The 249,460-nt window shown below is 35.2% G+C and overlaps 19 protein-coding genes across 35 annotated transcripts; 9 read left to right on the top strand and 10 right to left on the bottom strand.

Annotated features, from left to right (window-relative positions):
- The first annotated feature begins 1,545 nt into the window (after positions 1-1,545).
- On the top strand, positions 1,546-2,575 carry LOC104888767 (enoyl-CoA delta isomerase 2, peroxisomal). Its single transcript, XM_010673830.4, has one exon. It carries the CDS (start codon positions 1,750-1,752, stop codon positions 2,476-2,478), a length of 729 nt encoding a protein of 242 aa, XP_010672132.2. The 5' UTR covers positions 1,546-1,749; the 3' UTR covers positions 2,479-2,575.
- A 315-nt stretch (positions 2,576-2,890) lies between these two features.
- LOC104888768 (actin-related protein 9) lies at positions 2,891-24,993 on the bottom strand. Of its 7 annotated transcripts, none has more exons than XM_010673833.3 (20): positions 24,810-24,993; positions 24,656-24,728; positions 24,439-24,557; positions 24,279-24,338; positions 23,609-23,671; positions 18,370-18,465; positions 17,548-17,727; positions 14,806-14,926; positions 12,937-13,001; positions 12,149-12,238; positions 7,883-7,933; positions 7,647-7,778; positions 6,891-6,980; positions 4,733-4,803; positions 4,408-4,604; positions 4,266-4,309; positions 4,131-4,180; positions 3,635-3,680; positions 3,411-3,461; positions 2,891-3,265 (listed from the first exon to the last, which is right to left on the bottom strand). In XM_010673833.3, the coding sequence occupies exons 1-20, from the start codon at positions 24,810-24,812 to the stop codon at positions 3,122-3,124; spliced, it is 1,746 nt and encodes a 581-aa protein (XP_010672135.2). In that variant the 5' UTR covers positions 24,813-24,993; the 3' UTR covers positions 2,891-3,121. The 7 variants fall into 7 exon arrangements, with proteins under 7 accessions (XP_010672135.2, XP_010672134.2, XP_010672133.2 ...); XM_010673832.3 differs by having other exon boundaries at positions 17,548-17,730; XM_010673831.3 differs by having other exon boundaries at positions 17,548-17,759; positions 18,366-18,465.
- Positions 24,994-31,161: 6,168 nt separating this feature from the next.
- LOC130590699 (uncharacterized) lies at positions 31,162-33,469 on the bottom strand. 2 transcript variants are annotated; one of them, XR_008968545.1, is made up of 4 exons: positions 33,380-33,469; positions 32,463-32,711; positions 31,739-32,180; positions 31,162-31,314 (listed from the first exon to the last, which is right to left on the bottom strand). XR_008968545.1 is itself a non-coding variant. In XM_057393243.1 (3 exons), exons 1-3 carry the CDS (start codon positions 33,446-33,448, stop codon positions 32,085-32,087), a joined length of 414 nt encoding a protein of 137 aa, XP_057249226.1. In that variant the 5' UTR covers positions 33,449-33,469; the 3' UTR covers positions 31,520-32,084. The 2 variants fall into 2 exon arrangements, 1 of the variants encoding a protein (XP_057249226.1); XM_057393243.1 differs by lacking the exon at positions 31,162-31,314 and having other exon boundaries at positions 31,520-32,180.
- Positions 33,470-35,389: 1,920 nt separating this feature from the next.
- On the bottom strand, positions 35,390-36,270 carry LOC130590700 (uncharacterized). The gene is made up of 2 exons (XM_057393244.1): positions 36,093-36,270; positions 35,390-35,806 (listed from the first exon to the last, which is right to left on the bottom strand). The coding sequence occupies exons 1-2, from the start codon at positions 36,267-36,269 to the stop codon at positions 35,663-35,665; spliced, it is 321 nt and encodes a 106-aa protein (XP_057249227.1). The 5' UTR covers position 36,270; the 3' UTR covers positions 35,390-35,662.
- A 12,298-nt stretch (positions 36,271-48,568) lies between these two features.
- LOC104888769 (hypothetical protein) lies at positions 48,569-51,874 on the top strand. Its single transcript, XM_010673837.4, has 5 exons — positions 48,569-48,799; positions 50,881-50,995; positions 51,090-51,179; positions 51,292-51,390; positions 51,493-51,874. The coding sequence occupies exons 1-5, from the start codon at positions 48,732-48,734 to the stop codon at positions 51,592-51,594; spliced, it is 474 nt and encodes a 157-aa protein (XP_010672139.1). The 5' UTR covers positions 48,569-48,731; the 3' UTR covers positions 51,595-51,874.
- Positions 51,875-56,518: 4,644 nt separating this feature from the next.
- On the top strand, positions 56,519-62,127 carry LOC104888771 (NADH dehydrogenase [ubiquinone] iron-sulfur protein 5-B). Its single transcript, XM_010673838.3, has 2 exons — positions 56,519-56,772; positions 61,778-62,127. Exons 1-2 carry the CDS (start codon positions 56,623-56,625, stop codon positions 61,874-61,876), a joined length of 249 nt encoding a protein of 82 aa, XP_010672140.2. The 5' UTR covers positions 56,519-56,622; the 3' UTR covers positions 61,877-62,127.
- A 7,375-nt stretch (positions 62,128-69,502) lies between these two features.
- Positions 69,503-75,840, top strand: LOC104888772 (nuclear poly(A) polymerase 3). The gene is given in 8 exon segments (XM_048641102.2): positions 69,503-69,559; positions 69,643-69,804; positions 71,639-71,701; positions 73,397-73,693; positions 73,971-74,049; positions 74,052-74,131; positions 75,131-75,236; positions 75,239-75,840. Coding segments are annotated over 8 exon segments (1,053 nt in total). The 5' UTR covers positions 69,503-69,553; the 3' UTR covers positions 75,499-75,840.
- Positions 75,841-79,665: 3,825 nt separating this feature from the next.
- Positions 79,666-87,512, bottom strand: LOC104888773 (probable U3 small nucleolar RNA-associated protein 7). The gene is made up of 8 exons (XM_010673842.3): positions 87,324-87,512; positions 87,161-87,228; positions 86,923-87,012; positions 86,189-86,321; positions 85,665-85,783; positions 85,509-85,576; positions 82,530-82,578; positions 79,666-80,917 (listed from the first exon to the last, which is right to left on the bottom strand). Exons 1-8 carry the CDS (start codon positions 87,331-87,333, stop codon positions 79,883-79,885), a joined length of 1,572 nt encoding a protein of 523 aa, XP_010672144.2. The 5' UTR covers positions 87,334-87,512; the 3' UTR covers positions 79,666-79,882.
- Positions 87,513-89,671: 2,159 nt separating this feature from the next.
- Positions 89,672-96,894, top strand: LOC104888775 (protein farnesyltransferase/geranylgeranyltransferase type-1 subunit alpha). Its single transcript, XM_010673844.4, has 5 exons — positions 89,672-90,038; positions 90,912-91,021; positions 91,435-91,555; positions 91,644-91,739; positions 96,343-96,894. The coding sequence occupies exons 1-5, from the start codon at positions 89,808-89,810 to the stop codon at positions 96,775-96,777; spliced, it is 993 nt and encodes a 330-aa protein (XP_010672146.2). The 5' UTR covers positions 89,672-89,807; the 3' UTR covers positions 96,778-96,894.
- Positions 96,895-96,928: 34 nt separating this feature from the next.
- Positions 96,929-103,396, bottom strand: LOC104888774 (endonuclease III homolog 1, chloroplastic). 2 transcript variants are annotated; one of them, XM_010673843.4, is made up of 12 exons: positions 103,206-103,396; positions 102,951-103,066; positions 102,184-102,250; positions 101,978-102,046; positions 101,837-101,905; positions 101,459-101,592; positions 100,879-100,945; positions 99,894-99,985; positions 99,578-99,715; positions 99,394-99,513; positions 98,300-98,383; positions 96,929-97,326 (listed from the first exon to the last, which is right to left on the bottom strand). In XM_010673843.4, exons 1-12 carry the CDS (start codon positions 103,354-103,356, stop codon positions 97,186-97,188), a joined length of 1,248 nt encoding a protein of 415 aa, XP_010672145.2. In that variant the 5' UTR covers positions 103,357-103,396; the 3' UTR covers positions 96,929-97,185. The 2 variants fall into 2 exon arrangements, with proteins under 2 accessions (XP_010672145.2, XP_057249593.1); XM_057393610.1 differs by lacking the exon at positions 101,837-101,905.
- Positions 103,397-112,182: 8,786 nt separating this feature from the next.
- On the top strand, positions 112,183-129,598 carry LOC104888776 (uncharacterized). Of its 5 annotated transcripts, none has more exons than XM_010673845.4 (11): positions 112,187-112,643; positions 112,781-112,956; positions 114,738-115,251; positions 116,942-117,089; positions 118,815-118,925; positions 120,737-121,529; positions 122,098-122,328; positions 125,440-125,509; positions 128,168-128,355; positions 128,534-128,600; positions 129,122-129,598. In XM_010673845.4, the coding sequence occupies exons 2-11, from the start codon at positions 112,831-112,833 to the stop codon at positions 129,265-129,267; spliced, it is 2,394 nt and encodes a 797-aa protein (XP_010672147.2). In that variant the 5' UTR covers positions 112,187-112,643; positions 112,781-112,830; the 3' UTR covers positions 129,268-129,598. The 5 variants fall into 5 exon arrangements, with proteins under 5 accessions (XP_048497061.1, XP_010672147.2, XP_010672148.2 ...); XM_010673846.4 differs by having other exon boundaries at positions 112,828-112,956; XM_048641103.2 differs by having other exon boundaries at positions 112,187-112,381; positions 112,828-112,956.
- A 1,835-nt stretch (positions 129,599-131,433) lies between these two features.
- Positions 131,434-136,560, top strand: LOC104888777 (ornithine transcarbamylase, chloroplastic). The gene is made up of 5 exons (XM_010673849.4): positions 131,434-131,738; positions 134,148-134,482; positions 135,399-135,530; positions 135,736-136,011; positions 136,113-136,560. Exons 1-5 carry the CDS (start codon positions 131,540-131,542, stop codon positions 136,293-136,295), a joined length of 1,125 nt encoding a protein of 374 aa, XP_010672151.2. The 5' UTR covers positions 131,434-131,539; the 3' UTR covers positions 136,296-136,560.
- A 212-nt stretch (positions 136,561-136,772) lies between these two features.
- Positions 136,773-138,837, top strand: LOC130590893 (uncharacterized). Its single transcript, XM_057393611.1, has 2 exons — positions 136,773-138,294; positions 138,418-138,837. Exons 1-2 carry the CDS (start codon positions 137,979-137,981, stop codon positions 138,618-138,620), a joined length of 519 nt encoding a protein of 172 aa, XP_057249594.1. The 5' UTR covers positions 136,773-137,978; the 3' UTR covers positions 138,621-138,837.
- Positions 138,838-144,458: 5,621 nt separating this feature from the next.
- Positions 144,459-147,555, top strand: LOC104888780 (putative receptor-like protein kinase At3g47110). The gene is made up of 2 exons (XM_048640232.2): positions 144,459-146,641; positions 147,136-147,555. Exons 1-2 carry the CDS (start codon positions 144,655-144,657, stop codon positions 147,510-147,512), a joined length of 2,364 nt encoding a protein of 787 aa, XP_048496189.2. The 5' UTR covers positions 144,459-144,654; the 3' UTR covers positions 147,513-147,555.
- Positions 147,556-149,714: 2,159 nt separating this feature from the next.
- LOC104888783 (ATPase family AAA domain-containing protein At1g05910) lies at positions 149,715-162,329 on the bottom strand. Its single transcript, XM_010673855.4, has 10 exons — positions 161,416-162,329; positions 159,002-159,103; positions 157,050-158,870; positions 156,773-156,961; positions 156,437-156,576; positions 154,833-155,075; positions 153,821-154,007; positions 151,496-151,561; positions 151,119-151,368; positions 149,715-150,269 (listed from the first exon to the last, which is right to left on the bottom strand). Exons 1-10 carry the CDS (start codon positions 161,671-161,673, stop codon positions 149,875-149,877), a joined length of 3,651 nt encoding a protein of 1,216 aa, XP_010672157.2. The 5' UTR covers positions 161,674-162,329; the 3' UTR covers positions 149,715-149,874.
- An 11,125-nt stretch (positions 162,330-173,454) lies between these two features.
- Positions 173,455-185,748, bottom strand: LOC104888784 (hypothetical protein). 3 transcript variants are annotated; one of them, XM_010673857.4, is made up of 21 exons: positions 185,623-185,748; positions 185,427-185,477; positions 185,011-185,176; positions 184,347-184,421; positions 181,557-181,672; positions 180,089-180,203; positions 179,361-179,489; positions 179,101-179,148; positions 178,797-179,005; positions 178,512-178,708; positions 178,113-178,408; positions 177,585-177,734; positions 177,145-177,498; positions 176,906-177,055; positions 175,799-175,874; positions 175,142-175,266; positions 174,830-175,030; positions 174,602-174,742; positions 174,385-174,507; positions 173,951-174,157; positions 173,455-173,808 (listed from the first exon to the last, which is right to left on the bottom strand). In XM_010673857.4, the coding sequence occupies exons 3-21, from the start codon at positions 185,143-185,145 to the stop codon at positions 173,650-173,652; spliced, it is 3,006 nt and encodes a 1,001-aa protein (XP_010672159.2). In that variant the 5' UTR covers positions 185,146-185,176; positions 185,427-185,477; positions 185,623-185,748; the 3' UTR covers positions 173,455-173,649. The 3 variants fall into 3 exon arrangements, with proteins under 3 accessions (XP_010672159.2, XP_010672158.2, XP_010672160.2); XM_010673856.4 differs by having other exon boundaries at positions 175,142-175,269; XM_010673858.4 differs by lacking the exons at positions 184,347-184,421; positions 185,011-185,176; positions 185,427-185,477; positions 185,623-185,748 and having other exon boundaries at positions 175,142-175,269; positions 181,570-181,672.
- Positions 185,749-193,515: 7,767 nt separating this feature from the next.
- Positions 193,516-194,844, bottom strand: LOC104888785 (cytochrome P450 89A9). The gene has a single exon (XM_010673859.3). The coding sequence runs from the start codon at positions 194,842-194,844 to the stop codon at positions 193,690-193,692; it is 1,155 nt and encodes a 384-aa protein (XP_010672161.2). The 3' UTR covers positions 193,516-193,689.
- A 2,687-nt stretch (positions 194,845-197,531) lies between these two features.
- LOC104888786 (hypothetical protein) lies at positions 197,532-198,183 on the bottom strand. The gene has a single exon (XM_010673860.4). It carries the CDS (start codon positions 198,052-198,054, stop codon positions 197,680-197,682), a length of 375 nt encoding a protein of 124 aa, XP_010672162.1. The 5' UTR covers positions 198,055-198,183; the 3' UTR covers positions 197,532-197,679.
- A 4,415-nt stretch (positions 198,184-202,598) lies between these two features.
- On the bottom strand, positions 202,599-223,189 carry LOC104888788 (mediator of RNA polymerase II transcription subunit 25). 3 transcript variants are annotated; one of them, XM_010673861.4, is made up of 15 exons: positions 222,963-223,189; positions 220,124-220,154; positions 218,790-218,871; positions 217,092-217,222; positions 215,747-215,956; positions 215,587-215,652; positions 213,918-214,101; positions 212,993-213,060; positions 212,083-212,892; positions 208,283-208,336; positions 208,122-208,150; positions 207,044-207,112; positions 206,800-206,884; positions 204,382-204,468; positions 202,599-203,350 (listed from the first exon to the last, which is right to left on the bottom strand). In XM_010673861.4, exons 1-15 carry the CDS (start codon positions 223,058-223,060, stop codon positions 202,802-202,804), a joined length of 2,553 nt encoding a protein of 850 aa, XP_010672163.2. In that variant the 5' UTR covers positions 223,061-223,189; the 3' UTR covers positions 202,599-202,801. The 3 variants fall into 3 exon arrangements, with proteins under 3 accessions (XP_010672163.2, XP_010672164.2, XP_010672165.2); XM_010673862.4 differs by having other exon boundaries at positions 218,790-218,865; positions 222,963-223,188; XM_010673863.3 differs by lacking the exons at positions 218,790-218,871; positions 220,124-220,154; positions 222,963-223,189 and having other exon boundaries at positions 215,809-215,956.
- Positions 223,190-249,460: the final 26,271 nt, after the last annotated feature.

Here is a 249,460-nt window from a genome sequence, read left to right on the forward strand (position 1 = left end):
TAGTTTTATATTTCTTATTCAAGTTCCAGCTTTATTTGGTTTAAGAAAAATATTTTCATATTTCTTACTCAAAAATATTATGCTCATGATAGGTCATTTATTTTTCATGATTAAATTCATGTGATAAGTTATTTATTGGTTGCTTAGAAGAAAGCTCAAACATAAGATTAAGTAAAGTTACTAGTATACGCTTGTGGACTCCAACAAGGGTATTTAATAATTTTATAGGTTAGAGATACCAAAGTAAAGCTAGTACTAAAGCATAGTCAAATTGGTACTAGATAAGAGTCATTTTGATATTGGCATCACATGACTATTTTGGTACCAAATTTACAATTTTTTGGTACAAACTTATATTTACTTTATACTCATATGGTCTTACCTATAACATTACTTTGGTATCTTTGTTGGAGTTAAGGTGCTAATCGAGCGAGTGATCACAGGTAGAGGGTTGCTCGACTCGTACTCGCTAAGTTTTGTGTCGAGTTGCCCACGAGCAGCTAGTTGAAGTTTCAGTTTACCTTGAATTCTAGGCATTTGATTATTATATCTTATTTTATTTGTAATTTTTTTCTTTTATTTATAATTTTATATCTTCGTTGAAGTCGAGTCTTATATGCGTCATTTAATTTCAAAACTTGTTATTATATACTCCACCCGTACTATAATTATGGTTATTCTTTAAAATGTGAAAGATTAACAGTAATATGAATCTAGATATATTAATTCGCTCATGTAAAAAAAACTAACAAAGATTCTGAGTGATTTTTAATATTAATTTTTTGAAGATGAATTTAGATACATATATTAATTCTTAAGATTTACTGAACATAGAATATTATAGATACTTTTGTTTTCAATAACGAATTGTGTATGTGATTAAAAGCAAAGTATCAAAATTTTGAGGATGCCGTGTTTAAGAATGAAGCTCCAATCTATAAAGAGAATTGATTTTTTTTATTTGAATTTTGTGTTTGTGTTATGAAAAAATTATTTTGAGTTTAGTTGTTGATTATGAATTTTTTTTATTGAATTTTTTTTAGTGGCAAGTTTATGTGATTAAACTTTTAATTATACGAGTTAATTGAGTTTAATGGAAATTTGATTGATTTTTTTTTGGCAAGTTTATACGTTAAATTGGTTTTGGTTAACTGTTAAACCTGTGTGTGGAAATTTGAAATCTAATATTTATGTTATGACGGACAATAACTAAATTACAAGGGGGACGTCGTTGCTCCCCTTGACTTTTTTTTCCATATACTAAATCAATTCATTTTCAATTAGTATTAATATATTCTTTATTTCAAAGAGACATTAATTGAAAATGATTGAATTGCGTACAAGTTGTCAAGTTTCGAGCTCAATCAAGCAAGCTCGAGCTAACTCGAGTCGATCTTTGACTGAGCTTTGATCGAGTTGGCTTCGAGTTGCTCAACTCAATTAACACCCCTAGTTAGAGTCCATTTTAAATTCCAACAATGAGATGCCAATCCAACTTTTGGCTAACATCGAAATTCGAAATCAATAATTGGTGAATGGATCCCATAGCTCCATATCCACATTTGATTTAGAAGGAATAAATTTCTTCGCAGTGCTTGACTGCTTGTCCATTGGACCATGACTTTGTACATCTACTCTATATGAATATGAGAATATCCTCATCTTTCAAAATATGTGCATTTCACTTTCTCCATATCTCTTATCTCAAACCCAGAACTAGCATCATTCACCCATCACCATAAACACAAGATGTGCACCGTAGAAAAACGAGGCAACATCTTCATCCTAACCCTAACCAGCACCAAAGAAAACGATGAACACCGTCTAAATCCAACCCTAATCACCTCAATTCGTTCCGCCATTAACAACATCAAATCTCAATCTCTCTCCTCACCAAACTCCTCCTACGCACTAATCACCACCGCCACTGGAAAATTCTTCTCCAATGGCCTCGATCTCCGATGGGCTCAATCCTCGGGAGATTTCGTCAAAAATCTCCATCACATGGTGGAATCATTCAAGCCATTAGTCGCCGATTTTCTCTCTCTTCCGATGCCGACGATTGCAGCACTCAACGGCCACGCAGCTGCCGCAGGATTTGCGCTCGCACTTTCGCACGATTATTTGTTGATGAGAAAAGATAGAGGTGTTTTGTATATGAGTGAGGTTGATATTGGAATGACTTTACCAGAGTATTTTAACCTTCTTTTTAGGGAGAAAGCTGGGTGGAAAGCTAGGAGAGAGATATTGATGAGAGGGAGGAAATTGAAGGGAGAAGAAGGAATGAAATTGGGTGTTGTTGATGAGATTTTTGAAAGTGGAGAGGAAGTTTTTGAAAGAGGTGTGAAGTTAGGGGAAGAGTTTGTAAAGAGGAATTGGAATGGTGAGGTTTATGCTGAAATTAGGAAAGGGTTGTATCCTGAATTGTGTCAAGAGTTGGGGTTGGGTAGGAAAAGTTTGGTTGTTCCTAGGCTTTGATTTTGTGCAATTTAGTATATATGCAAAAAATAATGTGGATCGAACGTACGCAAAAAAATAGCATTGGATGTACGATATATATGCTTGGTTGATTCTAGGGCTTGCTGTTGTTTGAACTCTTTGTCTTTTTTCCTCAATTTGTTGTAATGATGTATTGTTATTATTGGCAATAATAGTTTTCCTACAAGTCTAAAAAATATTTTATTGCTTTTTAGGAGCAAATTTTGCCAGTTCCAATATTAATCCAGAAATTCATACGCTAGGTGATAGGAGAAACTAGACAGTCGAGCCATTTGATGCAGAGAGTTGTTTAATCATTCGACAGCGAGGAAATATTTATTAATTTGAAGGTGTTGAATGGACACATTTTTGTTGAAAGAAAATGCTGATTTTCGTAGATTATAGTGAGGACTGAGGAGAAAGAACAGTGAGTTTCCATGACAAAATACTGTGTCATCTCAGAGATACATGAGTTTTCAGGGAATTCAAGTCCTCGAAACACTCCGAGCTAAAAACTTTATGTTGATGATATTAACATATGTAATAGAGAATGGTGATCTGATCTCTATTGGGAATTAGTTGATCCGTCAGCCAAATAACACAGCTGAATGTAGTATTGTACATTTTTCTGCCTGGGAACCACTCACGAATTCATATAGCACATGGGCTGCGCTTGTATATAATAGGATTCTCTGTACTTCCGCTTACTCCCGACGTACAAGCCACCGCTGACCCAATCTAGACGGTGTATCCAAGCCTCATGAGTAAAATCAAGAATGCCGAGAAGCTGTTCAGAGAATGCCATGAGGCATCACAAGTGCTTTAGTTAAATCTTCAAAAACTAATACTTTCGGCTGAAGGAGAGGCGATGCCGCAATGGATGCATTACAAAAATCATAATGAGGGTCAGAATATTTATAAGCCTTACTTACCACACCCCCTTTCCATGAGACATAGGCAGGATCGTGTCTTGATGGCAGAACCTAACATGAATAAGACACTATTATTTTGTCTTCGGCAAATATCATTTGTAAGGAAACCCAGGGGATTATATATATGAAGAGTTCATGAAACCCTAATCCATCCCACCAGAGAGCCTAGCCAATTCAAACTGGTTATCAATAAATAAAGGAGGTAAATAAAGGTATACACTAACCTCAACAGTGTCAATTGCTTCATTTGGAGGAATTGCATGCAACACCCTGCAAATACGAACTAGAGTTTGTCAATGAAACCTTATGACTCCTTTTTGTCAGCATCTTTACAAACTTTTGGATAAGAAAAGAAATCTTCAGACTCCTCGAGTTTGCAACTTAAATTCACACTTTAGGAGTAATCTGATCCATGCAATACCAATTTCTTTTCCGGACGGAGCCGAAGCAATAATAGTAATGGATCTAGTCCTTAAACTATATATAATGTGTAACTAATCTTGCGTAAATATTTTTGCAAAAAAAAAAGGAGTGTTCAGAGCTTTTCGAGCCTAGCCTGGGCTTGCTCGACTTGGCCCATTAAGGTCCTGACCGGAACTTGGGCCCCCATCAAGCCAAGCTAGAATATATTGCGAGCCAATCTGGCTCATTATCGTCCCTGATTATGAGTGAGAAATATCAATCAGATCAATCTACAAGCTGAACAAAGGGAAAACTTACCTGTCTTCCACCGCAGCGACAAGACCATTTGTCAAAGACACTCCACCGCCCTAAAAGAAACATCTGTTTAGCTCTTCCAAGTATCAAATTGTATTAAACAGATACTAGTTTATATATCAGTGCAGGGAAACTCACCAATTGTATGCTGCAAAACAATTTTCTCTGAAGGTCTATACGCCCTGCCCAAGACAATAAAAATCTTATATTAAACACCATCTCTCTTTTTGGTAGGACAAGAGCAGTATGATCATTCACTAATATGCACATTTAACTTTACCAGTTGAGAGTATGCTTTTTGTGATGGCTTCAGCAAGACCAATGTTTTCCAACTTCTTGGGCTTATTAGTAACAATCGGATAGGTCTCCCACATAGGAAGTCCTCCATTGAAGCCAGGGTACAAGTCCGACCCATCAGGTCTCCTAGGGTACTCCAAATTCGACGTATCTTCCAACATATCCTCATAATCATGATACCTGGTAACATAGAAAATAAACACATTATAGTAAGGAGTAAATGTAAAGACAAAATCTTAAACATATAGATGTACAAGGTCCAAATTAACAAGAACTTGGTATGTCATGCTCAAGGGAGATGCTCTTACCATGTACGGGGCGGTGGAGGATATACTTCTGGGACCAAAAGCTTGGGATAGAACAAGCCCATAGGAGCAACCTAATTCAAGGAATTGTTAAAGGTTGACTACTATGTACACCTTGTTTTATTAGTAGGGAAAGGTGGGCGGGAGAAAACAGATGGCAACCAATTTCACAATATCAATCATAGAGATCAGTAAAATGAAAGTTACGAAAAAGATAGACAGAAAGGGAGAACCGCATCATGCTTCAGGAAAACTTAGATGATTATATAAACTACCCAACCAAAGATGAATAGATGCTAAGCAAAGGAGTCTGCTAAAATCAATAAAGTTAAAGTCACTAACCCATGAATGAAGCAGATAATATATGTTCAATTGGTAATAATCTTCGCTATTGGAGCAACACGAGAGTTAAAATAGAATGAAGACATCCAGATCTTCATGTGAGAGCTTCTTGAACTAGCCAACAATGTCGATACAAATGCTCAACAAAGCAAGTATAGGGAAAGCAACAATGTCATGATACAACATCATTGCAAATCACTTAAGATACAGACAGACAGAAACATGCCAATTTTCTGCAAGATAGTTTGTTCTACTCACCTTATTTTCACTTATTTCAGGCAAAGTGAGTTCTAGTAAGTCGTGTTCAGGGCCACTAAGTGCAGAGAAGTTCAAGTAACTTAAGTTCAGATAATGACCAAGAAGGTTACCGTTCACAACTCCAATAAGTTCATATTTTCCTCAGTCTACTTTTCCTTGCAGCACGGAGGGAGGCACAGATACCAAGGAGAGAAGAAAGATAGAGAGATATGAAAATTGGGACCCTTGTGATGAAGAGAGAGATACAAAGAGCTCAATGCCCAAATTATAGTGTTGCAAGTAATTTGAAATTGCCATAAAAGGGAAGTGTTGCAAGTAAAAGGAAGTACAACTCAAGCGCAGGGCTAATAAGTTCAAATAAGTTAAGATGTGTCAAGATAAGTTCAGACTATTTGAGGCGAAGAAAAGATGCCCTAAGATTCTAAGGCAGGCATCCGAATTTCCAGACCCCCCCCCCCCCCCGGCCCCATCCCACCCCAACTGATGGTGGTTTCATGTATTCACCCCCATCCCCCTTCCCAAATGAAAACAAATCTATAATCTAAAATTCTGAAGTTCTATAATACTAACATTAACCCTAAATGTTGATTAAAAAAGTTCTAAACCTCTGCTACAGCCTACAAGTGTGCCTCTGAAGTCCTACATTGCTCAACATTTTAGGTTTTCTAAATTATTTTTCTTTTCTGAAAACTATTATTTGAGGTATCCAAGATACAATATTATGCTCTATGAAACACTCGAGGCATGGCGTACCATAATTGCTAGATAACTAATGACTACCACATAATAAAATAAGATATGTTCTGTCAATTACCTTCAATGATTTTGACAGACTAATTACACTAACAAGTATAATCTCAAGAAATATCATCTCTTTCTACTACCTTTGTCTTTGGGCTATTATCATTTTTGTTTGTACTCTATAGAATTCCACACTTTGTCTCACTGGTTTGTTGATTAAATTTTAACACCTAAAAGCTCGCAATGAATCCTAGAAAATTACATACGAAAGAAGAGAAGTGAGCAGAGCTTAAACCCTAAACTCCACAACTCCTCTTTCTTCATCCAAATCCCCGTGGTCGGGATAATGGCAGCTATCTTGCCACCGTATTTTCTACTTCTTTCTCATCTTGCAAGTTGCAATAATATATCTTCATTCATTACACAGAGTTGGGATATCAAATTCTTGAACCTGAAAGCAACCTCAACCAGTTCATGGACCTTGATGAATATTGATGAGTAAATGCAATTTCCATAAATCATTGGTTAAATACTCAAGACGAAATAATTCTTTAACTTTTTTTAAAAAAAAAAAACCTTAATTTTGAAAGTTTGTGAAAAATTAAACGCTTATAAGGTCGTGCAGATTACCACTTCCCTTAGCTTGTATCTAGAACATTTCGTTCGAGAATCAAAAGGTTAATTTATTGTTATGGGATATGTTTTGCCATGATAAGGATCCCAGATTTTTAAGGGAAAAGATGGTGACCTGAAACAAGATAATCAAATAGTTTCCAATTAGACAGGAGGCTAGAATATAGCAATATTCAGAAAAACTTACATTAAGAGCCGTTAGTCGTATCTTATGAGCTACAGCTGGCATGCCATCCTCATATGAGTGAACTACAGCAACAGCGTCAATCTCGCTCTCCTGTAAAAGTATATTAGATGACTGAGAGTCTGAGACTGTCACATGTGACCTATTCAATATTCTTCAGTTTCAAATTACAAATTTAGCAGCTACATGTATCACTTTTAAATTTTCTAGGCCCCAGGAAAGCTTCTAAGAAGCGAGCCTTTGTATAAAAGTACACAACCTCTTCAATGGTTATACTGCAATAACATGTACATACAAAATTTTCCTAGTCTGCATTTTGTAACATATGGAATATATATGCCAATTTCTCTAAGAGATCCCGCTCGTCCTAATACAAGAGAGGAAAGTCACACGAAAGAATGCAGAATATGATTCTTCACCCTTCTTCTCAGATGAAGAGTTGCAGCAAATAGAGTTTGGAGGAAAACCCGGCAAAATCAACAGGCTGATTAGTAGGGGAGCAGATGTAACGTCCCAGCTACATCCTAAGAGCAGTGCCCTCGTAACTAGGTTAATGACTTATGCCATGCTATCTCACACTTAGCAGTTAGCGATCATATGTGCATCACTACTGAAGGTGCTCAGGTCCTTCTCTGAAGAAACTTGTCATACTGATACATCATAGTAAAATTACTACTACCGCAAAGACATTAGTTTCTCTGACCTCACAAGTCACAGGGACAAAAGTTCTCACAATGACTTAGCTATTTGAGCAATCACCTTAATCTGACAATAGGACTCCTTAAGTCGATTAAGCATCAAGAGATCGATAGGTTTTGCCACTGCATCAGTTCGAATTGGTGGCCATGTCTGGTGATGCCTTTGGGTCCACAGCATGCATCTGGATATATCCTGGACACAAAAATCATAGATGTAGGCATGTAGCTAAAGCACAACACTCTAAGCTGATAGAATAATTTTAACTAAAAAAATACAAACTATCAAGGAAACCATACCTCTCCTCCAAAAGACAACGTAATTTCTGTTGTGGGCAATGTAACTCCATCCTAATGATTCATGCCATGTTAGTATCAATCATGAGAAGTGCCAAGTGATGTAGTCCAGTAAGCTACACATATTATGGCAACTCCCTTTGTTTCTAAAATTTCACATTTGGGTTTCGCGCAAATAGTAAATAGTTGTTAAAAGTGACAAATTTGGTAGTGATATAGAGAGTTATGATGGTGTGAACTTTTTTGGGGGGCAACCAAAATTGGAAGTGTGAAATTCATTTTGGGGCATAAAGAATGCTAGTTTGTAATATATAATTGACTTGACCAAGAAACACATAATTCCACACACAGTTCTTATTAGAAGACAATGTAATCTTCTATTGTAATGACAAATTGGAATGAAACAATGAGATGGTGAGGTTATTATGTGCTTCAAAAACTTCCACCATATAGCTATAAGGAGCAATATAAAGGGAGATTAATCTTCAATATTGTTTTAAAGACAAAAGGTCCATTTCTTGTTGGAATTAGGTGATCTATGATCCAAACTCATATAGAAATTTGCGAAATGCACACAATAATAGCAACTCCGAGACTTCGTTAGATCATAAACAAAAAGCATATCATAGCTAATGGAGGAAAGTAAATTATAAGGTTTACTATGGCTGACAGTCTGACATAGTATCATCTTGCATTCTGTTGTAGAAGGGCATCTAAATGATGCTCATATATAAAATCATATACAGAAAACCATAATGAGAATATTGTCCAAGGCTCTCTAAGCTTTATCATTTCCATTAGGAGCTCTATGAGGCCTCCAGGGAGCTGGCATCTCGCTTCTCCACCATGCTTCTGCTTTAATACCACTTCATCCTCTTTGTGCAACAATGATGACTTTTCTCAATGCAAAGCCACTATATCCATGTATATATGATATTGTTCGACTCATCAAAGCCAACAATTCTCAAATTTCCATCCTCCTATTTGAGGCGGTTGTTTTTCTTTAAAGTCGGCCGCACCCTAGAGTCTTACTTCTCTTAACTGGCCTTTGCAACCTCAACTACCAGCTATAGCAGCCAGTCAAACAGTTCTTCCACTTTAATTTTGAAAATAAAATTTCCTAATCAAATGTTTCCTCCAAGTTATCTCCTATCAGGCTATCACTTATCAGAACTATTGTCCATAGAGCAGAAGATCATAAAAAGCAAATCCTAGTAACTCGATTATCAGATTAAATGTGTCCCCAATAACTATACATCTAAATTTACTCAAAAGATTATAAATTACATCATGTAACAAAAACTTGCTTTGATTTCTTCATCGATTGATGCACGTGCTCATGCAACTGTTGATGAGCTCTATCACACAGTGTTACCTATAACATGGAAGTTTCTCATCACTGACATATATGAGTTCAGGGACCAATTATCTTTATAAAAGGAAGGACCCCAGATTTCTTAGTTGCACAAAGATAATACTGAATTTATGATCCACTATCCTTTTCTTTGTCATGATTATCATGAAAAATAACCATGCCAAAGCCTTAATCCTACAAGATAGGGTCAACTACATAAACAAAAACATTACCCTTTGTGTCAAAACCTATTTTATCATATGGATTTTAACTACATCCATACACGTCATCTTTGGTCTCCCTTGACTTCTTCAAAATCCCAATAGTCTCAACTCCCTACTTTTCCTACGCAACATTTCTTGTCAGCTTTGCACATGGCCAAACAACATTGTCATTCTCCCTTATCGAATCCTCAATATCGGGAACTCCAACCTTCCCCGGAATGGATATTCTGAATCCTACACTTATGAGTGTTCCCCTACGTCTATATCAGCATAAACATCTCTTTTACATCCATCATCATAAAATAATCTATCTTAATTGCAACATTCCAGCCTATATATTAACGTTCATCTTATCCTATAATATTTTCCTTTAACTTTAGCTGTACTTTACTTTCACTCTCTACTCTTCATTTGAGCCACCCAATGTAAATCTTCTGAGTCACATCATCATTCCATTGAACAATCGACCTAAAGAACAATATGCTACTTCATCCTGGATAGACCATATTAATAAATCTATTATTGTTGCAAAGAGAAAAGGACTTAATTACTTAATGCAGAAACCTTGGTGTAGTCCAGTCATGGTAGGATAATCATCATTTACTACTCTGCATATCTTGATATTTGTTTCCAATTCTGAGTACATATTCCTAAGAAACGTGGTATATCTTTTGTTTGTCATTACCAAAGTAGGTGTCTCAGTACCTTGTCATTATCCTTCCTGAATCAATGAATATTATTTGCAATTTTGCATATCTTACTCGTGTCTCTGTAATATTCCATTATTTGTCTTGTAATTGTAAGATGGATGACTTCAAAATAGATCATCCTAACATAAACCCAAAGGTTCTCTCAAAAGCTTGTATTCTCAATATATGTTCTACCACTCTCCCACAATTACATTGTATGACTCAGAAGCTTGATCCCTTAAAGTTTAGTGCATCTCATTTGTTCTTATAGAATAGGTACATAAGTTTTCATACTCCAATCCTGTGGTATCTTGTTCGTCATCCAAATCTTAATTAAATATACCTACTAACCAAATAATACTAATGTCACTTAGGCATCTCCACACCTCAATAGGAATAACATCTGGCCTACTAATTTCCTTACTTTCATTGTTTTCTCGACCATCATTTCTCGAATACTCCGCACATAAGCCTTCCAGTCGTCCTGTAACACCCAATTACCTTCCCTTAAGACAATTCCTCGAAGTATATACTCCTTCTTCTCTTAATCACTTTATCCTTGAAAAGAATCTTTTGGATTTTATCTTTTCAATATTTGTCACATTCTAGCTGTCTTATTTTCACCATCATCGAGTCTTATTTTCTCGTATACATCCTTGTTGTCTCTAACTTTGCCTTTCAAACAACTTTATTTATCTTATCTTTTGTGTCCTTGTAATTCTCCGTTTAATCTTCATCCGTACATTTTCCGACTGCTAAGCAGCATTATCTCTAAATTTTAGAAGTCGATTTTACATCCTCATTCCGTCATGTTGTATCCTATGTGTTTTACCCTTTGATTCTCGCAGACCCTCCTTGGCTACTCTAGATATACTCTTGAAGGGTTCGGTCATAAATTAGTAGATTCATGGAAGTTGATTAGGATTTGATGGTGATCATTCTGCAAAGAGGACCCCAGAGCGGCATTTGCTTATAAGTTAATGCTAGCAACTCTGAATTACAGCAACTCAATCTTCCTTTTGCTCTCATACTCTGATTTTGCTTGCCACTCATTGTTGGTACCAAGCGCGATAAATGAAAGCCAGCCTAGAACTTGGTCACAACTCACGACATTGGCTACTCATGTGTTGCCCATCCTAGACCCAGGTATCGTGATGGGTATGCAAGGGCTGCTAGGTTATCACCTGCAATGCGCCACACCTTTGCCCAAGTGTGCTGACAAATGGGTAAAGGCTTCTAGGTCTAGGACATAGGCAAGGGAGACTAGCAAAATAATACTTGGACTAAGTTGTGTATACGATCTCTTAAAGGATAGTTAGTAGAATTGATATAAGTGATGAAGAGAAAATGTAAACATTATGAGTCTCAAACAGACCAAGTGGGTGGGAGGAAGAGAGAGAATCATAATGGGCGTCTGGTTCTGGACTTGTGGTTCTTGCGTCAAGATGAGAGTAGAAATGAAGTTGGTATACATATTGAAATAGGCTAATAAATGATTTAGTTAAGGTACAAAGGAAGGGAGTTAGGATTCTGAGACTAATAATCGTATGCGATACAAAGTTTGTGGTTATTAGTGCTTTTGCGTCCCAAGTTCATGTAGAAGAAGCTCTTGGTGCCCCAAACAGAAAAACCTATTTACTGGTGAAGATCTTAATGGACGTGAGAGCTAGGAAAATGTAGAATCAAAGACAAAAAATGAATAGTACAAGGGCACTAAGGTGAAGGCAAAAGAAGTCGCTCAACAAGCCAAGTCAAAGGTATATCAAGAGGTATACGAAAATCAAGACACTGAGGGAGGGTGAAAAGGAAGTTTATAAGATAGCTAAAAGAAGACAAGTGTTTATAAGATACTCCACGCAAAATCTAATGCATTACATGAACTAAAATTGGAATGCCAGCTTTTCATTCTACATCCTATTCCTTTATCTCCTTCTTTTGAGTGAGTTGCAGATGAAAGTTACTGCCAAAGTGACGTAGAGAAAGAATCATACATGAGACATACCTCAACACATATGACTGATGTGGCCTGGGCACCAATATTTACAACACATGCTGTTGATAACCCATTCCCAAAGACAGTAGCAAGAGCTTCCTGAAATATCAATTTAGATACTTACTTGCCAAAGACCTTTAATTTATCAATCAGACATAGAACCAAAAAGCTGACATCAGAAAGAAGTAACCTGGCCCATGATAAAGCCACAACCATATGTGGCATACACAAGGAATAATGCCGAAAGAGTTGTTTATTGATCTACTACTAGATATAAGCAAATGATTCATCACTAAATGATAACAGAAAAGGCTGCATGTCAAACATTAGTTTTAAATTAATCAGACCATGCGTGACCACTTGACCAAACAAAAAACACTTCAAATCCTTTAACAAAGTCAGAATTATTCCATATGAAACTACACTAGATACTAGGAGAAAACAAATGTTTTCAAGATATATGCTATTTTCTTTTGGACAGCAGAAAAATAGATTTTAGGAGCCACCTTCATTAAGTTTAGTTAAAAAGTCAACTATATTATCAAGTACAAACTGAGAACATACCAGTGTGCACTATGCACAAAAGAAAAAGTAAAAAAATTAATTAAGCATAGAAGTAATTTAGCATCCCCAAAAATAATCTCAGGCGTAATTGATTTCTAGCTCGTTGGTCTCTTCAATACTACTGAAAGTTCCTCAAAAATGTATACATAATATGACTTAGGCAATCAATTAAGGTATCAACTAATGGAATGCCCTAGAAAAGAAAAACATCAAAGCTTGAATCAATGTTATACCTGGTGAACAACTGCTACATTAAATTGCAGATCTCCCAATACTATGGACAGCAACTCTTTTATTTCTGCTCATAACAACAATAGCAATAGAATGAATCATGACACTGTTCAAATCTCCATGAATAACCATCAATAAATTTTTAGGTTCAACCCAATTGCATTTAAGTCACATGAATAGACATAGCTGCAAAAGTTCAGGATAAAAAGGAGATGAGAATTAGCCCCTACCGCCCTAGGCATCTTAATCTAAGCAAATGAGAAAAAGGTCATTGTGGGCCAGATGATAGGTGTTATTACTTAATGCCGTCAAGGCACCCAGCTTCCAGCGTGACAATTTCGTCAATAAATGAGGTACCATCCATAGGTCTTAAGCAGACTATTTACTCCAGTATTATCTATATACTCAAAAGGCAAAAGCAATAATTAAGTCCACCTATCCTAACCACATTTGCGTGCGTCTTCAGTCAATGCCTTCGTATAAGCGATTTAGTCCAGAACACGTGATAAGGACTCAAAAATAGCCAGGAGTACAGAAACGGATATGAGGCAATGAAGACCCTGTTGCATGCATCAATACTTATGCACTATGATCATGAGCCTAGTGAAATGGACTCAAATAACACCAGGAAGCACAGATATGAAAATCAAGCTATCAAACTATCAAAACCCTGTTACAATATCTGAAACTGATGGAGTCCGTGATCTAGAAGATCTACCCGAAGCCTCTATAGAGAAGCAAAAACATAGACATACTAGTTGCAAATACCAAACAGGAGACACTTGACGGAACTCTTCCTCAGAGTGAGAATTTCATAGGCAATACATGTCTACCATGCCAAGCACGAAACATGCAACCTTCCCTCTAGTAAATATGTAATACATCAAAATATCCAGCAATATAAGCCTCTTTGTTTCACTGGCCTCAGTCTTAGAACAAGGTTAACTAGTCAACCAAAGAAGAATAAGTTTCCAAGAAGCTATATATGCATACTGATATATTATAAATTTATAACAGGAACCTTTGATGCCACAAGTGAAATCATCATGCATCTATATTTCTTTTTCTTCATCTCTTTTGATTTATTTATTTTTATTAACTTCTATCATGTTATAAACCTCATAATGTTCCCATAATGTAATGATTGTTTTTTCTTACATATAAACATCTCTTTAATTTTCAGTTATTTGAAAGTTAAATATGAGTTTTATTCTCTATATTAACATTCACTAATCAATTAGTCGTCTCAATATAAATATCATACTTGCTCCATTACATTATTTTTCATAATATTTGCAGAAGACAAGTTTCTTATTTGTTGTTAACAATCACAAATCAATAAAACTCATAGATTAAAAAATTATTTGTATACTCAACCAACTAAACCAACATATAATTTCTTATAATATACCATATTAACAAAACAATATCAATTTTCCTATAAAAAAAAAAAACAATATCTACTACAATCACTTAAAGAGCCAAAATCCATGCATTGTACATGACCGGAAACTAGTTTTTTATTAATATAAGCCAAACACACAATAAGGCGGGAAGTTAATGATGATCCTTTCTAACAAGGCTGTCCTTCAAGAGAGGAGAGTCATCATGGAGCTCCAGCACAGCAATTTTCTGAAGGCCACACTTCAGCCATTATACAATAATGAGGTCAATAAAATATTTAGCAAGGGAAACAATAAAATTTAAATCGGCTAGGAAAAGGGAGTTTGAAATTTTAAAGAGCAAGTTCCACAAATCAGGAATGCCAAATTGCAAAAGGGAAGACGGCTAGTGAGTGGTGAAATATTAACGCTGATAATAAGACCATTGACTTACGAAAAATGAACGAAAAGGCAGAGTATAACTTGTACCACGATTGTCGAAAGTTTCTGGCACAACAAGAAGAGCAGAATACATGTTTCTTCGACTTAGAGGAATATGCAGTTTCTCAGTCAAAATCCACTCCCAGAGGGCATGCAGGTCTTCAAGTACCTGCAGGCAGTGAGAGAATAAAGAAATAGCAAAGATATTACTAAAGAATGGATCAGAAATGCGACCAAAGTAATATGGGTAGGTGTAGACGCCTTCTCATGCAGCCTTCAGATGAGTGGATGTCTATACATAATGTGTGGTATCATGACTGTGCTGACCTAATATGGGATTTACTCATTTTCAACATACGCAACAACTTCTGGTCAATTTACGACTCAAAATTGCTCCAGTGAGCTAAATTGCTAATTTCAAATGAAATCAGACAAGAAACAGAAAACACATAGCAGAACAAAACCAAATATTCTATTGAGAAATAATGATCATATGATAAATAAAGTAACAACACTATAATTCAGTTCCATGATAAACCCGCCAGTCATACAAGCACCGCAAAGACGAATCTAGTAGGGGAGATGGGTGGCACAGCTTCAACAACAAAAGTAAAAATTTCATTTTGTTTGATAGTCAAACCATTTTTCAAGGTCCTGATCATCATTGGTTTTTGTTTTCAGTTTTCATTTATTCTGGAAACTAAAAACAAAAATGTGAAAACTAGAAAAAGCAGTTTTCAATTATCAGTCCTCAAAAACAGGATTGGTACAAGCATAACTACTTTAAGTTCATTATCCTACCTACGTCTTACTACCTCCGTTCCTTTTTAATAGTTACACTTAAACTTTTGAGACTATTCATAAATTTCCCTTTGACTATCATTTGTGATTTATGGTTAAGAGAAAATATAGTCATGTGGGGTCTTGTTTGATTCGTCTCGATATGTACTTTTAGAATATCGACTTTTTATATTTTTTACAAATACAAAATTAGAGATATAAAGGCTCAAAGTAGTGCACCGCCATGCGTGAAAAGTATAAGTGTAACTATTATAAAGGAACGGAGGCAGTATGACTTTTGAAATCTTAAAACCAAAAACAAAAGGCCAACAAGCCCTAAGTAATTGAGTAGGGTTTAGATCTAGCAAACATCTAAGTTGCCTTGTTTTTTTTCCCTTATATTCTCTTGTCTTCTTTCCTTTCTCTAAGTCCTATTTCTTCATTGTCCCTATATCTTTTCTTCTAGCCTTTCCTTTAGGAAAAAGGATGTTTTATTATCAATTTTATTTTCTTTTGCTTCACCTAAAACCATCCTATTCATAAGATGTCCACCTCTAGCCATTTTTTTCACATTCCTAACAATAACAGAAAGAAAATTAACAAAACATTAGCCTATGATATGATTTTTAGAGTTGTCAAGAGTGGAATCTATATTTTTCACTTGACACCTTGTGATGAAATGGTTGGCCAATCCTTATGTTAGGCCTATCAAGTATTGTGTACCTCTACTTAGTTTATGTGATTTGGTAATTAATCTATTATTTATATTAATGAGCCCTCCACAACAACATTCTACTTCCTCTGCTTCAAAAACACTTCTCGGGACACGCTTGCCAACACATAACTTTAACTATTAATATCTCTAATTCCCCACATGTAAAAATTAAAAAAAAAATTGATATTATGAAACTATATTACGAGACGAATCTATCAAGATCCCACATGACTATATTTCTTCTTACGTAAAAATCACGAAACATGGTCAAAGGAGAGTGTGTAGATATTGCCAAAGTCAAACCGTATCATCTATTTTGAAAAGGAGGAAGTATAAGAAAGACATTTAAAATCCTAAATTCGCCTCCAAATAGCATCTTTCGAAGATACCAAACAAAATATAATTGTTAATCACATCAATGGCCGCAGATCTACTATAAAGACAATTGAAAAGGAAAAACTGGAAATTTTGAAATGCTTAATTTATCATAGAATTTCTTCAACTAAAAGATAAAGTTTATTCTTTACTCTTTTAACCCGTGTATGATACGGGCCACACGTTTAGTACATACTTGCTCTGCTTCCAAATAGGTGCAACAGTTTGACTTTCACGTTTGACACTGCACAACTTTGACCATTAGCATATCTATTTATGTATTTGTAAAGATTATAAAAACTTGATATATATATATATATATAAATATAGGTAAAAGAAAATCACGGTCAAAGTGAGGTGTGTGAATGTGTAAAAGTCAAAGTGTTGCACATAAAAAGAAATAGAGGAAGGTATATACACAAAATTAGGATAATGATGCTATATATCACCAGCACGTGACTGTTGCAAAATACTCCCTCTGTTTTTATTTATCTTTCTCACTTGGAATCTTGGCACTATTCATACTTAAAGAGAATCTTCTCAATTTTTTTCACTTTATAAGAAAATATATAGTCATGTGGGGTCTTGTATGATTTGTCTCAATTAGTACGTTATTAATGTTCAATCGTTATAGTTTTTACTAATATATAATGAAAGATACTTGAGTTCAAAGAGGTACATTGGAAGATGCGCACGGGAAAGTGAGAATGAAAAAAAAACATAGGGATTATACCTTATCTACAATAGGTTTACAAAAGAAAGCTATAGTTCGTCAAGCCAAATATATTTCAACGCTGAAGAAGAATGTGCAGAGTTTGCTGCTAATAACAACTGATATGGTCGGAAAAAAATTGAAAAAATAAGTAAAAGGCACGCAAAGGTTGCCATGTTATTTGACAATGCTTACAAGGAGAGACTACCTGTTGGGCAGGATAATACGGAGAAACATTAAAATGACCTCGCCGAATAGGCCTCCTCAAGCAATATGGCTCAGTTGGTGAAATTTTCAGTGCTTCTTCACCACAAATGAACTCTCTGTATTTACGTCCACTAACACCAGCCGCCTCCTTAAGCTCAGCATTTTCAATGAGATCAGAGGACTGCTGCATGACATCATTGTTCACTGAAGTTTCTGCATGCTTCAACAAGCGTAAGCCAAAAGAAAAAGAAAAGAGAGCGAGCAAAACATCCCACATACTTGTCGCTTTTTTTATTTAAGAAAACAATCAGATATGCAACGTAACGGACAATCAGAAGTCTCAAATTCATACTTCCTCTGTCTACAGTACTCGCTACTTTTTGAATTTCACGCTTGCCTATGCACATCTTTGATCATTAATATCTCCAATTATGAATTAGTAAAAGTTATAAAATTTGATATTTGGATATAAAAATTAATACTAACTTAACAACATCTTAGTTAATAGCATTTTTGATTGGAAAATTTGCACAAAACCACCTTAAGTTTTCACTTATTTAGAAACTCCCACCTTTCTGTTTTTTTTTCCTAAATTTCCACCTAAACTTTACAAAACCTTTATAACTCCCACCACTTAACGGATTTTGCCAAACTCTGTTAGTGGTGGGACCCACATCAGTTATTTCTTCTGTGTTTGCAATATAATATTGTTTTTTTGACGGTTGCAATAGAATATTGTTAAGCACATTTCCAAGTTCCAACAGCCAGCCCGGCAACATCAGACTGGAAAGAGAGATAAAAGAGGCAATAATGAAGTACCCACTGTAGAAGACGAATCACATTTCTTTTCAACAACATCTGTCCAAGTGAATGCTGGTACTTTATTAGTTGGGAGGTTAGATCCATCAAGACGGGCCATCTACAAAAGACAATTGAACAAAATAGCATTAGACAAGTTTATAAATATCATCATGCAGGGGATGAGGATAGTTTCTCTGATTAGTCAAAAGTCAAGGTGTTAAGAGTCCACCTTATCTTTCCTTCAAATATATTTCCAATTCTACTTTTTTATGTTTGACTTTATGCTTTCTAGGCGTACTTTCATGATCTTCTACTCCAGGAGTCCACCTTTGGGTGAGGCTTGGTGCTAATTTAAAGTTATTGTTTTGTTTCCATTGTTTCATGAATTTAATGGAGAAAACAAATATCTCTTATTTAAGCCTCTTTGCGAGAGTAATGGTTAATAAACATTCACACCATTTGCTTTAATTATGATTTATGAGTTGTTGTTTGACTAATTGTCGTCTGTTATCTCAAAGCTTCCCTTCCACTTCAAAATTGTCACTACTCAAATTCATTTGCCGACTCTCCGCCTCACTAGTGCGCTCAAACCCTAATGAATGACTGACTCACGCTCGTGTCGACAATAGACAAGAGTGAGACGAATGTTTGAGTGTCAAGACATTAGGATTGCAATAGAGTGATCATCATCAAGACTCGCGCAAGGTGCAAAGGGTCCATGGATCCTAAAAAGACGCAAAGGGTCTCAAAGCCTAAGAAGGAGCAAGGCGAAGGTCTGTGCATCCCATAAGCGAGGCACATTTATTTATTCTTTACATATTTACTTTTTGAGTAGTAAAGAAAAAAAACAAAAATAAAAAGCCTTTACTAAAGTTTAAAATAAAATTTTAAAAAAACACACACCCTGTATCCCATCTTTCACAAATTGATGAATAAAATGAAAAGTAGGAGGTGAGTAACCGATGCTTCAAGATTAGGGTTTAGGGTTTAGGGCTTAGAATTAAGGGTTTAGGTATGACTCTATGAGAAAGAAAGATGTAAGAAGAGAAAAGATAGATGCAAATGAAAGAGAAAGAGAAAGAAAGAAAAGAAATTGCCATAAAATGTTTGAGCACCGAAAACCAGAAAAAATCACCATATAAGGATCGCGCACAACCTCATTGACCATAATGATCAAACCTCTACCCCAATTCACAAATTTGGGTTTTGTGTAGATTAAGGTCTAGAGGTCTTTATTTATACATGAAATTGAAGCACTTTTAAGCAATTATTTGACGGTTTGAGCATGAAATTAAATTTGATAACTTGGGTTAGATTTATTTGAAAAAAGAATGGTCCTTTTTAGGTTCGCGCTAAGAACTACGTCTCTTTTTTGCTCGTCCAACGCGAGTATGAAGAGTGCGGCCAATGTAAGTCACTACGCCTAAATAAGCTGACAAGATTTTTCCGTCATTTACGAAAGCTCGACGAGCCTTAGAAAATGATGAGAAAGGATAATGAAGGAAAGCAATAAAAATGGATTAGTAGCACAATCCGCATCTATTAGAAGGAGAATGACAGTAAGGTAGTGAAAAATTAAGAAAATCTGAGAGGAATATGTTATATAAAGGCATGTAAGTAGAGAAAGACTTTATGGCTTCTAAGTCCTTGAATAATTGAGGGTTCTAGATGGTGAAACATTACCCTTTTATCTAAACAACTATTATTCTTAGCTAATAACCTATTTTATATGCTTATCTTAGTGTTGAATTGCATGTGCAAACCACTGGATATAGAGAGCTTTCATGATTTAGGCAATTTTCCAAGTATGTCAAAGGACTATTAGTTCTCTAATACTAATAAGATTGTATTAAGGAAACTAGATTCAATTTGGCATGTATTTTATTGTCTAGGATTATTAGCTTGGAGATTGAGTTGTATATTCCTAGTAAGATTATGTTATTCCTATTAACTATGAAAATCTTTCATGGGATGGGAATCATTCTAGAGGGTAGAGAGAAAGCCAAGATGTGACTATTTGGGTAAAACCCGGGTTAGGCTAAGCTCAAGGAGATCTTACGTGATCATGAGGGATCGGAGTTGTAGTAATTAGGTTATACACGGCTGAAAGTCATCGTACCATAAACATCATGAGAAACCTCGTATATTGTTAAGTGGATTTTCTTTTGGTTCTCTGATTATTTAATTTTCTTCAATGTTTCTTGATTTTAATTTCTCCTATATGCTCCGGTTGCCCATCAGTCACAACTTGATTTATGTAGACATTACAGGTAATGGACAAAAAACTAGCATCATTGGCGCTACTCAAAACTTTGTAACTAAACAAACATAAGGGAGATAGGTTCTAGCCTCAAGCCGGTTTTGAGGAGGGGCTAGGGAGGTCGCATAAATAGCTTTTAAGGTACATGCACGTGAAAGAAAGGAGATTAGCTCAAAAAACCAAAAGGACGATATTTTCTTTAAATTAAAACTTACATAATACTTAAACCTTTCGAGCAACAACCCCTCATCAATTGCATGAAATTGCTTCAACCTCATCCCTAAATCAAAAAGCTATCTCAACAAAAACACTAAGTAAGCAGCTGAGGCTACTACTCTTTCCTCTCACCAAGTAGAGGATTGCATTTCCTCTTAGCAATCAACTCAAGAAAGATAACTTTGGGTGGACACCTTTGAAAGACTAATAAAGGCCATGACAACTCCTTTTATGTTGAGAATGCACCCAAGCAATTGGTTATTGAAGTTGCACTTCAAGCTTTGGAATGGGAGCGGTATTGGCTTATTTCAATATTGGCTTATTCCAGTAAGAGGTTAGGCTCACACGATTTAGTCTATCTACCAAAAAGATCTTATGGCATTATTCTTGGTAATTATGGCATGGGGGCATTACTTATTCATGATACAAACCGACCAACAAAACCATAACTACCTCATGGAAGTTGGTACAACCTAAAATCTGAATGGAATACTAGTTGCGGGTTCAAACCTTAACTGCCTTTAAATTTGATATTCGTTATAATCTTTTGTGTTTGAATAATGTGGCAGACACTCTCTTGATATCAAGGGGATCGAGAGGAGTCTTAGGTCTATTTCACATCAAGTGGGGCTTAAATGATCCTTTTATTACCTAATTCACTATTGACATTCTGGAGCTGGGGAAAATATTGTATATCCCCCACCTCACCACTAGCCGCTGAATTGGTACACAACAGCACACCTACCATGACTTTTGCATAGCTAGTCACTCTTAACGAAGTGACCGGGAATGCGAAAGGCAATTATCTTTGAGGAGGATATGGTCCGCAAACAACAAAAGGCCACGAATTGTAGCCATGCTAACCTCCTCCAGTCGCCCTTCGCATACCAGTTAAGGTTTGGGAGGATATCAAAATGGATTTTATTGGTCTCCCTATGCCATCGATCAGTTTTAGCAATTGCTGATTGTTTCAATTCATATGATCATTTCCTGAGACATCTACATAAAAGTCTTATAGTAGCAGTATTGTCATGAAAGAGACTGTTCGTTTTCATAGGTATCTTACATTAATTATTTCTCATTCTGCTCCAGATAAAAAGAAAAAGCAGGAGTAACTTTTGGAGAAAACTTTTCCGTTTACATGGCACCAGTTTGAAGAAATACGCTCCCTACCATCCATGGACGAAACTAATAATTGGGTAGAACGGCTTCCAAACACCTCATAGCACTTACTCCATTCAAGGCCTTCGACGAGCGTGAGCCTCCCCACTGATTTACTTTGGCCACATACAAACTAGAATAAACTCCATTGAAGCTCTTTTAGAATAACGAGATGCAATCTTGGAGGAACTATGAGTTTAGTTATTAAAGGCCTAGCAATGCATAAAGGGTTTAAAGGTGCCAAAAGACATGAGGAATAGTTATATATTGGAGACTTGGTTTACCTCAAGTTACAACCTTATCGCGAGAGATCTTTGTGGAAGGAGGCCTTATGGGAAACCTGTGATGGGACCTTTCTCGTAGTAGTGAAGTGGCTCATGAGCTTGCTATTCCTCACAATTTTGTTGGGTAATCATCTTGTCTCCAAGACCTTGAACTCTAGAGTGGTGCTTACATTGATATGTTGATTGGCTTGGCTCAAAGAAATCAAGACCACCACGAAAAGGAAGAATTAGGGTCCTGCATGGACTCGCAAAATATTGGGAAAGCAATCAAAAGCTTGTTTTTGGGTTTGTTAGCGATATATGGCCTTCATAGAGGGAGGGTAATAGAGTTAGAAGGGTATCTAAAGATTGTGAGGGGGAGAATTTCTGAAAGACTGATGATATTCATTTTGTATTAGGGAGACCTACCCTGAGGTATGGAACTTGTTACTAACTACAGAATTAATCTAATACCTTAACCTTCCACCATTTCACGACCTCATCTTCTCTACTCTTACCTCATTTCTTCCTCTCTCTATCATCCTAATCTAATAGGAGCTAGTTGACTAAACTCAAGACATGGTGAGGGTGTCCATGAATCAATAGATTAGGGGAATATGGATTCCCAATAAACATCAACTGACTTGTGATATATGCCACATTAGAAGTACACCCTCAAAAGAGATGTCACCACCGCCGAACAGATGCAAGAAACTCAAAAATGGAAGCTAGATTAGACTTTTTTCTCGTTGTTGTAAGTTGACGAAGACACCAAAAAATTAAGTAAGCGAGGATGTTAAAGTGCACCTTATCTATAACATACGTCCCATCATGCTTTTTATGTTTGTTTGTGTGTTGACCCTTGGGAGTAACCACTGCTAGTTATGATTCATTATGATACTTCCGTTGTTTCAATATGAAGAAACAACTCTCTTTTTGTGAAGCCTTTTGTGGGGTCACGATTTCAAAAACAAAATTTCATACCCTTTCTCGAAAAGCTTTTGTTTGACTAATAGTCTCAAAGCTCCCCCCCCCCCCCCAATTTCAAATTGTTGCTTCTCAAAGCCATTTAGATTGTCTCACTTGTGCCTTATGTGAAACTCTAGCCAATAGCGAATTCATACTCTTGTCACTGATAGGAAGAGTGCAATTTCACTTCACAAGTCTTTGTTTGTCGCTAATATGCATACAAAAGACTCATGCTCTTGTCATTAATAGGCGAGAGTATGAACAAATGTTAAAACATTCCAACAGAAATAGAAGGCCTTATCCATATAACTACAACAGAATTTATTCCCAGTTTTTGTATAATTGAGCAACAAATGCAAAAGAGCTAAAAAAAATAATGAGCAATAACACACCTTCCTCGAATATGAATTTGAAACTTCTTCATTCAGGGATGGAATCTTCAAAAAAGAAGCAATCTGCAAAGAATAGACCAAAAGCACAACATAAATCAATAAAAAGTATGACACTCACACATCCCTCAACCTTGGAGTGGAGAAAGAAACAATAGAAAGGACCATAAAGCATGAATGGGACAAATTGTGGTGCTATTATTATCGCTCTATGTCTCGTATAAGACCTTCTTACCATGATTTATGGTAAGACATGGATAACTTGGTGTCCTAAAGGGGTCACTTATGGTACACGAGACCCTTTTAACACAAGGGGTGACCCATTATCTAAATGTGACTCCTTCAATTCATAGAATAACCCTTTTAACTTATGAAATAACCCTTTTAGGGAACAAAGTGAAGTGGACTTACACTAATTTCATGATAAGGCGGTCGCATACAAGACTTACAATTTTCATTGAATATAAAGTCACAACTATTCATGTTTTTGAAAGGTTGTAGATCAAAAGTTTTAAGCCTAAGCTATATTTTGCATGACCAAGTCTAAAACTAGAGGAAGAAATCAGAAATGACCCCGTCAAGCACAAACTTCCTTTTTTACTTCATCCCCTAACCCACAAAAAGCATTCCTGTAATGATTACTTTTAAAAAAAGTGAAGCAAAATTCACTCACAGTATCATACGCTCGCTCACGCTCCACATGCTGAGACGTCGTAACCTGATGATTGAGCATCTGAAAACCAGCACCATAACAAAATTCACAATACACCTAAAAATAGATTGAAAAACATTGACAAGAATGAATTGTATGTAACACAGTAAATTTAAGCAACCTGATCAATGACATTTTTTCTAGGAGGTACATTAGCTCCAGCGGTTCGACGAGCAATGCAATGAGGGATGATTAATGGAACATCCTGAGTAGCAAGGCCTATTTTTATATTGGCAGAACCTAATGAAAATAGAAACCAATGAAATTTCTAATTTCAGTAATCGAAAAATGCAAAAATAAACCAAAACAATCAAATTAGGGTTTTATAAAGAATTAACCAGGGTTAATGACGACTAGCTTATCGCCTCGTTCAGCAACGAATTGAGAAGGAACAACGGTTTTTAGGTAATCCTGCAAATCGAAATTTAAAATTAGAAGGCAATTGAATAGTTGATGTTGCAGAGAAAGAGAGAGAGAGAGTAGCAAGGTAACCATAGAGATGCGGATAAATAATGGAGGATGTCAGTTTAGCACAGTTTCTCAGTTTTGTAGGAGTATTTCATTAGCATCAGAGCTTTTCAAGTTTTGGGAGGGAGAAATCCACCGAGTGCAGTAGCAATGCAGCACGGACTAGTTGGTGTGCGTCGAGGCCTCACTAACACCTAGGGCGGGTATTTTGGCACTATGATCACTGTGGCACTCTCACCATAATGTGTAGCTTGTAGCAAAATTTGAATTTGTGACCTCTTACTATTATACATGACACAATTATCGTCTCAACTAATTTTTAATCATATTTTAAATGTCCACATTATTATATTTGTACCTTTTAAATGTTGATTTTTTCTTAATGGTTTGTTTGTATAGTAGCATTTCATTTCAAATGATGGAATTGGTCCAAATATTATGTTTGGATAATCTAAATATTTGGATATTTGCTCCAATTTCATCCCTTTAAAAATAGAGAACGTATTGTGTCGGACTCGTCCGACACAACACTCTCATCGGACGAGCAACGCAACGCGCGCGACTTATTAAAGACCGAAAAAATAAAAAAAAAATAAAAAAAACACTTTCATCCCCTTCATCCGCTTCATCCGCCATTGTTCAAGAACAAAAACAACCGAAACATATCCAACAGATCCACTTTCTCACTGCAAATCTAGTTCCACTACTGAAATCTAGTTCGTTACAAACTGAACAAGAATGTCAACCGAAGATTCGAATTCACAAATCGCAAGTTCGTTACAAATTGATCTGAGCAATGAGAATACTCACAGAGATCTCACATTACAAATTGAACTAAACAATGAAAACCGTAACACGGATATCACATCAGAAAAAAAAGAAAGAAATTACATGAAGAATCAGCTGGAAAAGAAGACAAAGCAACAGGTGTATGTCTAAAATTAATTTTCAATTGCATTTACTCATTTTCAGTTAGAATTTTGATTGTATCAGTTAGTATGTATAAAATTAGCATTTACATTGCAACAAAAGTCTATTTTTCACTCATTAACTTCTTTTTCAGTTAGACTTATTTAGTTTTCAGTTAGACTTATTAAGTGTTCAGTTAGAGTAATTTAGTTTTCTGTTAATATAGTTTTCAGTTAGACTTATTTAGTTTTCAGTTAGACTTATTTAGTTTTCAGTTAGACTTATTAAGTGTTCCGTTAGACTTATTTAGTTTTCAGTTAATATAGTTTTCAGTTAGACTTATTTAGTTTTCAGTTAGACTTATTAAGTGTTCAGTTAGAGTACTTTAGTTTTCAGTTAATATAGTTTTCAGTTAGACTTATTTAGTTTTCAGTTAGACTTATTTAGTTTTCAGTTAGACTTATAAAGTGTTCAGTTAGAGTAATTTAGTTTTCAGTTGGACTTATTAACTCTTCAGTTAGACTTATTTACGCTTCAGTTAGACTTATTTACTCTTCCGTTAAACTTATTTACTCTTCAGTTACACTGATTCAGTTAGACTTATTAAGTGTTCAGTTAAAGTAATTTAGTTTTCAGTTAGACTTATTAACTCTTCAGTAAGACTTATTTACACTTCAGTTAGACTTATTTTCTCTTCAGTTAGACTTATTTACACTTCAGTTAGACTTATTTTCTCTTCAGTTAGACTTATTTACTCTTCAGTTAGACTGATTCAGTTAGACTAATTTAGTTTTCAGTTAGACTTATTTAGTTTTCATTAGACTTATTAACTCTTCAGTTAGACGTATTTGCTCTTCAGTTAGACTTATTTGCTCTTCAGTTAGACTGATTCAGTTAGACTAATTTAGTTTTCAGTTTGACTGATTCAGTTTTCAGTTAGACTTATTTAGTTTTCAGTTAGACTTATTTTCTTTTCAGTTGGTCCTTAATTTATTTCATTTAGTATAATTATTCTTTTATTTGATACTATTACAATCATTTTCAGCTACACTTGTTTAGTTTTCAGTTAGTGCTTTTGTTCTTTAAGTTAGTGTCCTTATTTTTGTCATTGAACTCAACAGCTGAACATGAATATCTCAAGTACATCAATGACGAAAATATCAGTAGCAGTTTAATAGGGAGACATGTTACAAATCACAAAGATGGTTACAACTTGTATCAAGCATACTCAAGAGCATTAGGATTTAGTATTAGGAAACAAACTCTAAGGAGGAGGAGAATTGATAATTCAATATACAAATTCTACTTGGTTTGCTCAAAGGAAGGAGGCTCAAAATCAACAAACAAAATAACAGAACCAAAAGAAAAAGACACACAACAAGAAAAACCTGTTCAGATACCAGATGTTGAGCAGCCAACCAAGAAAGAAAGGAAAGAGTAGTCAATGAAACAAGAACAGCATGCAAAGCCATGGTCAGATTTAAGCAAGAAAAACCTGGTCAAGACTTTGTTGTAGTAGCTCATGAGTTGCAGCACAACCATGAGTTGGTAATACAACAAGAAATACATCATCTGAAATCAGAAAGGAAGATAACTACACAAAAAGGACAACTAATACAAACAATGGTTGAATCTGGCATAAAGCCAATGCATGCATACAACTTTTTGTATCATGAGGCTGGATCAGAAGAAGTAGTGGGCCACACAAAAAGGGACCATCTAAACTATATCACACAGTACAGAACAAGATTGGTTGAAGGAAAGGATATGCAGAGCGTGTTGGACTTACTTCAGCAAAGAGCGGAGGTTGATCCTGCATTCTTCTATAGGCTGAAATTTGGGGAACATAACAACATTGTCAGCTACTTTTGGCGAGATTCAATGATGTTGGAGGACTTCAAAGCATATGGAGATGTTATGATATTTGACACAACATATAGGACAAACAAATATGGACTGATATGTGCACCATTTGTTGGCATAAATTGCCATTGGAAAACAACAATGTTTGCATGTGCTTTCATAACTAATGAAAAGGAAGAGAGCTTTGAATGGCTACTAGAAACATTCAAGAGAGCAATGTGCCAACAAGAGCCAAAGACAATTTTCACTGATCAAGATAAGGCAATGGGCAATGCAATTGAAAAGGTATTTTTCAGTTAGAATTATTTAGTCTTCAGTTTTAGTTAATTATTATTAAGTTAAGTTAGACTTATTTATAATTCAGTTAGACCTATTTAGTTTTCATTTAGACTCATTAATTTTTTAGTTAGCCTTATTTACTTTTTAGTTAGACTAATTTACTTCTCAGTTAGACTAATTTACTTTTCAGTTAGACTCATTGAGTTTTCAGTTAGACTTATTTAGTTTTCAGTTAGACTCATTTAAATGTCAGTTAGACTCATTGAGTTTTCAGTTAGACTTATTTAGTTTTCAGTTAGACTCATTTAGTTGTCAGTTAGACTCATTGAGTTTTCAGTTAGACTCATTAAGTTTTCAGTTAGACTTATTTAGTTTTCAGTTAGACTCATTTATTTCCACTATTTCAGTTAGACTTCTTTCTTTTTCGTTAGACTTATTGATTATTCAGGTAGACTTAGTTAATTTTCAGTTAGACTTATTTAGTTGTCAGTTACACTTATTTACTTTTCAGTTAGACAAATTTACTTTTCAGTTAGACTTATTTAGTTTTCAGTTAGACTCATTTAGTTTTCATTTGGGCTTCATATTACTTCTTTTTGTCTAATGAAATTTTCAGTTAGCATTTACACTGTTTTCAGTTAGACTTCTTAATTTTCAGTTGGTCTTCATATTATTTCTTTACCTTTTCAATTAGATTCACAAGCATTCAAATGAAAGTGATTTCTAGCATAATATGTACTATCTTAAAACAGGTTTTCCCAAATACAAGACATAGGCTTTGCCTTTGGCATATAGAGAAGAACTTTGTAAGCCACTTCGGATCCCTCAAGACCAATGAAGACTTCAAGAACATGTTCAAGAACTGTTTGATGGGTGTCAAAATGAATCAGGCTTTGAAGAATTGTGGGCGAAAATGATGGAATTGTATGGACACGAGAAAAAAGGAATGGTTCGAGCAAGTATATGATCAGAGACACAAGTGGGCACCGCATTAAATAGGATATGTTTTCAGCTGGAATCTTATCATCACAAAGAAGTGAAGTCACAAATAAGGCAATATCATTCAATGCAAAAGCAACAACAAACCTGTTTGAATTCTATCATATATTTGAGCAAACAGTGAAAAGATGGAGAAGCAATGAAACTAGTGACAACTTCCGGAACAGAACTGAACGTCCCAAAGCCGTCAAATCCAAATCAAAGCTTCTGAAACATGCAGCTGATGTATACACACTAGCACTGTATAATGACTTTGAAACAGAGTATGAGTGGGCAATGGCATCATTTTACGAGCATTTGCAACAGAAAACTCACAGCTGAAGTTGTTTGAAGTCTCACCAGAAGAAGATTTCAGCAATTCACATACAGTAGCATACGATGAGGCTACAACAGAATTAGTGTGCTCATGTCAATGTTTCACAGAGACGGGGATGCTTTGCTTTCACATAATAAGGGTCATGCACATGTTCAGCATATTTCAAATACCACAACAATATATCCTTAAGAGATGGACAAGACTTGCAAAGTCAGCAGTATGGGAGAATGTTCAAGGTTAGTGAAATAAATCAATATGACTAACTGACAAATGAAAGCAACTAACTGAAAAACTGAAGACTCCAACTGAAACAATTAACTGATCACCTGAAAGATTTAATTAGTGAACTGAAAAAAAAAAAGGCTCCAGCTGAAACATTACTATAACTAACTGATCCATTAATGTTACTACCAGAACATTAATTGGGGGTTTTGTTTTGTGTGGGAGGGGGGTATTAGTGGTGGGGGTTTTGGGGGTGTGGGGTTTAACACTTAACTAACTGAAAACAATTAACACACCACCTGAAAGAATTTATAAGCTATCTGAAAAATTTAGTTAGTCAAATGGAAATAATTGACTAAGAAACATTTATTACAGCAGACAAGGACCAAACCAAAATGCACTGTTGTGGACACCATGGAGACATGCAATAACCAAGAATTTCTACAACCTAGTGTCAATATGTCAATCAAATGAGGATGCAAGAACATTATGTGACAAGTCGTTGAAGGAATTATACAAATCAGTAAAAGAAGTTTTCAAGACCGATCAACAAAAACAACAAGAAATCGAAGACGAAGAACTACGAAGACAAGCAGTTGAAAATCCTGAGGTGATAACGACAAAAGGAAGACCCCAAAGGGAAACAAGAGAGTAAAAGGACATTTTGAAAGCGTAAAATGAAGACAAGGCATCCAACGAATATGGAACAAAAACCCCAAATGTACCTCAAGTTGAATAGTGTTCAAATAATATTAGTTTTCAATTGTATTCCAGTCAGTAATTGTATTGAAATTTACACTTGTTTATTTCTAAGCTACTCGAAATTCAGTAATATTAGTATTTATTGTCCTTCAGTTAGACGTGTTTACTTTTCAGCTTATATTAATTGAGTTTCAGTTAGACTTGTGTATTTTTCAGCTAGTGTTAATTCTGCTTCAGTTAGACTTATTTATTCTCAGCTAATCTTTATACTGCTTCAGTTAGACTTGTGTATTTTTCAGCTAGTCTTAATTATGCTTCAGTTAGACTTATTTATTTTTCAGCTTGTATTAATTGTGCTTCAGTTGACTTGTGTATTTCTGCTTCAGTAAACTTATTTGATTTTCAGCTTCTATTAATTGCGCTTCAGTTAGACTTGTGTATTTTTCAGCTAGTGTTAATTTTCCTTCAGTCAGACTTATTTATTTTTCAGCTAGTATTAATTGTGCTTCAGCTAGACTTCTTTATTTTTCAGCTAGTGTTTATAGAGCTTCAGTTAGACTTGTTTATTTTTCAGTTAGACTTATTAACTCTTCAGTTAGACTTGTTTGTTTTTCAGCTACTATTTACAGTGTTTCAGTTAGACTTAAAATTTATATTTACAAATATATGTCATACACTTATTATTATGAGTTAGATTTTTCATTTTTCAGTTGGTGATTGTATTTTTCCAATTAATTTTCAAACAACTTCATTTACACAAATGTATTCCATTCAAAGTAAGTGTAAATGTACAATTCATTAAAGAACACAGATATAAAATGTAAAATGAGTTATGTGCTATTTCTACTGTACATTGCAAAATTTAATGGTGTGCTATTTCTACTGTACATTATAATAATAATAAAAAAAGTTTGGCACCTAAGAATAATGAAATTTCAACAGTTGCTCTATTTTCACTTTGTCTCCAAAATTAATTCAACAAATCTTCTACTTTCGCCTCATGATCCCTCCTTCGCCGTAAAATGTGTGCTTCTTTTCTATTTGTCTTCTTTGATCGATTAAATGCTAATTTATCTAGAACGCCTCTTTATCCTTCCTTATCTTCTGTCTTGCCATCAGTTCAGGTTTCTTTGCAGACCAAACATAACAGTCATGCTTCACTTTCTCTCTCAGTTTGTTTAAAGGATGGTCCACAAGACGAAGAGCAAGCCTACACCGCTCAAGGTTTTTGGTGGCTGCCTAAAAAATAATAAAATCAAAACTATTAAAAAAGTTTAAAAAATGTAACAATTACAAAATAAAACTAACTGAAACAAACAACAACATCAACTAGTCTTTATAGTGCTTCATTGTTTTTCAGGTAGTCCTTATAATGCTTTCAGCTAGTAATGATTGTGTTTCAGTTAGACTTGATTGTTTTTCAGCTAGTATTTATGTGTTTCAGTTAGACTTGTTTATTTCTAAGCTAGTCTTTACAGTGCTTCAGTTAGACTTCATTATTTCTCAGCTAGTCTTTATAGTGCTTCAGTTAGACATCTTTGTTTTTCAGCTAGTCTTTCAAGTCCTTCACTAACTGGCTATCATACCTTTTTCTATTAAAAAACTTTCAAAAACAGAAATGTAACAAGCAAAATACTCCCTAAAAACAATAAAGTAATCATACCCTTTTCAGGTCAACAAGTGCAACATGGTTAGTATTTTGACCGTCATACAGCTCCATGGTTTTGATTGCATAGACACCACAATCAAAATTGTTGTCCTTGCTTCTCCAAGGGAAGTAAAGAGTTGATGTTTGCCAATGGTGGAGACGATCAAAATCACGACATCTCATAGTCTCTTGCATAAAAGAATCAAAAGCACGACACTGCATTTGAAGATCAAAAAGTAAACAACAATTAAAAAACAAGTAATAAAATGGAACAAAAAAAAAAATACAAATGCTCATAAAAAGGTACGTACAAAGTATGTAAGACCGTTAAATTCCTCATGCTTATATCTATCAATGTCCTTCATGTCTGTACGATTGTCAATATTTCAATCCTTTTTGCTTTCTTGTTCAGCACCAAGACAGTATAATGATCATCCTTGTGAACAGGAACAAAAATCTGGAAGATAAACATAAGATGCAAAAGCAATAAGTCTACCTGACAGAGAACAAAAAACAAAATGAAATACTAAAAACACTAGCTGAACTAAAAACATACACTAACTGAAAACATAAACTAGGACTAACTGACAAGTAACATACACTAACTGAAAGAGAAAGATACACTAACTGAAAGAGAAAGATACACTAACTGACAACAAACAAACACTAAATAAAACATAAAATAATACTAAGTGAAATCAAAACAAATAAAAAAATGGTTAACAATAATACAACTAACCAGTTCAGCTTCTCGAATATCATTCCCTGGAAATGATTTCACCCATGAAGAAATAGCTTCCTTACATTTCTTGTTGAATAAATCATCATCTTTTGTAATAAGCTTTTTCTTGTTTTCTTCCCATTCCTTCAACTTCTGATCATACTGACTAGTGCCCTCCAGCTTCTTCAAAATAATCTCATTTTCAGCAATCTCACTCTCAAACTGAACCTTTTTTACCTTCTCAGCACACAACCAATTGATATAGTTCTACAACAAAAGAAAATAGATATTATGACAAACTGAAAGACAGAAGCTACCAACTGAAAATAAATTTAGTTTTCAGTTAGACTTTTTAAAATGTCAGTTAGATTTATTTACTTTTCAGTTAACTTATTTAGTTTCAGTTAGACTTATTTAGTTTTCAGTTAGACTCATTAAGTTTTCAGTTAGACTCATTAAGTTTTAGTTAGACTCATTAAGTTCTCAGTGAGACTCATTAAGTTTTCAGTTAGACTTATTTACTTCTCAGTTAGACTAATTTACTTTTCAGTTAGACTCATTTAGTTTTCAGTTAGACTTATTAAGTTGTCATTTTAAGGTAACTAATTAAGTTTTCAGTTAGACTCATTAAGTTTTCAGTTAGACTTATTTACTTCTCAGTTGGAGTAATTTACTTTTCAGTTAGACTCATTTAGTTTTCAGTTAGACTTCTTTATTTTTCAGTTACACTTATTTATTATTCAGCTAGACTTATTAAGTTTTCAGTTAGACTTATTTAGTTGTCAGTTACACTTATTTACTTTTATTAGACTGAAAACATAATATGACCAACTGAAAAACATAACATGACAAACTGAAAAACGAAGATGACCAACTGACAAAATACATGACCAAATGAAAACAAACATATAAAACTAAGCAATAACAACACTTACAAAAGGCATAATATTAAACCAGAATCTCCTTGTTGCAGAAGGTGATTCCTCTTCTTGCCTATTGAACATGAAGGCGCATCCGTCAATAACTCCACTTGTAGCCAACCTTGACGAGGCATGCTAATTAAGTCGAATTGTACAACTGAACCGCATAGTTGCTATGAGGATTATCAAAATCCACAATGAGATCACTTGTTAGTTCACTTTGCATAATGTCATTTTTCATCTTCACTTCTCAGAATCTGTATCCAATGACATATATGCAACATCTTCATACTCATTGTAAAATAGATAATCAACCAGCAACCTCTGGTCAGGAGACAGATCACTCAAATATCTATTATAATGCTGCAAACTTCGACACAATATTATGCCATGGTTGTTGACAGGAACAACATGCAATCCAGGGGTAGAAGATGAAACAACACCAGCTTCCTTCTCATCCTCTTCTTTTTTAGCCTTGTCAGAAGATGAATCAACTCCATGATCAGCAATCCTATCAATCAGGTCCTCCAAACCTTCATCGTCATAATCATCACCTGGTTCCTTAACTCTCACAACTTTCCCAACTTTCTCTGAAGTAGGGTCATAGTCCCACCCCTTCAATAATTCAGGTGTTGAAGGGATTTCTGACTTTGATTGTTTCTGAGGTTTGTAGGATTTGTATGATGATTGATCAGAATAAGAGCCATCACCCTGCATTCAATTAAAATATCAAAAAAAATGACAGATATACTAACTGAAAGATAAACATACACTAACTGAAAATAGAAACAGATACTAACTGACAAGAAACATAAACCAAATGAAAAATAAACTATTACTAACTGACAAGAAAGATACACTAACTGAAACATAAAATAATACTAACTGACAAGAAACAAACACTAACTGACATGAAACTTACACTAACTCAAACATAAACTAATACTAACTGACAACAAACATACACTAACTGAAATAAAAGATATACTAAATGACAAGAAACATACACTAACTGAAACAGAAAAATAAACAAATTAAAACAGAAACTAAAACTATACTTACTCGAGGATATTTTACATTTACTGGAGTGATGATTGGAATTGAACTTCCAACACCCTCACCACTCTCTGCACTGTCTGCAAGATCCTCAACAACAGGACTAGGAGTTAATAGTTGGAATGAAGGGCATCGAAATCAGCAATGTTTTTCCTTTTAGCAGAAGAATCAACTCTCCAAGACTTTCTGCTATATACATTCTCAACGCTTCAACAACAGGAGGAGGAGGAGAGGAGTTGGAGTACGAAGATCAACAATATCAATACCAGCAGCGGTGCGAGTAGGGACGTGTGTAGAAATTTACACTTATCCTTATCCTTAGCCCCTTTAACTTGATCATCATCAGCATTCCTCCTCTTCGTATCATCTTCCTTTGGTTGTTCTTTCTCAACATCTTAATTCAAAAAACAAAAACAATAAAAAAATAAATATAAAAAGTTCATTTGATATTTATATGATATTCAGTTGGTATTAATACTATTTCAGTTAGAGTATCAAAATTTTCAGTTGGTCTGAATATTCTTTCAGTTTGACTTGTTTATTGTTCAGGTAGTCTTTATAGTGCTTCAGTTAGACTTGTTTATTTTTTCAGCTAGTCTTTATAATACTTCAGTTAGACTTATTTACTCTTCCGTTAGACTTATTTACTCTTCAGTTACACTGATTCAGTTAGACTTATTAAGTGTTCAGTTAGAGTAATTTAGTTTCAGTTAGACTTATTAACTCTTCAGTTAGACTTATTTACACTTCAGTTAGACTTATTTTCTCTTCAGTTAGACTTATTTACTCTTCAGTTAGACTAATTTAGTTTTCAGTTAGACTTATTTAGTTTTCAGTTAGACTTATTAACTCTTCAGTTAGACGTATTTGCTCTTCAGTTAGACTTATTTGCTCTTCAGTTAGACTGATTCAGTTAGACTAATTTAGTTTTCAGTAAGACTGATTCAGTTTTCAGTTAGACTTATTTTCTTTTCAGTTGGTCCTTAATTTATTTCATTTAGTATAATTATTCTTTTATTTGATACTATTACAATCATTTTCAGCTACACTTTATAATACTTCAGTTATTGTTCAGGTAGTCTTTATAGTGCTTACTTCCTATTTATTTTTCAGTTCGTTTTCATATTGTTACAAACTAAAACAGTATTTCAGTTGCTATTTATAAGATATTATTTCCTTTAGAGCATCACATTTTTCAGTTGGTCTTTGAATTCTTTCAATTAGGTATAAAATGAAAGAAACTTACTTCCTCCTTTCTCTCCTCTGCATGAACCCCAGCATCCAACTCTTTATTTCCTCCTTCCTCTTTATCTCCTTGAAGACCACAATCATCATCAGCATTGCCAGTCTTCTTATTATCATCTTCCTTTGGTTCTTTCTCATTATCTTCATTCAAAAACAAAAAAATAAAAAAAATAAATAAATACACAATAACTGAAAAACACAAAATCAGAAATGAATAAATTCATTGACAAACTAAAACTATTTTTCCACCAGATTAAATAAAAACAAATACCAAAAGTTTCATTTGGTATTTATATGATATTCAGCTAGTATTAATATTATTTCAGTTAGAATATCAGACTTTTCAGTTGGTCTTTTTATTCTTTCAGTTAGCTATTTAACTTTTTCATTTAAGCAAACTGAAAACAATACAATAAGAAGAACTTACTTCCACCTTCCTCTCCATCTCCATGAAGACCAGCATCCTTATCTCCTCCTTTGTCTTCATCTCCTTGAAGACCAGGATCACCATTATCTCCTCCTTTGTCTTCATCTCCATGAAGACCAGCATCCTTATCTCCTCCTTTGTCTTCATCTCCTTGAAGACCAGGATCACCATTATCATCAGCATCATCTCCTTTGTCTCATTATAATTCTGGTGATCCTTATCATACCATCATCATCATCATCATCATCATCATCATCATCTTTATGCTGATCATCATCAGCATTCCTCTTCTTCTCATCCTCCTCTCCTTCTTTTTCATCATCTTCATTCAAAAATAAAAAAACAACTAAATACACATAAACTGAAACAATGTTTCCAACAGATGAAAAAAAAATAAACTAAAAAATCCAGCAATCAAATGAAAACTTAAGTGAATTGAAAAAATTCATTTAGTATTCATCTCATTTCAGCTGTGTTCATATTATTTCAGTTAGACTGTCAAAGTTTTCAGTTGGTCTTTTTATTCTTTCAGTTAGAGTCTCAAAGTTAGTATTTCACTTCTTCAGTTAAACATTTCTTTCATTAGAGTCTAAAATTTTTATTCCAACCAGATTACAAAACTACAACATGAAAATAATATAATGAAAGGAACTTACTTCCTTCTTTCAAATCAACTCCATGAACACCAGAATCCAAATCAGGAACATTTTCATTTCTTCCAAACTCCAATTCAACAGGCCGCTTCACCAATAGTGAAATTGTAGGATCAACTTTGTTTGCACTGTCTTTCGCTTCCAAATGACGCTTGCATATGTCGTCAATTTGACTCAGAAAATCTGGTTAAATACTTCACTATCATCCAGAGAAATACTGTCTTGAGACAGCTTCTCGCCTTCCTCCCGAATATTCTGGGCAATCTCCAAATTCACTTGACAGAATGCAAGCGCATTCCTCTTCAACTTGTGCATGTTCTTCATATTTCCTTCAATTAAAAGAGCAAAATAAAATAAACAAACCAAATCAATATGATGATGACAAGAAACAACATAAACAAAAATATAGGACCATCTGAAAGAATCAAACTATCAAATGAAAACTTAATGAAATATAAATAAACTTATTTAGTTTTCAGTTCACTAATTGTTTCCAGATAGACTTATTTAGTTTTCAGTTAGACTTATGTACTCTTCAGTTAGACTTATGTACTCTTCAGTTAGACTTTTTAGTTTTTAGTTTTACTTTATATTAGTTAGATCTTTTTTTTAGACTTATTTAGTTTCAGCTAGACTTATTTACTTCTAAGTTAGACTTATTTAGTTTTAGTTAGACTAATATAATTTTCAGTTAGACTTATTTACTCTTCAGTTACATAGTTTCAGTTAGACTTCTTTATTTCTAAGTTACACTTCTTTACTTTTCAGTTAGACTTATTTGCTCTCAGCTAGAACTGACATTATTTCAGTTAGAGGTAACAGTCTTCACTTAGAGTTCAAGAGTAAAAAAAATAAAAACATAAGATAAATGAAACTCACAGGAACATCAAGAGCATCTATTTCCTCATCAGTCATCAAACTATGAGGAAGATCCATAATAAGCTGCCTAGTTGAAGGTGATGGACCCTCAACCACCTTGATTATAGGAGAACCAGACTTCCTACTAGCAACACTAACACTGGGAGTTTTAAACTCAACCTTCTGTTTTTCACGCTTCACCGGCAGAATAAAATCCATGTTGATCTCAAACTGCTTCACAACATCACTCAAATCCTTCTCTTCCTGCCAATAACTGATAAATGGCTTACTGACATTTGAATAATCCAGATTACGACACTTGAAGTTGTGAATAACAGCAAGAGTCAAAGCACTAACGCATCCCGAAGCTTGAATGATACTTTCTTCTGTCCAAGCTCATTCTTCTTCATCATAATAGACTGATGACAGTCCAAAACAGCAGCACAAAGACTTCTCAATATATATCCACACCAGTCATAACTTGAAATTGTAGATGCATCTTCTAAACTCTTGGCACATTTCAGCACAGGCCCTAAATCAGCTATAGGACATAGAACTTGGACAACGAAAAGATAACAAATAACTTCTGAAATCATCCCCGGATTGATATTTCTTTAACAAATCATCCCAATTTTTCTACCAATATATACCTTCTTGGGATCAGAAATACCAAGAAACCTATGCCAATCCTTCCTGGCACTTCCAGCCTCTATCTGACTACCTTTCCTCCTAAAGGCGTCATCATCTATAACCTCTACTGTCTATCTGACACAGTAACCCAAAACATCACTAATGGTAAACTTATTAAAAATCAGTTTACCATTCTTTGTTGAAAAATCATTCCAGATGCATTGTAATTCAACAACACCTCCAAATTCAGATTAGGACAAAACTTCTTTATCCTAATATCTAAGAGACTCCCAAACCCAATATCCCTAATGTCTCTTTTTTGCTCATCACTCAAATTACTAACCACTCAAATTACTAACCACTTCATTTAAATGGGAATAGTCTGACAATACTTGTAGACTAATTGACTTTATTTCTTGCTCAGTGAAATTCCTAACAAAAGTGAACAAAAATAACTTTAAAACATAAAAAAAAACACAATCATATAATATAAAAGGAGAATAATGAAAAAAACATACGATCTATCAAAGTGTCTTTCTGTTGATCGGGATTAGATCTCGAAAATGAAAACTTGATTGGTGATAAATCAGATTTGCCTTTCTTCTTAGACAATGATTTATCACATCTGAAAGAAAGAAAGTTTAATCAAACAAATAAAACTAACTGAAAAAAAAACAGCATCAACTGAAAAAATACAAAGATCAACTGAAAGAATACAAAGTTCAACTGAAAGAATACCAACATCAACTAAAAGCAGACCACCATCAACTGAAACAATAGCCTTGATTATTTTTAAGGTAGTCTATATAGTGCTTCAGTTAGACTTGTTTGCATTTCAGCTTATATAAATTGTGCTTCAGTTAGACTAGTTTATTTTTCAGTTAGTCTTTACAGTCCTTCAAAGTAACTTCTTTATTTTTCAGCTAGTATTTGTTGTGCTTCAAGTAGCCTTGTTTATTTTTCAGCTAGTCTACATAGTGCTTCAGTTAGACTTGTTTGTTTTTCAGATAGTCATATAGTGCTTCAGTTAGACTTGTTTATTTTTCAGCTAGTCTATATAGTGCTTCAGTTAGACTTGTGTGTTTTTCAGATAGTCTATATAGTGCTTCAGTTAGACTTGTTTGTTTCTCAGCTAGTCTCTACAGTCATTCAAAGTAACTTCTTTATTGTGCTTCACTTAAACTTGTTTGTTTATCAGCTAGTCCTTATTATTTCATTTAGTATAATTATTCTTTCATTTCATTCTATTCCAATTACACATAAAATTTTCATTGAAAATTTACATTGCTTCAGTTAGACTTGTTTCTTTTATCAGCTAGTCTATATAGTGCTTCAGTTAAACATGTTTGTTTTTCAGCTAGTCAATATAGTGCTTCAGATAGACTTGTTCATTTTCAGCTAGTATATAAAGTGCTTCAGATAGACTTGTTCGTTTTTCAGCTAGTATATAAAGTGCTTCAGATAGACTTGTTCGTTTTTCAGCTAGTCTATATAGTGCTTCAGATAGACTTGTTTGTTTTTCAGATAGCATTCTCCGTTTGTCAGCTAGTCTATATAGTGCTTCAGATAGACTTATTCGTTTTTCAGCTAGTCTATATAGTGCTTCAGATAGACTTGTTTGTTTTTCAGATAGACTTGTTCGTTTTTCAGCTAGTCTATATAGTGCTTCAGATAGACTTATTCGTTTTTCAGCTAGTATATATAGTGCTTCAGATAGACTTGTTTGTTTTTCAGATAGACTTGTTCGTTTTTCAGCTAGTCTATATAGTGCTTCAGATAGACTTGTTTGTTTTTCAAATAGACTTCTCCGTTTGTCAGCTAGTCTATAAAGTGCTTCAGATAGACTTGTTCGTTTTTCAGCTAGTCTATATAGTGCTTCAGATAGACTTGTTTGTTTTTCAGATAGACTTCTTCGTTTGTCAGCTAGTCTATATAGTGCTTCAGATAGACTTATTTAGTTTTCAGTTAGACTTATTTAGTTGTCAGCTAGACTTCTTTATTTTTCAGTTGGTCTTCTTACTACTTGATTTAGTATAATGACTCTTTATTTCATTGTTTTCCAATTAGACTAAAAATATTCAGTTAAAATTTACATTGTTTCAGTTACACTACTTCATTTTTCAGTTACATCTTTATTTTTTAAAAAAAAGTAAAGAAAAACAAATAAAAAACAACAAAAGAAAGGTAGAAATGTCTAAATGAAACTAAACAAAATCAACTGAAAGAATATAAGAAGCAACTAAAACAATACTAGAATCAACTGAAACAATACAAGAATCAACTGAAGGAATATAAATATCAACTGAAAACAACATCAACTAAAAGAATACAAGTAGCAACTGAAAGAATACTACAATCAACTGAAAGAATATAATATCAACTGAAAAACAACAACAACTGAAAACATGTGTATAAAACAACAAAAACTGAAACACAAACCCTAAAAACATGAAATAAATACTCTGATAAACTGAAAACATTCAAAAATAGAAAAAAAAATATCTAAACTACTCTAAGAACTTGAAATCTACCTTGGATCATAATCAACATCTTTCTCTTTCTTCTTCCCAGCAGTAGACAGTGCCAAAAATTTTCTTGAAGATGCGAGACTCTTCACCTTCTTCGACTTCGGGCTACATTACAATTACAACAACAAAAACGCTCAAATTTTGAAAACAAAAAAAATTTGCAGCAAAAATCAAACGAAATTATACCTAGAATCATCATCTCTAATCCTCTCACCATATTTGCGATGCAAACGTAATGAATTACGAACAAAAAAACACGCTAAGTTTCAACAGCAGAGAAGCAGAGAAGCAGAAAAATTCTAGAAATAATCAGTAAATAATATATCGGTTTCTTTGAAATGAAGAAGAATCAGTTTTAAAACTAGCGAGAATCAAGTAGAAATCCAAAAAACAGTTTCAAAATCGAAAAAAGATAATGACCTAATAACCGTTATATGTTTTTTCTAAAAATAAACAAAACTGCTGATCAACAAAACAAATATGAAAAAAAAGAAAGCCCGCGCGTTTTTGATGGCTAAGCCCGTCCGACGGAAGGTATTGGGTCAGACGGTCTGACCCAATACTTTCACTTAAAAATATAAGCATATTTTTTAGGATTTGAAATCTCTTCTCAAATCCACGTATTTAAAATCCAGCCACACCATCTCTTCATCCTGTCAATCTCTTATTCCTTCTATCTATCTTCTTTTCCCTTTCTCTCTCCTAGTCCTAGATCACCATTAAAGCTCTAGTAAGCTCTGATTTTTAGCTAAAAGTTACTGATAAATTGAAGATGGCGATGAAACAGATTAAAAGGAGAAGGAAAATAGTAGATGAAAAATCTTATTTTTGTTTACAAAGATAAAAAAAAAAAATGAAAGTGCCGAGATTCTTCTTTTGTTGGGATAGACAATTATTAGAGAGAGGAAAAAAACTACTTTTTGGGGAAAGTGGAAGGAAGAAGGAACTCATTGAAATAGACGAGCTTGAAGGAGGAGCGAGATGACAAAAGGTGAGGTTCTTTTTCATTTTCTATAAAATGACGGATTTAAAATTCTTGTTTTTCCTAAACAGAGATAATTTAGATTTGAACGTGGAGATTTGAAATTAAGCATTTGAAATGAATGTATTTTTTCTAAACACTACCTAATATATTTTAATGGGAATGGAAAAAAATGCATATCAAGTTCGGAAAACAATACCAACCCGGGGAAACACCCGAGCCCAAATACTAATTATTTATCTCATTTCATGCACATGAACCAATTGTGAATGTAAATTGTCTATATCGCATAATAATTGACTAGGATAAAGAAAATTGACTATATCATACGGAATTAACTATTATCAAATTAAAACGGGCTATTTCATATCATACGAGACCTGGTGCACAATAAGTTATAGTGCACTGGATATATTTAGGTGATTTTATGGACTCTAACTCTACTTTATTTTAACTACAATCTATGCATTCCATGTATTCCAATTATTCATATACACGACGAACATTTCAGGAGTATAAAAGATGTCACGTAAGTGTGCCATATGATATGTACAAATTTCAAAAGTAGTATCCATATATAAGAACTTTTTGGAAGTATCGAAGATGTCACATAAACATCCCATATCACATAAAAAAAAAATATTAGAAAACAGAATTCTATAAAGATATAAATGCATATATCTTATTTTCGAGAATAATTAGAGTTCTCTCTTGAATAAACAACCTAAATATCTATACTAATCATGTACAATAAAAAAAATTAGAAATTGCATAGTATAGGTTTTGATCCCATGACCTCAAGTTCATGTACTAAAGTTTTAACCACTAGACCAAATTGTATTTAGTGCTATCATATCAAAGTACAATATTAATAAATGAATTTTTTCTTACCCGGGGCATAGCCCGGGCCTAATAACTAGTTATAATATGTAAGTTGTGTATAAATTTTCTTACACCATTCAAATTACAAACCCGTTAAAAAACGCCCCTAACACTAAATAATAAAAAAATACTATTCTGTTTAATTAGTCGTATATATATAAAATAAATGAACAACACATAATTACAATGCAAAGTCATTTAGTATTTTTATTTTCCTTAAAAAGCATTAAATATTTTTGTCTTTCTTCATTAATCAATTTCCTAGTGCGGACTAATCAAATTATATGAACAAAAAATAACACTATATGATCTAAATTCATTGGATAATGTCCAAAATATTATTCTTAAAGTTCATTCATGATATAGTTACACACTTAGATTACCTATAAAAAAATCCAGATGAATAATAATGCAGCTTAGTGTCATTTTTAACCCATTTGTTGAAGCATCTGGTAACAAATAAGAGATATAATTATGAACGAATTATAATAGACCTGTATGGTATTATAACATTTTGTTTTTATCTTTTAAAACTAGAATCTTTCGATCCATAAACTCTACAAATATATAAAAGGCATTTCCAACAAAAGAAAGATGTCACATGGCACTCTCCAACTTTATGATCTCATCAAAGATATTAATAACGGTTTTTTCACCAGGTACCCCTGTGGTTTTTTAAAATTCATGGGGTACCCCTGGTTCTAAAAAAATGCACAAGGTACCCTTATTGTTTCAATAAAATGCACCAAATGCCCTTAATGACTAACGGCGTTAAGTTTCCGTTAGTCATTAACCCTAATTAGCCTAACCCTCTAACACCTCCACACCCACCCCAACCTAAACCCAACTCTAACTACCACCCACCCACTACATCCCCCTTCTGGCTTCTACCTTCCCCAGCCCCTCCCCCACCCCACAACCACCCTCCCCTCATCTCGCAGCCCGGACCCCGCAGCCTACCCCCCACCCCGCAGCCCTTCTTCTTCATTTCTTTTTCTCTCTCCTCCTTCTTCTTCATTTAATTTGTTTTTTTCAAAAACTGATTTCGAAAATGGTTTTCGAAATTGATTTCAAAATTGGTTTTCGAAAATGTTTTTCGCAAAAGGTTTTCGAAAACAGTTTCGAAAATGGTTTTCGAAAATTGGTTTCGAAAATGGTTTTCTTTCGAAAATAATGTTTTCGAAAATGATTTCGAAAATGTTTTGGAAAATGATTTTTGAAAATGATTTCGAAATTGATTTTCGAAAATGATTTTCGAAATCAGTCTTTGAAAAAAAAATTGATTTTCGAAATTGCTGCTAGGGGAGGGGGATACTGCCGGCGGTGGGGGGGGGAGGGAGATGTTGCCGGGGGAGGGGAGGGGTGGGGGAGGGGGAGGGGTATGCTGCCGGGGAGGGGGAGGGGGAGGGGGTATGCTGCCGGGGTGGGGGAGGGGGAGGCTTGGGTGGTTATGGTTTTAAGTTATGGAGTTAGGGTTTAGTTAGTTAATTAGGGTTTAATTAGGGCTTAATTAGGGTTAGAGGAGTTAATTAACCCTAATGACTAACGGAAACTTGACACCGTTAGTCATTGAGGGTATTTGGTGCATTTAACTTAAACAATAAGGGTACCATGTGCATTTTTTTAAAACTAGGGATACCCCATGAATTTTGAAAAACCACAGGGGTACCTGGTGAAAAAACCGTTTTTTTAACTTTAGAAAAAAGAAAATAAATTAACATAATTTTTTTTCATCTAGAAATACAAAATAAAAAAAAGTGAATACCACTCTCCACCTAAAGTGACTAAACAGATTTTTTTTCGGTTTTTTCACCAAATACCCCCGAGTTTTCACAAAATTCACCGGGTACCCCCGCACTTTTGAAAATACACGGGGTACCCCTCCGTTTCAACATAATACACCCCAATACCCCTAATGACTAACGGCGTTAACTGCCGTTAGTCATTATCCCTAATTAAACTCTAATCAGCCCTAATTAACCTAACTTCTAATTAACCTAACTTAACCCTAATTAAACTCTAATTAGCCCTAATTAATCTAACTTAACCCTAAACACTAACCCTAAACCCTAACCACCCTCCCCACCACCCCATCCACCCACCACCCTCCCCAACCACACCCTACCCACCACCCCAACAGACCCCTCGTCCCCCGACCCCCAACCGTCGACCCTCCCACCCTCCGCAGCACCCCCTCCCCTCCACCGCCGCGGCCCCTATCCCCTCCCTCGCCAGCCGCAACCCCCATTTTCGCAATCTCTCTCTCTCCTCTATTTTTCCCAAATCCCAAATTCATACTGAAGAAGCTCGAAATTTTCGCAAACTCTCTCTCCTCTCTATTCTTCGTCAATTCGATCTTCTTCCTAGTCTATTTTGTCAGTTTTCCAAAAGATTTGTCTTCGTCGTTGAGAGCTCATTATTTTGAGATCTTGGTCGTCGACGGGGTGGGGGGAGGGGTGGGGTTTTGGGCATCGATTTCGACGGGGTGGGTACGGTGGGGTTTCGAGCGTCAATTTCGACGGGATAGGGGGAGGGGTAGGGTTCTCACGACGGGGCGGGGGAGAGGTGTAGTTCTCACGACGTGGTGGGGGAGGGCCTGCTATGGTGGGATTTGAAAGGGGGGCTGCGAGCTGGGGGTGGGGGAAGGGCTGCTGGAAGGGGAAGTGGCTGCTGGGGCGGTCGGTGGTTAGGGGAGGGGGGCTGCCGGTGGTTGGGGGAGGAGGGTCTGCTGGGGTGGTGGGTAGGGTGGGGTTGGGGAGGGGGTCTGCTGGGGGTGGTGGGGAGGGTGGTTAGGGATTAGGGTAGGTTTAGAATTAGGATTAGGGTTAGGTTAGTGCTTAATTAGGGTTAAAAACAACAAAATAAGGGATAATGACTAACGGCAGTTAACACCGTTAGTCATTAGGGGTATTGGGGTGTATTATGTTGAAACTGAGGGGTACCCCGTGTATTTTCAAAAATGCGGGGGTACCCGGTGAATTTTGTGAAAACTCGGGGGCATTTGGTGAAAAAACCGTTTTTTTTTCGTTCACTAGAATGTCATAGCAACTAGTAAGTACTATTATTGATGCCTTGGTGTTTAGCAAACTAAAAAACTACTTAGTGGCCTATAAAAGGTACCATTAATTTAGGGTGTTTTCTTCAACTTAAAAAATATATTTTAAGTACTTAGTGGCCTATAGAGATTAAGTTTCACTTTTTTACACTAGAATGTCATAGCAACTAGCAAGTATTATTGATGCCTTGGTGTTTAGCAAACTAAAAAACTACGCAAGTATTTAGGATTGTTAAACATCACCCATAAAGTACTTAAAATCGCCCAAAATATATTTTTATAGCCCAATTTACCCTTTCCTCTTTTCTACACTACCCACCACCACCCCCACCACCAACCTACTGCCATTTCACCTTTTCTTTTCCCCACCACCACCACCCCACCACCACCTACCTTCCCACTACCACCGTCGACCTCCACCGCAGCCACCTTTGCTTGCGTCGAAATGTTTTTATACTGGAGAATGTCCTGGCCGGACGATCCCCCCAAGGGCTGAACGTCCGATCGTCCGGCCAGGACATTCTCCAGTATAAAAAAATTTCGATGCAAAGGTGGTTGTGTGCAACGTAATGCGACGGTGGTGATGGTGTGCTACGTCACGCGAAGTGGAGGTGAGGGTGGTGGTGGTGGTGTGCGACGTCACGCGAAGTGGAGGTGAGGGTGGTGGTGGTGGTGGTACGTAAACAGTGAAGGAGAGATAGGGGTAATTTCAATGGAGGTGAGGGTGGTGAAGTGAGGTGCGTGGGTGGTGGTGGAAGGCAGGAGGTGAGAGAGATGGTGATGGTGGTGGTGGCAGCCAGGAGGTGAGGTGGATGGTGTTGATTTAAGAAAAAAATGAGGAAGGTTGTAAATGTAATTTCATTGTTTTTTTTTGGGAGATTTTAAGTAATTGTTGGGCGATGTATAGAAGTTCAGCTATTGTATAAGGCAAGAGGAGGGGGACACCAAAGATAGTAATTCCTTTTATACCCTTAAGTAATAAAATATAAATTCACCATCTTTTATAATTAGATCCTCAATAACAAAATATTTACATCATCATTGATTTATTGGCTTTCAAAAAATAGAAGAAAAATATACAGTGAACTTTATAAATAATTTTTCGAATATATTATTACGAAATTGACCTTTTATTTGTTTTCGCACGCATCGCGTGCATATAGGACTAGTATTAATAACGACTTGTGCTCTTCACCATTAGTTTTTCTTAACTTTTCTAAACTTTTTTTTACGTTTCTTAACACTTGTTATGAACTTATTCTTACTTCTTTTTGGGAAATTCTACATGGTTATATTCTATTTTGCAATTTTCAATGCGTTGGAAACTAAAATTTGATATTCTCTTAAGTGACTTTGTGTTATTGTTTTAGAAATAAAAGTACTCTAATGAACCAAATTCAACAAAAAATCGTTAAGTAATTAAAATAAAGGAAAATTTATTTTTTCACTAGACACCCCATCCTATGCTCGACCACCTACATTTACTTAATGTATTTTTCCATCATCCGTTAGTTACGCCGACTACTGGCCAGACCCGACCTCCACCAACCACCTCCATAAAGCCCATACAACGTCGTACCTTATTTGAATCCCACATACACAAACCTTATCCCTAAAAAAATCATGTGTTATGTCTTCTTCAACACAATTCTCATCATACGCAAGTATTTAATTCGAGAACCTTCTGAAATGTTCAAATTCTCCTTCTCGGGGAGAATATATGAGTAAGAGAGAGAAGAGGGTGAAGCGGAGAATGGAGGGAGCTAGGGCTGGGGCTGTGAAGGGAAGGGTGGAGGGTACGAAGGAGGGTTGGAGGAGATATCTTTGAGGATAAAAATTATCCGTGAAAGAAAAGGTTGTGTTTTGTTGCACCTACTAGCAGTTAGGTTAGTTTGCTCCGATTGACGGTCATTAGGATAGACGAAAACCTTCAAACCTTCCAATAGCGCCAACACAGAAAGTGGAAGAGATAACTTCGAGGATTTATAATACGAAGGGGGCAGGTCGGAGGGCGGTGCAGGGAGGAGAAGACAGGTGGTGTAGTGGTTAAGGGGTGGTCAGTAGGTGAAGGGTGGGGTTGGTTAAGGATGGAAAAAGGGGAATTAATATTTTTTAAAAATAATTAACAGGAAATTGGAAGGAAAAACTTACTAAAGTCATTATTTCTTTTGTAAAACAACAATATATAGTCACCTGAGAGAATGTCAATTTTTTATTTCCACCTCGTAGAAAATTCCATAACAGGCGTGTAAAATTTCCTTATTTTTTTCTAAACTATTTCTAAACTTTTCTTATTTCATAAACGTTTCATATAAGGATGAACATCAATGACGTCAAATACGTTCAATTAAGCTTAAATAAATCCAGTTCAATTAAGTTTAGAAGAATTCAAATGTAGAAAATAGAGATCATCCTCCACACCCACCGCTCAATTGCCATCTCTAAGAAGTACTAGAGAACATATAAACTTATGTGGAATTGTGGTAATTAGAAGGACAACGATCACGTACTCAATCCTCGAACACTATTTGATTTGTGGAACCAAACATAGGTCATACACTCATATACACTAATGAAATGAAATAAGATTTGCCAAAAGAAAAAAGACAACCTCCAAAACCCCAAAAACCCAACCCACGCGCTACACAACCACAAACACAAAACTCGCGACTAAATTCCTCCACATCACACAACACCCTTTAAAACCAACCCATATGATTGGCCACTCAGACGTGTTAACCCAACTGGACCCCACATCACCCTCACAAACACTCCCTCACGTTCTCCTCACTCTCTCAACTCCCCAAAACTATCAATTCTTCTCAACTCTCACCTACCAAATTTCTCTTCTTCTTCCTTATGTAAAATAAAATAATAAATTCAAAACCTCTTTTTTCTATTTTTTTAGCTAACACTCCATTTTTTTTGTCAATAAAACGCGTTTGAAATCTCAAGCGGCAATTTCTCTGTTTCTCTCTCTCTCTCTTCCTCCCTTGAATCTCTGTCTTCTGTCTTACGGTTAGATCGAGGAGAGAGAAAGAAGGAAAAACAATGGCGTTTATGTCGTTTGCTGGAAGACTACTTTTCGTTTCTGTCTTCATTCTCTCTGCTTGGCAAGAGTGAGTTTTTTCATTCATTTTTATATCCTTAATTTTTCCGAATTTAAATAAAGTAGATCTGCTTGAAAAGCATTTAATGCTGTTTTTGGGATTAATTTCGGAGTTATTTTCTTAGATTGTAGTTCTAATTATTGAATCTAGGGTTTTTGAGTGGAAATTTGTTTTATATATATCTGAAATGTTTGTCGTACTTACTGTAAATTATAGATCTTTGTTGTTTAATTAATTTTATGTAGCTATGTATGTAACGGATTCTACTATATGTGTGCGTTTTGAATTTTTTTTCTGTCTCTCTCAGTTGGGTACTTGTCAATGTAGCAGATTTTCTTCTTTATAGTTTAAAATGAAGGATTTTGAAATTTTCTTTAGGATTTCTCTTTCTTTGAATGGAAAGACGAAGAAAATTGTGTGTGTTTTTTCAATTGATTGTAATTTGGGTTTGACTTGGAGTTGATGGTTGAATAGTCTGATTGACTGGTTGATTGATTGAAGATCTAGATCAGGTTGTATCGACCTCTTTCGCCATGCCGTGCTTATCTACAATGTGATTGTTGACTTTGATATCTTCAGATCTTTGCTCTTTGATGCTTCCTTCACCCTTATTGACTTGGTGTAGTGTTTGTTTTTGGTGAACATTATGACTTTGTGAGCTAAATTATGCTGTTTTGTGGGCAATGTTGTATTTCCGAAACTCTGAAACCAAAGATGGAAATTTATTTGTCTAGAACTATAAGTTTCTTTTTGATGGGGCATATACCATAGAAAGTGATAAGTGATCTTAATGGTATATTTGTAATTCATGTATGAATTCAGCACTTAAAGAGTGTTTGGTTTGGCGGAAAATATAACCAAGACAAGTGATTTTCTCATTTTCCTTTGTTTGGTTTGTGATGTGTGAAATATAGTTATCTTAAAGAATGCCACACATTCCTCCCAATCCAGTACCTTTCTTTTTCCCTCCTTCATGTTATCATCTGTTTTCCATTTTCGTTCTTTCTTTTGTCTCTAACTTGTCATGCAAGAAACCAAAATTGAGTTTTCCCTTGAAAAATGATTCATGGTAAATTATTGTACGTCCAACCAAGCACAACCTTAAAAATATAATTAACTACATAAATACCCTTTGAGAGTGGAAGTCTTTGTCCATTCTCGAGAGTGGTGTAGTATTCCTCAAAGGCTAAGCGGAAGGTTCTCAGTTTGCTGGTACTAATATAATCTCATGATCAGTGTATAGCTTAAATGCTGCTTGGTTATGATGTCTCATACTCCTTATCTTGTGTCTGCTACTTTGAACTTTATGTTCAAGTATTGAGATTTGGTTACCTTGTCTATTGGGAAAGGAATTTTGATTTTTTCATGCCTTTCATCTTATGATCCAAGTAGAGCTCAAATGCAGTCTGCTTTTATCTTTAGAAAGTTACGTTAAGCTTGATATATGTTCTAGACTACAACTTATGATTTGGTGCTATATATGGTGCCTGTATACAGATCAAGCCTTTGCAGTTGTGTTGCTGCTGTATGAACTACTAACATTGTACTGAATAGGGTTATGTAAGTTCTGAGCTACAGGCTTTTAAGAAATAAGTTTAGAGAAAGGATAAGTAAGATGAACTACTGATATTGTAGATTAGGCAGTCATTTTGTGAAGACTGTGATATTAGGTCATTGGGTTTTTTCACAATCTTGAACCTACCTGGTAGCTGTAGTAATTGGAATCTCTCTTTATTGGGGAAAAGTGTAGCACTATCATAAGTCATTATTAGAATTTAGAAAAGAGTTGCTCATCTTTTCGGCACCCATAAAATTTGCTTTGAATTATCTTGAACCAAGTGGGTACGCCGTGCTATTATATGCATTATGCTTTGACTCGTAAACATTGATTTATATTTTCTTGAACCATGTGTTTATGCCGTGCTCTTATGTTTCTTGAACCATTTTTGAAGTGCACACCCTTATTCTGTTGTTGTGAATATGCAACACTACCTTTGTCTTTTGGAGTGGTTATTTTTCTTCGAATTTCTGTCTTCTTTTCTTAATTCTGTCCTTGGTGTTCAAAACATAATCTTGTTTCCTGTTTATAGGTTCAATGACTTTGGTGTTGATGGTGGACCAGCAGCCAGGGCTTTGCGCCCCAAGTTCAATGCTGTTGCAAAGCATGTTGTATCACACACTGGGTTTAAAGTACCTCCAGTTGAAGTGAGTAATCATTTTTCCATCACCACTTGCAAAAGTAAAATTTCCATCTAATAAATACTCATTCATTGCCAATCTGTTTTCTTTTTTCTTACAGATGCAACATCTAATAGCTGCTTCAATAGCCTTGAAGGGGCTTGGGAGTCTTCTTTTCATACTGGGAAGCTCATTTGGAGCTTATCTTCTGGTTAGTGGATAGAAGTCGTTGTTCCTCTTTTTATGATCATCCTCAAGCTCCCTTGATTTAGTAGCCAATGGTAAGATTGCCTTACCTCTCTTGTATGTTTTTCTGCATACAGATTTTGCACCAGGTGCTTGCTACTCCTATCTTGTATGACTTCTACAACTATGATGCTGATCAGAAAGAATTCACTCAACTTTTTGTCAAATTTACTCAGGTGAGCTAGTTATTGAACAATGTCCACGTACAACTTGTTTTATTTGCTCTCTCCAATATATGAATAGAGTAGATTTCTTATTGCTCTAAGCTGTTATTGTAGAATTTGGCATTGTTTGGCGCTTTGCTCTTTTTCATCGGTATGAAGAACTCTATGCCGAGAAGACAAGTAAAGAAGAAAGCCCCCAAGGCAAAAGCAATGTGAGAAAGAAATAGAGTTTGGGAGTTCAATAGTAACATGAGAGCAAGGAAGCAAACAAACGATTATGAGATCTATGACCCTTTTCTGCACTTAATTTTGTACGACTTGTATTCATTCCCTTTTAGCTGTCCTTGATTTTGGTTCTCGCCTTTTTGGGTCAATGTAGACTTGAGATAATCTTTAATGTAATGCAAGGATAATGTAGGCACATCTCATGTTGGCATGATGATGATATTGTGTTATTTAGATATATGGTGCCTTCAAATTTGAAGGTTACAGGGGATGTGAGAAAGTGTATTGTTTCTCTTCCTTTTTTTTTTCTTTGCTCTTTGGAAATGCTCATTATGGGGGGGATAAGTTATATTTGGTTCTACGAAAATGCTCATTCTGGGGGGAAAAGTTAAAGTACGGTGTCTATGAAGTAAAGTCATTTTTCTTGTCCGAAAGAGGCAGGCCACCAAATTTCGTCTACAAATTGCTGAAGTAATAAATTAATCTTTGGGTATGTTTGGCAAAACAATGAGACTTCGAAAAACATCCTAATAAATAAGTGTCAAATTTGGTCAACAATATTTAAAGATAGATGATTCGGTTTTTAGTATATATTCCAGCCAAATTGAAAATTCACCACATCCCAATATTTCAGATATTCACCATATACTCCCGAGTTTTTAAAAACGTACACCAACTACTTTTTTTAATTAACGTTGAGTCGTTTTCATTATTTACAACTTTGTCATTATCAACTTAATTAACCATTCCTCCATCCTAACCCCTTAATCCTAATACCCTAAACCTAACTTCCTAATCCTAATGCTCTTATCCCTAACTAATTAACTTCAATAAATGAAACTCTATATCTCACTGTCAAAACGACCTTTTTTAAATAAACGAATGCCACGATGACCCTTAAAGAGCATGAATTTTGAGAAACCCATCAAAACGAGTACCAATAGGACAATATTTTGGGCACGTTTTTCGAGACGATTTTAAACAACCGATTTCACACCAAAAGTGACTTTTTAAAAAAAGTATGTTGCCGTCGATCCTTAAGAGGCACGAATTTCGAGAATCCCGTCAAAACGAGTACCAATGCGACGACATTCTGGACACGCTTCTCGAGCTGATCTTAAACGACCGATTTTACCGCTAAATGTCTTTTTTTGAAAAGCAGATACCGCTGACGAAAGGGTACGAATTTTCAAAAGCCCATTAAAACGAGTACCAACATGACAATAATTAGTCAACTGTGGAGGAGAGAGATGGGTTCTTTTAAAGATTAGGCGTAATTAGGTTAACAATGGCAAATTCGTAAATAATGGCAAACGACGAGGTAACGTCCGTTCGAAATACTACATATGGTGAACGTGTTCGGAAACTCAGGAGTATATGGTGAATATTTAAAACATTGAGGGTATGTGGTGAATTGCTAATTTTGTCAGGGATTTTTTGGTTAACTTAACTCGTCACGAAATGCCCTTAATGACTAATGGTGTTAAGTTTGCGTTAGTCATTAGGATTAATTAACCACATTAACCCTAATTAAATCCTAATTAGCCAGAAAACTAACTAAATCTTAACTTTTAAGCCTATCATAACCCTAACCCCCTAACTCCAAACCCTAACCTAACCTTAAACCCTTAACTTCAAACCCTAACCCCACCATCACCAACCACCACCACCCCACCACCATTTCCCTTCCCCCTCCCCATGTCGTAACCCGCAGTAGTCCCCACCACCCACAACACCCCCTCTGCCCTCCCTTGCAGCATCCCTCTCCCCTCTTCGGCACGACATGAACAACACCGACAACAACAAGAGCAGCACAACCGTTAAAGTTCTAAAAGTTGCATCCTTAATTCAATTAGTGGAAGTATAACTCCAAAATTAAAATTCCAGAGCAAAACAAAAACAAAAATGAAAAAATGAAGCAAAATTGTTTAAAGAGTTTTGAGTCGGTGGAATTTACGACGAAGAATTCGCTGGTGCAACCAAATTGACGCTAATTCCCATGGTTTTGGGCACAAGAAGACGCGCATCTGATGATGATGTTGTGCTGGATTGGGCGTAGGAGGAAGAGGAGTGACAGAGCTTCATTGGCGCCATTGATGAGCTTCAGGAGAGAGGGGAGAGAAAGTGGGGACTTTGATTATGAGTTAGGAAAGGAAGGGGATGGTGGGGCTGCTGGGGGTGGTGGGAGGGGATCTGTTGTGGGGCAACGGGGGTGGGAGAGGAGGAGGGGAGATGGTAGTGGTGGGGTGGTGGTGGGGTGGTGGTCGTGGGATTAGGGTTTCAAAGTAAGGGTTTAGGGTTAGAAGTTAGGGTTTAGTAACTTAATTAGGGCTAGAGGGGTTTTAGGGATTAATTAGGATTAATGACTCACAACTCTTAGTCATTAAGGGCATTTCGTGAATTTTATTGAAATAGTAAGGGCATGGTGCATTTTTTAAAAAGCAGGGGTGCCCCATGAATTTTGAAAAACCACTGGGGTACCTGATAAAAAAAACTGTTATTTATAGAAAAAATATCTTAAATAAAAATGAAGATGACGATTAAATGGGTTATATATATAACTCATTTAATTAGGAAATTAGTAAAAAGAATTTTTCTAACCTATCCCACACATATGTTAAGAGTATAAAAAATTCTATATAAGATAATCATATTTATACACAAAGTTTCCATTTCAAAATCTAACCAAACTAAAAAAAATCTTACATAATTATCTCTATCTCAAGTATCTTTATCTATCCTTATTTATTAGAAAAAATTGATTCCAATAATCCAACATTTGGACCGTTCGCTCAAAATAATCCCACCTTTTGATAATAGTCCAACCTTGTAGCACTATCCGTTCATTTTGAACCGTGACCAGTTGAAGCAAGTTGATGACCAGGAGCATGGGTTAATTACACACGTGTCATGTTCTTATTCATTATGATTTAATTAATTAATATAAATTTTAGTTAACTTAATTAAAACAAAGAACCACCAATACTATCACCAAGGCACCACTGACAACAACAACACAACCACCAAGGCTAACCACCCCCATTTCGGCCCACACCATCACCAACCACCGCCACACAACCGCACAAAACCCCTCCCAACCCCGTGCGAGACCATGAGCTCACCCTTGCCAAATCTCCATTGTTGCAACTCCCGAGCTTTCTCTCTCCTTCCAAAAATATTTCCTCATCAGGGGGTTGTTTGCAGAGTGTGGGGAACGACCAAAAGGTTGAGCTAATCAACCCCATTATGTCTTTCTTTTTCTAATTCACCCTCGAATTTATTTTCCTCACATTTTTAATCCAATCAAATGATATGTAAACTTCTGAGATGCTTTCTCTCTCCTGAGATCCAAGCAAAACAAAGGAGGCTGGGGGTGGGGGTGGGGGTTGGGGGTGGGGTAGTCCGCAGGGCGTGGGATAGGGAATGGGTTATTTTTTGGGGTGGGGGTGGGGGTGGGGGTGGGGGTGAGGTGGGGAATGGGTTGTTCATAGGGGTTGGGAAGGGAAGGGGTGTTGCAGTCGACATGGGGTGGGGGTCGGGGAGGGGCTCGTCGCAGGGCATGTAATATCAGGTCGTATATCATCTCCATCTCAAAATCATGCATATTCAACTGATTTAAAAAGTACCCATTTCACCAAATTATTTATAAATTAAAACCCATAAAATCATTCAGAACATGAACAGTAAGAAAGAAGTGGGGTATTTTTAGATCTATTAAAAAATAGAACCCCCCAAAAAGTCATCCTACATATACTTTTATAATTTGAAATCACTCTTAGCATTGCTATAATTTCAATGTGGGACTTCATGTTTTGTTAAAGAAAAAAACTCACCTATATATGCCATTTCAATATGGGATTTCATGTTTTATTAATTTTTTTATATTGTAGCAATAAGACTCTAAGTGTATTTACATAAACAATTATCAAATATTTCTAGTATTGAATAATCAAAATTTTTAAAATATACTTCATTTCCTTTGTGAAGAAAATAAAGTATAATTTTTGTTTTCCAACCACGAAGATACAAAATTAAACTCAAAGTTGAGGTAAGGAGTAACAACTATTTATAAAGAAAATAAGGTTGGTGTTGGACTTTAGTGCCTAGTGGTAGAGATGACAATATCCAGTGGATCACCCGACCATCCGCTCCACCCGGTTTATTAAGTGGGTGAAAAACCCGGTTTAAACGGATGATAGCCGGGTGATGAATGCGGGCCGGGTTCGGGTGATATTTTTTCATCCATCACCCGACCCATCATCCGTTTACCACCCGATCTGTCACCCGTTTAAAGTAAAAAATATATAATTTTTTCAATTTTGGGCCTTCTCATTTTTACAACTTTACTAATCTATAGCCCAAAAGTTACAAGATGATAATATAAGTATATAAATGTTAATAATGTGAATTAGGGTTAGTTTGGAGACGATTTTACATAGTAAGTAGAATTATATAAATGGATTAGTGGTTCTTGTTAGTAATTTTTCTTTCTTCTCCTAATACTATTTGATTTCACCCGTTAATCACCTGATCCATCCGTTTAATCCGGTTACAAATGGATGGATGGATTCGGGTGGAGATGGATGGATCGGGTGGAGTGGGTGGCCGTGGATATGGGTGACGCTCCACCCTCCCCGAACCCGATCCATTTACATTTCTACCTAGTGGAGTAGAGGTCAAGTTGGATTACAAATTAAAATATAAAATAGTAATCTAAATTTTATCGAATGCATTTGTGAGCTTTCAAGCCAAACTCCATTAAGTTTAGACTCGACTCGTTAAGATATCGAGCCAATCTCAAACTCGAATCAAGACCCTCAAAGTCAAGTTTTAACCGAGCTGAATCCGAATAGTTTACGAGTCGTGCTGGTAATCCTTAGTGCTCATATAGGCATATAGCCACATACACGGGTCAGGGGCTCAGGGCTACCTTCAACAACACCCTATTTTACATTTTCACCCAACCAAAAGTATTTGTGAAAGAAATAAAGAGAGACTTCTCCTTGTCGAGCTTTAACAATGGCGTCAGGTTGGGGAATATCAGGGAACAAAGGAAGATGCTACGACTTCTGGATTGACTTCAGTGAGTGTATGTCTCATTGCCGCGAACCTAAAGATTGCTCTCTCCTTCGCGAAGATTACCTTGAGTGTCTTCATCACTCTAAAGAGGTTTCCTTCCTTTCTCTATCTCTCATTTCAATCGTTCTTTCGATTAGATCTTTCTGATTTCGATTTCATCATTGTTTGATGTCGCATTTCTCATTTTTCGCCGATTTTTATCTATTTGATTTGTTTCCGTGTGAAACCCTAGCTCACTGTTTCAATGATTGTAATTTTTGAATCAATTGGACTGTATAATGGGATTGCCCATATTGAAGTCGTTGACCAGTAATTATTAAGATGGGATTAAGAAAGTGGAAAATTTAATTTTGGCCCTAGATCTCGAGCAAATGTAAATTGAATAATTGATGGTTATGATTATAATAACATTAACATACATCAATTACTCAGGGTTTCGAATTCCAGATTACTGTTAACAATTCTAGAAACTAGAAATAGTCTGAAGGCTTGGAGTGTGTTGTGTTCACTTTGGGGGGAGATCATTATAATGTAGTAGCTTCCACTTTCATGAGTTAAATTGGGTTGTTTGACCCAGTGCAGTATATATCTTATTGGGTGAAGTGCTTTAATCGGCATAGATAGCTTGCTTTTCTTTGTATTACATGTGGCAAGATTGAGAGGTAGCTATTCGCTTCAAACTATCTTGTCATCCCAAGCTTGAGTAATGCTAATATCAACACAACTTTAGATAAGAGTTTTTCACATTGCATACACAAACTTAAGTCTCATTCATATAGGTGATGAAAATTTATCTTGGGCAAATGTGACTGATACAAGAGGATACTCGAATTTGTTCAATAGTTTCCCTTCGGTTATCAAATCTAAGTATAGCTGATTATCTTAATATACCTTGGTTAGTTTTAAAAAGGGAAAATTTCATAAAACTACCTTTTATAATCAAAAAATTTCAAAAAACTACCTTTTAAAAATTTTCTTTCAAAAAACTACCTTATATAACAAATTTAAGTTTGTTTCAATATACTACCAGTTCATCATAAATGGGGTTTAATTACTAATAATTGAGTCATCGTAAATTGCTTTTCTTTCTTCCCCTCTCGTTTCTCTCTTCTTTTCTCGCTACCCCATTAGCAGCAACACTTACGACGATTGTTATTTATTGATTAGTATTAAATATAAACGTAAAATAGTAGTATATTGAAAGGATTTTGTTATATAAGGTAGTTTTTTTGAAAGAAAATTTTTAAAACGTAGTTTTTTGAAAAAAGTTGGTTAGAAAAGGTAGTTTTTTGAAAATTTTCCTTTTAAAAATTATGGAGGAAAATTCTATTCAGTAAGTACTTAGAGGTTTTTACTACTGTAGTTGTTTTGAGGGACGAATGTCTTCATCTGAGGGAAGCTATTTGGTTCCACTCCGTGATTATCATGTTATGTTCATGTTTCGTATTCTATAGGTGTATGTTTCCTTGCACTCGCCGTAGGTCGTTGTGGCCTTGCGGTTCTCCTTGTTTAGTTGTTTCTAAACTCGCCCCTTGCCGAGGTGCACGTTTTAAACAATGCTCATTCCATATACTTCCTACGTTTCAAATTACTCGCTCCACTTCTCAATTCACGAACTTCTAGGCCATTTTTGGAGAAGAAAAAGGTAGAGAGTAAAAAGAAAAGGGACTCATGTGAGAGGAGAGAGATAGAGAAAGTTATTGCCCAAAATGGAAGTGTAGCAAGTAATGTGAAACTTCCCACAATGGAAAGTGTAGCGAGTATTATGAAACGGAGGAAGTAATCAATATCATATACACTTTTAGATTAAGGAGCAAAAGCTTAGGTATTCCTAGAATTGTCCCTATCTCTCCTGGTGAGGAGATTAAGAAACAAAAATAAGTCCTTGCAAACACTCCTAAAATATCTTCAAGATTGCATAGGGATCAAGCACTTGCTGGCCCTGTCGCTTCCTTACACTACTATGGCACATGTATGTTTGGAGTCCTCCTTTGGAGATAACACGTATAATCCTAAGCACAATGTGAGTGTTCCAGCTACAGGGGCTTGGAACTATATTCTTAGAACTCAAGTTAGTGCAAAATATATAATTAAGCTTAATTAAGGAACCAAAGCAGCCCATTAATTATCTTAAACAACTTAAAATCTTAAATGAGTTCAACATATTAAATTACGAATTCAAGAGTAAGGCTCTGAAGAAATAGCATAGTCCAAACTACTGCACCAATTTTGATGATTCAAAGAGCCAGGACCTTGAAAGGTAGTACTAAGACATTACAGACAAGCTTGTTAAGGAATGTAGGAACATGGATGTCCCAACTAGTGTAATTAGGCATTATCCAATTTCCCCTAATTACTGTGTAGACATACTGTCCAAGGGGTTGCAATAGGCTTTGTGCCATGACTATATAATTTATGCTACTCCTTTTTCACCAAAAAAAGAAAGCCAAGACCTTAATGCACATTCATCTTCCTATCATTTTGCTTACTAGGACTCCAATTAATTCAGGCTAAATATCAATAGAGGGGAAATAATTTGGTGAAGGGTTTCTGGAGAGAACTTATTCCACCAAATTCATCCAAATAATACATACCTTTTCTTCTCCCAAAAGTGGAAGGACCTTTTAGAAATTAAAACCCAAAGTTCTTATTTGCTGGTGACGCGAGAAGTGCCTTTTGTCTCAAGCCAAACAAGTATAGTAAGGCGACAAGTTTTTACCTATATTTCAAGTATGGAGACCATCACTTGAAGCCCCCTCAATATTCCTGGACATGGGCGACAATTGGTGGTGTCTTTTAAATATAATTCTATATTACTTGTCTATTAAAAAGAGGTTTCCGGACATATTCTTTGTATTCTAACATGGAAGAGGGGGGGGGGTGTTCAATGGGGGTTTCTTCTTTTCTTTCTCTTCCTCATTGGTGGGATTATGGAACCTTTCCTTCGGTAGGCTAATATCTTCCTAGTTTTACTATATTTTTTCATGTAAGTTATTTATTGAATTGTCATCCCCTATCAGTACTAAAATCATAGAAAGTTTTTACAGAATCCCCCCCCCCAAAAAAAAAAAACTTTACATACCTGGCTTGGGCTTTGTTTAAATTGTAGCTATGTAAGTATGTTGCTCATTTTGAAAACTGACCATTCTCTGGCTATTTTATTTTGGTTTTTTCTATGAGCATTGAGCATGCTCCTAGCAGAACCTTTATTAAGCATTTCATTGATTTGTGGGCTGTCAAATACTTCCATAGCAGGAAAATCATTGCCCTCATACTTCAATCTATATTACTTATGTACTAAAACATAAGCTACTACTACTGATTTTTCCTTCTAAACCCACTAAATTTCCCTTCTAAATTCACCAATTCTTTAATATGAAAGCCAACTATATGCATAATTAATTGCAACGATTCTTAGATAATTTCAGTTTGAATTGAACTCCTTTTTCTCTTTGATAATAAATTCCCAAATGGAATAAACCCTTATTCACAAACTGTTTCTACTTATTAGTAACTTTTTCATAGTTTGATTCTCATATGTTTAATTATTCTATTACTTTTGTATATATATACTTATTGACAAACCAAGCATCTCACGCTATGAGCTAGTATTTACTTTGCCAAGAGAAGCCTTTGTAAGCTGGTTTTTATTTTCCTTTCCTACCTATATGTGTTGTGGAGTGGCTTGAACGGGTGTGCTGCTACGCTGCCAACACTTTCCCCCACCTTCATGGATCTTTCTTACGAGTTATCATTATCCAAGGCCATCAGATCACTGTGTCAGAATAGCCTGAACTGATGAATTCTAATGCTGTATTTTCTTGTTTGAGATACACTTATAGGCCAACCATCTGCTAGTGGGAATATGAGCTTCTGAGTAATGGCTTGTCCCTCCACTCCCCCTAATTCCCTATATAGCTCATCAATCACATCTGGTACAATAGAATTGACGGCAGTAATATAAATTTCGTAAACCATTAATGTTGAAAGAAAATAAGCACTGCAAACCTCTGTCCTCTTCCAGATGTTGCTCCTCATTTGAATTTTTTGCATTTTGTGCATTTTGTGCTTTGATAATGACTGTATATTATGCATTTCAAGGAGTCCATGAAAATGCATGATTTGGCAGTTCCTTTTTTCTTTTTTTGAACTGAGGAGAGTAAGCAACCTCTTTTAGCGCCAGACCTTACAATCGAGTTGATCGTGTCATGTGCAATGTCCATCAATGATGGCTCATTACTGTCCATTTATTTAGCAGTTGCCTATGATGTTGTGAGTTTGTATTTTATTTGATAGTCATTGGTAGTTCAGAGTGTGCAAAGTGCAAGCACCTTTGCTGTTTTTCTGCTGCCTACTGGTGAAAATTTTCAAACAAGTGGTTTTTGGCTGAACATGAGAAGTAATATTTTCTAGGAACTTGTTTTTCCCTTCTATTCCATTTTTTAGGAAGTGGAAAGAATTGTTTGGTTGATCAAGATAAGTAAAACTTCCCATAGTTAAGTAACTTCCTCCATTTTGTGAAATGTATAAAGTTAGGAAGTGTAACTTCATACACTTTCTTCTTCCACTTTCTAGGAACTTCTCTTTCACTGTGTTTTCTTCAATGTCAACCAATTAAGCACCAAAAGTACCATTGTAGGAGTGAGGCCCTCAATAACAGTCTTTCTCTTGTCTTTAGTGATAGTTATACCTTCGTTGGATTTGATAATCACATATTATAGGATTTCCAAAAATAGTTGTCACCTTTGGTATTGTAATAATGGTTTATGATTAATTTAAATGATGATAAGATTTTAGAAATGAATCAACTCTAATCAAACGTCTTTGTAGAATCCATTCATATTCTTAGTAATAAGGGATGAAGATAATGTGACAATTTAAGAAGTAATATGCTGTAGCTTGCTATCTAGTTTACTTCTCCATTTCTTTTGGCATGTGTCTTCAAAGTACTACTATATAGCACATGATTAGGTGCGTCAGATTGTTTTGAGTGTACACAAAAGTGCAAGTCCAGGCTTGCTACATTGTTGGCAATTCAGCGCACCTTGCTTTAAGGTTTCTTTTATGATTAAATAGTTGTTTGATTCATTTGCAGTTTCAAAGAAGAAACAAGGTTTACAAGGAAGAGCAGCGTCAGATAAGAGCAGCTGCAAGGAAGGCGAAGGGTGAAGACGATAGCAAAAGTCATCACTGATACTAGCTATTATGGCTGATCTGAAATTTCCGGAATAAATTACATACCAAATCTTTTTGTAATTGATTTAAATTGGCATTAGCTGCGTATGCATGTTTGGAGTGCTCAGTCTGACTTTTGCAATTCATCATCTGCAATTGATGAGGAGGTTTTTATCCATATTTGCATTTGAGATCGAGTGTAATGCTTTACTTTGCACAATTTCTTTTTGAAATATTTGACTATGAGTGTGGAGGTTTGAATGTTTTTCACTTTAGGTACCTCCTTTTACAAAGGCTTGCATTAACTCTACTTGAGAGATTCAAATATTAATTAGAAATTGGAACAGCAAACCAAGAGATTCAAATGTATTAATAGAAAATTAATTAACAAGTAGTAGTTGATGCTTAAAACGTTTTTCTTTATTACATTCCTTAATCTTGCCTACCTATTTTGGAGATGGGACTTAGCCCATGTGTTAAAATCCGACCTTTTTTTAATTGTATTTTGCTTTTTTTTTTAATGCTTTTTAGTACTTTAATTTTTGAGTTTTTTGTGGGGATATACCAGGATAATAGGGTATTTTGTGGGGATATACCTCACTAAAATTTTTTTGTGGGGATATACCAACCTAAATTTAAGTTTTGTTAAAAGGTACCAAAAACACTATTTTCGGCGAAAAATTCTAATTTTCGGCCTTTGTGGTAGGAACTCGTGAGGGAGCCACAAAATGACAGTGTGGGAGTTGGAGGAAAATGAATTTAATAGAAGCAATTGAATATCACACACTATACAAAGAGTAATTAAGCAAGTCAAAGGTTGAAAATTTAACTTTCTTGCCGAAAATAGTGTTTTTGGTATCTTTTAACAAAACTTAAATTTAGGTTGGTATATCCCCAGAAAAAAAATTTAGTGAGGTATATCCCCCACAAAATGCCCTATTATCCTGGTATATCCCTGCAAAAAACTCTTAATTTTTTAGTTTTATATTTCAGTTTTTTAGGCCATTTTGATGTTATTGTAAAATTGGCCCTATTTGGCAAATAGAGTTTAGAGTTTAGCTGTTAGAGTTTAGAGTTTGTTGTTAGAGTTTTAATTTTTTGTTCAGCAGATTTAACTATTTATTTGATAACTTTTTTTTTTAAATTGTGTTTGGTAACAATTAACTGATTGCTAAAAACTTATCCTCATTTGTTTGTGCGAAATAACATTTATAGACATTTTAATACATATAGGTAGTATTATTATTAGAGGCAAAAAAGACATTCAACATATTTTTACCTAATCCTCTAAAGAAAAAGCTCTTATTATGAGCTTTTTTCATTTTGAGAGTTTTTATTCCAAAACTCTCTTTAAAACTCTCTTATACCAAATACCCTTTTAGAATTTTTTTTAACTAGTCAAAACTCTGAAAGTGATTCAAAACTCTCTTTTTGCTCCAAAATAATTGCCAAACACCCCATGTGTGTTAATTAGGAATTCTTCCTATCTCACACTTTATGGTACTCCTGTTTTTTTTTTTTTTTATCGTTCTCACTTAGAATCTTGACACTATTCATACTTAGAGAGAATCTTAATTTTTATCAATTTATAAGAAAAAATATAGTCATATGGGATCTTGTTTGATTCGTCTCGATTAGTACATTATTAATATTCAATCATTATAAATTTTACTAATATATAATGAAATATATTTAAGTTTAAAGATGTGTAAAGGAAAGTGAAAAGATGTAAAAAAATACAGAGAAAGTATTAATATAATCAAAGTTTTTAGCAAGCTTCAACCACATTAAACGAGCTTAATTAGATTCCACACACCTTTAGCATAGAGCTGATCATTTTGACCCGGTCCGGCCCGTTTTTGGGCAGAACTTTTTGACCCGATTTTTTTGGGATTTGGACAAGCCAAAAACGACTTTTTCGTCCATTCCGTTTTTGGCCCGACCCGACTAATGTTTTTTTTGCTCTGACCCGACCCGACCCGATCACCTGTACCTGCATCACATCTGTACGACCGAGGCCAGTACGGTTATTAGCTATCATCTCACCTAGGGGTGCTTATCGAGCGAGCCGAGCCCGAATAGCACTGAGCTCGGCTCGAGCTCGTTTAAAATTTCCCAGGCTCGGCTCGGCTCGTGAGCTCGCCGAGCTTGGCAGAGCCGAGCTCGAGCTCGGCTCGTGATGGAAATTTGGGGCTCGAGCTCGGCTCGCGAGCTCGTTTAGGCTCGGCTCGCGAGCTCGTTTAGGCTCGGCTCGCGAGCTCGTTTAAGCTCGGCTCGCGAGCTCGTTTAGGATCGGCTCGCGAGCTCATTTAGGCTCGACTAATGAGCTCGGCTTGGCTCGAAGTAGGTGAGCTTGTTCACTCACCCATCATATGCTTTTATAACTTGATTTCCCTCTTAGCATTGCTAAGATTTCAATGTGGGACTTCATGGTTTGTTAAAGAAAAACAAACTCACTATCCCCATTTCAATGTGGAACTTTATGTTTTGTTTAAGATAAACAAACTCATTCTACATATGCTTATATAATTTGGAATTCTTCTATTGCTAAAATTTCAATGTGGGACTCCATGTTTTGTTAAGAAAAAAAAACTCATTATACCCTTGTTTTGTTTACATATGCTTTTATAACTTGGAATCCCTCCTAGCATTGTTAAAATTTCAATGTGGGACTCCATGTTTTGCTAAAGAAAAAATTATCAAATATTTTAAGTATTAAATAATCAACTATTTAAAATTATACTTTATTCCCTCTATGAAGAAAATAAAGTATAGTTTTTTGTTTTTCAACCAAGGAGATACAAAATTAAACTTTAAGTTGAAGTAAGGAATAGTAGCTATTTATAAAGAAAATAAGGTTGATCCTTGTTTTCTTAACCAATGTGGGACTTTAGTGCCTAGTGGAATAGAGGTGAAGTTGGATCACAAATTAAAATATATAATTTGTAATCTAAATTAAAATATAAATTAGTATTAATTTTTTTTAATATAAAATATTTTTTTAATATAAATTTTTTTTTGATATAAAATAATAAACGAGTTGCTCACGAGCTTTACGAGCCGAGCTTTGCCTAGCTCGGCTCGGCTCGTTTAAGTCTCGAGCCGAGTCTGAGCTCGAGCCGAACTTCAACGAGCCGAGATTTGACCGAGCTTTGACCGAGCCGAGCTCGAGCTACTCGCGAGCTTGTCAGGCTCAGTATCACCCATAGTGACGTCTTGATAACGGAGTTGTCCAAATTTATTAATGGATGCCAATAGATAGTGGTTCCTCAGAACTTGAAGCTTTGGTACAAACCACCTTCACAACTCCACTTCAAACTTCAAATGATCAAATCAAAATTACTAATACTATACTCTTTCAACTTCAAATCCCCTCTTCTCTCTCCAAATTCTCCGTCAATTTCTTCTTTGATGAACTAATTTACATTCTTATTTCAATCTCCGCTTTCTTTACATCAAGATTTCTTCAAGACTTTCTCTGTGTGTTTTCAATTGCGGAAATTGCAGTTTCATAGTATTAATCAAAGAAGAACAGTAGTAGTAAATCCTCAAGACTTTGGCTTTCTTTCACGCCCTACTTTCTTTCTGTCTAATTCTCCTTTCCTTGTTCGCATGGATGTTCATCGCTCTTTTTCATTAATGCAGGTAATTTGGATTTTTTCCTTTTTTTTAATTTTTTTTTAGAAAATAATGGTTTGATGTTCTTGTTGTTAGTTCATCCAGAAGCTCAAGAAGGTATTATGTCTTTCTTCAAGATTTTTCTTTTTCTTTTATTTTTATATTTTTTTATTGGCGGATAGTATTTGAGGATTGAGTTTGATGTGTTGAATATGAATTGCGAAAGTAAAATTTGGAACCAGTCTATATGTGCTTTCACTGCTTTGCTTTTCCAGGCTGTTGTTGAAGGAAACATCACTTAGAATTTTGGGATATATATAAGAAAATGCAGTCTTTTTTATTTTAAGTTTTTAAAGAAAGGAAATATCCTCTCATTGTTTTTATGTGTGTAATTTTTTTATTAGCATCAAAGAATGGAAATATTTCTTTCAAGAAGTAGTTTGTGAGTGTATCTTTAAGCCAATTTTGCCAAATTAGGTTTAATAAGGCCTGATCTTTGGTGTAGTTTTCGTTAAATCTTCAGCCAATCCATCAAAGTAGGATTTTGAATTCAAGATTTTCGAATTGGTTGTTATACAATATTATACTGTTCAATTGCATGGCAATAATCAAGGCCTCCTGATAATCTTTTTGTTAGCATTCGTCGCCTTCTCGAGTAGCTACTAGTGTATTGGTAATTGACATCAATTAGTTGTATCCTCATGCTTCTAAGAGTAGTGCTTCAGTCCTCATAGCTGCTGACGACATTTATATTCTGCTATGTTGCTCATATGCATCTTATTCTAACTACATACATGTGTTTGGACTTTCTTTTTGATTGGATCATGGTACTCATAATACTAACTAATTATGCATTATCCATATTACCCCGCTACCTTAGGTCAGTTCATCTCTATCTCATTCAAGTTACTACTAATACTAACTAATTATGCATTACCCATATTACCCCTCTACCTTAGGTCAGTTCATCATATCTTGGTGTTTGATCTATCATTACTAGTTGGACTAATTGGTAACATCTGGTATCCTGCTAAGGAGCTATATGAGGAGGAGTAACTTCTACTGGGGTCTCAATCTGGGTCGATCTATAAATTTTGAAGTAACTTCACTTGAGAAGGAGTTCAGGAACAATCTCAGCAACGGTTATAAAGGAGTGCCAAGGAAGATGGAAATGAGTGTTGTGCTAGTTGCAGAGCTGCCTACCATTGCGCAGTTTTCTGCTAGAATAAACACTTGGAGAATACCTGATTATGATCAGCAAAGAGTGCTTGTGTACTCGAGGCACCTGCCAAGCTCTTTTGTTGGTTATGCCGCTACTGAGGGAGATCATGCTAGCTTGTAGGGTTTAGGACAAGTGCTAATTTGCTTTCTGGAAACTGATATACTAAAAAAAGAAAAAAAAACAAAAAGAAAAAAAAATCAGAGGAAAAAAAGAAACAAGAAGTGTATATCTGACCTATGCTGAACTTTCTAGTCTGTACACAGTTTCAGCGCGAGCGAAAAGGTAATTATCAACTAGAGAGGTGCTTTTGCAACCTTAGTCAATAGTCGCATTGGTTGCTATAAGCCTATAACTGTTTTTGGTTACTTTATTTGTAGCATTATCATTTGTGCATAAGAGATTAGGAATTGTCTAGTATAGTACATTGAACATATGCTGCTATGCGATTGACGTTATGAGGAAAAAAATAGTAATCATTTTTTGGCCAGAGTGTGGCTTGTTAATGATTTTAGAAATTTATGTGGGGATGGTTACCCAACTTCCCATACATTGCGAGGTTCTTATAGAAAATATTTGATCTTGTTCTTTCTTTAAGACTTCCTCTACTTGCCAAATGACATGGTTTCTTTTCCAAGTTGTAGTTGGATTGGACTCCCTTTTTTCAACATAATTACACTCATGAATTCCTGCTCATTAGATAAGATACAAAGACTAAGGCCTTGTTCTTTTTGGATTTATTTTCAATTTAGTGAAATTTAGTTCAGTTAAGTTTAGGTTAGTTAACTTTAGTTTAGTTCAGCTATTTGCAATTCAGTTTCTCTAAGTTCAGTTCAGTGTATTTCAATTCAGTTAATTTCAGTTTAGTTCAGTTTAGGTTAGTCCAGTTCAGTTCGAAAAAACGGGGTCTAATAAGTAAACCTTAACCAACACAGCCTTGGTCTAGCACTTGTAAGTAAAGTGATTGAAAATGGGGAACTTGATAATTGGGATTCTGCCCTCAAAGTTTTGGTTAGTCCAGTTCAGTTCGAAAAAACGGGGTCTAATAAGTAAACCTTAACCAACACAGCCTTGGTCTAGCACTTGTAAGTAAAGTGATTGAAAATGGGGAACTTGATAATTGGGATTCTGCCCTCAAATACCACACTTCAGCTTTGTTCTTTTGAGCCTTATTTTAATTCATTTTATTTTAGCTCACTTTAGAATAGTTAGCTTAGTTTATTTCAATCCAGTTCAGCTCATCTATCTCAACTCACTTACGTTGAGCTTTATTTCTTTTCTTCCCATAATTGTTCATTTTTTATTATATCAGCTTCAAGAAAGCAGATTAGTAATTAGCCTATATCCTAGGAGCTAGCATGGTATCCACTAGTGGCAGCCTAACTAGCAAACTAGTTTGGATGGTGTCTCGAGTACACAAGCGCTCTTCGCTGATCATAATCTGGCATTCTCCAAGTGTTTATTCTGGCAGGAAACTGCGCAATGGTAGGCAACTCTGCAGCTGACACAACACTCATTTCCATCTTCTAGGGCACTCCTTTATAACCGTTGCTGATATTGTTCCTAAACTCCTTCTCAAGTGAAGTTACTTCAAAATTTATAGATCGCCCCAGATTGAGACCCCAATAGAAGACTACACTCGTCATTTCTGTTTGCTTTACTCCAAAACATTTTTGACGTACTAGTAATTACCTATTTTTTGCAGGATTATCGCATCACACATACCGCGCAAAGATGAATTCTCTTCAACTAAAAATCAGTTCCACCTTCTGTATGCTTGGTAGAGGAAACTTCCCGAAAATGTGATTCGAGATGCATCAGCGACTATATTAACTTATGGATCCTATGGCCTTGGGGTGAGAATTATGTTTTTCCCTTGTACTATGTGCATGGTCTTATGTTTCATATTAATTCTACACATATGAAGTCATTTTCCACAGATAATATGTTAAGATTTTTTTGGGTTTATCTGTATCGAAGTGTTGTTTTACTAGTATACTATTATCAGATTGCATTTAATGTCTAATGGATCTAATAAATCCTTGGCGCCTGAGAAGTGATAAGCTATATGAAAGTTGGTTTTATATACATGTGAAGTTGCCTATGTAGGAAGATTTGACTGTTCAGAAACTAATTTTTTTGGACTAGGGGAACTGTTGTCGGGAATTGGTATGCGTTAAGGATTCATCTAGTGTTTGAAAATTTCGCTTGTTTTGGTTCCAAATGAATTGTAAGCCATCAATATTAGTGTTAGATGGTCAAAGTATACAACATGGGTACTTGAGGTCTAATAAAGTGTTTGAGTGATGGTACTTCTGAAACTATTTTCTCAATCCATTCTCTTTTACTTGTAACATGGGGGGGGGAGATGCACACTTTTTTAAAAAGCCCATGTAATACGAAAGAGAGAGAGACAGATGAATTAGATGGCCATGTCAAGAGAAGAGAGAAGAGGAGGTTCAAAAGCCAAATAAGTTAATGTTGCATTTATTTTGAAGCTTCTAAAAATGGCAAGTGTTCCAAGTAAAATCTAACGGAGGATGTATATAATTTTGTGCAAGTAAGTGAAATGATATGATACCAAAATTTGTGAAGTTGATAATCTCCAATGTGCATCTGAAGTTGAATGTGCTTGTAATAAAGCAATTTATGGTTGCTGACACTCAAATTTTAGAATCAATGCTTGGAATAATGTTATGTTTTTAAGGGAGGCTGATTGAATGTTCAAGTTATCTTCTAAAAAGATTTAACGAGTGAGTATGATACAATTTTTTTAGTTATAATTCTATATCTATCCCATACCCATGTTCATTGTTATCATACATCGATGCTTTATGTGTTGGACCCTGGTTTGCTACTATGGCAGTAAGTTCCTTTTTCTGTCTAAACTATCTAAGTTTATGTATAGCTTATCTATGGATGTCTCATTTTAGTCATTGTCATTGCAGGAGGATTTCTTTATTGTTCTATACAATATTCTAAAAGGCAGACCTGAAGTGTCTGATATTCATTGTGTTAACGATGCTAAGGTTCCGCTAATGCGATTTAAGTTCGAAGGGGTTGCTGTTGATTTTCCATATGCTCAATTTCAAGTGATGTCTGTTCCTGAAGTAAGCTCTCCATGTTTAAAGATGAAACTAAGTCTTATCAATAAATAGATATTGCGTAAGGATGAATGACTGTTAGATTTTGTTTTGCTTGTTTTTCTAGAGTATTTCATTCTTCACAATCATTGGGGTCAGTGTAAAACTTTCTCAAAGGCTTGCACAACAAGCAATTTCCATTCACCTGCCCCGTTTCCCAGTTTAATTGATCTAGGACAGTAGCACTAAGCTACTGGCAAGGAATGGTTCTGAAGCCAAAATTTGCATGTCAGTAGTTCTGAATGAGATGCTTAATTTTGAACAAACTCTATGTGACAATTATTAATTTATAAATGAAATGGAACTATTCAATATAGAGCAAAAATGATGAAGGGGAAATGCGAGAAAATTCTAATGGAAGGAAAAAAGTCTGTTGCAATCCTAATAATAGTCTTTATTATTAGATAGTTAGACTTCAAATAGAAGCTGTGAAATTTTTTAGAAGCAAAATAATTTTTTAAAAAACATTTGCAAAATGAATCCACTTGTTGTTGAAGATCACAAACTATGGCCTTCTTCTGCTTTTTACCCTTTAAAGTTAGTTTAGGAAAAATAAATATAGTTAACGGGGTTCCATTTGAAAAGACAACATATATACAAGATTTCAAGGATTACTTTGAACTTTCTTTTTCTCTTTGGGATTTACTTACTTAGTTCCTCCGTGAATGAGTTAAATGGCTAACGAGAATTGGAGGGTTGCTAATAAATAAGTGACTGAATATATAGTAAGGTGGAAAGTAAAAGTAGTTTATAACAGAAATGAATGCACACAGAGATTGTGAAGGAAGAGCAAAAGTAACAAGATAGTACTTTTTTCTTTTTGAGGGGATTGACAAAATAGTACGTAAAAGATGGTGTCAAAACCTCCAAAGTAAAAGAAAAAGAGAGTAAATCAGTAAAAGGAACAGAATAAATCATGAACAGTTTTGTGACACATGGCTTCTAGTATCAGTAACTGTACTGGTTAATTGGCTGTAACATTTGCTCAGACCGAAATTGTTTATTGTTTGAGACTCATGAGTCTGAATTTCGCTTTATCCAATACGCCTGTTATCTTGGCTTAGCACATGGGAACTCACTGTATGAGGCTTGGCCATTTGGGGAAAAAGTACTCTACGGGTGCAAAGTACAATTACTAGGCTTGCGCTTACTCTTAGTTGCAATCTCATCAGAATTTTAAAACATCGATTATAATGATTATACTCTTGTCCTTCATAGATAACATCCATCATTTGCTACTTAAGTAAGATGCATTTTTGAAATATTTGAAACTTGGCTTGTACCTTCACAAGTGGGAGAAGGATCGACTTGGATGAAGTTAGACTTTAGTAGCTATAGCTATGGGAGGGGGGGCTAGTGCCTGAACTTGTAAGGAAACCTTTAATGATTTTGCAACTTCTTTGCAATGTTTCCTAGAAGAATGGAATGCTGGAGATATTTTGCGTAGCTAACTCAGTGAAGTTTCTGATTTTATCAGATCAATTAGTGGACCTTATTTAAAAGTCACCAGAGCTGTCGAAGAAAGGTAGAGAGAATAATTTACAAGTGTGTTGTTGATTGATTGATGAATCTGTCATTGCTGCTATCGCAGATTTTCTTAGCATTAGTAGCTAACCGCATTCATAAATGATATCACCGTAAAAAAAAAAAGATTCGATGAAAGATATCAATTGTCATTTTATATAACAATATTATGTGGAATCTCTCTATTGCTATTTCTTTAGACCAGATCAATCACCTTCGATGTGTGACTTTGCATTTTTATTATGGGTTTCTCATTTATGCTCTATTGATGTTGCAGAATTTTCAGTCATTGCTGCGATGCATCAAGTTTTGGGCCAAACATCGTGGTGTTTATGGTAATGTAAGTCATCTTTGTTCGAACTTTCTCAACTAGAGATGGACTTTTTGCCTTCAAATTTTATGTAGTACATGACGTTTTTCAAGCTCTGGAATGTATGCTTTTTGTACTCATTTAATTTCATGATATGTATGTATCTGTTTCTGCTGGTTATTAGCATACATTTCTGAGATTGATGAGTATCAAGTGTGACATGATATGTTCACAAAACTAAGGCTATGATCCTCCATCACAAGGTGCAAGCATTATGCATTTTTTATTTCGAAGGCCAAATTTATGTCTGTGCAAGGAGCAAAACTTGAGAAATTTTTTTCACGGCGCCAGGCTATACAGCCATCCATAAGTGACATAGGAATAGACTTATACAAAAGGATTTTAAGTAATTTTTTCTTAATAATATAGGCCTTGTCATGTTAGTAAAGGATACTAACACCAGTCGCAGTTGTCACTTGCGCTGTGGTCATGGTGGTGATAGGTGAGGGTGATAGTGATGGTGGTGGCTGGATGTTGGTGATTGAGCTCGCCGATGGTAGTGGTGGTTGCTTGCAGGGGGTGTTAGGTGATGGGGATAAATTTGGGGGGGGGGGGTGTCGGTCGGTTGGTCTTGAAACAAGACCAATGTCACAGGATTAGCCCAAGTTTCTTGAGGATTTTGAACTGGAACGAGCGAATTGGAACGGAATTCTCAAATTCACATGGGAAGAGGGCCTGTACCTTGAAAGCAATACATTAAAAGCCGAATTTCATGCCTGAACCCGTTATGCGACATTTGCTTGAAACTTGGGGGTGGCGTTCTTGGCGGGGCATAGGTAATGTGGTGAATGATTATAACATTGTGTGAGCCAAAACTGAGATAAGGGAAATCTAAGTCTTGAACAGTGGTGGTGGTCAGGGAATAGGGAAACATAGGAAGAAGACATTTGGAGTAACTCTATTCACCTAAGTGGAGAAAGGAACCCCAACAATGTGAACCAAACAACAAAAAACGAAAGGATAATAAAAAGACAACAAAGGCATAGCAGCCATGATAGGCTAAAATCATATCAGGTAAACTAACAAAATGAAGCCAGTACTAAAATGGTAATAGCTAATTTTAAATGTAACAACTAATGCAAATAGAACCACAAGAACAATACATACATGTGAAGAAAAAAAGGAAAAAAAGTTCCAACCCTTCAAACCATACCCTATAATATCAAAATTGGATATGGAGGAGCGTATAGTTTTTTTCGTTGATAAAGCTTGTTGACTCATAGATCTAAGCCTGTTAGTCACATCAATGCTTTCTTCACCACACATTCAAACGCCATAAAATGATCTATGTCACTCGGACTCTCCACTTCACCTCAAGTACCATGTTTGATCCTCGACACTTCCAACATGGGTATTGAACACTTCAATGCATCATTTTGGTGAAAATCATGGTCAACTTTCATACAATAGCCGAATCAAAAACTTTGACACATACTCATGCCCGATCGGGTCGGGGTAATATAGGATATGAGCATTGTAGATTCTGCATATAATTCTCAAAATAAAGTTGAAAAGGGTAAATTTGCCAAAATTTCGTGTTATCTTTGTCTTATTATTATCCTTCCCTTCAATGTCACTGGTTAATTATTTGAATTATAGGGGGTATTCCCATCTTGAGGTACCCTCTACCTCACCAGATATCTAACAATCTGTGTTTGTGTTCAGTTGTTTGGATTAATACATTTAGCTGTACTATCAGCTTTTGTTTGTCAGAGGAGTCCAGATGCTTACCTAAGTGCCCTGGTGATGAGTTTCTTTAACACATTTGCCAGTTGGCCTTGGCCTACACCTGTTCTCTTGCAAGATGGTATGATGCAGACTGTGGAAGATGTGCCTGAGAGAAGATCTTTGATGCCTATCGGACTGCCTTGCATCCCATATCAATACTGCCAGTCCAACATCACACAGAGCACATTCAACCGAATCAGGGCAGAATGTCTCCGAGGGCAGAACATTGTCAAGGTCAGTAGGTTTTGTGAAGCTTAATGGCTTGACGCTTGATCGATTTATGTGACTTATTGTTTTTTGACCTCCATTGTCCATAAAAGCGCTACAAAACACACTGTTCTTTGAGTTTTACGGCCGTTTGGTAAGTGGTAATAATGGTGATAATGGTATTGAAGTTTATGTCTTTCAGTGAATAATGTAGCTGTTGATGTTTTATTGGGATTTGACCTTTGTCTGTGTAGTTTATGTCTTTCAGTGACTCATATCCTTTGACATTCTTTAAACATTGCAGGAGATTCTGAGTCCTGATTCTAACTGGGATAATTTATTTGAACCTTATGGTAATGCATACAGGAAGTCATATTCAAAATTTACCTCGTAGCTTGTGTGATAGATGAGCTGGGAGACTGGGTTGGATGGGTGAAGTCACGATTTCCCTCTCTCATTTTGAAGGTAAGTGAAACTTTCTATAAATTGTTGATGCCTCAGGCCATTGATGTTTATGAGCATTTGTAGTAATTTCCTGTGCAGCTGTGAATGGTCAATGGGCCCTTTTGTTTTTTTCTTCAAGCACTATGACTTTGTGAGTCAATTATTTAGCCTAGATAAAGTTTTTGAAATATTTTTTTAACACCAATATTTAAAGACTCTTTAACCTAAATTTAATTTGTTCCTGATTTCTTTGGCTGTGATTCTTAATAGGTTCAATGTTTGTTGATTATAAGAAATCCGAATAGCTATTGTGCTGTTTGAGATTAAGGTAGGAGTGCCACACTTTTCAACTGTGTGTTGTGAGTAGAAAATCTTACGAGGGTATATGGAGGGGATTATGTCTTCCCCTTGTCCGTAACATGTACTATATTCCTTAAAAAAATGTGACTTTTATTTTAGTCCTGTTGGTTTCTTTCCTTTGATTTTGCTGTGTTATTACTTGACCATTACAGAAGAACATACTGTTGGAAGGCACAGTAGCATGCAAAGCACATTATTGTGCCTATCGTAATCACAGTTTTATTATTTATCTTTGCATGACTAGACCTATTAATTTTTCTATCAATTTCGTTGCTAAAGTTCTCCTGGATTAACCTACATGTTGTCCGAGACAACTTCAGACTTGATACAACAAAAGTTGTTAATGATAGAAACCTCTCTCTGTCCTTGAATAACTGCAATTGTTCGAATTTGATTATAGATGTCGGCCTTTTTATCATTCATGTACCCATGTCTCCTATGTTAATGTGTGTCTGCATGTGTTATACTCGTTAACTTCTTCTCCAGCACCTTTTTCTTTCTTGTGGGTAGAGCTGCAAGCCTACCTTCCTCTAGTCTTCTTAGAAGTAGTTTTCACCTGTACGCCTAGTCTAGTAACATAAAGGGCTACAACAAACGTGCTTTCCCTCTCCCTGATGCCTGTGCTTATAAGAGAAGATTCTCATGTTGGTTTTCTTGCAGTTGGAGGAGATCCGGGTTTCTTGTGACCCCAACCCTACAGAATATGTTGACACTGAAAATGTAGACTCAGAGTCGAGTGTAGTCTTCTATTGGGGTCTCAATCTGGGTGATCTATAAATTTTGAAGTAACTTCACTTGAGAAGGAGTTCAGGAACAATCTCAGCAACGGTTATAAAGGAGTGCCAGGGAAGATGGAAATGATTGTTGTGCCAGCTGCAGAGCTGCCTACCATTGCGCAGTTTCCTGCCAGAATAAACACTTGGAGAATACCTAATTATGATCAGCAAAGAGTGCTTGTGTACTCGAGGCACCTGCCAAGCTATTTTGTTGGTTATGCCGCTACTGGGGGAGATCACGCTAGCTTGTAGGGTTTAGGACAAGTGCTAATTTGCTTTCTAGAAACTGATATACTAAAAAAAAGAAAAAAAAAAACAAAAAGAAAAAAAAAATCAGAGGAAAAAAAGAAACAAGAAGTGTATATTTGACCTATGCTGAACTTTCTAGTCTGTACACAATTTCAGCGCGAGCGAAAAGGTAATTATCAACTAGAGGTGCAAATTGCGATTGACGTTATGAGGAAAAAAATAGTACTCATTTTTTGGCCAGAGTGTGGCTTGTTAATGATTTTAGAAATTTATGTGGGGATGGTTACCCAACTTCCTACATTGCGAGGTTCTTATAGAAAATATTTGATCTTGTTCTTTCTTTAAGACTTCCTCCACTTGCCAAATGACATGGTTTCTTTGCCAAGTTGTTGGATTGGACTCCCTTTTTTCAACATAATAACACTCATGAATTCCTGCTCATTAGATAAGATACAAAGACTAAGGCCTTGTTCTTTTTGGATTTATTTTCAATTTAGTGAAATTTAGTTTAGTTAAGTTCAGGTTAGTTAACTTTAGTTAACTTTAGTTTAGTTCAGCTATTCGCAATTCAGTTTCTCTAAGTTCAGTTTAGTGTATTTCAATTCAGTTCACTTAATTTCAGTTTAGTTCAGCTTAGATTAGTCCAGTTCAATTCGAAAAAACGGGGTCTAATAAGTAAACCTTAACCAACACAGCCTTGGTCAATCACTTGTAAGTAAAGTGATTGAAAGTAGGGAACTTGACAATTGGGATTCTGCCCTCAAATACCACACTTCAGCTTTGTTCTTTTGAGCCTTATTTTAATTCAATTTATTTCAGCTTACTTTAGTTTAGTTAGCTTAGTTTCTTTCAATCTAGTTCAGCTCATCTATCTCAACTCACTTACGTTGAGCTTTATTTCTTTTCTTCCCATAATTGTTCATTTTTTATTATATCAGCTTCAAGAAAGCAGATTAGTAATTAGCCTATATCCTAGGAGCTAGCATGGTATCCACCAGTGGCAGCCTAACTAGCAAACTAGTTTGGATGGTGTCTCGAGTACACAAGCACTCTTTGCTGATCATAATCTGGCATTCTCCAAGTGTTTATTCTGACAGGAAACTGCGCAATGGTAGGCAACTCTGCAGCTGGCACAACACTCATTTCCATCTTCCAGGGCACTCTTTTATAACCGTTGCTGATATTGTTCCTAAACTCCTTCTCAAGTGAAGTTACTTCAAAATTTATAGATCGCCCCAGATTGAGACCCCAATAGAAGACTACACACGTCATTTCTGTTTGCTTTACTCCAAAACATTTTTGACGTACTAGTAATTACCTATTTTTTGCAGGATTATCGCATCACACATACAGCGCAAAGATGAATTCTCTTCAACTAAAAATCAGTTCCACCTTCTGTATTCTCATTACTCTCTTCATCTCAATCAAATCTTCGAGTTCATTAGCACCTCAAGAAGAACAAGATTTAGTGACGAAAGTGTGCAAACAAACACAGTACTTTGACTTATGCATGTCAATCTTATAACCAGACTCACGAAAGTTTACAACTGATACCAAAGGCCTTGCAAAGATTGTAATGCAGAGATATTTGACGGTCTCTGAAGAAATTCTTAATGCACTCTTAAGTTTGGCTCATGACAAAGGAGAATCGCGGTATGTAAGAGAAAAATGCAGCAAGTGTTCTGATCATTACAAGGCAATTGTGGTCACTCTTCTTCCAAATGCTACAAAAGCTCTTGATTTTGGTAAAAAAGATGATGCAATACGAGTTCTTAAGTCTATAGCATATTATGCTAAGGCTTGTGATGATGAATTCTTAAATAGGGGTATGAAACAACCATTTGAAAATATGAGTGTGCATGATATGTCTATACTTGTTGCAGACATTGTCAAGCTCGTAACTTAATTTTTTATATTGTCTGTAGCTTAGTAGTTCTTGTGTTCTACTACGGCTTGTGACTAATAAATTGGGACTTTGTGGCTAATAAGAATGAAGTTCAGTTGTAAGCTCCTTTTGTGCTCACTTGTGTTCACATTTTGTTCCCGTAACATTTGCTTTTTTGGTTGCAGAAGGGTTTATAGGTGATATAAATACTTAAGCTAAGAGTCTGTTCTCCCTAACTTATTTTCAGTACAGTTCAATTCAGCTCTGGACAATACTTTTACTCTCACATATCACTGTCAGTTCAAGTCAGCTATTTTATGTCGAAGAGAACAGACTCTAAGTATGATGCACTACACTCCTAAATAATATGATAAAATGTACCATATAATAAATCTTTCATCTCTTTAATTTGGTTGAATAATTTGGAAGTAAAATATACTTCAGTTATTAATTCATTCTGAATCCCAATACTTTAGCTTGATTGAATCATGTTTTTTGACAGGTACTTGATTGAATCACTTATTAAAACATCATCACTATTAGTTGATTTTGTACCCATTAACTTGACCCTAAGCACATTAATATTGCTTCATATTAGTGGTTGCGTAGTTACTATTGTTTAACCAAGCTAAGCTTGGTGGAGGTGGCGGCATGGGGAACTCAACTTGTTGACCTGTGTAGTTGGGTTATATAATCTGCGAAAGGTGTTGGTTTAGCAGTGTCCTTACTAAGAGGTTCCCTGTTGGAAAAAAGTTACTATTGCTTAGGAATATCGTGTTAGTGTACTTTGTGAGTCAATATGGTTGCCCACTAAATATGATCATGTGATTGTTTTTCCTATTTTATAGTATTAAGCTCTACTTGGCAACACATTTAAGTCACCTTAAATGAGTAGATGCTAAAATTTTAAGCCACATAAAAAAATAGTTGTGTTTTGGGTAGGAGTTTAAATAAAATTTAATCTCAAATATAACATCTCACTTTAAGGTTTTGAAATTTTCAGCTACCTTGTCAATTCAGCTCCTTTTAACTACCTTATTAATTTCAGCTCTATTTCAACCTATGTTCCCAAACATCGCCTAAGTAGTTAGTTTATCCCCCTTCAAAAATAAAAGTAGTTAGTCTGTGTAATTATATATAGCTTCTTTGTGGAATGAACATTAATTTTCTTCCCCTTCCTTTCTCTTCAATTCTCTTATAAATTTCTACCCGATAGGTAAAATTTATATTTTAGACAGGCCCAAATGTATAATTCGCACCCACCATTTAACATTATCTAACGAGTTATTAGGCTCGGGCTATGCCCCGGTAAGAAAATTTTCATTTATTAATATTGCACTTTGATATGATATCACTAAATACAACTTGGTCTAGTGGTTAAAACTTTAGTACATGAACTTGAGGTCACGGGATCAAAACCTATACTATTCAATTTCTAATTTTTTTCATTGTACATGGATTACATGAACTAAAACTCCCTAGGGAGAGCACCATGTGGCACCGTTCCTGGTTCACGCACGTCTTTTAATATATTAGTATAGATTGCAATTTTATTCTATATCTTTGTGTGGTTATTAACTCAAACTAAACAAAACATATTCCAATATGTCCCTCCGGTAAGTGAACATAATATAACCCATTCTAATAAATTTATGAGAATTACAACGCCTTCACAATCATTAGGGAATGCAAAATCCTTGAATCGGTATGCAGTATGCACAAGTCTATCCTTTCTTGGAATTTCAAGAAAGGAGGAGATGTATGAGTTTTGATCTCAACTTTTTGTAATCAAAGTATGTTTTAGGAAGAATTAGTGGATCTCAAAATATCAAACAATTGAATCGCCATGTTATAATCTGGACGGAAAATGGAGGAAAATAATGCAGGTTTAACAGCTTATTGATGGATTAGTGAAGAGGTATAGAATGATCTATGCGTGATAATGAAATTAGGCAAATAAAATGGTTCATAATCTTATGATATAATTAATATACTTCAACACATAACTCATATATATGTCAAAGCTTAACTAATTCATCCAGAAGCAATTTTTGGTTAGGATAACTAATAGGTTCAAACACTTAACTAGTTCTGCTACTGGTTTGATGCACTAGTGTGATGTCAACATGACATCAACGGTCTCATGTTAACACTAACGTAAGACCGTCTCTTTAGAAACGGACTCTAATGAAATGTCAGTCAAAGCTTGTTTTATTGAGGGTGACAACCCGTGTTTGTAGTACAGAAGGCTGAAAGCAAATCCTCACCTTGATAGAGTCGTAGCGAAGAAAGAACACATCTCCATCTTTTCCATGTTCTATTCAAGAATAATTAAACTAAACTGTGTTCCAACTTCGGAGTACAGTAAAATCTGAAACAAGATTACAAGTGAACTCAAAAAATGCTACCTAGAGATTCCAAAATAACATTATAGAAGAGTGAAGAAACAAAACAGGCTAGCTACACCGGATCAAAATTTTTTACAGAATGATAAAAATAAATTTATGGGGCTTTCTTCTTAGCAAACCGCTGCAAAGATTTCGGTAACTCGGCTGTGTCTTCACTATCTCTTGTCCTCTTCTTTTTAGATAGTTCTTCATTCTCTTTTATATTTTCTTCTACAAATCTCCTCTTTACTTTCTCAACAGCCTCCTGCTTCTTCTTTGCTCTTTTCCCCCCTTTGCTCCTACCTTTCATTTTGTGTTTGAATTCGATCCCCTTGGCTGCTTCAAGAGCTGCCTCCATCTCTTCTTCTCTCTCTTTCCGTGTTGGCTTGTCCTTCTTCCGAGGGGGTTTTACAGTCCCAATTTTCTTAGGATCCAACATTATAGACTCTGGGGGAAGTTTCTCTAAGAGTGACCTCACTTCCTTTTCACGCCTCTGTTTCGATGTTTCAAATGGGTTAGCCACCCAAGAGTCGAAGTTCGGTTCTCCAGAACCAGGAATTAAAATTGATGACCATCCCATTGAATGCCCTATTCCAAGAACATCCTCAAATGGTCGAAATGAAACCCTTTGTATCTGATAGCCTTTCACCATAGGATGGTTCATATAACGAGTGTAATTCTGAGACCCCGAAACATCTCTCAGAACTTGTACAAATGATCCGGAAGAAGCAGCAAGCAAACCTTTCTGACTAAAATGCAAAGACTTAGCATGACCTGGAATTGTCTGAAGAGCCTCGAATTTTCTCAAATCCCATAATTTGATTTTTCTTTCCATTCCCGCAGTCGCCATAAGATGTCCGTTTGGGTGAAAGGCCAATGCTGTTAATGGTCCATGATGGGTGAGCATTTTGACTATAGGGTTGGGGCTTGTAGGCTTCCACATGGTAACCGTGCCATTGGAATGTCCTAAGCCGATGATACCGTTGTAAGAGTTGGCCTGCATCACATCTGTACGGCCGAGGCCAGTACGGTAATTAGCTATCATCTCACCCATAGTGACGTCTTGATAACGGAGTTGTCCAAATTTATTAATGGATGCCAATAGATAGTGGTTCCTCAGAAATTGAAGCTTTGATACAGCCCCATGTTCCTAAATTTCAGGTGAAAGTTCCATCAAGTACTAATAACAATAATAGGGAAAAAAATTCACATAAATAAGAACTAAACAATATGCATACAGCAACTCCTCCCCGAAGAAAACAAAACAGTACACAAGTATACAAAATGCACCTTACTATCACCAGCAAATTCTCACGAGAGTTCTGGAGAGTGGAGTTGGGGTAAAGGTTTGAGATACTAATCCATTTCCAAAAACATGCTATTTTTTCCTGATACCAAAAATTTGGGCCAAAGTGGTTTAATCACATGAATAATACATGTCTTAATGATGATTACAAGTTCCAATTAAAAACATTGTACTTATCAATGATGTATTCTTACTTTCTTTAATGACAAAGCATAAGATATTAATGCTCCTTTTTTTTTTTGTTACACTTCACTTTGGGGGAGGACCAAGGAAATATTGCAAAAAGCACAAAGTACAACCAAAGAGTATTTGGTTTTGGGAGATGTAAAAGAAGCATTATAGTAATGTAGGAGAGAGAAAATTAAGGTAGATGGGAAGGCTTTGGCCTTTTGGGTAGATTATTGAAATGGATGGTGGGGTATATGAGGTAGAAAAGTGTAAAAAATTGATGTGATAGGTTATCATATAAGGAAAAGTGAAAGTGTAACAATTAAATAAAAACGGTCAAAAAAAGAAAGCGTAACAATAAAAAAACGAGGTAGTATGCATTTGGCTGCCTCAACCAGTCTACCACCCCCACCCCCCCCAACCGCCCACCCAAAAGGAACAAAAAAAAGGAGCACAAGAAATTCATAACCCAAGCCAGTTAAATTACTCTTTCAACACCAATAACAAGTGGCAATGGACATGAAACGTGGAGTATAATCTAGTAAAGTTTTCGTCAATTACTTTTTAACATTTTTTAAAATAACACGGAACAGATGATCAATTAACTGCCACACAATTGAAGAGTGGACAACTGGAGTACAATGAATGTAACTTAAAAGCAACAATACCAACATTATGGCATCATTCACTGCTTCTGCCTTCTAGTCAACAAGTAGGAGGTAAGGGAGACTGAATACCCGACCATAAAAGACGGTAAAGGCAATAAAACAATCATCAAATCAAACAGAAATGGGAAAAGGTTGACTGAAAACAAAGCATTGGCAGAAAAAACAATCATCAAATCAAACAGAAATGGGAAAAGGTTGAATGAAAACAAAGCATTGGCAGAAAATACTTCTACAGGCAAACAATTAATCAAGTAAGATGCCATAAGCTCCAGGTTTTGGAAATATCATCACTTAGTCATTATCAATTCAGTTTTTGAGACACCAATGGCAAGATAGACAAACCCACCTCTAAAATACCAATACTCAAAGAACCACCCTCGTAAAATACAAGGTTTTGGACAAAGAGAAGTTCATATGTTTGGGCTAATATAAGTGAAGGACAACCTGTTACAAATATTGAGTACATGAACGTGCGCAAATAGGTACAGAGGGCGAGAGGTACACATCTTTAAGTCCAAGTCAAATAAAAAAGTAAGAACGGGATACTCCTCAAGCAGGAAAGCAAAATTAAAGACCAAAGAATTAAAAACACATAATATCTCAAGGAGAAGCATCCTGACCTTCAAACAGTGAAGCTCTACACCATCTCTGTTATATATGTAAGGATACCTGCCAAATTTTCAAATGGGATGGTTCAGAAACTACACAAAGTATATTGCAGTCTTTTATCATCCAAGACATGGAAATGCATACACAATAATATATGAAGGAGACGACAATAAAGTTAGGATTTTGCAAACAAACACAAATGCATTCAAATGGATTTCTGAGTTCTGACAGTGAAGTCGGCTATAGGTCTTATCCACGAAGAAGTTTTTATCATAGTTCATACTGTAAATTGCCAGAAATTGACTGCAGAGAATCGATATCAAGTCGTATTCTAAGGCAAGCTAGGCAAAAGCCATGAGTTGCTTGTCCCTTTCTGGATAAGAGACATGTGGCCAATTTACAACATAAGCCCCATTTAGTTGCCTGATCACTACCTCGGATGTAGACCATTGAGAATTATACTCAAAGGCAAGTTCAATACTGCTTTTGTATCGTTCTGGTAAGCATCCTTGTTCTCTTTTTTTTGGTTATCGAGAGAAGCTCGACAAGGACTTTATTAAATCATCATCAATCAAACTTACATTGCTCAGAGGACAATCATATTTCCAAATTTGTTGGCAGATCTCCCAAGGTTGACGATGATCCAAGGTACGAGCTACTGTATTGCTTCTTGTTAGACAAAAGACCAAGCGAAACCATCAAAAGGAGAAGCTAACTCGAGATAGCATCTAAAACAAAAGTCATAGCATTATAATCATCTGAAGGATTTTGCAGGAGATGAATCACCACAAGACAGTCTCTCTTAACCACCACTCTTAACAGTCGGGATCCTCTAGAGTTGTAAAATAACTCTACAAAAAAGAGTTTGAGCAATATCAACCTTTGAATAAAATCAATGGCTCATATATTCTCTTTCCAAAATCCCCCCTATTTTATCTCACCAAAATCCACCCTGAAATCTTTCCTTTCCACCAATATGAGCCCTTGATTTTAAAATGTATGGCTCAGATACAACTCTACCTTGTAGAGTTTCACTAAAATTCTAGAGAATTCCGACTCCTCTTAACATCCCTAGCTCATATACTCGAAGAAATTGAAAAAACAAAAATCAAATTATTTGGATGGGCAACTGTCACTTCAGAGTTATATGTAAATCTGCCATGCCTTTAGTGATGCTACATCCAAATAATTTATATATTATCTGATTTTTTATCATACTGTATATGTTGCATACAAAATCATTAAAGTTCCCACTTGATATAAATGCCTTAGCTTTTTGCATTTCTCTGTAATGGTTGAGACCCCCATCCACAATCTCCATTCGATTCAATCTTTTTAGGCATTTTAACCATCAAGGGAAGGCAGGTTTCCCATGCTATCTCTGAAAAGGTACCAATACATAAAAGATAGCTGTAATTTCACAGAATCAGTGCACATATATAAAACCTACCTGTCACAAGAATTCTAGTTGCCAATTGCACACAGTTATAGTATTCCATTAACCATTTTCCCCTTCTAATATAAAGAGTTATAAGTTTGTAACCAACCAGCTATGATTCATGAACCATTGGTTTACTTTGCATCGCATCCAGGTCCCTATTTATTACTTCTACAAGGAAAATTCTTACTAATATAGCCTTCCAACTATGAACAAGTATGAAAACATTTACTAACAGAGACGCTGGTATCAACTCCCCATTGCGCAATTCCTCAAAGGGGAATGAATCAATAGAGCTTTGAATTAGAGATCAGGATTTTTGTTCATCCGTCACCATTGGTATCTTGGGATTTGCACCGATAACTTGGTAACTTTCATGTGCACTACCCTCTTCAGTTAAGTCAGGTTGATGGGGGTCACCATAGGACTTGGAAGCAGTGGCGGATCCAGAATTTTTAAATCGGGGGTACTGTAAATAAACTTGGTCACAATATTGGCAAATGCTAACGGGTGTCACAAAATATTTTTTTTATTAAAATAAGTTTCTTATCAGCACTCCGGACACCCTTTAGTAGGATCGTATTTGAAAATACTCTATGTTCAAAATATTACAACCTAAAACGTTGTTTAGAAATTAAGGTCATAAATGCCAAAATATGAAAATAAATAAATATTTCAAATACAATTGTTCTTTCTTCCAAAAATATGCAAATTTTTTCGCAGATAATTCTAGTAACAAAATTATTTCTCTCTTTATACCATTTTCAAAATTAATTCCCTAGGTACCGTCTACATAAGACTGAAAGTGAATTTTTTTCTTTTTAGTTTTAAACAAAACCGCTAACAGAAATAGTGATTCTTTAAGATATACTGCTAGTTCAATTAGTGATATTGTTTTAATGAACCACTAATCAAAGTAGCAGCTCACCAAAATTGAGACACTAGTGGTTTACTTGTAATTCTTTCGCTTATCACGCGTTCTCTCTCCACTGTCATATTTGTTCTCTCTCCTCTTTTCAATTTTCATCACCCTCCTCCATATAACATACCTTCATCATCCAAAAATTAGATAATACCCATTAAAATCCTATACCTCTACAGTAAGTTTTGTTGTTTGTTGATGTGTTTCCCGAGTCCTGACATATATAAGTACAAATAAATACTATACTTAAATACTACACTCCTATTATATGGTTTCATATCTTCAAGGATTCATAGTTTTTCTCTCTCTTTATTTCTTACTTGCTTTGCTATTTTTTGTTTCCAGTTTCCTTCTTCCTCAACCTTTTTTTGCTAAAATTTACACATTTTTTTCCACTTTAGGGGTATTGCAGTACCCCCAAAGTCCCCTCTAAATCCGCCAATGCTTGGAAGGTTCTACATAAACCTATATGAAGCAATAGAAGTAAAAGATGATGCAAAAGCATCAAAAACATCCACTCCAATCTCCAAGAAAAAAGCAAGCGCTGATAAGTACAAGCAGTTTCAAGCACAGAGTAATATCCAAGAGAGGTTATATCCATTACAAAAAAAAAGGGAGAAAGAATCTCACTTTTTTTGAGCAGCAGCAAAAAACAACTCATTGTGCAGGAAAACGACATCTCTTACAGTTTCTCGCACCTAAAATAATCAATAATCATTAGTCATGCATACATCTCATGGGATACTAGAGATATCATTACAGAAAGGGAAAAGGTTTCTAACACACCTGGAATTCCTTAATTAGGCTCATATCTTTCACATCAAGGACACCTAAGTGACCCTTGCGACCTGCGACTGCCATATAACGCCCACTTGGGGTGAAATCAATATTGTAAGGACCAAGATCTGCAATAGAATTCCGAAAACAAAACAACATCAGAAAAGGCAACCTCTTAAACTTGCAAGAATGCAACTACTGAGAGCTAGAAGTTAGGCATACGTGTTTCCAGAAATTCAAAATGGAAGCTACCAAAAACTGTCACAACGTGCATACTATTGGTTTTTATAATTTCATCTGAGCAGTGAGAACCATTCCAGACAAGCAAATATCTGGTTTACCCAAACATCTGTAGTAAAAAGCGTGGTATCCTAAATCTTATCAAAATCAGGTAACATGCCATCTTTAAAAAGTGAACTACCTTAATCATAATCAGATAACACAAGCACCTGCTCGTGATCTATATGATATTATATGTTGTTATTCGAACTAGAAAAAAATCATCAAACAATGAACAGAATTTGAATAGCAACCTGGTAACACCATGTCATACTGGTTCTTTCGACTTAGAATATCAACTTCATTGCCAATATCCTCCTGTTTTAAATTCCATGTCTTTTCTATACCTTCAGGCTCTATAAAGCCACCTTCCGAGGGCATAAGCCACTGAAAAAAGAGACAAAACAAGTTACCAAGTGAACCACAGATTATTGCACACTTGACTTAATCACACACAAGTGAGAGAATGCATGCTAAATAATAAGACAAGTAGTTCCATAAGAAAACAATTCTTGTTATTGGCATGATGGACAAGGAACATAATAATATCTAAAAGTTTAGCTAAATTTATCTCATTAACACAAGCATCGAAAATGAGTACCTTTCATTCACGCCAATTACAAAATAAGAGAGCAAGATCTTCCTTTCAATAACCCGCTCAAACCCTCATTTTTATCATTGACTCTCCTATAGACTATAGCAATTCTAAAATAACCTGCTGAAACCCTAATTGTTACCATTGATTCTCCTATACGCTATAGCAATTCTAAAATAACCCGCTGAAACAACAGTTCTTATCTTTGATTCTCCTAAAGGCTATAGCAATTCTAAAATAACCTGCTCAAGCCCTAATTTAATCATTGATTATCCTATAGGCTATAGCAATTCTAAAAAAACATCACTACTAGTTCCACAAACTACAAATTCTAACACAGATACAAGTAATCTCAAAGGATAAAAGAGCAACTAAAAGCAAGCAAAAGGTGACCTTTTCGACATCGGCTGCCGCCTTTGCGGAACGTTTGTACAAATTTTCTTTAACAGCAAGCTGTCCCTTCAGCTTCTTATCTTTCAAAACCTGCAATCAAAACACATATATTTTACAAATACAGAATACAGAAAAAGATTATTTATTCTTCTCTAGTTATGTAGGCAGCAGCATTGCATTTGCAGCAACAGTAACAACACAACAAGAAAAACTGAAACAGAGAAAGATTAGGGATTACCTCCAAGTTAGTAGCTTCTCCTCTAAGATACTTTTTCATATTTAGCTCCATCTCTTCTCCGTCTGAAACTATAAATTTAATGAAGATGAAAGAATAAATATAAGCTATCAAAATTATCGCAAAAAAAAAGGATTAAATTACAGAGGAAAAAAAAAACACTTACGATTCGCCATTGTTATGCTGCTTCCGAAAGGAAGAGAGAGAAAATTTGATGAATTAATTCAAGTGAAGAGGTTTAACTCTTCCTCATGAAAGACTGAAGAGATGAGAGCTAAAACCCTAGTTTTTACGCTTCTAATCTCTAATTTTCTAGTTCACCTTTTAAAAAAAATAAAACTAATTTCCTAAAAAATGATTTATGTTTTTTTTGCGATGCTCACTTTCACTATTTCACATGCTTCTCTTTTAGACCCGTTTGCTTATTCGGGGCGGACACGGGTCGGGGCCCGTGTAGGATTTAAGTCCGACCCACCTCCTATTCCGATTTGGAGTTTTTAAGGCGGACTTGGATTTGGACTTTTTATCGGATTTGGGTCGGTTCTTTTTCCTTCTTGTGGAGTCGGAGTTGGATTGGATTGGGACCCAATTGTATCATTCCTAGGTGTTTTTATCATTCTATGACTTCTTTTAATTGGCTTTTGACTTTTTTGTATATCATCAAACTATCAAAACATAAAGTCAGACAATATAACCAGTAGAAGAAATCAACAAAAACAATTGATCAAACCAGGCAAGTAAAAACAAAGTGTGCTCTATAAGTATAACAAGTAGTGTCTCTCTAATAATTCTGGTCTTTTTTCAGCTAGTTTGGGGGTCCCATCATCCTTTTCGATGGTAGTAAACTTCAATTTCTAATTTCGAGCTCTTTATTATTCTAGTTTTTGTCAATATTAATTGTCTTTTCTCTCTATGTTGGAGAGCTTTTTACCCAATTATTGGATTCTTTGTCACTTCTATTAGAAGGTTATAGTTTGATTTATTAGTCTTCCCTTGTGGCAGTCTAAAGTTTGGTTTTTGTGGTGTGTTGCAAAGATGTAACTTTTGATGGTATGATGCTCAAATTTGCAATTAGTATTGGGAATCCATACGTTATCTAGACGGTCCAGAATGATAGATGCTCTATAATAATGTTGCATTATTCGGCGTACAAAAAGGAGCTATATTATCAGATCTGGTTCATTATTATCATAGTTACGTTATGGAAAAAATTTATTTGATCAAGTTAGATTGTGTTTCGTTCTTTTTTAATATCAATTGTAGATGTTGATGTCTTCTGATTAATAGAATTGATTTCTCCTCCCAAAAAAAAGCCAATCCAAATGTTAGATTAAAAAATCCCATTGATATGGTAATTGGTATTGTTAGGTTCTACCTAAAATCCTACCTTAACCCAACATGGAAAACTTGGGTTAACAAACTATGTAACCATTTCTTGAATTTTGCCGCTTAATGTATAAATTTACATACATGCATGCATACAAAAAAATCTTTAATCTTCATTCACAAAAAGAATATAGGTCGTAATCAGAAAAACAAATAGTAAAAGATTATATAATTTAAATTTAAAGAACATAATTTTTTAATTTATATTTGAAAAGAGGAATCCCATCAAGATTTTTTGACTATTTTCTTACTAAAATTGCATCATGTTCCTTTTCGTACATACACATTACATAGGCCGTAGTGAAAAGAAAAACAGATACCAAATAACACATACAATATAAATTCTAGGAACATACTTTACTAACTGAATTATTTTAATCCAACTAACAAATTTGAATTATTTTAATGTTATACAACTTCATCTTCTTTTATTCGTATTAAGTATTAAGTTGTGTTCTTGTATGTGCTAAACTGTTAAATTAAACAAAAATACCTTTTAACATCATGAATTTAACATTCATTCAATACGTAGTGTTAAGTTCAACCCATAAAAAAAGAAATATGTTTTTTAATTATTCAAAATGTTAATATCAAATGGTGTTATACTAAATCAATATATAGCGTTAATTTGAGTAACTGGACCCAAATTTAATATTATTTTCAATTTTCAACATGTTTATTTTAACAACACTTTTTTTTAAAAAAATTAACGTTCATTTAATCGAAATAACTAATTTTTACACTCTCAACAAACATATGTTTATCAAAACTTACGAAATATTTTTTTTTAGCAAAAAAACTTGAATCAAACAAATTCACAATAATTTAGTGTGCACCGAAAATAATATAAATTAGTTAGTTTTCATTTCTTATAATTTTGTTTGATTTAGTCAAGTTTGTATAATATAAACACCTTTCTCAGTTTTTATATAATATAGTCAAGTTTTCATATGATATAATGAGTCTGTTTCTAATACATTCAGATGATTTTATATAATAAAGTCTCTTTGAATACACGGTAAATTATTGTAAACTCGATTCATTCAAATGTTGCATAGCAAGTTGCGACAAGACGGTGTCACGGCGCTTAGGCGCTAGAAGCCTAGAAGGAATTTGGAATTTGTTGGAGCAGAAGAGATTACAAAACCCAACTTAAACTGCGACTGCGTATGAGCAAAAAGAGCAGAAAAAGGTAAGAAACTCTCGGACCCAAAGTCACCTTTTTTTGTTCCCACTTTCCTCTTGTATCTCCCCAAATTCAACAATGGATTCCGACGAAGAGGAAAACATTCCACTTAGCCAAAGACCCGAATGGGCCGACGTAACTCCAGTCCCCCAAGACGACGGGCCCAACCCAGTGGTGCCGATCGCATACACAGACGAATTCAGAGAAACAATGGACTATTTTCGAGCTGTTTATGTCTCCGAAGAGCATTCTCCTCGTTCTCTTCAACTTACTGCCGAAGCTATCCGCTTAAACGCCGGCAATTACACTGTAACCCCACACTTTTTTTAATAAGCTTTAATGGGTTTTTGGTATTTTTAGTTCTAGTGATTGATTGATTGATTTATCATCATGGATTGAGTTTCGTTTTTTTGTTGCTAATAAAGATGGTGTTTTGATAGTTTAGTTGCACTTGTTGATTGCAGTTTTATCATGGGTTGAGGGTAAATGTTTAGAATGAGGCTTTTTTGGTTGTTATGTTGTACTTTTTCCGTTTGTATTTTTGATGGTCGAACTTTATAAACTTTGACTTGGAATTATAGCCCATATAGGAAAAGTATAGTCATGCGGGATGTTGTTGGATTCATCTCAATATGAAGTTTTGGAATATCGAATTTTGGTGATGGTTTGTCAAAGTAGTGCATTGTAGAAGGTGCAAGTGTTTCATTCAATTTAGAAGGGAGGAAGTATTAGTACAATGGAGTTTTATCATGGGTGTATTGTGGATTAAACAAAAAATGGTACAAATTTTTGCTCCATTTTCTGGTCGACTGGTTTCTTTATTGTGAATATGTGATCCCCACCCTTTAATCAATTAGTTAGTTATTGGACAACCCTAGTGCATTTACTGTATTATGTTGTTGGTTTGCCGGTATTAGTTTGATTGCATCATGAATTTTTTGATGGTTTGGTTGGATTTCTTGGATGAAATTATTCATTGGTATGTAAAAATGACAGTTTGCTCATTTTTTACCCGAAATTGTATTTGCTGTATTATCACTTCTGGTTGCATCTTTGATAATCCTCTTCTCTATGCTATTGTGTGATTTACTTCACTGTTTTTCTTTTATCCTCCTTGTGGAAGGGTAGTGTTTAAAGACATTGGAACTGCCAAACTGATGCATGTTCTGCTCTTCTTAACAGGTTTGGCATTTCAGGCGGCTCATTCTTGAGTCACTTGGTGCTGATTTGCACGAAGAGCTAAATTTTGTTGAAGACATTGCTAAGAAGAATTCAAAGAATTACCAGATATGGTTAGTGGCATAATCTTTTATTTCGTTCTACTTTCAACTCTTCATGAGTAGTTCTTTACATATATTTTGGTTTATAATTTACTGTAGTAAATATTCATTGGCACTATTGTCATTGATATTGTTTGTTTAATTTTGGTAGTATTAAAAGATTATTACCAAAGAAAATAACAATCATCTTAAAAGGAGACTATATCAATTAAATGCTCAACATGTTCTGAATTATCAAGTAACCTTTTTGCGGTAACCTTTTATGTTTGGGGTGAATTTTGCATGAATTTCAGTTTCCACTTTCTCTTTTTCTGCCTAGTCCGATATAAAGATAAGGGCTTTTAGTGTAGACAAAGGTCCTCGCTTAATTGGTCGTCTCTATTACTCTGTGCTGGCTGTTTTATCTTATTATAGGTTTTCTGTAGGCATCATAGGCGATGGCTTGCTGAGAAACTGGGACCAGATGCTGCTATTAAAGAACTCGAGTTCACAAAGAAACTACTTTCTCTTGATGCTAAAAATTACCATGCATGGTCCCATAGGCAGGTAAGCTTAGGCTTCACTTGTTTGTCCTGTATCATTGCTTCATGCTCTTATATGGAAACACATGTTCATGTATACAGTTCTTATGCAGTGGGTCCTTCGAACGTTAGGTGGTTGGGAAGATGAACTTGACTACTGTGATGAGCTCCTTAAGGATGATATCTTCAACAACTCTGCCTGGAATCAGGTACGCCACTATTTTTAAAGTTTTTATTTATATGTTTTGCTGCTACATTGTTCTACGAGTTTGTGATTGCTAGTGGAGACATTCTACCTTTCTTTTTCTAGTTTCTCTATTACACTATCTTGCATCATAGAAGTGGAATTTTCTGTTTATGTCTGATAAGGGGATCTTGGGGTAGTCTTCCTGTATTATGAGTTTCTCATGTTCCTCGATAACAATTTTTCACAAGCAAGAAGTGGAGAGTCCTTGCTTAAGTCAAGGAAAGGCAGACAGGGATTGACAATGTGTCATTATCCGTCTGTTCGAGGCCAAAACATGTAGCTCACTCTTGTTTCTTGTTGTTGCGAAAAGAAGGAACGAGGTACCAAAATGTCAAGTGCCAAAGATACCATTATTTTTACAAAAGAAGCTCTTCAATAGTTTTTCATTCCTTCTTTTCTTCGTTGCTGCATACCTATTAATGATGAGCGCATAGGTGTTTGCTATATCATGTAACGTGAAAATTTTCATGTCTGAATTTTTGCTATTTATAATTGTCATGCTGGTTTTGACAATCCTTCTGTTAGCATTCATTGGTGAGGGAAGAAATAAAGGAAAGGCCTTGGTGAGCGGTGATGTATTTCCTTTTGTCTCAACGACAACTCTCTTGGAGTGCACCTCATGTTATCATGTCAAGCTTTTTGTGAAACTCTTCATACTTAACTATATTAAGCCTTGTGACGGATATGTATGCTGCTTCATCTTCACTTTAATATACCACTTGTTATCTTTATCCTACTACGTAAAATTTGTCACTTGCATAGTGATAATGAATCTCATCATGGTTTTTCCTAGCATAATCTACCAAGTTTTTACAATTGAGCCAAGATGAAGTACATAATAAATATCTACACCATGGATGTACTAGAATTAGACTTGGGAATGATATTTTGGTTATGAGCAATATCATTTTACAGAGTTTGAGTAGTATGGACAATGGTAGCACAAGTCATAGTTGCTGTGAGATATCCATCAGTTTGTAGATCATGTTGTGAATTTATGTTGTACTAATCAGTCAACAATAAGACTACTAAACAATAATTATTTCAAGGATAAAGCATTTGAAATTCATTACTTCCTAGTACATGAACAACTTTTACAAGATGATATACAGATGGAAAAAGGCAAAGAATATGTATATGTGCCTAAGGCTTAGTGTAAGCCCAAGTTCAAATATTAATAAAGATGCTTCATATGCTGAGATGATTTGACGATGAATGATGAGAATGCCATTCTGTTCAAGAGGTTTATTTATCTTGACACTCCAAAAAGAGTGTGAAGGTTAGTGAATAACTGATCCTGGGAAGAACTTCATTACTGAAACATTATAATGATTAGCTCTCATATTCCTAATTGCAGAAATGCACTAGGTTTTCACCTGCTGAAACTTGATGCTGAGAGAGCCCGATAGGTAAGTGTGTGGCTCACGGAGTTAAGCTCTCATATTCTACTTTTGCTTTTCCTTTCTCTCTATCTCTCTCCAATCACATGGGGCCCTCTCTTTTTTTCCTATTTACCTCTCTCCTACCCAAATTTTGTTGCAGTTGATGAAAAAAAAGTGTTGCAAGTAAAAAAAAAAACGGAGGAAGTAATTTTTTCTGGTTTTCCTCCGGTCAAAATGCAGAGTCTTGGTTGGAGCTTCTCTCACAGCTAAAACGCAGCGTCTTGACCGAAGGAAAACCAAAAAAAATTACTTTGACAGGTTGTGTGTGTGGGGAGGGGGGGGAGGGGTGCACCCACGCCTGATTGTCATTTCATTCACCCCAACTCAATTTTCTCCTTCAATCATCCCACGATCCTATTTCTACTCATGATTAAGGGCCCAAAAAATAAGATTGTGCTCGCAATCTTTATTTTCACTCATGGTTAATGGCGCTCTAAGAGCATCATTAACCATGAGTGAAAAACAAGAATCATGAGATGATTGAAAAAAAAGGGTTTTAATCATGATTAGAAAAAAGATCATGTGTTGAATGGGAGTGATTGGGGCAAAAAAATGGGATGGGGTGAGTGAAATGGTGATCAGGCGTGAGAGTGGGACCCACTGCCTGAGCTGACGAAAATCAATTTTTTTTGGCTTTCCCCCAGCCAAAACGACGCGTTTTGGCTGAAAATTAGCCAAAACGCGTCGTTTTGGCTTGGGGAAAGCCAAAAAAAAAATTGACTTTGTCAGAATTCTGACGCGTGTGTCAGATTTTCTGACGCGCGACACTTGTCAAATTCTGACGGGTGAGAGAAATAATACAATTATAAATATTAAAAATGCAATATCTTAAAAAATACAAAGCGAAAAAAAATAAAAAAAATACCAATGGCTCTATTTTTCAGAGATCTACAATTAAAGACCCATTTTGTAATATTTTGGATAAATTTTTTTTCTAGCTATTTACTAATTTTCTATAATTTTGCTTATTTTATATAAAATATGTCCCACTTTTACACTTTAAAAAAAATAAATAATATTTTTGTACATTTAATTTAGTTAATGCTAAAAACGCTAATTATGTATAATTAATTTTTTTATCAATTAGTAATGAATATTTAATATTATTAAAACGTAAATAATAAAATATTATATAATGGTGATGGGGTGATAAGAGAGAAAAAGTAGTTGGGTGGGGTAAAAAAGTAGTTGAGTAGGTAAAAGTAGTTGGGATGATTGAAAAATGGTTCATGGTTAAGGAGATGAGTGGGGAAAAATTGTGGGATGCTATTTTTTAGAGAGAGAAAGTTAGAAAGAGAGTGGGATGATTGAGTTTTTCACTCATGAGTAATGGTGCTCTAACGGTGTATGAGCAGAACCAAGCATGAACATGATTCTTGTTGTCGTATATACCATGTTGCATGGGAACGAATGTCAGGGAGACTCTCTCATCAAACACAATTTTTGTATTCTAATTTACAAGTCATTAACTTGGAAGCCTAATAGGGATGAGAACTTGACTCGCCTCATAGAAACTGTAGATAGCCAGATAGGTAAATATCGACCGAGGCATACATGGACCTTAACTCCTTGAGCCCCATTCTGTAAAGTGTCTAGAAGCGTTCATCATGACTACACAAAATTTGTAGTCGAATCTGCCTCCTGGAAATTTGTAAATAGCATTTAGTTGTAAAGGCCAATATGTGTGGGCTTAAGAACGTGCTTAATTGGTCTTACAACTGATGGTTGCACACTTTCTTACTTTTGATTATGTTTGAATAAAGTTTTTGAAGGATAGTGAGAGGATAGAGAAGGGAAAGGTATAGAATAGGTGGAGAAATTTATTAACTGATTTGGATGACACAAAAGATCAAAGGAAGGGGAGAGGACAGGATGTACTTTTTCCTTCCAACTATAGAAGAACTTGGTTGTGAATTAGGAAAAGAATGGATCCCACTTCTTCTCTTCTATCTTCCCACCTATTCTTTGAACAAGGGAACACAGATTTCTCACTCTTTATGTCCTGCTTCGTCCAACTCCCTTCATCCATACCCATTCCTTTTGCATTCAAGGATATTTGCTTTCCTCCTCTTTTTTTTAAAAAAATGCATTGTTTTTCTGTCTGACAGTCGGAGAGAAAACATTTTTTTATTGGTAAGGGGAATCTTTCCAATCGAATCACAATGGGAGCTTGTCATTCTCTTTTGAGCGGGGAAAAAAAAACGCAGTCGCAGGAACGGTTGTGTTATCGTGGCAACGACTTGTAACAGGAAAATAGAACGTTTCGTGGCCGACGCGGCGTGAATTTTTCGAAAAAAAATCACATTAATATGTTCTAGTCTTATTTGCATTGCTCTAGTTTAAGAAGCATTATTACAACATAATATAATCAAATCTATCATATCATGTTTCATCAGCTATAGAATTAAAACATAAAATATTTTTGGCCAATGTTTGAAAAGAACGGATGTAACGGGGATAAAAGCGTTCTAACGCCGCGAGCTCATGTTACGGAACGGACAACGCGGCGAGAAGTATGTGATTTTTATTATGGCATTCCGTAACGAGATTTCGCAGAACGGCTAATCCGAAATCCGTTACAAAACGATAGTTCTGTAATGGAACGGGAGAGTTTTAATTCCATGTTTTTGAAGCTTGCAGTTTACTTGGCTCACAAGAACGATAGAATCTAGCAATATGCAAATCTGACATCTTTGCAGCCTGGATATTTGTACTGGGATCTCCGTGGCAATGCGACATCTAGAAGTTCAGTAGTAGCTAGATATATATTTCTAACATTTTGTCCGTCTGGCGTACTGTATTTACTTTCAGTTCCAGGTGTTGCGACTTTAGTCTTTCATTCTATTCTAATGCAATCAACGAATATAGTTACTATTTGCTACTGGACTAACAAAGGTTTTCAGTATCATTGTTAGTCTTGCAAGGAACTTACCTTGATTTTCATTCTGTTAACAAGAGGTTGTGAGCCTTAGTTTGTTTTCTTATCCTTCCAACTTTAACAAAAAAGTGCGTAGCATATTGCTAATTAGAACTATATGGCCGGTGACTTTTGCACTTTTATGCTTGTCTCGTATTTGCTGCTTTACTAGCCTAACTCTTTCATTTGTTACATTTGTGATACAGAGATATTTTGTCGTCACGAGATCTCCTTTTCTGGGTGGCCTAGATGCCATGAGAGACTCTGAAGTGGATTACAGTATTGAAGCCATTACAGCTCGTCCTGAGAACGAAAGCCCATGGAGGTACCTTCGTGGCGTATTCAAAAACGATCCAAAAACATGGGCGAATGATCCCAGAGTCTCTTCTGTATGTCTGAAGATCTTGAGCAGCAAAACTAGTTGCATATTTGCTTTAAGCACTCTTTTGGATCTGATTTGCCATGGTTTCCGACCAAGCCCTGAGTTCAAAGAGGCAGTCGATGCTCTGCAGAGTTCCGATGCAGGACCGAGCAGTTCAGGGTTAGCAGAAACGATCTGCTCAGTTCTGGAAAGCATGGATCCCTTTAGAGTAAATTATTGGGTTTGGCGCAAGAGTCAGCTCCCTGCTATAACACCTTGATGTTAAAGTTTGAACTTACTCTTTTTTCTTCCTATATTTGGTGTGGATTGATCCACATAATGTACTCAAGGAACTTTATGTTTATCAAAGAAAATATTCAAAACATTGTGGATTGAACTGATCGTTGCTAGATTCTATGACCAAAAACTGATACTTGGAACGAATATATCATTGGATAAATTGATATCGATATCCATAATTGTCTCCTATAATCACAAACAAGGGCATTTACAGCCTAGAAAGTCAAAAATTACATCCAAACTGATATTTTTGCCACTTGAGGCGTTGAGCATAAACAGCTACAGATTACAGTGCTTCGTCCCCTCTTTCAAAACATTAGACAAGCTTAGATCTTGGTAGCAATAACTAAAATGATTTTCATGACATCCACATGAGTTTTTACTGCTACTAAAGTTTTTCACGTGCTGGTTTCTTTGATTTGGATGACGGGCTAGGGGCCTCCTTGAAAGCAGATGGGCAGAGGCTATTAATCTTGCAGACACCACATCGTGGTCTCAGTGGTGTGCATATGGTCTGCCCAAACCCTACCTGTTGAACATCAATCATAATAAAACAGTTTAATTCGTTAGAATAAATGACCTTGACGCACAAGGTAGACATTCCAATATATCTCTTTAGCTTTTTACATTACACCCCCAATGAGTCGAATGTCCTGCTTCATATAGTCTAGCAAACTTCTTTTCATACTACCTAGATTTGACAGTGAACGTCGAATGAAATAAGTGGCCGGGTTCTCTTTTTACAACCCTTTTGATATGATAGGCCCGAACGATTTCTCCGGGATAGAGGTCGCCCCTAACATCCCGTTAGCATAAAATATCTATACCTTGACGCACATAAAATATCTATCTAGGTACTAAACCAAATAATACTTCATCCCCGCTATTTGAAATGCAATGTATTCCTTATTTGAAAGTTTTACATAATTTTCAATGTTTTTTTGTTTGGTAGTATCTTCTCTCTATCTCTCTCCTATCACACGGGTCTCTCTTTTTATCTATCACTATCTCCCTTCACATGTCTTTCTTAGATGATGTGTCAAGGAGTAATGTTGCAATAATAATGGAAGGTAGGAAGTTCTAGCTTGGAAGCAAGAATATCAAATTTGGTGAGCAGAATATGCAATGGCTTAATTCTCAGACTCTATTCACCTTAATGTTCTAGAATTTCCATCACGTTGGCATGATAACTTCAATTTATGGGGAATAACATAATTATATGACAATTCATTTGCATTTCAAGTAGTTCATCTAGATATCTGCAGAACTATGAAACAGTCTTGATTTAAACATGTAATTGATTCTCACACACATTAGAAAACTATAGTAGTGATGTACGATGTCAAAAGCTGGTAAAGATATGACTGTTCATTAGCAGTTACAGAGTTCCATTTAATAAGCCCTCCCAAGACATGTCTCGTAAATATTGTTCTCTTTAACTTATACCAAATGAAAAAACATTAATGGATGCCTAATATGCAGACATGACAAGGAAGGCATACCAAAAGTGGGTTAATTGAAACCCATTCTTCCTTGGGAAGCCACTTCTGCAGTGCCACTCGAGTTTCCTCTGGTAATTTAGTTTTCTAAAACACGAACAAAAAATTAGAACATATACATATTATCAGCATACGACCAATAATTAAAAGAAAGTGTAATCTCTTCCGTTGGTTTAAAGTGTTTTTTCAAGGGGTAAAGTCGTAAAGACTAAGGAGTGAACAGAGGATAATACTGTAAATGCAAAGTAACTTAATCTTAGGCCACGTTCTTTTGGATTGAGAGAAACTGAACTGAAATCAACTAGACTGAGTGAAACTGAATTGCAAAGAGAAACTGAACTGAACTAAAATTAACTGAATTGAAAATAAGTCCAAAAGAACAAGGCCTTATACTACTGTCTTACGTATTCATTTTAACATTGCCTGGCTCAACCAAAGATTCAGTACAAAATAGCTGAATGTAGCTAGAGTCGGCCATAATACGAAACTTTAAGCATCAATTCTTCGATACTTCAATCAAAACAAATTTCACAAAAACCCTCAGGGCTACGCCTCTGAGAGTGGTATAGATCAGACTCTGTTAGTCAGCCATTACAAAGACATTGTGGGGGTTTGCTTCTCATCAACATAATTTGACCTTTATTTTCCCATATCCTTTTAGGTCCACCCTAAGGCATGCCATCTTACCTGATACAATAAAATCTCCTCAGAGGGGGTGGTGGTGGTGGTGGTGGTGGTGGTGATAATATGATTAATATCTGTCCAAGATTTCATTCCCTTAGAATTTGCAGGGAACCAAAAGAAGTGCTTAACTACGCATTGGGCTATTATCACTTATCAGAACAGGTATTCTGCAGAAACAAGTTTCCGTCCATATTTGACGTTAAAGGCCCCAACAAAAATCTTATATTTAACCTCATGAAGTGTGGCCAACAGCAAATTAAACAAGGTAAATACTCACCAACACTGGTCCAACCTAACCATATTGGCACTTCAAAATACTATGACCAAATATACAAAAATATGAAAATGAGCAGAGCAGAAAAAGGAGGGAAAGATAGAGCCAATAGAGAGAAAAATAGCCAAATTTGTATTACCTGTGGAGAGTTTATATGACTGATGCCAGCTCGTGACACCCATCCTAGCCTGTTGCAGATGCGATGGACATGAGTATCAACACATATACCTTGAACATCATTCCAGGCAATGTGCAACACCTACATCATAATATGGATTTAGCAATTGAAGCAACTTCCAGAGTTTGAAGATTTAAAGACATACCAGATGGGCAATTTTTGGACCTATCCCAGGGAGTTCGAGTAGTTCCTCCAGTGAGCTTGGAATATCTCCATTATACTTCAATATACAGATGTTAGCGACTTTTTTTACGTTACTGGCCTTCCTGGTGTAAAATCCCACCTGAAATGAATCTGACGTTATGTAAAAGTTTGTTCATGCAACAATATCAAAACCCAAACCGAGGTAGGGAGAGGAACCAAGATTTAAGATATTATATGAAGGTTTTCCATTCCACATTGTATAATTTGCAGTACATATAAGAATTGTCATCTTTATCATCGACCTGGCGACAACATACCGGGTAGATCAAGTTCTTGATGGTCTCTTCATCAGCCTTCTCAATGGAATAAGGATCGAGAAGTCCATTTTGCAAGAGACGCTCGACTGCCCCTGCAATGCCAGTGAACTTGTTTTTTATAGAAGAAAAGAGTAGGGTGAATGGGTATAGCATATTCATTTAACAAGCTATTTACTCAGTCATTATTGACCTGCAATATTTATGAATATTTGAAAAGATCTTCTGTAAAATACTAATGAGATCAAACAAACTCAGAAGAATATGATCTCATACAAAAATCTCACATTCACAGCTGTGGAGGCCACATAATTTTCAAATCCTTTTGGAAATAAATATAAGAAGGTTAGTATCCCCCTCCAGTTCCTAGAATGTAGCTATTAGAAAAAGATACTGGAATGTGAAGGGTGATTCATTTGACACTGCATAAGATTGTAATTTGACGTACACCTTTTCTTTTGGTGAAAAGAAGCATCCGCAAATTATTTCAATGTGTTAAAATAGATAAGTCAGTACAATTTGAATGCTTTGGTAAACAATTTTATAGTGCTACTGATAATTGCCTCCATGGCTCCATACACCCCAGCTGAGGAGTTAATCAGAAGTATAGTCAATCTATATGACAACTGGGATGTGGACTATGGGGTGTCTATGTCTAAGCTTCCAACACTCAATAGTCTACTTTTGACAAGTTAGATTGAGAAAAGAGCATTCTGCTATATAATAAGTGCTGTTTACCGGAGAATAATTGCCTATTTCTTTCATCCTGAGAGAAGATTTATATAGTTGGGTTTAGAACATAGGATGAAAAGAAAACTAGACACCCTTGTTATTTAATTTACTTTGATTAGAAGATTATGCACCATTAACCACTCATGATGCCTTTATTATAATGAAATGTTGAAAAGCATATGTTTTACCAGCACAAGGATTACGTCTAACTGCCTAACCTAAACAGATTAATATGTAGATAGGAAAGAAAACTTGCCGTGAGTGACATGATCCTTGGTTTGGCTTGAAAGAAGTGTTCCAATTAATACTGCAAATCTTCTTTCCTGAAGAAAAGGCATAATTAACTTATTTTGAAGCTCATCAGCACCAATCTAGTTTAAGGTACTCCTCCATTTCACTATGATTGTCATGTTTACCTTTTTGCTACAATTCAATGTGATTATCATGGTGAATCTTTATCTTACTGTGTGTTTATTGCATAACTCCACTAACCATTACCAGTTACTTATTTTCAACTTTCTTATTGTGAGTACAAAGTCAACTTACAAAAATCATAGAGAAACAAGCGGAGTACAAATTAGCAAGCAACTCAAGGAACACAATTCGACATACTATAATAAATTTCTTCACTGTGGGAGTCTTCAACATCTTAGTTTTAGTCTTCAATTTAAAACTGGCAGATGATAATATGACTTATGCATCATGTCATATCATACAGAAAATGTGGTATTGTACAGACCAAGAAACAAGAAGCCATCACCTATATGCCGCTTATCTAGATATCGTATCAATGAGAGCTTCTAAAGTATAGAGCATCTAAGCTAGAAAGCTTATACCTTCGGGGGAAGAGTACTTCCAGCCTTCTCACATCCAACAGAGTCTACTGGTGCATCTTCAGAAGATCGCATGTCCCGGATCCCTTCGAGAACCTTCACCCAATTTTCTGGAGGCTCGCCTGAAACAAATGGTCCTGAAGTAATACCATGTCAAATATGGATTTTATCAGCCAAACCACCTAGAAAAGAAAGTGCATCTGCAAGTGCAGTTTCCTTATTTGTTGTTATGGAGGATTATTGAACGTAGAAAGTTAATAGCAAAGAAAGAGGGAGAGAGACAGGATTCAGAAAGATTATTCATGATGAGTTTTCAGAAAAACTCATTATAATTTAAATTATTGCATTGTTATAACAATTTCGATACCCATGAAGCCATACCTTCACGCTTCATGGTAGAAACAACCCCAGCTCCTATTGGATGTGCTGGAGAAACAGGTTCTGACTTCCCTGAATATGAGTGTTGTCGTCAATTTAAATTATTGCATCGTTATAACAATTTCGATACCCATGAAGGCATACCTTCATGCTTCATGGTAGAAACAACCCCAGCTCCTATTGGATGTGCTGGAGAAACAGGTTCTGACTTCCCTGAATATGAGTGTTGTCGTCAATTAATCTAATGGATTCAGGAATATAAAACATATGACAGCAAAATGAAGAGTCAAATTTTAACATATATGAAACACAAGCAACAAATGTCCCCTGTACAACACTCAGGCACTTGCCTTTTGTAGATGATGATGGATTGCCCTTTTGAAAGGTGAAATCTTCAATATCAGGCAGACCAGAAATCTGCATCAAGAAGAGTAAATCAGAACTTAAAGTCTCCATCACACACCGACTGTAAACCATCAGCACATTCGATTTCAAGGTAGGCTGAAGATACATGCATAGATAGTGGTCTAATGACAAGTGCTCATGACGGAAGCTCATACCTTGTATTAAAGACAATCTGTAATGAAATTAAATTCATGAGCAAAAGCAATCTATACATCTCAAACAAAGAGCTTCGGCATCAAATGCCTCAAGTCCTCAGTGGGTAAAAATTTGATGCACTACCACATTATTCCATACTAATAAATTGCATTGGACGAAAGTTAAGATCTATATATGCACCTTATATCAACATGATTAGAACAAGTGTGCTGGTAAGTGCCAATTCAAACTTTCTAGATATAGACTCATCAACGTTACCTCCAACACAAACAATTAGAGATTAAGCACCGCGGCAGGCCCAATGATTACCCAATTGGAAAATTGACTCACAATCTATTGCTAGACGACGCTCATAAATGGTGGTAATGAAAATAAAGTCGTATATGACGGGAAAAAACACATGCTCATGAATCATCATGTCCATGTACTGCAACTTGATCACCAAGTATGTGTTTTTCTTCTTTACAAATTTTCATCATAATCATTTGTCTTACTTCCACCAATTAGAAAAACAAATCAACCAAACAATAAAAACTAAAAGAGTATTTATACTTACTCTATTTCCATGGCTACTATCTGTTTCTTGCTCTTCACTAACCTCTCTTTTCACCCTCTTTTTCCTAACAAAAACCTGAGTTTCTGAACCAGAAACTGTGGTTTTCAATTCAGAAACTGTGCATACAAAAAACCCATTAAATTTACAATCTCATAAAGAAAATGTAAGAACAAAATGAGCTGAAAACTCAAAAGGGTGTGTAAATTTTTGCCCTTCTTTGTGTATTTTCTATTTTTGAGAACTGAAAAATGATACCTTGATGTGGTGGGAGTGCCTTTAAACTTTGGGTTTCTTGCTTAGGATTGATGGGAAGGTTCTTCGAAGAAAATCTTGTGATGGGCATTTTCAAGCTGATTCCCGCGCAACGTAGAGAATGTAGTTGCCCAAATGGGAGTTTGATCAACATTATTTGGGGTTTTGTTCTTCTTTATTGACATTTTTTGTTTGGGGGGGGGGGGGGGTTACGAAAGGGCTTGACAAGTTTGGTTTTTTATTGGTCTTTTTTGAATTATGTTAGGAGCCTTAAAAGAGCCACGTCACCGATGATTTTTGTATACAAAAAAAATTGTACTTTCCTTCAAAATAATCCAAACTATTGGGAGTATGTTCTCAAAATAATCCAAACTTTTAATTATTCTATATATAATAGACCCAAAAGGGATCATTGAAGGCAAGAAAAATAAAAGTTTGGATTATTTTGTAAAGGTACCCCAAATAGTTTGGATTATTCTAGAATAACCCAAAGTTCGGATTATTTTGAGCGGACTGGTCATAGTTGGGATTATTTCTGTCAATTTTTCCTTGGAAATAAGGATAGGTAGATGTGTTCGTTTGGTTTGGGCATTGAATATTGTCATCCAACAAAAAAAAAATGAAGTGCATTGGTTTTAGAATTTAGAAGTTGTTTGACATATATAATCAATCTATATATACTGATTTGCATCCATGCTCTCGATTTTAGAGTTGTCTACTTGTAGATTTTGCATGTTGAGAAGATTCTTTCTAACCCCTTTATCTATACGAATTTAATTACTTAATCATGAGAGAGAAAGAGAGAAAACTCCACAAAAGAACTCTTCACCCTCCTCCACCACCTCACGGCACCAGAGGACTGTAGCTGCCTGCACGCCAACTGTAGCTCAGAGGAATCCACGGGTACCGTGAGTCCAACTGTCCCCTCCCCTCCCATCCCTTCCTCCCTAACTTTAGACCCCCTGACCCGCCCATTCTTCCTAGAAATCCACCCCCCTTCCCAATGTCATAAATACCCCTCCCTCATTTATGAAGGCTCTGGGAGTGGGAGTAGGAGTGGGAGTGGGAATGTCAACCCAACCAACCAATTTAATGCCGCATGCAGTCCCCCTGCAGATTTATGATCTTCCTTTTGCCACGGATTTGCCAAGCCCTTTAAAGGATGATGAGATATTCATTCCCATTTCAAGGGAGGAATACGAGAAAATTTCCAAGCCATGGGAGACAACGATAATCTGCAAGATCTTGGGAAAATCTTTTTCGTATGAGTTCCTAAAGCAAGAACTTTGTAAGCTATGGAAATAGAAAGGAAGAATGGAGCTTATAGCTTTAGGAAAAGGTTTCTTCAGCATTAATTGTGTGTCCGGCGATCTAAAGTCATCTATTCTGGCTGAAGGGCCATGGTTCATTATGGGACATTTGGTGTGGGTTCGACCATAGATTTCGGGGTTTCAGCCATCCTCAGCTTATATCAACCAATTTCCCGTTTGGCTTCATCTACCTGAACTCCCTATGGAGCTTTATAGATAATCATAATCGATTTGCATCAAAATAACATGAAAATCATCGAAACACGCAAATGGTGAGTTGTAGAGCACAACTTACGTAATTAATGTCATTACGCACCTAAATGCTCTAAAAGGAGTTTTAAATACAATTAAAATGCATCTAAAAACTATATATAAATGTGACATATCAAGAGCAGAAACAATGGTGGGGGCGAAGTTCATGATTTACTCGCGAGCTTAGTTCCGGCGAAGAAAAATGGAGCTTAGTTCTTAGGTTTGTTGTCTGTATTTCTCGATTCTTGTGTTGGTTTCTTTTTTGTTGTTTTTCTGGATATTTTTAATTTTTATGTTTTCTAATTATTGTGATGTTAGGATTTTTTTAGTTAGGTCGTTTTTGTTTTTAGTTTTTCCGTGGGTTTTGTTTTTAGATTTTTTATATTATGTGTAATTAAAGGTTGTAAAATATAATTTGATGAATTTATACATTCGATCCATGGTCTCTCTTAGATAGATATCTACTCTTGCTTACAATAAGTTATTTGTGATATTTTTAGAAAATAATAAAATAATAGCTTATAATCAAAAATTTGTAAAATTTTTATTTATTTATTTACCACACCTATTGTTGCGGTATCTAGAAGGATCCGTATCAATAGGTTGTTCTATCGCTGCGGTTAAAAACCGCAGCAATATGAGATACGTATTGATGCACCCTTAATTAAGGCGCGGCCAAAATCGCTGCAATAGGCCACTTAATGACAGCCGCAATTAGCATTTATTTTACTAGTGAAAGTCAGTTGCTTTTGGCCAGAAAAAGCGGACTCTTTGGACGATTTTTAGGCCCCGTTAGGGGTGCTTGTTGCACGAGCTGAGCCCAGACTGTATTGGGATCGGCTCGTTTATCATTTAGCTCGATTAGACTCAGCTCATGAGCTCGACGAGCTCGATAAGTGAAGCTCGGCTCGAGCTCAGCTTGAGAGTTCGGCTCGTTTTTGGCTCTGCTCGAGCTCGATTTGAGACAAATTAAAAATAATATTAAACCAAACAAAAAAAATCATATTCGAACTTTTAAAAAAATATTGACAGATCTTGTTGTATAATAGACTAAATTCAAAAAATAACAAGAATAAACATTTTATTTCATTATTTACATGCTAATCAAATGAATTACTTACAAATATACATACAAAAATTGACAAACTAAATTTAAAAGGATACAAAAAGAAAGACATGAATTATGCTCTGTAATTTTTTTTATAAAAGGATACATATCGTATAGTAACTTTTTAAAGTATTTTAATCTATAATGACATTTTTATATAAAACAATAATCAAGCCTATTCACAAGCTTTTTTAGTCGAGTTTGGCGTAGCTCGGCTCAGCTCGTTACGGCCTCGAGACGAGCCCAAACTGTTCGCGAACAGGCCCAGCTCATTATTATTAGCATCACTATACACGGTCCTAACTCAACCCTGTCCCACCATTTAATCACCTCTATAAAAATTAATGAGAAATCAAAGCATATATTGCTTACACATCCTACAACCTCCTAGGTGTCACTAAAATGATTGCTCATGATGAGCTGTAATTCTCTTTGATATTCTCTATGATATTTCTGCTTTCACATTGTCCTTTATTTCAGTATTTTTGTCATTGTCTGATTTGTCCTTTATGATTGTTTTTCTTGTCATTTAGTTGATATATAATGTAATGGAATGAGAGAATTATGTAAGAGTTTTTTACTCTACTAAAAGAGCGATACAACAGTGTGTATTGGGCTCCAAAATATCTTATCTTTTCTCTAAATTCTTCTTCTGCTCTCTTATCTTTAATTTATTTCTCTACTGTGGTGCATTTGGTTCATGATTCTGGTGATTATACTAAAATTCTTATGGTATCATAGCCACCAAATGACAACCACAACAAATCATGATCAAACCATTTTGTTCCTTCTTATAATCATCTCTTCTAAACCTCTACCTTCTATCTATTTCTCTTCTTTCTTTCTTTCTTTCTTTCTTCTCATCAGTCACTTGATCTCCTCGCAAGATGTCAAGAATGAATTTTTTCAGACATACAAAACCCTCTCTTTCTACACCCATCAGATGGAGCCAATTCCATCACAGTGGAAAAACTTCAAGGAGCAGCAGATTACAGATCCTGGAGAAGAAGTATGAAAATAATCTTCATCCAAGAGAAAACTGGGATTTATGAACGGTACAAGAGTGAGGGATGTATTGGCAGTAGCAGCTATATAAGGGTGGCACACATTCCAATTGGATGTGACTAATGCCTTTTTACATGGAGAGTTGTATGAAAATGTCTAAATGAAGTTGCCTCAAGGATACACTCACCTTGGAGGAAAAGTTAAACTCAATGTCATACCAAAAAAGTCTCACACCACTCCTGTATGCAAGCTCAAGAAATCATTGTATGGGCTTAAACAAGCTCCAAGACAATGGTTCTCAAAGTTATCTCTCACACTCATAAACTTTGGATATACTCAATCCAAAGTTGTTTACAACTTGTTCACAAAGACAAGAAACAACACCATTACATTGGTGCAGTACTTGTATATGTAGATGATCAGCTAATGGCATGTAACTATGTTGCTGAACTTAACACTATAAAAGAAAATGTTGTGCCTATCATTTCATATGAATGATCTAGGGGAATTAAGGTATTTTCTTGGGCTAGAAATTGACAGAACTAAGTCAAGATTCTTTGTCTCACAAAGGAAGTACACCCTTGATCTTTTCAAAGATGATGAATGCAAAACCTGTACAACTGCCCATGCATCCAATCTCAAACTCACCTCAAATCAGGGTGATGTTCTACCATGACCTACAATATATCAAAGGCCGGTGGGGATATTAATGTACCTCACAATATCTAGGCTTGATATATCATTTACAGTATAATTATTAAGTCAACATATGCATCAGCCTACAAGTATACATATGCAAGCTGGAAAAAGACTTCTAAGGTATCTTCTTGGAACTACCAGCTAAGGCATTCTTCTTGCTTCATATTCTATTGCCAAACTCACAGCTTATTGTGATAGTGATTGGGCCAGTTGTCCTATATCAAAGAGGTCCACTTCAGGCTATTACATACTCCTACGCCACTCACCTGTGTCATGGAAAGCTAATAAATAAAGTGTGGTGGCTCGATCTATAGCCGAAATTGAGTATAGGTCCATGGCAATCACTACATGTGAGATCACATGGCTAACCACTCTTCTAAATGATATTGGCCTCATAAATCTACCTCCTGCAACCATCAAATTTGATAATCAGGCTGCCCTTACAATAGCTGCCAATCATATACTACATAAGAGGACAAAAAACCTAGAGGTGAATTGTCACTATGTGAGAGACAAGGTTCAATCAAGCACCATAATCACTTAGCATGTTCCTGCCACTGATCAACCGCAACACCCTGACAATTCTCGCTCTATTTTTCAGAATACCTTATCAATATTAAACTTAGAGAATTATCAAGGTATTATCGCCCGTGTGATAACGTATCGACTTATTCAGAATTTTGCAATGAAAAACATAATAAATGAACTTTAGAAATAAAACTTAGTCAACCCAAAAAAGTCAACTCAAAAAGTCAAACTAACAAAGTTAAAGTCAAAGTCAAAATCCATAGTCAAAGTCAAAGTATGATAAATAATCTACACAAGCTCTCGAAATCTCGAACCCCTGATGCATCATCTTCGAACCTGTAAATGGACAATGCATTATTGATCCCTAGCGACTGCTCACTAAATGGGTCATCACAAGATCAATAAGGCATATCCATGTTCAACACATACATACAAAGCACGTAATCATCAAAGCTGAGTACTATATAGTAAATTAATAAACAATCCTAACATGATACCAATAAATAATAAGCAGAGATAAATAATAATAGAATAACATTGCAGACTCCTTCTACTGAACTAAGCTTCACAACTAATAAATTATTTTAATTTAGATGAAATAGTCAATGGATGAGTTGTCTAAACCAAATTTAATCTTCAATTTAGAATATGAAATATGGGGGCGACTCTCCCCTGACCTACAATATCGAGGAACCTTTAAAATAAAAATATGACACGTTGATCAATCTGATCCCAAGAAAAGTCATGAGCTACCACCATGTACTCCAACTCATACTTGTCCAACAATTTAGACGTGCACAAGTCTAAAGCTATTGCTATCCACGTTTTAAAGACATTTATACTAAAAATATCAAAATAAGAGTGGTGATATCATAGAGAAAATTGTTCTCTGTAATCTAGATCCTTTTCATTTCATTTTGTGATGCTTACAATAGCTCCTTACAAGGGCTTAAATAGTAAGCTAAACCTAGGAGAAACCTAAATGACAAGGCAACATAGAACCAACTTAGACAGCTGTGCAACAACCTTAGAACTACAGGAAAAAAGAAAGGACAACTAGCATTAATTGGTTGTTGATCGTTGCCACATGATCCTGCAAACCTAAATCTTCCTAAAGAGTAGAGATGTAGTGGAGTGCTGCTGTAGGAAGGACAATATACCCTCCTCAACACTCCCCCTCAAGCTGAGTGAGAGGTAGAAGACTGAACGCCCAGCTTGGAGAGTAGCTTCTGGTGCTGTTCTGTAATGAGAATTTTGGTTAGCACATCAGCCACTTGTTCTGCTGTAGGCACATAAGTAGGATCAACATCCCCACCAGCAACTTGATCCCTGATGAAATGGCAATCTATGCCGACATGCTTAGTCTTTTCATGGTGTACTGGGTTAACAACAATGGCTAAAGCTGCTTGATTATCACAGAACAAAGGTGTTGCTCCAAGATGCTTCAGAGCAAGTTCTTTGAGCAACTGTTTGACCCACAAAACTTCACACATGGTCATGGCCATGCTCCTGTATCATGCCTCAACTGTTGACCTTGCTACAGCACTTTGTTTCTTGGATTTCCAATAAACAGGAGATTGTCCTAGTAGTAGACAAAACCCTGATGTAGATCTTCTAGTGTTGGGGCATCCAGTCCAATCACTGTCACAATAAGCCTTCAACCGAGTTGTAGAATTAGCTGCAAGTAAGATACCCTGAGTTTGAGACCCTGCTAGGTACCTAAGTACTCTCTTAGCAGCTTAGAAGTGAACTGAGGTAGGCTTGTGCATAAATTGGCTCAACACATGAACTGTGTAGGATATATCTGGCCTAGTTATGGTTAGATATATGAGCTTGCCTATGAGCTTCTGATAGACTTCTGGATGAGGAAGAGGCTTACCTTCAGTTGACAACAACTTAACATGAGTGTCCATGGGCAGCTAAGAGTCCTGCACTAAACCATGTTATACTGAAACAACAAGTCTTCAATGTATTTTCTTTGAGAGAGAAAGATGCCTTGTGAGCTTTTGTCCACTTCTATTCCTAAGAAGTATCTCAATTCACAAGGTCTTTCATTTTGAATTTAGTACACAAGCATTATTTAGCTTGAGCAATAGCTGCTAAGTCATTCCTAGTGAGAATTAAATCATCAACATAGGCTAAAATGCCTACAAATACCCCTCCAAATTCCTACCTACACCCCTCTGATGGGAATAATTTCATGAACATTGAAAAGCTTCAAGGTTCAGCAAACTATAGATCATGGAGAAGATCTATGGAAATTGGCTTAGCCTCAAAGAGAAAGCTGGGGTTCGTAACAGGAGTCCTAAAGAAAGATGAGAAAGACACTGTGAAGATTGAAGCATGGGAAACTTGCAACAGTATGATTATCTCTTGGGTACTTGGATCTGTTTCAGAATCTATTAAACGATCCATAATGTTCATGAGTAATGCAAGAGAGCATTGTTGTTAAAATCCCGATCCGGGTCTTACGATTCTACGATTTTACGATCCTGGAGTACCTCATCGATCCCGATCCTACGTAGGATCTTAATTTTGTAGGATCATTCGATCCTGCCCAACCACAAAAAATCACATGGTAGGATCTTAACACGATTCTACGATCCTACGACTCTACGATCCGATCCTACTGTATTAAAATAATAAAGTATTTTCACATATTATATTTCTCCTATTAGATTTTGGTTGCATGTTACTTCAATCTTATAGTATTTCAAAACTATCATCGATTGCTAATTAAAAAATTCATTATTAATATGTGTAAAATTTTAAAATGAGGTTCTCCCAATATTTTAGTATAATTATCTCTATTTTACCAAATTGTAGGATCTTACGATCCTACGATCCGATCCCACCGATTCGATTCTACCAACCCCTACGATCCAAAATAGGATCCCGATCCTGATAACATTGCAAGAGAGATATGGAATCAGCTAGAGAGGAGATTTGCTCTCACAAATGGAACCAGGAAGTACAAATTTGTAAAGATTTGTATGAAGGGAAGCAGCAAGGCAAACTAGTAAGTGAGTATCATACTCAAATGAGATGTTAGTAGGAGGAGCTTGAATCACTCAATGCATTGCCTCCAATAACAAAAGTAACAGCTGAAATCACAAGTTTTGTTGAAACTTTAAACAAAGAACTTGAAGAACAAAAGTTGTTTCAATTTCTAAATGGCCTAGATGAGGTATTTGGAATGCAGAGAAGCCATCTGCTCAGGATGAGCCCTTTACCAACTGTAGAGACAACTTGCAGTTTTTTGGGAGCAAGAAGAAGCACAGAGAGAGGTATTGGGTCAAGTGAAAGAGGAAGGAGAAACTCCTGCCGTGTTCAGTAGAGGAACAGGGGGAGTGGTAACATCAATGATAGTGCTTGAACCAGCCATACTGTTTTCCAGAAAACTAAAAACAAGATCTTTTGGATTTTTACTATATTATTTCAGTGAGTTTTTGCGATTTTAGAGCCTTAGCTCTGATACCATAAAGACAGTTATACTAAAAATATCAGAATAAGAGTGATGATATCATAGAGAGAATTGTTCTATGTAATTCATATTCTTTTCATTTCATTTTGTGATGCTTACAACGACTCCTTATAAGAGCTTAAATAGTAAGCTAAACCTAGGAGAAACCTAAATGACAAAGCAACATAGAATCAACCTAGACAGCTGTGCAACAACCTTAGGATTACAGGACAAAAGAAAGGACAACTAGCATTAATTGGTTGTTGATCATTGCCTCATTGGCACATGATCACACACACCCAAATCTTCATAGAGAGTAGAGATGTAGTGTAGTGCTGCTGTAGGAAGGACAGTGTACCCTCCTCAACACGTTTCACTTTACGTGATTAATGATTTATTCACTTATTAAAACTCACAAGTAGCACAAAATAATACAATCATCAAATAATCATACACTTTCATTTTTATCTTAGAATTAAATAAAGTGATTATACCAAAGTCTTTAAAAATATCTTGCAATTGGGACCCTTGCATGGTCCATATCAATAAATTGACTCACGTTTATTTGCATAAAAAAACTGTAGTAAAAGTTGGGCAAATATGGCCATATGGGGAAAACAGAGTCAAGGACACTGACAAAGTGACAAGTGTATAACCTGTTTCAACAAAGCTCTTCGCGCTCTTCTCATCAGTCGTCAGTCATCACCTTCTTTTGTTTCTTGCACATAACACAAACGCCCCACTACTGTCTCTCCCCATTCTGCCTACCAATACTCTAATTGTCCCAAATTCCCAAGCACCCTCTTTTGTCTCTGTCAGTTTCTTCTATACCTCACTCTATTTCTTCACTAATCACATCTTTTCTGTCTTTTTTTCCTAGTTGTTTTAACCAGTTAGTAGAGTAATTTAATGGCCAAACTGAACCAATTTTGCTTCTGAGAAACCGTCAAGAAATTTCCCTTTCATTTGCTAATTGATGCAGTTGTGAAAAGCTAGAAAATTTACGTGTCCTTTTAATTTATTTTTGCACAATTTTGTGATTTGAGCATCTGGGTTGTTTTGTTTTGGTATTAAAGGTAAGACACAGAAATTATTTTTGCTTAATTTTTTTTGCATACTTTTGCCGTGTTTCATTGACTGATTTGGTGGTAAAACCCTAGTTTTGTTATGATGTTTTGGGTGAATTATGATGTTTGTTGTGTCTGCATTGTAGATTATGGGTGTTTGATGCTTGAAATTGAAATGTGTTTATCATCATAGGAAATGGGGGGTTCTGCTGAAGAAACTGTTATGGCTTTGCTGGATTTCCTGGTTGATCCTTTGCTGCCTTCCAGATCATCTATGAGGGAGACTATCTCTCCCTCCCAAGAAGAATTGGTTGCTAAACAGGTTGATCATCCTCTTGTGGTGACCTCTTTTGTTTTAATATATGTTTTTGTTTCAACAATTATTCTTTTGGGGTTGGTTGTCTTTTTTGTTTATTTTTGTTTGGTAAATTAGGGTATCATTGATGCTAATGCATGGTAATCAAGGCTTTAATTTTCCTGGGAATATACATTAGAGATTCAGTTTTTGTTCTGTTGATGAATGGACTGATCAAGAATAACTCCCATTGTGCAAATTAATATCTTTTTCCTTAATTTTGTAATTGTACATGTAAGGCTGCATGGTACCTAGACCCCGTATTCTGGCCCTCCTTATGAGGAATTGGGTAATGACATTGGTAGGTCATATTGGGGGTTTTACGCAGAGTAATTCAAGGTCTGGTTGTCTTTGAAGGGGAAAGAAACCAAGAATGAGGTTTAGAGAATCTGTGGTTACAGGTTAGATTTTACTGTATGGTTAGCTACAAGTATTATCTTAATACTTATAGCTGGATTCATGATAGATATTTGATAGGGATCACCACTTGAAATATTATAGAAGTGCTGATGAAAGGATCCGACCTATCTGAATGGTAACTTATAATTTGTCAGGATTTATAAACCTTGTGATTGGTTTTGAGAACCTCTTTGGAAGTTTAAACCCATATTCTAGGCTTGTAGTTGTGAATCTTTTTGGAAGCTGGGAAGGGATGGGACCTCTTTGATTACTACGATTTCGGATTTTCTACTGTGAGCTTCATTGGGTTTACAAATCTCCTCCAAGGCATGATCAGGATAGATTAATTCTTTCCAGGTCAATGTAATTGATTTTGCCTTCCCTAGATGGAAGTCATAGCTATAATGCCTGCCCTAACTCAGTTTTTTTTTTTTTTTTAAATTATTATTATTGTTTATGTAAGTGTTCCTAATTGAATGATTGAAATAAGTAAGCATGAGCAGTTGTTTTATAAAAGTTAAATGAAAGTATGGAAAATGTCATTCTTTCTTTGTTAATGAATCTAAGAAGAAATTATAAGCTGATTTTGTAGGCTTGGTTTCCTTTTAAGAAACATGGATTGGCTACATTATTTTCATCATCCTCAAGAGTTGACACGATACACCAGTGTCTTAGCATTATAAATCTTACTATTTCTCGATATCCTTTCAAGTCATTGATTGATTAGTTAATACTATCTTTGTTACTTGACTCGGCGTGTTCAGTTAAGAAAAAGACACGAGGAGAGAAATGGGAGTGCTTAATGTCATGCTTAAGGGGGTAATAGAGGAAAAAAATAAAGATAATTAAGGTGGATTGAGGTGGGGGTAGATGGAAATATGAATGGGTGAGGGGGGAGGAATTATTACCTTTCTTCACAATCCCCCCCCCCCCATCTAGTGTAATGTGTTGCCCTCATTTTGAGGGTAATAGTTCCCCCTTCTATATCTCTCTCTCCTTGCATTATCTACATTATCTCTTCTATTACCACCTAATTCATCTTCATTCTCTTTATTTTATTTCATTACTCCCTCAAACATGCCCCACACACCCATACTGACCGAAAAAATAAAAGAAAGGAGAAAGAGGAATAACAGTGAAGATAAAAGGACCTCTCTCTCTAATCCTTTCTCTTTCTGGTATAGGGTTATTTCCTTTTTTCCAACTTATGGGGGCATTCATTATTCTGCAGCTTAAAAGTATAATGTCTAGCTAGTATCTATATGTATGAGCTGTCCAAGATAGACATAAGTATTAAATTCATTACTAAATTCTCATGTGTTTTCTGTTTATCTTCAATGCTGACATAGGTGCATGCAGTAGTGTTGCTGTACAATTATTACCACAGGAAACAACACCCTGGTCTGGCATTTCTGGAATTTAAATCTTTCTGCAAGATGGCTGTTGCTCTGAAACCAAATCTGCAATTACATTTTGGAATGACAAACCGTACTGAGCTGGATGATGTAGAGAAACATTTGTCATTGACTGAGAAAGCGATCATGAATGCTTGCGATACTTCCAAAAGTTTAGATGCATCAAAGGACAACCAGATAGTTGAAAGTTGGCCGATTACGAAAGTTGCTGTTTTCTTAGTTGATTCCAGAAAAGAAAACTGCTATTTGTTCCATAGTTCCACCACACAAGGGGTATGGTCAGTGATCGAGAAAGAGGTTAATGTTCCTAGTCAACGGTCAGAAACTGTAACAGAGGCCAAACTCGCAAACAAAAAGAAGCGAGTAATTAAGAGGACACCAAAGGAGATCACTGCTGATGGAACCGGTCTTCAGCAGCTGGCATCCTTAGCTGTCAAAGAAGCATGTGGTATACATATGCTCGTATATTTTTATGATTAAATTGTCTTTGTGTTATTTTCATTGACTGATCCCTGCAATAGCGAGTTAGCGACTCATTTCTATCTTGCCTTAAACATGTATTGGCGATTTGGTGCCACAATTCCTTTTTTTTTTTTCCCGTACAGTATGGCATTTCATGACGGACACATGTTGATTGTTAGTCGTGCTTAAGATTTGAAATACGTATATGTGTCCTTAATAAACCATACTATCTTTCCAATATAAACAATTGTTCTTTTTTACTGCATGGGTTACCTAGGAGTGCATCAGACTTTCTCTTGACCCAATTCTATGTGTGCATCAGCTTTTCTTGGTTGTAATTTGTCTCCTTAAGGTCTAGGGATATGCATCCAAGTGTGCATTTATAAAGGAATGTAAAACAATGGTGGATGGTACTCCCTCTGGACTCCGTAATAGTATTTCGCTCTTCACAATTTCTATGTGTGCATCAGCTTTTCCATAATATTTTCATGAAAATGACTTAAGAGTCTATATTAATATTTTACATGGTTATGGCTTTCTGAGTGACATAGTTATGTTAGGTGCCTGTTTCAAGGTCTTCAATCCCCCCCTTTTCATTATGAAAATAGTTGTTGGGCCCACGCAAATGTTAGTATTGTTTAAGGTTGACATTTTATCACAAGTAGAAGCCTTAGGTAGGGGTTGGATAATGGCTTATATATTGAGGAGTCACAAGTTCAAAACCTCGGGACTAGAATTCCCCCTTGGAACAAATACTTTTATACATACCTCTTCCGGTTGATCCACACCCAATAAAATGCGTCTTTTAAGCTACTCATTCCAACAAGCCTACAAGATGCATCTTTCTTTCAGGGAGCTCATTTCCTTAGTTAGGTGATCTCCTAGGAAGTTTCTCGGGGTGCACATGAGTGAGGATATAAAGTTTTTTGGGCTACAATTCTTGCCCACACATTTTTTTACATATATTGATATTGATTTCTTTAGTGATAATACATGCAAGTACCACAATTTGCAGTTTATAGAACATTTGTTTTGTTTTTCGTGAAAGCATGACGCTCTGTCTGTCTGTAGTTTCTCCCCTTTCGGATATTGGGTTTTATTTATATCTGTATATAGAAGTTACTATTTTGAGAAGTTGGAATCCGTGTACTGAATCATAGTAATCTTTCGGGGCTTTGAGCCTTTAACAATGATTAATTTAGGCTTTAGAGGAAACATTTATTGCATGAAGGAGAACACCCTACTTAATGTTCTCATTTTCCTCATAGGATGATATGAAGTCATCCTGTATCCTTTTATACTTCCATCTTACGTGTTCATCATTGTGTTCGGTAATGTCTTAAAAGAGCTTATGTCTAATGTCTATGATCAGTTAATTTGAGAACTAATACTAGCTACACTTGTTATTGGGACTTGGCATAGGTTTCTGATATTTAAAAAGAAGCTGGAGAAGTAATTTTTCTGTTGACTGCATATAAAAATGACTGAATGAGCTCCTCAATACAAAGACAGCTTGCTTCAGGATATAGCTTGATATTCTGACCAATACCTGTGGCTTGTCTTGCACATGATTGTGCTAGTGCTCAATTTTTTCTGGTGAACATTGACTATTCTAAGTTGGTCACTTGGTTTGCATCTTATGTGATTACGCTTCCACGTTTTTGTGCGACGATCAGGTATTAGTCAGGGTGATCTTAAAATCTTGGAGAGCCACTTGGTATATTCCACAAGCCAAGCGAAGACTGCTGTTCGCTTATATATAATGCAGTGCACGCAGACCAACGAGGACGTCAATCTGGTTCCAATAAATGATGTCATGGACAGGTTTTGATCCAAGCTCTTCATGTCTTGCCTTTTTGTTTTTGCTTGCTGTCTGTAGAAAGAAGTTAGTGCAGTTGGGGAATTCATCTTTTAACAAAAAGCTCTGAAAATATATGAAAAAATTATTCCACGTAGAATTAGATGGGAGAGAAATGTGGAAGCAGATTTGGAAAACATGATAGATATGCGGTCTCTATTCATGATTGCAGAAATCATCACCATTCAGTTGATGGTGGAAAACATCTTGTATCCTTATGATGTATAAGTGGTAGTGGTTTATAACAGTAAATGGAGGTGATCTCTGTGTTTCTTCTGGGTTCAACGAGCAGGAAGAAGAAAGGATTGGAGCGGTTCAAGGATTGGTGATAGGGGTTGAAATATGGGAAGCGTCTAGGTAGGAGGGGGATGGAATACTCTTATGCCAAAAATAGTTTAATTTGCAATATTAGGGTCGTGGAGAGTGGAGACTGCTGAGATTCCTTGAAGCATGAAGGAGAAGAGTACAAGGCAGAAGATGAAAGGGAAATGCGCTTGGAGGGTATTTTAAGTTTCTAAATCGAGGCATCTTACAGGCAATAGCCATCAAGCCATTTTAGGTAGGCATGCGGCTAGGGCCAAGCTACTTGAGATATGGCATGGCTCAGTTTAGTCCCTCAGGCTGCAAGGCTGAGTCAAGTCAAGTTTTTATATTTTTAGTACCAAAGAAAAACACATTCGAACAATTGATGTACAATTTTGAGTAAATGAGCTCAGCTCTATGGGGTGTGCCATGCGATAATTTAGCTGGAGACACAAGCTGAGCCATGCGTATGGGACACATTAGATTGCTAAATCGCTTTGCAAAATGCCAGACTGGTTGGCATACCTTTTTGTGGGGGCTGATCGCGGCACTGCGAAGTTTGGACAATGGGCTTGCTCAGCGTTGATCCTTCTCATCCTGTTGTGGGCCTTGGAGGTTTTATGGCAAGGTGACCTCTTTTGGCCTTCGTTTTGTGGTTGATCCTTTGGATCAGTGTGTTTTGCTAAAGGGGAGTTTGTAAGTTGTTTAGGAGTGTAAAGCCCGGGGCGTGCCATGTGGTGATGCTGTTATGACTTATGAGGTTAGAGGGTTCCTGTTTCTAATGTGCAATTTGCTAATGGTACTATTCTCTCTCTTTGACCTGAAGTTCAATGACATCCTTAATATGCTGCAGATCTTTGAGGCGGTGTTGAGCTGTTAAATTAAGTTGTGATTATTGGGAAAGTCTGCTGCTTTTCTTCCTTTACATGGTGTCAGACTTAAAGTCTAGGACGGGTTCTTCGTGGAATCCTATGCTGAGACATACTAGGTGGCTTGGGTGGAAAAAGGCGTTTTTTTTTTTCTAGAAGGTGCATTTATCTTATTATATTCCCCTCTATAGGATTCCTCTTTAGGGCCCAAAGCACATAAGTGAATTCCCCTTGATATAAGCTATGATCTTTTATATCCTGTAAATCCTTAAATTAAGATTCTCAATTTCTGCAAGATGAATTTTTATTGCCAGTAATCTTCTCTGGGGCAATACTTATCAGCGAGGCCAATGTTTTTCTAAAAAAATTACAAATCAGTAACCTAGAGGTGGATTATGTGGGCCTGATAAAGATCATTTCTACAAGATGCTATGACTCTGACTAAGGGCATAAAGTTATTTTCAATTTTTATTGAATTCTTTTACTTCTCTTTGAGCAGTGCTTTTGTTGTTGATGCAGCCTGCAAGGACCGTTGGTTAAAAAGGATTCCTTCAGTTGGATAACTACACCAGTTGTTGAATATTTCCATTTGCTTCCGTACGCTGACAAAGTGTCACATTGGCTTATGAGGTGTACTTCTTATTTCCTTCAGTATTTGGGACTTCTTGAATGTTTATCCGGAGCTTTTTTTTTTTTAAGTGTTTTTATGTATTAGTCACTTACTCCCTCCGTCCCAGAATAGTCTCAACACTTTCGTTTTATTTTTGTCCCAAATTAGTTTGAACACTTCCATTTTTTCATGGTTTCACTAATACTATATTATTTCTTTTATACTCCTTTGGCCCAAACTCTACCTTTATCAATAAAAAGTTACTCAACTTTCTCTATCCTTCAATAAAAAAGTAATCCACCAACTATTATCACATCAACTTTTTTTAATAAAATAACATTTGATAACCACACTACAACTTATCACTTTAAATTACGTGTCCCAACAAGTGTTCAGATCTTTCTGGGACGGAGGGAGTAGCTTTTATGTAGTGTGTGCTTCGGGAAGTTTGTTAAATTATACCGCACAACTTGTATCTTACTACATATATGATGTTTAGGGTTGGGGGGGGGGGAGCCAAGTTAGACAGGCGGACCTTTGGAGGAAAGCCTAACATTTCAGATGGAATATGAATCTTGTTAGTCTAGCATTCCATTTAAATATTCGTCACATACGATTCTTTAGGCGTTGTCGCTAGTAGAGACTGGAGGAGGAAAGGATTTTCTGGGCCAGGTTTTCATCTCTAGGACTAAAGACAAGGTATATAGCTAGATAACAGGAGCAAACATCTCCTTAGAAGGGAAATGACTTTGTTGACTTACTTTGTAGCCTGGTAACTTTTGACACAGGATGTCAAGATTAAGTATTCTTTTACGACTGGGGCAGGGGGGGGGGGTTGTGTCATGTGTGTTTAGGGCTTTAGGCCTCCACTTGTATTAAGTTGCACACTCGCTTATTGAATTTTCACACTCCCCTTATAGGTCTTTTTCCACTTATGGGACAAACTTACATATAGGTGAGGTAGTAGTTGAGTTTGTTGGTCTTCCCTTTTTTTCCAAAATATAGGACAAACTCACATATAGTCAATTATGTCTGGATTGGTAATCTTGTAAGATTCAGGGAGTTGCAGTTGTATCTAAAGTTCAAGTCGGACAAAAGTGTCTCGCTCTCAGTGCTTTGGGTCGGATTGCTTTCTCCCTCGCTTCTATCGCTCTAATTCTCAGGATTCTCATTCTGTTATCGGCCTTCTCCGATGTACCCTACTTCCGACAAGCTTCAGTAGGTTCCATCTCCAAAGCCCTCATCTGTGTTTACGTTTTTCTTCCTAGTTCTTTTTTTTACCAGGTTTCCTTTTTATGTTGGATTTTCTTGTTTTTTGAAATATCGTAAGTGACTGTTGAACACCGCAGTGGTTACAGTGATGAATTGATAAATCCTGGGAATTGGCATCATGAGGGCCTACTAGTGGCTTGGGATGGGTTCAACCCATCTGTTCCAATTTCAAAGTTTATGAATACAAGTTTGATGAATACCAATCCTAGCTTCTAGGGCTTCCAAAAGAAAAGGAAAACTGAAGCATAACAAAATTGTGCCTAAAATTTCAGCAAATAGAATACGATATCGCGTACAGTGGTTGGTTTCCCACTTTCCCTGTAATTGCTTTTTATCGTAGTATATTTGATCTGCATAATCTCACATAATATTTTTGCTTTATAACCGTATTCTTAGTCTGATTAATGGATATGGAATGTTTCAAATTATGAGATTTCTGCTGAACTATTTTCTTGGTGTCTTGTTTTGACTATACTCTGTAGACATGTGAGATATCTTGCTATGGCTCTGTTTGGATGATTGTATTCTGTAAGTTATTTTCTTCTTCCTACGGTGGCAGGGGAACTTCCCGAAATTCATCACATCAATTTGTAGCAGCAAAGGAGGATGGAAATTGTAATAGTTCTCACTTAAGGGCAGAACAACTAGCAGACCCTCCAAACCATATTGAAGCAGTTACGGAAATTGATAGTTGTATTGCCTCTCATTTAAAGGAGGAACCACTACTGAACATTTCTGAACAAAACTGCACCATCATTCACGTAAAGGAGGAGCAATTTCTGAATGGTTCTGAACAAAATTGCACCATACATCACATAAAGGAGGAGCCACTCCCGAACATTGCTGATACTTTTGAAGCAACAGAAGAGGTTGGGAATGGCAATATCTGTCACTTAAAAGTGGATCCTGTTCCAAACTTCTCAAAATATTCTGAAACAGCTGAGGCAAAAAATGTCAATGGCTGTCACTTAGAGGAACCCCTTCAGTACAAGTCACAAGACCCTGAAGCAGAAAAGGAGGTGAAAAACAATAGCTGTTCTCGCTGGAAAGAGCAACTGACTGAACCTGTAGTGTACAAAAAAAGAAATAGATCGCAAAAGAACAGCAAGTCTAATGTACATCCAGGTGGCAAAACGAGCAGTGCTGCAGATTATCCACAGGAGTACCAAGAGCAGCGAGCAGCAACTGTTACATCTAATGATATGGATATAGATGAGGCCGTCACGACTTGCTCATCAATTGATGGGAAAAGCAGTATGCTGCCTTGGAAAGACCATGTTCATGATCAGAAACTCATGATTTTAGCTCAGGAGATTGATCAAACAGCATTGACTGGAGGTGCTTCTGTTGTGGTAAATTCTATAATGGATACTGCTATATGTGTTCTTGTTTGAGGTTGCTTGTGAAAATATTTTGCAAGTATATTATAACTGCAGGATTTGGAAACCTTTCATTCTATTCTTGTACCTTGAGCTCATATGGTAGTCTGTGAGGTGCTTATGAGTGATGCTTTTTTCTTTTTTGAGTTCTCAGAATATAGAAGGGGAACTTTTCTCTCCTCACTCGCCAGAGCAGTTGACACTTGCCAGTGTCGATGGCCTCCTTTATCATGCTTGCAGCTTGCTTCTTCGAAAGATATTTGTTAGGATTTTCTGAAGATCTTTTATGACTATAGGTTCTTTTAATAGATATAGGTTCTAATGAGAGGTTCATGCTATTGCTGTGAGCATACGGAAAGCAGTGCATGGTATCATGGTAATATATCTTACTCTTGACTCAATAAATTGTTGGGGGAAGCCACTTTAGACCTGGCAACATACAGATAAAAGGGTTGCTTGTTAACTGAACTGTGATTCTGTCTGTATTTAGATCTAAACCTTTTTATGTTCTTTTATTTAACATTGTTATATGGAATTGCAGGCAGAGTTTCCTGTCACAAGTTCCAATAAACGCAATGTTGAAAAGCTTTTATCTGATAACAAGACGGATGATACTGCGATGTCAGATCAAGATGAAAAACAAGATCATGCCCTTGTTTCTTTTGATCCAAACCCTAAGCATCTTCATAAAATTCAGCTTATTATTGCTTCAAAGGAGAATATGATATCAGAGACTGCACTGAAGGTTTTGTATAGGAAGAGAGAGCAACTGGTATGCCCTGACTTTTGTATCTCTAATATGTCCTTAATTGATGACTGTAGGGTAGAAGGCTTAACCAATTTGCTTCACACCAAAGGGAAAGTGCTTCCTCTTTGGGTCACTAAGTTATCCCCTGAACTTGATGTGTTTATTGTGGCTATAATGTTCCAAATTCAGTTATTCTTGATTATCAAAGACTTCAGAATAATGGACTTATTATACATGTGGGTTCCTTCCTGTTTTCAAACTTTGTTCATGATTTGTGCATTTTACCTGCATGTATAAAATATGTTTTACTTTCATGACGAGGTGGGCACGTAAGCGGCTAAACATTGGATAGAGGCTTATTTAATTGGATAGAGGCTTATTTACTGAAAGTCTCAAGTCTTGCTGTGTGAAACATCTTAGCAGATGATCCTAGCCTCCGGATAAAATTAATCTGTTAAAGATGGTTCATATTTATACACACTTTTTAGAAGCTTCTTGGTCAAGGGAATAACGCATACAGCAGCTTTTGAAAAAGAAATCTATAAAATCAAAGAATGGATCTTCTTTTATGTAAAGACGTTGCAGTCAGTTTCGTAATTCAGTATGCTATAGAGTTCAAATTAATTAGTCCACAATTTGAGCTTTTAGTTAAAAGGAAAAGAAAGAAAAATTAAGGCAAACAATTAGGAATCAGATTGGTATAAAGTTATATCTTGTGATACAAATTCTAAACTATCAGACTAAGAATGCTCTAAGCTTAATAAATCTATAAAATCAATAAAATCAAAGAATGGATCTTCTTTTATGTAAAGACGTTGCAGTCAGTTTCGTAATTCAGTATGCTATAGAGTTCAAATTAATTAGTCCACAATTTGAGCTTTTAGTTAAAAGGAAAAGAAAGAAAAATTAAGGCAAACAATTAGGAATCAGATTGGTATAAAGTTATATTTGATACAAATTCTAAACTATCAGACTAAGAATGCTCTAAGCTTAATAAATCTATAAAATCAATAAAATCAAAGAATGGATCTTCTTTTATGTAAAGACGTTGGCAGTTTCGTAATTCAGTATGCTATAGAGTTCAAATTAATTAGTCCACAATTTGAGCTTTTAGTTAAAAGGAAAAGAAAGAAAAATTAAGGCAAACAATTAGGAATCAGATTGGTATAAAGTTATATCTTGTGATACAAATTCTAAACTATCAGACTAAGAATGCTCTAAGCTTAATAAATGAGCTAAACAGTAATGTTTACACATTTAGTCATTCTCATACATCCAGCCAAGCCTTAGCCTCATAGCCCCCAGATTGTATTGCTACAAACATCCGTTACTTCACATTCCTTTTATGCCTGATGTGGGCGAGGTAGGCCTTAGTCTATTTCCCTTGAATAATGTTTACTAAAAGTAAGCTCAGCCAAGGGCCAAGATAGGGGCCAATAAGCTGGATACGCTCTACCAAGTTCATTTCACATTCTTATAAGAAGTGGTGAAAAGAACAAATCTTATTTGTTTTATTTCCCGTCTATGTGTTGCTGAACTCTTCTACTGCAGAGATTTCTGCGTTATGCTTAGAATTCTATTTATGGTAGATTGTCATCCTCTTCTTCATTTGTAGATTATTTTACAATGCCTTATTTTTTTTTGTTATGTTCTTTTCTTTAAAGAATAGTAATGTTTTTCAAATATCAATGTATTTTTTGTATGTAGACCTTATTAATACTTCATCTGTCTCTTAATAGATGCATCATATTGACTGAACAAACTTGCCAATGCATATCTTTGACCATCAATATCTTCAAATATATATTATCAAATATTATAAAAAATAAGATTTTGAAAAATAAACATTGAGATTTACCCATCAACAATAAAAATTCGGACATTTATCTTTATATATTAGTAATTAAAGATGGTCAAGTTGATATCCAAACAGTACAAAATGTCAATATGACACATCTTTTAAAAAATGGAGGAAGTATATTAGAGCATGTGGTCTCTATTTTGTCCAGTGTGGTAGCTTTCATTGGTGAAGTGAAGAGCAGAGAGTCTACTTATGATGTGTGTAGACTTTATATGAAAGAACAGGAGGAAGTTTACTTTAATCTTCCTGCTTTTATGAATTAGTGTTGCCCTAATGGCCCCCTCCCCCCATCACACTGAATTTTTCACCTAAAATATTTGTGACTGAAGGAATTGTCTCACAGTATGGAGGAGGACGTTATCAATGGGATTTTGAGAGTAGATTTTTAGAGTTCAGACGCGGTGATTTTATTTAAAGATGAAACTACATATTGGACATATGGACATTACACTTCCTTATTTACGTTTTTCTTGCCTTGTCTCTCTTCTTCATTTGTCTTTTCTCTTTTAAAAGCTGTGAATTCAAAGCTCAAAGTCCAAGGAAATAGTCATTTTATGTTCAGTGTAACGAAATTTTCAGTCCCATGATATATAGGCAGAGGCTAGTTAAAAATTTAATTTATTTCGTGCAATTTATTTTAAAGGCTTTCAAATGTACTTCTAGTTGTGTAAAGACTTCAAAGCTTTTCCTCTTTAAATGGTCTCTGTGGGTCTTCAACAACTAATTTTGACAATTATGTATTCTCAGTAGTTAACACTCTTTCTTCTCCATTATGTATTTGGGTGACACCCCCTTGGAACATTTCTAGATGATGTCTATATTGCTTGCCAGAACTTAACCAAACTGGCTTCTTGTCTGTAAGAGATTAAACAATAGGTTGGACCTCACCTCATTCGTTTAAGGTTTCGGTTGAGTTGGATTTTTGACTCGGTTCCACAGCATAAAGAACCAAGAGATGTAAAGTTCGAGTCCTAGGAGCCCCTGCTCAAAACTATAGATATTTCAGCTTAGCATAAGAGGGGAACCTCTGCATTATGGAAGCATCGATGCTTCACTCCCAAATCCCAATGGACATGCGCATGAGGGTGCGTGTAAGAGCTAAAACTATAGATTGGAGCTCTAACCATCATTGAAGCTTTAGTTGAGTTGATTTTCACATTTTCATTTATTTTTTAATAGATGTTCACACTTTACCACTAGTTTTCAGAATTGATCATGAGAAGCTATATTTCAAACTAGTGGGTTTGTCTTAATTCTCTGTTTGTACATTACAGTATCAGCAGCTTCGCAATATTGGAGATGAAATTGCTTTGTGTGATAGAAAGATCGAGACTATTATATGTGGTATGATTCTATCATTTTTTTACCTACCTACGTCTACTAGATATATTTGCGCGCATCTGGTTCATTGTATACACAATGTTAGAGTTCTCGTAGACTTGTTAAATATTTAGTTCGCTTAATAATCATGTTATGCAATAAAAGGAATCCTTTGTTATTCACTAATTCAGTATCCCAGATTGATAGGAAGATGGAAAGGAAGAGTGACACAAAGGAAGAGAGAGACAGGAAGTGAGTTGGTTGATGTGACATCAATGGGGAAGTTAAGAAAAAAAAAAGGGAAAATTCCTCAGGTGTACCTGAGGTTTGGCGTAATTCCCAAATTACCCCCCACATTTGGGGAATTCCTCAGATACCCTTGAGGTTTGTGTTTAGACTCAAAATACCCTTACTATGGACGGAAACCTAACGCCGTTAGGTTTTCCATCTCTCTCTCCAATTTTCTCTCTCCTCCCATTCCCCCACCCACTACCAACCCCCCTCCCACAACCGGCGCCCACCACCCACTTCGGCGTCGGCGACCCTACCCTCTTGTTAGGTTTTCCATCTCTCTCTCTCCTCTCATTCCCCCACCCACTGCCAACCTCCCTCCCACAGCCGGCGCCCACCACCCACTTTGGCACCGGCGACCCTACCCTCTTCCCTTCGCCGACCAGAACAGCAGCACCCCCGACGACCCCACCCTCTCCCTTTCCCCCACCCTCGACACCCCACCCTAGCCCTCCCTTTCCCCATTCCCGATTCCCCCACCCCGACACCACCCTTTCTCCCCTTTCCCCCTATCAAAATTGGCACCCCTTCCGTGTCTCCCATCGTGAGTTGACCCTCTTCCCTTCCCCACCCAGATACGCCTCCCCCAAACCCTTTAACCCACCCTCGAAACCACACTAGGCACCATCCTAGGGTGCTGTTTTGCTATTCTGGCCGGCGCCAACGTCGAGGGTAAGGGAATCGAGAATGGGGAAGGGAGGGGTAGGGTCGCCGACGCTAGAGTGAGGGAGGGGGGTTTGGTAGTAGGTGGCGGAATGGGAGGAGAGAGAAAATTAGGGAGAGAGAGAAGGAAAACCAGACGACGTTAGGGTTCCGTCCATAGTAAGGGTATCTTGAGCCCAAACACAAACCTCAGGGGTATCTGAGGAATTCCCCAAATGTGGGGGGTAATTTGGGAATTACGCCAAACCTGAGGGGTACCTGAGGAATTTTCCCAAAAAAAAATCATTAAAGTGGGCTGTGTATAGGATAGTGAAACTTTAAGTAGCATTTATGATGCAAATAAGTAGGTGCACACGTCCGTATGGTGAGGAAGGTGCGCACGATGAACATCAGGTTATGAACATAAGGACCAATACGAATCAACATAGACTAACAGAGATGTACATATGCTCATTTGGCTTGTTAGTCATATACTTGTGTTCATTTGACTTGTTATTCATGTTCATTTGGCTTGTTAGCCATGTACATGTACGCATCTTCCTCACCATACGGATGTGTGCACCATCTACGGATTGCATTCATGAGATGCATTAATTTCTAAGTTAGATTTTTAATGCTTATGGAATTTGTATCTACTTATTACAAAAGATGCTACCTCAACGCTTTGGTTAATTAATGAATGAGCACCAATCGGAAACGATTTGCGTGTTTATCAGGAAATAAGCTTTTGCTCAATTAATTTAACTATTTGAGAGTGCCCATAAAAGAAATCACATCTGCATCTTGTTTGTTGTTAAGGCTTTTGCTTAGGTAATGAAAGACTACACCTTCTTGACTTCTCCATCTTGTTAAACCACTTCCTCTGCTCTTTAATAATTGCAACATGTAGGGGTTGCACATTTTTTTAGAAAATGAGAGCAAGGAAAAAAAACGCGGTCGCGGGTACGGTCGCGTTGTCGTGGGAACGACTCGTAACGGGGAAATAGAAAGTTTCGCGACTCATCGCGGCATGAATTTTTTTAAAAAATTTACATTAATATGTTCTAACCTTATTTGTATTATTTTAGTTTATGAAGCACTATTACAACATAATATAAACAAATCTATCAGAATATCATGTTTCATCAGCTAAAAACGTTCTAACGCGGTGATGGAATATTTTTTGCCAATGATGGAAAAGAACAGATATAACAGGATAAAAACATTCTAACGCGGTGAGTTCGCGTTACGGAACAGACAACATTGTGAGAATTATGTGATTTTTATTATGGCGTTCCGTAACGGGATTTCGCGCAACTATAAATCCAAAATCCGTTACAGAATGGCCATTCTGGCCATTCTGTAACGGAACGGGTGAGTTTTAGTTCCATGGATGAGAGAGATAGAGAGAGAAGAAAAAGGGACCTATGTGATAAGGAGAGAAATAGAGAGAAAACATAGTCAAATTTTGCAATGTTGCATTAATATGATACTTCCAAATAAGGAAAATGTTGCAATGATAGAAGAACGGAGGAAGTATTATATTATTGTTTCAACACAAATTTCTAGCACTAGAGTCATCCCCATGTGAAAATACTTTTCGTTGGTGATTGTGCTAGCATTCAGATTTCACTGTTGCGTAGATACCTCATATGTAATTTCCTGTGCCTTCTTTTGTAGATATTGTAATATACATTCGATTAGGTGAACCTTGTGTTGTTTTGATTCACCAACATCTTGATACCTCAGCAGGTGGTGAAGATGATTTAGCTGTGAAATTAGACTCCATTGTAGAGGGTTGTAACGAGTTGTGTCAGCCAACTGCTGTTGCTGGTGGAAACGAGATAGCTCTGCCTTCTCAAGACCATGATATACTTCCAGCAGTAAAAGGGACGAGACTGTCTGAGGCCAACTTGTGTAAGCGGAGTCCTTGTCAGGTAAGTTCTATTTCACTTCTTGAGATCTTCTCTTAGAGATATTACTCCCTCCTCCTTTGTGTTCTTTATGGATGGAATATCTTGATGATAGAGTCAAAACTTTAACTGTATCGTTGTTCTTGTCAGAAATTATTGTAATTTTATGGCCTTATGATCATATTGTCTTTCCACAAAACAGGAGTTGGATAGTATATGCAATGAAAACAATTGGATGTTACCGACTTACAGCATATCAACATCAGAAGGTATGATCTTTCTATTTGACCCAAAGATATTGCTTCTCATATTTGAATTTTGCATTGTTTACTGATGTTTGGTGCAGCTATGGTTTGCATAAAACTATTGAAGTTTCTCTATTGCAGAATTTGTACATTACCTGATCTTAAGTTCTTTCACTTGTAACTTGTAAGTTCTAATAGCTCTGATCACTAAACTTAATCAGTGACGATGAAAACGAATCGTATCAATAATCTAGAACAGGTAATTTTTTCTCCGTATCTATGTTTTGATGCTTCAAAAGTTCAAACAAATCGTAGACTTGGTGAATGGTGCACAACTAGATTTTTGGCCTATATGAACTTAGCTGGCATCTCTAGATAATTGGGAAAAAAAGAAAAATTATGTCAAGGCAGTCCATAATTTTCATCAATATTGAAGCTTTTGAGTTTTGAAAATCTTTTAACATGGCCGTGTAACAATTAAATTAATTTAATGTTTGTTATGTATTTCGTTTTTTTGTGCTGAGATTTTGCACCCTCTGGCGTAGGTGGATTCGAGGCTAGCATTACTGTGAAGGGGGTTGATTTTGAGTGTTCAAGTGAAGGAACCATATGTACAACCCCTCATGAGGCGAGGAACTCAGCTGCATCAGAGGTTTTAGTTAAACTGCGGAGAATGGCGGCTGAATCGTAGCAGTTCATCAAACCAAAGTTCATCTGGTAGTAAGCTGGAAGCCTCAGCTGAAATATCGGTTTAGTAGCGGGGAGGGGATCATAGTGTAAAGCTCTGTATATCTAAGACTTTTAAACTGAGATTATTACTGCAGATTCTGCTGAATGTAAAAGTTCCATAATATTGATGCTTAGATCATGGCAAATAAGTAAAAAAATCTAAATGTTAGGTTCCAGTAAATCTTATATGCTTGTATGATGTGATGATAAGCATAACATTAGGAGAATATATTAATAAAGAATGATTGAGAAGCATTTCTTACAAGTGAAATTTGAACATAAATTTTGGACAAGCATGTAGCATGATGACATTGTATCTTGTAATGTCGTAATGTTATCATTTTATTGCTTAAATGCCAAAGGAATAACTCTTACACCTTGCAATTTGCAAAGGCTTTGCAATATGCTCATGCCATTGACTTGTTACTTATAAAGGGGACTAGGAAAGTTTGCCAAATAGGCATATACTCCTCAATTCTTATATTGTTCTCCTACTATGTATCTTCACCCACTCTCTTAAAGCACCACAACATCATCTACCAATTAATATGAAAAACTTGGAATAATAAAAAAAGGAAAAATTGACAAGAATAATTCAAACTATTACCATTTTGCTCAAAATAATCCCAATTATGGGTTATTTTAGAATAATTCAAACTATCACCGTTTTGCTCAAAATAATCCCAATTATGGGTTATTCTAGAGTAATCCTAACTACTGGGAGTAGTTTTTCAAAATAATCCAAACTTTTGAGCAGATTGTTCATAGTTGGGAAATCCTCGCAACTGGTAAAATTTCAGTGATAATAATAGAAGTGGAAAACATTATAAAGTCTAATGTGTTATTAAAGATGAACTTTATTTGATTTTGTGCATTTATTTATTTAAATTCTTTTTTTGTAAGAAATTATAATTTAAATTTTAAAAGAATTAACATGAATACATTTCAATCTTTTTTCATGTATTACACTAAATAAAGCATATACCTATTAAAACCTATATAACTCCTTTCACAATAGCATTTACATTAAAAAAAAGATATTAAGTAAAGTTTTTTTTTTTGGAAAATGAGTGGGACGTACACAAAATGCGTCCATGGTGGAGGCGATCGGAAGATACACTTGAACCATGGCTCGACTGTATTTTCTACATGCCCCGACTTTTTTCCTAAATGATTGTTATTGCAAATTTCTTTGTTTTATCAGTTAATCTGTCCAATCTCCTGATGAATATATCTTCGAAAATCAATTAATATCAGTGTACGAAGACTGATTAATATAGAGTTACCATATTTCCTAAGGAATGTATACTTCCTCCATTTCTTAATAGTAAGTGACTATTGCCAAAAAAAAATAATAGTAAGTGACCATCTTTCCTTTTAGGAAATGTCATATCTCATATGACACATAGCTCAAAGTTTTAATTTTTTTTCCTCATTTATTACCTCTTTCTCATTATTTAATTGTTTTACTTAATTCTTTCATTCAATAATCAAATTTAATTGATTAAACAAGTGGTCTCAACTTTCTTTCTCTAAACTCCTCCCCATTTTTAATAAGTGACAAAAAAAAAGAGAATGACAAAGGGGGGAAGTTGGAAAAAATAACATGAAGTTTATTTTCTAATAATTTTTTTTGACCCGTTACTTAATTTAAAAACCGGAAAATCTCAAACAACAGGTTATGCAAAAACTGACTATATCACACAAGAAATAACTATATAAAAGGTGATTATATATTTATATCGTTTAAAAACTGATTATATCAAACGAAAACGGACTTTGTCAAATGAAAACAAGTTAGAGATTATTGTTTTTGTTGAATTCCTTTTTATAAAACAAGTATTGACTCCGTTCTTTTCAAATAAATTCAGTTCAGTTAATTTCTTTTCACATTTTCAATTCAGTTCAGTTCACACAAATTAAGTTTACTTTACACAAATTATATTTAATTTAGTTTAGTTCAATTCGGTTCAAAAGACGTACAAGTTACAACATAGTACAAAAAGTCAAAACTCATATCCTTCGATTAACGGCCCAGATGAATGCCAAAAAAGCAACGGTAAAGATGAAAAGAATTGAACACGAACAAGGCAACAACTTTGTAGAAGTCGTCATTTATATATGAATCATCCATAGACCATCACTGTAACAGAAAAACCTCTTTCTCTCTCCTCTCGTTTTTGTGTTTTCCATTCACACAGCAGACAACCCAAAAAAAAGACTTGCAGAAAAATATGGCGGCGATTTCTTGTCACTCCTCTTCACTCTGCTTCGACTCATTTTCTCTCTCCTCAAAAACATCCTCACTCTCCGGCAACTCTCTTACTCACACTCTCCGTTTCTCCGACAACAACTTTTCAGCTTCTACTCGCCGCATAATCACTTGTCAGACCTCTTCTCTCGCTTCTTCTCCACTTTCCCTCGATTCTCAAGGTCTTTTTTTCTACTTTCTCTGATTTTTGTTGATGTTTTTTTTTTATATATATTTTAATTTTACTTTTTTTTGTATATTGGTTTTGTTGTAGTAGAAATGTAGAATAATTAGGTATTTCTGCAATACCATTAGAATCAGGAGATTGATTGTCAGGTTGCAAATTGTTATGTACTTACAAGAACACATTTTTGCACATTTTTTGTCGCGTTCTTTGCTCAAGTGAGCAAAATGTAAAATGTGGAAACATAAAATGTGCAAAAATATTGAAATGGATCATAAATGATGGACCATGTTGCTAAAATATGCCAAAATTTGGTGTGCTATTGTTAATCTACAGTATTTTGTGGATTCCAATTGGTTTATTTGGTGTCTGAAATTATTGGACTGATGTGCATGCTTGCTGTTTAGTGATTTAGTTAAGTTTATATTTTTTTTGGAGAAAACTATGGTGTGTGCATATCTTATATGCTTATGTTTAGCGCTTGGAGAATATATGATGTGTATAATGTAGTGATCTATGGTTTGTTGATTAACAAGGAGTGAGGAGCGGAAGTAGGCTTTAACATTAGCCTTTTTGCTTCCGTGTGGCTTGCTAAGTTCTAGTTGGAAGATTGAAACAAAAGATATTTGTTCTTAATGCTAGCTTATCCTGTAGTGATCTATGATGTGTTGATTAACGAGGAGTGACCGAGTAGGGATGGAACTTGGAAGTAGGCTTAGCATTAGCTAATGATTCGCTTTCGTGTGGCTTGCTAAGTTGTAGTTAGGGCCGGCTCAAACTATATGGAGGCCATGTGCTAATTAGGGGTGAAAGTTCGGTGTATGGTTTGGATTTATGCCTAATCCTATCCGATCAGAATGAAATTTGGATTTTAGTTTTCCAAATCCTAACCGATTAGAGTTTGAGTCTAAACCACTCCAATCCGAATTTCAAGACACTAGATTGGATCCGATCCGAATAATCTAATTTTATTGAACTCTGTCTTTTCGATGAAATAAATTTGGCACGAGCGTCAAAATGAAGTGTTCGATAATAGAAGTAATTCATGCAATCCCATATAAATTCATTAATAAACTAATAACAACAATAATTCATTAAAAACTCATAATTCATTACAACAAAAGGTTTAAAAATAGCATAACATGTTGAATTACACAACAGGTTCAACTTCACAACAGCAAGTTCTGGTTTTAACTTTTAAGGGAAGGAAAGTACTATGACTACTACTAGACCATTCGGTTTTTTTTTTATCAAAAAATATCAATTAAGCCCAATCATAAATATAAAATATAGGACCTATTTACTATTCGGTTATTTTGGATTTTTGGATCCAATCACCTCAATCCAATTCAACCCAAAATCATATTTTTCAAAAAAAAAAAACTCAATCCAAATCCAATCCAGACGTAGTTCGAGTTCAATTCGAAATAATTCCGAATTACTAATTCGATTTGGCCTGGATTAGATTTTGGTTTTTATACGAATAACATTCACCCCTAGTGCTAATTATGAAAATTGGGCCCTTGAAAACAATGAATAACTAACATTTTAAAGACTTGTTTTTTCTAAGATACTCATGGGCTATACTTATATGAACACCTCCATAATCAAAATTTAAGAAATATATCACTAATCAGGTGGAAGAATCAGAGTAAAATCAACTAAAATTTCAGAAATTTTATCACCAGTTAGGTAGAGAAGCCAGAGTAAAATTACCCAAAATTTTAGACTTAGAATATTTTCGGAATTACAAAATCATGTATAAGAAATTATAATATTATCACAAAATTTCAGAATTAGTTCAAACCTCCATTTCTTAGATGACATTCTTGATTTCTCACTTTCCATAACCACTAGATGGACAATTCAAGACCAAGAGAGCAGTGGTGGATCTAGAGAGCAGGGGAAGTAGGCTTAGCATAGGTTATTCACTTTCATGTGGCTTGCGAAGTCCTAGTTGGAAGATTGAAAGTTGAAACACAAGATGTTTGTTCTCAATGCTATCTTATTTTGTAGTGATCTACTGTGTGTTGATTAACGATGAGTGAGGATGGGATGTAGGCTTTAGCATTAGCTAAATGATTCGCTTTCGTGTGGCTTGGTAAGTTATAGTTTAAAGATTGATACACAAGCTGTTTGTTCTCAGTGCTAGCTAAGTTTGTTGTTCTGTCGAATCGGTATGAATCTGTATGGCTTGTATAAATTATTCCCGGAAATCCTGTCATGTTCACTTTTAGGCTCTGTCAATTTGTGGGTTGCTATCGATTCGTTCATATCTGCAAATTTGTTTGGTACTGTCTTATGTTAAACTTCTCTCTATCTGTTCATAACCACCTGTTGACTATCATTTGACAGTCACTGCTTCAGCAGTCAGTGTCATACCTTATTTCTTCTGTTGCTTTTATAGTGAAATCAGTCAAAAAGGATTTTCTGCACATAACTGATTATGACAAAACTACGATATTGAAGATCTTAGACCGTGCAATAGAGGTTAAAGCCTTACTCAAATCAGGCGACAGGTCATTTCAGCCTTTTAAAGGGAAGACTATGGCTATGATTTTTGCAAAGCCGTCCATGAGAACACGAGTATCATTTGAGACAGGATTTTTCTTGTTGGGAGGCCATGCAATATACTTGGGACCTGATGACATTCAAATGGGAAAGCGAGAGGAAACTCGTGATGTTGCTCGTGTACTTTCTCGCTATAATGATATTATTATGGCCCGTGTTTTTGCACATCAGGTATGCTGGTGAGTGTCTGTGATAGTCTTATCAAGGTGGCTAAAGTTCGCTAAATTCCCTTTTTATGATTTTTCCCTCACAAGATGTATGCTCTGTGAGACTGAATATAGTAGATAATCTGAAATATTTGATGGAGCTCATTAATCTCCTTTACTGTTGATTATTGATGCCATAGTTACATTGTTGATGTGCAAAGGCTTCAAAACTTGAAGCTGTTAGAAGTCTAGGCTTCACTACAAATAATGCTTTCAGAAGGGAACATATAATATAATATACACATTAGCAGTGAGAAAAAGAATACTTCTTGCATCCTTCTGCATACGAAATTATTTCAGTAGCTTACTTGTATGAGCAAGCTTAGTTATGGCTTCTAAACCTTTGGAAGGGTTCTGTCTCATATCTTCTGTTCGTGGTAGAGTTTTATTCTCCTGTGACTATTCACCAAACTTAATACTTTAATATTTTAGCTATGTTCCCAGGAAAGAATTTTTGAATCAGTGTTTGTGTTCGCTTATTGGAAAAAGAGGTTAGGAACTTGAGCATTTGTCAAAAAGCTAGCTAGTTATGGCCTTGTTTTTTACTTTTATATTTATTTTTTCTCAAACGACAAATTTTAATACCACTACAACAAGCTCAAGTGTGAGATTCGTCAATCAGTGGCAGAGAGTGTGTCACAACTGTGAGAACCCAATTCTTACAATCCCCTAAAGTGAACTTTCTAAGCATTGTTACCCAAAAAGTGAACACTAGAGCTTCAAAAAATACAACAAACTCGGAGTGAAATAATATTTTCATTCTTGGTTGCTATTGGTAGCAGTTCATGTTGGTTGGTTTAAAAAAATACAACAAACTAGTTAAGACTTGCATCAGAGCTGTTATGTAACTTAAAAATAATGGGTTAGTTCTTTGGTCGCAGGATATCCTTGACCTAGCTAATTATGCAACTGTTCCCGTGGTCAACGGCTTGACAGATTTCAACCATCCTTGCCAAATTATGGCTGATGCTCTGACCATGATTGAACACATTGGTAGCATAGAAGGAACCAAGGTGAGACTTTCTATTTGTGGGATCAAAAGTGCTTTATCTTATTTTCTTTCTCACTTTTCCAAACAAATCTACCCAGCAAGCTGTTGGATCTGTGTCTACATTATATTATGTTCTGATCAGCTGACTTGTGTAACTCGTCCGGGGTGTTGTCCCCTTGCACTAATTTGTACACAGTATTGATATTGTTATTGCTGCATTTGATCAGGTGGTTTATGTTGGAGATGGGAACAACATTGTACATTCTTGGTTGCTATTGGCGGCAATTATCCCATTCCATTTTGTTTGTGCTTGCCCAAAGGGCTTTGAACCTGATCAGAAAACAGTACAAGAGGCACAGCAGGCTGGCATCAGCAAGATTGAGATAACAAATGATCCAAAAGAAGCTGTTATTGGCGCAGATGTAGTTTACTCTGATGTTTGGGCAAGCATGGGGCAGAAGGAAGAAGCCGAACATCGCAGAAAAGGTTTCCAAGGATTTCAGGTGAATTGCAAATCATATATCATTATCTAATTACTTGTTGGATCACGCGTCGCCTTGCTATTCCTTGCTCTATTTCACAATGCTTGCCTTATCATTTCCAGGTGAATGAGGAGCTGATGAAATTAGCTGGATCAAAGGCGTACTTCATGCACTGTTTGCCGGCTGAAAGAGGAGTTGAAGTAACTGATGGGGTTATCGAAGCCCCCAACTCAATTGTATTTCCTCAAGCTGAGAACCGCATGCATGCTCAGAATGCTATTATGCTACACGTGCTTGGTGCCTGAAGTCTGATATTTTCTGAGCCTGTGCTGCACTGTTAGTCTGATGCCTTCGCATGGTGTAGAACTCGAAGATACAGATCTCTTCAGCATGTTTCATATGTGCAATGGAAGGATCAAAGACCTGCATCTTTATAGCTGTATTGATTCTAATGATTTCAACCCCCCTTTCCCCCACCCTCTCACCTTTGGCAAAAAAATTCAGGTGGAATGATATGAGAAGAGCTGATCATGTATCCTTTTCTTAAATCTGCCGTCTTATTTTCTCTTCTTTGAGAATTGTTCTCTAATTTCAAGTGTTTGAAGTGTTCCTTGACGATATCATTTTTTCAAATTAAATCTTTCGTATTAGGAAATGTTTTCCTTGGTTTACCAAAATAAATTTCAGCTTAATTTTCAAGATTAAAACTTGAGTTCGGAAATTATAATCGAGTAGTCAAGTAAATATCCTATTAATGTTCTAACATTTTGATTTATAGCTTTTTGCTTATAATTGAAGATCCTCATATTATGGGGAAAACTTTTGCTATTAATTACTTCCCTTAAAAAGAAACTTTTACTTATTAATTACTCCCTCTGTTTTTTTTTTTTTTTATCTTTCTTATTTGGAATCTTGACACTATTCATGCATAGAGAGAATCTTCTCAAATGTTCTCAATTTATAAGAAAAAACATAGTTATGTGGGGTCTTGTTTGATTCGTCTCAATTAGTACTTTATTAATATACAATCGTTATAATTTTTACTAATATATAATGAAAGTTATTTAAGTTTTAAAACGTGCATTGGAAGACGCACACTGAAAAGTAGGAATGATAAAAAAAAACAGAGGGAGTACACCTCAAAATTCAAAATATGTAAAAATAAAGTAATTAAAGATATTTAGAGTTTTTTTTTTTTTTTTTTTTTTGACAGGAGCTACATCTAATCAACTGGGAAGCAGTAGAACATAAAGAGAAGGATTGAGCTAAAACATGAGCTTGGTTTACTTGCTGTCGAGGCACCTTTCAAATAGAACAATAGAGCAAAGTAGAAGCTAGGTTGATAATGTGCTTAGTAGTCCATCGGAGATAGACGTTGGAGGAACTATGATAGGATAGATCACTTCTTATGCAGTTTATCCCTCTAGATATATCTAATGTAGTAACTAGTTTATTTATTCCTAGTAATCAACTTTCTGACAAAAGGTTTTGGGGTCTCTCCTTTGATGGAAATTATTCTGTTAAGTCAGGTGTTGAGCACTTGAGCTTATTCAAGGTCTAAACTTGCAATCGTGTGAGCCTACAGTTTTTCATTGGATTTGGAAATTAAAAGTTCTTCCAAAAATTAAATTTTTTATTTGGAAAATTTGCTAAAATGGACTTCCTACAAAGAAAAAGTTGGAATTAAGCCATGTTTTTCTTTCTATGAAATGTGTATTTAGTAATTATCACTTTGAGGATTCATCGCATCTCTTTTCTAGTTGCCCTTTTGTTATAGATGTGTTTGAGGATCTCAATAGCCATATGAATTGGAGTGCTCCTCATGTTATTGTGAATGACATGCCCTTTGTAGATCATTTGCTAAAATTGAAATCTTGTTTCTCAATCTCTCAAATTGAGATTTTTGCTATAACTTGGGGTTTATTTGGTATAATCGCAATGGAGTGATTTTTCGTCAGGAAAATTGTGCTCCGATTAACTTTAGTGTGATGATTAGATCTTATGTGCATAAGATCATGATTCATGAAGCCACAATTTATGAAATTGATGCTCAAATTTCTCTTCAGCCTATTCAGAAGAGTGGTGTTTCTTCTTGTAAGTCTAGGATTCGAGATCAGGTTAGTTGGTACCCTCCTCCTTTCGACTATTGTAAAATTAATTTTGATGGTTCTAAACTTCCAAATGGTCAAGCCTCTTTTGGTTTTGTTATTCGTGATCCACAAGGAAAAGTTTTGTTATGTGATGCTGGTGCTTTAGACTCGTCCATTTCTATTCTTGTTGCTGAAGCTAAGGGCTTACGAGAAGGTATTAGAGGGGCTATTTCTTTGGGAATTAGAAATATCGTTATTGAGGGTGACAATTTGGTTGTTGTCAACTCTATTAGAAATATTTGGAAATTCCTTGGACAATTAACCCGATTATTTTTAGATGAAGGTGAAGATTTGAAACAATTTGAAGATGTCCAAATTCGGCATGCGTTTCGGGAGGCTAATGCTGCTGCGGATTGGATGGCTCATCGCGGCCACACGACAACTAACACTACTTATTGGTTTGATGCTCCTGATTTCCCTTTTGCTGTAATCATCCGCAAGGATGCTTTAGGGTGGCCCAATTCTTGGGATCCCTCCTAGTTGTTTCTTTCCTTTTAAAAAAAAATGTTCAAATATTTACATTGGCAAGCGTGAAAAGGTAAAGTGTAACTATTAAAAAGAAATAGTAGGAGTATAAAGCAAAATCCTAAGAACAACATAGTTTTGCGATTGAAAATAAACATTATGAGATTTCCGTGAAATATTATGTCATATGTTTTGTTTATTTGGAACTTTTCCAAATAATATCAAATATTTTATTTTATTTTATACCATTCATAGTTCAGATATTTAGTAAATAAATTATGTAATTTCTAAAGCTTTACTAAATCACAATTAAAATTACAAGTAAGAGAGAAAAATGGCAATATAAATTTAACTATACTACTGTCAATATATGCCAAAGATTCACATTTCAAATCAAATTCGCCATATGATTCGACTAAAAATAAAATAGAATTCAACAAATAAATTTATAATTATATTTCAAATTTAAGATAAAAAATAAACAATTATTGTATGCAATTACATTGACAGTGTGTTTGGTTAATTTAGTAAAGGAAAGAAAGAGAAGAGAAAGGAAGGGAAGAGAAAATAAAAAAATGGAAGAGAAAAGAAAAAAACCTTAACTTCCCATGTTTAGTATAAATTTAAAATTTTCTCTTTTCTTCCGAATTCCCCCGCTTTTGGGAGGAAAGGAAAGTGAAATTTTATTAAAGAGTCTTTTTTCCAATTCCTCCTATTTCCTTTTACTTAATTTATTTTTTAATGAATCAAACATTGGAAAGTAACAAATTTCCTTCCACTTCCTTTCTTTTCCTTCCAAATTCTTTCTACCAAACAAACTGTTAAAGAAATCTCTTGAACTCCTTCACAAATGTCCCACATTCATGAAATTGAGGATCTTTCACAAATTAAAGACATCCAAGACAAAAATTGTCAATAAAACTCACTTGCATGTTAAATTTGTCAATAAAACCCACATGCATGACCTTAAATCTTTTGAATTTGTCAATAAAACCCACTTGTATGTAGAATTTGTCCATAAAACCCACTTGCATGCACCTTATTTCTTTTGAATTTGTCAATAAAAATTGGATACTTTGAGAGATTAAATATTTGGTTTATTTACTCAATTTTTGATAGATTATTATTTGAGACCAATAATGAAAGTTAAATGGTTGAGAAGAGGACAGGAGATAAGGTAATGCTAGAGCTAGACTAATCAAAAATATAAATTTGAAAAGTATACCAATTAGGATTTTTTGTGGAAAAATGTTGATGTGGAAAATGGTTGAGAACTAACGGAGAGAGAAGAATCTCACCATTAGAAATAGAGGAGAGATAACATTTTAAGTAGTGTGTGTTGGACCTGTTGGTTACGGAAGAACTATAGATCCGTGTCTATTGGGTTGATTGGGAGTATATGGCATTGATGATAATAGTATTCAAAAAAAAGTTGGCAAATTTTTTGTTCCTATCTGATTAATGAGAAAATCACAAGCTTTGAAGTTTAACATTCCCCCCTCCAACAACAACATATTTTCACTAATGAGTTAATTTTGAAGGGATACATTGGGAGTTGGGACTATTCAAAGTACGGTCTGGACAGTAGCAAACCGCAAACCAAACCGCTTTTTTGCAGTTTGGATTGGTTTGCGGTTTTAAAATTGCGGTTTGAGTTATGATTTCAAGCAAATCGTGGTTTACGGTTTCGGTTGGGAATTAATTTTTGTAAACCGACACCGTGCCGGAAATCGCAATTTTATATGATTTTTTTTTATTAAATTTTCTAAATACACTTGAGAAGGTTACATACAAGTATACAACTGAAAAAATAAGTTTGAGGTAAAGAACTTGAAAACTTTTGATAAATTATTATTTATGTAGGCAACTTCGTATTTATTTGGACTCTTTATATTTATGAACAATTTTTTTACTCTTAGATTACAAAATTATAGTCACAGAGTAAAAATTATTTAAACCGCAAATCAAACCGCACCAAACCGTTTTATTCGATTTGGGTTGGTTTAATTTGGACAAAAATACGATGCGATTTGGAATGGAAAAATGTCCAAACCTATATTTACGGTTTGGATCGGGTTACATCCCAAACCGCACCAACCCAAACCGCGAACACGGGTAGATACACTGATCAAAATTTCCGAAAGGTGATAAGAGATATTTTTATATGCCATATTGTTCACAAATATAATGGCAATTTGCAAACATCTTTTCCGTGGAAATTAGGATTCAGGACAATGATTCACTAACTGAGTTGGACTTCCATGGAGAAGAGGTCAAAGACTTGACCCACTGACTCAAGTCAAGCGGAATCGGTTAAAGAATGTCACTCTCCATAGTCCATGGACAACCCAAGGCTTCTCAATTCACAACATTTTATGTACCCGCCAAATGAGCCACCGTCTTTGACGGTTCATCTCTTGGAGCTCTTTCATCGGTAGAAATTTATTCCAAAGTCCCTATATTTCAATTTAGAAATTTCTTAGGCCTTGTTTGGTTAACAAAACAAATCATGGGAAGTGCAAATTCCTAGAAAGTAGAAGTATATGAAGTTGTTTGGTTTGCAAAATCATGGGAATTTGCGCTTCCTAAGAAGTTCTACTTCCCATATAATGGGGAAAGTTGCTTACCTAGTTCCCCTTAGGTAAGTGCCACTTCCCATGGGAAGTCTATCTTCCCATAGACCGTCTCCTTTTCATAATTTTTAAACTTTCTCAGATGTCTCCGAAGAGACTAGTTTTTAAACTTTATAATACCAACTGCTAGCTTATTATTTTTAAAAAAAATTAATTTATTACTCTACAATTATTACTCCCACTTTTTAAATCATAAGGTACCCACGTTTTGAAATATTTTTGACTTGAAAGAAACAAATTTCATTTATTAATATAATACTTTATGATAATAACACTAAATACAACTTAGCCTAGTGGTTAGAACTTTAGCATATGTACTTGAGGTCTCGGGATCGAACCCTATACTATGCAATCATTTATTTTATTATTGTACATGAATTACATGAACTAAAACACCCTAGGGAGAGCGCCACGTGGCACATTTTCTTGTTTTCGCACGCCTTTTAATATATTAGTATAGATTATAGGATTAGATTCGTTTAAAAAAAATATTATAATAACATTATTATTTTCTTATACATTATGTCAATATGATATAAGAGTAATTAAAGGCCATAGTTTAACTAGGGGTGATAATGATCGAGCCTGACAAGCTCGCGAGCAGCTCGGGCTTGGGTCAGCTCGAACTCTGGTTCGGCTCGTAAAGCTCGTGAACAACTCGATTATTATTTTATACTAAAAAATATTTTATATTAAAAAAATATTTTACATTAAAAAAATTTAATACAAATTTATATTTTGATTTAGATTACAAATTATATATTTTAATTTGTGATCCAACTTCACCTCTACTCCATTAGGCACTAAAGCCCCACATTGGTTAAGAATACAAGGATCAACCTTATTTTTTTGCAACGATAAGAACTGATAATTTAGAAGTGGTTCAAGCTCTAAAGAATCAGGGAAGGACAAACAAGAATATAGATTCAATAATAACTGACATAAAACGTGTAGCAAGAAGTTTTCATTATGTTTCTTGTATCAAGGTAGGAAGAAAAGATGTTAAACTTGCCCATAACTTAGCCACTAAGGCAAGGAAAGGCTGGATTTAACCCTTCTAGTTTTATTTCTTTGATTTACCTATTGTCAAAAAAAAAAAAACAACCTTATTTTTTTTGTAAATAGCTAGTACTCCTTACTTCAACTTAAAGTTTAATTTTGTATCTCCTTGATTGGAAAACAAAAACTACACTTTATTTTCTTTACAAAGGGATCGGAATGAAGTATATTTTTCAATATTTGCTTATTTAATACTTAAAATATTTGATAATTATTTATTTAAATGCACTTAAGAGTGTTAATGGTACAAATATGATTTTTTTTTTCATAAAACATGAAGTCCCACAGGATTCCAAGTTATAAAAGCATATGTAGGATGAGTTTATTTATCTTAAACAAAACATGGAGTCTTATATTGAAATCTTAGTTAGGGAAACCATGTTATAAAAGCATGGGTATAATGAGTTTTTTCTTTAACAAAACATGAGTCCCACATTGCTAAAAGGTATTCCAAGTTATAAAACATGGGTATAATGAGTTTGTTTTCTTTAACAAATCATGGAGTCCCACATTGAAATCTTAACAATGCTAAGAGGGAAAACCTAGTTATAAAAACATATATATATGATGGATGAGTGAACAAGCTCATCTACTTTGTACTTGACCTATACTATTGGACTTACCGCCTAAGTATTGCTTTATTATTGACGTGGGCCTATAAGCTTAAACGAGCTCACAAGCCGAACCTAAACGAGCTCATAAGCCGAGCCTAAACGAGCTCATGAGTCGAGCCGAGCCCATGAAAAGCTAAACGAGCTCAAGCCGAACCCATGAAAAGCTAAACGAGCTCGAGCCGAGCCCGATAAGCACCCCTAGTTTTAACCTTGAATATTATACTACCTTATATCTTAAAACATATATAGGGAGTTAGGGACTAGGGAGTACATTAAAAGTAAATTTAATACATAACCTTTAATTGTTAGCGCGTACACTTTTTCTAGCATGGGAATCTAATCAATTTTTTTTTATCCATATGAGCCATGAAGACAGTACACCATTCCTAATATGATTTTTGATTCGCGAGTGGTTAACTCAATTAATCCCCCAAGTAGCAGTGGTAATGTATTGACTTTCTTAATCTCAGAACAAATTTGCTTAGCAAAATCATAGTATACGGTAATTTAAAGCAAGTGAAAAAGTGAAACATTGCTGAGACTATCAGAGATAAATCCAAAACAATCACTAGCTAATTAGCTATACCCCCCAAAAAATGATGATGACACATGCATGTAAGCAGCTGAAATGTAGTAGTGTAGAATACTAGTATGTGTGTAGACGCGTCGTTGGGGGATGTTTAAGATCTAGTTGTACTAACTACTATATATAGAGAGATGAGATTGAAAGCTAGAAACCACCACAAAAAGACCAAGCCTACAAAAAAAAAAACACAAAAAGAAATGAAGCCACATCCTTTACCTGCTTTGATACTACCAAGAATCACTTTGCTGTTGGTTGCTATTATAGTTGTAATAATGCAACAGCTTAGAGTTGCCTTGTGTAATGAAGAAACTGACCATATGGCACTCTTGGCTATCAAGAGCCAACTGATCGATCAACATCCTGAAGAGGGAGTTTTGCGCTCTTGGAATCACTCTTATCACCATTGTTCATGGGATGGTGTGATTTGTGGGCGTAAGCATAAGAGAGTAGTAAAGCTACGTTTAAACTCAACAGGTTTAGTGGGAACCATATCTCCCTTCATGGGGAACCTCAGCTTCCTGAGATTTGTTTCATTTACCAATAATAGCCTGCATGGCCAAATTCCCCCTCAGATTGGTCGTCTTTTCAGACTACAAGCATTGTATCTCTACAACAACTCTTTAATTGGGGAAATACCGGCCAACATATCAGGTTGCATCAATCTCCAAAACTTTTCAGTGGCTTACAACAATTTACAGGGGAAACTTCCATTGGGGTTAGGAGTATTGTCCAACCTCAAGTTCCTTTGGATTTGCAACAATCATTTTACTGGACCTTTTTTCAAGGTCATAGCCAACCTTACATCACTAGAAGTGATAAATGGAGACAACAATGCATTTACGGGAACTATTCCCCATGAGATTGGTCGTCTTTTCAGGCTACAATCATTGAATCTCTACAACAATTCTCTAATTGGGGAATTACCGGCCAACATATCTAATTGCATCAATCTCCAAACCCTTTCTATAGGTTACAACAATCTACAGGGGGGTCTTCCATCGGGGTTAGGAGCATTGTCGAACCTCAAGTTCCTTTGGGTTGAAAACAATCATTTTAGAGGACCTCTCTTCAACATCATAGCCAACCTTACATCACTAGAAGTGATAGATGGAGACAACAATGCATTTACGGGAATTATTTCTGACAACATCTCTAAGATGACAAACCTGTATGTCTTTGCTTTGATGTCAAATAAACTAATAGGTATGATACCCCCATCCGTCTTCAACCTCTCCTCCCTTGAAATTTTGTCATTAGGTATGAACCAATTACAAGGAAGTATTCCGCAAGATATAGCCTTCACACTTCCTCGGTTACAACATCTGCTCCTTTACAACAACTATTTGTCAGGTCCATTTCCAATGTCCCTACCAAACCTCACAAGTATTTTACGGATAGAGTTGTCAACAAACCACTTCAGCGGTAAAATACCTGCCTATTTAGGACGCCTCCATAATCTAAAACATCTAGAGCTTGACGTGAATAGTTTTGTAGGTGACATAAGCTTTATTAATTCGCTTGTTAATTGTAGCCAATTGGAAGTCTTGTACTTGGGAGCAAATAACTTTACAGGAACATTACCACAATCTATAGCCAATCTTTCCACCAATTTACTAGTCCTTGATATTAGCAAAAATCCAATAAGTAATAGAGGAATTCCTGTAGGCATTAGTAATCTCAACAACCTTCGGTACTTATGGTTGAGTGGATTAGGACTCACAGGAACCATTCCTCAAGATATTGGGAAGCTTCAAAAGTTAGAGTGGTTAGACCTTTACTCCAACAAACTAATAGGTGAAATTCCGAGCTCGCTTGGAAATTTATCACGTTTGTCCCGACTTTATTTATATGATAACCAATTGCAAGGCAAAATAGCTCCAAGCCTCGGCAATTGTGCGAACTTGTTATACTTGAGTCTATCATATAATCGATTTAATGGATCTTTACCCAATGAGCTCTTTGCAAAAACTAACTTTATTCAGTTAAATTTGGGTTTTAATCATCTAGAAGGGTTCCTACCGATGGAGATTGGCAAGCAAATAAATATGGAAGTTTTTGTTGTATCACGCAACAAGTTTATTGGGGAAATTCCAACCGTCTTTGGTAGCTTACCTGATCTTCAATATCTTTACATGGGAGATAATTTCTTCCATGGTCCAGTTCCTCCATCATTCATCACCTCTTTAAAAAGCCTTTTGGAACTTGATCTTTCTCTGAACAATCTTTCTGGCCCTGTTCCAGAAGATGCATCTTCATTTCCCTTGATATACCTAAACTTATCTTACAACAATTTTGAGGGAAGGGTTCCAACAAAAGGAGTTTATTTGAATGCAACGGCAATATCTCTTGTGGGCAATAATAAGCTTTGTGGTGGAATTTCTGCACTGCATCTACCAATATGTGTAGAGAAAGATCGGAAGAAAAGAAGAATGACATTTGCTCTCAAGTTGACAATCATAGTAATTTGTACATTTGTTGGAGTATTGGTTATGCTTACATGCATATGGTTATATTTCACTAGTCTTACCAGGAAAAGAAAATCAGTTTCGTCAGACGCGCCAGTCAAGGAATCTCACTTGAAAGTTTCCTACAACATGCTGCTCAAAGCAACTGAAGGATTCTGTTCCGAAAATTTACTTGGTTCAGGTTCTTTCGGGTCCGTGTTTAAAGGGACCTTAGATGGAAAGACGGTTGCTGTCAAAGTGCTCAACTTGCAACATCGAGGTGGGTCCAAGAGTTTCATGGCTGAGTGTGAGGCATTGAGGAATATCCGTCACCGTAATCTGGTAGGAATACTAACAGTTTGCTCAAGTACAGATTTCCAGAGAAATGATTTCAAAGCTCTTATATATGAGCTCATGCCCAATGGAAGTCTTGAAAACTGGCTACATAGAGATCGAAATCTCAGCCTTCTCCAAAGGTTGGATATAGCCATAGATGTTGCTTATGCACTCAACTATCTCCACCATGAGTGTGATAACCAGATTGTACACTGTGATCTAAAACCAAGCAACATATTGCTTGATCATGACATGGTTGCTCATGTAGCAGATTTTGGGTTAGCAAAGGTTTTGGGTCTGTCCCAACATCCTTATCAAAGCAGCTCAGTTGGAGTTAGAGGCACCATTGGTTACGTTGCTCCAGGTAATTGACTTTATTCTTTCACTAAACAATCTTTTAAAAAGAAATTCTCTTACTAAATGACATCTTAATGACTTGAACGAACAAATACGTTTATTTTCTTACAATAGTATTTAAACGTTATTATTGTACATGAGATAGATCGGGCATAAAATTCCTTTTATTGGACATTCTATGAGAAATCACTTAGACTTCGGGTCTGTTCTCTTCGGCATAAAACAGTTGAACTGAACTAAACAAAACTGAACTGAAATGAATAGTGATATGTGAGAGTAAAAGTAATGGCCAAAGCTGAACTGAACTGAAAATAAGCTGGAGAGAACAGGCCCTTCATCTATTAACTAACATGCATCATCTTGAAAAACATAATTGAAAAGGAATAAAGTTCTACAAGATTTTGCAATATACATGACTATCTAACACATTCTAAATATACAGTTAAAATAAATTAATGTGCATTACTAGATCTGAATTATTTATGGAAATTCTGTCTTAAGAGTACGGCTTGGGAGGTGAAGTATCCCCTGAGGCCGATCTCTACAGTTTTGGAATCTTGTTGCTGGAGCTTATGACAAGAAAAAGACCTACCGATGAAATGTTCAAGGAAGACTTCAACCTCCATATGTATGCAAAGGGAGCATTACCAGATCAAGTGTTGCAGATTGTAGACACAACACAACTTATAGAGCATGAAAATGAAGAGGATGACAATAGACAACCAAGAACCCAAACAATGCTTCAAATGAAAGAGGAGTGCATTGTCTCAGTGGTGAAGATAGGAGTGGCATGCTCAAATCAATCACCAAGCGATCGAATGAATATGATCGCTGCCATAAGTGAGCTGCAACGAGCTAAGAAAATCCTTGTACATTAATCCGAGACGAAGGCATAACTTGCCAGAGGTAAACAAAATATCTAGAACATGACAAATCAACTAAATGTTGTTGTTTATGCTTATGTAACAAAATAGTGGTACTATATGTTTCAAGTATTAACGAAAACATTGAAACATGATTTGCAGGAGCATGAAGTTGAGCATAACTGATTATTCAAATTGGCGCTCCAATATTAATATGCTGAATCAGACACTGATTTGGTACATGCTAAAATTTGGTTCAACTCGACTCGTTTGCATCTCTAGTTTTGCTTTCTTAACATTGTTAATTTTTTGACAAGTTAAATATTGTTATTTTTTATGCTTCTAATATGCAAGTAATTAAAAAGTAAGGTGTTCTATTGACCACTTATAATAAAGTTTTGCATTTCTCGACTTATTTATTTGTCTCCTAAGAAACAAACATAAATTATTTCTATTTGAAATAATGTTACAGTACTTTTCGAAACAGTAAGAAATACTAATGAACAACAAGTCAGATTATTCACAAAGTAAATTAAAATATTTCCTCTGCTCCTAAATATCGTGCACATGCGTTTTTCCATAACTTGTTTGACCACTAGCTAATACTTAAACCAATTGGCAATAGTACGAATAGCTCCTCTAACTTATATTATGATACTTTCTCTCCTCTTTCTTTAATATGAGACAATTCACATATGCACAACATATATGAGGTTCAACAAATACCTTCACAATATTGTTATCTTATATTTTTTATCAAAATATATTAAGAATAATTAACTACCATTTTCCATACAGAATAAACTTCATTTGGAATCAGACACCCATTTTAGCACTCTAGAGTTGTTTAGTACATGATTGTACCACAAATAATTCTTATTGTCAAGCGTATAATAGTTACTTCATTACTTATGGTTATATTATACTAGCATTTTTTGCACGCGATGCATGCTTCGATTTTTTTCCGAGACAAAAATTCGATTTTATTCGACATAAGTAAGAGTCAACATTTGAACATTAGACATATGATGTATAATTGTTTTTAGTTGTAAAATTTGATTGGTTTAGTCTCTATTACTTAAGTCTCTCACCAATCTTTTTTTTTTTTACTTGTCAAAGTTAAATTTTATGAACAAAATAGAAATTTTGTTGAATTTATTTATGATTTCTAATATTATAATTTTTTAGTTGATTTTTGAATTAAGTACACTACTTCATAGATTGTGAAGAAAATGAACACTTTGATTTCAAGTCAAATTTTTGTGAATATTTTTGTGAGTATGTATTGACATTGTAGTTTATTGGTTGTAGTTTGTAAGTGAATTTTTTAGTTTTGTAAAGTTTCCTCATTTGAGTGATTTGTATAATGTATATTATGCAATTATATAATTTTAGTTGACTTGTGAGTGATTGTTATAAATTTTATTTCCAATATTTTTGTTTGAAGCCCCCTTTTGTTTGTAAGTGAATTTGTAATTTATAAAGGGAATGGGAGTAAAATAGTCTCTTCATTCGGAGACACCATAACTCCCCCCTTCCCTTATATAATAGAGATCTTTATCAAAGAAGATTATTATGAATATCAAAGTACCTACAATATCTTTGTTGTTGTTGCTCAGTTTGGTTTTCCTCTCCCTCTTTCACCTTCCTTTCCCTTCACCATACCAAAGAATTGGTTTCTGCAAGAGAATATAATCAAATACATGTACACATCTTAATGGTAATCCTCATTTTACATATCAAATTGACAAAAAAAAAAAACAAATATATGAAAAAGTAAATACAGCTGCTCTCGATGTTAGAAAATTGCATCTAAATTCAATAATTATTTTGTATTTTGCTTTCTTACCTGCATTCATGATGATGAGAGTTTATATATGGGATTGTTGGTTAGCACCAACAAAGAATTCGGACTTCCTATAAAATATGAAAATATATTTATCCTCTCCTCTCTGGGTTAATCAAAACTCCTTTAAATTACAATTTGCTTAACGTCAACCAAATAATTTGAAGATATTTTTGAGGGATCTTATGAAGGAATAATTAGAATAAGTTGGAAAAAAAAAAAAAAACAGACGCTATATTTTACCTGAATTTGATTTGTACATTTAGGTTGTGGATTTTTCATCAACAAGACTGGAGATTTGGAGTATCAGCCTGTGAGGAAAAGGCAAACTAGAGGCAATAGATAACAATTGGGGAACTGAGCTAAAAATGTGCAGCGAACTCTGTACCTGTGTAACTCTTGTATTTTTCATTCAGAGAAAAATAAGATCCCGACTTTGTACAAGATCTAGTTTAAATCAACTACCAATAGAACCAGGGAAAAAAAAAAAAGGGATGGGAGTGGGGAGAAAAGGGGAAAAAGAAGCCGATATCAAAAGTTGGTCACATCCTGAGAGAACTTGGACAAAAATTGAACAACTTTAGATTTGATGTTCTCTGAACCTGCTGTTGATTTTGTCTCAAAAACGCCCTTTATAATACGGGTATAGAGCCTTTCAAGCTGTGGAATACCACATCCTTCCGTGCGCTCCAAAAATTGCTGTTTGATCACTTCTACTTGGCCGCTAGAAGTATCTCTGTCTTCTACGTTAACATCATCTACAGGACATGTTCTGCATTCCAATTCCTCCACTTCCATTGGAGCCTCGGGTTCACTGCAATTTGCAGTTGAGCTCTCTGGTCCTTCATCGGCTGTAAACTTAGCTTGAGCCTCTACTGTTGATGGTGGAGGCACCATTTCTGGAAGTCTAGACTTGTCTTCAGCAGCTGCTCGCAGCACAGACAAATATTTAGTAATTCTGAATGCAAAGTTCTCAAGTATAACACGACTACGAGTTACAAGAAGAATTTATAGATTTATTAAGCAGAAAACACAAGCTCAAGAAAGTTCCATAAACCAAAAGAGCTTTGCTTGCATTTCTTTAGCAACTAAGCTGAAAAGAAAATTTAAAGCATCATCAAACAAGTGTCACCTTGTCCGATCCTAAAGAGCATATCGTGTGCAGGACAATGTGAAATGAAAAGTTCAACCAGGAACATCAAAACTTACGCGAGTCATTTAATAATATTTTGAAGTATTCTAAATCTATATTGGGTTGGTCTTCGATCACTCATTGACACAGGATCAATTATACAGTTGGTAATGGATACTTTCATGTGTTTCAATGGGCATACTTGCAACAAGACATGTAAGAGCTCAAAATTTCTTTATAAATCATCAACTCTTCAATCCTAAACACCATGTAATTATGAGATGCAACAAAGTCCAACGGAGGAATTACATCAACTTCCAGTTTCCACAGACCACCAGAATAACATAAACATTAGCCCAATATTACAATGGAAGAGCATGACTGCCTTTCCAAAGAATTTTCTAATACAAGTGGACTTTAAACTCATGAATAATTGCGAATATAAATTGACCAATAAGGACACACTTGCCAAGATTATATTACAAAGATATCAAACTGAAAGGATTTTCAGTTCTGCTCAGCAATTTTCAATAAGATGCCACCACTACCCTAAAAAACAGTGAATATACTAGAACTTCTCAGATGCAGGTAGGTATCATATCACATTACATAAAACCAAAGCAATGGCAAGAAAGGCTGGTACCTGTGGGGAGAATGTCAACATTCTTCTTTGGCCTTTTTAATGCTTCATAACTCTGACCTAGGTTAACCTCTGGCTGGACATTACGGAGCCGGGCACTCGCTCTAGTCACAGTTAATGTTTGAACAACAGGAGTTTGTTGTAGAACAGAGCTCCCAATATCATCAGGCATTTGAGTAGGGCCGCCTTGAGCAGCAATCTTATCGCAGAAAGCCACAAGTGCAGGGTCCATCTGAGAGAGCATTCCTTGCACCTACAGAACATACCAATGACATACAGCAGATAATCGATCAACAAGCTCCCAGGTCAACACCAGACATATAAAAGGCAATATAAAGACAATGGAGAAGAACCTAAAGACGCAAAGAAAAGGAACATACTGCATCTCGAAGCTCATGCGCTCTGCTAACAATCCTAGCTCCATTATAGTCATCTCCATTATATACCTGATAAGCACATGGATAAATGTAGTCAGTATAGACATATAAAGTTCCTTCAAACCAAGGAAACTTTCAATCGGTTAGTACAATTTATCCACTACGAAAGTTGAAGAATATTCCACTGACGGTTGAAGTGTAGAGATAACTACATATATACAGCAATAGAAATCACCCAAATAAAGAAAAAATCTAATAAGATTTCTCTAGAATCTGATCCACTGTCCATCTACAGCAAGACCCCTTTCAGAGAGGACAAGACACCAATACCATGAGACTACAAAAAAAAAAAAAACTCACATTTTTCCTACTATATTACTTGAGAATTGAGATGATGGCAGAAGATTGTGCCAAATTTTATGATGTGCATAAGCAAATCATTGATAAGTTTGCCTCTTTTTTCAAATTTATGGACAGGGCTACCTGTCAAGCTCCGTGTACAGTCTTCAGCTGATGCTTATCCCTCCCAAATCCCAAGCATTACATTGAGGGGTGCCTGGTACTATATATGTTAGGCAGTAAATATTGAGGGGTGATCGTTCAAGGTGTACTTACTTCCCTTGTGGGTAGGTATTATTACTCGGGTAATAAGGACCCATCTTGAAAAAACCTTCCTCTAATGTTGAAAACTACATTCTCTCTTCTCAACCTCTTTCTTCTTTTCGTTCGCGGTGGCTTGTGAACGTTGCCAGATATGTGCTTGGCAATAGGTCTTACAGTCGTCGCCACTTCATCACCACACTTCGACTACATAGATGTGAAAGAGACAAAATCTAACAACAGCCGAGGCTTATGGAGGAGTGCGAAATATATGAGAGGCCATAATGGATAAGGGGCTCGGTTGCAAACGGTGATGTTTGGGATGACCAAGAAGTGACAGTGACGCTAGTTGTTACCCTATGCTGGGACCAAACACAGTATCCATGGTGGTTGTGGGTGCAGAGATGGTGGTAAGATAGCAGAGGCGGTGGTGGAGAAGGTAAAAGCAGTATCACATAATATTAGTTTTAAAGGCGCAAGGTGAGCCAAGGCGGTGAGAAAATCACATCCATCAGCTGAGGTGAGGCGCACAACAACAGGTGCGTAAAGGCGTGCACCTCAGATCGGTGAGCCAAGGCGGTGAGAAAATCACATCCATCAGCTGAGGTGAGGCGCACAACAACAGGTGCGTAAAGGCGTGCACCTCAGATCGTTTTCTGAAGCGAGTGAAAGAAAAAATCCGAGTTTAGAACATGAAGAAAAAACAAAAGAAAATGTCAAATTAACTCTTACCCAGTCTTTGGTATGTAAATTCGAGCAAAAGCCCTCAATTAATAGCATGAAATTATAATGTTGTTTTGAGTATAAAATATAATCTATAAATGTTTCTAAATATTTTGGCACTAGAGGTGCACCTCGCCTACGGGGTGCACGCGCCATCGCCTTGCGTCTCCCTTCGCCTTGAGCCTTTGTGTGCCTCACGCCTTGTAAAACTAAGCACAGAATTCACCAAAATCCCGTACGGCTTACGATTGGAATGGGTGATTAGAATTGAATTCACAATTCCTGGGGGAAGGGGGCCATTCCTTAAAAGCGATACCCTAAAAGCCGAATTCCGTGCCCAAACCCTTACCATGTTGTGGTGAGCTGAGAATTGTGTGACACTCAATAAAAGTTACTCGAAGGGTGACAGAAAAACACATTACCATCATATGAGAACCCATAAAATTCCCAATTATCAGTTTAATGCCCTCGATCCAACCTCTCAAATTTTCCAAAACTTTTAACTCCCCTAATTATTTTCCCTCCTACTACGCCCAAATCTACGCATCCCATTTAGTAGGGATCACCTTTACGGCTGTTAAGCCATCTTGCTCTAGGTTCAATAAGTATTACAAATAATTGTGAAACATGTCCTACAGATGGAAGTTGCAAAGAATAACAAGAATCATTTTTCCCAAGAAATTTTGTTAGTGCTAGTTGATTGACTGCTTGATAAAAAGAGTTTTGAAACTATTGATGGATGCAGTCCTCTCTTGAGTCAACAACATCCTCGATTCCCCTGCTTTTTTTTTAAGGCCCGGATTGTTTTACTAGTTATTCCATTCGGATTTCAGATCCATGTACAAATCAGTATCTAATACTGTTCATGGATTTGGTCTCTCAATATTAGGAACTCAAGAAGGCAATGTCTCATTAACATATCTCAAACAAAAAAGAGGACTAAAACGTTTATCATCGAGGATCCTGCATCATAAAGGGAAAAAATATGCTGGATAAGCTACACACCTTCGCGTTGCTTAAGATTAGATCAACATCCTGCAGGAAAGCAGAACTTTTTATATACTGGCCGGAATCTACCCGCTGAAGCAGTGTAGCCACATCCATAGGATTTTGGATTACCGAGCGATAATTAGGAGCATCTTCATCTGTAACTGGATAATGGAAGGCACTAAAACGTTTATCATAGAGGATCCTGCACAAATTTGTAAGCTAAAATCAGTATTAACTTCAATAAAAAAAAAGATTCTGACACATTAGGAGCATCATATCTTGTCATCTTGACGTGTTCGCCACCATTAATAAATTAATTATAGAATCCAACATGCAACTTGGGAACATTATACTAGAGTCTAATAGTTGACCATTACACAATCATTTTGATTGCAGGTAAATCTGTTATATTCCAGAAGATCATAAAATAAAATCGGCCTAGGCCATGCCCATGAAGGAGATAAGTAAGCCACTTACAAGTTCAAGTGAGGTTCCTTCACAATACCAATTGGTAATAGAAAGTGTATTTCCTAAGCTTATAAGGTGATTAAATTCTCAAATCTTCTCCAAATTGTGACCACTCACTCCGACAAATGCATATGGGGTCTCAATACTCCCTCACACATACCACATAACCTTGAGACATATGGCGGCGTAAACGAACCTAGCATGGTTGAAATCCCAAATACTAAACAAGCGGACATAGATTCTGAGACCATGTCGGTATCTTAAAATTGAGAATGTATGTAAATGGTCTTCGGCTAAGCCTCTGAAAGAAGAGTCAAACCACTTACAAGACCAAATGAATTCCTTCCAAACCAACTAATAACAAGAGATACTCCGTAGGAATGGTCATCTTTCTCCTCTTCTTAAATTAAGGACAATTCACACTTATATTCATAAACTCGTGATTTTGCAGTTGAGAAAGAATAAAAAAGGCAAGCCATCACAAAATAATCATTGAGATACAATAGCTATATTAAAAAAGCTAAGCAACATGACTTTCCAAAAAAGAAGGAAATCTCACCTATTGCACACATCTCTAAGACACATCCGCATTCTACGAAGCGCATGCTGCTCTGCTTCAACCTTTGCTTTCAACTCGAAGATATTTGGACCAGAGGACACCTTAGGAGCTTTAGGGAGCTCTGGAACTGATGTTGATAGAGGTTTATTTGAAGTAGATTCAGATGGTACTGACAAAGAAGCTTCAATTAGGCGGTCAAAGAACAAAGCCCGATCTTCATTTGATGGTCCGTCTACTTTGTAACTGGAAAGAAAACCAAATGAACAGAAATCAATTTTAAGGTTTGACTCTTGAAATTCTGGAACAAAACACCAGAGAGAAGACTACACCAATAAAAAGAAATATTTTTGAGCAAATAAGAGTTAACAAGGATTCAGGGTTCTCGATTAAATCAATCATTCCCCTTGGAAAACAAAGGAAAAAAAAGGTTAGTTGAGTATCATGACTACAGATGCACTTTCTTCTCAGATACATACACATCTCAATTCTCAGCACAGATGCAAATCGCATTGCATATCCCTGAATCTTGTTCTCTTTAAGATTAACCAGGAAAATGAAGGCCAAAAAAGATAATATTCAACAAGAAACTAAACAGAGACTGTTTCTTTCCAAGCAATACCAGTAACAGTTCTCCATTAATTTGATGTAGCCTTTTTATGAAGACGGCAGGATTACTGAACCTAAAAGATCATTCCACATTTCCTTGCAAAGCATAAGAGCTAACAGATTATTCTCATCACTAGTTTGAGTATGCAAGAGACTTTTTTCCCAAGCAATATCAGTAACAGTTCTCCACTAATTTGATGTAGCCTTTTTATGAAGATGGCAGGATGACTGAACCTAAAAGATCATTCGCCATTTCCTTGCAAAGCATAAGAGCTAACAGATTATCCTCGTCAATAGTTTGAGTATGCATATTGGACCATAACCTTGAACTGCATGGAGTATTGGTAATGTTACCTCGTATATAACATAATTGTAGCCTACTTTTCTTGGTCTCAAATCTCAATCCTTCCCTTTAAGTATTTTCTATAGCCATCAAATCGAATTAGACCAAGAAACATTATAGGCTAATGATCTTCTTCTCAACTGTGATATTAGTTGAACAATAAATGACTAACACATAGAAATAAATCCTAGTTCCTGTGGCTAGATAATTAAATCTCCAAGCGAGGAAAATAAGGAAGCTGACAGGTGCTACATGCCCATGTCTCCATACTATCTTAACTGTACAATCTTCAGAGTAGGCAAGACCTGCTGATCATAAATTACGCATCACATGGTCATCTAAGTATTAGGCAATAGTCAATATACTCCAGCAGGACTAAACTTATCTGACTACAAGTCAATGATGGAAAACATAAGAAAAATTCACGTCATTATGTTATCTGTCAAACACCAACTATATTCTGATAACCATAAGATCAACAAAGCTCTTCGACACTGTCAATGAAAAACGGAAGCTGACCTAGCAGCTAACATCCAATTTCAAGCTTGTTCACAGCACAGAAAAAAGAACAAGCATTTTGACTCCTGGACATTTTTTAATCATTAGCAAAATCTCAAAGCCAAAACTAAAACGAGTGCATAGTAAGGAAGCATACATGCTACGTTCAGTAAATATCCGATGCCGCCCTTCCATATCAGGGGGTAGATCTGAGGTTGTTCCAAGTAACAATACTGGTAACTCTGAAGGCAATTCTTCTAACAGAGTGAGTAGAACTGCTCTAAGCTGATCATGTGCCTGACAAACAATATGACTGAGTCAAAAGTTCATGAAACTTTGCAATTAGATACTTAAATAAACTTAGCATAAGAGGGAGTAACTCCTGAGTGTTGAGCTATAGGATAATCTCCTTGTGTATCCAACACAAACACTTTTCTACACGCGCATGGAAGGGGGAGGAGAGACCTATTACCTATATAGAACATGAACTTACATTTTCCCACCAAAGATCATAATGGGGCAAATATAGTATAGACGGTGTTGTCCTTCGAGCTTCACCAAGTATATGTACTAAAGCCTCTTCAGGTGTCTTTGCACTAGGATCTGACAGCAGAGATGGAAGCCCAAGAGAGTGAACAGGAAACTTCTCCAACTCATGTAATATAGCAGGTGCTAGATGATCCTGTGGAACTAAAGAAGTGAGTATACTCAGTTTTCATTCACACCATATACTGAATACTACATTTATTCTGAATGCTAAAGAGACTTACCAGCCCAACACCTTCATTGCCATATAGCAGAAACCGAGGTCTATAAACCAATGGAATAGCAGAACCATAGGAGAGCATAGATGATTTTGTCAATTCAGAAGAAATAGCAGAAGCAGGAAAAATATCTGATATGTGTCCCATGGCCATTTGGAGGTGTCTTTGCAAGCACGGTGCGACAACAGCTGACAACGGCCTCGAATGCACAATGGAGCCTCTGTGAGCAGCAGGAGTAATTGTTGACATAGCATCAAAAAAGTTATATTTCTCTACCCTAACTGAATCAACATCTATGAGGAATTTGTCATCACTGGTGTACACCTGAGGATACTTTTCACGAAATGCACGAATGGCAGCTTCAGTGCAGAGTGCCTTAAGGTCAGCCCCACAATAACCAACACAACTAGCTGCAAGTTCCATCCTTAGTTCTTTAGTCGGAGGGTGCTTCCATTTGCGAGTATGAATATCTATTATTTCAGCCCGAGCCTCACAGCCAGGCAACGGAAAATTAAACTCTCGATCAAACCTACCAGGTCGACGCAAGGCCCCATCAATAGCATCAATTCTATTCGTGGCTCCAATCAGTACAACTTGTCCACGGGAATCGAGGCCATCCATTAGAGCAAGCAAAGTTGAAACTATAGAATTGTGGATTTGCTCTTGTTTGCTTGACCTCACTGGAGCAAGCCCATCTATTTCATCAAAGAAAATGATGGAAGGCTGATTTCTTTGGGCTTCTTCAAAAAGAAGTTTCAACTGTCGTTCAGCCTCTCCAACCCATTTGCTGAGAACATCAGCTCCCTTACGCATGTAAAAGCTGACTTTCTGGCCAGCTTTTGAAGCAGCACAAGCTAATGCTCGTGCAATCAAAGTTTTCCCAGTTCCTGGAGGTCCACACAATAGGACACCTCTAGGTGGGGTAATATTATAGCTTGCAAAGAAATCTGGGTAAAGCAAGGGAAAAAAGACCATTTCCTTCAAAGCATCAACGTATTCTGAAAGTCCACCTATATCATCAAAACTCACACTATCGTCAACTTGCAAAGGCTGAATATCTGCTCCACCCTTTGAACTTGGGCCAGCAGTCTGGACCCCAGAAGTCAAAGAAGTATAAGAATCTGTCTGATGACCCCAGCCAGAAGCAGCAACGTTTAATCCCCAAGCTGTTGCCCCATGCATGTCCAGTCCTCCCAAGAGCCAAGGAGGCCCAGATCTGCTTCCACTCCGAGCCCAGGGAATTGCCGGGCCTTGGTCCAACTCATCCACAAGGAGAGAGTCATCAGAATCATCAATCCTAGTAAAACGATGACGTTTGTGGACTCTCGTTCCACCCCTTCCCACAACCCTGTTGACCTTGTTCCCCATCCCATGATGCAAAACCCTCCGAGGAGATCTTGGTCTATGCTTACTCTCCTCCAAGGAAAGCCTACGAACATCTGTACGGTTCCTAAGATCATAACGCCTCCGTCCATCCTGCTCCTCCTCACCCTCTTCATCATCGCCATCTTCTTCTCTTTCATCCTCCTCTTCGCCCTCTCCACCCTCCTCGCCTTCACCTTCATCATCACCTTCACCCTCATCATCATTATCCTCACCATCATTTCCATTTTCTATTTCATCTTCATCATCCTTTTCTTCTGAGCTACCTTCATCCTCAAATGCAAGAGTTTTACGTCTCCCGTTTTGTTTGGAATTACGAGGACGCAACCCTTCCCGTCGAGGTGTGGATCTAGTCTCCATAACTTTTCTACGCTTAGGAGATAGTAATTCATCCTGAGCAGCACCAGTATCAATCCGGCCTCTTGTACGGTATGTTTCAGGTTTCTGTAGAAAATGAAAAGAAAAAGAAGGCAAACAAGACCATAGAGTTAACCCGACATTTGAACGCAGGAAGCAGAACCCTAGATGAAACTATACAAGTTTTTAAAAAATCATTCATTAGCTATAAGCCTTACCATTAAATCCTCATCCTGTGAACCAGAACTATCTGTATAGTCTCCTAGATTAACAGATACTCTCCTTTGTCTGGTAGAACGCCGAAGGTTGGTCATATCCAACTGAAAGCCAAAACCAGAAGCAAAACAAATGAGAAAAGGGAAGATGCAACATGTAGCATCCAGATTATGTAGATGACTAGACATAATCATGTACTCTGATGAGGACAAAAAATGAAAAGCTGAAATCAGCTTCCCCAAAAAAAAGAAAAAAAGTGCATTCATCACATGTAAGTAACCTGGGCACCCATTTTTCTGAATTCATAAACCAAGTTCCATATTGAAGCACCAATTGCGGAGGCAGGGAAAAGAATGATCATCCAATATCGCACAGTCCTAAGGTACACAGCTGTACATCTTTCGAGCCCGAAAGATAATCAAGACTTCTAACCATTCCAAAGCCCCCAACAACAGCCATATTCTACCTCAATCTTTGCTCCTGTAGTCCTGTGAATATGTGACAGGTGCTCTTGACAAGGCTTAATAGATACTTCCTCCATTTCTTTTCAAGTGCTACCAAAAATTTGGGCACACAATTTTTGGAGGATGATAGACAAGGCAAATGGGTAAAGTTTTTAATAAGAATTTTACATGTAATAACTTAATCACTCTTCTTTACAGTGCTAAAATCTTATTGGAAATCCATCAATTTACCTTGTCTATCATTCTCCTAAAATTGCGTGCCAAAACATTTAATAGCACTTAAAATAATAGAGGAAGTATTCTTAAATACCATATCAGCTTCTAATACAATGCAAATACAATAATCAGCCCACCTCATATCAAATAGTTAATCTCACATCATACACAAACAGGCTATTATAGACCTTCCAGGAAGTACTTAAATGTTGCCTAATTGGTCAAGACAGTCCATAATCATGCCCTGACAACACCTCAAGTCCTCAACATACTAGAAACAATTAAGGCCTGAAATTTTTTGGAAACGGAACACTGGATTTGACTGATGCATGTAAGCTAAGAGGCATTTGTTTCAGTATCGTAAATAATTCCTCTCAGAGACGAAATAGGCTTTGTAAAGATTCTTCAACTCAACATACCCTGAAAGATCTACTCTGATAAAGCTACTCGCACTATGCATATGATGAATGGACAGCTTCCCAGCTCAACAGACGCCTACGAAATCTCAAAAAACTACACAGGTCTCACCTCTAGAGGAGTTTGAGTATAGAGTTGGACTCAACTACAATTTAAAGCACTGAATCTAGTTCACACTTCAGAGGATGCAGTTCAGGGTGCAATAAATGAGGGAGAATTTGCATTAAAGTTCTATTAATGCACAAGAAATCCCTAATATAGCAGGTATGTTGCAAATAATAAAACACAAGCAAACAAGAAAGCTAAACAAGTCTATTTATAGTCCGAACAAACAAGAGCGCTAAACAGGTCTAATTGCCAGCAACTATAGGGCTCTATTTGGCAAAACTAGCTAAAATACGAAAGGATTGCTGAAATCTGACACGTCGATACACTAGCGGATTGTAACAGAAAAGTTTGGTAAGCCTAGTTTATAAACCTAGCTGAAAACTGTGGATGGCATCAAAGGAAATTTATTAGTTTACTCCCCTTGTTTCAAAACAAAGAAACATTTGCTAAATTAGGTTGTTTAAAACCAATCAAACATACATTTTATGGAACATTGGTCATCGATACCTCTCTCCTCATCAAAAATGCAAAAAGTCCCTTCTCTTTCTGTCTATATGCTTTTCTGTAATTAGTGTGCCACAATCCAATGTCGACTTTAGCTAGCTTAAATTAATCTTTAGCAATTTACAGAACACTTCTAAGATATTGACATTTTCAGCTAACTCATAAATTAACCTAGCTTAAACATAGCGACATTCTTCGAAATCAGATACTCTTGTATTACGCCACTCTTTCACTCATCCCCTCTCTCTCCCTCCCCTCCCTGGATTTTCCAGCACACAACACCATAACCTTCAAACAGTACAAAACTAACTACAATTACAGATATACTTAACTCCCAATTACAGGAAAATCATCATAAATAAGCTAAAACCCGAATAACTCACAAAACAAATACCTTCCAAACCAAAGTACTCATGGCTACAAATCTTTCCTTAAACAATATCCCTTAATATCTAACCTTTCTGCATAAGAAAATCAGCATATATATCACTACACTACTAAAACTTCACAGCAATGAAAATCATACCAGAAATCTCAACCATTACCATAAAATCCACCATGCATCAACCCGAAATTCAAACACAACATACCCTAAACATCAAATACTAAGTTCCAACACAAACAAAAACATACAGGACCAAAAACTAACCAAAACAAATGCAAAAAAAAGGGCCAAAAATTGAAAAAACTCAAAAAGACATACATACATCAGAAATAGATTTCTTCGGCGTCAATAACTTAGCAATGTGAGCAGCAGCAGTTCTCGTTTTCGACTTCTTTCGATTCTTCCGAAACGACGAAGAAGTATAATACAAAATACCTCTCATTGGCGGCCTACGAATTCGACTACTCGTTCGTTTCGCCATTCCATTGCTACTATTGTTAATATTACTAGTGTTATTGTTATTGTTAACTTTAGCAATACTTCCATTCGCATTTCCATGGCTGGATCGCTTAGAATGCATAACTCAGAACACGAAGTTTTTTTTGTTGTTCGTCTCTTTCAGCTAAACAACTAGGTCGGAAATGGAGGTCCGACGTTTTCAAAAAGATTGATCGACATGCATGTTGAAGAATAGGTTATTTGGGGGAGAAATTGGAAACCCTAAGGTAATTTGTAGATCGAATTTGTTGAAGATGTTGATGTTGTTGTTGATTTTGATGGTTGAATTTGGGTTTTAGAATTTGGGGGTTTAAGGGTGAGAAAGTGGAGGAGAGAGAAAAAGAGTGACAAATGTTCAGAGGAAACTGGCGAAATTTTTTGGGTTTTTGAAGGTTGAGGCCAAGCTTTCATATTATAGGGAAGGAAGAGAGAAGAGAGACTTTTTTTTTTTTTTTTTTTTTTTTTTTTTGCTTTCTCTAGTCAAAATTACCCAAAAATAAAGGGGTTTAAGAGAGTAGTACTAATAACGTTTTTACTTTTTAGTAATAAATAATGTGAATTTTTTTTCCTTTTAATAAGTGTGAAGTGTGACACAGAGATTAAATATACTTTCTCCGTTTTTAAAATAGTACAATATTTTTCATTTTAGAAAATGTTATGAATCGATAAGTATTACAATCTAAAATGCATTGTTTTGTTTGTATTTATTACAAGATTGCCATTACGGGCATGTTTGGCAAAACTAGCGGTTCTGGTAGCTGTTAGCGGTTGTAGTAGCTGTTGGGGGTAGCTGCTAGCTGTCTACTAGTAGCTGTCAGCGGTCAGCGATTAAATTGGTTATTTAATTAGAAGTGTTTGGCAAAAGTAGCTGTTGGAATTGTAAAAGATAAAAAAAATTAGTTAATAATTCTACCTTATGCTAATATATAGGGTTTATTTGCTAGACCGCTACCTCTAAATCTCAAACGTTACTTATAGTAAGGTTCCAAAACCGCTACTCATAATCTACTCCAACTGCTACCCGCTACGTACTACAACCACTACCTTACCAAACACTCGTAATTTTCTTAAGTAGCGTTTCAATCTTATCCAACCGCTAACCGCTACCTCAAACGCTAGTGCCAAACAGGGCCTACTATAATTAACCTTTCATCTATTACCCTAATTGTTACTATTTTAACCCAATCCCTTTATCTTCCGCAACCCACCCCCATGACAACCCCCTCTCTCTTCTTCCTCGGTTGACCTATGCATAAACCCCCTTAATTTGCATACGAGGCAAAGAAGACGAACCTACAAAAATTGGATTCTTCAGTTATTTCATCATTTTATGGCAGCAGTGTTAGTGTTGGTGGTGGCCTGGTGGGTTGGAGGGTAGTTATGCCTCAGTGGATGAATCATATAGATTAATTGTTCAATCTCATTATCATTCTAAGTACACTGTCATATTTACCTTGTAAGTGTGTGGTGCTCAACTTTCTCTCTCTAAAAATATTGATTTGTGTGTCATTTATTTATGTTGCACTTATTTAGAAACGGTTGTTAGTAAAAGTTAGTTAATATACCATCAATATGGTAGTGTGAAATTTTATTTCATGAAATAAATAAATAGTTGTTCGTTTATCTTGAAATAGTCATTTTTTCTCATCAGTTCATAAATGTATTTATGTGTCGTACTTAGTGTCTTTTATATTACATTATAATCTCGAACTTTGTTATAATATGAATCCCCTTCAAATATGTATTTTTTCTCTATAATGTACAATATTGGTATCTATTTTCTAATTATTTACAAAGTGTAACATAAGATATATTTGTTGTATAAAGTGAAGTACTATATTAGATAAAGTGAGAATTTTTTTTTTTGGCGAAGACCCCAAAATAGCATATTTGACTCTCAATTCTAGATTGAGGAAATATTGTTGAAAGATTAATGACCATATTGTGGTTTTTAAATATATCCTTTATCTATAGTATAAAAAAGTTATCAAAGAGATATCAAACTTACGTCAAAAAGGTTCGAAACTTCTTATTCCAAGCCTAGATAAATTCTATTTTACACAGAAAATTATGTCATTTAGAAATCCAAAATTTTGTTTAAAATTATTTTTGCTAAAACCATTTTTGAAAAATTGCAACTCAATTATTATTTTTAAATTTAGATGCATTTACATCAGTGTTGAATCAATTTAAAGAGGCATGATGAGTGGCAAAGTACTGATGGAATTATAGGGGGTAGGATAGGAAAACACTTAAGAATATTTTGATGATAATGATTTATAGAGTGATCACTGATTAGTCTACTTAAGATCTAAGAATATACAACGTTGAATAGGACGGAGTAGGGTAAGAGAACTAGTATTTGGGTCCGGGTGTTGTCCCGGGTTGGTATTGTTTTTCAAACTTGATATGTATTTTTTTCCATTTCCATTAAAATATAGGAAAATTTGTCAAAAACCACCTTTTATACCACTTTTTTTTTAGAACCCACCTTTTTAAAAAATTTGGTTAATTATCACCTTTTTAAAAAATTTGGTTAATTATCCCCTTTTTAGTACTTTTTTTTGTTGGAAGCCACCTGTTGCCGGAAAATGGACATTGACTGACGATTTCCAGCGTTGACCATCACGTGCATTGCACGTGATGTCATAACACCCTTTTTTCTTCCTAATTTTTTCCCGATTTGCCCCCCAAACCCATTATCTTCCTTCATTTCTCTCTTTCTCTCTCTTAAACACCTCAATCTCTTCTACGGACCCCATTGTAACAACAAATCATTTTGTTCAAGCTCTTCATTTCTAACTGATCATTCTGAAATCAAAAAAATCAATCCTAAACTTATCCTAAAAGAAAATTTTGAGGGAGGAAGATGCTAGCAGAAGAAGGGAGAAGCGTGAAGGTGGAAGAAATGGCGAAAATCTAAAAAAAAAATGGCGAAAATTTGATGGTAAAAAAATCGAGGTCAATCACCGGATTCCGGCAAGTGGTGGTTTCCAACAAAAAAAGAACTAAAAGGTGGCTAATTAACCAATTTTTTAAAAAAGGTGGTTCCTCACAAAAAAGTGATTATAAAAGGTGGTTTATGACAAATTTTCCTAAAATATATTAAGGAAAACTCAACATTGAAAAGGTACAGATATAATAATGTGGACACTTAAAGCATGATTAAAAGTTGGTTGAGATGGTAATTCTGTCATGTATAATAGCAAGATGTCATGAGTTCAAATCCTGTTGCAAGCTAATTTTACTTTTGTTAATTGACATGACTTTTGTACACATTAGACAATTCTAGTGGAGTAACAGAGGTGTCATGTGGCGTGTATATATTATCACACACGCCTTTAATATATTTGTATAAATGTATGTTGATGATATGACGTAACTCTATATTTTTTTAAATCCTTTCACTCTACCCCTTGTGTTTTGCAAACTCGTCTCTTTAAAACATTTTTATCTAATTTTCCTTTGAGGTTTTCTCGAATCTTTTCAAAAAAAAATTCTTCTCGTTTTTTTCCTTGTGTCTTTAATAGATTTTTTTACAAATTTATCATGAAAATGATTTTCTTACAACGATTCATATTAGCAAACTCCAAAATCTCTATTATATAAGCCAAGGGAGGAGGTGTGGTGTCCTCTTTTGAAGTGACTAAAATACTCTTAATGATCTAATTAATGCAATGAAAAAAGTTACAAAAGCAAATCATTTAAAAATTCTCATTCCAACTTGCCATTTAAAACAAGTTTGAAATGGTATATGCATCAAATACTTCAATCAAAAATTAAATGGACAAAATATTTATACCTTATAAAAAAGATGGCATACATAACGTGCACATGAAAAGTCTGAACATTCACTACCTTTGATACTCTTTAATTCAGTTAAACGAACTCATTATTTTTGTTCTTTCTGTTCAATATTCATTCACAAAAAATTAATGTTAACAATCACTCATAACCTTTTTATTTTTTTACATTAGCGAATTAATATATCTAGATTCATCTAACTGTTGAATATTTCACATTTAAGTTTAATCATAAATAAAGTACGAATGGAGTATCTAATAGAATAACAAATTTTAAAATTAACGCACGCATCGCGTGCATATGAAGGCTAGTACATTATGGGGCCAAGACTTTGTCTTTCTTTTTGAAAGGACTTTATCGTAGTTATGATTAGATTTATCGATACATAAAGTTCATTAGTTTAGCCAATAGAAAACTTTTAAAAAGATTCATATTAATTAGGAAACTCAAAAACGTATTATGGGACTAAGACTTTGTTTTTTTTTTTTTTGAAGGGACTAAGGCGTTGTTGTTGTTATCATTATATTCATCGATACATAAAGTTCATTATTTCATCAATAGAAAACTCTGATAATTTTATAGAATATAATCTTAAATACCACTTCCAATTTTAACTAACTAGATTTTTTTGCACGCGATGCGTGCTTGATTTTTTTTTTTCGAAACAGAAAATCAATTTTCTTCGGCATAAGAGTCAAAATTTGAACATTACACATACGAAGTATAATTGTTTTTAGTTGCAAAATTTTATTGGTTTAGTTTCTGTCACTTAAGTCTCTCACCATTCTTTTTGTTTTGTTTTTTACTTTTCAAAGTTAAATTCTATGAATAAAATAGAAATTTTATTGAATTTATTTATGATTCCTAATATTATAATTTTGTTGATTTTTATATTAAATACAGTTTTCATAAATTGTAAAGAAAGTGGACACTTTGATTTCAAGTCAATTTTTTCATAGATTGTAGTTTGTAAGTGAATTTTTAAGTTTTTGTAAATTTTACTCATTTTAGTGATTTGCATAACGTAAATTATGTAATTTTATGATTTTAGTTGACTTGTGAGTGATTGTTATAATTATATTTTTGGTATTTTTGTTTGATGCCCCCTTGATTTGTAAGTGAATTTGTAATTTAGAATGGGAAGGGGGTAACATAGTCTCTTCATTCAGGGACACCATAGCTCCCCCTTTCCCTTATATAATAGAGATATGTTGTACTTTAATTCTTGAATGATATTTTACATAAACCTTTTTAACTTGATAATTAATCCCTATTATATAATAGAAAAAGATAGGTCCAAATATATGTAAAAGTTTTATTATATATAAGAAACACTATAAAAAAGTAAATAATTTTTTTCCTTGTCTAACTTCTAAATTCTAATTTCACTACAAATACACCTCTATTTTTTATCATGGCTCACCATTAATTGTGAATGGTAGGTTCTTGAGAATAGTGATTTGTAAGTAAATTTTTGTAAATGTTTTTGTATGTATTGATGTTTTAGGTTATTAATTTTAGTTTGTATGTTAATTTTAAGTTTTAATAAAGTTTCCTGATTATTTGAGTGATTTGCGTGATTTTTATAACGTGATTTTCTCAATTGTATAAGTGATTTGTAAAGTTGCTTATTTTAAGTGATTTATGAGTGAGTATTGTAAATTAATTATCGGTAGTTTCTTTATTCCCCATGCCAAAGGGAGTAATAGAGAAAATCAACAAAATAATAAGAGCATTCTTATGGAGTGGTGACTCCGGAAGAAAAGCGATTTCTTTGGTTTCTTGGGAGATAATTCAACTCCCAAAATCAATGGGAGGTCTTGGCATTGGAAATCTATTGCATAGAAATCTTGCTTTGCTTTTCAAGTGGATTTGGCGGTTTTTCAATGATCCCTCTTCACTGTGGTGTCGGGTAATTCAAGATAAATACAAGTATCCAGCTTCTTTTGCTATATCTGATCTCACGGTCCCTGCAGCAGGTGGTCCTTGGAAATCAATATGTGCGGCAACTCTCAAGCATGCTGAAGCTAAGTCCCTTGCAATAAGTGGCGTCCGAAAGAATGTGGGAGATGGGTCCAGCTCACTTTTTTGGCATGACCACTGGGTAAGCAACTTGCCTTTGAAAAAAATGTTTCCAAGATTATATTCCATTGCGATTAATCAGAACTCTCTAGTGGAATCGAATGGTTTTTGGAAGGATGTAATTGGATTTGGAGCTTTTGTTGGAAAAGGAACTTTAGGCCGCAGGACTTATGTGAAAAAAAGGAATTGGATGCAGTCCTTAATCAAGTCTTCCTTGATCAAGGTGCAAATGACAAGCTGATATGGTCATATTCCAAGTCAGGAAGGTTCAGCACAAAGTCTTTTTCATATGAACTTGAAAAACTCAAGCATCCAATGCAAACTGACGCATTCAAAGGTGTATGGAGGGGTCTAGTACCGCATCGTATTGAGGTTTTTGTGTGGATATCTCTACTTGGCAAAATCAACACAAGAGACAAGCTTGCATCTATTGGTATCATCCCTATGGAAGAAAACATGTGTCCGTTATGCAGAGAAAATCCAGAAACTTGTGGGCACCTTCTACTTCATTGTGATAAATCAAGAATGATATGGAATTGGTGGTTGAACTTATGGGATTGCAAATGGGTATTCCCAGAAAACCTGATGGATGCTTTCACCCAGTGGAAGTGGATGAAGAAAAAAAACCCTTTCTTTCAAAAAGTATGGGCTGCTGCTTTTTTCATCATTGTGTGGACAATATGGAAGGAAAGAAATCTCAGAATATTTGGTGAATCGTCTTCGTCGTTAAAAAATCTACAAGATTTGATCTTATTAAGGATGGGATGGTGGATAAGCGGGTGGGGTGAAAAATTTCCTTATACCCCTACGGATATTCAAAGAAATCCGAAATGCTTGGATTGGATTAGCTGCAGCAACAGTGACGAAGTTCTCACTATCAAGCCTTCATACATTCCATGGTCCCCCCAATTACAAATGTTCTTAAGTGGAATGTAGACGCTTCGGTTTGTAACTCCAGTTCAAGATCGGCAATTGGAGGAATTCTTCGAAATCATCTTGGAGAATTTATGTGCATCTTCTCTTCTCCAATTCCATTTATTGAGATCAACTGTGCAGAGATTCTTGCCATTCATAGGGCTATATCAATTACTCTAAAGTCCGAAATCGCAAAAAACTCGACCCTGCTCCTTGAATCAGATTCGGCCAATGCCGTCATGTGGTGTAACAATGAGAAAGGAGGCCCATGGAATATGAATTTCCACCTTAACTTCATCAGGAATGCCTGTAAGAAAGTCCTAAACATCTCAATCATTCACAAAGGGAGAAGCTCGAACTTTGTTGCCGACTCGATGGCAAAGCAAGGCATTCACAGAAAATCGGACTTCATAGCATGGTTGTAGGCGTAATGGATCGTGCGCGTGGGCTGTGAGAAGCAATTTGGTAGAGTTTGTGGGTAGGCAGAATAGCCAGTGAGTTTGGAGATGATCATGTTCATGTTGTTTTTGTTGTTGTTTGATGCTAGGTTTTGTTTCATTGTTTGTCATAAGCATTGTGTAATCCAAAATCAAATGTAACTATCAATGGAGGTGGACTCCTCTCTATAGGGTGTGCTTAAGCACTATGAAAACGTCGCCCACCTAGTGGGGGAATACCCTATTTTGAGTAGAGGCTATATCCATTTTGACTTGCTTAATGAAATGAAACCGACAAATTATCAAAAAAAAAAAAAAAGTTTCTTTATTGAGTGCCAACTTTGATTTTGACATTCATTTTGTAATTTAGAAAGGAAAGGGGGGCAAAATAGGCATTTCAAAAGAGGACACCATTGCTCCCCCCTTCCCTTATATAATAGAGATTTAGAGAATTAAGTATCTTGTAAGGACATGTACTTTATTATTTTATTCCGTCAATAACCTACACTTTTTTTGTTCCATTAAAGACTTCAAGCTTCACAATGTTAACTTTTACTATGATTTAACGATAATTCAAATAAATGATTAAAAATGTTTTTTTTTTGCATATATGATTCACTTAACACTAGAATAAATATTTTATAAAAAAATAATATTTAACCATATTTTTTCCAATTTTTACTCCTCATAACATTTACCTCAATTTTATATTACCTCCGTTTTTTATTATTTGCAACAATTAGACATTTTTCCTTTCTACGTACTTTATGTCAAATCGTTGCACATAATAAAAAACAAAAATAATACTAAATAAGTTCCCTTAGTTCTCCTTCTCTAGTATTACTCATAGTAATTGCTACTTAATTCTAATATTTTCTAGGAAAACTTTACTTAATTTGACAAAAGTAAATAAAGCAATATCCAGTATATCCCTTTAATTCAAGAAAGGCCAAAAAAAGATCGAAAGAAACAATTTATCAGCAAAATCAACAATGTAATCACAATGCAATCATTAGTTGAAGAGTATAATCAAAAGTTACACACCATCCAAGAATACGTAATTGGGGAATTTGAAAGTTTAATACAAAATTGCAAGATTAATGTGAAAGAAAATACCTTTAAGCGGTACATATATATGTTTTAGAGAAGGTATTGTTTCATACTGGTCTGACACAATATAATTGGTCGGATCACTTCAGTTAGAAGTATTTGGATTTCAGTTGGTTTTCATTTTTTTCCACTTGGTTTCTAATTTTTTTTCAGTTGGTCTTCATTTTTTTTCCAGTTGGTCATCATTTAGGGCCTGTTCTCTTCGGCATAAAACAGCTGAACTGAACTGAACTGAACTTATTAGAGCTGAACTGAACTGAACTTATCAGAGCTGAACTGAACTGAACTGAATTGAATTAAATTAAATTAAATTGAAATAAACTGAATGTAATAAATATATAAATAATATTTTAAACAATAATAAGATAAATATTAAATAATAATTATAATGATAAGTAATAATAATGAATAATAATAATAGTATTTTGGATATTTTTAAATGATAGGTATAAATAAATAATATTAATAATCATAAATTAATAATAATAATAATTAATGATAATTAATAATTATTATTTTATATTATTTGCATTAATATATTAATACTTGATGATGATATATAATAACAATAATATCTAAGAAGTAAATTAATATTACTATTTTAATAATTAGATTTAATAATATAAAAATATTTAGTAATAAAAATAATGATTGGGTTGGACCGGAAAAATTGCATCATAAACTGTCTTGACGCGATTTGATTGGTTTATGGACTAAAAAAAGTGGGTTTATTTGTGCTTTGACCTAAATCATGTTCCTCCTAATAATAATAGTGATAATAATGAGTAAAGCTATAATAAACAAAATAATATATAGAAACAATAATAATAATAATACTTAATAATAATGATATATATTTAAATAATAATAATAATAATAATGATAATAATAATAATAATAATAAGAGTAATTAGTAAAATAAATTATACCAACATAATAATAATAATATTTAACAAAATGGTTATAAAAGAATGGAGCTGAACTGAACTGAACTGAACTGATTGGAGCTGAACTGAACTGATTGGAGCTGGACTGAACTAAACTGAAAATAAGCCGGGGAGAACATACCCTTAGTTTCAGTTGGTCTTCATTTTTTTCCAGTTGGTCTTCATTTTTTTCTGTTGGTTTTTAATTGTTTTCAGTTGGTCTTCATTTTTTTCAGTTGTTCTTCATTTAGTTCACCCACCCAATCGACCCAACCAGATCGAAGCCCCAACCCCAAAAATCAACCCATCCACCCAAATCGAAGCCCACCCAACCACCACAATCCACATCTCGACCCATTCGAAACCACAACTTCGACTCAATTCGAAGAAGGAGATGGAAATTCGAAGGTTTCAGTTATGGAGTTTTGAAAGTGGTGATTCGAAGGTGGTGGATAAGTAGTGGATCTGGAGTTTTGGTTATGGAGTTTTGAAAGTGGTGATTCGAAAGTGGTGGATAAGCGGTGGTTATGGAGTTTTGGGTTCGTTTGGGTCTCAATTTGGTTCGATGTGGGTGGATTTCAGTGGTTGTGGGTGGATTTTGGTGGCTGTAGCAGGTGGTTATCAACGAGAGCCGTCGCGTCGTTCTCGCAGCTTCATCCGACGAACATATTGGGTCAGACGGTCTGACCCAATAGTTTCACTATCCTTTTATTTTTAGAGATTTTTTTTGGCAACAAGAGCTCTCAATAATACATTAAGAAGCTCATTCTAGCTTTGGTAGCCAAGACTTGGCTCCTATCTACCTTTAAAAACCTACAAGAAGTAAACATTTTACACAAATTTGTAATGTCCACAATAATACTATATATATATATATATATATATATATATATATATATATATATATATATATATATATATATTCAGGTCTCAAGCGCTGTAATAAGTTGTGCGAAGTCTGACAAAACCATTATTTCTCTAATTTGCCGCTTCTGCACTTCTTGCAACCCCCTAATCATAACATACGCTTCCGCTTGAATTGATGATGTAGCATTAACTATGGCATTACCTTCGAATATGTCGCCGTCACTCTTGGAGGTCATCCATCCTATTCCTGCGCTAGTGTTCACTTTTTTATTCTTTTTTCATGCGCCATCAACCTGCATTATCCAACAATTTGGATTGCCAGATACAATGCCTTGTTCTTTCCATTTGCTTCTGTGTTCGTTATGCTTTTGATTTTTGTTGTCACCATTCTCCCTGAGATGGGCTTCATTGATCTTTCGTTGAATTTCTTCTATAATATCTTCAGGATCCAACTTTTTTTTAGGGGATACAGGATCCAACTTAGCATTTCTGAAAACCACCCTATTTCAACATACCCATATCGACCAGATGGTTGCTATGAACATTTTTGCTTGATTGTTCTTGATATGTCTTGTGTTTCCACATGTATGTCAGGTAATTTTTTATCCACTTACTTATAGGAATATGTGCATCATTCTCTACTCGTACGCTTAAAGGAGAGAACCCGTCCAAATCCTTTGTATAATTTTGCAATCTCTCTGTCTCCTTTTCCTTGCTACATAAGTGACATTCTTGTGGAACCAATATCTTTCTATTCCTCAAATTTATGGTAATCGGTAAGGCGTTGTGTACAATTCTCCAAATAAATACCTTTCATTTGGGGAATACTTTCATTCCCCATAATTTCCTCAAAAAGTGTATTTCCATCTCGTACAAGGTAAACTTTTTCTTTTTTGCATGAAGAAAGCATATGCTTCCTTTGTAGTGAATTCGACTTTTTTGGTCCAAGCCCAAACATATTCATTTTACATTTCACTATTGGGTATGTATGTGGCTAGAATTTTCACAGTCTTCTCAAAAACTTTCCAAACCAGCCTTTCATTCCAGGCCTTAAGTGTCGATTTGAAGGGGTTATTGACCGTCTTAATCCCCTCCTGCTCCAAGTCAACTCACTCTCCTAACCGAATGGGTTGCCCTATTAGCCATCTATCTTCTATAATTTTGTGTTGTATCCATTTCAGAGATACTAGACATATAAAAAAAAATGCTTCATAAGATAGAAGAGTTGAATAAAAGAATCTCCTATATAGTTGGAAATTATTAACAAAGTCTCAATATTACTGTTAATTAGAACAAAATTGCTTTATTTTAATCCTCTATTTCACTTTGCCATTAATTTTAACCAAGAAAGTAACCAAAGTTAACTACCAAATCCTTCACAGAACAAGAAAAAATATAGATCCTTAACAAAACAAAAATGGAAGTTTGGGTTCTTGTGACATACTCAACTCCTATCTTAGCAACTATCCTCATCAATTTAGAAACCACAAGACCACCGGGGTAATCGCCAAAAAGAACACTTCAAAACCACAAGATTTCCAAAAAAAACATTCAAAAGACAAAACCACCAGAAATCGTAAAATCTTTGTAGAATTACAACTTGACAGTACATAAATCTCTCCACAAATCATGCATTATGTTTCAACGTCATCAAATAGGAATAGCACATACGGCTGACTAGCGCTGAAACTTCAATTTACGCATTCTCAAGTCTCAACCGGGTTCTTCATGACTTCACCAGCCAAAAACTTTCATAAATAACTTATACACTATGTAACACAACTTTCCATTACAAAAGAATGAAAAAATTGACCACTTGTGGAAAACCCATAAAGGCCCAATAAGAAAACTAAAGAAAAAAAAATTGATTATTATGCTATTACATACATGAAATACACAAGACTTAATCTGTTCAACTCAGCATCCGGCTGCTTTCAAAAACTTGTCGTAGGGGCTTGCAGGTGGTAATCTAAAAGACTGATATCCATACTCCAATGAGCAAGGATAAAGATGATCATGGCGTTGAATCAGTTCTTTGCCTATCGAATCCAGACTAGGTTCCGATTCCCTCATAGGCTGATGATGAACAAAACAAGGAAATTAAGTCAAGCGTTCAAGTCCGAAAATGAAATGTGCTTGTGTGCGTAGTAGTAGATTGTATTAAGGTTGTCGTATGCTTGATAATTTTTGGAAAGGGAAGTTTTTTTGTAAAACTTACCGTGTCTGTATTTGCTGCCGTCTTTAATGATGTGTCACTGGCAAGAACAATAGCTTTTGCTTCCTGTTGCTGCTTGAAACTTTGGAGTACTGACATCTTCTGATGCTTACCTGTGACAAGGGCCTCACATTGGTCTTTCACTTGGTCATAAGATATAAGGCTGGTAGAAGCAGGTAAGCTAGCCACTTGTTGGGCTGTTTCCAACACCTGTTTATAGTACAAAAACAAGAGACAATTTAAGTTGAGGGAATGTAAGAAACTTATAACAAGTCATTTGCTGACGGTATTGCACAGGTAAAATTGGAAATCATGTTGAATCGTTACATTTATTACATTAGAGCATTATCATCAAAATTTTGTAGACTGAACCATTATGGAGATGATACTCATTGCAGCAAGAGCTGTCACAAAACAAAGATGAAAGGCGAACTCACCGATTCAAGAAGCTGGTTCACATTAAGAATGTCGAGTGAGTTGGAAGAAGTTGATGTTTTACGACCAGATTGACTTCCATTGCCATCAGGTACGGCTTCATCAAACAATGTAGTATCCTCCACCTGAATGAACTTTCAACAAGCTTAAATAAACAGGCCTAATATCTCTCGCCTACAGAAGAGAGATCACACAAGACATAACAACCAAAACCCTAACCTCATCGAAAGATTGGAAGTCCAGCTGTGCAAGCGGGGAACATGGTTGTGGTGTCTCCATGAATAGTGGAGCCCCCAAAGGATATGATTCGTCAGGTGAAAATCCCTGTAAAAGTTGCTTCTTGATGCCAGATAATTCGTCCTGCAAATAGCAAAATCCAAGGTTTCAATAGATACTGATTGGATAAGACACCTACTGTGAAAGTACAGAATCATACTGGCCATCTACCTCTGATAACTTCTCAAATTTAGACATCAAGTGAGATATGACAGTTTCTTTCAACTGCAGTTCATCTGATTCCATCGCTGAAAGAGACTTCAATGCAGCTAAATCATCTTCATCTGATCCATACATCTTTCCGCCATCAACTGGATTCCGAATAACTGCTTGAAGTCTGATATTGTCAACCAACTCAAGATAAGGATCAACCTGCCGCAATATCATCATTCATAAATACAACTTTTGGTATATTTGAAGAAGGTTACAAGCTAACAGGGGATATGAATTTTCTACAGTTTAATCTCAAGAAGGGCATATTACAGTTATATCCGTCAAAGAAGATTTAACAATAGGGATCAGCTCTGGAAGACTGCCTGCTCTTGCTGAAAATATAAGCATGCAAGATGCCATGGTGAAGAGAGATCTTCGTCGAGATGGTTGTAGACCTCCTTCAATAAGCAAATAAAAACCAATATTAATAGGGAATTCATATCTTTAACATAAGCTGGAAAAGTGCATATCACTGGACTTCAAACATTAGAAAAACCATAAAACTATATATAACCAATATTAAGAGTATTTCCTTTTAGGCAATGCAAGGCTACCCACTAATTTAGGCATAATGACTCAGTTTTGTTGTTTCTGTATGCTCATGATATATGTGTATCAGCTGCATACTGCAATATACAACACGCTCAAAATTTATTATGAGATGGGTTTAGAGCGACGATTCCGACCTACTGTGCAGCTTCAAAATTAGCGGTTACTTTTCTTTCTGGGCAGGAAAGACTAAAGGTCCTAAACGAGTATTTGTTGGATTTGGGGCACACTAATAGGGAAGGGGAAGCAGCATTCCATAATCTCTGAACATTTCCCCAAATTATAGGCAAAAATGACAAGAATCAGATATCATGCAAATATTTCTGCCAAGAACCAAGAGATAAGGGTGGAGGTAGAAAACAGAGAGAAAGAGAGTACCTTCTTGATCAAGGGATATGCTTCTAAGAGAAAATGCTAGCTGGAAGCACCTAACCAGAGCCATGTGACTGGAAGTCTGTCATGTAAGTTATAATATTATGCAGAATATAAGTATGTACATGTCATGAAACAAAAAAAGATGCACCACAAGTTAGTTAGTTTGGTAAATACTTCTGCTATATCAAGTATGATAACACCTATTAATTCTTGTAATAGGAATGCAAGACAGAAAAAAGGATCATGGGTAACGGAGACTGGTAGATATCTACCAGGCCTTATCCCTTATAAATAGACAGTAGCAGGACAAAAAGAAACATCCAGAAAATTTAGTAAAGAAAGAGAGAGAGAGACATGAAAAGTACTAGATCACGTATAAATATTGGAACTAACGTCCACTTTATGTATTTACCTTGTATACACAGAAAAGAATCCTCGTCTCTGACAATTTTACAGAAAAGTTCCATTTTAACGTAACTGCTAACCAGTAATCAACTAATCACACAGAAGGCAACGACCCCAAAACGAGAGTACTTGATAATTTTCAGCAAAGATGATTGATAAGCCACACATTGAAGAGGAAAAAACAGGGGATAGAGCAATGATAAGGAGCATCCCAGAAAAGATCTTCATTGAAAGACACGCAAAAACAAATTTTAAAAGATCGGAGAATGCCTTGAGCTATGTCATTATTGTCAACAAAGCCACAAGATGAACGCTATTGGTAACTAGATATGAGCTCCTGGGTAGAAAAATGCTTAAAACAGAGCATAGGAATGTTACTAATCATCTCTTCAGAAAGCTAAATATGAGAAATACAGCTGATTGATGGCTAGCCATTATTTCCAAGAGAAGCCTCCATGGGCACAATCAGGAAAAGTTTACTAAAAAAGGTATGAAAGTGAATTGCAAAATGCCAGCTTATCATCAACCCAATTAGATTAACATTCTACATTGATAACTCCAGATTTTAGCTCCAATCATTTTTCACATAAATATATGGATCAGAAAGCAAAAAGAGATCAAAGAGCCCAAGTGTTGAAGCCATCTTTAGAAGAATTTTGTGATAATGTTTTTGAAGTGTTAAAAGCAGTGGAGACAACATCTCACCTTGGTCCGGGTTAATAGCAAAGCAATATTGTAAGTGTGGGCCATTGCTTCAAAATTGGAAGGGGTATTTTCTCTAGAAATTGCCTGAACCCAGATAGATGAAAGCAATAGACTGACTTGATGACTACTCAATCTAAGTGAAGAAAGCTCCTGCAAACCACAAAAGGGAAGACAAAATAAATTCCATATATTCAAATGCCAGAAAAGTGCTGAATCTAATGATAACTATTCATTCTCACCATTTTTCCATTGGTCAAAGCACTCTTAAAGCTGTATGATTTACTATGTGATCGACAGACTAGAGATTGTTTCACATCATTCCATCTCTGGCTTTCTTCCATTGTACCTGTGGGTTGTACTGTCTCTTCATCTTCCTCAGGAATGGAAAATCTTCCACTATTTTCTTTCAATGATGAGAAGATGGATGACTGCCCCAAACTATTCAGCGAAGCCAGTTCTTTTTGGTCTGACCATGGGCATATCAAAGACGGGATAAGCACAGTGGACAAGATACAGTGTGCACAAATCCGAGTTTCATAATCTGGGTGGCCCATGGCTATAAGCAGTTGGTGAAATAAAGCATCAGGAAATGTCTGAAGGTTGAGCAAACAGACCAGGCGTTAGATATGGTTCAAAATTATAGACTATATTACGTATCAGTTTAAACAAGATAGTCTACCTTTTTGTGATATGATACATTAGGTAGGGATGAAATTATCTGAGCAGTGCGATAAACAGAAAAGATGGTTGTTCTGGCAATAATATTGTTATTTGGGGCATTCTCAAGTACCCCGGCCATCAGATCAAGAATGGGGCCAACATCTCCAACCTGTTAAAACCATCTCATGTACATGTAAATTAACATCCTCAAATATTTAAATGTGCGAAGACCAGAAGTATTTAACTAAAAGAAATTCCAAATTCCTTTGTGATAGGACTTTTCCCCTCTTTATCAAATCCCTCTCCCCCTCTCCTTTCCCCCCAAAAAAAAGAAAAAAAGAATTGGAAATGAGCAGGAGGGAGAGCGAAGAAAATCAAAATTCTAATAAGGTAGACATGCTGCAAATATAACACTTCAATAAGAAAGCATATAATTCTTTACGTGTTTATTTTTTCTAAGAAATTCTAAATGTTAACAATACAGGAATCCAATTATACTCCATATTGCACATCAAAGTTAATAAGAAGTAAAGATCAAACAACAAACCTTACTTGACAGCTGAAAGATACAATTTTCTAACGCTGATTGAAGATCTGAATTTAATTTATCTGCACCACTGCCAGAGCTAGAAGTTTCTGCTGAATATTGCATGCACTTGCGTAAATGTTTCAGTAGGTCAGTTAATGCACCCGTTAAAGCAACTGAAACCTGTTCCTTAACATTTTGAGCAAGTTGTCTAATGACATGAATAATACTGATTTGTTTAAGAGGCTGTTTGGCAACATTTTTGTGATCCAAGTGCTTCACCATGATGGAAAGTAACAAATGGGAGTTTTCTAAAGCTGCAGAAAATAATAAACATATAGAACCAATCAGACCAGAATAGGGATAAGTCACTGGATTGATAAATTTAGGTACAATCAAGTGACAAGCATCAATACGAACCTGAATCTTCCAACACCACTTGCATATACATCAAGACAGACGCGGCAAGCCCCCTCTCAGGAGACCAGTAATCTTCTGAATCAAAGTTATGGAAAAAGGGCTCAAGCACACGCCTGATGGTTGTAGCTTCCTTGGCTAAGCCAGCCATGTTATATAGGCAAACTTTAGACCAATAAGAAGGACTTTTTGAAGCATCACTGCAGAAAGAGAACAAGACCGAAGTTGGATTATGAAAAACAAGACAAGTTCAATAAAAGTTCAGAGAATCACTCTGTATCCACGTACACTGGTGGTTCTAGTTGTTGCTTGATGCTGCCTAGGTCCATTGAAAAAGAGGCATCAGAGCTTTGATTTGCAGTTGACAGCTCTTTATTGTCTGAGTTTGTTGAAACCCGACTACAACAATCTGAACTGTGACAAATAATTCTGTCTAGCTTGCCATTCATTGGCATAATTTGAGTTTCCGAAAAATTCTCTAAAGTTGCTGATATGATCTATTTCAATTATCAAAACAAGAATGATTAATTTAAACATAAAACTGAGTCCAAAGCTTTCTAATATACAAGTATATAACAAGCTTCATCCTTACTTTGTCAAATTCCATTGGAATGTGGGACTGCTCACCCATAAACCGCACCTAGATACAGAACAGTTTCAGGAAAATGAACTTAGCAAAAGTAGTTAGCATAACGATAGGCACAAAAAGCATAATTTGTTATGATGCCTAAGAATTAACAAACGAGAAAGTATAACTCAGATATTACAACTTCTCTGGACTGAATTATTGATTTGAAATTGGGGGATGGATTGGTGGTAAAAGACAGAATTCAAAAGCAAGGAAGACAGTACCATTGAAGAAAGTGCTTGCAATCCAGCTGCCCGCAGACATAAAAATCTATCATCATCCCCAACTTCTTGAGCTAGTTGACAAAGTTTGGGGACAAGGCCTTCTATGTTGAATATATATGTGCTCCCCACCTAGGGAAATATGAGAATGTTAGCATCAATTTATCTTGATGAAATCCTATCCAAAAAAGATTGCTAATTAGGTCAAAATGAAGTGAAAATGTAAGATAAACCATACTGTTCTTTCCTTCATATTATGGGATAAAGAAACACTTTAATTTTCAAATAACTTGTCATTGGTCACATCTTTAATAACCTTCAATCGACTATTTACTCATACATAAATGCCAATGTACACACTCTCAATGAAGCACACCAAGAAGTGTTTCTATGAGGTCTTAACTAGTAAATACCAAGTAGAAAACATCAAAAGCAACTTCTACAATGTCTGTTACAACATTGCTGTCTGTAAGCTGGAAGCATTTATCAAGTTTCAGGCACAAAGTAGTAGACAGTTATTTGAAACAAATTTTACTACTTTTCTTGCTAATTGTGGAGTCATAAAGCCAGTCAACTGCCTTCTGATGAAGGAGAAACAGCCACTTTAATTTTGCAGAAGCGATTCAACATTCATGCAACCCCTCTTACATCCCCCTCCCTCAAGCTTAATTAGAAGAGTTGGTGTATAGTATGGTATCTTATGGTTGGATGAATTAGAAGCATTTCCTTACCTGGATATTTAAGAAGTCGACAAGGGCATTGCAGCCCAATATTTGCATTTCCTCCCGAGAGGTTTGATCTAAAAGAGTTCGAATGATGCCTAATAAGCTGCACGCAAATAGTGGCCTGCAACAAATTGAGCTGCAGACGTAAACAGTGTGTCTAAAAGAACTACAAAGATGACAGCAATTTTGGATTTATACATGCAAAGTATTGCTATCCTATTAGCAGATTAGTGGAGATTGTAGAGATCCCAGTTTACTTTATTGGTAACCTAAGCAAACTCTTGCTCTACATATTCAAAAAGGAACCTGTCTGCATATCCTTCCAAAGAATCTTAAGCATGTCTACGGTAATTAGCTTCAGCCTCCCTCCTCCACTGTTACAACAATAGCTTTATATTCTCTTCTTTTTCTGTAAGTAAAAAGAGAAATATAATTTAACAGGACTACCATGGGGTCGTACTGATTGTACCCTGTGATGAATTGGTAGGAGCGAGAGGGGGACTATTGGTAATGCACAATTATCTAGTTAGAAGTTAACTTGAGGATTAAGTTGGGAGTTAGTGAGGAAAGAATCTTAGAGACAGCCATACAGGAGATTAGGGAGAGAGAACTTATGCTGAGTACTGTGTCGGTTGTTTTAGTTCTTTTGGGAGAGTGTCAAGTATCCAAATACTTGGCAATTATATATACGTTTTCTGTAATTTCTCATGTTATCAATCAAGTTCATCTTCTTCTTCCATTAATCTCTGATATCAGATTACAGTTCATTACATACCCTTCCAACAGAGGAGGGTTACAACAAATAATATCATCATGGCTTCAAGTTGGTAAATCATGCAACAAATGTGTGATTTTACTATCCAAAAAGGCCAGTCACCATTCTATAAAAGCAGATCAATTTTTTACACATTTTGCCTGCACCTGTTCCTATATAAGCAGGCCAAGGGTGCATAAGATCTATCCTCCAACGAACGAAGCAGATATTGTCCTTCCAAAAGCATATCAAAATATTAGAGGACAAACTAGTGACTGACATCACCCTACTAAAAGTAGTAAGTCATGATTCCAAGTGATCAGACCATGTGACTGATAACATACTTGTGAACTTTAAGCCAAAAAAAGTAAGCAGGCACAAGCAACAGATAACAGACTCATCCCAGGACAACCACACTGAAAATATCTTTTTGTTATCTATGTCTTCACCTAGGAGGAGGATAAAGTTAACGGCAGGTAGAGACTATGAGATCACTTTCAGAATAATTTTGCTGTCCTGGGTGCAAAACAATCAGGGGTGGTACAAGTACAACCCTCACCAGTCACCACTGTCTTTTCCTTTGGGAATAAATAAATCAAAAACAATCCCGCCAATCATCTTTATATGAGACTGAAAAAGGGCAAAGAATAAGAATATGAAGAATGGCCAAATTGTATCAGAGATATGGCACAAGTTAATAAAAAAAGATATCAAACTTACATCTGCTCCTTACATGAAGATAAAAATTTCCTGTATACGCACAGGACAACCTTCGCTGATCCTACATTCTCATTCCGTAAATCCTTGTAAAATCGCTGTTCCAAGTATTCAGTTATCTGCAGAGTAGAAAAAAAACGTATAAGATGAATGAATTTTAGTGCATCTATAGGTCCAAGTACTCAATGGTTCATCAGATACAAAGGCCAAAGACAACAAGTAGGATGTCATTTTACAGCCTTTTATGATCAGCATTTTGAAGAATTAAATATTCATGTCTAGATGATCACCATCATAAACTCATCGACTTTTCAGATGAAATATGAAGATGTGATGACAAAGAGATATACAGCTCATGAGGACACTGAGATCTTAATAAGAGAAGGAGACCAGAAAAGAAAACTTATTGGTTGCCCTGATTCCTTAGGCTCTATCACAACATTCTGAATGCCCTGCCACCCAAGCTCATATATTAACACAGCCATGCTTCTTTAAGAGCCTTATTTCATCATGTCCCCAGGAGGCCAGGACTGGGTTTTCCTACATATCAAAGGAGACTCTACACTCAACTAAGGACAGGTTCCGCATAGATATACAATTTCTATTTACATTTCACTTGGGAAGTTTAAAAAATTACTCCCTCCAGAATAATAATATTCATATCACTAATCACCCCATATTCTCAAAGTTCAAACTCTAACATGATTAAATATAATCGTAAATAAGTATTGTCTATAATGATTTCAAAAAAAAAAATTATTTGTAAAAGTTGTGCCATCCCCGGCCTTTCTCCATCATTCAGATGAGGTATGAGTATCTTACGATGTCCATTCCTAATCTACTACTCTCTTTATCCAAATAGATACTATTTCTCATAGAAAAATTCACACATTAAAAGTTAATAAATGAGACATTGGAAATCTTGACTGAGAGAACCAGCTCTAGTTACCACTCTAGATCAAGGCTTCACAGAACGGAGAAAATAGAGGCATTTAACTGAATTATGCTCCTCCATGATTAACCAATGAACCAACCCCAGAAACCATACATTATCAAGAGTGACACAGCATTTCTCTGCACATTCCACAAACCAGAACTCACCATGATTATACCTAAAGACACCCAGTCGACATAAAGTCATCATAAAGAACAACAAATCCATAAAAGCTAATGATTTAATCTCTTAATAAAGATAGAATTCTACCAAAATAACTTTTAAACATACTCAAAACAAGGAGACGGACCTTCTCCATGAACATTCTCAAAGAATCTTGATCAGTGAAGTAAAAAATGGATCATATCATCACCGAATCAAATAAAAGAAACAAGAATGCTTCAATCCCAAACAAAGGTCCTTCTCTGCTGCAGAATATAATGTACTGTACTTTCACACATGCATTTGACACTTGCCAAACTTAATCTCCCATAAAGGCTCGACCCATGCCCAAGAGTGAAACAAGTATATTATGCGCAAAGCTACCATATCAAAATTGTATAGGACCCAAAGTTATATTGGACAGTTGGTCAGACGGAATTATATAATTGGGCTTACAAGCTGCAATGTGATTCAGATGTCTATAATGCAAGCAAGTTGAGAGTTTTGATCATTTACTTATTAACCGTATTTCTTCAGCAATGATTCGTAACAATTTGCTGAGTGACTCGGATGTAAGTTGTAATAGAAGAGCAGTAACTCCTTGGCATCGCAAAATAGTATGTCTCAAAAAATTCAAGCAAAGGACCTGTTGAAATGTGTGGCTGTCCGCACAGTATATACCAATCAGTTGAACTTTGGAGAGAAATGGAATAATCTTCAAGCAACTATAAGATTGTAAAGCGTTAATGCTGAGATGCTGGTTGTTAGCCCATACTTCTCCATAAAAGGAGTAACAAGTTTGTGGCTATGGTATGATTCAGCCAAGCACATGATGACATTACTTCGAGTCAAGCTTCCTAGAAGGGACGCCCAAATTTTAATCACTGATGCTACTGTTCAGCTGAATGTTATAGGTGATCTGGCGGGCGTAAAGGTTTCATATTTGGTAACATATATCATACCACTCCATTCCTTGATTATTTTACACTTCCCAATTATTGAAGTCCCAAGTTGTTTCTCACATTACTTTTTGGGGTAAATTAAAACAACCATTTCATTACCCCAAAAAAACCTTCTTGGCACAAATCTCGGCTCAAATTATAGCTCCCTACCCAAGAGATCAAATGCCACATGCCCCTCTATCCAATATCCACTTTTTAAAACTTTCAACTATCACATACTGATACTATGCCCCATCTATACTCTAGAGTCTAGCGTTAATATTTGTGTCAAACTCTATTGGGAAAAGCAAAGGGATAGAAAGAGTATTAACCAGGAAAAGAGAACCACGCATACACACAGTTGTAGACCATCAAGGAGCAAAATGGCTTCAATTCTGACACATTGTTTATCAACAATAATCCATAATGTGATCTGCACATATGCATTCTCAAATTTGGACTGTTCACCAGAAGATTTGTTCACTATAAGAGATTCTTAGGTAAATTAAGCAAGCATGTCTATTACTGGCCTTCTGTTTAAGAAAATGATGATAATGTCTCAGTGACAAACAAGCAAGTAAAACCACATTTTTCCTTCCATGTTGTTTTATAACTTTCATGATACCAACAATCAAGTTAGAAGTAGTCCAACAAAGGAAAGGAGGAGAAGATACTTTTTATACAAATGAGAAAATGAATTCAACAACTGAGCAAGATAACGTCCCTTGACTACACAAAGAAGAAAAGAAGATTCACCTTAGGGACCCTTAATGGGTTCTTTGATACGTATTCACAAAGCTTCCCAATCTTCCTGTCATTCGGCTCAATTTCCTGTGGAACAAAACAAAACACGGTTCATAAAATCTCAAGGCAACCAACAGACTCCACAGACGGAAGTTTTCTAGAGCTGTATACCACAAACCAAACTATATTTTCAGGACATTTTGTTTCACAATAGGTGAAAGTTACTTCAAGGTAATGGTTATAAAATTTGTCCACACAAAAAGTCATAATAATTGTCCATGGTTGTGCATCTCCATTAACATACATTTTATGTTTATTAATTTTATGCACAAATCATACAGTGTTTGTACATAATTAATAGAAACAAATTTGAAACCATCCTACCACCTCCTCATGCTACTAAAACTAAAACGACTCTCTAGGTGATAATTCCCAAATTGAGAACAATTACATCAACATCCAGTAATTATTCCATTGGAACATAAAACCAGAAACCAATTAACTTCAAAGAATACAATACAAGATCATGGTAAATTTGGAATCCTAGTCCACAAGGACCACTACCACTAATTAAACACGACATTCGAAAAAACAGAAACCAAAGCAAGACCACTTAATCAACCACAAGAACAAGTGTGCTGAAGTCAAAAGCAAAGAAAAGGATCCAAATTTCCACCTGATTTCGAGGAAATATATCTGCAAGAAGCTTCTTATATCTTTTTACTGGCTGTCTTGACCTCGCTCGCAAAGACGGGCAAAAAATGCAGATACTACCACAGACAGGAAGAACCCGTCTGGACATAACCCCCATTTTCTACTATCAGATTCAAAGCCTCCTAATTCTGGAAATTCAACATGAAAACACCATTTAGAGTAAAATCAGGCATTGACCCACTTGATCAGATACTACTATAAAATGCATAAGCTACAGAATTTCACATAATGTTGAAATTTCATCAATTGGGTTCAACAAAATACCAAAATTCCCAAGAAAAGTCATCACATTGACCAATTGGGTACTCTTGAATTTGTCAAAAAACATACAAACTTCAAGAAATTCAGCCAAATTCAACACATTTAAACGAAACCCACCTCAAAATTCCAGAAAGTTGCAGCCTTTGATCGCCTATGAACAGATTAAACCTAAAGCAGAGTGAAAAAAATCAAACATTTCCAACATTTAGCAAAAAAAAGTGAAACAACACCCAATTTGGAGCCGAATTTTATTTTACCGTTAATTCATTCAAAATCAAAAATTCGCCAAAAAAAAATTAAAAATCAAAATTACCTAAAGCTGTTGCCAGTGGGGGATGGAGGCTACAGATCCCCCAGGCACCTCTTTCTGTCTCTCTCTCTTTACATGTAGAAATGTAATTTAATTTTAAGGAAAAACAGTTAGGCAAATAAATTAAAAAAAAAAAAATTATGAAATAATTTTGTCAAAGTAAAATAAAAAATATTAAAACGACGTGCTCTTGACTGAAACAGTCACAGCTCAAATATGGGACCCACATCAGAGGCATTAATGTGGATGACTCAATGGTTGATGATGTGATGGTGACATAATTAAATTGTGAAAGGCAGTGAATTTAGCAAAAAATACATGTGTGCTTTAATTTTGAGTGTAGTGTTGCATGGCGGAAAGGGCAATGATAAATGATGGGAAGGTGGCCAACTAACCCGGGAATTAAGGGTGCATTTGTACTTGGTGAAAAGACAAATTTGCCCTTTGTCAAACTGTCATTTTTTTCATCTTTTGTTTGATGTCACGAAGGAAGAGAAGACAATTGAAGGAACACATCCTCATTGAGGGAGTGTGGTGGTTGGATTGTGGCTAATCCCAAAATATGCTCATCAAACTATATAATGTTTTCTACTTTCATTCCCCATGTGACAATTTCATAAGTTTGCTTCTCTAATCCATATCATGTTGCATTTATTATAATAATTGATTTCTTTTTCCCTATAACACAAATTATTATATATGCGCGGCTATACGGTGCGACCGTAAGTATACGACATCAGTTCTTTCAATTCATTGTTGAAAGGTCATAACTCTCTTGTTTTTCATTGAAATTGAGTTTTTGACCAGATGTTGAAAAGCTATCGAACCAATTTTCCAACTCCAACTTGAATCTTCCCCAAAATGTTGAGTATGCTATGAGAAATATTCATTTGAAGTTAACTCAATAATGTATAAGTGTAAATTGATTAGTATTTCATTTGTTATACTATAACCCAATTTGTTTATAAGTATACCCCTTTTATTGTTAAGAGTAAACCTGGTCCAAGGTAATCACAGTTAATCATACGAGTAACTTCATTAGTTCATAAGAGTAAACTCACCAGTATCCCTTTTGTTTATAAAAAATAACTCCATTTATTTATAATACTACCCCTTCTATTGTTATGCGTAACCTTTTTTTTTTTACAGGATTGTTATGCGTAACCTTAAAAATATATTAACTGTAACATCAATTTTTTTTGGAATGACCTCGTTTAATCATACGAGTACCCTCATCTAATCATATGGGCAACTTTATTTAATTTTATGAGTAACTCTATTTAATCATAAAAAAAACTTCTTTTTCATATATATCAGTGACCTAAATTTATCACACGAGTAATCTCAAATTTTTCACAAAAGTAATCGCATTTGTTCATATTATTTGTTCATAAGAGTAAACTCAGTAGGTTTCCTTTTGTTATAAAAGTAATCCCATTTATATATAAGAATAACTCCTTTTATTATTAAGAGTAACTTCATCCGTTAAGGGTAATAAAAATTAACCATATGATGACTAACTCATTTAAGTATACGACAATCTCATTTAATCATACGAATAACCTCGGTATTCACAGAAGTAATCTCATATATTCATGTGAGTAACCTCGATAAGTGTAAACTGATTAGTAGTCTGTTTTGTCATAAAAATAACCTCATTTGTTTATAATAGCAAAGCCTTTTTATTGTTAAGAGTAATCTCATTCGTTAGAGTAACCATATTTATTCATACAAGTAACTTCATTCCTTCATAAGAGTGACCCCTTTTATTTCTTATTTGTTTAGCTATTTTTTTAAACCTTAGTAATGCACCCTTTTGTGTTTTGTTTATAATTGTTGCCTCCATGATCATCAACCCACACATCGAGCATAAAAGGGTTCATCGGGGTAAACAAGATGTTTTGAAAGGGATTGTGCACAAAGGAATGGTTTGTGCACAAGGTGAACTTCTCAAATAAATATTTCTCACAGCATACAAACATTTTGGGAAAATTCAAGTCGGAGATGAAAAATCTAGTCCGATAGCTTTTCAACGCTTGGTCAAAAGCTCAATTCCGATAAAAAAATGTACGGGTTGAGATATGACCTTTTGAAAATGAGCTAACGATATTGACATGTGTGGCTACATGGTGTGGCCGACCACATAGAAAAGACTCTACAATAGGGATGGCAATGACCCGACCCAGACCCGCTAGGACCCGACCCATTTATAAGGGTCTGGGTCCAGAAATTTTAGACCCAATGGGTCTGGGTCCCGAAGAGCATGGGTCGGGTCTGGGTCCATGTCCACATATGCTAGACCCAGACCCGCCCCGCGGATCCATTTACACATTAGATTTTTTTTTTTACCTAAACTCTAAAATTTTATGAGTTATGATTTTGTGAACTCGTTAGTGTTGTAACTCCACTAAGACATGTAACTTTATAAGTTGTAACATTTTAATATTTTATGAGTTAATTCTTAAAATTTTATTTAGAGAATGCTTTAATCATGGATACAAGAACCTATATATATTAGGGCGAAAATTTTTAATTACATATATTCAAAAATGTGATGAAAACTTAAAACTAAGAAGGACCCATTTAGGACCCAGTAAGGACCCACAAACCCGCTAGACCCAACGAATCTGGGTCTGGGTCTGAAAAATCTAGACCCAACGGATATGGGGCGGGTCTGGGTCTGTGAAAAATAAACGGGTCCAGGTGGACCCGACCCGACCCGTCCCATTGACATCCCTACTCTACAATTAAATTTATTCAAAGGTGAGTCTGGGTTGCATCCATTGATGGAGAAGAGTTTGGATAACTTACAAACTAAGAGGAGCTTCTATCAGGGTTTCAAAAAAAAAAAAAAGGAGCTTCTATCCAAAAACAATTTGATGTGTAACTCCTCAAGCTTATTAAGTTGTTTATGTCTCTCATTATATTCAATGTGGCACAAAGTTACGGCCGTATGACTGTCATCGGCCTACTAAAATAATGTAAATATAACATTTTAGCAATATAGTCAGGTAACACAGAGTCGATCCCGCAGAGAATTGGATTTATTTTATTATTTCTTGTCTTAGTTAGAAACCCCTATTTTGATTGAATATCAATTAACTGAATAAACTACTAGCTAGAAAATAACTACTAAATAGCTAAAGTAAAAAAGAGATAATAAAATATTAATCGAGATATATATTCTGGCATTGGAAAATTAATTGATCGAAGAAGTAATAAATCATTAGTACAATTTAGACAAGTTATGCATACGCCTCAATGTTAACCCACAACCAAAACTTTGTATTATAAACTTCCTTAATTATAAATAAACCAAACAAAATTTTATAATATTGTCTAACTAACTAGTAATAATTTAAAACAAACTCTCTGGACTCGATTAATTAGCAGCATGAATAACTAGAAAAAAGTTAATAAGCCATAGTTCAACTTAAAAGATTAATGACCATATATATTACGACAAGTTTTAGTCGCAAATCAATTACCTAATTACTACTAGTACTAGCGTATTTAACAATGACAATTACGTATCACAAGCTAAAATCCCATCAATTGAACTAACAAATTATAGTAAAGATGACTAGTCTAAAATATAATTTGACAAGTTGAAAACAACATAACTAGATTATAAATCCATAATCAAAGTATAAACATAATCTTCTAATAAGAAAAATCACAACTTTTCCATTCTCATAGTTCAATAATCCAATGTTGAATATATATATTCTTACCTTAAAATGTAGCCTAACATATTAAGAACAAAAATAATACTAATAAGAAGAAAAGAATTCAATAATTGAAAAATGGAATTGTTTTTTTTAATCCATATTCAGTTACCAATTATAACACCCCGTAATTTTCACTCTTTATTTTTTGCGTTGTTTACATTAAAATGATATCTACCGTTAAAATAAAATAATTTATTATTAAAAACTATTTTGAAAGTGTATAATTATTTAATTATTGTATTATGTTGTTGTGATTATTAATTTAAAGTGTATATATATTTATTTAGTAATTTCATTAATTATATATATATATATATATATAGTTTGCGTGCTTATTTTATCATATAGTTAGTAATTATATAAATTTAAGCAACATGTGATTTTATTTTAAACATTGAATATACTCCCTCCGTTTCCTAAAGATCTTCCCACTTACTGTTCCTACAGATATCAAGGAAAATCAAGTTGTGTGGGGCATGGTGTGAGTAAAGTAGGAGAGAGAAAGGGGTTAAGATAAATAAACAAATAAAAAAGGGTTAAAGTAGGAGAGAGAAAGGGAGTAAAATTGAATTAATAATGTAATGGTGGACCATATGATAGTGACATAAGAGGGTAAATAGGGAAATTTGTTTTGCCAAATAAGGAATAAAGCAAAAGAGGGAAGATCTTTTGGAAACACCCTTAAACGGAAAGAGGGAAGATCTTTAGGAAACGGAGGGAGTATTTTGGACCGACCAACGTAACAAAATTTGCAAACCCATTCTATACACCATATGTTCTGAAATTTTAGATGTAAAAAACATTGGATGAGCATCTCCATTTCAGTTTCGTAACCACAAAGAGATGTGGAGTCAATTGCAACCATTAACCCCCCCCCCCCCCAATTAACCCACCTTAATGCACATTGCGCCCTTAAACTCTTTGCTTAGTGAGGTGAATAATCTTATTACTTTCTGCACTTTAACCCCCTCCAAAACCTGGAAACAATCGGGAAAAAAAAAACCTGCTTCACAACTCTTCTTCTCTTTCGCATTTTCGGCCATTTCTACACACCCATTTTGTTTGCATCGTATCTCCTTCGTTTCTGATCGAAATTGGCGTGTGAGTATAGTCGAAATTCATTTACTCGAATATATCTTGCTCGTGGTGTCATAAGTTTTTGAAGATACTGGAAGTATTAGTCGCAGTTTGCGTTTCAAGCGGAAAAGTCATCCGGTTTTCTTGGAGTTTTCGGGAGCAATGCTATTCTCTTATTTCTCTGCCATTCTAGTATTATTTTCCACCTAAAATCAAGGTAACTAACGGTTTTCCTAGAATGGTTAGAGTTCGTTTAAGATGTATCTAGTTTTTAATATTTAAGTTGGGTTAGTATGATTTTAGGAATTTGGGTGGGAATAATTTCATGTTATTTGTGGTTGAGCTTTCATGAATTATATGGTTTAGTGTGATGATATTGACAGTCTCATGGAATTCTTTGTTTGACTATGATTAGAGTTCAGGGTAACTTCTTGGCGTAGTAGTAGAATCTATGTCTAGAATTGTTTGATCTTATTTTCTCTGTTTATGATTATATAGTATGTATAGAATTTTTGGTGCCGCACCACTGGTTTTGGGGCCGGCCTGCACTACTTTGTCTTGTAAGCCAAAGTTGGTCTGCTGGGCTGCTGTTGTTTTCGTGGTTCACAGGATGCTATTGCTTGATTGCCTGCAAAAATCTTTGTTAATGTTTATCATGTTATGTAATACTTCTTATTTCTTAAGGGTATTGTTGTAGTTATGTTTCATTAACTAGGCTTATACTTTAAGTTCTTGTAGTGAAGTTAAAATTTTATTTCTCAATGTGTCTGATTAGTTTTAGCGTGCTAATGTGTTGACTCGGAAGGAATTACAAGAGGAGGCGAATTGTAGTGTGGAACTTATTATCGAAATAATGCAAAATTAAAAATATAAACAATAAGGAACTCAAAGTGCAAGTGAGATTTTTACGTGTAAACTTTTTGTCTCAATACAATGAATTTGATGACATGTACGTGGCGCCCTCTACAGCCTCGAAACGATGAGGAACTCCCTATGCTCCCAAAAAGATTGTCCTATATATATATATATATATATATATATATATATATATATATATATATATATATATATATATATATATATATATATATATATATATATATATATATTGTTTGAGCTCATGGATTGGCCCAATAAATATCAGGAGGTACTTCCTTCAAGGCCCAGGCCCTATATGTCCAAGGAGGTTCATCAGCTTTTAGGGAACAAAACAACTTTACCTTGAAAAGGTGATGGCTTCCCTAAGTATTGGGATGCTCCCCAAAAGGGTTTCCTGTCTGGGAGATTCCCAACACTATAAATATCAGCAGTCTCATCAATGAACAAGTATTCAATTCTCACCTAACTAAACCAGAGCATCTCTCTCTAGACTTGCTTACTCTCTCTCTCTCTAGCTCATCACTGATTGTGTGTCGGAGGGCTTTCCCAAGAACACCCCCGGGCCAGTTTTTCCTTGTTTTGCAGGATTGGCAGTGAACAGACTCGGGATTATAACCTAACTCGGAATTTGACTTTCACCCTAAACACATTACTCTTTCGACTAGTTTCTTAGCTGAAACATATATAATGTGTGTTCTCTGTGTGGAGAAGCTAAGATGTAGACTTTTGAAATTTTCACATATCCTATTGATCGTATTTTTTGTCTGACTTACAACATAAAAAATTTATAATATAATATATATGTACGTCATTATTTGATTTTTCTTATGTATATCTATAAAATGTTACTTTAATATGTATAATATAGTAGTATTTATAAGTATTATTTGAATATTTTCCATTGAGTACTTAAGTATTTTCGGTGTAACCAAACTCTATTTCCTTTTATCCTAAGCTTTATATATGTATTTTTATCAATTCGACACTCTGTTTCTTTTCAAAAATATTGTCATTATCACCTAATAAGCGTGACAAATAACGTCTAGTAATGATGTCAAATATCGCGATCTCGTAAGTTGACTTTTGAACTCTGCTCCATCTATTAAATTATATGATATGATAATATTGATATTGATTGATTGACTTCGAATAAAATTGAAATACTCAGGTAATAATAACAAAAGACAAAAACAAGAGGTTACATGCATGTTTTTATATCCTTGCTCTATGCCTCCCCATAACCCCTTACCACTTCCTCACTCTTTCTTTCCGATTTCCAAGGCAAGCAAGCCTCCTATGTGTTACCAGATTCAAATAAAAAAGTGTTTCAAAATCAATCAAATATGAAGCAAAAAATATGATGCACCGCTAGATCACAATCGCAAACGTTATGAAGCGTTTCACAACAAGTCAACCACTATATATCCCAATTCTACCTAAACCTTTACGCACTACTACAAGTCTACAACCTCTACCTTGCAAAATCGATATGCAACCTCTATTTGCTAGGCTGCTACCTCAAACGTTAGTGTTAAATTGCTATAGATTTTAATTTTTCTTTGAAATCCCAATTAACTCCACGCTCACTTCTTCTTTCTTGAATATTCTCCATTTTTTTTCACATATTATTATTTCGAGCTACATAATTTCACTCCACAACTCAGATTAGCTCGTCTTTTTCTTATCAAAAGACACGCTCCAATACATACCAAAGTCCCTGTGGCTCTTTTTTACAAGAGTCAAAAATAGCCCATGTGACTTCATTGTCTTTCGAAAGTCTCATCTTATGTTCTTATGGACTCTATGTAGTTTTATTTCATCACATATTAATATCGGACTTTGCATCATTTAAATTTGAGTTGCGGCAAAATTCATCATAATGCCAAAATTCTCCTTCATGTAAACAAATATACAAAATAGTAGTAACTTTTGTCTCGTAAGAAAAAAAAAACTTAAAAACACCCTTTAAAAAAAACTCAACATAAAATTATACTTATAATGTATATTGCTTTAAAGTTCAAACTAAATGACTAATTTTTCTATTTCAGTTGACCACAATCTACGAATCTTTTATCTTATTTAATAGATAAAAACCTTTTTTTTTACTTCTTTTTCATTATTTGGTGAATAAGAGGTGCTAGCAACACCCCAACATAATAGACAAAATGGTAACATAATTACAGAAAGTAACTCTATATAAACTACGCGTAACTAAGATTGAGGTGATGGCGTAATGACATCACTTCTCAGCTTGTATCCCTGAGATCTAGGGATCAAACCCATAGGACTCGAATCACTCGCTCTCATTAGCTTATACCCTCATGTGAGCCCCTTAATCTTACCTATAAAAAAATACTATGCGTAGCACAGGATGTCATCTAATTCAATAAACAATTGAATCCTGCAGGTGTTGCTTAATCCTTGGGCGACGAGAAATGCGAGTCTGTAGTGGATGCTTCATCACAACAGTAAACTCTTGCTTCTCAGATAAATCAACTTCATATCCATCTACAGCTCCCCATTCAAAGTTCCAAACCAAATTAGCCACATAATATTCCAGATGAAGCATGGCCATACGAACTGCCGGACATATCCTCCTTCCTGCCCCAAAAGGCATCATCTTTATCTCTCTACTTCCACTCATATCAAATTCTTCATCACCAGACAAAAATCTCTCTGGTTTAAATTCCATCGGATTCTCCCACACCAGTGGATCCCAACCCATCTCCGCAACCGTGAAAAAAACAACTGCATTTTCAGGCACTGTATATCCACCCAAATTCACCTCTTTAGTCACTGCATGAGGCAAAGTAAAATAACTTGGAGGATGCCTTCTTAGTCCCTCCAATACAATAGCCTTTAAGTGTTTTATCTTACACAGTTCATTTTCTTTAACTTCTTCTGCTTCTTCTCCAACTACTTGTTTAATCTCTTGAACAAGCTTATCTTGTATATTCGGGTACTTAACAAGATTAGCCATAATCCATTGTAACGCTGTTGAAGTTGTGTCTGTTCCTGCATTCAGAAATTCAGAACAAATAGTCACAAGTTCTTCTTCACTTAAGTTTCTCTTAGTACCATTATTATCTGACAGTTGTAGTGTAAACAAACTAGCTGAGCTAATGTTATGGGTGAGATTGCGGCGTAGGAGACGCCATATTGGCCCATAACTAGCTGAGCTAATGTTATGTTGGTTGCTGGTGAGGATTTTCGACGTCGAAAGAGCAATAGGCCGGTTAGAAAATATAGCACCGTTTTGGATAAGGGCTTGATGAGCTAGAGAAGAAGTTGAAATGAATATAAATGGGTGTGATATAATGGGTATGGTGATGATTGGACCGAGCTTCAAATGGAGTTTTTGAAGGGTGTTTCGAGCTTCAATGGTTGTTTTTTGAAGCCATAGAAGTGTACTTATGATTGGTACACCGTGAGCTTTGGGAGGCAATATGAATGTGGAATTCTGTGAGAGGAAAGGTAGCAGGAATGCAATAATGCATGATGTTGTTAGTATCATCACTGACCACAGCAATGTCTCCATTTATTGATTTGCGTGTTGTTCTTCCTTGTTTATATAGTACTAAGAGTAGGCAGAAGGTTGGTTCAAATATTTTCTTATTAGCCTTCATATGCACGCGATGCGTGCGTTAATTTTAAAATTTGTTATTATGTTAGATACTCCATTCGTACTTTATTTATGATTAAACTTAAATGTGAAAAATTCAACAGTTAGATAAATTTAGATATATTAATTTGCTAATGTAAAAAAATAAAAAGGTTGTTAGTGATTGTTAACATTAATTTTTTGTGAATGAATATTGAACAGAAAGAACAAAAATAATGAGTTGGTTTAACTGGATTAAAAAGTATCAAAGGTAGTGAATGTTCAGATTTTTCATGTGCACGTTATGTATGCCATCTTTTTTTATAAGGTATAAATATTTTGTCCATTTAATTTTTGATTGAAGTATTTGATGCATATACCAATTTAAACTTGTTTTAAATGGCAAGTTGGAATGAGATTTTTAAATGATTTGCTTTTGTAATATTTTTCATTCCATTAATTAGATCATTAAGGGTATTTTAATCACTTCAAAAGAGGACACCACACCTCCTCCCTTGACTTATATAATAGAGATATTATAGTATATGCAATTATGTGACATATCACATGCTTATTGCATTAATCGTTTGTATTCATTGCATTATTAGTTTAAGCAATTGAATTTGAAAATGATATAAAATAATCAAGGATAAACACTAATTATTCAAAAGAATATTATTAATGTCAATATAAAACACAGGTGGCAAGCTAGTAGACATGCGGTATTGTGGTGGTCGGTGGATCCTTAAATGCATTCATTATACACTCGAATGTACCATGTGTATTATCTATGTTTATTTTTTGCTCATTTGGGACCTCCATATAAGCATAGTGAGAGCTCCAACGAAAAAATGAGCAAAAAAAAATAATTTTAGGCGTACCATGCTCTTGCCATTGCAACGATAGGTTAGACACGATTTTTAAGGAAATGAAAAAGGTACGTAATTAAGTATAAAAGTACCGTTTAATTTATTATCACACTAGGAGAGAGAAATGATTACTTAATAAATTAAAAGTACCTCTTCAACATTAAAAGATAAATTGGTAAATAATTATTGATAATTTTAGTAGGATAAAGTAAGGGTAATAATGTAAATTAAAGCTTCTTTCTATATCATAAGTGGAATGTTAAAATCGATGTGAAACTACCTACAATGATAGTTGTTGCAATAGGAAAATAAAGAAGGAAGTAGTTATTTTCAGACGCTCATAAACCATTCATTCATTGATGTATTTAATTAATATATACTCCCTCCGTCCCATAATAATCAGAACACTTTCCTTTGATGTTTGTCCCAAATTAGTTTGAACACTTCCATTTTTGGCATCATCCCACTATTAATATATTATTTATTTCATACTCCATTTTGGCCTACACTCTACCTTTTATCAAAAAAGTTACAACTTTCTCTCTCCTCTAATAAAGAATACCCTACAACCCCTGTTAAATCTAATTTTTAAATAAAATAACATTTGAAAACCACACTACAATTTATACGTATGCGGTGTGTCCCAACAAGTGTTCATATCTTTCTGTGACGTAGGGAGTGCAAAACATACTTCCTCTGTTTCATTTTCCTTACATTAGTTTTACTTTCATGATTGTAAAAGCATAGTTTCAACTATTAATATCTAAAAAATAGAACCTTTCCCTAGCCAAAATCTCATTTTTTCATTTTTCGGCATTGACTTGATTTTCCCGACGAAGACTTTTTTTTTTACCCCTTTTCCCTCTTTTCTCCCCCTCCAATTTCTTCCTCACCCAACCTCCAGCCTTACCCCCATTCTCCATCCCCCTTCCCTCTCTCTCCCTTTCTCCTCCTAGCCCCACCCCAACCTCTAGTCTCACCCCTCATTCTCTCTGCTCCACCCTCGTTGAAGGTTACCACTGAACACTAATAGTGTTGGTCATTTAGACAGTTTGTATGTATGAAAGAGGGGTGGAAAAGGAAGTCTTCTGACATATGTGAAGCCAAGCTAAAGTTTGAGTTAAAGGATAACAAGTGAGTTATGACTAAATTTGTCAAGGAGCACAACCACGCCTTAGATAGTTCTAACAATGTGCACAATATTCAGCCACGTAGGCATATTGCTAGCGCTGTGAGTGTTTAGCAGGGGTTCAGTGAGGAAAGAGAATGAGGGGTGATGCTGAAGGTTGGGGTGGGGTTGGGAGCAGAGAGGAAGAGAGATATTGTGTGAGAGAATGAGGGGTGAGACAAGGAAAGGCAACGACAAGGATGGCTCTGTTGTCCGCTTCCGACCAGGTGCTAATGCGGTTGCTTCTTGTGAAGGAGAAGGCAAGAGGGTGAAGGTCGAGGATGGAAAATGGAAGGTGAAGCTGAAGGTTGGGGTTTGGATTGAGAGGAAGAAATTGGAGGGAAAAAGAGAGGGAAATGGGTAAAAAAAAAAGTCAACGCCAGAAAATGGTTGAGGAGTCTGATCTAATAAAAAAATAGAATTTAAAAGTTATTTTTCACCAATTTTTTTTTATAAAGTTATTTAAAAAAACACATTTTTAAAAGGTTATTTTTGAAAAAAAAAAAAAACTCTTATAATTATACACACATCTCTCTTGCTTTTGCTGTTACTAGTTACTAATTACAACGAGAAGACGAGAACTGAGCTGGTATTTCAAAGTGCATAATAGCATGATCATTCATTCATTCCCGATCAAATCAACTTTGTTACAAATATATCTACTCAATCGTACTGTTGCAACGATAGTTAGAGGAAAACAAATCTAATTCCCGATCAAATTAACCCTAAAAAAGCCTAGATCTGCAATTTATCGGCGCCGGAGACGGAAATTCCAGTTCTTTTAACGGAATCAAAGAGAGGAATAACAAGTCTTCGATGATGATGAGGACGCGAAAGCTCCTCACTGATGTTGATTTCAACGTCGGAGACACCAATTTCCTTCAACCGAAACCCTAATTTTTCGCCGACGCGAGATGCAATTCGCGCGTCCCAGAAGTTATGAGAGCGAGGAAATCGATTGAGATGAGTGCGATAATGGGGGACAAACTCTTGCTCAGATGAGGAAGCCATTGCGATTATGGATTCAGTTGCTGGATTTGTTACTTGTGCTGTGATTTTTCGGCAACTTACGAGTAATCGGAGAAGGTGCTGTTGATTTGTTGCAGACATCGGGTTGGGTTGGGTTGGGTTGACTGTTGAAGAGAGAGAGTTTTTGAAGTGAAAGTGAATTGGTGTGCCAAATTGGTTCTGGAAGTGCGGGAAACAATTAGTACTATTTCCTTGACAAAACAAAATAAGAGGAATTAAGTGACATTTTCGAGTTTTTGTAAACAAAAGGATTAAAATTAGCTATTAATTGTAACTTTTGAAAACAACTACTCCCTCCATTTCGAATTATAAGGCATGTAAACCACTTTTACGCATATTAAGAATTTAGTTAGTTATAGTTAGATTTATATAGGTAATAAGAATTGACATTAAATATTGTATTGATAATAGAAAATAACCTATAATCTTATCTTGATAGTATAAAATTGTATTTAATTTTACATTGGAAATGTAAAACGCCTTATATTTTGAAACAAAATTTTTAGCTAAAATGCCTTATAATTTGAAACAGAGGGAGTACCTAATAAGCCTAGTTTTTAAAACAACTATCTTTTATCATTTTTTTTTTGTTAGCACTACTCGTAGGTGTTTGGATCCTCTAGAGTTGTAAAGTAAAATTCTACTAAATAGAGTTTGAGCAATATTAACCATTAAATAAAAAATTAATGGTTCATATATTCTCTTTTCAATATCCCCTATTTTATCACATCAAAATCCGCTTATAAATCTTTCTCTTCCACCAATATGAGCCCTTGATTTTAAAATATTTGGCTCAGATACAACTCTATGTTGTAAAGTTTTACTAAAACTCTAGAGCATCCGAACTCCTACCAATAGACTGTATCTATTGGTAAATTCCGTCTATGGGCTCCACTTGACCATTTCCTTAACTACTTTTCCAATTCGTTCGAAATACCTCTCCCCCAGTTCCTTTAAACACCATTCTCTCATTTTATCTCTTCCACCATTCAAATCACTTGAAGAAGGCCAATAAAATTCACATTGCTCATCTCGCATCCGAAGATTAGGTAAACGGTTTCTACTCTCCACAAATTTACGACATTAATTTTAATGGTTGTTGAATTCCTCAGTTTGCAAGATATTAGGGTGTTCAAATTAGGGTTTTGTGAAATTTCATTTCACCAAATTACTCTCGAGGCCGCTTTGGTTGCTTTTTACCATGTGTTTTACGGATGTTGATGCTCAATGTACTGATGGTGTGAGAGAAGAATCAAAGACGATGCGTGCAATATGCAGTTCACCAAGTAAAAGGAAAGAGAGGGAATAAATTTTGACTGATATTGAATATTGGAGTATGAGGTTGGTGGTTCTAATTCAATAAAGGGGAAAGAAGACAAACCCACGAAATTAAAATGGAGGGAAATGGGTAAGTGGGGTCCACGGACAAAATTACTAACAGATCTCTATTATATAAACCAAGGGGGGAGCAATGGTGTCCCCCTTTGAATTTACATATTCACCCTCCACAACATAAAACCATTCACACATAAACTTACCAAAAAATTTCAACCAAATCTCTATTAAATCCAATCAACTTATATAATTGTCAATCACATAAACTTGCCAATAAACAAGATTCAATCAAATTAACTTTAGATCCAATCAACTAAAAAAATTCGTAATCAATAACTTACCAAAAATTAATACCACGTACAATAAAAAAAAAGCATTCTCATTAAAAAGACAACTCATATACAAAATTAATCACAAATACAAATTCCAAAAAAAATATCAGTTTTTTCATTACTTGGATATGCAATTTCATCACTTATACTTACTATAAAATATTTTTAAATACTATTTGTAAGTATTTAAATACTTCTTATTCACCAAATGAAGGTGAACATAGATACATACTTTCATAATTTTATTTTTTATTTCTTTTAATATAGAGCAATAGTTATGACTAAAATCTCACCGCACGCATAGCGTGCAGAAAAAGCTAGTACCATATATTGGTAGAGCTAAGAAAAAGAACATGATAAAAGGTAGTTGTTTTAAAGATTAGACTTATCAGGTGGTTATTTTCAAAAAGTTACAATTAATATGTAATTTTTTGATAAAAAATCCTAAATAAAAATGTATATGCCTTTGTGATTTGATATTCTATAAGATAAAAAATAGTCTAATAACAAATTGAACTAAAAGAAACTAAACCAATTCAGATTGAATTGAATGAAATGAATATAATAAAATAGATTTTCGATTTAGATTACTAAATTTTAAAATATATTATTGACGAGCCACGACAATTGCATTCTATGAAAGCAACTAATAGAATTATTGAAATGAGTTCAAATGGAACAAAAAAAATCGGTTGATAAATAAATTCCAATTTGTTGACTAGCATTTATCAAATCTTGTTCGAGAATCTAATTTGATATTGATACTCATTCAAATGATATCATTAAAGGTTCTTGTTTGGGTAGCCAATCGTTGGGTGCACACAAAAATTTGATATGGTTGAGCCGATCGATCCGGTATGGTAAATTGGATATCTTATCCGATTTTTTTATTTTTAGATACTTTGAATCGGATGCAGATCGGAAATCTTCAATTTGGGATATCCGAAAATATCCTTAACATGGGATATTTTTTCGAAAGGTATTCAAAAAAATTTGGTTCCATGACTAGATAAGATTAGAGATGGCAATGGGTAATGGACCCTATCCGGATCCGTGGATCCAGATCCATTTTTTACGGATGTGGATCCTTAAATTTTGGACCCTATGGATCCGGGTAGGATCGGGATCTTCCTTGGAAAAAAGGATCTGGACTGGGTCCCGAATTATTACCCAGATCCAGATCCGTTTACCCGTTTTTATAATAATATTATTATTATTTAATATTATAATATTAGTTATTACATGTAATAACATATTTTTGCTTGAATTTCGAATTATTGTTCTAATGAATGTGCGAATTTATTGGATAATTGAGTTCGAAAAATCGGTTGATAATTGTTAATCTTTCAGAAATAGCTGATTAATCTATAGTTTGATAATTTAATAGTTGTAAATGGTTGCAATGGTTTTTTTTACAATTAAATGTAATTTTTGGCTGATATTAGATGATTTTAGGTGGGTAGTCTGAAGAAAATAGGCAAGGATCCATTTAGGACCCAGATCTGGATCTGGATCCTCATTCTTATTACCCAATAGATCCGGGTAGGATTTGGATCTTTGCCTAAAAAACGGATCTGGATCTGGATCCTAAAGGACCCTGTCCAGATCCTATCCATTGCCATCTCTAGATAAGATGCTCTGAAATATATGATTTTTTACTTTAAAAAGATCAATTTTTTAATTATCAGATATCTGATTCTAAATTTCAAATATTCAAACAGATTCGGATCGCATTATTCTCATCCGGACTTTTCGGATACCCAAACTTGTGAATCGGATTATCCGAAATGAACACCCCTAGTACCCACTGCAAAGAGCCAAAGAGTGTTTGGCATGTGAAGAGTTTCATTGTTGTAGCAATTAAATTCCACTTGGTATATACTCCCTCCGTTTCATTTTAATCTACACACTTACACTTTTCACGCATGCCAATGTAAAACTTTGAGGACATATATCTTTAGTTTTGTATTTGTAAAAATTATAAAAAGTTCATATTAATAAAATACATACTAATACGAATCTAACAAGATCCCACATGACTATGTTTTTATTCACGTATAAATCACAAATGAGGGTTTAAGTGCAATTTGTGAATAGTGTAAAATGTCAAAGTGTGTAGATTAATATGAAACGGAGGGAGTACTTTGGACTTTTCTGTTTGGTACCTAAATTCTTTTTTTATTCTATATGGTACCATTATAGTTTGGACTTATTCTCTACCGTAACATTATGTTAAATAATCGTTAGTTTTGGGATTAATTAGTTAGGAGATTATCTAATTTTACATAATTAAGATTTTAAGAGTTATTTTTATGTTTAACGACCAAATTTAAGGTCCAATTTGGTAGAATGCTTTATATTTCTAGTAAGAATAAGTTCAAAAAATAAGTTAATTTAGTAAAAAAATAAGTTAAATTTATCGAAAATAAGATAAATTTCTCGAAAAACAATTAAATTCAGTATAAACAAATTAAAAAGTACTGTAATCTATTACTATTACACTAGACTTTGCTTAATCTAACAGATAGATAACTAACTGAACCAAATATAGGTTTTCTTCCTCTAAACTACAATTGTTTATTGTTGTTTGTTCTTTCCTTTCAACTTCTGGTCCATCCCTGAGATAGGACTAAGACTATTAGCTTTTCCTTGAACCAGTTATTCCTTTTAAAGGTTTACGAGAACAGTTTTGTTGCTAAACTTATTCCTTATTTCGAAAGCCTCTTGGCTGTTGCTTCTCAAAAAAAAAAAAAAATCTTTTTTATTTTTTAAGGTTATACTTCCTCCTTTTCGTTTTAAATGCAACAAAGGAGTATTATTTATGAAATATAAAATATTTATTTTATGCATTTAAACGAAACGGAGGAAGTATACTTTGTCTCTGCCTTTTGAAAATAATTGATCGACGACGTATACATCCTACACCTAAAGAAAAGGAGAAAATAACCAACGCGAAGCTTAAAGCAAAATCTTGACTTGCATTTCATAATATTCGACATGAATACAATTGACCTATGATCATATGATGATAGAATCGAATTAGATAATACTCACCAATCACCCTGCATCAGCTTAGCAGCGCCAATCCAACTGGCAGAGAGGAGGCACTTTCATAGATCTAAGTTCAATTACAACAGTTTATGCACATTTATCTAAACAAACTAACCCATAAATCCACCTCCGGACATATTTGGCTGGGTCCCCTGTGATGGTACTTGTCCCTGAGGAACCATCTGAGGTCGACCAGGACCTTGCATGTAGCTCTGACCCATTCCAGCACCAACCATTTGTTGAGGCTGAGATTGTTGTTGTAGTTGCTGCATTTGTTGCTGCTGCTGTTGTAGCTGTGGTATTTGCTGCTGTTGTTGCAGCTGCGAAATTTGCTGCTGTTGCTGAAGCTGTGGAATTTGCTGTTGTTGAAGCTGCGGAATTTGCTGTTGTTGCTGCTGCAGCTGTTGCATGGTTTGTTGTTGTTGAGGTAAATGCTGAAGCTGAGCCTGCTGCATTTGTGGAAGCTGCTGTTGCTGTTGCTGTTGCTGCAGCTGTTGCATATGCTGAAGTTGCTGGGATTGTAGCTGAGGGTGTGATGGCTGCTGCTGTTGTTGAGATTGCTGCTGCTGTTGCTGCATCTGCTGATTTTGTTGCTGCTGATGTTGCAATTGTTGCTGCTGTTGCTGATTAGGTATCTGGGGTTTAAAAACCACCATATCCTGGTGTGTACAGAGGGATAAAAAAAAAGCAAAAGACTCGTTGATTAAAACAAAAAAAAAGACTCTTCAGGACTCTATTGCAACGATAACCACGAACCAGCATACCAACCATATAGAGCAAGAACAAGGTAACATTTAGCATGGCAAATCTAGTTGAACCAAATAACTATAGCATCAACAAAAATTGTATAGTGAACTGCTAAGCTCAGAGGCGCTACACTTAAGCGGAGTTGTTGCCGTATCAGTAGCTTCTGCAACTCATAGTAATTTTAGGTTTCCCCACTTACCCACAGATATAGATTAGATATGCATAGCAACAGCAAAATGACTAATCTGTATTGAGTGCATTTCAGTAGCATCACATTTTATAGTACTTCTTAAGAGTTGTTCCTAATAAATTGTATTTACTGGAAAAACTCACTGGCAAGGATCACTAATTGATGTTTTCTAGTTTATCATCATCAAAGATAGATAGTTTAGTACAGAAAAACGCAAGGCACTTCCATGACAAGTACTCATCAAACTGATGAAAGCAACGTGGCTTCAAGCAAATAATTCAAAGTCAAATGACCATCAAGTTCAGTTATTTTACAATACGCTCTAGGTTGTTATATTAAAAGACAAGAAATTTAGAAAAGTTGTATTCAGAGATGACACCGATAAACAAATATAATAGAACAGAGGAAGTATATGATAATTGCTTGTTGAACCCTGTGAATTCCGTGAAAGTAGGATACTCCATATTCCGAGGTCAAAGAGCAAATTATATTCTGAAAGTATTGCATCTTATTTTTGAGGTACTTCAATCGATGAACTCCTTGCTGCATCGATGCTCGAGAAAGCAAGAGCGGGGGTTTACAGACCGAGGATGTAAAAAAAGAGGATATATGAGCCAAAAGCAAAATTTGTATCAGAAACATAAATAATAAAATCAATCACTTTCTGCAAACACATCTTGAATCATCTGGTAAGAAAATTTGGATGATATGCTAATTGCTAAACATATGATTGAATAAAAACAAAAAACTTACCCCAGGGAAAAGCATTCCTATTAAGCGACAGGCTTTATCAGAAACTGACAGCAATAGCGTCTGCGACGGCAGCTGAATAACTGCACACTGAAAGTTTAAACACAACGAAACAAATAAGAGTAACCTCAATTTTAGCGTAGATAAAAAAACACAAGTGTCTAGACAACAGCAGTTTATTGCTTTCCTTTGGCCATTGGGAAGTCAATGATTCACCAGAAGCATCCACATCAGTAAGATTTAATGGTAATCTCAATGAGACAACGTTTACAGATTTCCATAACACCCATCCCCCTGCAGAACAAAGAACAACATTCTGCAACATACAGTAGTACTTTGATGGCCTAGTGTAAACTGTAAACCACCACGGTACTAACTAGCAAATTCTGTTCCTACATTTCAAGTACCAAAACTAATCCTGATCCAGAAAACACTCTGTATATGCCTCAGTATACATGGTCTGTTGAAAACACCAGGAAAGTATATATCACAGTGTCGTACGAATTGATACGGAAGCGTAATAGCAAGAAAACAATTCATACGAATCTAAGGAGCGACAAATAATAGCATTGACAAAGCAAATTTAACATGAAAAATCTCTCCCTATCAAGTAGAGGAAAAACCAACAAAGTTCCATTGATCCTTCAATGAATACTAGCAAAACCCGATACAGAGTTCGTGAATAACAATCTTGCTATGAACTGATATTTTAGGGGAAGGGTAATTTAGATATTATCTTGAATAGTTAGCTTGAGGAATAAGTTAGATAGATTGTTAGGGAAAATAGTCTATATATAGTGCTAATGAGAAAGAAGAAGGTATGTTGAAAATTGTTAGGAAAAATTGGGTGAGCTCTTAGTAGTTCAACTGGGAGCGAATCAAGCCTCTCGAAAGCTTGAATATCTTTACATTTGCTGTATTTTTCAGTTTGTCAATCAAATACTCATCTCCTTATTTTCTACTGTTAATGGTGTCCGAGCTATGTTAATTCATAGCAAATCTCTCTTAAGAACTCTGATTACAAACCTTACGAGTCTTTGTAACCTCTCCGTATTTCAGGAGCACACAAATATGATAATCCCAAGACCCCTTTATATACAGGTTGAAACCCTAGCCCTAGTAGAACTAGGATCTAACAAGATCTAATCCCACTAGAATTAGGAAACATATTATTTATCTCCCTAAAACAAGTATCATCTTTCTTGGAAATAAATAAAATTTTTGAGAATTCTAACATAGATAAACTTGGAAATAAAGTGACAAAGAAACAATAAACGAACTGCAGAAAACTCGCGCTGTCCAGCATACACAGTCATGTACATTCGTCAGTCACATAAAAATGTGATAAAACACACAGCTGTGTGGTATGCTCGTGTGCTCCCTTCGCCTACGAATCTCCCTTGGACGTTCCTGAAACCCACAACGTGTCTCTAGGACGTATTAAGCGTGTTGGGGGCTTGCATACTTAACATGTGCTCTCAAAGATCTGTGTCACTCTGCACGTGTAATACTCAAGAATATAGAATATTAATCTATTTGTTTTTTGATTTACTCCTACACGTAGAAATTTATTCAGTCTTGGAGAGCATACAGGTTAATTCACACTTGGGAGAAAAAAATAGATCCTGCTGACCTAGTAAAGTCGGAAGAAAAACAGAATATAATATGTTAAAAGCTAACAGCTACTACCTCTGTTTCTTTTTAATGTACACTTTCCTTTTTAGTCCGTTTCTTTTTAATCTACACACTATTTCTTTTCCTATCTTTGGTAACATGTCCCATCTATTTTCTCCTCTTTTTCCACCCATGTGATCCACTTTTAATATCATAACCCACCTTAAAGTTTCTCCATCTTTTTAGTTTCTCTATGTCACTTTTCAGTTTCTCTCTATCACTTTTTGGACTTCCTCTTTGGCTCTTCCCCAAAGTAAAGTGAGCAAATTAAAAATAAACAGTGGTAGTAGTTTGTTCAATAAGAATTAGTGGAAAAGGAAAGGGGTGAAAGGAAAGATATTACTTTCTCAAGCATATTTGAACTTTGAAGGTACATTAATAAAAAATCGAGGAAGGAAATTTCCATGAAATTGATGTAAATGTTTCATTTTATTTTCAGATCAGTAGAATAATCACAAAGAAAAGGAAGCAATATGAATTTCTCCTATACCTAATTCTTCTCTAATCAGCAAACTGTAGGAAGAGATGATCTTAATTCTAACTAAAGTACAAATTAATTGACAGAAATAATTATTCCATTCCTCCCTTTCTCCTACTTTTCATATCATTTATCTTCAACAATGCTACAAAAGTTGGGGCAGGAAATCAGGAAACAGGATGCAGTGATTTACCAACAGAAAATACAAAGAACTGTACGCCAGTATGCCTAACTGTGGGTTTTGAAAGCGAAAACTCTAGACAACTTACAAGCTTCTTTTCTTGTAGCTGAGCAAGAAACCCATGTTGATTCATAGCCCTAAAAACAAGAAAGTCTGCTTTGCCAACATATTGCCTGGAAGTGAAAAGGACAAAAGACAAGAAACATTAATATCTATGTTAAAAATCTTGAAATTCTCCCCAGGAACACATAGATGCACAAAGAAATTATCAAAAATATAAGCAAAACAAACAGCGTTCTCAAAATGTCTGAAGCTGAGATAGAAGATAATACTTGTTATTCATGTGATCTTGAGATATAAGACGAACTATTTGCATGGTTGGCGGCCAGTTTGCTGCGAGTCTGTAGAACGGTAACAGAGAGTTAACAAAGCCAGCAAGCTATAAATGACCACTCTTCCTTTTCTCTATCTTTGGAATTATTAGGGGAAATGAGAAAAAAGGTTAGGTAAGAACAAGGCATGGTCAGCTGAGTTTCATTTGTGGTGAACACAGATAGTGGCATTTAAACACCATAACCAGCAGGAGAAAACAGACATTGAAGGGAGATAAAGAGATATAAAAGACCTAAATCACTAACAGACATGATGCAAAAATAATAAAAGTAACACGAAGATTGCTTACAAAGATCATGGAAAGCATCTGCTCACTCTCCCTACCTCCAATTATCCACATGTTTCACACACAGCCTCAAGCCAGTTTTCACTTCAATCCCAGTTCTCTCTGCTCACCGATGCATTTATATCACACTCTCTGATCTATACTTTTGTTTCCCTCATGCAATTTTAGTTCTCTTAGCTCAATCTTCCCCCACAGCTTAAAGCTTTAAGACTCACTTTTTATCTACATTATTATTTATTTAGTGAGTTTCTGAACCAATATCTTAACTATTTCGCACTTGTTTCATATTTGGCAAACAAACATGTTCCAAAAACTTCTTTGTTTCCTCATGAAAGTAATCCTAATTTCTCCACTGATAATGATCAGAAGTCAAGATATATATTTAAATTGCAGAGGTGGAGGAATGCAACTTTTAAGATCCCTCATACAACTAGTACTACACTTCTCTCTGCTCATTGATGCATTCATTTGACTCTCTCACATGCATTCAGTGTCTCCCTTCTCACTCCCATTCGCTTCACTCTTTCATCTGCACTTTTATTAAACAAGTTTCATGCCCAATATTTTGAAACAATGTCCTGATCCCATACTCGAGAGTATGATGTGCAATATGCTCACGTCATACTCCAGTTAGTACATATTGTAGCATCTTCACGTCAGCTTCAAGCAAAAATATAATCTGCTAGGACCAAAACAAAGAATAGTATCATAGGTAAATTTGTCAAACTTACGTCTCCGAGGCTGATGCATTCCTATACCCCTGCATCAGAAAAGTTCATGTTAAGAAGCCACCAAATTATATAGTTTAATTTGTTTCCTAATATACATTTCAAAATAAGCTAAACCAAACATCATTGTTCTGATGCACTAGCAAATATGACTTTGAAAGTACCTCCAATCTAGTGATAAATACAGGTTGTCCTTGTCTCTGTCCAGATAAGTTTCCCTGTAATCATCAGTAATGAGATTCAGCAGTAATACTAACATATACATAAAAGAAATATTTCCCCAGAGACAGTAGGATATTTGGTGTGAACAATATCATGAACAAAAATATAAGAAATCTTCCAGAATAAATCCCGCTAAGGTGCATTATATATAGTTTTGACAATACAGCCCTATCCAGCATTAACTAGATTCTTAGTCTAAATACTTCCAGTTCTGCCCTAATAAGCAATTTTAAGCAAAAATATCCATGGAAAACACACCACCATAGAGCATAGCACAATATCATTGGTTTCGTTTCTCTAGAGAAATATAATAGTTATATGAAATTCCTTAAACTATAAGTTGTACATTGAGCTAGAAGTGGATACAGTATTTTGTTGGTTAAGTCATTCAATGATTAATTAAACCGCTCCAAAGCCTGGATAAAGGAGGGAGGTTGGATTAGGTGACAATCAGCGCAAACATTAATAACATCGAAGAGCATGAGTTAATATGAAATGTCCATGGGGTGTTCCCTACTCAAGCAACGCTCTACATTTCCTACACCCATGCACAATGATAAGTAAGAAAGGGTTGCTAAGTCATCGTCCACGAACCTAGGTGTGGTCTCACATGGGTAGGGCTTCTTACTTCTAGCCATGGAAGAACAATTTGACAAATTTGTGTATATATCATCTTGAAACACAGTCTTTTGTGAAAAGAAAAACATTAAACATTTTGCGCCTTCAAGAGACCAAGATGGTAGGAGGAGTCGAGATTATCAAGCCTTGAAATTACAAGTTGAGTTTGCCTTATAATCTGAATTTCTGGCACATGTTCTATAACTCGTAGCATATGTTCGGTAAGTTATTGTTCATGTTTCAAATCCAAATCCTGTGTTCGAAGATCATGAGAGAGTGGTCATCAGCGCTGTTGCAACCGCAATAAGAAGAATAAGCTGGAAGAGGAGTAGAAGATAACAAGGCCGTCGGTATGTTGTTCTAAAAAATGTTGTATATGTTCTAAAAAGTTATGTACGTTGTTCTAAAAATTGTTGCATTTGTTCTAAAAAATTAAGTTTGTTTCCTTAAACATAGGTAAGTAGGTTGTTCTGAAAGTGTTGCATATGTTCTAAAACGTTAAGTATGTAACCCTAATTAAAAAATTAAATATGTTGTTCTAAAAGGTGTTGTAAAAATAGGTTTAACGGTTAAAAAAAAAGTTTAAAAACTGAGGAAAGTTAGAAAGTTAAAACTTTATTTTTATTGCCTTTGAGATTATTGCATTTAGAATTATAAATTTTATCTATCGATTTATAAATATGTTTAAACCTAAGCAAAAAAGATTTTGTTTTGAATAAAAAACACAAAATCCGGTCCAACTTTTCCCGATCCCGGTCCAAAAAAATTTCAGATTTTGGTCCTGGACCGATGCACACCCCTAAGTCCACAGACGGCATTTTCATTACACAAACAACTCATACTCAAACTCAAAAATAATTTTTTCCATAATACAAAATTAATTACAAACACAAACTCCAAAAAAAATCCAATTTTCTTCATTACTTGGATATGCAACTTCATTACTTATACTTACTTTTGAAATGTTTTTAGAAACTACTTGTAAGTATTTAAATATTTTCTACTCACCAAATGAAGGTGAACTTAGATATGAACTTCCATAATTTCATTTGAAACCCAGCAATAGTTATGCCTAAAATATTACAGTACACATAACGTCCAGAAAAAGCTAGCATATATATATAGCGAAGGGATCTTATGAGAACACTATGATATGTCAGACCACTGGATCTAACTTAAACACACCGTCAATATTAAACTGACATTAATAAAGTAAAAAACAAAAAGTACGCTCATTCCCTTCTTTCTAAAACAATATTTCTCTCTCCTCTTGTTCATCTCGCTCTCACATTCACAACAATGGAGCAATCTCGACCAAGACTCTAGTTGTACTCATCCTCAAATTTAGTCTTCTAAATTACATCATATCTTGTTCTCAGGAACTTTCATCTCTTTTCTTCAAATTACTCTAGGGACCTCCTCCCGCATTGTTATTGTTGATGAATTCCTCAATCTACTTTATTGATGCTAGGCGATTTTTTCTTCTTGAATATAGGTTGTTGCAATTGTGTTTCTTCTTTCTTCTTCCAATTAATTCAGACTTAGAGAAATATTCCCCTTCATTGTTGTTGTTGTTGTTGTTGTTTTTCCCAATCTTTATTGAAGGTTTCTAAGTTGTCGGACATCTTAATCAACATTGAAAATGATGCGATTTTGTCGAAATTCGGTCTTCTCTCACTTTTATTTTCTCCATTAACGCTCCATCGAGAAACAGGTTTCGTGATCACTTGGAGAAGGAGGAGAGAGAAGAGGATGAAGCGAAGATGAGACTATGACGTTTATGTTCTATACTATGACTAATAATGTTCTAAAATGTACATAAGATCTTCTAAATATCAAATCTCAGTTATATGTTCGAAACATTTAGCCATATGTTTTTAAAGAAATTTGATATGTTCTGAAATATTATCATCAAATAGATAAGAAGCATATTTTTTTCATAATAATGATCATCAGCTAATAAAACATGAAATAAAACTCTACAGGACTTTCATAATCAATAAGCCATATGTTCTTTCACTGAAAGTCATATGTTCTATAACCTGTGCTGAATGTTCTGAATTTCTAGCATACGCCACATGTTCTAAAACTCATACCATATATTCTTTAAGATTGTTCATGTTATAAATCCAATTCCTTGTGTTTGAAGATGATGGGAGAGAGTGGTTGTCATTATTGTTAATTTGTACCTAATGCAATAGTAAGAATAAGCTAGAGGAGCAGAAGATGGCAAGCCTAAAGTATGTTGTTCTAAGTGTTGCATATATTCTAAAAAATAAAGTATGTCCCTGGAAAAAAAAGTTAAGTATGTTGTTCTAAAAAGTGTTGTATGTGTTCTAGAAAGTGTAGTATGTTCAATGAAAAAAAAAAAACAAAGTTAAGTTTGTTGTTCTAAAGAGTGTTGCATATACCTAAACGGTTATGTATGTTTCCTTAAAAAAAACAAGTTAAGTATGTTCCCTAAAAAAAGTGGTGTTCGTTCGATTCAACTTATTTTGACTTATTTGAACTTACCTTATCTTATCTGAACTTATCTTATTTTATCTAGACTTATTAAGCTCGATGATGTTTGTATTATTAGACTACTCTGATCTTATTTGAAGTTATCTTATCTTATCGTATCTAAACTTATCATATATTATCAAAACTTATCTTATCTTATCTGTTATCTTGTCTTATCTTAATTTATCTTATCTTAATTTATTTTTTCTAGAATAATTTTGAACATAACAGAGCCTAGATATGTTGTTCTAAAAAGTTTAAGTATGTTCCCTCTAAAAAAAAGTTAAGTATGTACCATATAAAAACAATTTTAAATATGTTGTTCTAAAAAATGTTGGCATATATTCTCAATAGTAAAGTATGTTGCTCCAAAACAAGTTAAGTATGTTCTATAAAAAAAAGTTAAGTATGTTTATTTCAAAATTTAAGAAACTTTTGATGTACCATATATATATATAGTTAAATCTCTATATATATTTTAAAACCTCTATATATATGTTAGAGAAAAAAGCAAAAGTATGTTCCAATCTCTTGACGGTAAAGTGGATGACAAAACCAAACAGGAGAGAAAGATGAAAGGACTGCTGAGAAAGAAGCCCCTATTTTAACCTATGGTACTTACCTCCCATACTTTAACATATTTGGATTGTGAAGATTGTAAAGAAGTCGTAGCTTGTTGAGAGATTGGCATATTAGCTGCCGAATTGCTCACTCCCACAGACTGCATTCCTGACTGTACCTGCTGAGACATTCCTGGAGTTGGCATCATAGGGCCAGTACCAGATTGTGCACCAGTTGCACCAAGGTTAGGAATCATGTTTGGATTCATAGTGGTCCCATTTTGTGTCATAGCCGGAAGATTTCCCTGACTGATCCCAGATACTGATTGGCCCATCGTATTACTTACATTTCCTTGAAGATTAGTTAATGGCTGTGAAATGCCATGGTTGGAATTTCCAGAGACATTCGAAGTAGCTGTACCATAAGAGTTTAGGGTTGAATTCTGTATAGGCTGAGAAGCTCCTGCAATGCTGCCAGATGCAGATACAGCAGCAATGCCAGGCTGTCCAGAAGACAATACGGTTTGAGAGGGTGGCACACTCGATGCCATTCCATTAGATATCATGTTTGTCATGTGCATACCAATCGAATTCCCACCCATTGAAGGCAACCCTAGGGAAGTTCCTCCCGTGAGGGCTACTCGTGCTTGAGAGATATTGTTGAGTATGGCACCCACAGGACGCAAGGACTGAGACATGCTAACCATGGGTTTCAGCTCTGGAACATTCTCATTAATTGTAGTCAGCTCCTGTGATACAGCAGGTGGCGAAGATGCCTGTAAGCTTGGAACATTTTGTGCAGCAGCACGAGGAATGGCGGGCATATGAGGTATAGCAGGTCCAGATGTCATAGAAGTCACTGTACTAGGTTCCTGAACCAGAGCATTCACAATACTAAGTTCAGAAACTCAACAAACCTAACAAAAAAAGTCACCAAATCAAACAAGCAAAGAAAGAATACAGAAGCCTTACGATTTTGACAGTTGCTTGTGGAGCACTCCCGGTAGATATAGGCGGTCTATTCATGATAGATCCATTCACTGAAAAAATAGTGGTTATCTCTTAAATAAAGGAGATCACAAATTGTAACTAGTAACCCCCAGTAATCATAAAATGGTTCTCCCTAAATAATGAATGAACAGAAAAGCCACCAAATTAGTCCCACAACATTTTATCTAGGGAGGCCAAGTTTATTTGCGAACATTTTCACAAAGAGTGAGATATATTGAATTCCATATGTCGCCAAAGTGATGCGGTGACACTAATATCGATTGCAATCATGATGAGGCGAATTGAAAATTATAATGTTTAGAATTCTAACCATTGGTAACGACGAACTCTAAAAACAATAAAATAGGAATAAACATCGCTGCACAAAGTTTTGGATGAAAGTCTTCACAGGTACCAGGTCAGTGAAATATATGAAAGGGTGCGTTGTCTTATGACCATTAATACGTTGTTGCTAACCAAAAGTAGATTTAGCTTGACACATGACTTTCAGCAATTGCCCTCAAGATATAGACAGCAGTATCCTTGACTAGAAGGAAGTTAGTTGCCTACTATACACTTATTTGAAAAAAAAAAAGAAAAAAGAAAAAAAAGCTTAATAACTCCTATCCAACAAAAAGTACAGTATACAGAAAAATAAGCATATAACAATTCTAAGAAGCATGACAGTACCAAATGACTAGCACATTACGAGACATGATGCAGATAATGATGCCAAAACATTTACATGTCATGCATGTATAAATGATGGGACGATTTGGAAAAGAGAAACACAAAGAATGCATGAATAAAACATCAATGATCCATCCCCAATATACCAGATATCAATTCGGAATGGTAAGTATTTAACAAATAGGGACCTACACTCCCAAAATTTTAAGATAGCCACCTGTTGACATCGAAGTCGAAGTGCCAGACCCAGGAGGTAAAGTTGTGACAGGATTCTGACTTTGCACCAATCCTGACCGACTTAAAGCAGCAAGAGCCTCCGTGAAGTTATCTGATATCTGAACAAAGAAGTGAGGTTGCTTAACGTCAACAGCTGGATCAGCTGATCTCGGGTTACGCTTACCCTACAAAAAAAAACACAAAATTCTTCACTACTTGAAAAGTTATTGGCATAGGATTTTTTCAAATGGGTATCACAGAGACACAAAAAACTTAGAAAAGAAAGAAATGTGAAAATTGACTCATCCAAGCTGGGGGCCAACAGATCTGATCCTAACATGATAAGCAACTGATCTCCTACTTCAACTAAATATTACCAAGCAACTATGTACAACAATGGAGAGCCATTACCATTATACAGACAGCATTGATATCTGCTCTTTTAAAGGAAAGAAGTACATAACAAGATCTCAACAAGAACAAGTTGCATCTCAAATTCTAACAAAATAAGAAACAAATAATATTATCTGGTCTGATGGAGAACGGAATGTTTCCAATATAGCAAATAGCCAGATACTAACAAATAATAGATACAGTTTTCTTTCATTTCTTTTCTCAAATTTTCTTCATAATAATACATTAAGCAGGTCCACCTGCTGAAACATACTTAGCATAGGGACCTTATGAGTCATCCAACAACCACATACAAGATTCAGCTAATTTTTCTACTTACACGGAAAAGAACCCTTAATTGTATGCTTGCTTTCTCCTTGGGCATGAGAGACATCCAACTCAGATGATGAGTACATTAGATCCAGGGGAAGTTATATAGAGTATGTCAGTATGCTACATATTTTCTCTATAACCCAGGGATGCTAACAGCTTATTTATTAGCATATAATTGGTACGAAAGGACAGTAGGAAAAAGGATCAGCGAGGTTTTCAAGTGCCAGATACAGATAGAAGTGAAAGAATTCAAACTATATTTCTTCTATGTTTCATTGGGAAGATAAAAGAACTGCATAAATGAGAGCAAAAATGAAAACAGCTACAGAAGAAAAGATGTGTCAAATGAAAAGACATCACATTTAACCCAGGTCCATCACATCTATACATGACAGATATACTAAAGCCACAGCCATAAAGCAAACATGAACATACTTAAATGTGATCCTAACACTAATAGACCTCATCATCGTAATATTAAGCAAATTACCACGTAAATATCTCACATAAGAAAACAAGGTAAATATCCTCTTTTACACGAGTTATTTTGACTTTGAAGCTAGCTTGCCTATCAATTTCAATATTTTAAAGCAACCTAGTCTAACAGTGTCTCCTTCAAGTGAAGAACCCCCCATGGCATAACTGAACAATCTTTACTTCAAAATTATACCAAACTTACTCATAAACTCCTAATCTTTCTTTTAGGAATTCTTCACAAGCTGTGATGACATATTAAGTGGTGATGAATACATGACTTTTGGCTCGATCATAGTATCTATACATCCGGAAAACTGCTACATTCTGTACACTATATATCTATATAAAGAGTATATACAACAATATAAAGGCCAACATGAAGTCAAAAAAGAATAACTATTCAAATGCAAAACTTAAACAAGGACAGCAATCTTCTTCACTCTGCATAAGCTGGAGAATTTGCTTACTGCGTTATATATTGCTTTTAGCTTCGGAAGAGGTTTGGGACAAATGACAGACAAAGAAACCGAACACTGCATGTAAAAATCAGGGTCAGGCTGCTATATGCCAAAAGGAAAATGAAAAATGATAATTACATATGAAAGAAATGCAGCTTCACTCCTGTACCAGACCAAACCACTTGGACACAGTCTCAGCATCATATAAAAGATTCTCAGATTGAGCTTCACCATTTTCACCCTGCTCGAGATTTTCAATTGCTGGTCGATAAACTGGTGTTGGCAAAGGATACGGATTACTAGCAGAAACAAGAATGCAATGTCTTTTTCCATCCAAATTCTGTTTAGCGCAAAATCCATTTTGAGGGATGGCAAACATCTACAATACAACCAAACAAAGTCAGCATTATGCAAATAAGCAACGTGTGTCTTTATATAAGAGAGATACTTCATATTAGGTTAATGAAAAGTAGAAGGGACAATGTCAAAAAGGAAAAAGAAAAGGAAGTAGATTGCTTGTGTCATAGAGAGGGTAAAAATCATGAAGCCTAATCAAATCTCACAATTGCAATGACAAAGTCAACGAGGAAGATTAAATCCTTCCCCCCACCTCTCAATATCAAAAATTTGGAGAACAGGAAATCCTAGTATGAGGACATAAGGCCATCTAATCCAAGCAAAGACATGTCAACCTCCACTAGTAAAAAAAAATGATTGCACTAGTAATCCTTATGTATTTTTACACAAATTATATAGATTCATAATAAAGAATCTCTTCTTAGGAGTACGTTTCAGTAGCGATCAAACTTTTTGCAAAATTAGCAGAAGCCAGAGCATTAAAGCCAGTCTATATTCTCAATAGGAACATAATAACTGAACACATTTACATTACATGGCAGAAGAAAAGCTTTGAAGGTTTGAGGTCTTTTTATCAGCTACTCCCTCCTTCTTTATATAAGGGATGTTAATTACTTATACGCATTTTAAGAATGTACGTTAGAGTCGGTAACAAGATACTACTATAGATATTGTATTGATCTTATGAAATAACCCATAACCTATATGTTACCTTAATATTGTAAAGCGGCAATTAATATTGCATTGGTATTGTAGAATGCTCATATCTTGTAGCAAGAAATTTTGGTTGAAATGCTCTATAATTAGAAATGGAGGTAATAGCTAACAAATTGCCATGTCCTACAGGATTGTTCTATACAATTCATACCGGTTGCCAACTTTTCTGCGTTGATATCGGCAAAGTCTACTATTAACTAGAACAAACTTCACAACAATAACCATTAAAAGATTTGTTATGAATCACAAACATGACAAAATACATACATCTGGCTTCCTTTGCAACATAACATTAGAACAACAAATTACTGATGCAAATAATATAAACCAGACAAAAAAAATCTACGTTAATGTTAAGATTAAGCACAGAGAAGGACAACATCAACTAAGAAAATGCAGTGAAATTGAACTGAAAGTACTAAAATTATCAAAATCCAGACCATCAAAGCCTCGGAAAGGCCTTCACCAGTTGCAACATCATTCCACCCACCACCAGAAAATGTTAGGGAAGACAGCCAGGTAAAGAAATTTTCAATGTCTCTGGTCCAGCCACTTCTTTGAACCAAGGAAGCTGATTATAAAAAGTTGAAAATGTCAGTTTCATCATTGAACTGAAAACTATCAGAAGTTCTTCTAGTCATTAAGATTCATCTACAATAACTTACCAGAAATTACATTTTAAGCTGCACTACAAGAAAACAAACAAAGTGCATATGAATTACAGATACTAATTGCAGGAAACTTTATCCAGTGAATGCAACATCTATCTTTTTTCTATAAAAAAAAAAAAAAAACTTTCAACGGCATAAAAACAGATACAACATAGGGCGATCAGAAGTCCAAAACTTAAGAGCCTTCAATCTTGCAATAAATCCAAAAGTGACATGTTAAGGAATTCCCCAACCTATATATCCCACTCACTGTCTCAATCCCATAAACTAAAATAGAAAGGATTCCTGACCACGGAAAATCAAGTCCAATATGTGGATCCTTGGCTTTTTATTTAAGCGTCAAAATTCTCAATACGAGTCTCTTAACTCTTTTCTTCTTTCCACTAATTCTTCTCTTTTTCTCGTTCAGGGGGGGACTGTTTTGAGCAATAATTTTAACAGAACTAATTAGAACCTAAAAAATGAATGTAAGTCTACTATACTAGACATAGTTCATTGCAAATACAAAAAGACTAGGTGACTTTGACATCCTAGAACTAAAATTTCAAAGTACAACTTCTCAAACAGGGACTTCTCTTCTTTAAATGTATATGCTAGTCTTCTCTTTTGACAGTCCCACCAGCAACAATAGCAGCAGACATTCACCAGCTATGATTTCTAATGCTCCTCTTCCTAGGAAACAAAAGGCATTGAGCAAAAAGAAAGCACAAGTGCGGCTAAAGACAGACACTATCACTCATTGTTATAAGGTAACAAGTAGGCTACTCTTTAACAACTTGTCAAATGGCTTTGGGCGGCTTTTCCATTGGCTTTCAACTTTTGGGTTTATATGTGGTCAAACAGCCAAAAGAGGTACTTTTTTTAGTCGCTAAAAAGCCAGCTATTCAGCCGAAAGTCAAAAGCTAGTTTTACTAGTTTGTAGGCTTTTGGCTTAAGCATTCTTTTGCATTAAACAATCAACACTAACAACTAATCTACCAAGCACTTTTATAAACAACCAATAATCAAACAACCAACATAAACCGCCAAAACAGTCGGTCAAATCAGCAAAGAAAAAGCAGAAAACAGCTAACATATAATATCTAACAGCCAATAGCTAATTGCTAAACGACCCCATTTCCGCGACTAAGAACTAAGTCGAGTATGTATAACTTCACAATTGTATTGCAATAGGAATAAATCCAAAATCTAGTACATCTTCATCCTGGAAAAAAGAAAAAAGATTGAGAAAGATTTACGATTTTACATCAATACTTGATCGATTTCATAAAAGGAAAAGAGAGCTAACATAATGACCAATGATAAATCGAAAAGTATAAAGGATTTTTTCTTAGGTGAAGGGATCTCAAAAATCAACTTCACGTAAAGTAAAGGTTATTTTTCAGCTAAATGCATGTGACAGAAAAAAGGATAAACGATATATCATGGATTATGGATTTGAGACAAATAAGAGGTTTGTATACCCACCAGAATAAGGTCCATGTGTATTAAACACGACCAGCGCAAGCTCAAATGTTGAACCAGAAGCAGTTGAAGAAGGCTTCTGTATCTTGCAATAAAGTGGAAACAGAAACGCTAATTAGAAGATACAGAAATGGTTCAAAGACTGCAGGTCTGCAGCTTATATGGAATGCGCCATTAGCAAGACCCAAATGAAATCAAAAGGCAACTTTAAATTAATAATTGCATAAATAGTACACAAAAGTAAACATTGTTGTATGAGATTTGCAACAAATGAGAAATGAAGAATATGGTGAAACACAAAAAGACATAAAAAATTTGATTTTTTCCCAAATATACAATTTTATTACCTGAATTTTACTCAACAAAAGAATCAATGTCCTACATCTCATTCTAGAAAATCTTGAAACAAATGCAATGAACCCAAAAGTAAATTAAAATATTAAATAAACTAATTTACTTATAAATTTAAGATGGGTTTTAGTACATCTTAGTGGTTGTTTGGTATACATGGGAATTTTAAGTTCCATTTCCTAGGAAGTTATTTCCCTTATGTAATTCCTAGGAAATTGACTAATGTGTTTGGTTAACATCAAGGAATTTATACTTCCCATGAATTGATGTGGGAATTTTGAATGACCAAGGAGGGGCTAGGTGAATAAATTCCCACAATTTGTGAGAATTTCATTTCCCCAGGAATTTCCATTGTCTCCATTTTTCCCAGTTCCTGTCAACCAAACAACTACCCCATTTAGAAAATCATGGGAATTTCTATCACCTACATGAGTTCTTGTATACCAAAAAACCACTTAGAACTTTAGTTTATCACAAGAACAACCAAGAAAGACGGATTATAAAACAATACCCTATAGGCCTATACCATGTAATATTGTAATCTATTAGTAGCATTAAGATGCGAACATATATCCCATGTTGCACAATCATTTTTTGGAAAATGTGAAAGAAGCGTGTTCCACAATACAAATCAACCACAAGAAGGTGTGCAGCTAAGAAAAGATCAAGTAAGATCTGACATTGCCATCAGACCATCACCTCTTCCAAATGATTGACATAAACATTAGGAACATACTGCAACGCATAAGGAAAGAAACAACAGTTCTGTTTCACCAAATATAATAAAATGAAAAGGAAGCATGCAACTCAGAGAAGGCCAGCTGGGAATGACATTGTCGGAAAACCACTTCTTCATATGATTGCAAAGATCAAATTAGGCACATATTCCAATGCAGAAGATAACAAAGGGAAAAGTACTTTATAAAAACCTTATTGTAAGAAAGAAACAATAATGAGAAAGCAATAGAAGAAATAAAAGAACATACCTGAACTGTCACATCGTTCGCACAAAAAGACCTGCAAATGCACCCACACCAAAACATGTTATGATTCTTGTACAGCTTTTTTTGGTGGTTGTAGAAGACGCAAGACATCGTTTAGATGCAGATAACAGAACAGACATTCATACACCCCAATGCATCTAATTTTATACGCAAAGCGATCAGCTTCCTGATCCATAATCATTTCTTTGCTTTTTAAAGATGGTGAGATTACTGTTAGGAAGCAGTAAGTATTTTGATCCAGCAATTGCTAAAAGCATCTGATATAACCATGAGATAACAAAGAAAAAACTATATATTCTACCAGTTGACTATCCCCAAAACAAATGTGTATCTGCCAAAATTCTCCTATATAAATAAGTTAAAAAATATATAAAATAAAAAAAGAAGAAGAAATTGTTAGACTGTAAAAGTGGTAGAACAGTGAAACTACACCTTAGCTCGCAATTCTGGAAGTACGGAGAAAAAATGCATTTTAGGTATGATGTAACATATTGAAAATAAAGTTACAACTTACTAGTTTAGGTGGCTATGATATTCTTAAATAGTAGAAAGCACAACAAAAGAGTAAGAAAACAAACAAACCCGCTCAAGTTAAGGGAAGCAATTGCTTATATGCAAATCCTGAAAGCTTATAAATGAATAACATGGCAATAAGAGTATTATTCTTCATTGAATTCTGTTTCCAAAATTGGTAAAATAAGAGTTTGACTATCAACCACACTATTAATTCATTTACAATTTTCATCTAATATCAAATATATTCTGTGTGGCTTCCGTGCCATGAATCATGCATCCATAATCCATGTGAAACGTTTGCATATTCATCAATATTTATACACTGTTGATATCTGCCTGCAGATTAGTAGTCACATAAACTATTTTAATTTTTAGGATATCAAAATAAGGTTGCACCTACTTCAATCTCCAATCATCAATCATTACTTAATTAAGTAATGGGGAAACGATAATAGTGATTTGACTATTGTGAAAAAAAAAATGTAAAATCGTGTTATATACAATTATGAGAGGTTGAAACAGTGTGATACTAACTGTAGACAGCATTGTTGTTAAAATCCCGATCCGAATCTTACGATTCTACGATTTTACGATCCTGGAGGACCTCACCGATCCCGATCCTACGTAGGATCTTAATTTTGTAGGATCTTTCGATCCTGCTCAACCACAAAAAATCACATGGTAGGATCTTAACACGATTTTACGATCCTACGACTCTACGATCCGATCCTACCATATAAAAATCATAAAGTAATTTCACATATTATATTTCTCCTATTAGATTTTGATCGCATGTTACTTCAATCTTATTGTATTGAAAAACTATCATCATTTGCTAACTAAGAAATCATTATTAATATGTGTAAATTTTTAACATGAGGTTCTCACCATATTTTAGTATAATTATCTCTATTTCACCGAATTGTAGGATCTTACGATCCTACGATCCGATCCCACCGATTCGATTCTACCAGCCCCTACGATCCAAAGTAGGATCCCGATCCTGATAACATTGGTAGACAGTATACTTTTATCTTCATAATTTATTGTTGTTTCAATTTGCATGTGTTTTTATTGCACTAGACTTTTTTACATGTTAATATGTTATTCTATAACCGTCCCCATATATTTGCAACAATTTCATTTTTTTGTTTGTCTTCATATATTTGCTACGCACCCAATTCGCAAAGCAAATGTCTCCTACGAGATTCTATTAAGAGCATGGTTGGTTCAAAATTCGTTGCACTCACTCACCCAATAACATTGCAAAGCAAATGTCTCTTATTTAAGAACATGGTTGGTTCAAAAATTTTGGGGTTCAAGAAACAAAAATCAATTACCTACTCCCTTTCTTCTTGTTTGGTTTAACCCCTCTTCAATACATTATCGTTACTCGGTGGTGAATTCTCTTAATTTGTTATTTTCCCCCTCAAGTAACAAAATTCATATCTTAGTGGTAATGGTTACAGTTCCTTTCAATTATATGGCTTGAAACAAACATGCAATAAAGGTAAAATTTTTGTAACCATTCTTCTCCTCTATTTGATTCCATTCCCTATCCATATCATGGGCTAAACCAAACAATAAGAGTGAGTATAAATGAATGTTGCAAACAAAAAAGGAAAGGGGGGAGTATTTTTGAGTTATAGTTGTGCATAACCAAGTTTAAAATCATAGATGTACGTTTATGTATATAAAGAGGGTGATATGAGTTAATTAGTATGCATCTCAAATGTAAGGGGGAGTACACCAAACTCTATCTATTGCCGCGTAAAGTGTGAGGGTTTGCAACTTCGTGGGTTCATCCAAACCAAATAAATTCCATGGTATTGTATTGTTAGTTGTTACAATACTACTCCAGATTAGTGAAGTTGATCTCCTTAAGATCCATGGGTGTAATATAAGTATATAACCCTATAGAAGGACCTAACTACAAGAATCAGCAATTTAGCTAAAAAACTCAAAGATGCTCCAAGGTGTTCAAACCCAAAAGTGTAACTTCACAAAATCGAGAACGAAAACAATCAGTTCTAACAAAAAGTATCAAATTTACACTTAATTTGACCAAGAATACCATCCTAAAAAATATACTGCACAAATTACACCTTAATTTCACTCCAAAATCAAGGGCATCAGTTGATCATGTGGTAAATTAACGCAATTTCCAGGAACGTACTTCACATAACTTACCGTCGTTTAAGATCATTTAATTGCGTTACAATCTTCAATTCGGACTCAAATAAAATGTAAATTGCAAATAAAAATCCAAAAAAAAAAAAAGGAAAGACCTAATTAGCGAAAAAACCTGATGATTTTCTCGAGGTAATCGGAAACAATGGTACTCCAGTAAGGACCCATGGCTGCAGTCCCTTCGACAACGAGTATGAGTTGTTTTTCCGCCATTGAAATTGTGGTCAGTACATCAAAGTCTTCGAGGTTCAACGGAAGAAACTCAAGATCATTCACTTCGGAGAAAACCCGGGTTTCCTTTTTAAGTTTTAAAGTGGAGTTTAATTGGAGCCGTTTTTATTGCAACTTCACACGGTTTTGTTTTTTTATTAATTCTTGCTTGAGAATGGCTAATGTTTAGGATTTTTAAAAAACTCAAATGGACTCGATTTAGTAAGTGTGCACACTAATTTAGGGTACGTTCTCTTCACCTGAATAATCTTGAATTTATCTGAACTGAACTTATCGGACCTGAATTGAACTTATTAGACTTGATTGGACATGATTCAACTTATTGGACCTGATTGAACCTTATTGGAAATTATTAGATCTGATTGAAACTTATTGACCTGATTGGAACTTATTGGATCTTATTGAACCTGATTGAAACTTATTAGACCTTATTGGACCTGATTGAAACTTATTAGACCTTATTGGACCTAATTGGAACTTATTTGACTTTATTAGACAAAAAAATTGATGAGTTATAGCATAAATATTACCCCTGACGTAAGTAGTACCCTCAAAATTTATTATGAAATAATAATTATTAAAATTTGCCTTTTAAAAAAATAATTATTATTAATTATCTCTTATGATAAATAATTTAACCAAAAAATATATATTATTTATATACTTGCCTATAGATAATTTTCACCACTAATATATCTAATAGTCTTGTTAATAGTAATATGAATAATAAAATAATAAATAATAATACAATTAGAATACTATACGTTGTGGTACTTTAATTAAAAAAATTAATAATAACATAATCAGCTAATAGTAATATGAATAATAAAATAATAGACAATAATACAAATATTTAATAAAACAATGGAAAATATTGTGGTACTTTAATTAAAATTCTAATAATAACATAATCAGCTAATAGTGAAATAAATAATAAAATAATGGACAATAATACAAAAATGTTTATTGATCATTGACTATTTGGACCTTATTGGAACTTATTAGACCTAATTGGAACTTATTGCACCTGAATGAAACTTATTGGACCTTACTAAACCTGATTGGAACTTGTTGCACCTGATTTTATTAGACGTGATTGGAACTTATTGTCCTGATTGGACCTGATTGAAACTTATCTGAACCAAACTGAACTTATTGGACTTGAAACTTAATTCATTAAGATGAGGTCCTGTTTGACACTAGCGTTTGAGGTAGCTGTTAGCGGTTTGATAAGATTAAAACGCTACTTAAAAAAATTATGAGTGCTTGGTAAGGTAGTGGTTGTAGTATCGGGTAGCGGTTGGATTAGATTATGAGTAGCGGTTGTGGAACATTACTACAAGTAACATTTGAGATTTAGAGGTAGCGGTCTAGCAAATACACACTATATAATAGCATAAGGTAGAATTATTAACCAATGTTTTTTATTTCTTTTCCTTTTATTGTTTATTAATTGTTTTATTTTAGGAAAATTTGCACAAAACCACCTTAAGTTTTCACTTATTTAGAAACTCCCACCTTTATGTTTTTTTTTCCTAAATTTCCACCTAAACTTTACAAAACCTTTATAAACTCCCACCACTTAACGGATTTTGCCAAACTCCGTTAGTGGTGGGACCCGCATCAATTATTTCTTTTGTTTTTCCCTCCAAACAACTCACTTCCCCCTTCTTATATAAGAGAATTTCCCTCCAACACAAGCAACAAAGGGGACAGACCTCATCTGATAAGATGTAGGTGAAGGATCAAAGGGTGAAAAGGGAAATTCTCTTATATAAGAAAGGGGAAATGAGTTGTTTGGAGGCAAAAAAAAAAAAAAAAAAAAACTGATGTGGGTCCCACCACCTAACGGAGTTTGGCAAAATCCGTTAAGTGGTGGGAATTTATAAATATTTTGTAAAGTTTAGGTGGAAATTTAGGGAAAAAAAAACATAAAGGTGGGAGTTTCTAAATAAGTGAAAACTTAAGGTGGTTTTGTGCAAATTTTCCTTTATTTTATGGCAATTTAATGTTTATTTAACAATAGCAGATATGTAATTTAAATATTTAGTTTAAAGATAATATATTTTACAAGTATTTTAGTAAATTTGGTAACATAAATTTTTCAAGGGTTGAATAGTTTTTTAGATTTATATATTTCTCTGAGCAGCTAAAAAGTCGTATACTCTTTTTTGTCTAACTTCTTTGAAAAATAAATATTGAACTTAACTATTGAACGAACATATGAAATTGTTGTAGTTCATTTCATATTAGAATAAATGTCATTTATTGTCTTTTACAATTTCAACAGCTACTTTTGCCAAACACTTTTAATTAACACAATTAATTTAATCGCTGATCGCTGACAGCTACTAGTAGACAGCTAGCAGCTACCCCCAACAGCTACAACTACTGGAACCACTGACAGTTACTAAAATCACTAGTTTTGCCAAAAATGCCCGAAGAGAACGCACCCTTAGTCTGCACTCGATCCATCTCACGTGAATTGTAATGATTACAACTCTCAGTTTTTGCCGCGTTCAGTCTTCCATTCTTTCTTCTACCTCCTCTGATAACTTCTCTCTCCTTCTCTCTCCTCTGATAACTTTTCTCTCCTTCTCTCTCTCTGATAACTTCTTCTAACTTCGTTCTCTTATAACTTATGCATTTTCTCTCTCATAAATTAATTTCTTCATTTTCTCTCTCATAACTTCTTCATTTTCTCTTTGTTCAAGTTCGTACTATGTCTTTCAATTTTTTCGTTAAAATCTGTTTAATTTTCAAATAATATAGTGTATTTTGAAATGATATAGTATAATTTGACATAATAGTGTTCTGCTGAGTTTTTTAGCGTGTGTTTTGCATGATATATTGTATATTGGCATGACATATATAGTGTATTTTGAAATGATATGGTGTGTTTTGACATTATAGTGTTGCATGATATAGTGTATATGGACATGATATAGTGTGTTTTGACATAATATATATGGTGTATTTTAAAATGATATAGTGTTTTGCTGTATTTTTCTTGGCATGATAGTGTTGCATGATATGGTGTATATGGACATGATATCAGTGGCGGATCCAGAAATTGAGCCACTTGTGTTCGGGGTTGTTCGAACATAAATTCTAAATTACATATTACTATTTAGAGTTACATTTTTTAAAAGGAAAACTTTCAACAATTATACTTAGGGGAGATTCCATTCTTGATTACATTACAAAAAATAACTATATATATATCTATGATATGAAACATGAAAAAAATGAAATATTAGCAACTTGCACACATGGGAAATAACAAAATAACTAACTAATAAGAACGAAACAACACAACAACAATAATATTTGCATTTTGCATGATATTGAGCTCTGCCAAGAATTTTGTTTAGAAGTGATGTATAAAAAATTTCCATGTAAAAAGTTAATATTTGCATTTTTAGTTTAATTTATTAAATGCATATGTAAAATTTGTAAAAAAATATAACATTAATCCTTCACATTTTAGCACACTTCTCATTGCATACCATATAAATATACGAGCAATGAGTCGTCGAGTGGTCAACGTAATGAATTTTGGACTAGGATCAGAAAAAGATAAGTTCAGATCAGATCAGATCATATATTATCAGTTCAGATCAGATCATGCTTATATTTAAAAACTCATTATTACTATTAAATATCTTTCATTACATATTAGTAAAAATTATACTAATTGAATATTAATAAAATACTCATTGAGACGAATCAAACAAGACCCCACATGACTATATTTTTCTTATATATTGAGAAAAATCTAAAAGATTCTCTCTAATTGTGAATAGTGTCAATATTCTAAGTGAGAAAGATAACAAAATACAAAGGGAGTATTATTATTTACTAGTACATTTGTTCAAAAGGATTATTATTGTTGTTGTTGAATTTATTAATTATTAATATTAGTAATTATTATTAATCTTGTTGTTACCATTATAAATGTCATTGTTATCATTATATTAAGTTATTTTGTTGTTATTAAATAATAGAAAATTAAAAGCCACGTGTTAAGAACGTAAGATGGACGCAAAAATAAGAAATATATATAATATGATAGCTCAAATCCATGACAACGAAACTACTAAGTTCGGATTACATTTCAAAATAAGCTAAATGTGAGATACAAATTACAAATTTAGATTCAGTACACCTCTTCCTACCGAATTCCAAATTTCTCTAGCTATTTGAAGTTGCACGCTAGCTATTTATTTCTTTTATGCGCAAGTCATAGTTGTTTGTATATCTTATTTTATTTTATATGGAAAAAAAGAGTTGAGTCTGCCGACTTCTCAAGTGTGAAACATTTTTTTTAAGGGAAAGTGTGAAACATTGTATAAGTGCTCTTATAAATTAATGACTTGAGTTATATAATTATTTTTAGAAATAATAATTACTATTATGATTATAATAATTATTATTGTTGTTCTTATGATAATATAATAATAATAATAATTAATAAAAGTTGTGTAAAAGTTGTAATAGAAATAAAATGATAATAATAGTAATACTATAAAGAAGATCTTATAATGTATTGCATAATAATGAATTACAAAGTAATAATATATTTTATAAAAGATAAGATCTTGTAAATCAGATCAGATCAGATCAGATCAAATCAGACCAGATCAGAACAGAATAGAAAAAATAAGTTCAGATCAGATCAGAAAAAATAAGTTCAGATCAGATAAGTTCATGTGAACTAAACATAGCCTAATTTTACTTTTTTTTTGGTGGGGGAGGGGGGTCTAAGGAACTCGAGTCCGGATCCTCTAGAGTTTTAGTGAAACTCTACAAGGTAGAGTTGTATCTGAGCCATACATTTTAAAATCAAAGGCTTATATTGGTGGAATGGAAAGATTTAGGGGTGGATTTTGATTAGATAAAATAGGGAGGATTTTGGAAAGAGAATATATGAGCCATTGATTTTTTATTCAATGGTTGATATTGCTCAAACTCTACCTTGTTGAGTTATTTTACAACTCTAGGGGATCCAAACACAAGGAACTCATGATAAGATGAATGGTCCTGCCAAACCGACACCTCTTGCAGATTAACCCGTCCTGGAACTGCGGGCAGACACTTTGAAATTAAGGGGTCGTATATTTATATAGCATTAGTCATCAGACGAAGTTTTATTTCATAACAAAGTGAATTAATAAAGCTCCTCTGAAGGAACCGAACCCGCTATCCTTGCGCACACAAACAATCACCTTGCATGCACAATTTACCACTGGGCCAGGTTTATATTTCCATTACACATGCGCGTATATTGTGTATATATCTCTTTTTTTTTTTGAGGGGAAACAGTTGTGTATATATCTCTTATTTGTTTCTTATCTCGCCCAGTTTTCCTCCCGGATCCGTGTGGCTTCAGTTGAATCCACTGAATCCGCCACTACATGATATAGTGTGTTTTGACATAATATAGTGTATTTTGAAATGATATAGTGTTTTGCTGTATATTTTTTTTTTGCATAATAGTGTTCCATGATATAGTGTATATGGTCACATGATATAGTGTGTTTTGACATGATATAGTGCATGTTTGTTCCAAATAATTGTTTTTGTATTATTGAATAGAGAAAATCGCAGATTTTGGAAAGTGGGAGTGAGTAGTTTGTAGCGGGTCACGTGCCTAAGCCTGGTGCACAATATTTTTAATGTGAATTGGGTCCACACAAGTCGAATTGCTATTGAGATATGGTGACTTATATATAATATAGTATATTTTATTAACGGAAAACATCAAATGGAATTATATGCAATACGATGGATGAATTAATTGAAATGTTTTGACGTACATGAAGATCTAAGTTGCGTAGTATATATCATGACACGTGTTCTAACATATAGAATGATTTAGTTTCTGCATGATATAGTGAGCGTTTGAATGATATAGTGAGTTTCTGCTTAATATAGTGCGTGTTGAAAGATATAACGAGTTTCTGCATGATATATAGTGTGTGTCTAAATGATATAGTGAGTTTTTGTATGATAGTGTATGTGTGTGTGTTTAATTGACATAGTGAGTATGTCTAAATAATATAATATATGTTTCTGCATGATATATTGTGGGTCTGATTGATATAGCATAGTGGGTTTCCGCATGAAATAGTGGATTGTTTAGTAATGACACGTTCTTTTGACCTGGTGAATGCTAAAGTTAATGTGAATCGGATCTACACAAGTCAAATTGTTAGGATTTTCTCTCCCTATTTTCTTAGTTGTTAAATGAAGTAGTCACTAATAAAATGTCAAATGCAAAACTTAAAATGATATTATAACCCAACATTAAGCAAAATATATCTTCTTCGACATCGATATCTTCGTTGGTGTCAATCGAAAGATCTAAATGATATTTCCAACTCTATATTTCGGTTATTTATTCTCTAAGTTAGTATGAATAAAGCAGACTTCAAAATCTATTAAGGTTGAATATTATACTTGAATCTATAGAAAATAAGATCTAGGTAAACTAAGGACCTGTTTGGCACTAGTTTTTAGTATTTTGACTAAGTCAAAACACTAATTAAGTGTTTGGCATAGTAGAGATCGGAGTAGCTGTTGGAGTTTCAAATAGCTTTTGGATAGCTTTTCCCAAACGTTATATTTTATAGCGTTCAATTTCTGTAAGTAGCTTTTCACCCTTTTTTTAAAAGGAAAAAAATTCCACTTTTTAAGGATAAAAATTTGGGATTAATAGACTATCATATATTCAGGATAAAAATTTGGGATTAACAGAAAAAAAATCTCAATTTTTAAGGATAAAAAATCCCACTTTCTCATTTTTATCCAAGATATATTTTTTTTAACTAACTCTCTTGTTTTCATTCTGCTTATATTTTTCAATGTTGATTAGTATACTAATATGACAGCTAGATATGTAGATCGCTTGGTGCATTATATTCTCATTAATATTTTTATATTATTCATGATTACGTCAGATACGTAGATGGCTTCATCTAATAACAAAGAAGGGACGAAGGATGTATTTAAGTGGACTGATAAGGACACTGTCATCCTAGTATGAACCATATAGTAATTAATCATATAATTGTAACTATAATTAAAAAATATATTATTTTTATGATATATAAGCATAATAGCTACTTTTACCGAACACTTATATTGTAAACAACTACTTTCACAGCTAAGAGCTAACAACTGACAGCTACTCCAACAACCAACAGCTACCCAACAACTACTTTTGCCGAACAAGCCCTAAGTCTTAATGAGAACATCTCATTAGTTTTTGTTCAATTATTTTCATATTGAGTTCTTCTCCTTGTCTCAATCGATCTATTCACTTTTTCCCTAATATGGAGAAGATATTGCATCAAACACCACCAAGCCTCAAACATGATCTGGTTAATGCTAGGTGGATCATTTGCCTTTAATCTAGGTCATCCTATGATGGAGTGATAGTTTTCAGTGGAAAATTAAGAGATGTGAAGTTTAAGGGGTATTTTGGTAATTTTAAAATGTGCATTTAAGGTATCGTTTGGTTGAAGTGGGAAGTATAACTATCCATGAATTTGCATTTTCCATGAAATTTTACTTCATGGGAATTACATTTTTTTGTTTGGTTGAACATGGGAAATTCTATTTCCCATGGGAACTTCCACTTACCTAGGGGGCCTAGGTAAGTTATTTCCTCCATTTTGTAGGAAATAGAACTTCCTAGGAAGTTTTACTTCCCATGTTTTTGCCAACCAAACAACAACACATTTACTTATTTCTTAGGAATTCTAATTTCCCATGCATTTGAAGTAGGGATGAAAATGGGTCATGGATCCGACCCAGACCCGCTAGGACCCGACCCATTTATAAGGGTCTGGGTCCAGAAATTTTAGACCCAATGGGTCCTGGTCGGGTCTGGGTCCCAAAGAACATGGGTCGGATCTGGGTCCGGGTCCACATATGCTAGACCCAGACCCGCCCCACGGACCCATTTACATATTAGATTTTTTTTTTTTACCTAAACTCTATAATTTTATGAGTTTTGATTTTGTGAACTCGTTAGTGTTGTAACTCCACCAAGACATGTAACTTTATAAGTTGTAACATTTTAATATTTTATGAGTTAATTCTTAAAATTTTATTTAGAGAATGCTTTAACCATGGATACAAAAACATATATATATTAGGCGAAAATTTTTAATTACATATATTTAAAAATGTGATAATTCTGATGAAAACTTAAAACTAAGAAGGACCCATTTAGGACCCAGTATGGACCCATGGACCCGCTAGACCCAGCGGATCTGGGTCTGGGCCTGAAAAATCTAGACCCAACAGATCTGGGGCGGGTCTGGGACTGTGAAAAATAAACGGGGCTGGGTCCAGCTGGACCCGACCCAGATCCACCCCATTGCCATCCCTAATTTGAAGGTTAACCAAATAAGTAACTTTTCGTCGCATATTGTTCGTTGATGTAATATGGAAGAAAAAATCTTGTATTTAGATGGATAACCTTTTGAGCATGTTTTCAAATAATACAACTATCATTTATTGAATAGTGTTGATTATCAAATCTGAATTATGCCTCTAGGTGTGGGTGTTTTTGCTCATATGAATAAAATGAGACTTGGCAAACCTTTCAAGCTGACATTATACATGAAATTGAAAACACAATATAGGTACTCTGAGTTTGAATGAGAAAATCTTATCGGTTGTGCCAAGCAATTCTCGGATTTGGTTCTTTCCTGTATTTGAAAAGACCGCATCAAATACCACTGGGACAGGCCTCGAATATGGTGGGTCTATATTGTGCCTTCTCATAATCTCAACAATATTAGGTGGATCTTTGGCCTTTTATTTTAGGCGATCATATGATTACAAGAGTAAGAGTTACGCGAGGCCCGAAAATTAAGAGTTTTCGAGTTGAAAGGTATTATTGTAATTTTCATATTTGCATAAAGTAAATTTTCAATGCATAATGTTCCTCAATTTTTTTTATTTTTTAAAATTGGTAAGGAAAAAACATTAGTTACCCTTCTCTCGAGGGGAATACCTAATGCGTCAGATATAAGAATAGAAGAAAAGGAAAAATTATTACAATCTAAAATTTCAAAACTAAAGCTAACTAAATGACCTACATTGACAATCTAGTTACCTACTCGATTTGCTTCCCTGAAAACATGACGAACTAATGTCCCTTAATTATCATCAAATGATTCACTTACTTTCTTAGATGTATATCCTTTTGAACAAGTTTTCAAATAATACAATCTTCATTTTTAAACAAAATATAACTTTCACTATTTATCCACATGGTTGAACTTTTAATATATTTAGTTATTTATAATAGGAATTGGAGTTGGCTCAAGCTATGTAGTGAGCTTTCCCATCTTCCCTATTAATATTTATAGTTCAATTCGTATCTCAACCATTTGCTTGAGATTTAAAGGGGATCGGGGGCTTTGGAGTTTGGGGGTATCTGGCTTATAACGGACCTTTGGATGGAGGCCTTATGAGGAAGCTGCCCGAAGGATTTCTTCTTACTTATTTTTAAGAAAATACTTATATAATTATTTATAATTAATAATTCTGTAAATGTTGATATTTTCAAAATATACATTTACAAATAATTAATAACAATTTAAATAAGGAACATATATTTATATATTAGCTTAAAAAAGGTTAAATTGCAGTATGTTTTTCTTATTTTTTGAGGGAATTATATTAGGATATGTTAACTAAATAGTGCAAAGGTCAAAAAAGTATGTTGCAATTTTGAAAGATTAAGTGAATTATGTTATAAGCCGAATTATCTCTATTACATAAGGGAAGGGGGGAGCAATGGTGTCCTATTTTGAACTGACTATTTTGCCCCCCTTCCCTTTCTAAATTACAAAAGGAATTTCAATACCAAAATTGGAGTCAAACAAAGCCACCGAATATTAATTTTCAACAATCACTCAACAATCACTTATATGAGGAAATTTTACAAATCACTCATAGAATTGAGAAAATCACGTTGTAAAAATCACGCAAATCACTCATGATCAGGAAACTTCACAAAAACCAAAAATTAACTTACAAACTAAAACTAATATACTAGAACGTCAATACATACAAAAACATTCACAAAATTCACTTGCAAATCATTGTTCTCAATAACTATTCACAATTATATACTCACAAAAATTACCTATAAACACAAATCTGAGAAAAACATAAGATTTTGACTGTGATATCACACATTCGTCCATCAGGGATGTGCGAACTTTCAAACAAGGTACATAATTCTTTTAATATTCAAAGTTATTTCACAGTCGACTGTTATGTAGTTGAAAAAATGGAGATAATAGCAATTAGTTGAAAAGGGCTTTTATATAATTTGACTTAAATTTGATTCAGTTTCATATAAAATTTTTGCACAAAAACTTTTGCAAAAATATCCATGTTCAGAAATAAATTTTGAAAAACAAAACAATATCAAACCTTTTTGCGGACAACTTTTGCAAAAATCCATTTTCAGAAAAAAAAATTTACATTAATTTGCGAAAACCATTTCATGCGAAATCATATTGTGTATGAAAATTTTAAAATTTCATTTAACCTATAATTGAAACTCAAAGTGTTTAAATTTAGAAAAAGAGAAAAATTAAAAATGACCATTTCATGCTAAATCAGATTGTGTATGAAAAAAACTTAAAATTTCATTTCAAATATAATTGAAACTCAACGTGTGAACATTTAGAAAAGGAGAAAAATTAAAATGATGAAAATTTTTAAATATCAATTTGTGGAATCAGAATTTAGAAGTTAAACAAGAAAAAAAAACTGAAATTGTATTATACTTTTCGGTTACAATTTTGGGATCATAGAGAATTTACTGAAATCCATATCAAAAACTATTATAAATTACAAAAATGAATGAAACCAAAAAAAGAACATGACGATATTTAGTAAAGAACATCAAACTGATTATAAAAGAACATGCACATATAAGACTTGAGAAACAAAAAACTATTCAATATCACAAAAATGAATAACAACATAAAAAGAACATGGAAGAATCTTATTCACAAAATGGAGGTGAACTTAAATACTAACTTACATTTTTAGTTTGTTTACTACTTAATATTAGGCCTAAAAATATCATCGCACGCATCGCGTGCACAAAAAGGCTAGTGATATATAACAAAAGATATAATAGTACCTACTAAAATCAAGCTCAAATTAAACACATATCACTGTTGGAATGTTATTTTACTTGTGACTGATTCAAACTATTCAAGATTAACATTAGTGAAAATTAGACTCCCATATCTTTATGAAAAATAATAATTATAAGCTCCAATCTTTATATATAAAAATTTACATATTTATGAAAATTAGACTGCATATAATGTGCAACTTCCAGTGCATTGCACTACTCTTATCGCAATCATATTTCTTATAGCAGCTACTACTCAACCCTTAATTAGTGCAACCTTCTTGTACATTTCTACATACATATTTATATGGAAAATTGGAACGAGGGACAAATAAATGTCAAATGACCCTAATCCTTGAACTTTATTTTCGAATTGATATGTTAACATAATTAATAAATCCTAAATTAAACATCTAAGAGAAGTTTGAGCAAATATTGCAAAGAAATAACATGGTATTGTTCCACTAGTAATAATTTCAAAACCATGTATACTTCAATTTGATGCCATTATAATTTAGATTGCTCAAGTTTACTTGTAAAATATGAAAATTTTATCATTTTATGTAACCAATTTGGAAGGCAAAACAATTTTTTTTTGATATATATTGTCCTAACTCTCAGCGGTGATACTAAATATTGTGTTGAAAAGATAATATTATGTAATGGTTTATTTTGATTTTCTTTTTAATATTTGATAGTGTTCACAAATTTTCTAACGGCGTCACGTAAGAGTTAAGACATGATATTTACGTTTCATTTCAATTTAAAAGAAGTTATTTGTCAAGTTTTGATATCCTAACTACTCCCCCTGTTTTCTAAAAATATTTCCTCTTTCCGTTAAAGTGCGTTTCGAAAAGATCTTCCCTCTTTCACTTTATTCTTTATTTGATTTTTTTCCCTCCATTTTACCCTCTCATGTCCCTATCATATGGTCAATCATTAGATTATTAATTCAATCTTACTCCATTTCTCTCTCCTACTTCAACCCCTTTTTATTTGTTTATTTCTTTTAACCCCTTTCTCTCTCCTACTTTACGCACCCACACAAATGGATCCTCCTTGATATCTGTAGGAACACTAACAAAGAAGATCTTTAGGAAACGAATGGAGTACCTTGGAGTGTCATCCATACAAACTAGCACCAATCAACATTTCTTTCTTTATTGAAAAAAATATATACCCATATCATGTTATATCACTTTACTTTAAAATGATAGATCTCCCCCATTAATAGCTGTTTGATTCAACAAATACGAGGGGGCTACATTGTATTGCTCCATTCATTGTAGTTTATTGGAAAACAAATTTGATTTAATATCATCTAATTATATCTTGTTTTTATTTTTACTCATTATATATAGATATCGTTCGACGTTCAACTAATGAATTTTTTCTTAAAAAATGTGACTCTTTGAAAAATTCGGGACATGCCCATGCCAATCTAGCGGTGTTCATAAAAAAATCGAAACCAACAAACCGTACCAAAAAAACTGAAAATCGGTCTAAATTGATGGTTACCATACTGACAAATTTTTTTTAACAGTGCGGTTACTGAACCAATAAAATTAATGGTTCAACGGTACGGTTACGATTATGATTTTCGAGTGAACGGTTAATCGAAATATCGATTTTTTCTCTATTTAATTGTTTTGAAACATTTTCAAACAATTACTTTAATTCTAATATTTGTTGCTAAGGTACAACAATTAGAGGAATTACATAATTATTTGAAAACTCTAGTACTAATATAAACACTATAATAAGGAAATAGAGTGAATTCTTAGCGTGTAACACCCCGATAATTCTCTCTTTCTAGAAAATACCTTTATAACAAATCTAGAGAATTACCCAGGCATTATCGCCCGTGTGATAACGTTTCGGCTTACTCAGAATTTTGCAGCGGAAAACAATTTACTAAAATAAAATCAACTTTATTAAACTTATGAAATAAATAACAATTGTTTGGAAACTAAAGCACACCAACTGAACCTCAAACTTAAGTAAAGATGTCCCTACGAAAACAACTTAAACTATACTAAGTATAAGCCTCTCCATTCCAGTTCCCAATGTGATGCATTTGCAAACCTGTAATGTCAATGCTTTATTGACTCTGCTCCCCCGAAGGATCACCACAGGATCAATAGGCAAAGCCATGATCACAAACACAGACAAGCACGTAATCAGCAAAGCTGAGTACTACATATCAGACACAAATAATCCTAAACATGATACTACAAACATAACTTATAGGAATAAATAATAACATAAGTAAATAATAACTCACAGACAACTTTTACTGAACTACACTTGACCAACTTTTATTTTAATGGAATAGTTATTGGACGAGTTGACCAAACCAAAAATAGGAAATACGGTCATGACTCCGTAAACCAGAATGACCTACGATATCGAGGAACCTTTGAACTAAAGAGGAATGGTGATCAATCCAACCTCGAAGTACATATCACGGGGACTATGTACCCCAACCCTTAGTGTCCAACTCTAGACGTGCACCAGTCTAAAGTCTATAACTTATTCTCGTTTCACTTTACGTTAATATAATTATTACTTGTGTTGACACCACAACAACCAAATAACACATAATTCAATAATCACACAATCATAACAACATTCTTTTATCTTTGAATTAACAAGTGATTCATAACTTATCAATCAAGACTCCTTTTTATTTCTTTTATCCTTTGTTGAACCTAGCCAACATAAATCCGTACCTTTATATAGGTATAATCCATACTTACCAAATAAGATCCACGGTTCTTATAAGATAAATTAATAACTCCAAGAAATCAATGTAACACATGATTCAACTACTTAAATTAATCCACTTACGAATTAATACCAAAACTGAATTATTTGCTTGCATCAAACTTCCATACAAACAAGTCATACCATACATATTCTCAATTTACATGAGCACACAGGCAAGTAACATGTAAAGCAATTATAGTAAATCATATACATGACAACAAGGTCCTATACATGATACTAATAAATAAAAATCATCCCTAAGGCATGTTCTAAACCATATAGCACGTAGACTATGTACGTACCTTGTATAAACGCAAGGTAGGCCACTTTTAGCTCTAAAAGTCCCCTACATGAAATTCTCCGCCTAGAACAATAAAATAATCAAGTAAATACTTGAACTAAAAAAAATACAGCAACTTTAAAAACGTCCCAAACCCTTTTAAACGTCTTTAAAAATCGTTTTTATAATTTAAACTCTCTTATTTTTAATCCCTAGTATAGATCAACTATTCTAGTGATTAAAAACATTAAAAACCTTAAAATATTAACTTTCTGAATTTCCAGCATCTAAAAATTTTCTAAACCTTCTGAAAATATTTTAAATGCATATAAAAATCGTATTCCAATCAAATTCATATTCATACTTTAAATATACGATTTCTAGTGATTTAAAACCCTAAAAATCACATCTTTCATGATTAAAACTAAAAATAATAAATCTGAAATTTTTTTCTTTTATACATATGAATCCGAAAATATATCTTCATATAAAAATAATAACTCAAATCTAATCATGCAATAATAATAAAAAATAACAATAAAAATTAGAACTTTAATGGAATCTTAAAGGAGAAGTAAAGAAAAACAACCAAAATAAGAGGAGGAAAGGGCGCCGGACTGAGACAGCAGCAAGGACGGCGGGGCAGCAGTTTTTGGCTTCAAGAAAAGTTTGTGACGTTTCTTGTTCAACAAGAAACGTTACTTAGCGAAGAAGAAACGATTTTTGAGAGAAAATATGAACTCACGCTCAAGAGGAAGAGGAGAGAGAAAATGTCGAGTGAGAGAGAGGAATTTCGGAAATCACGTGCAAGGGAGGAGAGAGAAATAAAGTGTAGGGCAAAATATTTGGGTTTTTAGGATATTTAAATAGGCTAATCCTATTGGGCTTAGGAAAAGAATTTCAATAATTAAAACTTTGATGACTAACAAGATGGGCTTATTAGGACTTTAGTCATCAAATTACCTTTCCCTTTTTATTACTTTTGGGCTTTCGATTCCATTAAGTTTTCTTTTCAAATATGCTTTTAATAATTAAACTCTTATTTAAAACACGCTTAATTAAAATATTACAAATTTTATTAAGCAAGAAAAATATTTTTAGTTGACTTTTAAAATAGTCAACCCTTTTTAAAAGTCAAATCATTTTCCAAACTCATTTGGATTTAAATATAATTACATAAATAACTTAATATATTTATGAAAATCCTTTAAAAATGTGGGGGATTACAGTCTACCCCCCTTAAAAGAAGTTTCGTCCCGAAACTTAACACAAAACCCTCTGTTTTCGAAAGTTTGAACTCATCATTTCGAAAATCTTTGAAGAAAGGTAGTGCCTCTGTGCACTTTCCCATTTTTAAAACACTTGTGTACTTATGAACACTTTTCTTATGCGGAGACTCTACTTCTTTTGCACTAACATGTGCAAATTGCCCAACATAGGCATACATATACATGAAAATCTCATAAAAATAGACAAAAAGCGCGAAATTTATCGCATTCTACCCCCCTTAAAGAAAACGAGTTACGCCCTCGTAACTCACCTCAAGGAATAGGTCTGGATACTTTTTCTTCATATCCTCTTCGGCTTCCCACGTTGCCTCTTCTGACTCGTGGTTAGACCAAAGAACTTTGACAATATGAACATCCTTGTTACGCGTACTACGCACTTTCCTGTCGAGAATCTTGACAGGTCTTTCCTCATAAGTGAGGCTACTATCTATCTGACTCGTTCAGGCTCTAACACATGGCGCTCATCAGGGATATAGCGCTTCAATTGGGATATATGAAACACATCATGCATCTTTTCAAACTCCATTGGCAATGCCAATCTATAAGCTACTTTCCCAATGCGCTCCAAAATCTCATATGGGCCTACATATTTAGCACTCAGCTTGCCCTTTTTCCCAAATCTCATAACGCCTTTGGTGGGTGATACTTTCAGGAATACTTTATCACCTACAGCGAACTCATCTTCGCGCCATTTAAGTCTGCATAACTCTTCTGCCTATCTTGCGCAGCTTGAATTCGAGCCTGAATCAATCTAACGTTCTTGACGGTCTCCTCAATGAATTCGTCCCCAAAACTACATTCTCACTAGAGTCATTCCAGCAAATGGGACTTCTACACTTCCGTCCATATAACGCCTCAAAAGGTGCCATTTTAATACTCGCATGGTAACTATTGTTGTAAGAGAACTCAATCAAATCTAATTGGTCCTCCCGACTCCCTTGAAAATCTATAGCACAAGCTCGCAACATACTTCCATAGTTTGGTTAGTCCTCTCAGTCTGACCATCGGTCGCAGGGTGAAAGGCGGTACTCATCTTTAATGTTGTCCCAAGGTTTGATTGGACCTTTTTCCAAAACTTGATAGAAATCTAGAGTCACGGTCTGAAATAATGTCCTTTGGACTCCGTGCAATCTCACTACATGCTTGATATAGGTTGTAGCGAGTTGCTTCTTCTTCCATGTCTCCTTAATAGGTATGAAAACAGCGGACTTGGTCAGTCTATCCACTATAACCCAAATGGTATCATTTCCACTCCTCGACTTGGGTAAGGCAGTCACAAAGTCCATAGAAATCGAATCCCACTTCCATCCAGGAACCTCTAGTGGTTGGACTTTCCCCATGGGCTCTTATGATCTATCTTCACTTTCTGACAGGTTAGACACTTAGACACATACTCAGCTACTTCTCGCTTCATGTTCGGCCACCAATATATCACCTTAAGATCCTTATACAGCTTGTCACCCCCAGGGTGCACAGAATACGGAGTGTTATGTCCCTCATCCATAAGACGTCTCTTTAGTCGTTCACTTCTGTGGTACACACCACCTCCCTTTAAACCTTAGACTCCCATCTCATGAATCTTGAAGTCTATTCCTTACCTTGCTTCATTTTCTCTTTATCTTATCTAGATGCTCATCCCCAACTTGACCCTCAATGATCTCATCGAAAACTGACACTCCCAAAGAAAGATTACGAGTCTAGCCTCACTTTCCCCAGGATTTAAAATTTCTAGGTTCAACCTTTGCATATCTCTACAAACTCCTCAGGGACTATCAAAGCACTCAAGCTATGACTCGATTTCCGACTCAAGGCGTCAGCAACCACATTTGCTTTCCCTTCATGATACTGGATGTCTAGATCGTAATCCTTAATCAACTCTAGCCATCTCCTTTGTCTCATATTCAAGTCTTTTTGTGTGAAAATGTATTTCAAGCTCTTATGGTCTGTAATATCTTGCAAGTTGCCCATAAAGATAATGTCTCCAAATCTTCAATGCAAATACTATGGCAGCTAACTCTAGATCATGGGTAGGGTAATTAGCCTCATAAGGTTTCATTGACGCGACGCATAAGCTATTACCTTACCATTCTGTTGCAACACACAACCCAAACCATTCTTTCGAAGCATCACTATAGACCTCAAATCCCTCATTCCCATCAGGTAGGGTTAAGACAGGTGCAGTGGTTAAACGATCTTCAAGATCTGGAAAGCTTCCTCACACTTCTCATTCCACTCAAACTTGGACTCCTTTTTCATTAAATTGTCATAGGTCTCGCTATCTTCGAGAAATCCTCACAAATCTCCTATAATAGCCAGCTAAACCCAAGAAACTTCTAATGTCATCACACTCTTTGGAGTTGGCCACTCACTCACAGCTTGAATCTTAGCAGGATCTACAGAACTCCTTCCTTAGACACAAAATGACCCAAGAATGCTACTTTCTCCAAACGAAACTCACACTTAGAGAACTTGGCATATAATTGGTTCTTCCTCAAGGTTTCAAGATAATCCTCAAATGTTCATCATGTTCGGTTTCATTCCTCGAATAAATCAAAATGTCATCAATGAAAACCACTACGAACTTATCTAAAAACTCGTGAAAGATTCTATTCATCAAATCCATAAATATAGCAGGAGCATTGGTTAACCCAAATGGCATTACAGTGAACTCGTAGTGACCATAACGCGTTCTAAAGGCAGTCTTAGGTACATCCTTATCAGCTACCCTCAATTGATGATATCCTGAACGTAAGTCAATCTTCGAGAACACACTCGCTCCATTAGTTGATCGAATAGGTCATCTATTCTAGGCAAAGGGTACTTGTTTTGATGGTAACATTATTCAACTCCCTATAGTCTATACATAATCTCATACTCCCATCCTTTTTCTTACGAACAAAACAGGAGCTCCCCAAGGCGATGCACTAGGTCTGATATAACCCTTATCCAAAAGTTCTTGAATTGCGTCTTTAACTCACTCATCTCAGGAGGTGCCATTCTATAAGGTGCCTTAGATATAGGTGCAGTTCCAGGAACTAAGTCTATGGTAAACTCAACAGCTCTTGCAGGCGGCATACCTGAAATTTCACTCGGAAATACGTCCATAAACTCATTCACTATTGGAACATCCTCAAGTTTTAACTCAGCTTCTTTACTCACATCTTGCACACTACAGAAAAACAGCTCACACCCCTTTCTCATCAACTTCTGCACTTTAGAGCAGAGATCACTCCAAAGTTTTTAGGTTTCCCAAATCGTCTATATGAGGTAAATTTTCCCGAAGGGTTTCTCAACACTACTTTCTGGACTTCACAATCGATCCTGGCCTTGTAATGACTCAACCAGTTCATCCCAAGAATCACATCTAAATCTCCTAAGTTAAACTCGATCAAATCGGATGGAAAGACACTCCCTCCTATCTTCAAAGGTAAGTTCTTAAAAACTTAGTACACTTAACGACTTCCCCAGTAGGAATACTAACAGACAAGTCAATTGACTCATACTCCACCAATCCCAGACTCTTTAAAACAGAAGGCGAAATAAAAGAATAAGTAGCCCCCGAATCGAATAACGTTTTAACGAAAACTGAGTTATAGAGAAATTACCAGTTACCACATCCGCAGATCTCTCTGCCTCGTTATGACTCATCACGAACACTTTTCCTGCAGGTTTGTTCTGGGTAGGATTATCATTAGCAGTAGGCCTACTATGGTTCCCTTGGTTATTCTGACCTCCAGGCTTAGGACCCTGGTTCCCTATTTGATTCGACCCTGGTCTAGCCTGATTACCGTTTCCCTGAATCTTTAGATCCTTTCCGTGCTTGGCGTAGCACTCAAACTCTCTATGACCCTTCTTCTGGCAATAAGACAGTCACTGTCTCCCTTACAGTCCTTCCCAGGATGGTTTTTGTTGCACACTTCAATGTAACCCTTCAGGTCTACCCTGACTACGGTTTCCTGGTTGGTTCTTCCTTGGAAATTCCCATTCCATTCGGTTTTTCTTAAAGTTACTTTGGTTTCTCCCAGTACTAACCTCCTTTCTCTTTCACCAACTATTCCAGCCTTCTTATCCTTCTCGATTGCAACCATAAATATGAGAAGCTCTCCCATACACTACATCTAAGGATGTAAAGGTCTCACCCCCTAATCCCAGCTGGATTCATCAGTCAACCCTGTTCGAACCTCTGAGCCTTAAGCTCTCAGTAGCTACACCTCAGGTGCAAACCTAGACAAGGTTATAACTTACTATAGTATTCAGAAATGGTCATACTACCCATTCTAAGGTTGATGAACTCTTGGGCTTTCTGCTTTCTCATGAAGGCAGGGTAAAACTTTCCTCTCAGCACAATCACAAAGGCTTCCCAATTGAATCCCTCAGCAGCACTCAATCTAGCCCCATTTTCTCTCCACCACAAGTCAGCCTCATCCTTTAGGTATAAACAGCTTGTCCTACTCTCATTCAGCAGGGCAATTACTACCTCAAACAACTTTTCAAATTCCCTAATCCAGTTTTCTAGGAAAGTAGGGTCAGCTTGTCCCTTAAAGTAAGGTGGTTTCACTTTGGACAGTCTTTCAAACATTTCTCCAGCAGTCTCTGGACGTTCAACCTTGTCCTGGTTCAGTTTCTCCGCCAAGAGGCGAATAGCGTCAGCTAGTTCAGTGTTGTTAGCCATTCTACTTCGGGACCTGAAAGTAATATAACTCTACTCAGGTTCCAGAAACTTATATCATCTAAGCAAGACAATACTTGATTTGATCACTAAAGATCGCATCACATACAATTTCACTAAGTTTCAACATGGAATGTTCACTAATATTCATACGTTGTTCACGTAAATAAATTCATAGTCAATGAATTTAAGCAAGAAAATTGAAATCACATAATGAAAATAAATAAAAAAAAAATATTCCCCATTACGTGTCCAAAATAAATTCTTACTCCTTGAATAAACAAACTAATTTTATTCTTCCATAGAAGGGAAAAGGAAAAAAATGTGAAATAAAATAACACACTAGTATATATATATATTTCCTAAAATGCTAATCCTATAAAACACTTTGTCTTGTTGGCACATACCCAACATTATTCTTTTAACTAAAATATACCTCTATGTATATTATATATATATATATATATAATATATAAAATATCTATAAGTTTATAACCTATGGCACTACACTGCCATCCTTCTATCCTTATCTTCCTTATATTGTTGAGGTACAAAGTCTTCATCACTAACTTCGTCCTCTTCGTCAGTCTCATAGTAGTCAACGAATTTTCTCTTGATCTTAGACTGCCTAGTAGGTATGGTGTCCAAGTCTTCCTCAGGTTCAGATTCCACCCTCATACATGCATCATATATGTCTTCCCTGGTAGTTCCTCTAGCATGATCCATTTCTATGATGACTTCATCATCCCTAGCATAGTGTCTTCTCAAGATGCGACGCATTATCCAATGCAGTTCTTCATATTCCCTATGGTCAATGGGTGGATGATGGTCGTCGTCTTCATCGTCAGTCAGGACGATAGGGTTAAAGTAGTTTCCTAAATTTGCAGCCATAATAGTAGAGCTACATCACAATAACCCAAAAGGTTTAGCACTCTTCCTTAACGTATTCCCACCAAGAATCAAAGGGTAAGAAAACAAAGGCATGTAAAATATAACACCTTAATAGGCAAGAAGGATATAACAATTAGCAGGAAAGAAAACATTCATGCATCGTTAGTAGGGAAGAAAAATAATAATGCACTTATTTGCAGGGAAGAAAATTTATGATGATGCTGAACTAATTTTTCAATGCAGGCATATAATATTTTATCCTATATGCACTTCCTATACTACCCATTCTCACAATGCAATACTTTACCTTAAAGGCATGAATTAATGCAGACACTTTTTATAAATAACATCACTTTGTGCCTACAATAAATTTTTTTCTAAGAAGACAAATTTTGAACTCCAAGGTTACTCGAAAAAAAAAATTGTTACTCGAAATTTTTTTTTTTTTTTTTTTCGAACTAAGCACGTTTTTCGAAAAAAAATTTTTTTTTTTTTTTTTTCCGGACTCCACTTTTTCGAAAAAAATTTCGAACTCGTAACTCGCATTTCCGAAAATTTCGGTTCCTAAAAAAAAAAATTTACTCCTCAAAATATTTTGTCTAACTTTTCGAAATGAAACGTAGGAGCACTACTAAGGTTTCCTTCACATAACACATAAGTCTAGGTAACTTAAGAAGCTAAAGTACTTAATAAGCTAGTTAGTTAGGCGCCTATAAGTCTTAAACTAACCTAAAGCTCCCAGATACCACTTTGTAACACCCCGATAATTCTCTCTTTCTAGAAAATACTTTATAACAAATCTAGAGAATTACCCAGGCATTATCGCCCGTGTGATAACGTTTCGGCTTACTCAGAATTTTGCAGCGGAAAACATTACTAAAACAAAATCAACTTTATTAAACTTATGAAATAATAACAATGTTTGAAACTAAACACACCAACTAACCTCAAACTTAAAGTAAAGATGTCCTACGAAAACAACTTAAATATACTAAGTAAAGCCTCTCCATTCCAGTTCCCAATGGTATGCATCTTCAACCTGTAATGTCAATGCTTTTTGACTCTGCTCCCCGAAGGATCACCACAGGATCAATAGGCAAAGCCATGATCACAAACACAGACAAGCACGTAATCAGCAAAGCTGAGTACTACATATCAACACAAATAATCCTAACATGATACTACAAACATAACTTGAGGAATAAATAATAACATAATAAATAATACTCACAGACAACTTTTACTGAACTAAACTTGACCAACTTTTACTTTAATGGAATAGTTATTGGACGAGTTGACCAACCAAAAATAGGAAATACGGTCATGACTCCGTAAACCAGAATGACCTACGATATCGAGGAACCTTTGAACTAAAGAGGAATGGTGATCAATCCAACCTCGAAGATACATATCACGGCGGACATGTACCCCAACCCTTAGTGTCCAACTCTAGACGTGCACCAGTCTAAAGTCTATAACTTATTCTCGTTTCACTTTACGTTAATATAATTATTACTTGTGTTGACACCACAACAACCAAATAACACATAATTCAATAATCACACAATCATAACAACATTCTTTTTATCTTTGAATTAACAAGTGTTCAAACTTATCAATCAAGACTCCTTTTTATTTCTTTTTATCCTTTGTTGAACCTAGCCAACATAAATCCGTACCTTTATATAGGTATAATCCATACTTACCAAATAAGATCCACGGTTCTTATAAGATAAATAATAACCTCCAAGAAATCTATGTAACACATGATTCAACTTACTTAAATTAATCCACTTACGAATTAATACCAAACTGAAATTATTGTTTGCATCAAACTTCCATACAAACAAGTCATACCCATACATATTCTCAATTTACATGCAGCACACAAGGCAAGTAACATGTAAAGCAATTATAGTAAATCATATACATGACAACAAGGTCCTATACATGATACTAATAAATAAAATCATCCCTAAGGCATGTTCCTAAACCATATAGCACGTAGACTATGTACGTACCTTGTATAAACGCAACGGTAGGCCACTTTTAAGCTCTAAAAGTCCCCTACAATGAAATCTCCGCCTAGAACAATAAATAATCAAGTAAATACTTGAACTTAAAAAAAAAAAATACAGCAACTCAAAAACGTCCCAAACCCTTTTTAAACTTCTTTAAAATCGTTTTTATAATTTAAACTCTCATTATTTTTAATCCCTAGTATAGATCAACTATTCTAGTGATTAAAAACCATTAAAAACCTTAAAATATTAACTTTCTGAATTTCCAGCATCTATAAAATTTTCTAAACCTTCTGAAAATATTTTAAATGCATATAAAAATCGTATTCCAATCAAAATTCATATTCATACTTTAAATATACGATTTCTAGTGATTTAAAACCCTAAAAATCACATCTTTCATGATTAAAACTAAAAATAATAAATCTGAAATTTTTTCTTTTATACATATGATCCGAAAATATATTTCATAATAAAATAATAACTCAAATCGTAATCATGCAAATAATAATAAAATAACAATAAAAATTAGAACTTTAATGGAATCTTAAAGGAGAAGTAAAGAAAAACAACCAAAATAAGAGGAGGAAAGGGGCGCCGGACTGAAGACAGCAGCAAGGACCGGCGGCAGCAGGTTGTTTCGGCTTCAAGAAAATGTTTGTGACGTTTCTTGTTCAACAAGAAACGTTACTTAGCGAAGAAGAAACGATTTTTGAGAGAAAATATGAACTCACGCTCAAGAGGAAGAGGAGAGAGAAAATGTCGAGTGAGAGAGAGGATTCGGAAATCACGTGCAAGGAGGAGAGAGAAAATAAAGTGTAGGGCAAAATATTTGGGTTTTGGGATATTTAAATAGGCTAATCCTATTGGGCTTAGGAAAAGGAATTTCAATAATTAAAACTTTGATGACTAACAAGATGGGCTTATTAGGACTTTAGTCATCAAATTACCCTTTCCCTTTTTATTACTTTTGGGCTTTCGATTCCATTAAGTTTTCTTTTCAAATATGCTTTTAATAATTAAACTCTTATTTAAAACACGCTTAATTAAAATATTACAAATTTTATTAAGCTAAGAAAAATATTTTTAGTTGACTTTTAAAATAGTCAACCCTTTTTAAAAGTCAAATCATTTTCCAAACTCATTTGGATTTAAATATAATTACATAAATAACTTAATATATTTATGAAAATCCTTTAAAAATGTGGGGGATTACATAGCGTTAGTTATGTTTTCCAATGGATATATTATCCACTTTATAATACATTTTTTTTGAAGAAGATAAGTAGATTAAACACAACTCCAAATACACCTAGACATTGCAAATGCAATCCAAACTACAAGCTGGACACACCCAGCTTATACATTTTCAATCCATAGACGATCTCTATCCTTAACCTTGTCTGTCAATAATTGCAAAACTCTCCCTTTCACACTACTTTGAATAAGCTGAACAGCCTTGCTATTTATCATCACAACTCCTTCCCAGTAAGCTGTATTCCTAATTCTCCAAATGGTGTAAACTGTTGCAGCCAGAGCAGCTAAAACCACCTTCTTCTGAAAGCTTGAACCTTTATATCTGCCCCTGATCCATCTACACATCTGATGCATATTCCTAGCCTTCCAAGACACCCCTAGCCAACGCATAACATGTTCAATACATTGGCTACTGTAACAACAATCAAACATTAGGTGATTAACAGACTCTCCCTGCAGACCACAAATAGCACACTTATCATCAGCACATAAACCAAATTTTTGCAGTCTATCCTTTGTTTTCAGTCTATTTTGCATCCCAAGCCATAAAACAAATCTGTGTTTAGGCTGAGACATTCTGTTCCAAACATAAGAGCACCAAGAGACTTTGATATCACAGCCATTCAGAGCTGTGTAGCATTTTTTTATGCTGTATGAACCATCAAGCAACCACTGATCTCCTCCTAACTTCTCATTCATCTCATTTTTTGCTTGGCAAATGTATTTCCAAGCCCAGCTTGCTGTAGGAGGAGCCTTGTACTGACTCCACTGTTGATCTTTAATATAGATCTCACTCACCCACTTAACCCACATATTATCTTGCTTATGTGCTATACACCAAGCAAGCTTACCAACAGCAGCAATGTTCCAGTTAACAGTGCTTCTCAACCCTAGACCACCTGCTGTTTTAGGTTGACAAAGCTTCTCCCATTTTACAGAACCAGGCCTAGTATCATTGTGAGTGCCTCTCCACAGGAAACATCTACAAATACTATTAAACTTCATTCAGCACACTTCTTGGAATGAGAAATAGTTGGCCCCAATAGGTGTGAAGACTCATTAATACACTGTTGACAAGCTGACACCTAGCAGCAAAAGACATATTCTTGGTACTCCAAACTGTAATTCTCCTGACCATTTTGTCAATTATAGATTGACAATCACTAACCTTCAACTTCTTAGTAGCAATAGGAACTCCTAGATATTTAAATGGCAACTGACCAGTTTGAAACCCACTAACTTCCTTCACTCTCTGAATAACCTCTTCACTCATCCCAGCATAATACACCTCAGATTTGCTTCTATTAACCTCCAATCCAGATACATTAGAGAACATTTGAACACCTTGCAACAAGGTATAAATGGATCTAAAATCACCATTACAGAAGAGCAGTAAGTCATCAGCAAAGCAGAGGTGAGCTAATTTCATAGCTTTGCACTTAGCATGAAACTTAAAGCCTTCTTGTTCTCCTATATAGTCAATTACTCTAGCCAGATAGTCCATACAAAGGGCAAAAAGTAAAGGAGACATAGGGTCTCCCTGCCTGAGACCCCTCTGAGCACTAAACAGATCTGAAAGAGCTCCATTAACCATAATTGAAAACCTAGGAGTAGACACACATGTCACAATGAGATGAACAAATTCAGCAGGAAATCCCACACCTTCCATCATTTGCTGCAGAAATTGCCAATTCAATGTATCATAGGCCTTCTTGAGGTCAAGCTTCATCATGCAGCAGGCTCTAGTATTTCTCTTATTATAGAGTTTAACCAAATCTTGACACAACAACACATTATGAAGAATACTCCTGCCAGCAACAAAAGCTCCCTGACTATAATAGACAATATCTGGTAGAACTTTATTGAGTTTTTCACTGATCAACTTTGTGATGCACTTATAAAGCACTGAACAGCAGGCTATAGGCCTAAACTCAGTAACATTACTAGGACAATGTGTTTTAGGAATAAGAGTTAAGGTAGTAATATTAATTACCTTCAACAATTTTCCAGTCTTGAAGAAATCA

This window comes from Beta vulgaris, chromosome 3 (genome assembly GCF_026745355.1).
Source record: "Beta vulgaris subsp. vulgaris cultivar EL10 chromosome 3, EL10.2, whole genome shotgun sequence".
In the NCBI taxonomy this organism is placed as follows: domain Eukaryota; kingdom Viridiplantae; phylum Streptophyta; class Magnoliopsida; order Caryophyllales; family Amaranthaceae; genus Beta; species Beta vulgaris.

Bases quoted from the DNA above. Each gene is read 5' to 3' on its own strand.
- LOC104888775 (XM_010673844.4), top strand. From the start codon at position 89,808: ATGGATTCCGACGAAGAGGAAAACATTCCACTTAGCCAAAGACCCGAA. The intron at 90,039-90,911 runs GTAACCCCACAC...TCTTCTTAACAG, and splicing joins TAAACGCCGGCAATTACACT to GTTTGGCATTTCAGGCGGCT. The intron at 91,022-91,434 runs GTTAGTGGCATA...GGTTTTCTGTAG, and splicing joins TCAAAGAATTACCAGATATG to GCATCATAGGCGATGGCTTG.
- LOC104888783 (XM_010673855.4), bottom strand. From the start codon at position 161,673: ATGCATTCTAAGCGATCCAGCCATGGAAATGCGAATGGAAGTATTGCT. The intron at 159,104-161,415 runs GTATGTATGTCT...TTTGGCTTTCAG, and splicing joins CGAAGAAATCTATTTCTGAT to TTGGATATGACCAACCTTCG. The intron at 151,562-153,820 runs GTGTGTAGCTTA...TGTGCTTATCAG, and splicing joins TAATCTTAAGCAACGCGAAG to GTATATAATGGAGATGACTA.
- LOC130590700 (XM_057393244.1), bottom strand. From the start codon at position 36,269: ATGATAATGGTGATCCTGGTCTTCAAGGAGATGAAGACAAAGGAGGAG. The intron at 35,807-36,092 runs GTAAGTTCTTCT...TTTTGAATGAAG, and splicing joins AGATGGAGAGGAAGGTGGAA to ATAATGAGAAAGAACCAAAG.
- LOC104888769 (XM_010673837.4), top strand. From the start codon at position 48,732: ATGGCGTTTATGTCGTTTGCTGGAAGACTACTTTTCGTTTCTGTCTTC. The intron at 48,800-50,880 runs GTGAGTTTTTTC...TCCTGTTTATAG, and splicing joins ATTCTCTCTGCTTGGCAAGA to GTTCAATGACTTTGGTGTTG. The intron at 50,996-51,089 runs GTGAGTAATCAT...TTTTTCTTACAG, and splicing joins TTAAAGTACCTCCAGTTGAA to ATGCAACATCTAATAGCTGC.
- LOC104888780 (XM_048640232.2), top strand. From the start codon at position 144,655: ATGACAAACCTGTATGTCTTTGCTTTGATGTCAAATAAACTAATAGGT. The intron at 146,642-147,135 runs GTAATTGACTTT...TTCTGTCTTAAG, and splicing joins CATTGGTTACGTTGCTCCAG to AGTACGGCTTGGGAGGTGAA.
- LOC104888773 (XM_010673842.3), bottom strand. The intron at 87,013-87,160 runs GTAATCCCTAAT...TTTTGATTGCAG, and splicing joins GAGAAGCTACTAACTTGGAG to GTTTTGAAAGATAAGAAGCT. The intron at 85,784-86,188 runs GTTGCTATTCAA...ATTCTATTGCAG, and splicing joins GTATGACATGGTGTTACCAG to ATCTTGGTCCTTACAATATT.
- LOC104888786 (XM_010673860.4), bottom strand. From the start codon at position 198,054: ATGTCTGCAACAAATCAACAGCACCTTCTCCGATTACTCGTAAGTTGC.
- LOC104888788 (XM_010673861.4), bottom strand. From the start codon at position 223,060: ATGGCGGAAAAACAACTCATACTCGTTGTCGAAGGGACTGCAGCCATG. The intron at 218,872-220,123 runs GTATGTTCTTTT...CTTTATTGCAAG, and splicing joins CGAACGATGTGACAGTTCAG to ATACAGAAGCCTTCTTCAAC. The intron at 217,223-218,789 runs GTGGGTATACAA...TTTTATAATCAG, and splicing joins TACACATGGACCTTATTCTG to CTTCCTTGGTTCAAAGAAGT.
- LOC104888777 (XM_010673849.4), top strand. From the start codon at position 131,540: ATGGCGGCGATTTCTTGTCACTCCTCTTCACTCTGCTTCGACTCATTT. The intron at 135,531-135,735 runs GTGAGACTTTCT...GCATTTGATCAG, and splicing joins GTAGCATAGAAGGAACCAAG to GTGGTTTATGTTGGAGATGG. The intron at 136,012-136,112 runs GTGAATTGCAAA...TATCATTTCCAG, and splicing joins AAGGTTTCCAAGGATTTCAG to GTGAATGAGGAGCTGATGAA.
- LOC104888767 (XM_010673830.4), top strand. From the start codon at position 1,750: ATGTGCACCGTAGAAAAACGAGGCAACATCTTCATCCTAACCCTAACC.
- LOC104888774 (XM_010673843.4), bottom strand. From the start codon at position 103,356: ATGTTGATCAAACTCCCATTTGGGCAACTACATTCTCTACGTTGCGCG. The intron at 101,593-101,836 runs GTATGGCTTCAT...GTATTACTTCAG, and splicing joins TTCTACCATGAAGCGTGAAG to GACCATTTGTTTCAGGCGAG. The intron at 97,327-98,299 runs GTATGCCTTCCT...GATGTTCAACAG, and splicing joins TTTCAATTAACCCACTTTTG to GTAGGGTTTGGGCAGACCAT.
- LOC104888776 (XM_010673845.4), top strand. From the start codon at position 112,831: ATGGGGGGTTCTGCTGAAGAAACTGTTATGGCTTTGCTGGATTTCCTG. The intron at 118,926-120,736 runs GTGTACTTCTTA...CTACGGTGGCAG, and splicing joins GTGTCACATTGGCTTATGAG to GGGAACTTCCCGAAATTCAT. The intron at 128,356-128,533 runs GTAAGTTCTATT...TCCACAAAACAG, and splicing joins GTAAGCGGAGTCCTTGTCAG to GAGTTGGATAGTATATGCAA.
- LOC104888784 (XM_010673856.4), bottom strand. From the start codon at position 185,145: ATGGGGGTTATGTCCAGACGGGTTCTTCCTGTCTGTGGTAGTATCTGC. The intron at 177,735-178,112 runs GTTTGTTGTTTG...TGGTTTTAACAG, and splicing joins TCTTTCAGCTGTCAAGTAAG to GTTGGAGATGTTGGCCCCAT. The intron at 174,158-174,384 runs GTGAGTTCGCCT...TACTATAAACAG, and splicing joins TGAACCAGCTTCTTGAATCG to GTGTTGGAAACAGCCCAACA.
- LOC104888785 (XM_010673859.3), bottom strand. From the start codon at position 194,844: ATGGAGACATTGCTGTGGTCAGTGATGATACTAACAACATCATGCATT.
- LOC130590699 (XM_057393243.1), bottom strand. From the start codon at position 33,448: ATGTTCAATAGGCAAGAAGAGGAATCACCTTCTGCAACAAGGAGATTC. The intron at 32,712-33,379 runs GTAAGTGTTGTT...CTTTTGTTGTAG, and splicing joins GGTTTAATATTATGCCTTTT to AACTATATCAATTGGTTGTG. The intron at 32,181-32,462 runs GTTAGTTGTATT...TTTATCTTCCAG, and splicing joins ATATTCGAGAAGCTGAACTG to ATTTTTGTTCCTGTTCACAA.
- LOC130590893 (XM_057393611.1), top strand. From the start codon at position 137,979: ATGATTAGATCTTATGTGCATAAGATCATGATTCATGAAGCCACAATT. The intron at 138,295-138,417 runs GTATTAGAGGGG...GATTATTTTTAG, and splicing joins AGCTAAGGGCTTACGAGAAG to ATGAAGGTGAAGATTTGAAA.
- LOC104888768 (XM_010673831.3), bottom strand. The intron at 24,339-24,438 runs GTTGCTTAAATT...GCTGGTTTTCAG, and splicing joins GAAAAAATGTCATTGATCAG to ATGCTCAATCATCAGGTTAC. The intron at 4,605-4,732 runs GTAAGAGCATCT...CTATGTTACCAG, and splicing joins CCTCCACCGCCCCGTACATG to GTATCATGATTATGAGGATA.
- LOC104888771 (XM_010673838.3), top strand. From the start codon at position 56,623: ATGGCGTCAGGTTGGGGAATATCAGGGAACAAAGGAAGATGCTACGAC. The intron at 56,773-61,777 runs GTTTCCTTCCTT...ATTCATTTGCAG, and splicing joins GTCTTCATCACTCTAAAGAG to TTTCAAAGAAGAAACAAGGT.